The sequence below is a fragment of the Rousettus aegyptiacus genome, unplaced genomic scaffold (assembly GCF_014176215.1).
Source record: "Rousettus aegyptiacus isolate mRouAeg1 unplaced genomic scaffold, mRouAeg1.p scaffold_m13_p_8, whole genome shotgun sequence".
Taxonomy (NCBI): Eukaryota; Metazoa; Chordata; class Mammalia; order Chiroptera; family Pteropodidae; genus Rousettus; species Rousettus aegyptiacus.
The window spans coordinates 94,151,357-94,395,149 of NW_023416311.1; the positions used below are offsets into that span (position 1 = coordinate 94,151,357).

At 38.7% G+C, this 243,793-nt stretch overlaps 4 protein-coding genes and 6 pseudogenes across 11 annotated transcripts; 5 read left to right on the forward strand and 5 right to left on the reverse strand.

Moving 5' to 3' along the window:
• The first annotated feature begins 19,182 nt into the window (after positions 1-19,182).
• Positions 19,183-19,491, forward strand: LOC107507250 (40S ribosomal protein S25-like). Its single transcript, XM_036225571.1, has one exon. It carries the CDS (start codon positions 19,183-19,185, stop codon positions 19,489-19,491), a length of 309 nt encoding a protein of 102 aa, XP_036081464.1.
• Positions 19,492-25,074: 5,583 nt separating this feature from the next.
• On the reverse strand, positions 25,075-25,193 carry LOC118606947 (annotated as a pseudogene).
• A 13,661-nt stretch (positions 25,194-38,854) lies between these two features.
• Positions 38,855-106,622, forward strand: ZFR (zinc finger RNA binding protein). 2 transcript variants are annotated; one of them, XM_016138278.2, is made up of 20 exons: positions 38,855-38,998; positions 39,285-39,384; positions 56,698-56,980; positions 58,734-58,878; positions 60,772-60,990; positions 66,451-66,698; positions 69,500-69,691; positions 70,253-70,544; positions 72,471-72,664; positions 73,812-73,931; positions 74,958-75,103; positions 78,385-78,547; positions 79,430-79,635; positions 80,274-80,424; positions 81,895-82,036; positions 86,594-86,691; positions 87,560-87,655; positions 102,104-102,215; positions 102,325-102,422; positions 104,611-106,622. In XM_016138278.2, the coding sequence occupies exons 1-20, from the start codon at positions 38,962-38,964 to the stop codon at positions 104,788-104,790; spliced, it is 3,222 nt and encodes a 1,073-aa protein (XP_015993764.1). In that variant the 5' UTR covers positions 38,855-38,961; the 3' UTR covers positions 104,791-106,622. The 2 variants fall into 2 exon arrangements, 1 of the variants encoding a protein (XP_015993764.1); XR_004952366.1 differs by lacking the exon at positions 86,594-86,691 and having other exon boundaries at positions 104,611-106,619.
• A 5,267-nt stretch (positions 106,623-111,889) lies between these two features.
• Positions 111,890-112,008, forward strand: LOC118606954 (annotated as a pseudogene).
• A 10,211-nt stretch (positions 112,009-122,219) lies between these two features.
• MTMR12 (myotubularin related protein 12) lies at positions 122,220-196,583 on the forward strand. Of its 6 annotated transcripts, XM_036225490.1 has the most exons (17): positions 122,221-122,421; positions 145,805-145,865; positions 148,403-148,545; positions 149,547-149,619; positions 150,394-150,524; positions 151,813-151,906; positions 155,161-155,290; positions 161,147-161,222; positions 166,424-166,530; positions 167,186-167,310; positions 168,790-168,868; positions 170,211-170,281; positions 172,460-172,632; positions 174,750-174,917; positions 175,789-175,950; positions 193,318-193,409; positions 193,502-196,583. In XM_036225490.1, the coding sequence occupies exons 1-17, from the start codon at positions 122,341-122,343 to the stop codon at positions 193,569-193,571; spliced, it is 1,836 nt and encodes a 611-aa protein (XP_036081383.1). In that variant the 5' UTR covers positions 122,221-122,340; the 3' UTR covers positions 193,572-196,583. The 6 variants fall into 6 exon arrangements, with proteins under 6 accessions (XP_015993767.2, XP_015993768.2, XP_036081382.1 ...); XM_016138281.2 differs by having other exon boundaries at positions 122,220-122,421; positions 193,318-196,583; XM_016138282.2 differs by having other exon boundaries at positions 122,220-122,421; positions 175,789-175,938; positions 193,318-196,583.
• On the reverse strand, positions 160,376-160,494 carry LOC118607143 (annotated as a pseudogene).
• LOC118607329 lies at positions 183,754-183,872 on the reverse strand (annotated as a pseudogene).
• Positions 196,584-199,225: 2,642 nt separating the features above from the next.
• LOC118607344 lies at positions 199,226-199,348 on the reverse strand (annotated as a pseudogene).
• Positions 199,349-204,564: 5,216 nt separating this feature from the next.
• Positions 204,565-242,826, forward strand: GOLPH3 (golgi phosphoprotein 3). Of its 2 annotated transcripts, XM_016138292.2 has the most exons (4): positions 204,566-205,066; positions 226,629-226,760; positions 231,330-231,444; positions 240,914-242,826. In XM_016138292.2, the coding sequence occupies exons 1-4, from the start codon at positions 204,839-204,841 to the stop codon at positions 241,336-241,338; spliced, it is 900 nt and encodes a 299-aa protein (XP_015993778.1). In that variant the 5' UTR covers positions 204,566-204,838; the 3' UTR covers positions 241,339-242,826. The 2 variants fall into 2 exon arrangements, with proteins under 2 accessions (XP_036081467.1, XP_015993778.1); XM_036225574.1 differs by lacking the exon at positions 226,629-226,760 and having other exon boundaries at positions 204,565-205,066.
• LOC107507244 lies at positions 218,915-223,097 on the reverse strand (annotated as a pseudogene).
• Positions 242,827-243,793: the final 967 nt, after the last annotated feature.

Consider the following 243,793-nt stretch of genomic DNA (forward strand, 5'->3'; position numbering starts at 1 on the left):
CCTGAATGCCAGAAACCACATTCCCTGTGGGAACAGTTCCTGCCACAGGTTGAAACCTGGGCAAACCCCATAGTTTATAACTCACTCTAAAAATAAATAAATAAATAAATAAATAAATAAATAACAGTTTCTGATTTCCTTCAGCCAAAATTAAAATCTAACTTTAGAAATTAACGTCTCATCCGTGAAATGATCGGAACTCCCTCCCTTAGCTTGAGGAAAGGACGTCATGATTGCCTCCTTTGCTTTCTCTCTACTTGCCACACCCCACCCTGGCCCCACTCTCTGTGACTTCTGACAACTGCGGGCTTGCAGTTTCTTTGAATATTAAATTATCAAGATGACACTTTTTTTTTTAAATTTTGTTCTTTAGATTCCACATGTAAGTGAGATCACATATATTGGTCTTTCTCTGATTTATTTCACTTAGCATAATACATTCTAGGTCCATCCATGTAGTTGCAAGTGGTAAGATTTCATTTTTTATGTCTGAGTACTATTCCATTGTATATATGTACCACATCTTCTTTATCTATTCATCTATTGATGGGCACTCAGGTTGCTTCCTTATCTTGACTATTGTAAATAATGCTACAATGAACAGAGGGGTACATGTATCTTCCCTAATTAGTGTTTTGGATTTCTTTGAATTAATACCCAGAAGTGAAATTGCTGGGTCATAAAGTAGTTCTATTTTTAATTTTTTGAGGAACTACAAACTGTTTTCCACAGTGACTGCACCAATTTGCAATCCCACCAAAAGGCAGCAAAGTTTCCCTTTTCTCCGCATCCTCACCAACACTTGTTGTTTGTTGATTTATTGATAATAGCCATCCTGACAGACGCAAGGTGATAGTTCATTATAGTTTTAATTTGCATTTCTCTGGTTATTAGTGATGTTAAGGATCTTTTCATATGTCTATTGGCCATCTGTATGTCCCTTTTGAAGAAATGTCTATTCAGGTCCTCTGCCCATTTTTTAATTGGATCGTTTGCTTTTTTGATGTTAAGTTGGATGGGTTCTTTATAAATTTTGGATATTGACCCCTTATCAAATGTATAACTGACAAATATCTTCTCCCATTCAGTAGGTTATCTTTTCATTTTGTTGATGGTAAGATGAGGCTTCTTTCCTGGTCACTTTGATGGGCTGTTCAGAAGTTCTCTGACTGATCTTCACTTGGAGAAGATGGGGGAGTGGCTTCCCCAGAGCACAGGGTGGCGGTCACCTCCAAACACTCTGTTGGGTCTCACCATACACTCAGGCAATCCCTTTTGGAGAGAGAGAATGGTTGCATAATCTTGTGAATCAACTGAAACCACTGAATTGTATATTTTAAAATAATGACTTTCATGATATGTGCATTATATCGCCACAAAGCTGTTACTTAAAGCACAAAAGGAAGTAGCTGTTCTCCCCAGGCAGTGGACCTATGATGCATATTTCCCGGGACCAGTTGTGAAATCTGATTTACAGATGCTGAACTTCTCCGAATTGTTTCAATGACCGTTGTTTTAAATCATTTCAAAAGCTATTTCACTGTATAAAAAAGAGAAAAGCCACCCGCACCTATCCATGTTAGCATATAACTGGACTGGTTATCACTGAATTCAGCCCAAACTAAAACCGTATGCCATTATTTTTGTTTAAGCATCCTCCAAATCCATTCTCAGAAACATCATTGGGACTTATTAAAATGTAAAGAAGCAATGGGTTGCAGATGTCCCCTCACTGTTGTGGTGGCTGGGCGGGGGCTGGGTAAAGGGAGCCCCTGGATTAGTCGGTCCCCCATGCAATCAATGTCATCTGTTTAACCCAGCACACTGTACAAATGAGCATCTTCTGTTATGTCCTGGCTTATTTCACAACCGGCCCTGCCCCACCCTTCTCCACTCAAGGCCATGCTGTATTTAGATTTCGGTAGCTGGCATAGTAAAATGAGAAGTAGGGCATGAAATAATTTTTACTCAGAGGGGATACTGCCTCCTTAAGACCAAGGAGGCCCCCTTCCTGAGGCAGGAAAGCTCAGAAATTCAGGTTTGAGAAGACTTTGAAGGTTGCAATATTCTATTTTGTTGTTGTTGTTGATCTAATTGATCTCCTTGATGTTATTCCTATTTAATCTAATCTAATGCTTCCCAATATTTTTCTTTATTTCATATCATGGCACAATCTAACCCATACTGCCTAGAGGTCCCCATACCAAAGTCTGTGCTCTTACCCAGAGATGTCAAGCTCTGTCATGTCTTTGGACTTTTGTCCATGCCATTTCCTCTGGGTGACATGTTCTTAAGGTCGGTTAAGCCCAGAAACATATGAGTACACACTACACATCAGAATGTAGCTCTATCTTTTCACCCTACCCCCTATCAGAGGCCCGGCCCAAATGTAACCTCCTGCACAATATTTTTCTTAACTTTGCCAAGACAGATTTAATAGTTTCCTTATTCTCTGTTCCCACTCAGTTTTTATACATGAAATAAACCCATGACATTCATAAATTTAACTTTTTGCTAGTTTAGTCTGTTCAAAAGTTACTCTATAAAATGAGTCTATAAAGGGTCATCATTTGTAATTTTGCCAAAGTACAGATGGGAACCATTCTCCCTGAAGACCTGGGACGTAAGGGTGAGTCACCTCCTTTTGGAAGCCTTTGCTGATACCCCATCCTAATGCAGGGCAAGACAAATTCCCTGAGGGGTGGGGGAGTTCAGGCTGGGCATTCAGAATAAAAGGGCTCTTGACTGAGCATAGGAAAGCACTCAAACACATGCCAGAGTTAAAAAAAAGTTTGTTGGAGAAGGACGGAGAAAAGACCAAGACAGAAAAAGTGAAGACAAAAAGCCAAAAAGAGAAGCAAAGACAAGAAAAAGCCCTGAGTGTTAGGAAATTTGATTTATATGTCATGAATTACAGTTTAAAGATTTTATTTTCCATTGAGGGTCTGGGCATACAGTGAGAAAGGATAAGAGTACATAGCATGAAAAGTTAAAAATATATAATGTGAAAGGCCTGCTGGCAATTCCCAACCTTTGATTTACAGGTTCCCCAAGGTTTTAGTCATAGCGAATGAATAATTTTATTTTGTGTAGGGCTCAACTTAAAGACTCTGTTTTCCTGTTTTCCCATCACCGTTTGGGGAAATGATTTGTTACCAATCCCAGCAGAAAACTTCCTTTGTTCTGAAGGTTTCCTCATGGTCTAGTCATAGGGCTGACCAGCACATTGTAGTCTCTGAATATAGTTTGCTTTAATTTTCAGTTCTCTTGCCTCCTCCCTACATTAATCACACTCAGTCTCAGATTAGTGGCCCTCTGAATCAGTTGAGATACTCATAAATCCAACTGCGAATGGGAATAACACCATTTAACGATTTCACACTGAAAAGAGTCTGAAGGTTTCAGGGTTTGCTTAGCTCCTCAACCATGTCAGGGCTCTGGGGTGAGATTTTGGCAAGATTCAGCCGTGTTCATGCAGTCGCAACATGACAGCAGTGCTCCAAACTGTATCTCCCCACATAACTCTACTCACTTTTTGCTTCATCTCACTTTTTTCCAAGAAGCATATATTCCTCTGGAAGTCCACCATAGGCTTTCCCTTTCATTTCATTAGCCAGAACTTGATCATGTGCCCAAACCTAACTCAAATGCCAGAACAGGTGAACCAGATGACCATGCTTGATTTAGATTAGTGGTCCTCAGGCCAGAAACATCAGCATTACTGGAGAACTTGTTAGAAATACAAATTCTTGGGCCTCACCTAGACCTACTGGATCAGAAACTCCAGGGGTGAGGCCCAGGATTCTGGGTTTTAAATGCCCTCTAGGTGATTCCAATGCATACCAAAATTTAAGAATCACTGGCTTAGATCTAATATGGTTCATCTTGAGCCTGGGGAGGGGTGTACCTACCTGAGCATCTTGCCTCCTAGAATAAAATCAGGATTTTATGAACTAAAGAACAGAGAAGGACGCCGTTGGGTAGGCATCACACTTCAATTATTTCCATTTCAAGTATCATTGATTACATTATTTATCCATTGATTTTCTTGCCTAACTCCCTAACCCGCCTGCAAGATTCCTGAGAGTATTAAACAACAACAACAAAAACTTTCACAGCCAAAAGCTCTTCTGAAAGAAAGGGTTTACTGAACCAAACTATGCTAACCAGAAAAGGATCAGGTCCTTTCTGAATGCAGTCTGAACCACCAGCATCGAGGCTACCTGGAAAAGCCAAACATGTCTGCTGTCCTGGAGTTAATGGGCTTTTTCAGGCAAGCAGTTTAGGGAAGAAACAGGAGTTGTTTTGAAAAAATTTCCATTGGCTACAGATAAAGGGGATGGAAGAAGGTGAAGCAAGGCTAGTTGTGGAATAGGTACAGAGGCCATAGGAAGAAGTGACTGTTCCTTTGGACTGTTTGTAGGCAATAGTCCGGAAAGTTCTAGCATCAGCAAGAACAAGAGGCACCTGATGGTCTGTGGCTCCTGGCTATTCTTTTTCTTTCAGGTGGGGGCGGGGTAGATAGCCACCTGGAAGTTAATTTAGAGTTTCAACACACATTTGGAAAGGTAAGCAGTCTTTTGTTGGTTTTGCCCTGCAGTTGTTAACTGATTAACCTCTCTTGTCTCTTCCTTCAACCCTCTGGCCTGCTGTAATTTAATTTAGGGCAGAACCTTCTCCTTGTCACCAGTGGGAACTTTGTCTTTTATTAGTGTTTCTATCCCTAGTACAATAGAAGGCATTCGATCAATGTTTGCTGGACAGATTACTAAATGTTAAAGTGGCCTCTCTTTTCTAATTGCCCATAACCTTAACAGCTGCTTTCTGCTGCCTCCCACTCAAGGAACATTTCGCATAAGCACATGTCAGTGAGCCAAGAGCTGTCTCTTCCAGGGGGTCTGAGAACAATTATTTCTTTGCAGATGTGTGCAAATGGAAACTGGCTTTCCAAGTTTGTCTTGGACTTTTGTGAGCATTCGTTTTTGTTCAGGGTGTCCTCGGAGAGCACTGCTGTACAATAGCACAAAACTGAACGCGTTGATTGTTTTGCTGAGTTCTGGCTGCTGATTCCTGGCTAGCAATCTTTCTCAGAGGCAGCTTTGTACACCAAGTCAGACATGACCCGGAAGTAGCCCGCAAACTTCATCCCCAGCAAGAGCAGCATCAAGGCCAATAGCATAGCCACAGCAGTCACTTTGTTCTCAGTAACCTCAACAAGCCTCCTGGGCTTTCTGAACTTACTTGTACTAAGGACCCTTTTGGTTGTAAGTGATAGAAACTCAAGGCAAAATGGTGAAAATAAAGGGGAGAAAGGAAGACTTATAAGCAAATAAATCTAAAAAGTCGTCGCATAGTATCGGTTTCAGCAGCAGCTGGATGCAGATGTTCAGACAACATCCTCGGGAATCCTTTCTCTTCATCTAACAACTAGATGTCTTCTAGTTGGCCTCATTCTCAGGCAAGCTTTTGCAAAGCAAGGCAGGGGCCACTTCAGAATTATAGCCCAATCATTTAGCACTGGGAGCAGAAAGCAAGCCCCTTTTTCACTAAAGTGACAGCGAAAATCCTGGGCTGACTCTCATTGACCTAACTTAAGTCACATGGCCACACCAGTACAATCACAGTGACCAGTTGCTTAGGTTGATATAAGTGCCCAGCTTGTAGTAAGGGCGCTAGGTCAGGTGAGGGTCAGTCTCAGTGAGGAAACGTGTCCCCCACTCACAAAATCGCAAAATCATAAGGTTGTTCCCAGAGAAACGGAAATGACTCCAGAGAAGACAAAATCCACACATGCCCAGCCTTATGCAGAGTCTCCGAGTAGCACTTCGTGAAAAAGGCACCAACACACATACATACGTGCAGAGCTGGATATCGTTTTTTTTACGAAACAAAGAAGAAAATGAAGTCCCTCCTATAGACAAAGAGTGTAGACTCTTTTTCCCACTGGCTTGAAATAGCTCCTGGCCCTACTAGGGGTGGGGGAGGGTAGCACCAACGACTTCATTCTGTAATTTAATCCTCCAGAGCATCTGCCTTGAACATTCAGCTCTTGAAACACCCTCCTCTCCCCCAACGGCTTCTTGGCCTGCTTGAGACTGTCTTTTATAATCATCAGTTAACATCTGTGATATTTTATATGTGACAGGAAAGATTTTTTTTTTTTCCTCCTTTACTCTTCTTCATCCTGGGTTGAATACAAAGATTAGAATAACAAAATGAGGCAGACATGCCTCTTAACATAATAGCCTAAAGATTTGTTCAGTTGGGAAGTGTCAACGGTTCATGATAGTTCCATCTGCCACTCCCCAGGACAGGCTCTCCCAAAGGGCTCCCCAGCTCTCTCTATCCAGCACTCTCCTGGCCCAAAGCCCTGGATCCATCCAGGAAAGAACCAGATGAAGCTAAAGGACTGAATTCAAACTGAGAGCGAGAGCCAGGGAATCAGAAAAGGAAGAGCCCCCATGGAGATGGAGAGATAAGAAATCGGAGGGGGTAGAAATCTTCTGCAAAAGGCCTGTAAGCTGTCTTCTAGGGGCCCTATATATTTTTCTATCTGCAAATAGACAGTGTGGCTCTATGTGGAGATATAATCTTTAAACTGATGACCAAATTAAGGAATAGCCCCTTTTCCTACCTAGCTTTGAGCAGAAGTGGAAGAACTAGTAAGATGCAAGGCAAAGAAAAAAGAGGCGATCTTGCTCCAACAGCTCTAAACTGAGATTGTCCACGCCAGGGAAGAAAACCGGCAGGGCATCTGGTAAAACAGCAGAGAGCTTCCCATGCTCCCCCCCGCCCCGCCCCGTTCCTGGGCCCTCTAATGCACATTCCTCCAGACCCCATGTCTGTGCTTCATCAGCGCATCCATTTGTGGCGTGAATCAGACAGCCACTTCCTTTCCAACACAGGGGTAAATCGATGGGATCACATGTTTATTTATGTCAAAAGCATTCAGCCAGCACACTGCAAAGCATAACGCATCAGAAAAAAAAAAAAAAAAAAGATATGTTTAGCTGATTTTAAAATCTCTAGTGATCACATTTCTTAAATAAATATACTTCTCTGTTGAACCTATAACCGTCCCCTACATGTGTATATTATGAATCCTTTTCAAGGAACTCACTCTGTCTTTCTAGGAGTTAAGCGCAAGTTGACTTCTTTATTTATGGGTTTCTTCTTAAGGGATCCTTTTTTTTTTCTCCCTACAGACCCCAAAGACTCATTTGGTTTTCTTTCTCCTTTCCTCACTGCTGCTATTTTCTGTCTTTTATGTCTATATTGATCAGAGATGTTTGTAGTCTAAGAGGATGCTGTCTAGCTAGTTTACACAGAAAGAGATGAACTAAAGGGTATTATGTCGCCTATGCATTTCTTAAAGGACTAGGGAGTGTACCGCCTTGGATTAGGGAACCACCTCAGTAAACTCTTTAACAATAACCTCATTATTGCCACCACAGACCACTTAGCATCTCTGACCATGATTCTCTTTATAATTCCAGAGTGTATTATCCACACTGTAGACAGCTTAGATTTGTTTATTACAATTTCCAGCAGATGGTGCCTTATTCTAATATAGTAGTATACTAATGACAATTTTTTTACAGATGCTTCAGGCAGCATCAGTTCTCTTTTTCTAATTAATACAAAGATGCTGTAGAGGTTATCAGGAACCATGCCCATGACATCAGATATTGACAAAAGAAACCCCACCACACTGTTCCTGAAGAACCCCAAACCTCCACGGGGGTGCCTGCCAGAAGATGCAGTCTCCTCGCCCTCAGCCAGGGCCTCGCTTCTGCCTTGAAGTCTCACCAGGTGAGTGGTCTGAGGCGGATGCACGGGAGTTTAGCAAGGGTAGGCTCCACCAGCTCCTGCACACAGGATTGTGTGAATGGTGTTCTGCAAACCAACCCAAAGGGCCTACCTCCAAGGTTAGCAGTGGAGCACATCATGTCTCCCCACTCTGCCTTCTTCACTGTTGCTGAAAAACAACACTCAGCCTCCAGTATTCAAAAGATTCAGCCAATACCTATGATGAAAATCCAAGGAGCCATACAGGAGAGGCTTTAGAAACAGCAAAAGTGTCCCTTTTTATGGTGCATTATGCTTTGTAATTTAATCGTTGAATGTTGTTTGATACAAGCTACTGAAAAACCCCCAAAAGCTCTCTATTCAGTCTTCGTAGGAATGCAAATGAAGCTTCTGTTCCCACGAGGGCATCTGATCACATACATGAATAATCTACCACTCCCAAACCTGACACCTCATCCAAATGACAGTAAAGGAAAGGAAAGTAAGGAAGTCATCAACAGCTAAAGGATTTCAGAGGCATGAGAACAGAGGAAACCACTGCCTTGAATATATGGGGAGGGTCTGACTCACAGCCCCTCAGAGGGTTTATGTCAAGCTGTCCCTAAACAGACATGACTACACAGCTGCTAGGTCTACTAACTTGCTACATTGTCACAGGCAGTAAAAAAATAACCAGCCCAAACAGATCTTGACAGTTTATTATTCACAGCGTGGCAGGCAGCACGAGCCCCAAGTTTACATCAGGTCCACCTGACCCCAAGCCTCAGGAGGCAACGCGGAGCCAGCAGGGGCAAATACTGCCCACACAGAAGTCTACCTCGAAGCCAAGGAAACCTCCCAATCCTATACCCTGTTAGCTTATCTGCCCCACCTGTACCCCAGAGGATGATCTTTATTATATTGGTCAAGAAACAAAACTGTCCTCTGACCCAGGGAGAGATGTTATCTCCAGCTTCCAAGGACATTTGCAGTGCAAACAGCCTAGAAAAGGTTGTTCGGACAAACACTGTCATAAAATGTGTAGCAATGCCATGGAGAATTACCTCCCAACATTCTGTAGGAATGACAGAGGCTGATGGAGAAGTGAGGAGAAAAGCAAGGGGTCAACAAAAGTTCTGCATAGGAGGGACCATGTCTCACCCCTGCTCCAGCCCCAGGGGAGGGGTGGAGGAGGGAGTCTTAGGCTGTTACCTTTGCACCAGCTCAAATTCCAGGACAGATATACTGGATTTCCCCTGATGCATTTTAAGGCTCCTTTTGGCTTATGGATATCCCAGGATATTATGAAATGAGGGTTAGCCATAGAGGATGAGTCAAATAGAGGCTGAGCAAAGGTTCAGGGACAAACAGAAATCACCAGGTTGCAATAACATCGGTGAGGTGACGGCTACTTTTGAAGAGCTCTCAAAGCACAAGCAGCCTAACCCATCGGCTCAGGTAATGATGGGTGAGGACCACTGCCCGAAGTGTAATGGCTCAGCTCCCACTCACTTCCTGGTCCTTGAATAAAGTCATGTTCCTGTCCAGGTGGCCTCTTCAGGTCAGGCCCTATCTCAGGGGAACTCACTCCCAAACCTCTTTCCTCCTCTAGAGATATTCACCTTTTAGAATTAAGCTAGATCAAGTACGGAGGAATAAATTATGGTCAGAAACAAAATGTACACCTACCAGCTTTGGCAATGTGAAAGTAAAATTACGGATGTCAGAAATTGGAAAATAAAGCATGGAGGGAAGAGTTTAAGAGAAACACAAGTCTCCCCCTCCCACCCCCACCCCCCCTCCAAAAAAAAGCGTTTATTCAAGAACGACAACAAAAAAATGCAATTCTACACATAAGGTTTAATGTCCAACCACATGCAAGTCGAGAAACAGAGGGAGAAAAACAAGTACAGTGGCTTTTCATTGGCTGAGTTGTAACAGTCTTTCACTGGCTGAGCGGTTGTTGGGTGAGAAGATTCTCCTTTCTTCCTGCTGGAGTGGTAGAGTAAAAAACCACCTTCCTGTTGCAGATGGAAAGTAGTCTCTTCAGTTTTGTGGACTTTGCTGTATGTAAGCTATAGCCCATCTCCAAGGTATTCTTTCCTCCACTTTCTTTCTGTGACACTCATCAGTGTTGTATTGTGTAGCAGTATTTCATTCTTTTTCATTGCTGTATATAGTACTGTATCATATTGATGTACCAAAATTATCCTTTTTATCGTTGTGGGGTATCTGGTCCTAGGATGATGAACTGTTGAAGCCACTGACAGGCTAATTTTTCACCTTCCTGCCCCAGCAGCTGACAAGTCGCTTCTGGTCCAACCAGGACAGACCTTCCAAACCTTCATTCCCACCACACGGACGCCTCTTTTTTAGTTTTAATAAAGGGAGAAGTCAATAAGATACTGCTTAAAATCATTGGAAGAAGAAAGAGAGATTTAAGTCCATTATTTTATGTTTAAATAGTAACCAATAGAGAACTAAAAATAAGAATGTATCTCTACTGGGTGAAGAGTGTGAGGGAGCTAAATCCTTATTGTTCACAATAGGAAGTCAAGAGATAATGTCTAAAGATGATAAACCAAGAAACAGCAGTGTAAGCATAGTATTTAGACATACAAACATCATTACCTAAAAACCAAAATCAAGTTGCTTCTTCTGGGTAGCAGACAAATTCCTGGTGCACAGCATGGGTGTACAGCACTGTAGAATTTAATTTTTTTAATGTACCTGTATTGCTTATTTAACATGTTAAAAAATTTTAAGAACTAGAAACAGGATTATGCTTGCCTCTCCTCTCCTCCTGTAGGGTTCCATGAACAAAATGTTTTTCCGTTTCTTTTCTTCTTCTAGTCCTGGAGAGACTCATCAGTTTAACCTTCTTCCCTCCTCCACAACCTCTTTGTTAAGGATGTTCATTGTCTCAAACACTTTATAGCTGAACCAAATGCCTGAGACCCAAACGAGGCATTTCTATCTTATTTATTTGTTCGTTTATATATTCATTCATTCATTCATTCATTCATTCAGTATATATTCTGGAACTATATGATATGTGCTGGGAACATAAGGGTGAGTTTGACAGATTACAAACTCTGCCTTCAAGGAGATTATAGTCCATTAGGAGAGAAGCCTGATTAATTATACACATGCGGTTGCCGTGATAAGTGCTATGAAGTAAAAATAAAAGTGTAGGGAGTCATGAGTGCTAGGGGCAGAGGGAGTTGTTAGATGAAAGAGGAAGTCTAATGTGGTTAAGCCGCTGTTGCTGTGCTTTGGGGCACTCTCAGCTCAACGTGATCATAACTAATATGACTGTTTCAAGTACAATTTTATCTGCCTGACACACCTTGCAACACTCTTTTCTCTCTGGGCCTTGCCACATCCCTGGGGCTGTATGTGGGGAAAAAGACAGAGTTCTCTCTGCTCCCAGGGTTTGTGTCTCCCCGCACCCATCCATTCACCCCATTCCTGCCGAGCCCAAGGTCCTCTCACTTGGGAATCCATCAACCTCCATGCACCCAGTCGGAGGAATCTTTATAGAATCTAAGGCCTGGAGCATTGCTTTTACATCAGATTATTTCTTAGTCCTTTCTACTCCCTTCAGTATTAGGTTGTTGAAACTCAAAAGCTGAACTGAATGTGGAAGAGGATGGCAAAGACGTTACAGGAAATACAGGGTGGATAGATTAATATTACCCTGCCATATATTTATAAGGGTGACAATTCACGACTGATAATTAGCAGTTAAATTTGTATATATGTAGCATGTTTAGTAGATAAGAAATGCCGCAGTTTTTCAGTTTCTATTTTTCGTGTTTGGTTTTGTTTTCTTTGGATGTTGTCCCTGTAAATCAGGAAGAGCCCTGCTCCATGAGGGCATGATCAGATTTAGGATGGAGCTTATAAAGTGACTTAATATGACTTTTACCAAATAAATTATGAGGGGGAAGGAGCTAGGTATCTGAAAGGATTATCATTGCCTAACACTTGGGAGAAATTTATTAAAAATTGATCCAATATGTGAACAAGAGTGCTGGGTCTCAGCAAGCTACTCCAAAGTATTCCATTCTGAAATATTGATTATTTTGAATTAAAGTTACTTGAGAAACAGCCAGTGCAAGGAAGATACTCTGACCCTCCTCTCTGTTTCCCTGAAAGCAGGAAATAAATCGTCCATGTGAAAGTTACCCTCCTTCCACCGGGAGGTAGAGAAACATCCTTATCATCAGAGACAGGAAATTTTTAGAGCTAAAAGCCTACACAGACAAACTTGTTACTTCTTTACTAATTTACTACCCAAAGCCCAAACTCAGCTTAGACTCTTCTTCATAATTAAGCAACTAAGCCTGTTTCTTTTTTCCTGTCAATTCTTCACAAATTTATTGTTTGTTTGTCTAAAAAATATAAGAGCTGCATGTTTTTGTCATTTCTTTAGGTCCAACGTCTGTGAGACCTCCATATGTATGAATTAGTTTTTTTTCTCCCATTAATCTGTCTTGTGTCAATTTAATTATTAGACCGACCAAAAGAACCCAGAAGGGTAGAAGGAAATTTTCCCCTCTCCAACAAGAGGAGCCATGTTCTGATAGTGCTGGAAATCTGGGAGCCCTCCTCCATACCCTTGTTTCCTTTATTTAATCCATCACCCAATCTTACTGAGTTTACATTTACACTCTCTTGAATTTGCTCTTTTCTATACCTTGTGCCATCCCAGTCACCATTGTTTCTCACTCAGAGTAAGTGGTAGCCCATGTCCAGGATTGCTGTAGGCCTCATATAAATAGCTTTCTCAACCACTAAACTTGCAGAGGAACAAGACCCAGGATGCAATGAGGAAGGGGTATCCAGGGGGGTTACATAGCTGCCTTTGAGTGCATTACAACTAAGAAATAACCTGCTGTCAATATCAGCCATATTGCATGACTTCCTGTGATTGTTACGCATGTGATATTATCCTGAAGCTAATCCAAGAATGGGGCTATTTCATGTCCAAAACAGAGAGAGACACTCTGAGACACTTCTGAGAGAAAGGACTTTAATTGTCTTGGATCTTCAGTGTCAGAAATCACAGGGAAGGTGAAACTCCAAAAAGGAAGCAAGAGAGGAAAATAAAATCTGAGTTGGAAATTTGAGCTTAGACTAATAGACTTCCTCAGGAAACCTACAACTTATAAAGCCCTGTAACACACCAGAGCAGATAGTCACATAGCCCCCCTCACATAGAAGGGGCCCGTGCTTAGGTAATGCTGTGTCGCCACCTTGAAATTCTTAACAATTTTTAAACAAAGGCTCCTGCATTTTTATTTTCCATGAGGCCCCAATATTATATAGCTTGTCCTGGCAAGGGCAATTTACTATATGGAACCTGAAAAACAGAATTCTAAACAGTTATTTTATGGTTTCAATTTGACTAGGGTGTATAGCTTAAGAGAAGAGCATTTGACTATAATTTAAGCAAAGCTGATTCCTTCCCTAAAGGAAAGACTTCCCTCCCCACCGCCCCCAACCTTTTCAAATGATCTGGTTTCACAGCGGGGAATGCATTAGAGAAGAGTCAGCGTGGATAAGCGCCCACCCTTCTCCCTTGACACTCTCACTGCGCTCTGAAGGCTGCTTACTGTCCACACCCACGACTCCAGCTGAAGACTCTTTTCTGGTCGCAGGAGGCTGCGTGGCCTGCACATGGGGCTGGAATGCGAGTGCCTCCAGAAGTGGCTTTCAGCCAGTGAGGAACAGAGATTTAAGGTCTCTGCATCTCACCTTCCACAGACCTCAGGAGTAGGGAAATCTGGAATAACTCTAAGGCATGTCTACCCTACTCCCCGCACTCTGTCCTGCCGCAAGCTCGGTTGCCTACTTTATCGGCTCTCTTCCTCTCCCCATCTCACTTCACCATTGGCGTTTCCTGAAATTACTTCCTGAATAAACTACGTGCACTGAAATCTTCATTTTGAGATACTTCTAGGGGAACCCAAACAAAGACAACGAGTCGTTTCATTAAAATCCAGGACAGGTTCCAAGAGTCACATGAATGGCTACTCTCACTTCAGTTTGCCTCTGGGCTGGCAAACAAAGAGTGCCAAGCATACACACTAGACAAGGATTTGAGTAGATGAGTAGATAGATGGCTTCTCAGTTCCTCTCCGAGCAGTGGCCCCAGGGTTGGGAACCTGCTAAGTCAGAGCTGCAGACCTTTTATGCCATCAAGTTGAGAGAGGCCTCATCAGCCTCTTGCCATGTAAGGAAATTCTTGCCAAACTATCACTACTTCATGTTCTGCAAGTGACAGAAACCTAGGGACATGGCTTAAACAAGTAGGAAGTTAATTTGACTTCCACATAGCAGATTGGTGGGATGTGCTTGAGGTTGGTACAGCACCCTTTCTAAGCTTTACTTTGGGAATGACCTTCATTCCCAAAGTCTCCTCACTCTCCAAAATGACCACTCACAGTCCAGCCATCTTATCCATGTCCCAGATAGCAGGGAAGAGGAAATGAGGAAGAAAGCTCACCCTCTCCCTTGAAGTTCCTCGGCAGATGTTGTACATATTCTTTTCTGCCTTTATCCCAATGGCCAGAATCTAGTCTCGTGACTCTAACAGGGTGCAAAGAAGTCTGGGAAATGTCATCACTCTGGATAGCATGTGTTCAGCTAAAACTTAGGTGTTCTATTTCTAGGAGAAGAACAGACATTGGAGGCAACTAGCAATCTCCACAACCCAGCCTCAAAGATTTTGTTGGGCCCTAATAGGGCCCACTTAGAGCATAATAAATCCCACTTGCCCTAGAGAGATACAGACATGTCCAAAAAGTCACTGGCTCTGATGGATCCCTGCAAACTAAAAAGAGGTGAGCAGACAACTAAAACCAGATGGATGTCTCAGGAGATGCTAACCTGAAGAGATGGTAATTGAGGTCTAAGAGCTCTCCACTATCACAGCATACATAAGCCCCTCTACCACCCCACAGATGGAACTCAGGGAAAGAGAAGGACTCCACATTAGCTCGGAACCTGTTTATATTCCCTTAGTGAAATGAGGATTGTGGCGGCCGTTGTAGCTATTCACAAATATTCTGGTTCTCCTCCTCCTGGACAGATGGTAGGATTTGCATTGCCCTGTCCCCTTGAAGTTAGCTGTGGTCATGTGATATACTTTGACCAATGACATGTGAGCAAAGTGAGATGTTTCCTATTTAAGCCGAAGATTAAGAATTTATGATGGTTGATTTTAAGTGTCAACTTGTTTAGGCCATGGTACCCAGTTTTGGGTCATTCCAATCTAGATGTTACTGTGAAAGTATTTTTTAGATGTGATTAACATTTAAATGAGTATGCTTTGAGTAAAGTAGATTACGCTCCATAATGTGGGTGGGCCTCATGCAATCAGTTTAAGCTCTTAAGAGAAAAGGCTGAAGTCCTCCAAGAAAAAAAGAAATCTGCCTCCAGACTGCCTTTGGACTTGAGGTATAACATTAACTCTTCCCTGGGTCTCCAGCCTGCCCTGCAGATTTTGGATTTTCCAACTCCCACTATTGTGTGAGCCAATTCCTCAAGATAAATCTCTGTCTCTGTCTCTATCTGTCTGGATGTCTCTCTGTCTCACTGCGTGCACACACATTTTATTAATTTTGTTTCTCTGGAGAATCTTGATAATATAGAGCCTATATGCAATTTGTCACATCTCTTTTTTTGCTACCACAGTGACCTTGGTATGTGAAAATGAGTCCTAGATCCCAAAGTGATAGTACCAAGTATAGTCCCTCTGCCAACCCACAGAGGATAGGTAGCATAAGCAAGAAATAAGCCTCCTTGTATTATGTCAGTGAGTTTTGGGGGCTGTTTGTTGTCATAATGTAACCTAGTTTATAGATGGGTACAGGGAGGCAAAATAGAAATCAGAATGGCATAGAAACATGAAGATCTATATCTTTAATTCTGGAGTTTGCAAACTAAGATTTCAATCCTGCTGCAGCACTCATCATTTCTCATTACTTCTGGCCAGGATTATCATCCCAGGGCTTGAAGCCCTGAAGGACCAGAAGCAGCTCTTAAAGTTTTCCCTACTTACAATGTTCCTGGAATCACTGTTCTGTTCCCGTGCCTCCACACTTCATTTAAGCTTCCCAGGCTCTAAAATTACCTTTTCCTCTCAATCTAATAAAAACCTTCCCCTTTTCTTCTTAGTATAAGAGATCACAACTATGCAACAAGAGGTGATAAGCAGATTCCCTCCACTGTGTGAATAGAAGCTTCATTTTCTCAATGGGATTTGAATTTGAAAAAAAAAAAAAGATTTAAAGACAAAACAGAAATCTTCCACAAATGAAGCTGTATTTGGTGAAATTCCAGGAAGTACAATCAACTGAGGAGATTTCCTGCAGTAAGGGAGATATTTGGGAGCAAGAGGAATGTTTCACAGGTGCTCTGCAGATGGTGCCAATATTGTTGGATATTGTGCTTTAGATTTCTGGGTGCTTTTGAGTGGCAGGAAGTCTTCAGGGATGCTTCAGAGCAACTTCCTGTGTTGCCCAATAATCCCCATTTTTCCTTCCAGATGGCTCCTAATGATAGTTCCTCACAGCTTTCCCTACCCATCCTCAGGCCCAGCTGCCGGCCACTTAGTTTTCCATAGGGCTTGTGACCTTTATCTAAGGTAAGGTCCTTGCAACCTGATATAGAAATATCCCAAGGAGCCACATCTCCCCTCTTACTTCACCCCAAGAGGCTGACCTCTAGTCCCAAATGTAATGTATATTCATAAGAAATCAACTAGGTTAAAATGCAGATTCAGAGATCCAGATTCTGATTTAGTAGGTTGAGATGCAGTCAGGAAGCTGCATTTTTATAAGCCTCCTTTTCCCAGGTGGCTCATATTCAGATGGTTGGTCAGACTGAACATGGAGAAAGAGTACTCCAGAGAGATGGGGTGAGGTGTTCTCACCGTCTGCACTCCTGATTTTCCAGCTAACTCTTTTCTAGTAAGCTCTGACTTCTTAAGGATGTCACTGGGCCATCTGCTCACATCCTGAAACAAAACAAACAGACAAATAAAAGACGGAATGTTGCTTCTGGGAATTTCTGTACCATTTTTCTTTTCTTTTTGTTTACAAGGGGATGGGTTTTTGTTTGTATAATTTAATCTTCGATGATGAAAATGAGGACAAATGGTTGTCTCTTCTGCCACTCAATTTTTACCATATTTGCAGAGGACTTCAAAATAACCACAAAAGAAGTAACCAGCTGTGAGAGTTCTCAAAAGAAATCTGGGAAAATAAAGAGTTAAATAAAATTTGTTAAAGCAGTGTCTTTATAAACCTATTTATTACCAATTGCCATAGGGCAGAATCGAATGTCAAAAAGACTTAATCCAACTGGCCAATTGAAGGGTTAATTTTTATGGCCTTCGGAAAAAGGATGTGGAGTCTGCCACACCTGGAAGTAATTATCCCCGCCTGGCTCCTGCTCAGCCCCAAGCTGGTTCTCTGACTGAAATGCGTACGCTCCCTGGTGGTTAGAAGGTAAACTACAATTTACCTTAGGAGAAGAAAATCAGTTTTAATATCTTTGCATTTATTTCACCACTTCACACCCACGCGGAGCTTTTTCAGGGACAGATCTGCAGGTACAGAGTCTTCTTTAAAGATGTATCAAGGCTGTTTGATAGGTAAGGATGCCGTAGCTCCAGTGGCACCTTCACACTTCATTCTACACATCTTAAAACATTTGGATACTTAGATGCTTCACAAATGCAGACATTTAGCAACCCGTAAAAGCAGTTCTTGCCAGGCCCAACTCTATACGCTGGATCAGGCTAACCCGCCAGTGCATGTCACGGAAAGCACTCAATAAAGATCAAGCCCCAAATTCAGCGTGGACCCTCTTGTTCCACTTGCACTCACATTTCAATTCCAAGCCTGCCTGTCTAGCTTCTCCCCTCCTTTGCAGTGTCTATTTTTCCAACCCAACACTCGCCCCTCATATGAACCCCAGAATATGCTCCCAGGGACAGAGCCTGCATTTTACCTGTATCCCCTGGGCTCCATATGGATCACATGTCCATTCCTTCCTCACCACTCTAATTAGGGGAAATCTCACAGCTTCTAACAAGGAAGTAATAGAAAAAGGCCTCCGAACCTTCAAAAGGGGTTTGCCTTTAGCTAGACATTCTACTCACACATAAGATTTTTTAAACTATAAATTAAAGATACATTCTATTGTTTAAAAATATCAAAGACAACATACAGAAGCTATTGTTGCTGGTTTAGAACATATCCTTTAGACCTTTCTTTATATATTTATATATATAAATGTACATAGAGAAATATAGGGTTTTGTGAGCCTGTGAGCCTGTTTAAAAAAAAAAAAAGGATCATATTGTACCTGTCCTCTTTTGCAGCCTGATTTTCTAAATTAAAAATAAGAGTTATCAATACATTTTTCCATGTGTATACATATGGAGCCATTTAGTTATTTTTGACTGTTTCATATACTAATCCATAGTGTTGGGAGTTAGAAAGCCAAAATAATGTTTTCTTTCTTTCTTTCCTAAGTCTTATATCTATAGAGAAAGAAGGCAATGGAGGCAGACAGATAAAAACCAAAAACTGACAAAAGTCAAAATGTCTGTGTTGCTAACAAGCTGATTGAAAAACATGGCTTAAGGGTCCATCTAAAAGGACTTGCTATTTTTACCCCTGAATGAATATGGAATTACCTGTTGGGTCACAGATATTACAGGACATCCAACGTGTCCTCAGGCTTCAGAGCTTGCTACAGAGCAGTGCACAGGCGAGAATGACCTCCAAGCAGACACCTCGGAAGATGGCAGCAAAAGGGCTGACCTATGGTGCTCAGCTCCTTCTACCTAACTCACCAATTGAGCAAACCAGTCCTCTTCCCATAGGGATAAATGAATGAATGAATGAATGAATGAATGAGAGGTGGAAGGAAGAACAAGAGCTTAATCTAGAATCCATCTGAGACCAGGGAAATGAATATTCTCCTGAACATCTTCCAGACTTTTGTTCTTTAGCCCGAAATCCACAGGGGCATTGTTGAGAAGAGATCAGGCATTTATAAGAATGTTCTGTCTTCTATATTCATGAATCCATTCCCTCAATAACAATCACTGCTCTTCTACGAATCTGTTCTGTGGACAGTTTTTGGCCTTGTTAGGGCAGTTAATTTATTAAATACCTCCTAGAACTTAATGTTGCCTAAACCAAAAATGTGTTCCATATTATGTTTCCCATCAAAAACATGCACAATCATAACATCCAGTATAACTCACCAAAGATAATGGAGCAAGAAGATATGCCTCTCAAAAATGTAGTATATAGTCTGGCATCTTAGTGAGGCTGCAGTGGTAGCAACTGCTCTCAGAACTTCGTTATGCCACCCAAGGATGACAAGAAGAAGAAAGATGCCAGAAATTCAGCCAAGAAAGGCAAAAACCCAGTGAACAAATCTGGGAGCAAGGCCAAAAAGAAGAAATGGTCCAAAGGCAAAGTTCAGGACAAGCTTAATAACCTAGTCTTGTTTGACAAAGTGACATATGCCAAACTCTGTAAGGAAGTTCTCAACTATAACCTTATAACCCCAGCTGTTGTCTCTGAGAGACTGAAGATCTGTGGTTCCTTGGACAGGGCAGGCCTTCAGGAGCTCTTTGGTAAGGGACTTATTAAACTAGCTTCAAAGTAAAGAGCTCAAGTAACACTAAGAAACACCAAGGGTGGAGATGCCCTAGCTTCTGGTGAAGATGCATGAACAACAGGTCCCACCAAGTGTATATTTTTTAAAAAATATAAGTTTATTACATCAAAAAAATGTAATATATAACATAATAAAGGCCATATATTAGAATTGCACAGTTAACAACATACTGAATGATGAAAAACTGAAAACTTTTTTCTAAGATCAAGAATAAGACAAGGATGCATGCTTTCACCACTTCTATTCAAATGGTATTGAAAGTGCTAGCCAGAGCAATTAGGCAAGTAAAAGAAATATAAGGCATCTAAATCTGAAAGGAAGAATTGAAACTGTCATTATTTGCAGATGACATGATCTGACATACTGAAGACCATAAAAATGCCACCAAAAAACTGTTACAACTAATAAAGAAATTCAATAAAATTGCAGGATACGATTTCAATATACAAAAATCTGTTGTGTTTCTATATACCAATAATGACCTATTAGAAAGAGATCATTTACAATTGTATCAAAAAGAATAAAATACCAAGGAATAAATTTAACCAAGAAGACAAAAGACATATACACTGAAAACTATAAGACACTGATGTAAGAAAGTGAAGACACAAATAAATAGAAAAATGTTCTGTGCCCGTGAATTAGAAGAATTAATGTTGTTAACATGTCTATACTACCCAAAGCAATCTACAGATTCAATGCAATCCCTAACAAAATTTTAGTGTTACTTTTTACAGAAGTAGAACAAATAATCCTAAAATTTGTATGGAACCACAAAAGACCCTAAATAGCCAAAGCAATCTTGAGAAAGAAGAGCAAAGCTGGAGGCATCATGCTTACTGATTTCAAACTATATTATAAAACTGTAATAATCAAAACAGTGTGGTATTAACATGAAAACAGACACGGATCAATAAAACAGAATAGAGAGCCCAGAAATAAAGCCACATATGTGTGGTCAATAATTTATGACAAAGGAGCCAAGAATATACATTAGGAAAAAGACAGTTTCTTCAATAAATGGTGTTGGAAAAACTGGATAGCCACATGCAAAAAATTAAAATGGACCACTATCTTACACCATACACAAAATCAATTAGAAATAGATTAAAGTCTTAAATGTAAAACCTGAAACCATAAACTCCTAGAAGAAAACATAGGCAACAAGCTCCTTGATATCACATTGCTCTTGGCAATAATTTTTTAGATTTGACATTAAAAGCAAAAGCAACAAAAGCAAAATAAGCTAGGTGGACTACATCAAACTAAAAAGCTTCTGCATACAAAGGAAACCATTAAGAAAAAGAAAAAGCAATCTACCATGTAGAAAATATTTGCAAATCATATACTGATAAAGGTTTAATATTCACAATATATAAAGAACTCATACAACTTCATAATAACAATAAAATCCTATTAAAAATGAGTAAGAATATTGTAATGACTAGTTCTCAGCTTTCAGAAACAATCCACGGTATCAGAAAGATATTACGCCCAACTACATTTGGATGTCCGGTGGTTTTAATTTTTGATTTTTAAAAAGCTCCAGATATGCCACAGTCATGGAATTGTTAAGACAAAGTGAATTAATCTACAATAAAAGGCTCACTGTTCCTTTAAAAAAAAAAATGGGTAGAGGAACTGAAGAGGCATTTATCTGAAGAAGACATACAAAGGCCAACAGTTACGTGAAAAGGTGCTCGACATCATCATCATTATTAGGGAAATACAAATACAAATCGCAATGAGATTTCACCTCACACCTGTAAGGATGTCATCTTCAAAAGGATAAGAATTAACAAATGTTAGCAAGGATGTGGGGCTTTGATGGGGTAGGATCAGTCTTCGTATTTCTAACAAGTTCTCAGTGATGCTCATTGGCTACTCTGGGACCACACATTGAAGCCTAGATCTTACCCACTCAACCTTCTCTTAAGAGAAACTCTTTACTTTGCTTGTATTCTTCCATTGCTTCATCTTAAAGCAGATTTTTTTCAAACTTACACTCAACTAGTTCCTCTTTGACTCTCTGACTCCTAGATATAGGCCTATTAATCCTCTTCTCAGCCTTTGGCTTTCCAGTAATTTTATTGATTATTTCTGTACCTCAACCCAATAATTTGGCATATTTGTTTTTTTAATAAAACACATCTCTGCTTCTTGATCTGGTGGTGGATATGGATAGTGTTCACTTTGTAATCATTCACTAAGCGAGTACTCTTATGACTTGAGCACTTTTTGTGTATTATACTTTTATTTTTAAAAAAGGTTTATTAAATATATATCCATTCCAATAATGAAGCCATAGTGTTTGAGTCTCTAAAATCCAAAGCCATGGTCAGAGATTATGCAATTGACCAAGATATGGTGGGCCACGATTCTCAACCTGCAGTAGACTAGCCAAATGAATCCAAGAGGTTAGTTTCCTGTTTGGCCCTAAAAGCGGATGTAAAAAGTGACCACATTTCAAACCATATTTCAAATAGCCAAGAGCAAAATTACCCTTGGCCTGCCTTGCCCTTCCTACAGCAGCAACAAAGCCTAGTGCCAGCAGCCCTGCTGGGACCTGTAATCTCCCCCTATAGCTGCATTAAACCAGCTATAGGTTATGGCCCTCCTGTCCCATTGTCTCTGGGGGTGCAGCAGGGATTCTCTAACTACATTGAGATGAGTATTCTTTTCAGTCTTTTGCTTTTATTTTTTTTGAAGTTGAGTGTGTATCTTTGGTAGTATATAAAATTTTATTTTGATGGGGTTATCAAATTTACTTTTTTACTTCATTGTTTCTGCATTTTGTTTCTTTGATTAAGAAAGTCTTCACTATCTCAAGATTTGTCCATATTTTATTCTTTGACACTTATTCAAATACTCTTGTTGTTTTGCTTTTGAAATAAATGTAAAAATCCATCTGGAACTTACAGTGAAATTAAGAAAGTAATTTTATTTTATTTTTCCAAATGGATGGCTAACGTTCCATTTGTTCCCTACTGATTTAAAAACTCCCATCTTTATATGACTACCCTTGCATACATGGGTCTGAACGTATGATGCTAATAAAGCTTAATAACCTGTTTCTTTGTCTCTCATAGATTGGAAGTAAGATAATAAATTAAAGCCTAAAAAAAAACAAACAAGTCAAATGATAGCAAAAGGATGTGAAAGCTGAAGACAAAGAACACAGAAAAACGGGGAGAAACTGTTGTGTTGCACAATAATAGACAAATTAATATTCTGAATCTGTAAGAAAAGATTGTCTTATGTTTAGGCCTCTTTGATTTTTTTTAAGCCTCTTTGATTTTTAAAACAGGTAATAAATTATATATTTTATAACAATTTCTATTTTTAAAAGGTGGTTAAAATAAATACTGTTTTGGCACTTAAAGATGCAAGTTTCCATGAAATAGGAAGATCAGTTATGTGGACCCTTGGTTCCCACACTATGTCGGTAGGCTGGGTGTTGATATAATTCTTGGATATGAAAAGAAATCACTGTGAAACCAAGCTCTTAAATGCAGAACAAGGAAGATCTTACCTGCAATGTTAAACAAACCTGAAAAACACTCGGGTGTATCTTTTCCCATGTCAGGCTTCGTTGCAGCACTCTACCGCATGGGTGTGCAGCCCTTTATGATACAAGTTGAAAGCTGTGTGCTCAAGTTCTCTACCTTGTTACTCCTTGCCAGATAGAAGTCCCGTGGTCCTGTAATTTGAGCTTACGCAGTCTCATATTTAGCCTGGGGGGTAAAAGTAGAAGAGGCTCAAATTTTAGCCTGGAAGGTAAAATTCAAGGATTATGTATCACAGTAACAGTAACGAAGGAACAATCTTTGGCAGCATACCTTTACCATTGAGATTTCACGCTTCTCACTCAAGACGTCTCCATGGTAACTCACTTGTGCCTCCAAGCAGCCTTGGTGGTCCTATGGGAGATGGGGTTACTTCTTCTTCACTCCCTCCCTGCAGTAGAATGAACACCCACAGCCTTTGCTATGTGGCTTTGCGGGATCTCCCACTGCAAGACATTTTCATGTCCCATTGATGCTGGATTTGACTATGTGATTTGTATGTCAGTGGCATATTAATGAATGTCACCTGAGCAGAGGTTTTAAATGTGCTTTCATGGTTTGTCCTGGCTTCTTGAACCTCTTTCATCTGCCACGAGGGTCTGCTGGTCCCAGCATGAGAGACATGTGGAGCTGACTTGAACGGACCCAGAGCCTGAAGCCGAACCACCCTGGTGGACCTGAAGACCTATAATGAGAGACAAAAACGTGACATTGATATTGTGAGCCACTGGAAATTGATTTTGTTTGTTTACCAGAATCACTGCAGCAAAATGTGACTGATCCTTCCTTGGCACGCACCCAGTTAGTTCACATGCAGCTCCCCGGTCATTCCAATAGTCACTCCTCACCAGACACGCGCTGTGACTCTTGCTGCACTGTGGATGGTGCCCCCATCAGCCCCTGTAATATCTCTTACGTCTCTGAGGTCGGAGGCAAGGTATGGCGGCCTCAGTGCCACTGAAGTGAAACACTTTCTTCCAGCCCGGGTTAAATTCTGTGAGGCCATAAAATAGAGCCACCCTGTGCTTGTTGTCTACAGCTCTTAAGTTTGACTACTTTTTTTCATTTTAATACAGGACTCCTCTCCCCAGGAGCCCGATACAAGAGATCTGGGCCTAGAGCTCATTTAAGATTCCACTCAGGGCCGCATTCAAACCATTCTCTTCTCACCAACCTGAACAGTGCTCCTGAGTAAAGCATGTGTTGTTGTTGAGGGCAGTTGCTTTCCTTTTAGAATACCACCAGGAAGGCAAAGGTAAAGTAAATGTTCTCTAACCGAAGGTGGGTTACCGTCCTGGGGGCCAGCTGTCAGTCCCAAGGCACTGGGCACCTGGCTCTTTGGAGAAAAGATTTCCTGGTGGCCCATGTAGAAATTCACGTGAACTCCACAGCTATGCCTGCAGTCCGTCTGAGAGTCTAAGGAGGAAAAGTGGCAGGTAAACGGTATTCTCACTTTCCCATTCTCTAGAGAAGATAGATCTGTATCAGACTAGTCCTAGAAGACTCATTTACTCATTCCGCAAATAATTTATTCAACTGCTAAGCGCTAGAAATACAAAAGTGAAAGAGACAAAGTCCTTGCCCACATGAAGCTTACATTCCTGGGAGGAGTTGGGGAAAGAAAGAGAAAATAGATAAATATAAATTTTAAGCAATTGGATGTGGGGAGCGAAGGAAAGAGACAAGTGCTATAAAAAATCAGGGTAACTCGTTAGAAGAGGTAGGGCTCTTTTACACAGGGCAGACAGAAGGCATCTCTGAGAATCTGACATTCGTGTAGGCACTAAAATCAAGGGAAGGAGCAAGACATTACAAGCTTTAAGGAAGAACAACCTTCAAAGGGAGGAGCAAATATCAGGATCCTGAGGCTGGAGCAAACATTCAAAGACCATCATGAAGGCCAGTGACTAGAGGAGAATGAGCCGAGAAGAGTAGGAAATGGTGTGTGTCAGTGGGCAGGTAGTAGAGGAGCCTGTCAGCCATGTAGGAATTTTTTTTTTTTTAACACCTACAGCACCTGTCATTCCTAGGTGGTCTCCTATTCAAGTACTAACCAGGCCCAACCCTGCTTAGCTTCCGAGATCAGACGAGATCGGGCACATTCAGGATGGCATGGCCGTAGACTGGAATTTGAATTTTATTATAAGTAGAAAAGGAAGCCACTAGAGTTAAACAGGGATGTAGCTTGTGATCTGATTAATGTCTTTAAAACCTGATCTTCACTGATGCAAACGACAAGGCAAGAAGCAGCAAGACCAGTTAGAAGTTTACTGCAGTAGCTCAGATGTGAGATACCAGTGGTTTGGACCAAGGGGTAGTGGGGGAGATGGTGAGAAGTAGTCAGACTTGAAGCATAGTTTGAAGGCAGAGTCAACAAGACTTATTAAGCAATTGGATGGGGGAGTGAAGGAAAGAGAAGAATCAAGGATGACTTCCTGAGATGGGCAGAGTGAGGAAGGAGTGGGTCCTGAGAAAATATACCAAACCCTGTTACAGAGTAACTCCAGATTCCCCTCCACCATTTAAATGAGAATGTCCTGAAGACAGCTGGATATGCAAGTCTGCAGTCAGGAGAGAGGTCAGGGCTGACCATATGAACCCGAGAATCATCAGCTTTTAGATGACTTTGGATGAGGATGAATGCTCGAGGGAGAGAGGCAGCCAAGGATGGAATATGATATGTCTGAAATCTCACAATTTGGAAAATGCCTTGAGAAATGTGCAGGTTCTCCATTTGGATGTAATTGCAGATCCATGTCCTTGAGGGCAGGGGCCCTGTCTTAATCACCTTGGTGACTCCTCCAGGTTTTGCATAACTCTGGTGTTGGCCCCTGTATTTGTAAAGTCTCAGCTGTGGCTTCAGCTCTGGACCTGAAAGACCATAGCCAAATAGGAGCTGAGTTGCATCCAGAAATCAAAAGCGAGCTGCCAATTTACTTTGTGTTATGCATGGTTTCATACAAGTCTGTGTGGCCAGGATGTCAATTATGCTGAGTGGGAGGAGGAAAATAGGGATGAATACTTACTTTTAGCATTTGAAATTTTCAATTATCTGTTGAGCGAACCTCTAAGATTTAAAATAAGGCTTTCACAGTTGCTGGAGTAGAAATAATTACCTATTATTAAATTGTGCTGGCCATATAATTTTAAAAATCTTTTTATTTATGGAGAATTTCCAACTTACACAAAAGTAGACTAAATAATATCATGAGACCTCCACGTACATATCACCTAAGCCCCAAAACCATCAATCCATGATGATCCTGCTCCATGTGTACCTTGATCCATTTGCTCTCTCCCAAAATTATTTTAAAGCAAATCCCAGATATAATATCATTTTATCCATAAAAATTTGAGTATGTTGCTTTAAAAGAAAAATTTTAAATACATCACCACAATATAATTATTATACTTATTATACTTTTAAAAAATTCTTAATAGCATCACATGTCCTCGTCAGTGTTTAAATTTCCAATTGTCTCATAAATGCGATGAATTTTTCTTTCCTAATTCTGTGAGTTGTTGGGATCCAAATAATGTTCACACACAGGAAATGGTTGCTATGTTTTTAAAGTATCTTTTAATCATAGGTTTTTTTTCCCTTCAATTCTTTTTATAACACTTGCAATTTATCTATTGAAGAAACCAGGTCGTTTATTCTGAATAGTTTCCAATAGTGATGATTTTGCTTATTGCATCATGTGACTAACAAGTTCCTGTGTCCTCTGTATTTTCTCTAACTTGTAGTTGGAATTAGATAATTATTTTTAATATAATTCATTTTAATATAGATAATTTGGAAAAGCACAAAAAAGATAACATCAAAAGGCACAATAAAAGCGCAATTTACTCAAAGTTCTACCACTTTTAACTCTTTTTTTGAATTGTAAAGAATAAAAGTGGGAGTTCCTCCTTACCCTCCTGAAATCCCACCCTTCAGGAGTAACCACAGGCAACAATTTGGGGCTTGGAGGTCAGAGTTCCAATTCAAAAATGAAGGAAGGTATTTCAGTTAATTTTATGCATTAACTTGACTGGGCCATGGGGTGCCCAGAAATCTGGTTATAACTTATTCTGGGTGGATCTGTGAGAGAGTTTTTGGGTAAGATTAACATTTAAATCAATTGACTAAGTAAAGCAGATTGCTCACTCTCACATGGGTGGGCTTCATCCAATCAGTTGAAGGCCTGAATAGTACCAAAAAAGACTGATCCTTCCTCAACTAAAAGAGAACATCTTTGGCCTGATTCCTGGATCTGCGACACTGAAACATTGACTCCTTTTGAGCCTCGAGGCTGCTGGCTTTTGGATTGGAACTTACACTATCAGCTCTTATGGTTCCCAGGCCTTTGGACTTGATCTAGAATTACACATCAACCCTCCCAGGCCTCCAGCTCGCCGACCACAGTTCTTGAGACATCTTACCCTCCATAATTGCATGAGCCAATTCCTTATAATAAATATATATGGATATACATATCTCCTTTTGGTTCCATTTATCTAGAGAACCCTAATACAGAAGACTTAAGTGGCAGGGATGGAACTTGAACTAGGCCTTGAAGGATTGATGTCATTTAAATAGTTAAAGACAAGGGGAAAGGGTATGCCAGGAAAGCAAAATGGAAGGGTCTGGAACATGAATCTGTTATGCTGGGCTCAGTTGAGAGATTGGATTGACTGCAGCTGAGACTTGGGATTGTTGAGTCAAACAGAGTTTGAGAAGCCAGGGTAAAGAGTATGTACACAGTCCTACAGGAAAGAAGAATAAAATAAATTTTAAAGAGGAAAAAAATAAAATAAAAAGAAAAGCAAAAACACAGTCCCACAAGCAAAGAAGAACGATCATCTACATTTACCAAGTCAAGAGGTAGGTATTGAAGAAGTTCATGTATGTGGAAAACAGCTCAAAGCAGTGGGATTTGAGGCTAGGCAAGTTCCACTGTAAAATTCTGAAAGAACCCAAGATTTTCATTATCAATCTGGTGTCAGAAATCCCACATACATCTTTAAGAACCACATTTGGGAGCCCTCCAAAGGGAGGTGCAAGGTAAATGAAGGCTGTACAGAACCGTTCCTCAACATTGTCACACACTCACACCCTGACTCTTTGACACTCCCCCGTGCTCTCTGCCCCTTTGGCTCTCTGGTTCCCACACTTGGTGTACACCTGTGTCTGTGTCTCAATGACTTCTGATGCATTCTGATGCTCAAAGAGTCTGCTTCAGGGTCTATGTTTATCAGCCTGAATTACACGAGAGGCAATATAGGGTACAATGTTTAAACATCTCTAGAACAATATTTAAATTCCAGCTCTGCCTCTTTAAATAGCTGTGTGACCTGGGGCAAGTGCCTTAAACTTTCTCAGCCTGTTTCCTCATCTGTAAAATGAGGAGAATAATAGCAACTTACACGATAGTTATTAGGATTAACTGAGATGGCACATGTAAAGGGTTTAGAAAAAGCCTGACACAATAATAATAGTTGTTTTTTACTAAACCATATGCAAAGCCCAAGGTCTCTGCTTCCACTGCTCTGTCACACTGTTGAGGTCACCAGTGGCCCTGATTTCAGTCTCTGGACTTCGGAGCTGTGTGCTGCACTTTCTCAGAGAACTTCCCTGGGAACACTGGGTTTGCACACTGCTGAGGCCCAGGCTGGTTCCTTATCCTTTGTCCCCAGCTAGTTAAGTGCCTTCAGTGGGAGAAGTGATTCATGAGCCCCTGCCTGTCCTCACTCAATTGTGGACCCTGAGGCCCTTTCCCAGCAGGCTGAGCCAACCCTAACCAAGAAGCGAATGCATTAGGAACACCTGAGCCCCAGAGAAGGGCTCAGGAATCCTTCCTTGGTTGCTGTGGGCCTCCTGTCTGCTGTGCTTGAGCTTCTCGAACCCCTCAGCCTCAGGCACGCCCCACCTTCTAAGTCTCTAGGTTCTGACTCTGTTTCCCATTCTGGTCTAGATCAGGAGTTCTCCTCGACAAGCCTGGCTTGTGTTTGATACCCTACCCTGCCCTTTCTGGCCCAAAGGAGCTCTCATCTATTTTCCTCTAAAGGTTTTATTGATTTTTCTTTCACATTTAAATTTGCAATCCATCTGAAATTGATCATGGCTCTTTTTCAAATGTTCTGTAGAGAATTGAATTGAAAATAGTTGGTTTTCATCCTTTAGGTAACGGTCTGTCCAGACTATTCCTCACCTCCGGAGCAGACTTTATTCCTTCCTTAGCTGACTGTTTCTGTCCAATTCCAAGCCTGATTCTCTAGCCTTCCTGCTAAGTATGTGAGCTTTCTATAAACTCTTCTATAGTCCCCTGTTAATTGCATCACCCAGAGTTGGTTCTATTGCTTGCAGTCAGAGATTCCTAATCAATCCTCCCCTACCCACCACCCCCACCCCCGCCCAGAGAGGTGGATGGCTCAAGTCTAGCTATCTGGGGTGAAAGCGGTAGAAATGAAGATCTTTTGGAGTATCAAAGGAGAAAGTATATAGATTGCTATTGGTGAAATATTACTTCCTTTATGCAGGAGACTAGAAATGACCATCTTCCATCCACACCTAGAAATTGGGCGATATGAATGGCCATGAAATTATTTGTGGTGGAGACACTGGGCATAAGCAGACAAAGATTGCATGTACGGAACATTCAAGAAACTGCCAACAGACTTATTCATAGATTCTGGACTCTTTGGGATAAACCAGGTCTTCTTATGACAGAAGAAATGCCCCATCTACACTCAGCCTAACTCGTGATGGCTGACATGATCAAGGACACTCACCGTGGACAGAGCCCGTTGACTAGAAGTCTCAAGCTCTGGAGGTCTGTGAGGGAGAATGTATGAGACCTGAGTGGCTAGAGACATGTAATTTTACTATTACTGAGAGTTCTATAATCACATCTTTGGTGTCCCCTGCAACTAACGTGACCCTCAGACTGCTGCCCAAACCGGGACCACCTAATCGTCCCACAGAGCAAGAATGGCAGATATTGTTTATTGACTACTTAGCAGCTGTTATAGACTGAATGTTTGTATCTCCTCCAAAATACATATATTGAAGCCTTAACCAGCCCCCCCCCCTCACTCCCCCACTCCCCCCCACAGTGTGATGGTATTTGGAGATCAGGCCTTTGGAAAGGAATTAAGAATTAGGTGAGGTCATGGGGCTGGGGCCCTTGTAATGGGATTAGTACCTTTATAAAAGAAACCCCAGAGAGCTTGCTCTCTCTTTTTTCTCTCTCTCTTTTTCTCTTGCTCTCTTCCTCTCCCAGCTCATATTCTGAGGAAAGTTCATGTGAGCACACAGTAAATGACAGCTGTCTTCAAACAGGAAGACAGTCTGCACCAGAAAAAGAACCCTGCCGGACCTTGATATTGGATATTCCAACCTCTGACTTTCTTTTGTTTAACTCTAGCAAGCTAAGACAGTAGCCTTCTCTTTCTTTCCTTAAAAAACAAAAAGAAAAAGAAAAACGAAACAAAACAAAACAAAAAAAAATCCTTCTACTATAATGCGTGGAAACCTCTGGCAGTAGAACGCCAGAGGATAAATAATAATTTGTCTAAGGCAATCATCTCAATACCATTCCCTTTTTCCAATAAAAGGTTTCAGGGTGGGCATGTCAATCAGCACAACCAATGAGATGCACAAGAAAGTCTACTAGGAATAAAGAGCCATTAAAAAATCCTTTTTCTCCTGCTCTTTCCTTTTTCTTGTGTTGTTGGAGCAACAGCACCCATCTTGTGGCCAGGAGAGAACATACACGAGAAACAAAATACCCCGATGATGGGCAAGCCAAGGGTGCTTAATGATATCACTGAGCTATTTAACCAACACTAGGACTTTGCTTTGAATAAGCAATAAATGTCCCTATTGTTTAGACATCTTGTCAGATTTCTGTTATTTGAAGCTGAAAAGTAATTTCACTGATACAGGAGTCCACCAAATTTCTCTCATGCAGCCTGAATTCCAAAAGGCATTTAGTCAATAGAAGGCTGTACTATTTCTCTATGCCCAAAGTACTTATTTTTGGCAAAAGGGTGTTCTCCCCCACTTGATGGCAGAATAACATAATGGTTAAGAGCAGCTTTGGAATCAGATGCATGGGTTCAAATCCTGACTCTGAAAGCTTATTAACTATGTGACCCTGAGAATGTTACTTAAACTCTCTGTACCTGTTTCCTTCCTCATCAAACCCTAGGAATAATGATGGTAACTACTTCAAAGGGTTGTTGTGAGAATAAAATGAGATAACACTTATGAAGTACTTACTGCAGGGTAGGATATAGCCTGGAATATAATAATCACTCAAATATTAGCTATACTCCATGACAGAAGAAAGGTATAAGGTCTGCAGTATTTAGTGGACAAGAATGTCCAGCATAGATTCATGCAACCCTTGATCGTACAGGCTGACAAATCAAGGGAGGGGGGGAACCTCTGCTCTGAAGCATCTGAGGAGTCTTATTTATAAAGGGAGTGGGGCTCACAGAGCAGAGGTAGGATATAGCTTGAAATTACAGGCATAATTTTCACTTGTTTGTCCTAAAACATAACCCATCTCTTCTGATGGACTCTTAACCAACCACAGAACAACCGAATCTTCATTAATCTGGTTCTCCAGGGAGTTTAATTTGGGACAGATCTGCAGTACAATAAGGGGAGAAGCCTTGAAGACCTGAGAGTTTATTCAAATTGTTGTGCCTACCAGATTACTTTGATACATGTAGATAGATCTTCAAGGGTTTTGTGAATGAGAACAATAACAGTGCATAGGCTAGAAGTTACCCTCTATATGGATGATTCTTGACCAAAATGATACTGCCCCCTGGGGGAATACTGGAAGTTTGTTGTTGTTGCAATGACACCCCTGGCATTTAATGGTCAGGGGCCACAGATGTTAGACAACCTGCAATGCACAGTCCTGTATGACAATGGATTATCTCACATCCTATATGATTGTATAATATCAAATTATACATGTAAAGTGTTCTTATAAAGATCTAAACCAAGAATCTAAGTTGACTTTGACATATAAACACAAAGTATATTTGCATAGTTTTAACATGATCTAGATTTGAAAGGAATGTCAATATTGCGCAAATGGAAGAATGGTTGTATTGTGTCATGTTTAAGACTTTAGCACAGATTGTCACCAGTGCCCTAGTAATTAGCGAGCACATTACCTGATGCCATCTGTACCTGCAACTGTTGCATTCCTGAAGATTATCATACTAGGTGCAAGCACCTGATGTACTCGATGTCTTCGAGATCAGTCATAACCAAACATTAATACACCGAAATACATATTATCTTATTATAAAGTTTTTTCCTCTTCTTTTTTCTTTATACTTCAACTAAGGCACTATGTTGATTTTGTAATTATAAAATTAACGCTTAACTTTTAAAAGAATTTTTTAAATTTATGCATGTAGTATGTGCAGTTATCTACAACTTTCATTTCAAGAGAGTATGGTGGACATTACAAAACATTTGTTATAAGTGGGGCCATTTGGGTTTGATAAAGTGAAAAACAACTGCTCTATGGGGACTAATTTTTTAAGGAAACTTTACATGGAAGTAAACATATATATGGAAAAATGCACAAATCATGAGTGGACCACTAAATGAATTTTTATAAGTTACTCATCTATTACCCAATTTATATTTATAAATTAATGTTTTATCAGTTAGCCATCTCCTCCGATGGACCCTAATATTACCAGCTCCAAAAGACTCCCCCCTCCTGATCACTTTTCACTCCCTGACTTATAACAGCAGAGATTAATTTTGCCTGTTTTCAATTAAAACTTCATGTCAAACATTATAATTAAGTGAGGTGACAGATGTGTTAACTAACCTTATTGTGGTAAATGTTTCATGTTATATGCTTGTATCAAATAATCATGTTGTAAGCCTTAAACTTACACAATGTGATATGTCAATTATATCTCAAAAAAGCTGGAAAAAAAGAAAAAGAAAAAAAATTTACATAAATGATATCATATAAGCTTGTTTATGTCTGGCTTTCCCCACCTCCTCCCCCCCTCAACATTATATTTATGAGAACCACCTATACTGCTGCATGTATCAATAATTCATTCAGTCTCATTGCTGGTAATATTTTATCCATTTGACTACTGATGAATATTTGGGTAGTTTCCAATTTTAGATGACACAGATAGTTGTTTCTATGAATATTCTCATACATATCTTTATATATATTTATATATATGTATGTATACACATACACACATATGCACACTTCTAGGAGTAGTATTGCTGGGTAGTAAGTATACATTTGATTTTTTAGCAGTTCTCCAAAGTGGTTGAAATAATCGACATTCTCATTGCAGTTATGATAGTTAAGTCTCCTTGATCCACTCTCATGTTTAGATGTTTAAAGGTAGTCTTCTAATCCCACCTGCCATAGAATCTTGCCTACGTGGTTTTAAGATGTGGCTATGAGAAATCAGAAAGGCGAAAATGTGGTCCTTTCGGAAAGTCTTCAGAGTTTAGTGCTGCTTAGCAGCAATGCTGGCAAGTGCTACAAGAAAGGCCATGGCTGAGTCACAGCCCAACCCAGCAGTCTCTGGGACTCTGGGGCTCCCACTGCATCTCAGGGGGAGGATGACTCAACTCAGCAGAGAAGGAAAGGTTCAAATGGTCCTGGCCTCCGGTATGGCTCAACTGGAGTAACTTGGGGCTGATTGCACAGGTGGAGGAGTCTGGAGTGGGCAGAAGAAAGAGAAATGAGGGGGGGCTGTCTGACAGCTGGAAAGCAGACTCAAGGAGGTGGGAGGGGAGGGAGCCAGTGTACAAACGACTGTATTTCTAAGATGGATGCAAGTCAGATGTACTTAGAACTAGGTTTTTAATTGCAAAATTAATTCTTTGTATGGGGAAAACTTTTTTTCGATCAAAACAAAAGGGCAGCTTTGAAAAATGAAAAAAATATAGTCTTTTTGTCTTCTTAGATTCCCTGTCCTCTGGGCCCCTTCCCCCAAAGAAAGGCCCAGTCCCTCCAGGAGCAGCCTGTGCTTCTGCAAGCACAGACATGGAGGTACCCTTCATAACTTATTCACCTTCTCTGGGCTTCAGCATCCTCATCCTTAGAATGATGAGGCTGGGCTCAGCGTTCCTCAAACTTCCCTACTTATAAGAATCACTTGGGGGGAATTTATTCAATATCTGGTTTCCCAGACCATAGGCCCTGGGATTTCAATTTAGTAGGACTGCAATGAGATCCAAGAATTTGTATTATTGGAAGACTCCCTAGGTGGTTTTTATCATTGGAAAGTTAGGGGAAACGCTCACTGGATTTACAGAGTCTCTAATATTCAAATCTTTTCTCAGCTGCCTAGAGTATGCTGTCCTTTAGAAATCATACAGTGATATTATTTTGTAGAGATGTGAAAGAGTTTCTAAGTAACGAAGAAGAAAAACAAGGGCTTTCATGGCAGCACATTAAAAATTTCAAAAACATCCTCTGGGCTCTTTGTCAACAACACTGGTAAGTGCTGGCTCCTCTCCTTGTCTTGCTGAGTAGCCTTCTTGCTCCCTCCTTGGGGTCAGGACAAACAATGAGGCAGCAGCATTTGTCCCTTGCCTCCCCTGCATACCTCATTATGATCCTCCGCGCTGCCCACCCCTATCCAGGTACCTCCATTTTACGCTCTCTTCAGCCTTGAACTTCCCCTTTCTCTACAAAAAATAAAAATAAAAATAAATGAATACATTCCTTCCTTTTGGCTCATTTTCCAAATTGTAATAAGAATGAGTGTTGGTTAGAATAATGGCCAGTACTCACGGAGCGCTTGCAATGAGCCCAGCACTAATCAAGATGCTTTCTGTCTAGGAGGCTGCCAAGCCCTACCAACAACCCCCTGCTGTAGATACCACTTTTATCATCTCTACTTATAGAGGAGAAAAATGAAGTGCAGAGGTTGTAGCCGAGGTGACACAGCAGTGAGTGACAAGGCTAAGAATGAAAGCCAGATGGGTCCAGCTTCAGAGTCTACACTCTTATTCACTATGCCATACTCCTCTTGGTATAGAGTAGCTTTTATGTTATTTTTCCTGGCTGACATGTTTGTATTTAAACAAGGCCTTTCAGGATACCAGGCCTTGACTCCAAGGTGTAACTAAAGGAGACTAGATACATTTTTGGTGAGTTTAAAGGCAGGCTTTCTCATGCTAGCTCCACCTTGTGGTTAATGGTCTATCAATTAACATTTCCTCATTTGCCCTCAGACGCTGTTGTGGTTCCTAGAAATGACCCCAGCACTACAAGTTCCTGAATCAAAGAGAGATTAAACTGTGCACAGCTTTGTTCATTCACTAAATAAGAGAGCTTATCACCAGGCACCCTGCCTTCATCAAGCTGTAGTTTTATGGGGGAAATATATGTTGAAGAACAAAACTCAATTGAGTAAATTTGAAGATCTAATTGGCTTTATTAAACAGTCCATGAATCACGTAAGCATCCCATCTAGCAACTGGAAGAGTATTCCCATGAGTTGTACAAAATGGAAGATTTGTATAGGCAGAAAGAGGGTGGAGCTAAGAAGGTAAAAAAGTAGATTATTTCAGACAAGATCACCTTCCCTGTCTATAGCCATGCTTGCTATCTTGAATAAGCCTGATCTCATCAGATCTAAGTTAAGGAGGGTTGGAAGCTAAGCAGGGTCAGGCCTGGTTAGTACTTGGATGGGAGACCACCTAGGAAGACTAGGTTCTGTAGGTGTAAAAAAAATTTTTTAAAAAAAAGATCACCTTCCCTTAGGAGAAAACAGGGGTTCTCAAGCAGATTACCTCACGAGTATTGATTAGGAAATTCCAGACTGATTGGTTTAAAATTTCATGCCTGAGAGTGGCTGAAACTACAATAAAATTAGTTTTTGAGTTTTGTTTTGGCAATGTGGCTTAGCAAGAGTGACTCCATTTTGGACTGTTTTTTCTTTCTTTTCTTTTTTTTAACATACATATAAATCAAATAATCACACAATAACTAAAAGATTGTAACTGAGACAAAGGCAACCAAGAGGAGACGCCTGGTGCTCTGAGAGCATAATAAAGGTCTGATTGATTGAGGAGGTCAGGGAAGGCTGAAGAGTTGACTGAAAGGAGACCTTGAAGCATGAAAGTCAGCTAGGTGAAGAAAGGAAGAACATTCTAGGAGGGAAAACATGCAAATTCCTGTGGTGAAAGGGAGCATGGTAAACAGGAAGCCAAGGTAGCTGAAAAGGAGAAAGTAAGGAGGAAGAGGCTAAAAAGGCAGGTAGACCAGACCACACAGGGCTTATAAGCCATACCAATGAGTTTGCTTTTTCCTAAGAGGGAAGGCAAGCACAGAGGGTATGATCAGATTCACATTTTGAACCTGTCACTCTAGCTAAAGTGTGGAGAATGACTATTAAGTATAGTTTTTGGATTGTTTTTTGTTTGTTTGTTTTTTTGTATTCTGATGCCAACCATTTCTGGATATAAAGGATGACAGATATTATAATTGGCTGCTTCCAGTCAAGTTTTCCACCGTTCGTTGTCAATCCAAAGGATTGCACATTGTGTGTTGCCTAGACTGGGTACACTCTGGGATGTAAACTCTTCTAGGGCGGAGTTGCTTACTTTTTTGTTTTAGGTGAGTGACCTGCACAGTGCATTCACTTACTAGAAGGTAGATTTTAAAAAGATTTGCAATCATCCAGCCTAGTTCTTTTTATATAAATATCTTGTGCTGCTTGTTTTATAGAACTGCTAGCTCATTTAACCTCCACCGCAGTCCTATGAGAAAGATATGGTTATTCCTGTCATCCAGGTTCGAAAAGTTTAAATAATGCGCCCAGGTCATTCCACTACTAAATGTCCGGGAAAAGGACCCAAGTCTTCATTCTAAATTCATTCCAAAACTCCCACCTTAAATAAGCCCAAGTGAGGGGTGAGTTGAGGCCCTTCCTACTGATTCCCTCTTTGAGTAGTGTAAACAATTTTCACTACTGCCACACCTACTCTGACCTCTAGGAAACAGTTACCAAATAAAAGAGGCACACCTCCCTCTTTCTAGTTATCTGCTTGCTTGTTTGGGGTGTGTCAGCAGCCCTCTTCCATCCTTTAGGTCTGCCAAGCAATCAAGTATAAAATTGGCCTAAAAAGAATCTTCTTTGGCAGATGATTAACATCTGTCTTTCTCCAGTTTTATTCAAATACCCTAGTAACTAATAATGCGAATTTATTAAAGCAGTTACAGTAAGTGCCTTGAAGGTTTGATTGCTTCATGAAGTTTAAGGCAAATTACCTTTAAAATGTAGTTCTAACATCCTATGTGTTAGAGAATTTTTTTTTTTTTTCCTAGCAACACACTTGGAACACAGATAACTTTTCCCAGGGGAAGTATTCCTAAAAACAATGACATTAATTTTTCTTAAATGTTCTACAGTTTCTTTTTAAAAAACAAGAGGATAAATTAGACAGGTTCTTAGAAGCTGTACCTTTGTAGGAGGTGTGGGGGAGCAGGGTTGGCACAAACAGGAATAGAGGTATTGTTTCTGCTCTGGCATAAGAAGGTGGGATAAAGCCCTAAGCTTCATGAGCGAGTTCTGATTCACCCTTTGCATTTCTTCTTAATACTCATAGCCATCACGGAGCAGAAACCAGTAGCAGAGGGCCACAGAGAAGGTGAAGAAGAGATGAAATGGAGCACTTACCCTTGTGATGGAAGGCAGGAGAAAGATAACAGTGGAGAAATTAGTCAACCAGAAGAGGCAATCCAAGAGGAAAGGGAATGGTTGGAAACGAACTGGAAATTAAAGAGAAACTGTCAGAAAGCAGAAGGAAGAATGAAATGCTTGGATAGTATCCTTATTATTACCGTGAAAGGATCTCTCACTGACCCTTCTGACCCCATCTCATCACTCTTACTCCAGCCAGACTAACTTCCCTGCTGCCCTTAAGTAACTCCTGCTTTAAGACTCTCAACTTGCTGTCCCTCCCCCACTTACTTACAGAGCTTGTCCCTCACTTTCTTCAGGGCTCTACTTGAGTGGTCCCCCTATCCACACCCTACATAAAATAGCACTGCGCTCCACTCTATCGTCTTTACCCTTAAACTTCCATCACCACCCAACATACCATTTACCTGGCTATTGTCGAACACCCTCCCCCTTTCCCAGAAGCTAAATTTTATGTGAGCATGGATTTTGTTTGGCTCACTTCTCTATCTCCAGTACCTAGCCTGACACTTTGTCGGGGCTCAAGATACGTTGAATGACTTCGAGGACTGAATTGAATGCAGGTAGGAGAGAGGGGACAGAAAGAGGTGTGTTCGGGAGCGGTATTCGGGGGCGTGCTTCCAATCCAACATAATAATAGCACACTTGCCATTCTTCTTCTTTCTCCTCTCCGACTTTCCCTCCCCTGTTTAGAGGTTAGGGACAAGAATCGCCAATATGAGAAATAAGGAAGAATCCAAATTAGTCCGGCTCTAATTTAATGAAAAGTGCATAAGAGAGGACTGAAAAGTAGAGAACAAATGCACACGCACAAGTGAAAGAGGAACGCAAAGTAAGAAGAAAAGGCTAACAGACGTCACTCTGGGGTCACTCTCTGCTGGGCGAGGCGCTCTATCGCCAGCCAGCCTTGCGCTCGCGGTTACTACTACTTCGGAGCAGGCGAGGCCTGCCTTCCTCCGCGGGCGCAACCAAGTCCCCGCCGCGGAGGCCCCGGCACGCGCACGAAGTAGCCGGGAAGGCGGCGCGGACTACAGCTCCCAGGGTGCCGAGCGCGGGGGGCGCCTGCGCAGTGCGGCGGGAGGCGGCGGTCTGTTCTCCGCTGAGGAGGAGCGGGGCAGAGGAGGGAGGCAGCGGGTGAGAGTTCAGAGTTCAGCAGCAGCAGCCCGAGCCCATGATTCCCATATGCCCTGTAGTTTCTTTCACCTATGGTGAGTATAATGTGCCCCCATCGAGGTCCCTGCCCGGCTTCTTCCCCGGCCCGGGGCAGCGGGGAGGTGCGGGGGTTGGGGCTGGCTCCGGGGAGGAGGCGGCGGCCGCCACCCGGGCGTGCGAGTGAGTGAGGGAGTGCGAGGCGGGAGGGGGAGACGCCGCGGCCCCGGCCGGGGAGGGCGGCTTCTCACAGCGCCTCTTTCTCTCCCTTTCCCTCCCTCGGTGTCTCTGCCCCTCCGCGTCCCTCCTCCCGCCATGGGACCCGACTCTCCGTGCCCGCCGCAGTGCCCAGCCGGCTGGGGGAAGATGCCAAAATGGCGACCGGCAACTACTTTGGATTCACCCACAGCGGGGCGGCGGCGGCGGCGGCTGCGGCCCAGTATAGGTAACGGCTCCCCGCCCGCTCCCCTCTCTCCCCCTGCTCGCTCCTCCGCCCGGATCCCGCCGACACGACGCCCCCACCCCGGCCCCTGCCTGGCGGCCCCGAGGCCCGATTCGCGGCCGGCCCCGCGGCCTCTCCCGCCCCGCCCGGCTCGCGGCGGGGAGCGACCCCCACTGGGGGCGGGACGAGAGACGGCGAAGGTTTGGGGACGTGGAAGGCCGCCGGGGTTTCGGCGGCCCCGCAGCTAAAATGGCCTCCCGCGGCCTGGGAGCCCAGCCGCCTCCCCCGCCGGGCAGGCTGAGGGAGGGAACGGAGGCTGAGGCCCCGATCGCCCCCAGCCGCCGCCCCCGCCCGCTCTGCCCCCACCTCCGATCTCCCTCCCACTTGGACATTGAGAAGGGTGGGCGAAAGGAGTGCCGAGTCGCACGGCCCGCCGGCCTCTTCCGGACCCCTCCCGTGCACCAGTCTTCGCTCGGTGCTGCGGCCCCCGGAGCCCAGATAACGTGTCGTTTTCTCGGGTACTTTTACTCCGTTTCGTGGCTTCCCTTGGCCTGCTACCCGAGCCCTGCAAACAAACTGCGGGTGTCACTACAGCCATTGGGTTCCTTTAGTTTTCCCTCCACGGAGAGATGTAAACATACCAACCACCTGTGAATTGTGTAGTTGGTAGACGAAAAGATGTGCGAAGTTTCTAGTGCCGATAAATGAGTCCACAGCCTGTTTAGCTGTCGAGTTTAAATATTAGATGGGCCAGTAACTCCCTTAGCGGGTCCTTCCCCTGGGGAAAAGAAAATGCAAGTGAGAGTGTACTGAGTTACGGTAATGCACCTTATGAAATCCCTACCTTAACGGAAGCTCTAATTTCTGAGTGTCTGGAGTTCATTATCAAAAGGAAGAAAAACACTAGATTTTTTGTTGTTGTTGCCATTGTTACTTGTGAGTCAGTCTCTTCAGATTCAAGCTATAAGCATTCAGTGCTAAAGTGATAAGCTTGTCATAGAGAGAATTACATTACATACCTGTGTACGTTAGCTAGTGGTTAAACCCAAGTAATTTTTCATCTCATTCACTTAAGGCATCGGGTTTTGTTATGGAAAGGGTATCATTGGGAACCAGAAGACCTGGATTCTAGTCTCATTTGTTCTTCATTGTATCACGGTGGGAACATCACTTATTTGTGATTTCATTTTCCTCATTGTTAATTGAAATACTCGGTTATCTTTTTGGGTCAAAATTTGTAAAACTGAGAAATTTGCCATATTTCATGGAATTCTAAGATGCCTTTTATTGTAAGGGATATCACTAAAAAAATTGCTACGAGATAAAATAAGACACAATGCGTCTACTCCATGCCATCCTAAACAAGCCCTGTCCTGTCTGATCTCAGAAGCTAGGCAGGGTTGGCCTGGTTAGTACTTGGATGGGAGACCACCTAGGAAGACCAGGTGCTGTAGGCATAAAAAAGTTAAAAAAAGGGGGGGGGGTATTGTAAACTGACAAGGCCCTTGCAATCTATGAGGTCAACCAAGGGTTGCCTCGCCTTAAAAATTAAAAAATAAAATAAGACAGTGCTTTAGACCCGATTGATTTTTAAGAGATGTTAAAATGTATAAATGTGCGTTTTATTGATGAAATTGGTATTTTACTAATGATTGAATTCCTTGAATGCATGTAGAATTTTTTTACGTTTCTTTTATCCTGAGGCTTATATTCCAGAAGGTCTGAGATGACAAATAATGGGGACAAAATCTTAGGACTTTTCAAACATTAACAAATTCTTTGCTTACTGGTTGTCTTGATTAAATACCTAAGAGTCTCAGCTACTTTGTCAGAACCTTTTAGGGCTAATAATTTTAGGGGAGAGAAAAAAATTAAGCACCCCCCCTTGGGAAACAAGAGATAGCTAATCAGCATCTGTGCGGTAAATCCAGTGCTACCAAGTACTTTGTGTTCTAGACAGGCTGTATTTAACCATTAAAATTTTTACTTGTTTTACCCAGTGTTTTTCTGTTACTATGGGCAGCGGCATAGCTTTTTGGATTATTAACTGTTTATTTACTGAAAATATAGTGGGTTCTTTGTGGCAGTTTTGAAATATTTTCTAATGTGACTCTCCAGATAAAAATGAGGGGAGAAAGTGCCCATTTAAAGATAATTTTTTGATAAAATAGTTGTTATGTATTTTTGTCCCAATATGGGAAACGTAAAGAATGTACTGACAACGGTCCAGTTATTGTTTTATGTATCCACATCTAGTGAGAAAAGACTAGTCTTGACTATTATATGTGCATGTACCAGCAAAACTAATATAAGATGCTCTGCCCATATATATAAATACGGTACATGGAATTTGTTTGCTCTTTATGGGAAGAAATCATGTCCAACAAAGCTAAGAATTTGATCCAAGGAAAATGAACCAATAGCATTAATAATAAAAGCATATGCAAAAAATGCAAAGATGGTGCTCATTTTTCTTTGTCTAGAAATTCTTACAATGTAGTTTCTAGACATGGAAGATCAGTGCTTGGCAAAAAAAAATATATACTTTTTAATTTGAAAAAATAAGTATATGTGCATGCTGTAAATAGTTGCTTAACTTGTCATTGAGTACAGATGATTGAAAGTAACCTAGTTATTACGTCTAGATTTAATTCGGGTTTAGTTTTCTTGGTTATGACAATGGAAGATACTTGATTAAATTTATTTTAAGCTTAGACTTTATTGCTCATTAATATTTGAGATTCATAAGTTCTAATAACTTCTAGATAAATTTACGTAATGCATATTAAACATTTTTTGTGGTAAGCACATTATTCAGTCCTTATGTTGCATGTTCCATCAGCTGCTGAGAATTTTTCTCCCTGCTTTTTGTATTTTTTTAAGACACGTAAATAAACTTATGCCATTTGCCTCTCTTGCAAATGTAATCTTTTCATTTTCTGACCTTTCATTTGCTGTTCCCCACCCTTAGAAATGAAGAAATCAAAAAAAATTTTTTTAAGTATTTGTATGTATTGATATAGATCTGTTTCTGATAGAATGTTAATTTGGGGTGCACAGGACAAAACAAATCCCAAGCATGGCGAAAAAATAGTAATGGCTTTATGGCAGAAAGAGAACTTGGTTGGAACTTCAAGGGTACCTTTTATCTGAGAAGATAAACTTTTAGACAGACAAATCTAATTTTATAATAAATTTTGGAAAATATTTTGAACAGTTATGAGGACTTAGGGTAGCAAAGAATGAAAGGAAGGAATTTTCAAAATAAAAACTTTCTAATTAATAGTTCCATGGAATCGAAATCACTCATTGGCAGTGATAGAGAAGTTGTCATAGGAGTTCTTGAGTGAGTTTTTGAAGGGGATTTGGGGCATATACAAATATATGTACATGCAATATAAAGCGAAGTAATCCCATTACATTCCACTGTTAATAGGGCATAACCATTTCTTTGAGAGTTTTAAACAGCCTGTTTTCATTATTCATTAGAAAAGCCTTGGACATACCAGTTCTTTTTCATCTATCTAGTCAAGATACTTGTGTGTTACCTGGGTAATCTAAATCTTTATCTTGTGATTAAACAGATTTTTTGGTTCTACATATAACTCTTAGTATCACTGATATCTGAAGTTATTCTATCTTCAGTATAGTTAACTTTTTTAAATAATCATTTGGCAACTTTTTTACATTTTTATATCCAGTGTTTATTGAATTTAAAGACTTCAGAGAATGTATAAAGGTACAAAGTAATTACTTTATTTCCATATTCTTAGAGTCTTAGCAAATGTTGTTAACCGATAAATGTTTAAGTGGATTTTGACTGTTTTCTGGACATTTGTTTAAATTATCTGCTAATGATTCTTGAGATGTCTTTAGGACAGTCTGTTCCTGAAGGATAAGGATCACTTCGTATCACTAAGATAACTTGGGTAGGCTGATTAGCTGGTGAATTTTCCACATTTTCCCTTCCCTTTCTTTTTTACTTTTTATTTGAACATAGTGTTAATCTATGTCTTGAAGGAAAGAATAAAAGTAACAGTAGTAAGTAAGGTAGAAAAAGAATACTCACTGAGGTGAAAAAACCAGGTGAACGGGTTTTTGAAACCAATAGTGGTCATGGAAATATACTGGCTCTACAAAAAAAAGAAAAGAAAAAAGTTACCACAACTGCTAATTATATTAGCTCTTCCATTGTTGAATCAGAAAACTTAGGATTCTTATTTCATGAATGAGTTCGAAATAATTAAAATTTTCTTTCCAGAAGGATTGCTGCTGTTACATTGATGATATTTCCTGTATTTGTTGCCAATAGCTTTAAGAGTAGGGTGAGTCAGAATAACCCTGTAGAGAATGTTTAAGGTGTATGTATGCTTGATTGTACTTTTGTAAACTGTCTTATAAAATACTATTATGAAAATAGCATGAATTTGTACTTGGGATTTGAATCCGAGCTCTGTCCCTTCACTCACTTGGCCAAGTTACTTAACCTTTCTGAAACTCACTTTCCTCACTTAACTTGCCTTGAGGTGTGAAGATTATATACAAAACTTCATAGCCTGATGTCTTATTTTCAATAGGCATTTACCACTGTTAGTTTTCTGTAGAGATTTGGATAATACTATAACAGTTTTTAAAGAATTCCTTAGTTGATGTTTATCATACACTTAATATAGAGCTTTATAATCTCAAAGTAATATGTTCTAAAAGTAGGTACTTGAGTGTTGTTAGACCTCAGATTTAGTGTCAATAAGTCTTGTTTATATATAACCAATTATGGAAGTAGGAATAAAACTAATGAGATATGCAAAATGCTTTAAGAAAAAATACTTTGGATATAAAGGCCATATAAGAAGACATAAATAAATAAATATGAGCTGTGTTCATGGAGTGAAAAAAACCAGTGCCATCAAATGTCCCCTAAGTATACATATAGTTAATGTATTTCTAGAAAAATCTCAACAGGAATTTTGGAGTAACTTGATAAAGGGATTCTTCTGTTGATATTAAAGAGAGTATTTGTCCAAAAGTGGCCATGACCATCTGTAAGGTATGATAAGGAAGGTCTTGTATTATCAGATACCCAAATGTTATTAAACAGGAAAATGTGGTATTGGTACAAGGATAGACAAATCACTGGATTAAAATAGAGATCCCAGAGATAGACCTATGGTTATGGGCAGTTGAATTGGAATGTGTATCTATTTAAATAGAGATAACTTGTCAAAAAAAAAGCAAATCAGCCAATTTTTCAGAAATACACCATTAGGTTAATCAGAAGACAGTCCTTGGGCTTATAAATTTAGTAATCGACAGTATATGTTAGAATTGCTTAGAGACGTGATTAAAGTTGATGAGAGTATACTTACTGTGCTTGTCCATAAATTGCCCTTGGCACCACTCTGTCAGAATTAGGGCCATTGTTCTGAATATGGGATTTATTAATGTTTTGTGAAAGCTTCGTGCAATGCTAGCTCTTAATTCATACTCACAGAGCACAAATTAATGAAATAAAGAACATTGGGTTTTTGTTTTAATATTAGCCTTGTATAACATATTTTAAAATAGGGAGTAACTCATGGTATTTAATGAATATCTGCTCTCGAGTTTACAGTTCTGGGGGATGAGGGTGGGGACATATAAACTGGCAAATAGCTATGCTATGATAATGGTCATAACTGAGTTTTAATGAAATAATAAAATGAGGAATTGGAGGATTCTGACTAGGAATTCGAGGTAGACTTCATGGTCTTTCATTCTGAAAATTGAGGGAAGATAATTTTAGGCAAAAGAAGTGTGTTGAGCCCAGATAGGAATATAAGAGTTGGTTGATGTGATTGAGAGGTGGGTTTTGAAGTCGGCTTACGTCAGCTGAATCTCAGTTTTTTTTTTTTTGAAGCGTACTATATATAAAAAGAATTGCACCTATTATAACAATATAGCTTTATGAAATGTCATACTGAACACAAGTATATAACCAGCATCCAGATAAAAAAAAAACAAAAAAAAACCAGCATTATCAGCATCTTGGAAAGCCTCTACAGTCTGCATTGCATTGTTTTGAGAATCCAATGAGGTAATATTTGAATATGCTCAGAACAGTCCCTGGCATATATTACAAACCCCATCAGTGTTAGTATTATATTCAGTAGACAGTTAGAAATGGAGCTCAGTAAAGGGATATGTGTTGGTTGTGTAAATCTGGATATTATCCATGTGGTGGTGATCCCCCACTGTAGCTGTATGGTTGAAACCAGATAAAGTACAGTGCCTGACATACATCAAATATTAGTAAACATTTTTCGAATGGATGAAAGAAAAATAGAAAAAAAAGTAGAGCCTTGGTTATGAACTTGGGTAACATCTGTGTTTAAAGGTAGGACCAGAGAAAGAAATACTGAATTGGGGTAGAGCCGTGAGAATGTAGTGTCAAAAAACAAAAGGAGAGGTACTCAGCCATGTTAGGGCTTTAGAAAGATTGGATTAAGGATTCAAATTATTAATATAATTTTAATGGGTAGCCATTACAGGAAAATTATAGTCGTATCATTTGGAGCTACAGAAAGACTGGCATAAAATTTGCTTAAAATTTTATTTTTTATTAAAAATTATTGAGGTGACAATCAACAAAATCTAATAAGTTTCAAATGTTGAGTTAACATGTCATATATGTTGCATGTGTGTTCACCACCTAAAATTATGTTTCTGTCGCCACATATTTGACCCCTTGTACCCCTGTTCCCCCCTCCCTTCTCTCCGATAACCACTAGTTCACTGTCTATATCCGTGAGACTGTCCTGTTTGTTGCTTTTAGATGTATATCCCACATATGAGTGATACCACATGGTTTTTAACTTTTTCTGTCTGACCAACTTATTTCACTTAGCATGATTATTTCAAGATCCACCTATGTTGTCACAAATGGCACTATGTCATTTCTTCTTATGGCTGAGTAATCCATTGTATATATGTACCACATCTTTATCCAGTCATCTATTGTAAGACACTTGGCTTCCATAAAATAAATTTTTAAGTTTAATTTAATATTTAAATTAATTCTGGAGGGTCCAAGAGGTCAAATGAGCTTTAAAGTATTGGGATGGGAAATACTCACTGTGTTTGAAGATTTTTTAATTCATTTTTTTATTTCCGGCAAAAGATATACCGTAGTCCTCTCTTACTTGCAGGGAATATGTTCTAAGACCTCCAGTGGATACCTGAAATCATGGATAGTACCAAACTTTATTCTAGTTTTTTCCTATACATACTTAGCCTTTTGAAGTCTGTATACATTAGTCCCCCTGTATTCACAATTTTGCTTTCTGTGGTCAACCACAGTCTGAAAATACTAAATAGAAAATTCCAGAAATAATAAGTTTTACGTTGCACATCGTTCTAAGTAATGTGATGAAATCTGACACCATCCTGCTCCATCCTGCCTGGGGCGGGAATCATCCCTTTGTCCAGCATATCCAAACTATACACTATCTGCCTGTTAGTCACTTAGTATAGTGCTTGTGTTCAAGTAACCTTTTTTTTTATAATCGTTTTGTTATTGTTAATATATTACTGTGAGTAATTTATAAATTAAATTTAATTATATGTGTGTAGAGGATCAAACGGTATATATGGGGTTTGGTACTATCGATGGTTTCAGGCATCTACCGGGGGTCTTGGAACATATTCTCGCCAGATGAGGGGACTGCTACTACAGGCTCAGTGCTATCTGGCGAAATACCTTTCTGTCAGTTAGAACACGTTTTCTGTTCATGTCTTTCACCCACAAATTTAATGCCTTTTTCCATCTTAAGTAAACATTTACCATGCACTGTGGCTATACCTTTTGCAGTTTGAGGTGTGACAGCAAAACTGGCATGGATATCATTTTCCTTCACAATTTCACAGATAGAAGATTTGTTCTTATGCAAGATCTTAGCAACCTCAGCATACAGTTTTGTTTTGTTTTTTTCCCTTAAGTCCAGAACTTTTACCTTTTCACTTAAAGGAGGCAGTTTAGGGCTTCTCTTTGGCATATCCGAATTACCAGCATCACTACTCTTGCACTTTGGGGCCCTTATTAAGTAAAATAAAGGTCACTTGAACACAAGCACTGTGATACCACAGCAATCAATCTTATAACTGAGACAGCTACTAAGTGACGAATGGGTGGGTAGTTTATACAACCTGGATATGCTGGACAAAGGGATTTGGGTGGGACTGAGCTGACTGCATGAGATTTCATCACCCTACTCAGAACAGCACACAATTTAAAACATGAATTGCTTGTTTCTGGAATTTTTTATCTAATGTTTTTGGACTGCAGTTGACTGCAGATAACTGAAGTCACAAGAAGCAAAATAGGATAAGGGGCACTACCGTATATATTGTATAAAATACATCATATTGGTATGGTAGTCAGCATTAAATGGGCAAAAATATCCTTGAAAAGAGATTTGAGTAAATTTGACACATTTTTATAGGAAAAACAATAAAAATCTTTTAAACAAAAACCATCTGAGGGCAAGAGTGCTATGATTTATGAAGATGATTTTTAGCTTCTCTTACTCCCCAAGTCCTACCCATCTCAAACCATGTAAGCAGAGTGGTCATTATAAAATGTAAATTTAATCACAATACTGTCTGCTTAAAATCCTTCATTGACTATCCATTACTTCAGAATATCTGGTTATCCTAGTTTTATATTTATAGGACTTTAGGATCTTATTCTATATGTTCATAATTCCTTACTCACATTTATGAAATCCAAAAACTTCTGAAAATACAAGTAGGTTTGTAAAAACTTGATAGTAAAAACTGACCTGAAGTGTCAAAAAGACTATTTTTAGTTCTTTTTTATCTCACTTAATGTGACTGACTATTCATACCTTTCTCTGAAGAAATGTTAACACATTAGAGAAATGATGAAAGTATGTTTTTGTTGACTGTAGAAAGTTATGGCACTTGATTTAATTAACTTATGGTGTTCGTCCACTTTTATTGTGCTCAGTAGTTTGAGTTTCTTTTTTAAGCAGTTCTATTTATAAATAGTTACAAGGATTGACATTTCATAACTTTTTATTTCTTAAAGGTCTTCCGATGAAAACAATTTGCACATTTTAAAAAATTGAATATTGTGATTATCCTATGGGTTAACTAGTTTCTTTAAAAAGGTCTAAGATTTACCGTATAGGATCTTAGTGATCTTATTTTTCTATATGTTGAAACATTTTGCTATTTCATCATCCTAGGAATTATTTCCTCTACTTGTCACTTATTTCCAAGTATGCTAAAAAAAAAAAAGACTAATACAATGGGAAAATGGAAGGACGTTACAGTCACCTAGAAGGGTGTTGCAATAGTGAAATAATTAAAAGATATTGCATTTCCCGGAGTACTGCTTTGTCTTTCATGGAGATATGAAAGAAAATAGAGAGACTACCTTTTATTTTAGTTTCACTTTCAACACAGTCGAGGATTCAGAATTGATCATTTTCTGTCCATGCTTGCATAGATAACAAAGTCAACAAAGCAATATGGTTTGATAATTAGATAAATGAGATGAATGTAAAAGACAGCACCACTGTAGACTAATGATAATGTTGAAATTGATTATTTAAGCAAAATCTCAGACTAACAGTCTTTATATACAGTGTCCTTATATACAAGGTTAATTTTTTTAAACTTAGTGAGTGTACAATATATTTCTAAGTATAAAAAGGGAAATATGGTATTCTCATCTAGTCAGTCAGTAGGAAGGACGTCATTATGTAATATTCTGTGACAGTTCAGGCATTCTATATTGCTAAAAGTATTTGGCAGAATTCTTTCATCTTTTGTGATGTTTGTACATCAGAATTTACTTAATATGATTCATTAGTGGACAAATGCTGAAGGCAGGTATGTATACAAAGGTTATTGGAAGGAAATAGATGACATAAAAATAAAGATTCATTAGAGTAATCATTCTAAACCTAAAACTGAAAATGTTTTGCAGTTATGAAGCAAAGATGACTATGTCTCTTTACTAAAATATTAATCATCAGATGTTTCAAAAAATTTTCTAAGCATTTGCATTTTGACAATTCAATTGCAAGAAGAAGAACCGGAAGTAACGATGAGTTAGAACTGAGAGATATATTTGGAATATGGAGTCAGCATTTATGAGATGGACATGTTCCAGGTTCATGTGTGAAACTTGATGAACAATTATGTTCAGAGAACATGGTCTGTTTTGTGTATATCCCTTTAAAATCAAGACAATATGGAATAAAAATCTGGATTTATTATGTTTTTAAAAATTTTCTGATACTTTTTCCTCATTCTTAAATAAATTATTCATCAGATGATTTCAAAAATGTAAAAGGTACAATAGACCCAGATGGTAAATGGTAAATGGTAATGGCTAGCTGGTGGAGGATGTTGCCTTCAATGTGTTTAAAAAAAAAAAAAAAAAAAACCTATGGCGCACAATAAAACAACACAGTAAAATGAGATATGTCTATACTAACAGTTTTTATATTACATTTAATCACCCCTCTCCTATATAGTCTACCAGTCTAATAAGTTGGTAGAAGTTGTAGGATTGGTGGTTTTAGTTTTTAAGAGGAAATGGAGCCTGAATTAAATTTCTTCTAAAATTCTATAATGATACAGTTATTTTAATAGCTTTATAAAGGTAATGGGAGCATGACATTACAATAGCAAGTATAAGGAATAGTTACAGGTGATTTGTCTTTGGGGTGATTCTATTAGGAAGCCTAATTTTTCATCTTTTTCAATATTATAAAATATTAAATTTAAAGATATTGAATCTGTCAATAATTTTGTAGGTAGATAAAATACCATAATTTGACTTAGAAAGGTCCAACAATATTGAGCATTAGTTTGGACTAATGGAGGGGTCACCTTGTGTATGGTGTGCCATGAAAAAGGAAAACCTGTTTGATCTACCATTTACCTCGTGTTAATTACCCCAAAGTGAAACAAGTACACAGAGACATACAATATGTTTTTTAGAGGAGAAAAAGCTCATCTAATAATGTAAGTGACAGAAGCTGTCTACATTTTTTTAATGGGAATTGTTTTCACCTCATTTCTTTTACGTCAGAAATTGAACATTTGCTTCCATTCTGTAGTGGTTCCTCTAGAAATTTAGCATGACTGTTTCACTTAGCCTAAGGTTAATTATTATCCTTATGCTCCTAAACAATAAGAAGACTTAAAATACTTCAATTTCAATCAGTTCCCTTCTTATTTTTGTGCTACTGTTGTATATTTTAGATTTTTTTAACCCCACAACCATAGTTGAACATTATTATCATCATATATATTTACCTTTAAATTTACCTTCACGTATACCCCCTTTTTTACTTAACATTCATTCATTCTGAGATCATTTTTATTCTTCCTGAAGTAAACCTTTGAGAATGTCCTTTAATGTGGCTCTATTAGTACACTTTTTTTAAAATCCTAAAATGTCTATTGTTTGCCCTCCTCGTTCTTGAGAAGTCATCATTTAAGTCTCTGCAGGCATTTTTTTTCCCCTCAGGCTCCTTATAAGTGCTTCACTTTGTCTTTGGGGTTTATGGTTTTACTTAAATATTATCTTGGTGAGAATTTCTTTTTATTCCTCCTTGGGTTTTGTTGGGGCTCCTGAATCTGAGGATTTTTATCATTCATTAATTCTGGGAAATCTCAAGGTATTCTTTTTAGAAGTTTCCTCTCTCCCATTCTTTTTCTCCATTTGCAGCTATAATTAGATAGGTTACCACTTCTTATTTTACCCTCTAGATATTTTTGCCTTTAATTTTTTTCATCTTTTTGTCTTTGTGTGCATTCTAGGTAATTTTTATAGACACTTTGTAGTTCGTTAATTTTTTGCCAGCCATGCCTAATCAGTTACGCAATGCCTCTCTGAGTTTCTAATGATAACTTTTGTATACTCTTTCATTTCTGGATGTTCCGTTTGGTTCTTTTTGAATATTCCTGTGGTTGTTTTGATAAATCTCTTGGTCCTTGGTCTTAGATTTGGTAGTCTCTTCTTTAAGTGTACTTATTTTATATTTTGTATCCAGTAACTCTAATACTTGTAGTCTTTTCAAAAATTTTTCAATTCTGCATACTCTTGCTTATAGTAACTTGTTTCCTTATGGGGTTTGTTGTGATTTTTTTGGTTGAGATTTTCTGTTTCTTGGAATATTGTATCATTTAGAGAGGAATATGCATTTTTGTGGCACTTTGAAGCACTGTCATCCCAGAGATATATCAAACTAATTTCTTGGCTTAAAGTTTTCCTGGTCAGATAATGTGAATTCCAGAGCCCAAACTTAGGGGAAGGCTGACTTGTGGTTAAGAATCATCTGGAAGATTTCTCTCCTTTACCCAGAGCCAGGGCTGAGATGGGAGTTTCATTAAAGTTCTCCCTTAAAGGGGGAAGTGGGCTTTTTCATAATTCACCATCTCCGTCTTGCTACCACACAAAATGGTGTTTGTTCAGCAGCACACTGAATAAACTGGGAGGAGATTTGGAGCCCTGGATAAAGGTATCGCACCTACAGGTAACAGTCTTGGGGTTTTGGTCACTCATGTACTGCTCATTTTCCCTGAGAACTTTCCCTGTTAAAGGGTAGAAGTAATTATTTTGCTTAAAGGCAAAATAATTAAAGAGCAGGAAAATGAAAGGTGACTACTCTGAATGTTCTGTATCATGAAATGATAGTTCCCAAACTTGTTGTAGGACCCTGTAACACCTCTAATTATTGAAAACCCCAATGAACTTTTGTTTATGTGGGTTATAGTGATATTTACTATAAAAATTTCAAGAATATATTTATTAAATCATTTTAAAATAATAATAAAACTCCTACATGTTAACCAAAAATATCTTTATTAAAAATAATATCTTAGTTAAACTGGTTGGATTCTCAAACCTACTTCTGCATTCAGTCTATTGTAATAAATTGTTTGGATTAAAATGTATGAAGGCAATCTGTAATTGAAAAAGGGAGATTCTCCTAGACTCTCTGAAAGGGTCTTTAGGGACCCTTAGAAGTCTTTGGATTACACTTAGAGAACCTCTATTGTATAGAAACTAAAGGAGGTATACAAATGTTTTCCCTGTTACCAGATGCTACTTATATGGACAAGCTATTGTACACATAAGTTATTTTAATTTCAGTAGTGACTATAAATTTAGTATAATGTAAAGCCGGGTCATAATAATGGAATTTGAAAGCACTAAAAATGGGCCCAGAGTTGGATAGAGGTTAGGATTGAGGCCAGAAACGTAGAAGTTAAGAGTTGAGTTGGAATAACTAGAAAGGAATATTTAACTTGGGTGGGTTGGTTAATCATTCACGTTGCCAGTTTGAGAATTTTATTCCAATACCTTTATACTTTTTTCCCACCACAGTAATACATGATATAATTTTTTTAAAGTCATATGTAGAGGGCTTATAATGAAAACAGCATTCTCTTATTTTCCTTCTCCCCACCTCCCAATTTCACTTCCTGATGACCCTATATTTTATGTATTCTGGTTTTATTTTGAGCCTTTGTATCACTAAATAATATGCTTCTTTCCTATGTGTTAATTTGTCAACTTTATTCATTTTATTTTGATTTTCTACAATTATAGTTAGAATATAGTCCATACCCTATCGTGCTTCTCATTTCTTCTCTCAGATTTAGTGATATGACTTTCTGTTACTGTACCATTTCTAGTTCTATCAAAGGTAAAAGTATCTTTGTATTATTTTAGGAAAAGAGTCTTGAAACTCTTGTGCTTTACTTTCCCTATTTCTCTACTCCATCCCCAACTTAGCTACAGTTTTACTTGTAACATTAACATTATGTTCTGTAGTCATAGTTTTACCTTCTGTAGTTTAAGTTGGTTCTAAAACTTTAAAGCAAGAATTTTCATTATTATGGCAATAAACAGTATTTACTGTGAGCCCAAATACAGCCCTATGATTGTAATTTCTAATTTGTTTTATTTTTATGACCCTGTACCACTTGGTAGAAAAAACTTCTAGGCACAAGTTAAAAGGGTTTTCTCCCTTTTGACACATACCTACCAGTTGCTTAGCTGTGATATCTTTTACCAGGATCATGCCTTTCTTGCAGTTTTATATTTCCTGAAGTCTTTCATTGCCTATTTTTTTAATCTCGGTGCTTTGATTATATTTTAAGATTTTTTTCCAAGCTCCCAATCTGTCTGTTGTCCCACCCTCTTTTCCTGAACATCTTGCTCTTGGAGGCTTCTTTCCTTCCTTCTATTGCAATCTAAGCTCATTGCCTCTGGGCCTGCTGCATGTCTGCTGACCTGGCCTTTCATGTCTCCTGGGTTTGGATCTACTGTTTACAGGATCCCATGAGTTCTTTCTTGGTTTATTATTTATTTTTGCCAAAATATATCTTCATGTAGCATTCTAAGAAAAGGTATGTAGAACATAAGCTCCTTCAGGCTTTGAATGTCAAAAAAAAAATCTGTATTCTGCCTTAATAGTTTAGCTGGGTACAGAATTCTACATTAATAGCCATTTGCCCTTGAATTGAAGACTTTGTGTTGTCTCCTAGCTGCTAGCATTATAAATAAGAGTCTGATTTTTCATTTAGTTAAGCGTAGGTGTCCTGTTTTTCTTCAAAGGATCTTCTTGTTGAGGTGGTGTGGGGTGTGAAATGCTGTAAATATGTCTCTGTGTGGTTCTTTCAATCTGCTTTGCACTGTGTTGGCCCTTTGAATTTGAAAATGTGTGCCTCCTTTTAAGAGTGGGAAATTTTATTTCTTAATTTCTTCTACTTTTTTCTTTAGAATTCTTTCTAGTTCAATGTTGGACCTCTTAGATTTATCTTCTCTTTTATAGTTTTCATATCTTTATCTTGTCTATCCTTCAATTTCAACCAATTTGAACTTGATTTGACCTGAATTTTAAAAAATTAACTTGTTTACATAGGCTTAGCCACTGGATATTTAATTGAATTGGTATAGTCCAGTCTAGTCATCTACATCACATAAAAGTCAGTTTTTCTGAGGATATTTGAAGTTGAAAGAGAATTTCACAGATGGGTCTAAAATAACCCAGAGACTCCTTATTCTGAACAATAAGCGATTAGCTGCACTAGCCTTTGACCCTCTGGGAATTGGAACTGGATCATCATTCTTCTGATGCATTTGGTGGAAGATACAGTTCCAGCCCAGATGATGTGTAAGGACCTGACTCTTAAGAACAGAATTAGATTAGACAGCCCTAGGGATATATATGGTCAATTGCTGAGTATACTGATGTCTTTTTCATATGGTTCCTCAGAAGGGTGACTATAAAATTTATTGTTCATACTAAGATACTTAGAGTAAAAGTGAGTGCTATTAATATTTGTACTGGGAAAGTAGGACTAAACCAGAGCATATGCTCATTCCTTCCTGAGTCACATGGATTTTTAAGGATAAGTCAAATTGCTTGCCTAGTTAACTTGTTTAATTCATGTTTCACAGAACTGATGTATTTCTCAGTTCTAGGAATTTTGAAGAAGTATAATGTTACTTGGCATTTTTTCTTAAGGATGTGAAATTATCTATATAAAATCCTAGGCCAGTTTTCCATTATTAAAATATTGATTTTTCCTGTCTTATAATTGCATATATGTAGAAAAATGAAAGCTAATTTTAATTTCAAAATATGGAAAACCTCATCCAAATAGAAATAAAAGGTTTTCTTTGGACTCTGTTCTATTTTGTTTTTTTGTTTGTTTGTTCTTTTTCTTTTTCATTTTGGGCTGAAATCTGCCACCCTTCCATCCATTGGTTCTAGTTCTTTTCTCTGGAGCAGCGTGGAGTAGTTTTTTCTATTAGAACACAGCTGTCATTGGTAGTCACCTTTTCTAGGCTGAATGTCCCCAGGTCTTCCACTTTTTATATTAACTAATACCCATATTTGTAAGCTTCATATTTATGATTCCCTTTTAGTACTTCCTAATAATCAGGGATTTCCATAATACAGTTAAAACATGATGGCCCTAAAATTTAATTCTGTGCAGTATTTCTATGATATTGTGCATACCAGTGAAGAATACTCTGTACTATAACTCATGAATCATACATTATAGTTTACTAGTGCATCTTGAGCTTACATCAGGTATTTTTTTCTTAGCTATTCTTATCTATTGACTCATATTAAAACTTACAGTCAGCTAAAACCTGTCAGCTAAGTAACTGTTAGAGTGCTCCTTTTTTTAGAAGGCATTTCTGTCTTGATAATATAGCTTTAGCAATTTAATTATGAGTGTATTACTCAGAAATCCTAGAACAACAAATACGCTTTTATATGCTAACTTTGTTAGGCCTTGATTTTATGTGACATAGGCTCTCAATTTAAAAGTTAAAAAAAAAAAATCTAAGAATTTTATCTGGAAATTTCATTTGATTTATGGTTTTAGAAAATGTTTTTGCCTCTGAGGTTTAAATGGTTATGATTGAAGAGCATCTGACTTAGGTCTCCTTTTGTAACGTGCTACATTTTTAAGTGAAAATATGTGTAATGAAATGCCCGTAATCTGGAAAATTTATTAATAGATATTTCATTGTCAGTTTTGTACCCTAGAGCAGAATTTCTCAACCTCAGCACTATTGACATTCTTTGAATAATTCTTGGTTGTGGATAGGTGTCCTGTGCATTGTAAGATATGTAACAGCATCATTGGCGTCTACCCACTAAATACTAGTAGCACGCATCACCACCACCTTCCCTGCAGTTTGACTGACCATCAGTATTTTCAGATACCACCAAAAGTCCCCTGGGGGAGTGGGGAGGGGGTGAAATCTTCCCCAGTTGAGAACCACTGCTCTAGAGTATCAAAAGTATTTCTTAAATCAACTGGGTAATAGTTTCTGTGTTAAATGTTTTCCTTTATTAGAGTTAGACTGCAGTATTTTTTCTTAACATCTCTGTGTAGAGATTTTTTTAAACTGTAGAGGATAATAAAGAACTTCATGTACAACAAATATTTTTAAGACTTTTGAGTTTGATTGTTTTTTTTCTTCCTAATACTGCTTCTTATCCCTGTTTGTCATCCTTTCTTTGTGGTATGTATAATCTGAAACATAATGTGTGACTATTTCGTGTATTGAGATTAAGGAATGAAAATTATATGAAAACTATGGTATGATTAGGAGGTTTATTAAGTTCAAATAAAATACTTGGTCTTTTGTAGTCTGTGATTAAATTGCTTGAAATGTGCTTTTTTTTTTTTTTTTAAGTTGATTACACTCCTAGATTTTAAAATTAAATTGTATTATGTTTATTCTTCTACTCCACAATATAGCCAGCAGCCAGCTTCGGGTGTAGCCTATTCTCATCCAACTACAGTTGCTAGCTACACTGTCCATCAGGCTCCAGTAGCTGCTCACACAGTTACTGCTGCCTATGCACCAGCGGCTGCCACAGTTGCAGTTGCCAGACCTGCTCCAGTAGCTGTTGCAGCTGCTGCAACAGCTGCTGCTTATGGAGGCTACCCCACTGCACACACAGCAACGGATTATGGTTATACCCAAAGGCAACAAGAAGCGCCACCACCACCACCCCCAGCTACTACACAGAACTACCAGGTAAGATAACTATTAGTTTCAATAGCCTTAATACACACAGGCTTTAGTGTCCTCAGTGTATAATGTCCAAGCCAGAGCTTCTCAAACTTGGGTCTTCCAAAATATACCTGTAATGATAGAGAAAAATGAATGTGTATTCCTAAGAAATTTAGGGGCATAGTGCAATCATTAAGTTTCCTTGCTGTCAGTTGTATGTTAATAACCTCTCCCCGTCCATTCCACTTCATTTTATAATTGTTTGCTTTAATTAAAAAAAAAAAAAAAACCTTACATTGATTACTGGTTTAAACATTTTAATTTTACCCCAGGTTTTTGAGAAAAAATTAAGATACAGGGGGAAATGCCTCTTGTTTGTACTATAGCATTTGTCCACTTGGAACACACCTGTGTCTCCTATTTTGAGAACCATGAGCCTAAGTTATATAGGACAGACAAATTATAGTGTCTTCCTGAAACTTATCAAAGGTGAAAATTCTGTTGCCTATACATTCTTCATCTCAGGGTGTTCTTAGTATGTAGCAGAAATTGATCTTGCTCTTACTTATGTAGTTGTTTTTTGTTCATCCTTATGGGGACATGAAGATCTAATTATCTTTATAGTATTGTATTTATTGTGGTGCTTAATTACTGCTTAATTAAATTTGGTCCTAATTTCTTTAACCTTTTTTGTTTGTTTGCTTTTAGTATGTTTTTTAAACTTTGATACTTCTGGATTTTACCTAGTTTTTCTATATTCTTTCTAAAGTATGGGCATTTGTTAAGAAATTGGCATGTGAATCAACAATATTAGTATTTGCTCTTAATACGTGGCAAGTTACTAAACTCGGAATTCCTTTTGACGTGTAATTATTTTCATTGTTTTTTAATAAGGTGAAAGAAGCCCATCATTTTCTGGGCCCTACCTACTACTTTAATCTTTCCACCCTCCTACCTTGCCATCCCTCCTCACTTTATGCAGTGTCAAAATTCACCCAGCTTGCCTTGATCTTCACTGTCTTGGAGATTTTTATATATAGTGTTTCTTCTCCCTGGAACCTCCATTTCCCTTTCTTCCATCTAGAAGGTTCTACTAATTTTTTAATGGTAGTAGGAAATAAGGATGATGAAAAAGAAAGCTGGAGCAATCAACAACGCTTAGAATACCTAGGTGTCCTTTACTATGGGATCCATCTTTTAAAAAACTGCCATGAATTTTTTAATAAAATTAATAAAAATTTTATAATGTTTTGATTTTTCTGATTGTAAAAGTTAAACACACTGCTTGAAATTGTTTGGAATTTATTTAATGAAGTCCAAAATGAATCCCCTTTGTATTGAATTTGACTCATGTCTCGGTCCAGGTATATATTTAGTGGTTTTTTGTTGGTTTTTTTTGTTGTTGTTATTGTTGTTTTTATGGTCACAATTTTTTATTTTTATTTTATTTTTTTTAACCCTTCTTTAATCCCCCCCTTTCACCCCCAAACCGTGGATGCTGCTGTTTTCCCCCTGAGAGCTGGATCTCTGAAGGTGGGGTGTCTTCCCCCACACGCTCAGAGCCTGGCACACCCGAGGTGTGGTCTGCAGCTCCACCTGGGCTGTGAACCCAGGACTTTCTACATGTAAAGCACATGTGCCAACCACTACACTATGGAGCCACCCTATACTTAGTTTTTTGTTTTTCTCTATTATACATTTATATGGTAAAGATGGGTGGATGCGGATTCCTGCCTCTTCACTCATAGCAAGATTTTCTTTCATCCCCTTTCCTTAGGACTCGTACTCATATGTAAGATCCACAGCTCCTGCTGTAGCTTATGATAGTAAGCAGTACTACCAACAGCCAACAGCGACTGCTGCTGCCGTAGCTGCCGCTGCCCAGCCTCAGCCTTCTGTTGCTGAAACCTACTATCAGACAGGTGGGTTTTGTTAAATATACACAGTTTCATTGTATATTATTGAAATATATTATTCAGGGTGTTTTTAAATGAAGATAATGTTTTTGAGTCCATCTAAACATTGTTATATTACTTTGAGAGGCAGGTTCTAGCCATGTCCTTTTCTTCCTCTGCCAGAATGCCTTTGAGTCCCAAAGAGAAGACCATGGAAACAATTCATAATCATGCTCTTCTCTCTTAGAAGTGTATTTCATTTTTGGTCTTCAGCTTATGGTTTTCTCTCTGTTGAAATAAGCTGTACAAAAGTTGTGATAACTTCTGGCCACCTTCATATCTTTTCCAGAAATTCCTAGAACATAACTTCTGACTGCCTCTGTAACCAGAGGAGACCCTTTGTAGGCCCTTATTTTTAAATCATCTTCCACTGATCTGTAATGACAGTTGGTTCTGTAACCAGCCACTAATATTATAGTTCATTTAAATGCAGGAAGTGTTTTGTTTGCAAACAATTCTACATATTACATTTGTAATCTTTAAAGTATGGATTTTATTCATAGAGATTTAATTGAGAATTTTTAAAACAAAGCTCTCTGGGTTTTGAAAAGTAGGCAACTCCTTTATTTTAATTGTTTTTGAAGAACCATCAAAAGTGTGGGTATAGTCTTGGATTAGGAAAGAGTAGAATTGGCTTCTAGTACTGGCTTTACCATTCATGCAGGCAAATGATTTACCTCTTTTCATCTCTGTTCTCTCTATTGTGAGTTAGTTGACCCAGAACTCTCTCAGGTACTTCTAAGATTTTATGCGTTCCTTAAAAGTGGTTTAAAAATATTTTGAATTATAATGACCCTGATTTTTCTTATAGTCTACTCTCTAATGATTTGTGAGTGCAGCAATCTATGGTGAACTTCTTAGGTAATTATCAAAGTTAGATTGTCTTAAAAGTACTGAATTATGTAAGAGTCAGATGACCTTGATTTAGTCTAAGTTCTGAAACTGACTATGTGACTTGGTGTAAGTCATTTAGCTCTTGGACATTAGTTCCTCTTTTTTTTAAATGTCCTCTTCTGTGTATTATGTGGGTCAGATTTCATAGTTTTATAAACTCTTAAGTGCCATTTATTTATTTGAGCTACCTTAATTGAGCGTAAAATAATCCCCCCCCCCCCGATATTTGGACCTTTCTCAGTGATTGATTATTAATGATTGATAAGGCTTATAAGATTTTTAAAGTACACATTTGTTTTGAATGTGGTCAAAGGTAGCAGAAAGTTTTGCAGAACTTTTAGGTAGCCCTTTAAGAAGAGCTGCACTCAAGTAATTGATACTTGAAAAATTAAGTCAGTAGCACCTTGTGAGTTGTGATTATATCGAAGCTCACTATGGACAAACCAGTAAAGTGAGATTACGGGTATATGAATAAGTTCTACGTAATGATACATTGAAATTTTTACTGTGAATTGAAGTACATACTTTGAAGTACTCTCTTTTCTGTTCCCAATATTAAGGGTAACTCAAATAGCTTGACTAGCCTAAATACACGCACACACTCCTCCAAAAACTTTGTTTATTAATAATATTTTAAAGTAGTACTGGTATTTCAGTTGTAAATATTTACAAAATACCATTTTAGAAATAATGTGGATAGCATCTGGGATGAGACAGTAAAATAATTTATATAAATGTTATATTTTGCTCGGTTGGTAATAAGAATTTTACCCCTTTTGCCAAGAAGAAATTGCTAGCATCAGATTTACAGTTAATGTTTATGCTTATTTTTTCTAGTTAACCAGGATATTGGCCTAATAATTACACCTTGGAGATATTGTGGGCTTGGTTCCACACCATCGCAGTGAAGTAAGTACTGTAAATGGTTCACCCTTCTAATTTTCTGTTGTCTCTTTCCCAATTTAGCCCCCAAAGCAGGTTATAGCCAAGGTGCAACTCAGTATACACAAGCCCAGCAAACTCGACAAGTGACAGCCATAAAACCAGCCACGCCAAGTCCAGCTACCACTACTTTCTCCATTTATCCTGTATCTTCCACCGTACAGCCAGTAGCAGCTGCAGCTACTGTGGTGCCATCCTATACCCAGAGTGCTACTTACAGTACCACGGCAGTTACTTATTCTGGTAAGACAGATAAACAGTGTTTAAATGAATAAAGAAATTTTTAAAAAACTTAACTAGAAACTACCTTGATTTTTTGTGGAATAATCTTACTCCTAGAAGCAAGAATTGAATTAATTGATAGGCCTTAATATAAATATATGTGTACAATGTGACAAAAGGATCATACTCTTAAGTTGTGTGGTTTGGGATTTTTGGAGAGATTTGCAGAACACGAAATGCTCTTTGAGTATTTGAAAGCTAGTCATGAGTCTTGGGCTTAGCATTGAAATTAGAGAAAATAACACAGTATTCCACTGGTATTTATTCTATTTCTTTTCTGACTTTTCTAAATGAATCTGAAAACTCAAAGTTAACAGGGGACTGCCATTGACAAATTATATTGTTTATTTTAGCCCTCAAAGAGCTGTTTCTTTGTATTTATTATCAGGAATAAGTAATCTTGAAAATATCTAGTAGCATTTGTAAACATCTGTAAGGTAATGGTTATGTAACACATTCAGGAGGATAGAGTAGTTTTATTTTCCTTAAATGATCGTATTTTTATTTTTTTTGTAGATACTTAGTCTTGTACTACTTTGTGGTTTGTTGTTGTTTAACATTTTACTTATTCCTTAATTATCTTGTTCCATGGAGGAGTTAAGGTGACATGGTCAATTTCAGTTCTGAACCCCTCAATTCTTAGTTGTAGCTTGGGTGTTAGAAGCCCAGCTACTGAATTAAAAAATACTTTTTAATTTCTCGAGATTTTTTTTTATCTCTTACCCTATACCAGATGCTATGCTGGGTAGGTGGTAGAGATACAGTGGTGAATTAGGCAGGCATGGAGTATTTGGAAACAAGAGTTCATTGTGTCTGGAATATAGGATATATGGAATAAATATCAGATGAGGCAGGAGATATCAGTGTGGAAAAAAAGCCTTATAGGCTCCGCTATGCTGTCTATCTTTATCTTGTAGGCAGAAAGGGTATCAAGAGATCTTAAAGATAGGGAGCAATGGGAGCAGATTTGTAAGTTAACTGTCACAGCCACATGGAAATGAATTGGAGTGTGGAGATGTTATTATTCCTAGATATGTCGTTCAGAATTGCCCAGATACAACTTTTCTGCCTCTCTTTATTTGATTAACTAGTTATGACTGTAATGGAATTATTTTAATGAAATCTGAGTGGAATGCATTTTTCTAAATGTCCACATTAGCTTCCAAATAAGGAATATGATCGCATTCCTTCCTTTATGTACTGCTTTATTACGTAAATAGTACATTCCTATTTTAAAACTAGAAAATATGGAGAAAAATGTTAAATCAGTGGACATCTACCCCTAGACCCTAACTGCTGTTAACATTTTAGTGCATGTTTTTCTATACATTTTTCCATGGAATTATCATGGTTTCTTTACAAAAATAAATTTACCTGATACATAATATTATGTAAACTATTTTATTCTTATTGTGAATGTCCTTTCATGTCACTAAGCATAGAGTATCATTCCTTCGATTGTTTTCCTCCAACTTTTTATTATAGAAAATTTTAATTCTACAGAATAATTGAAAAAATAATACAAATGCCATATAGCATTACCTAGATTCACCAGTTATGAATATTTCGTCGCATTTGCTTTCTCCTCTTAAAATGTATTTTCAAATGGGTCAACAATACGTAAAAGTTGCAAATAACATGGTGAGTTTTCTTGCTGAGAATTTTTCAGCATTATTTCCTAAGGGCATTCTTCTACATAGCCACAATGCAAATATTATAAAAAGGAATCAAACATGAATATTATCTAATAAATTCCTCCAGTTTTCCACAAGTGTTTTTTGTGACTGGGCTTTCTGTGTGTTTGTGCTTTATTTTAAATTCAGGATCCAATTAGGAATCACTGATTGTGTTTGGTTGTCATGTCTTGTTAGTTTCAGTTTCCTTTAATGTAGAATGATCCCCCCCCCCCTCTTTTTAAACTTCTCATGACCTTGACATTGTTTAAGAGTTCAGGCCAATTGTAGAATATCCCACAATCTGGATTTATCTGATTTCTTTTTATGCTTAGATTATGGTAGCTTTTAGTCAATAAAACTAAGCAAACTTTTTTTTTATGATATCAGGAGCACATAATAAATAATGTCAGTTATTCCTTACTTATGATTTCAAGTATAATTACTGGTTAAAGTGGTGACTATCAGACTTCTTCCTTGTAAAGATAGCCTCTTCCCTTTGTAATTAACCAAGTAATTTGTGGGCCTGTTACCCACAGATTGACTTTGACTCTATAATGTTAGATCCTTTGAAAATCTCTTAACCAAATCAAGTTTTATAGTGATGGTTGCAGAATCATCCTTTTATGTCAATTCTTAGGCATTTTTCTCTAGAGTGTCCATTTTCTCCCCCCCCCCCCCATTGGTATTACTGGACTTGTTCTTTTTTATTCAATGTAGTATGATTCATTACTCTCACTTTTTTTCTTTTTGAGGTACACATTGTCCCAAATTTGGCCAGTGGGATCCTTTTCAAACCACCTCCTGAGTCTTGGCCTTGGTGTCATTAATCCTTTGAACACTTCTTTCCTTTCTAGCACAGTTGAGATGTTACAGATATGCTTAGATATTTTCCTGCCCTAGCTTCACAGTTAGCCATTATATAAAGGATCTTTAGTTTCATATATGGCAGTAGTATTTAGAAACCAAGATCTCTGCTTAGATATACATATTTTTAATGGCTGTACACTATTTTATTGTATAGATATAATGTATTTTACAGTTTCTATTTTGGGGACACTTATTTCGTATTAGGGAAAAACTAGAAGCAACACTGGGTAAAATAATCCTGGTATGTAAAAATTTGTATATTTGCCAATTTTTTTCACTAGGATAAAATCCTGTATCTTGAACTGTTAGGTCAAAGAGTATGCACTTTTTAAAGAATATGTGATACACTGTGCGAAATTACCATTGAGAGATCATTTTTAGGGCTTTTGAGTTCTCTGTCTGCAATTTTATATCAGCTACAACTTAGATCAGCTATTCTTTTTATCATTAAAATGAGTTCTAGAATATTGGTACATACTAAACAGTTACTTGTAGCATGATTTACTACTGAAGTGACGTTTTTATTTCTGATAATGTACAGTTAAAAATTATATTTCTACTGTTAAAATTATGTACCTTACTAATAATTGAGAAACATTTTTAATAGAAGTACTTTTTAAGTGAAACTGTTTTAGTGTTCAAAAATTGAACTTTTACTTAAATTAGATACACAATCATATATGTTTTCCCATAATGCTTTTACAAGCATATGTTTGCTCGTTGTAATAGGAGATTTAAACGTGTTCTTTAAATCTTTAGCCCGCCTTTCAGTGCATGCTTTGACATTTAAAAAACTTAGTAGTAAGCTATAATTAAATTTGCTTTTTTACTGGTTTTAGACTACATGTGTGCAAATGAAGGAGACTATTTTGTCACTATTAAGCTTAACCTGGTGATTTTTGTGATTTAAATAACTCACTGTTTAAAGGACTTCACAAACTCTTAGCCTCAGTTTTCTTATCTGTAAAGTAAGGTTAGTAATATCTGCCTGAAAGCTTTGTTCTGAGAAGATTTCACTGTGTTTGGAATACTGCCTCCCATATTATAGATTCTCATTTAAAAAAAAAAAAAAATTTCTGGTTATCCAGCATTGTAGAATGCTTTTGGCCTTATCCTTCTTTTATTTTCTTAATATATCTAAGTGTCATTTTTAGTTTTTGTACATAACAGCTAGTCATTTGGAAAATGTTCGTTTTAAATATTTCATATAAAACTCATAGTCCTAAATGGTAATGATATCTAAATAGCTTTATTATTTTTAATTAGATAATTTTATGGTGTTTTAAGAGCAAAATTTAAACTGTACATGTTTCTGTCTATAAATTTGAAAGCATTTGGTTGTGAGCCTGACTTGGTTCTTTTATCACATTCTTCAGTAATAGAGGACATTGGCAGGATTGACCAATAAACAGTTTATTGATCTGTAGTTTTTCTTTTAACCACTTATATTAGTTGTTTCCTAATTGTCTTTTTCTCTGAACATATGTTTATTATTGGAATGTTTATCTACTTCTTCCTACTTTGATTTTTAGGTGTTTTCTTACCACACTTTCTTCGTATCTTCATAAAAATTTACATAATTTAATAATCTGCCATAAAAGTCTAGGAAAGCTTTTTGTAGAAGTTGCCCAATTACTCTCCTGGATATGTTCAGTTTCAGATGCCTGCAGTTGTGATTTCCCATGCTCTTAACTCTCTCCTTTACAATTCATGTTTTCTTTCCTCTGTGTGTAGATGCATTGAAGTTAGTGGGTCATAAGTCTTTACTTTTCAATATAGCAGTCTGCATTCGAGAGACCAAAGTTTAGTTTTCCTTAACTAGTTCTTCTTTGCTCTCCTGGCAACCAGGACTCTCTCTCGATCCTTAGCATGACTCTTTGCCCACTCATTTCCACGTCAGGGAAAAAAGAAATCTTATTAGAATATGGTAGACAGTCCATGAAATTTCTAGAAACCTTAGTTTAGAAGGGATAAAGTTTTCTAGTTTTGAGGTATACTTATAAATAAAATCAGCTCCTTTGTCAAATTTAAAAGTTCTATAGATCTCTAAGTCTATTAATCACTGAACATAAACAACATGTACATATTATGTTAGTACCTAGCTTAATTTGCTTGTTCATTAGAGACTTTAAACAATGGAAATGAATAGAATCCGTACATTTAACCAGGAAATATAGTGCTTTTTCATCTTTTGGAAATTGAAACCCAGCGTATTTGGTTCTTAATTCCAAAACCTTTTATCTGTTGTCCTATATATTCATCTGAACCCCAGCTCCATATTTAGGCCTTCTGCTAAGCTTTATTCACCTTGCCTATCCAAACCAACTTCTACCAGCTCCTTGCTTTTTTTCAGATGCACAACCCATGAGTCAATCTCTGGAATTCTAAATCTTGGTGTCGTTTTTGTCTGTTTTCCTCTTTCTTATCTTTTATCCTCTTAGCCGCTAAGCATGTGAAATTTCAGTTTCGTGAGTTTCCTATCTTTTTCTCTCGTATCCTAGTTCAGGCCCTTCCTTAAGTTCAACACTTAACAATTGTACTTAGAGGAATTCTGGGGAAATAATAACAGATTCTGTAGCCACTTAAGTTTACCAAATATTCTATGATATCCTTCCAAATGAACTATAAGCTTCTTGAAGACAGAGTCCAAATCTTACACTTTCTTTATACCTCCATAACATCTGGCATGTGTTAAGTAAAATACTTAACTGACTTGTATAAAATAAAGATAAATAATATGTTTTCTAGGTTTTGTGAGATACACATTACTTGTAAATATGTTTGTAAACCTACCTTTTTTAGCAGAATTTATTGAATTTAAATTTATATCATTTAACTTTGCCTTTTAACATAATCTTTGTTTGATTTTATTTGTAAGGTACATCTTATTCAGGTTATGAAGCAGCGGTGTATTCAGCTGCATCCTCCTACTACCAACAACAGCAGCAGCAACAGAAGCAGGCAGCAGCAGCTGCTGCTGCTGCTGCTGCAACAGCTGCCTGGACAGGGACCACCTTTACTAAAAAAGCACCATTCCAAAATAAACAACTGAAACCAAAACAGCCTCCCAAACCACCCCAGATTCACTATTGTGATGTTTGTAAGATCAGCTGTGCTGGACCACAGGTACTTATGTTGTATGTTTTACCACGAGTCTTTAATGGTTAACTTTGATAGTTAAGTATGGTTGATATTCTAAGTCTTGTGCCTACAAAGTTTTACATTTTCTTTCCTGTCGGCTTTTAGCTATAACATACATATTTTGCTAAATGGCTATTTTTAAAAAGATAAGAATTCTGTTAAGAGAAAACTGTAAAACTGATTATGAATATAAATGAAAAATGGACGAATTAAACTTTTTTTCAGGAATGATACTTTGCTCTTTAGATAAAACAAATTTAGCTTAAAGGTTTTATATTCAAATTAATTGGGATTTGGAGGAAAGATTGAATTTTTATTTCTTCTTTAGCACCCAAAACTTGCTTTGTAAATCTTTATAGACAATTCTTCAACTTAAAGACAGTTTATTGATTTCCTTAGCTCTTTTTTACAAGGTCCGTTTTGGGGGTATGAATAGAATTTTACAGCTGAAAAAAAATGATCATAGAGAGATAATCCAGTTTACACTCTTACATTAATGATAAGAGGACTTTGTCAGATGTGTTATATTTTGAAACATGAATAGCAGAAGGCACTGTCTTTCTGGAATTTAAAAACTTAAAATTAAGGTTTTTTTAAATTAATTTTTGGAATAACATTTCTAATGAGACTGACTTTTGTATATGCTTTATAGAATATTACTTATTTCTTCATAACCTCCATGAGAGAATAGGAATTTGGGGAGCAAGAAAAGCATAGGGAAGTGTCTTTTTCAAAAATATCAACTTGAGCATGTAGAATCTTTGTTCTTTTTTCTTTTTCTTTTTTCTTAGTTGCTACACCTTAAAATAAGTGATTTAGGCGCACAAGTATGTTTATTATAATGAGTTCAACTCTCTTCCCAGCTTTGTTATTTCTTTTTTTAAGAGCATCTAGTTTTTATATAAAAATTTGATAAATAGTTTGGCAGATAAAAGGCATATTATTTGAAAAGACCAGATTTCAGCTCTCTAGTAAGTTCTTCCAGTTTTAGCTGTCTTCCACCCCTGCCCCATATGTGTATATTCTTTTTAATTTACTAAATTAGTTCTGTCTACTTTTTAATACTGAATTTTGGGGGTGTTTTTAGTTAACCAGCATTCCCTGAATTAATTGCATCAAATTAGGGAGTATTTTATTGTATGAAGTTAGTTACATAAAACTTTTTTTGTCCCTTTTTTGAGCGTGATAGGAAATGGTTCCATTGTCACTACATGATTGGAGGAGAGTGGAGGGGGGAACATTTACAATGACTGGAAATAAACATAAAAAGGAACAAGAATTTTGGTCTTAGTATTTGAGGAGTGTATCTTGTTTTCCTGATGGCCATTTAGAGAGGATGCTGCTATAAGTGGCAAATATAACCTAGGGATTTATTGAATATGTAGTATTCATATAGAAGGGTAGAACATTGCCCTAGGGTGATAGGTTAGCAGCATTTCTAGAATGAGTAGATGTATAAGGCTGACCATTGATTTGGGGCGTCTGGGTGGTTACACAAGAACAGCGCAGGGGTACTTCTGCAAGTCAGAGGCAGTGCCTTAAGGGGTTAGTGAGCCTTAGAGAAAAATATTGAAATTGTGAATTAAGAGTCTAGGTATAGATGTAAGGAGAGAGAGTATTTCGGTTCAGATTTGAGGTTCAGTCCAGTTACTTTATTACTATTAGGGCTGTATATGAAAGTCCATTGTAAGAGTGTTAGACAAATATATTCTTGGTAAACAGGGTAAAGGTCCTTGGGCAAGTCAAAGACCTTAACTTCTTTGGGCTTTTGTTTCCTCACTTTTATAGTTGGTACTTGTCCTAAATAATTGAGGCTTAAACTGCTTCATGGAGCCGCTTTGGGCTGCCACAGAAAAGGAGAAAAGAACCAAGTGGGTCTTAGGTCTCCCTCTTTGTTTAAAAAGCAGAGCAATTTTTCTTATTCGTGCATAATATCATATCTAGAAAGGATTTTTCTTGTTCAAAAATAAGAAAATGATTATTTGGGGGCAATCTCTAAAGTTCTCCAGCTCTGAAATTGGATGACGAATGTATAATTTTGTGCTAGTTATATGTCCAATCTTAATTTTTTAAAAATATGAGAGTATTTGGCCCCACTCAAGAAAAACAAACCACCCACTGGTCCATAGTAACTTATCTCATTTTAATAACTCTGCCTTCAATTTTCTACATTCAAGATCATTTTTAATATATAATTTCACTTTTTTGTTGGCTAGTATTAACTAATATTTTTCCTTGCAATTATATACAATTTTGGCTAGTATATTTTAAATAGATACTTATTTAGGGTGGCAAGAAATTCAATGTCGAAGTGCATTCTGAGTTAGAAAAGTCGGTTTTATGAATAAACATACATATTTGTGAAAAGTCTTGTTATATAGTAATTTTTTTTCCCTTCTCATGCTATAGATATATTTTCCTCCTTCATCTTAGTCCTATAATTAAGTAATTCCCTTATGGCATGATCACTTTGTCTTATTCTCTATCCAACATACATAAACAGTAAAGATGCAAACTCTTGAAACCAAAAGCTGTTACTTTATTGATATTAGGGCTATATATGAAAGTCCACTATAAGTCAGAGTATTAGACAAATGTAGTCTTGGTAAACAGGGTAAAGGGAACCACAGATAACATCACATATGTAGGGAGTCCCACATGCTTTTGTTTAGTTAGTTGCTTTTTAAATTGTTTAGTGCTCATTTTTAAATTGAGTATTAGAGATTTGAGTGTTGAATAAATGTAAATAGGAAATCAATAAAACAAAATTCTTTTGTTTGAAATAGACTTACAAAGAACATTTAGAAGGACAGAAACATAAAAAGAAAGAAGCCGCATTGAAAGCCTCACAAAATACCAGCAGCAGCAGCAACTCTACTCGTGGGACTCAAAATCAGCTTCGTTGTGAGCTCTGCGATGTGTCTTGTACAGGAGCAGATGCATATGCTGCCCACATTCGTGGTGCTAAGCATCAGAAAGTAGGTGTTTTTTTCCCACGCACCCTTATGTCTTACTTTGTTTTCTTTTACTTTTTTAGTTGGGGTGGCGACGTGTGTGTGGGGAGGGGTGTTAAGTTATAGGGGCTCCAAAACTTCAAAATTTTGAGTGCATTATAAGTCTTGTTTATGTGGTAATATACGTAAAAGTGACATTACATAGTCATTGCTTAAAAGAGGGAAAGACTGGAGACCTTTCTTTAAATTGAACTAGATTATTTATTCCACCAATTGGAAATTTATTGTGTGATTATTTTCCTCCCTTTGTCATGTTTAAGTTTAGGTTAGTATGCATTTGGCCAAGTCATTTCCTCTTTCTCTCTGCCTTAGTTTTCTCACCTAGTATTAGGTGGAATATGTGAATATATCTGCTTCACAGAGATTATTTTGAGAGTAATGAGTTTTGTGTGTGAAAACATGTGAAAGAAAAAATAGAACAAAGGAAAATTTACTTCAGATCTATCTATTTTACAATGTCTTTTAGGCAAACTTAAAAATCTATACTCGAGTTTCCTGACAGATGAATGTGCTTTTATTTTGTAGGTGGTTAAATTACACACAAAACTTGGTAAACCCATTCCTTCAACAGAACCAAACGTTGTTAGTCAAGCTACTTCTTCAACAGCTGTGTCTGCTTCAAAACCAACTGCCTCTCCTTCAAGCATTGCAGCAAGCAATTGTACTGTGAATACTTCATCAATTGCAACATCTTCAGTGAAAGGTCTTACAACTCCAGGAAACTCGTCTCTTAATAGCACATCCAACACTAAAGTATCAGCAGTGCCTACAAATATGGCTGCTAAGAAGACATCTACACCCAAAATAAACTTTGTGGGCAAGTACCAAAGATTCTTTATGTTCCTCCTAACTCCAGCAAAGTGATATTTCTCTTCCAGTCCAGGACTAACCCTTCTGCTTGTGCTCTTGTACCCATCTCCTTCTTTCTTTTCTGGGACTTTGTCAGATCACATATCTGTAATCTTTTTTGAATTTTTAATCCTCTAGTGGTTTCTTCCTTCTTCCCTTCAGCCGTGAAGGTATACCTTTGTCTTCATAGTCTTCAATTTAAGAAAGACCCTTTTCCGTTGCTATTAGCCTCTCAAGCTTCTCACCTGATTCTTATTTTCACTGTCTCTGTACTTTCCATTTATTTCTCAGTCTGTTATAGTATTTCCTCTTACCCTTTTCTGAAACTGCTTTCAAGAGTCATTAAAGACCTAATTGCCAAATCCAGTGGCTAGTTTTCAGTTTCATCCTATTCGTCTATCTAACATTTGACACAATTGACTCTTACACCTTAAAGTTTGAGAAATGTCTCTCTCATCTGTCCACTCACCCCTTTCTCGGGTTATCTTTATTGGATCACTTGCCTTCATGTTCATTTAAATGGTGGTATTTTAAGATTCTATTCTGTTCTGGTCTTACTCTACTCACCCAGTATTCATGAGTGTTCTCTTCCATTCCAATGCATGCAGTTACTTTAAATCTTTGGAGCAAACTTAAAACTCCCATCTGAGTTCAAGAGCCACATTTTAGGTATTCCTCATCATTATCTATCTGTCCAGCTTTGTGGATGCCTACCAGTGTTTCGTTCTAACTCAGTATCTCAGAACAAGACTACCATGAAATAATCTCATTAAATTGCTTTCTCACTTAGGAAACTTCACTGTGACACTATTTCTTCTTATTTATTGCCTCCAGTTGTCTACCTAGTCCTTTTGTTTCTGTCACTACAATATTTCTACCAAAAAAAAAAATTTCTTCCTAGCCACTGCCTTGTTAGGCCTTCATAGTCTCTTCCTCAGAGCTTTGTCTCTTATTGCATCCAGTCTCAACACTCGTCAGTCATTTTGTGAAAATAAGTATCAAATTGGGTTAGTGTCCTGATTTTTAAAATATTCAGTGACCTTCCCTGTGCATATAGGAAAAAACTTTGTTCCTTAGTTATGTCATCCAAGCTCTTTCACAGTATGCCCTCTGCCTCATATGTCATCACCTCATAAATCATACTGAGTTACTGAGTCTCCCTGAATTTACTGTAGTCTTAAATGCATGTTGTTGTTGTTGTTTTTTTTGTACATACTATCCTTCGTGTTTAGACAGCAGCACTCTCTCTCCTTGGCCAGTTCATATTCATTACTCTTCTTTCAAAGCCCAACTCAAGGGTTACACCCTTGGTAAAGCCTTTCCTAACTGGATAAAGTTAAAGGGTAGTGGCTCCTTTGCTTTACATTTCCATAATATTCTGTTCATACTTATTACGTTGTGCTTATCACATTGTATTATAATTACTTGTTGGCACCTTGAAGACAGCTCCACTGTCTTATTATATTACCAGAATGTAGGACAGTTTCTTGAAATTGAAAGAACTAGAAATACAAACGAATTACACTACAGTGTCTTATTACATTACCAGAATGTAGGACAGTTTCTTGAAATTGAAAGAATTAGGAATACAAATGAATTACACTTAGACCCTACCTTTTCAGGTACTTGACATTCACTTGTTAAGAGAGGCATGTGGCGATTGAAAGGATCATTGGGTGTAGGATGGTAGAGAAAGGAAAGATGTATTCATTAATTAGATTAAAAAGCCATGTGGTCTATGTGATTCTTCACATTTCTAATCTATTGTATGTCAAGCCGGAGTTTAACTGTTGATAGAAAAAATAAGAACTTGATCTGAAGTTTTTGCCGTATTAGGTTATACACTCATACAAAAAGAAAGTTAAAATTCCTATAATTTTTAATGTTTTTCTAGGTGGTAATAAGCTGCAATCAACAGGAAATAAAACAGAAGATTTAAAAGGAACCGAATGTGTTAAAAGCACTCCTGTCACTTCTGTACAGATTCCAGAAGTAAAGTCAGACACAGTGTCAGAACCAGTCACACCTGCATCTCTTGCTGCTTTGCAGAGTGATGTGCAGCCAGTGGGCCATGATTATGTGGAAGAGGTATTGATTTGATAATACCTTTGCTGTGAGGTTAGATAAAGAGTAAAAGTGCCACTTTGTTGAAAGCATGTTTTACATTAAGATTAAATTGTATTCAATTATATTTTAGATTTAGTTTACTTATGAAGGAAAATCAAAGGAATTGCTTTAAAGGTTTTTAAAAAGCATGCTCTTTAAGCTTGCCTAACTGATAACACATTTTTTTTTTAACTTATCTCCATATTAACATCAACACTGTGGTGTAAAGTAACTTACATTTGTTTGATAGTCATTCTTGTATCTTTCAACTATCCTGAACGTAAAAAGTAAAATTGTGAGCAACAAAAATCTTGATAGCCATATTTCTCTTTCTGAACAATCAATTTCATGTGTAAAATTAAGGTTGCTGATTTAAAAGATTGTTTTTATTTGGTTTCTTAAGCTGATTAGAAAATGATTCCTGTTTTATTAGGTCATGTTCTTTATTTACAAGGTGGAAAACTGGGTTATGTAGTTTATAAATAGTTCACATACAATTTTAATTTAAAATTATAGTTCTTAAAAGAGGAAGATTAGGTTATCCAAGAAATGTACACAGCCAGAACAACTTAATCCCCAATGATACTGTTTAAATAAATAATCCTAAACTTCAGATTTTTGCATTCAGAGCCATTCTTTAAAGCTTGTACAGACAATTTGAACTTAATATATTTCATAGACTTCTTAATAACATTCTAGTCTAAACTTGCATTCCTGATTGTGCAGTTAGAAAAAAAAATGCCATTAGTTTTCTTTGGTTAGATATATAAAATCTAATTATCTTTATCTTCATCTCCAACAACAGTACCTAGTATTCAGTAACTATTTGTTAGAGAATTTAATGTATCTAATTGCATTTAAATGTTTACCTATAGACAGAAGCATTACAATTAAAGTTAATTGCAAAAGCAAATACATACATCTTGCACACAGCAGTTAAAAATTCTAGCAGTTTGTTTCTATAAATGATATTTTAAAAAATTATAGACATTGCCTCTTTTTTCCTCACTTCAAACTTTTGATTTTGTACAGCATTTTTTTTTTTTTTATCAGAATCTGGGAGGGTGTATGAATGAAATTATCAACTCATAACATTACAATTATTTTTGGATTTTTTTTTCACACCAAGGTGCGAAATGATGAAGGAAAAGTAATTCGATTCCATTGTAAATTATGTGAGTGCAGCTTTAATGATCCCAATGCTAAAGAGATGCACTTAAAAGGGCGAAGACACAGACTTCAATATAAAGTGAGTAAAAATTTCAACTATCTTCTTTTCTTTTTTAAAAAACAACTTGGAGCATTCTTGATGCAAAACAAAGCATCTAAACATAATTCACTGAATCCATAAACTCCCGCTCTAAGATGAACATGTCATGTCTCGTTTAGATTCAGGTGTTTGGTTTTTGCTGATTAGTTTGTCGTGCTTGAGTAAGACTATAATCATAGTTCATCAATTTCAGTGACTGTAGCAAAACAAAACTGTAACATTCCTTAGGTCAAATAATCATGTAAAGAAGTGTCAGGTCTCCATTCACTTACTTTATCTTGGTAGAATTCCAACTAAAATGAATTTTGAGATGAAGAAATTCTTCATTGAAAACATTTCAAGTGTTCTAAATATTGTGCTAATAAGGCTGGGCTAATGCACTAGATTCATGTTTTCTTTTATAAACTCAGAGGTGGTAAAAATTGAGTCTGTTACAGAGCAGTACCTTTCTATGAAAAGAAACTTTTAAATCTCATTTAGAATCATCTGTTTACCAAAAAAATACAGTAAAATTAAGTATCCATTAGTTTCCTGGGGATCTCTTCTGTCTGCCAGTGTTATGTACTTTATACATGCTAAGTATTTAATTTTAAACTTGGAAAATTAAGAATTTGAGGGATAGGGTGAAAAGGATGTTTATTACTGTATTCTGAATTTCTCTCTGATTCAACTTACATGCTGATTTTACTCTTATTAATAGGAAATTTGTAACTAAAAGCCTCTATGATAAAAGAAATGCATGATTGTATGATTTTATTTTGTCAGTTTTGGTTTTTTGGGGGGGTGGTTGTTTTGTTTTTATTATTATTTATGTCTATAGCACCTGGTCTTCCTAGTCTATGATCTACAGACCATGGCTCCACGGGGGCACAAACCAAGGATTTTCTGCGTGTAAAGTAGACGTGCTAACTGCTTCACTATGGAACCACGTCCATGATTGTATGATTTTAAAAATGTGTAGATTTTTGGCAGGAGTACTAGTTTTTTTAAATGTCTTGTCAACAGAAAAAAGTCAATCCAGATTTGCAAGTGGAAGTAAAGCCCAGCATTCGAGCAAGAAAGATTCAAGAAGAGAAAATGAGGAAACAAATGCAAAAAGAAGAGTATTGGCGAAGACGAGAAGAAGAAGAACGCTGGAGAATGGAAATGAGGTAATATCTTTAACTTTTAGCAACGTAATAGTAAGTGGTTCAGCCTTTCTAAAAATATTAGCTATTATAAGTATACAACTCCTATTCAAAGCAGTCTAGATTTATTAAATGTAGTTTTAATGTTTGCTTTTCAGAAGACCCCAGGTCTAGAAAAGAAATGCATTAAATTAAGTTATTGGCTGTTCTGGTATTTGATCATGGCTTTGGGATTAGGTATTATGTAGTTAAGTACTGTTTTATATTTGTTAATTAATATAGAGAGAAATAGTAATATAAATAAATGCCTCAGTTTAAAACAGCAAAATAGAACATTTGGTTACATGATAAAAATATCCCAAGTATAAGATTTGGTAGATTCTAGCCATCTTAGTGTGTTTTTATAAAAAGAAACTTCATTTTAGAAACTTTACAGGCTATAAGGAAAGAGAAATGAGAAAACATAATTTCCAGAGATATGTTCAGTTTTATTGATAATAACTGACAGATCTTCAAATTGTACAATTCCCAGTAATAGAGTTGTGCAGTCATCACCATAATCAATTTTAGAACATTTTCATCACCCCTAAAAGAAACCATGAACCCATTAGCAATCATTGCCTATTTTTTCTCCAACCCTTTCCTCTACCACAAGGCAACTATTAATATACTTTATATCTCTGTAGATTTGGCTATTCAGGAGATTTCATATAAATGAAATCATGCAATATGTGGTCTTTTGTGTCTGGATACTTTCACTTGGCATGTTTTCAAGGTTCATGCATGTTATTGTATTTATCAGTACTTTATTCCTTTTTATGGCTGAATAATATTCTATTATAGATGTACCACATTTTGTTCATTCATCAGTTGATGAACATTTGTGTTATTTCTGCTTTGGGGCTGTCATAGATACTGCTGTCACAAATGCTGCTCCAGTGCGTATTTGCATACCAGTTTTATAACATAATTCCAAAAAATATGAACAGAAGCATAATGTACACGTATTTTATAACCCACTTTTTTTCATTTACATATCTTAAAATTAAGCCAGAATTTTTTTTTTCATGGTAGCATAGTATTTATTCTCTTGTGCAGAGGTAAAATATTCTTTAGTTCCATGTTGTTAGATATGTAAGTTGTTTCCAGTATTTTCCTATTATGATTACATGGGCCATCCTTGAGGCTATAAATCATGATTAGTTGCTAATAATAAAATGCCCAAAATGGAAATGTTTGATTTCCATTTTGAAAACTTTTAAGAGCTTTTGTTTATGTAGGTTATAACTGTCAAGATTTACTGTATTAGAAATTAAAACTGAGAAGTTTAAATATTTTTAATTCATTTTAAAATAACATTTTAACTTAAAATATAGTTAAATATAATACATTTAATAGATACAACATGCTAAAAATTAACTTTTAACTTTCTGTAAGAATAACACCATTTTAACATTTTTGCAAATTTCTTTAATGTCTGGCTTAAGAGAAAGCACCATAGTTCACATATCTGCTTCTGTGTTCAATATGTTATAACCACATTTTGCCTCGATCTCCACTGTATGCTCATAATAAGAGAAAGAGAATGGACAATTAATACCATGGAAGTAATTTTGATGTCATGGATCCCCAGAAGGGGTCTCAGGTACCATCTGAGGTCCCTGGACCACACTTTGAGAACCACTGCTGTACCTTATTAAAATCTCTACAAATAAAAAAGAGTGAAACATGAAAGCCATTTTTGTTTGTATGACTGGCAAACTGAGTTTTAATTTCATGCCTGACCACTTATATTTCTTTCATTTTAAATTGCCTGTTCTTACTTAGATATTGTTGATTCATAAAGACACTTCTTAATGTTGTAGCTATTAAGCCATTATTAATGCATTACTTCTAAACAGTTTTTGCTGTTATTTATGTACAAATTTTTTTAAATGTATGAAAATCTGTTAGTCACATTCTTTATGAAATTTCTGCCATTGTGGTACATTGGAAATTCTCTATACCTAGACTATGTAGTTTTTTTCCTCTGATAAGCAAATATTTACTAAGTACCTACCACGTGCCAGGAAGTATAGGCATTGAATGTGAATTGGTGAACAATCCCTTTATTTAACTTTTAAACATCTAGTAATGACAGTAAACTATTCAAAACTGGTATGAATGTGGTTTCCCAGAGCCTTGAAGGTATTTTAATTTATTTTCTCCCAAGGCCTAAATTACATGGAAATATTGTTCTGTACTTCTCCTAAAATCCTGAATTGGATGACCTAAAAAGCATTACTTACCTGACATAATGGATAGTTCAGCAGTGCTGTTTAAGAAGCATACTTCTTAGATTTTGTAATGAACACATTTGTCTAGTAAAACCTGAGTGCTATAAAAATTTGCTTTAGAGATATGATTTCCCTTGGAAGTTATTGGTATCCTAGTTTGAAGCTAAAAGTGAGGCTAGAACAGAGTATGAAATGGTGAAAAGTTTAATTCTGAAAATGTTGACCATTAAAGCAGAGGCTACATACCAGCTGCCCACAGTCCAAGTTCATGGGTGTTTTATTTGGTATACATGGCATTTTAAAATCTGAACCAACATTTAAAAACCAACATTAAAGACATTTTAGAACATTAAAATCCTGATGACCTTGAGATAACAACCTTATGGCAATAATTAATAGCTAAGTCACAACTGTTCTCATACTTTCTACTTTACTGTAGTCTCCATCACCCTTAATATGATGCCAAAAATGAGACAGAATGTGAGTTGCCATTTATTAGTCTTGCACTGTTGTTCTCATAATAGAAAAAATGTCTTTGTCTCTGCCTATATCATAAAAGGGGAAATTAAAGGTAGTTGTAATAGGTTTTCTTTAAAGAGAAAAAGCACATTTCTTTGGAGACATGAATTTCTAAATTCATGTGCTTTGGGTATTTCACTCACACATATCATCAGTCTGGCCACTTTAGGTAGACATTTAAGTTAATCTCTCCCTTAAAGAGGGAGAGGTTGGAAGGAACTTAAGTTTTGGATGCTTGTTCTTTCAACTTAGACCTCAAACTGAAATTTTGGGTTGCTTTCTCCTTGTATTCTCACTTTCTCTTTTTACTTGTATTCACTTTCATTTACTTCTGGATGAAAGCAATAAAGGAGGATGAAAGCAATAAAGGAAATCAGATGTAGTAGGAGGTAAAAAAGGTATTAGGCTGAATCGAGGCTTTTTTAAACAATGTTTTTTGTGTTGTTATTGACATAAGTTCTTGGACTGTATTTTTCTTACAGGCTTGTAATGTCATTCTTTGTGTTTCAGACGTTATGAAGAGGACATGTACTGGAGAAGAATGGAGGAAGAACAACATCATTGGGATGATCGCCGCCGAATGCCTGATGGTGGCTATCCTCATGGTCCCCCAGGTCCATTAGGCCTTCTGGGAGTCCGACCAGGCATGCCTCCTCAGCCACAGGGACCTGCAGTGAGTGTTCACTTTGTTTATAATGGGGCAAAAGTGTAAGACTGGTTAAGTGTTAGAAGATAACAGTTTGGATGACTAAGATTTAGTAATCTCACAATCTCAGTGTAACTTTAATTTGAATTAGAATTTTTTCTTCTATTATCACAGGTGTTTTATCTCTTGTCTTTATGTATAAGGACTTCATAGAGTTTCCATGAATCTTTCTTACGTTTAAATATAAGTTCAGTGGGAGTAGAGCTTCTTATATTTCTATTACTAGTGGTTTCGTATCTTTTCCTTCTTCAGATTCTGACTAAAACCTACTACTACGATAAGGGGTAATGAGTAAATCGTTCAGTTGATATATTAGGAAAACTGTAGAAAAGGTCTGCATCTTAGAGTTTGTGTTCTGTAGAAGCTGGGTAAAAGAAGAGACACCTTTGGGGTGTGAGGAACATTTCATAGAAGTTTAGACTGCGGATAACAAGAAATTTGGTTTTTTAGAGAGCACTTAGAAAACAGCAAATTCTCTTTTTTAACCTATTCTGTTTCTCTTGTCTTTACACAGAACAAGCATCTATAAAACATTTTATTAAAAAGCAAAAAAGTTTCAGAATCACTGGTTATTAGAGTTTGAAAAAGTATTTTAATAACTTGATTATGCATATTTTACTTGTTTTGAGGCAAAATGTACGTATAAACACATACTAACCCTTGGTAGTAGTGTAACTTTCCACAGTTTGCATTTTTCTTTTTATTGAAACAGAACAAAGGAGAAGACAGTTTTGCATAATTAACTTTGTTATTCAAAAGATAGGACAAAAATACGTTTATTTAAGAAATAATAGTATACTCTTTTGCTCAGGGAACTTTTTAAAATGAAGTAACATTTTTTTTTCCTAGCCCTTACGTCGTCCTGACTCATCAGATGACCGTTATGTGATGACAAAACATGCAACCATTTATCCAACTGAAGAGGAATTACAGGCAGTTCAGAAAATCGTTTCCATCACTGAACGTGCTTTAAAACTTGTTTCAGATAGTTTGTCTGAACATGAGAAGAGCAAGAGCAAAGAGGGAGATGATAAGAAAGAGGGAGGTAAAGACAGGTGTGTTTTCAGTTATATACATAATACATTTTTGCTTTTCCTTACCTGAACTTCTTAAACTTGCAGTAAAAGTTATAAAGACTGAAAACCCTCTTGTGTGAGTCTTATCATGCTTGTGTTCAATATATAATGTATTCAAATTTATATTAAACTATTTTGTCTGTTTTCAAAGGTGCCTTTGCAGTCTTCTAATTGCATTCAGTTACTATTCAGTTTTTATTTTTGTTGCATCTATCCCATGTTCAGTGTTCATTGCAGTGACTTCTTTTTCCTTAATGCATTGACCATGAAGCCCAGGCTGTCGTAGTATCTTTCATAAGTTTTTTATTGTACTCTATCACTTTTCTTGATCCTTTTATTTGGAAAATTTTTTGTGTTAGGAATGGCACTGATTCTGATTTGTAATATGTGACAATGTTTTTTTGCTTTTTACTTGTCCCTATGAGAACTTAGCTCTTAATTTATTTATCTACATTTCTTATACAAAGGAAGGATAATTGTAAAATTTTGAATGTTTTATACTGTAATTGATGAAAAATTTAGTAATATAAGAGTTATTTAATTTGCTATTGTGTTTAGAATTATCGTGGTTCTGGTTAAGAAGAGAAATGTCATAATTTGATTTGATTTTACTTCAGAGCTTTAAAAGGAGTTTTGCGAGTGGGAGTATTGGCAAAAGGATTACTGCTCCGAGGAGATAGAAATGTCAACCTTGTTTTGCTGTGCTCAGAGAAACCTTCCAAGACATTATTAAGCCGTATTGCAGAAAATCTACCCAAACAACTTGCTGTAAGTATTATGGAAATGTTCATTTTACCCCTTGTCTGGTTCAAAGTTTTTGGCAGGACTAACTGCACTTCATCTTAAACCTAAGCCAGCCTTTAAATTTTTGGCTTGACTTTGCTTATTGAGTTTTTTCTTGATTGTGCAAATTGCTAGAGCTATTTTCTGCTTTGTCTTTTTAGGTTTTATAGTGCTTGTATTTGGCATGAAGTCGTCTTGCTAATTAAAATGTAAAATTGCATGTCCTCTTCCTGTCCTTTTACAAGATTTGAATCATCAGCAAGAAGGCAGTTTGTTCAGAACAGAAAGTGATTTTTTAAAAAAAAAAACAAGCTTAAATTTTTTAAATTCACGAACCTTTTGTCTATTTTCTTGAATACATGTTTTTAATAAAGTATGCTTACTAAAATACAGTCTTTCTGGTTCAAATTTCCCTGGGGTTATTCTGATTATTTTCAGTTTTCTATATCTTATAACAATAGGAATTGCTTCTCCAGTTTCCAGTTAGCAAATCATGACAAGGCACAATTAATAAAATATCTGCTTTTGGTCCTACAAAAGCAGTTTTTCTTAAATTTGAATTTTAAAAGCTTCTACAAATTAGCTTGTCAGAAACTTAGACTGAGGTTTAAAATAAAAATCTCTTGCAGTTTAATTAGGCATTCTAAATCCAAGGATTGACATGTCATTGGTAGTGTGTATTCTGTAGTAATGAATCAGAATAGTACCTGACCACAGCACACCAACGAATAACAAAAGGGATAAGCACATTATTGAACTTAAGCTCTGACAACTGTGGCACTTACTGTTGTTTGCTTTATGTTACCATTGTTCCAAATAATTTTCTTGCTGTGGATGAGTCTTTTTAAGTATTAGAAGCCAGCAGAATTGGCATTGTGTGTCTACTTCTTACCCCTTTGAAACAACTAGGGCAATGAGGAGGGAGAAGTTTGAGAACCTTGAAAGAATTATAAGAAACACCTTGATCCTAATTGTGGTGCTTAGTAAAACTACGAGGCAGGAAATATTATATCTTAACTAAGTAGTTAACAGGTAATTAAGCTAAAAGCAGAATATTTTTTCTAAATCAGTCATATTTAACTATACAAATGGCTAAGCAAGAGAAATAGAATTAATTTTCATCATCATCGTCATAGTTAACATTTATATAGTGTTTACTATGTACTATAGATACTGTTCTAATTGCTTTTTATAATTAATTCACTTCATCCTCCAGCAGTCCTATAGATTAGATAGAATTACTCTCCCCATTTTCTAGAAACGGGTTTAGGGGAGTTCAAAGAATTCTGAAAGGAAAGTGGAGCAAGAGTTTAATGATATTTGCATTTATTGCAAGGCTTCTCTGGATAGTCCTTGTAAAATGATTAGTGAGAAAAATTAAAGAGCCATAATGAAACTGCCTTGTCTGATAATGTAAAAGGTCCAACTAAATTTCTTGTGCTCTTCCTTATGTAGGTTATAAGTCCCGAGAAGTATGACATAAAGTGTGCTGTGTCTGAAGCGGCAATAATTTTGAATTCATGTGTGGAACCCAAAATGCAAGTCACTATCACCCTGACATCTCCAATTATTCGAGAAGAGAACATGAGGGAAGGAGGTTGGAAAGCCATTAAACATTCTACCTTTCTATTAACTTTTTTTTTCCCCCCCACTTATCTTCTCTTTAAGATGGCATTAAGCCCTAGAAGGCAACATGCTGGCATTACAAATGAATTTGGTAGACTTGACTTATGTAGCAAACAGTTTTGCTTTAGATCATTTCCCAGAAAGTAAATGCTCTTTTTAGTAATGTATCTTTATATAAAACACTCATGGTATTATTGATTTTCTTGATTTTTTTTTTCTTTTCTTGCTAACCTCAGATTTCTGGAAAAAAAGTCAAAATAATTCTTACTGGCATAATTAACGCATGAAAAAAATTAAATGTTGCTAGTAAGTGGCCACAAATTTAACTTCTGTTAAGAAGTTCTTGTCTTATAAAAAGATGAGAGTTTCAGAAAAAAAATTGGTTAAATACTCATGTTACTTTTAAGAAGCATTGTTATATATATAATCATGCATGGATTTGGCTTGACCTGTAGTAAATATTTCTAGTTCTCTGAGGTTGCTCTTTGGTCTGGAGCGCTTTTATAAATGCAGAGCATCCTAATTAATGCACGTAGATTTGGGCTTTTGAACCCAATATTGTACTAGAGATATTGAAAAATATATGGTGTAGGTATAGTTGTGAGTTATAGTATAGCTCAGGGTTTTTAAACTTATTTTACAATTGTAGATTATGAAATCCTGCTGGTGCCAGCAATGTTGCTTTAGGGACTATTCTGTAACATTTTCAAAGCTTCAAAAGCTTTTAAGCCAAAAAGCATGGTCAGTGTCTGCCGAATGTTGGTTCTGTTGTTTTATGGGTCAGATAAAATTTACTTTGTTTCCTTTCATGTTGTTTTCGTACATAACTTGTTGATTATGGAGTTATAATCTACACTAATATTTCTTTGTGATAGATGTAAAGAAGAATTCTATATATTGAATATTAAAATTTGTCTAAAATAGCTACAATAGGCTCTCAATTTCTGTCACTTTAAATTTGTTTTCTCATATAGGAGAGCAATTTTTTAAGGCATTGGGCTTTCTAAAACCCAGGAAAAGAATATTTTATTCACAAATGTGGTCATTGGGAGACATGTCTAATTTTGCATACTTTATATATACATCATATCAGGACTTGTATGTTGTATAAGCTTTGCATCTTAAAAATAAATGAGATATTTGTAAAGGATCTTTTATATGAACATAAGTTTCCACTTAAGGTCTAGTAGTGGATATTACTGGAAAAACAGTTCCTGAGTCAATGCGGTCAATTCATATGCAGCATATTGATTGATCTTAGGATTTGAAAAAGAAGTCTTCTAATATATATTATAGTTGCTGTACTTAGGATGAAATATATCTGTATAAGCATTTAACTATTTCTGAGCATATTTTATCCATTTGTATTTAGGCTTAGTTTAATTTATGCAGGATCAAGTCATTTTATTATGTTGCAAAAGTCTAGTTAATTGTTATCATATTTGTAGTAGAGTATTTGATAACCTATCCCTTCTAAAGGAAACAAAATTATATTTTTGTCTGACCCAGACTTGATTTAGAATTATTGTTCTGAATTTCATAAATATTATGGTGAGAAAAATGATCAGTCCAAAATTGGAAGATTTTACTTCAAGACACTGAGCTGAAAAGTTAGGTGTGCAAAAAGTGTAGAAACATTGATAGTTCCTTGCTGCAGATAACTGCAGTAAACCATGTCTGTAGCTTCATTATGAAGATTGCTTCTTTCTTGCTGCAGAATAACGGTATGTATTCTTTCTCACTGCAGCTCCCAGTGCTCTGTGTCTTAAAATCATTTAAAGCCTATAGCTTGCTTTGGGGAGTTAGTACAGGGGGTAAGGAAGGCTTTGCCGGAAGAGCAATTGTAAATTGCAAGACTTGCGCATAGCGTAGTAGCCTCTTCAATGCGTAATGGTCCTATTTAATATCAAAATGATTTAAAGGAAGTGATTAAATTGCCCAAATAACTGTTAAACGCATGACAGATCTATTTTATGGTACTGTGTTTGACAGTTAAATATTAAGTAAACATTTTAATTGACTTGAAGCTTGAAATGTTCAAAATGCTCTAACCCTTGCTACAGAGTGTTTTCTGCAGCAAGTCAAGTATTGTGTGTGTTTTTTTCCACCTGTAGCTTATCAGGCCCGGTCCAAAGCCTTCTAGCAGAGGGGATTGATTCCTGTCAGGGGTTGCTGCCAAGACATCGGAAGGATTTTTGACCAAGGTTTTCAAAAGCTCAGTGTCACACCTGCCATTTGATTAAGAAGGGATTTTGGATGCAGAGCCTGGCATTTATCGTCCTTTGTGTGACCGTTCTGTTTGTTCTGTCTTTGTCTCTTCTAGAATTGAGCAGTGTTCACACTAGTTTTTAAATGGTCGGGTGGATTATATATTTTACATAACCATGTTAATTTAAATTAATATATTCCCATTAACTTTTAATCATAAAATAGTGTGGACACAGCATGTCTTCTAACTGGTGATTAACCCCTTAAATTTATGAAATACATTCACGTAGGGTAAGAATTTGCTTTTATTTTTTTAATAAATTAACTGATTTTTGTTTTGTTTTAACTGGGTATTAGGCAACAAGTGTGATTTTAGTACAATATGTCTAAGGGGTTAATCCACTTGAAATACAAAATGGGTGCAAAAATCCACACTCTAAATTTAACAATTTTTTATGTATAACTCTTAATTTGTTTTTAAATTGCAATAGGTGTCTTGGCATCTTTGAAGTTGTATTATTGAAATGTCCAAAGTTATGAAGTTTGTGTGCAAAAAGCTTTTTTTCTTACATTTTGGTGGAAATTACAGCATTCTGAATTAACATTAGAAATTCAGAAACTTTTGAAAGAGATTGCACATTGTCACCTATTTGCATTCTAGCTTTAGCAAAAAAGTAAATAAATAGGGACTCAGAAAGAGGGTCCTTGAGCATGTTCTTAACCCTGCTTTGAGGAGTGTTTCCCCCCACCCCTTTCTTTTTGACTTCCTTAGTTAATTAACTGTGCTTTCTTATGTTCCTTTTTCTTATCTCAGAATAGCCCATTTCTTATGTTCACTATATTTCTGGATTTAGTAGTTGGTCGTACAGGTTTTGAGATTATTTTTAAAAATTACTAATATTTTTGTCTCAGTAGTTTCTTAGTACCCAGATTCCTCTTAGTGTTCATTCTCAGAAAACCACATAGTGCTAACTTTGATTATCTGTAAATCTTTCTTCCAATATGTCTTCTGAAAAATCTATGCCATCTGAATATTTGAGGAGTAAGAACTAACAAAAGAAAGCCCAGACAGGATGAAATTCTTTATTACTTTAAAATATGCTTTTTTAGATGTTATCTACTGAAAATAATGTCAAGGATCCCTTAAGATTTCTGAACGCTGATATAAAATATATAGTACTCTTAAAGTAAAATCATCTTTAACTTTTACCTTTATCATATACATTTCTTCGTTCTTCCTCATTGATTTGGTGCCCTCAGGGGTTTATTAAATTTTATTCTAAATGCCCCCATAATTTTGATGCTCTTTAGGCAGTAGACCATTTAATTCAATAGATTAGTTGCCCGGTATGTAATTTCCCTGTAGTCAGAAAATATACTGTTAAAATCATCAAGAGTTGTGAATTAGATCGACTTAATCACTATTTACTTGTGAATAGTTGATGAGCAAATTTGCTTTTATATTTATATACATTTTATAGATATGTTTAGAGGAATATAAAGCTGGCCCTTCAAGTACTTTTATGAACCTCTTGTTGACCTCTTGTCCTGGTTCAGGTTTGGATTTTCTTGTCAAGTTTTATTTAGCTCATTTATGTTTTAATATAATAATGTAATTAAAATTAGTTATCAAAGCATTCTGCTTACTGCATCTCTTCTATTTCTATACTTGTTCTGTTTAACCATGCTAGTTCCTAACTGCCCTTTTGTACATTACCCACTGTTTCTCTCCTGTTATTCTTTGGAACACTTTATAGGAACTCAGAATTATAAAGGACATTTCATATTCCCCTACAGCTAAAATCCACTTATGGAAGAGAAAGTATTAAACTCTTAGAAATGCCAATTTTGGCTCTTTGTTTTTGTTTTTTTGTTTTTGTTTTTGTGATTATTACTCTATTATCATTTTATATTTATGACTCTTTGCTATATTAGCCCCAGAATAACCTATGACCATTTAGAATACTGAACAAACTCAATAGTTTATTGTACATTCTCATTTATTATGGTGGATTTTTGTGTTCCCTCTTGTCTTGTTATCTTTGTGCTGGTGCGCTGTGTCCAGTAATCCTTCCTTTTGATTTTATTTTGGTGGGTAGGGTTTAGATTTGCAAAAATTATCATATTCCTAAATTGAGTTTAATTCTTTTGGTTGTCATATTGAATTATGTAAATTTGTTTATAATAATTCCCTGGATGCATAAAAGTGCAGATACTCTCAAATGGCTCGCGTGACACTGATGCTACTTTAAGGAAGTGTCTTGCTCACCTGGTCAAACACCCATTCCTCACTGCATTTTGCCAATTCAATCCATTTTAGATGTAACCTCGGGTATGGTGAAAGACCCACCGGACGTCTTGGACAGGCAAAAATGCCTTGACGCTCTGGCTGCTCTACGCCACGCTAAGTGGTTCCAGGTTCGGAACATCATTTTACTTTTTTATTGTAGCCTTATGAGAGAGAGTAGTTCAGTACAACATGTTTAACTGTGTTTAAACATTGCAAAAGATTGCCCAAGCAACACTATTTTAAATTAAATTTCAGAAAATATGTTAACATAGAAAGCTGAGTTTGAAGATCTGCATATTGCAGTTACTATTAATTTGACAATAAACTTAGGTTTGGGGGGTGTTTTGTAGTTTGGGTTTTTTTTATTTTTATTTTTAGTGGCTATATTTAAAGTTGACTTGTTCAGGAACATCACATGTTTGTGTATCTATATTTTGTTCCATAAGGCTGCAGATTAACTTTGCTTTAAATAATGGAATATGTGTTTAAAGCTTTGTGTATAGTTTTAAGATTTTCCCCCCTCTTTCTCTAAGTTTATAAGTGTAGGGAGTGAAAGGTGAGGAAGCAGCTGTTTGGTTTAGTGACTTTGCAGTCATGCAAAGGCACAGAAGGGAAACCAAACAGATTTCCTTAACCTTTCAGTCCCTAGACAAACTTTTTAGCTCTTTACTTTTTCTTTTATTTCTAATGTAGGCAGATTTTTTTTTTTTAATTTACTGATTTAAATGAACACAGGTCAAGGTCCACAGGGGATCAAGAAATATTATTCTTGTATAATCTGTTTACTTTGACCTAAAATACCAGCTTTTAAATACTAACCCTGGCGTAAAATATTGCTGGAAATGGCAGCTCATTGAATCCAATTTTAAGTGTGGTTATTTTTGTTCTGTTTTTATCTGAGCTTCCATTGAACAGTGGTATTTTAACTTCTTTTCATCAAGGGATATTTTTAATATTTCTAAGATTAATTCAGTTGGTTTTTGTGTTGCTCTCAAGGCTAGAGCTAATGGTCTGCAGTCCTGTGTGATTATCATACGTATTCTCCGAGACCTATGTCAGCGAGTTCCAACTTGGTCTGATTTTCCAAGCTGGGTAAGTAGTATATAACTATACGGTGTGAAAAATAAACATTTAGGAAATATTTCTGTGGTTTTTTTAGTCTCATCTAATACCTATTAAATACTTAACAACTTTATTTTCATTACCTAAGTACAGTTTCTTTCCTCTTCTAGTAAGAAATCTTGGGAGGGATGGTCTTAGAGTTTTTAATTTTTTGAGAATTTACTATTTGAATAATTGCACGTGATGGGTTTTTTTGTTTTGTTTTACTTTGTTTTTTTCTCAGTGTGTAATTTTTTAATTAACAGCCATTATTAATTGACTTTTACATACATAGAGGTACAAAGACTTAAAAATGAGCTAGCTGTTAGTCTCCCTTTGCAGGATTCTGTTGACATTTTTTTAAAAGTGGATAAGACTAGGAATTTAAAAAATTCAGAAATAGTTATTCAAAAATAATGCATAAAGGTAGGAAATTCAAATAATACAGAAACAAAAGAAGTGAAAGCCTTCTTGTCATTTAAAGGCGAATTATATCTTACCAGGTTTTTTTGTGATTTCTTCTAGGAAAAAATAACATACATCGATGACATATAATATACATTTCTGTTTTTATGCATGTACAAGTATCTCTTTGATGTTTGAACCTTTTTGATTCCTGAATAGAACAAATTCAGAGAGAGGAGAGAGTCATTTAGAATTATAATTGAACCTCCTGATTCCAGAGTTGGGTTGGGTTAGTGAGAGTTGAATAGCTAGGGTTACCTTAAGTCTGTCTTTTTTTTTCTTTTTCTTTTTTTTTTTTAAAAAAAAAACATTGAAATGATCGTGGTTTTTACATTATTTGCATCTTAACAAATGCATTTTGGAACTCTTTGAGAAGGGCAGTCAGATCTACCTTATCTGCATTGACTATATGGTATTCCCTTTGTATGAACATGCCATATTTTATTTAGTACCTGTATTTCCTGGACATTTGGGTCGTTTGCAGTGTTTTGCTATTATGTATTCATATTGTCAAACTTTCATGAGTATTAATACACTGAGTATTAATACACGTGATAAATTACTGGGGCTGGAATTCCAAGGTCAGAGAACATGTGCCAGTTTACCAAAACATCGAGTCATTTAAAATTTCCAAAAACTATTGGAATGATCCTTCCCTTCACACCCTCACTAACTGTGGTGTATCATCACACTTTTTAACAATATAAGTAAAAAATGGTGTCTTAATTTACATTTATTTGAGCAATCGCTGCCATTTGTAATTTTCTTTTAATTGTTCTTTTGTTAATCATTTTCTTAATAATTTATTTTTTTGTATAAGAAATTAGCCTTTGTATGGGAAAAAAAATTTTTGTTTTTCAACTTAAGATTTTTCCTATTTAAAGTTTTTAATTTTTACAAATCTAACTCAGTCTTTTATGACTTATGGATTTTGTATTCTACTTACAAAATCCTCTTATATTTTAAGTTAAACCAGTTACATGCTTCTAGAGTTTTTTTTCCTATCAAATTATTTTCTACAGGTGCATATTTTTTAATTTTATTTTTCATTTGTTGGCATACAGTACATACAATATTAGTTTCAGGTGTACAGTATAGTGATTAGACACCTATATTTAACTCATAAAGTGATCACCCCAAAAAATCTAGTGCTCCTTTAATGCCATATATAGTTATTACTATGTTATTGGCTATATTCCTTATGCTATACTTGCTATTTCCGTGACTATTTTATAACTATCCATTTGTACTTTTTAATCTCTTCTCCATTTTTCACCAACTCCTCAACCCCCTTCCTATCTGGTAACCCTCCAAATGTTCTCTGAATTTGCCTTTTTGTTTGTCTTTTCTCTAGATTCCACATAGACATGCAATCAATTATATGACATTTATCTTCTTCTAACTTACTCAATGCAGCACACTGCCCTCTAAGTCCATCATGAAATATCGTTTTTCATCCCATTACTTTTAAATCTTTGTGTTTCTTTTAAACTGAAATGAACCTCTTACAGGCAGCATATGTAAGGGTCATTTTCTCATTCATTTAGCCACCCTGTCTTTTGATTGGAGCATTTAATTCTTTTACATTTGAAGTACTTGTTGATAGGTAGTTGTTTTCATTCTTTGTTTAGACTTTTGATACATTTTTTTTGTCTTTTTAAGTCCCTCCAACATTTCCCGTAATACTGGCTTGGTGATGATGAACTCCTTTAGCTTTTTATTGTCTGTGAAGCTCTTTTTTTCCTTTCAATTCTAAATTATAGCTTTGTTAGGTAAAGTAATCTTGGTTGTAGGTCCTAAGTTTTCATCACTTTGAATATTTTGTGCCAAGCCCTCTGGCTTGTACGGTTTCTGTTGAGAAATCAGCTGACAGTCTTATCAGTGTTCCCTTGTATGTAATGTATTGCTTTTCTCTTGCTGCTTTTAAGATTCTCTCTTTGAATTTAATCTTTGGAATTTTAATTATGATGTGTCTTGGTGTGAGCCTCTTTGGGTTCATCTTGTTTGGAATTCTCCAAACTTCCTGGGGTTGTATATCTATTTCTCTCACCAGGTTAGGGAAGATTTTTGTCATTATTTCTTCAAATAGATTTTCAGTTCCTTGCTCGCTCTCTCTCTCTCTTCCTTCTGGTACCCCTGTGGTGTGAATGTTGTTATGCTTGACATCCCAGAGGCATCTTAAACTATCTTCTTTTTTTTGGATTCTTTTTCTTGTTGCTGTTCTCATTGGATGTCTTCTGCTACCCCATCTTCTGTGTTGCTGATTCAGCCCTTCGTTTCATCTACTCTGATTCCCTCTAATGTACTCTTCATCTCAGATATTGTATTTCTCATTTCCTACTGGCTTCCTATTATGTTTTCTATCTCCATTTTTGCTTTTTATCTCTTTGTTAAAGTTCTCACTGAGTTCATATGCTGTTCCCTAAGTTTCTTGAACATCTTTGTAACCAGTGTTTTGAACTCAACATCTGGTATATTGCTTGTCTGCATTCTGGTGAAGTTCTTTTTCTGGACCTTTGTTCTGTTCTTTCATGTGAGATATGCTTCTTGGTCTCCCCATTTTGGCTGCCTCTCTGTGTCTATTTCTGTTAATTAGGTGGGTATGTAAGTCTCCTGGTCCTAGAGTGGCTTTATGTAGTAGGTGTACTGTGGGGCATAAACCTGGGAGGGGTCCAGCTGCAGGCCAAGTTCAGTGCAGCTTGTGCACCTCTGGGGCCACCTGGTAAGAGTCACCAAGCATATGGCTGTCACCTGTGTTGGGCTTACAGGTGCCTTGAGGGGCCAAGTCAGAAACCAAGGCCGGCTGCCACTGATGTGGGGATTGGGGCTGCTCAGCAAGAGGTACAGGGCATGCTGAGGCCAGACGCTGTTTCTTGGGGTTTCGTCAGCCTTCGAGAAATTTTATGAAAGTTCACAGCAGGAGCCAAGACAGCCTGTTTGTATGAATAAATCACTGGAAGCCACTTGGGTGGGCCCACAAGTTGGGAGAGGTGGAGTCTCAGGGAATCCCCTGGGCGGAGTGACCTCTCTTATCCAGGTTGATGGCACCTACATGTGCAGCCTGGGAGTGGGGAGGGCTCAACAGAGGAACAATGGCTTCTGCCTGCACCTGTCTCAGAGCCAGCCACCCCTCTAGCCCTTGCCCTAAAGCCTAACAGCTTGGTGCCTCCTCATATGTCCCTGGCACCTGTCAAGCCGCTTCCCCAGCTCGAGCTCAGAGCGAGCAAGTTCATCAGCGAGTAAAGCCAGGCGCAGGCCCTTTACAAGGAAGGTCTCTGCTACCTGTAGCTCTCTGTCTCACTCAACTGAAGTCTCCACTGTTTTCACAACTGGAGGGTGGGGAATTCTCCTCCTAGCACTGGAACCCTGGGCCAGGCCTAGTGTGTGGCCAGGACCCCTGGCTCCTCAGGTGGGAGAGATGGCTCTGCAGCCAAGATAGCCCTCCCAACTCTCCATCGGCATACACGATCATGGGCACAGGCCATTCTGCATCTCCACCCCTCCTACCATTTGAGGTGGCCTCAAATTTGAGGTGATGTAGTTGTAGGGTTTCTGTTCAGCCAGACCTCCGGGGACTCTGCCTGCTAGTTGCTCTGTAGTTTTGTTATAATTCTGGTGCGGCCACTAGAGGACGGGTGTATGACCTCTACATTCTATGCAATCTTGAATCTTCTGCACATGTATATATTTTATAATAACTAACAAAAGCTCTTAGAAGGATATCTTTCAAGTTAGAATTAGTGATTGTCTCTGAGGAATGAGAGGAAGGGATGATGAGGATCGAGATCGATAATATTTGGCTTTTATCAGGATAAAATATACGTACATTCATTGCTGTAAACTTAAGTTGATTTTATAATTATAAATGGATTAAAGATGGATCAATCGTCAATTATTCTAATACCATTTAACAATTAATAATGACTGTCCTCCCAACCCTCAGTTTGAAATTTCATTATCATAAGCCAGTGGTCTCAACCAGGGGCTGTTTTGCCCTCTAAGGGAAATTTGGCAATGTCTGGAGACATTTTTGGTTTCTTTTCTGTGGGCCTATTTATGCGGTTGTCTTTAATTCCTCAGCCCATTTTCTTTTCACCTGTTAAACTCTTAATTATTGAAGCTTCATAGTTGTTTTTAAAGTTCTGATGTCCTCTTCATCACATTTCTACCTCTCTGTTCTTTGTCCTCCATTATAAACACCATTCTGCACAGAATTTTTTTGGCTTTTCTCACGGTTTTTTTTTTCCCAAATGAACTTGACTACCATTTTGTTCAGTTTCTCCATAGTTTTTTCTCTTCACGTTTTCTAAGTTAGAATAGTACTGCATTGAATTAATAGATTAATTTGGAAAATATTGTTATTTTATAATACTAACTTCTCTTAGCCTATATTAGGAGATATTCTACTTAAATTACTGAAATTCCATTTTTACACCTATTTAGATTTGAATAGGTTCTATGCATGTTAAATGTTTGGGGTTTTTTGTACCCAGGTATTTTATCTTTTAGAATTTTTTTTCTCACACATTCTATTTTCTGGTTATCATGTATATAAAAGCTATTAGCTTTGGAAATTAATTTTGTAACCCACCACTTGACTGTTTTATTTGTAATAATTTCTTTCAAGTGATTCTCTTGGATTTTCTAGTATGAAAATCATACTTACAAGTGGTATTTTGCCTTGCCACTATTTTTCTTTATTTCCTTATTCTTATTTAATTGATACTTCTACAGTAAATATGGAATAAAAGAAATAATACTTTCCCTTTGCATGTTATGTTTGTAATGGTGTTGAAAATGCTGCTACTGTATAAAGTGTAGTAAGCATGTTATATAGTCTTTTATTTGAGCTATTTACTTCTTTGTCATGTTAGAAGTATCAATCTTTTCCTAGTTTACTAAGTAATTTTTAATCAGGAATGGAAATTGAACTTCATCAGATAATTTTTCAAGGTTTATTAACATCATTGTGTAGTTTCTCCCTTTAATATGTTAATATTGTGTATTATACAGATTTTCTTACACTGCTCTGCCTTTGCATTCCATGGGTGAGTCTCATACAGTATATGAGAATAATCTTAATAAACTGTTAGGTTCTGTTTGCTAATAGTCTATTTAGGAATTTTGCAGTGACATAATTTTTTGTAGTTTTATATTTGTTCTCTTTGTCAGATTTTAAACCAATAATGTACAAACTATTAAAACAATTTGGAAGTTTTCATTCCTACACCTTATAGAATCTTTTTTACTTTTTTTGCTTTTAATTTTCCTGGTTTGATTAGACTAGCCAGTAATAATGGCTGCCATATAGGAACAAAATAACAAATGAGTGTTTCAGTATTTATTTGAGATCATAATTCACTAAATTCTTAATGAATTTTAAATATAAAATTATATAAGCATCATAACTTCAAGTTTTAAAAATTTATAAAAATATAAGCATTGTACATCATCATTCTACTTCCTGCTTCCTTCAACTTCACTCCCTTCCAGGTGCTCGTAAGGCTTTTTTTTTTTTTCTTTCTTTTTTTTTTGTAGTGAGTCCAACCTTCAATGCATGTGAGAATGGACTCTCGGGCCATTCCTTCTAGACCACTCTTGGAGTCTGGAGGTCCTGTACCTTTTTTCCCCTCCTTATCAGAGAGCCATCAATTTCAGAGAGCACCCTCTCCTTTGAGATTACAGAGCTGTTAGAGCTGAGTGGGAGAGAAAGATGCCCAGGTGAAAGGAATTGTGGGGGTATAGGCCATAGCAGGGTAATGATAGAAGAGTCAAGGAAGGATGAGCAAAGCTGCTGGCTGATCTTTGAAATCATGAACACATAACATATGGCACACTAGTATTTTGGTGGTTGGCAACACACCAAAACATCAGTATTTTGACATTTAAAAATTACTCCTAGTATTATATTCTTTAGGCAGTTCAGTGGTTTATCTGTTTTATTTGATTTTTCTCTTCCCAAAGAATCAGCTCTTTGGATTTATCTTCCAGATCTACCATTTTATACTTTAATAATTTATTAATTTCTAATTTCTGTTCTCCTTGGGTTTATTTTCATTGTTCTTTTACAAATGTCTTGAGTTGGATACTTGTTTCATTCACTCACACTTTAATTATGTAGAGGTTTTAAAGCTGAACACAGATGTTTGGCTATATATGTAATGTTTTTTTCTTTATTTTCTATGCTGTCTAAAATTTATTTTAACCTTATCTTTAACCAAGAGTAGTTTTTTAGGGAGTTTTTTAACTCCACATGATTGAAGGAGGGTGGTTTTTGTTTTTGTAAGTAACTTCTAGTTTTTATAGCATTGCAATCCAATAAATGTATTCTACTTGCAGTTTTTTAAATTTGAACTTTTTCTTTGTGGTCCAATAATGTGTACAATTTTAATTGGGCATTTAAAAGATGTGTTCTTGAGAAGGTATAATGTACAAGGTATACGTCTTAGTTCAACTTGATCCATCATTTTGTTCATACCTTCTGTGTTATTTCCTTACATGTTTTTTGTCTACTTCATCTGACCATGGACCGACAAAAGTGAACTAAAATCCGCTACTTCTGTTATGTTTCTATTTCTCTTGTATTTTTTACAGTTTCTCCTTTATTGTTTTGTTGCAGTGATATTTTGGATGTAAACACTTGAGTTATGTTGTGAATCTGAACCTTTTGCCATTATAAAGGGCTCCTCATTTAACACTTTATGCCATGAGTTGTTCACTTTTTAATATCAAATTTCTAACCTTTTGCTACATTTGGTATGATTCTATTCATGTTCATTATGTTTTCTTTTGTCATTTCCATAATTCTTATCTCTTATGAATGTTTTCCTTGTGATTTAGACAATTAGTTGTTGCCCTTCTAATTTTATGTGGTATTCTCATTCATCTATTTGTTCAACAATTTTAGATGATACCAACTTTTCATCTATAAAAGCTGAGAAAATTGTCGCTTATTCTTTCTCCTTCCCTTTTGGGCTTCTTGTTATATTTTCTTCTCTCATTTGTTTTATTCATTTCTTTAATATATTTAAATTTGTTCCTTGATTTATCTTACTCAAATTCTGATTGCACTTAGAAAAGGAAGAAACACTTAAACTTTTTTAAGCCTTAAAAGTGTTAAACATAATTACATTTATCTTAAGTAATCTCATTCCTTATGATTGTTTATACTCTTTATTTGAAAAACCACTAGGTTTTTTACTGGGGCTTATTTTTTGATCAACTGCATTTTACCATTGAAGTTTTTACCTAAAAGCGTGTAAGTTTTTTGAATCACATGTTTGAGAATCTCTACCAATTGCTGTTATTTTAATGAGAAATACATTGTTAGGTCACAGGTTTTCTCTATTTCTGACTCCTTTATCTTCCAGCATTGAATATTACTAAGTCTAATTCCAGCCTAATTATTTTGCCCTTGCTTTTTCTACAGGCTGCTGAAATAATTCCTTATTTATCCTTGAATTTCAGTGGCTTATCCAAATTATGTCTTGAAATCTGTTGTTCAGTATCAACATTTCATTGAAACCTTTGTTCTTTTGTCCTGCAGATATGACTTTTGTTTCAGTTTGAGGGAAAAACAATCTTCTGTTATGTCTGAATTATGTGATTCTCTCTTTCAGGGGCACCAGTTATCCTTATGTTGGATTTTGTCTTGCATATCTATTGTCTTCTCTGTGATTGTTTTAATCTTAGTTCTCTTTCCTTTTGTGTGTCCTGTGATTGTCTCTTTGTCAGTAACTTGATTGTCAGCTATATCTCAATCTTCTGTACTATTTATAATTCATTTATTAGTTGTGTAATAATGTTATTTTGCATTTCAGTTTTCTTTATCAACTCCGAAATCTTTTCATCTTTACTTTTGAGCTCTTAATTTCATTGAGTTTTTGTATTTGTCACATTTTCTCATAACTCAAAACATTAGATTATATCTTCATTCCCTTAAGATTCTTCCAGAATGTATTTTTTTAACATTTTCTTTTTTAGAGCAATTTTTGGTTCACAGCAAAATTGAGCAGAAAATAGAGTTCCAGTATACCATCTACCACGTACAGTCTCCCCACCAACATTTCTCAATAAAACAGTACATTTGTTATAAGTGATGAACCTCTATTAACCATCATTATCACTTAAAGTCCATTCAAAGTAGATTTTTAATCTATTTTTTATGCCATGTTGCACCCAAATACAAGATTCATGCCTGGTGTGTTCTTGTTTTTTCATCTTGTTGGTGCTTGGCATCATCAATTCCAATACAAAAATCAGCTTTTTGTGCCGAGACATCCAAATAAGAATTGTCTTTGAATCTATGCACACGTTCTAAAATACTTATTATTTTTGTTAATCTGCAAGTTTTGCTTTAAGGATTGTTTATGGTAAGAAGTAGGGTTTGGCTGCATGCAGCCTCGTTCCAGACATGGGCTGTGCTTTCTCCTGTCTCTTGATCGAGTGGGCTGTGGTACTCTTTAAGGGGTGAGTTCCATTGGCATACCTTTAGGCTTCAGGTTTCAAACCCAGGATGGGCTCTGGGGGCCTTCGCCTTTGCAGAATCTGCTATATTTGTATTCTGAGATGATTCACCATTTCCTTTCAGGAGCAACTTTTATTTTCCTGAACCAAGAGGGAGCTTTGGGTATGTGAAGCCACTTTAGGACACAATTGAGAGTTCACAGGCATCTTTGATGTTACTTTTCCCTGCCCCTCTTACTCTTTTGGAAGATCTTATTACCAATTTTTTCTTTTATCTACATATTAGTCAAATGTCTGTTTATTATTTATGGATAATTAGGATTCTTCTGCTCTTTTTTTACTTCCACAGTCTTTCATATGGTGAATTCTGTCACTTCACCTTTCTCTGGTGAGATGGAAGGTAGTCATAAGGGGTTTTAACGTTTAGGAAAATTTCTTTTCTTGGTACTGCCTGCAACATGACGTGTTCTACCTCTCCGAGTTGGAAGGTTATTGGAGAAATTTTTTGGATTTTTTTCACTCAGCTGCCAACCCCAAACCCATCGTTTTCTAGAAAGCCAGGTTGAGAGCTACATGGAGAGTTGGCCAAGCCACTCAAGGTTCATTGAAGTGTTTTTTCACTGGCTGTTTTGTTGACGCTGTTACAGCTTTTATTGGGTGGCAGTAGTATGTGTTTTAACATATTTCTTAATCATAATTATGTTTGGGGGACAAGAGATCATGAGATTTGGCTTTTTACTATCACTTTAAGCAGAGAGTAACTTTTCTTCTTGATTTTCACAAAGTAAATTTGAAATTCTTATGAACGGTATTCAATTTTATTTAGCATTCAGTTAATTTGAATAAATCTTTAAGTAACAATGTCTGTTTTTAGGCTCTATACTCCTGCTATGTGTACTGCATATGGAACTCTGCCTTCAAATTAGTTCTGAATACATACTGGTGAAATGAAGAAAATATAGGTAGAGTTTTATTGTAAGGTTGGTCTGGTATCAGGATTGCTGTGTAGTATCTCAGTCTTTAGAATGGTATGCCTGCTGTAATTTTAAAAAGACATATAGTTAACTTTTTAGTGTTTATTGTATATTTTCTAAGCAATGTATATTAGGATGAGGAATATTTTACAAAAAAGAATGACCTCTCACAACATGGATGCACCTCCAAAACATGTGAATGAAGCCAGACACAAAAGGTCACACGTATGATTTCACTTGTATGATGTATCCAGAATAGACAAATCCGTAAACAGACTACAGATTCATGGTTGCCATAGGTTTGTAGAAGGATGGAATGGGGCAAAGCTGTTCAATGTGTAAGGGGCTTAATGTGAACAAGATAGTGGTAATGGTTGCAAAACATAGTGAATGTACTAAATGCCACTGAATTATTCACTTTAAAATAGTTAATTTTATGTTACGTGAATTTTACCTCACTTTTTTTTTTTAAAGAATGATCTGTCAAATATAAAAGGACAGTTCCAAAAGAAGAGACTGAGAAAAATGCCATATTTATACTTTGTGCTCAAATAGCAGTTGAGATATGTGGTTTAACATTTTTTTCACATACTTTTTTGGATTTTCAAGAATATTTTAGATAGATTGAAGTTATAGATGTTAGTGGCAGCGGCTTGGAATAAGAGAGTTTGTCTGTTACCTTTAGAACCAATGAAGAATTTTTAAATGATAGGACACCGACATCTCAGGGCAAAGAACTAACATTCTGTTTTCTTGCAGAAGAAATCAGCAAATTATACTTAGACCGTATCACCTTATTCATTTTAGCTTAAAAATAATAACTAGGCCCTTGATTATCCCTTAATAAAACCATCTACTTAAATGCACATGCACTGTCAAATCACCAGTAGCTGTAAGTAAACTTTTTTCACAAGGCTTGACAGTTTTTAAGAATTGTTGAGTATGAGATTAAGGTGCTGTGCATAAATATAATACAAAAATATAAATGGATTTAGGAATGGAAGTCTGTCATGCACGTATCAATATTACTCTATGTCAACTGAAATATGGAAATGGATTTTGTACATACAGTTGCTTACTGTGGTGGTATTCATAAAATCTTATTTTAATAAAAACATTTTCCGTAAAATGGGAATAATAGTCATATCTGTCTCCAAAAGGTGATTGTGATGATTAAAATTGGTGAATGTATATAAAGGTTCAGAACAGTATATAAGAAGTCCTGTTATTAGCTTTAATAGTGAAGAAGATAACTGTTAATACTGCTGTTATATTTAACCAGAATTCCTAGTGTTAGATATTCAGTTTTTTTGCAGTTTGTTACAGATAAACAGCTGCATTGAATATTTTTTGTGCTTCTATTTAAGTATAATTTAGTGCCGACATTGCTGGTAGGTGCCTTTGAGCTTGCCAGTTGTATGCTAAAAAAAACATTTTACCAGTTTATACTTCCACCAAATAAAAGTGCCTGTGTTAACCACAATCTCATAGGTGGTTTTTTTTATGGCCTTTGACCTTTAACAGAGCAAGAAACTAATATCCAAGAAACCTAATGTTATTTGTCTGAATCACCATTGATAAAGTTATTTATTGAAATATAGTTGTAGTTTTAGAAAAGCAGGATTTGAATCAGACACACTTGGGTTCAAATCCTTTAAACACAATCTTTTCATCTTCTATCTGTAAAATCCATTTATCACGCTGAGAATACTCGCTGACAGTGATGGCAGCCACAGCATTTACCCCAAGATAACTTGCAGATTACAGTCCTAACCTTACCCCCAAAGATTGCCACAAAATATCTCACTTTTATTATTTTCGCATTGCTCTAGCATATTAATAATCTTTGGAAACAAATGACATTATTCTGTTTATAGCATTCTGTTTGTAGTAGTGGTATTTCCATTTACAAAATAAAGTAATTCCCAATCACTGAAAAATGTTAAATCCTAGAAAACATAGCACTCACACATCATGTTAATTCTGGTAGAGAATTGCCCTTTTTCTAAATGGGAAATGGGTTAAAATTGTGGTATAATAGTATCTCGTTAGGAAAATTAAATGAAATCATGCATTTAAAGTGCTTAACATGACACCTGCCACTTAGTAAGCATTATTGTTATTAATACTATAAGAGATGAGAAGGAAAAATAGGCTTTATGGCTTTTTTAAAGCAAATATTACAGTCATTGATTTCAAATCATTTATTGTGGAGAGCTTTTTAAATAACTTTAGCCACCAAGATCTTTTACATTACAGCCTAAATATCATTTCCCTAATTTGATTCTGTTCATCTTTGATATTGTCCTTTTACTTTTGAACTCACACATTTCAGAATTTATAAACCATGTGTATTCTACTTTTCTTGCTTTCCTAACTGTAGACATCTGCTTGGAGAATAACCATATTTTGTAGAAAATTAATATTTTTAAATTGTTCACAGTAAATTTCAGAAGTCAATAGTTGACTTAGTTTCATTGTGTGTTTAAATATATTGACTTTTTGTTTTTCATAAATATTTTTTCCTGGTTTTTAATTAGTTTCTACCTTTATATGCAAGTATAAATCACACTTATTAAGCAGTTAGCAGATTTTGAAAAGGTTTTTAATTACTTGCCACATTCTCTATTTGGCATATAGATTATAGGTGATTATTTAATATTTGTTTTTTTCTCTTTAACATTCCCTGAAAGTACTCAGTAAAATTTGAGATATTTATGAAAAGTTGCGTATTTTATGACTTCTTCAATTTTGTATTTTAAGCACAACATCAGTGAATAATTTGCTTATTACCTTTGATTTGTTTTATCAGCAGGATTATTTTTACATTCTTTCCAAGAGTATATTCCATTTCATAAACATTTATTGAGTATTTTCTATATGCTGACCCCTTATGCTAGGCAAAAGGATTCAGAATGTTTGACATTGACCTTATCCTTCAGGATTTCAGTCTATTGAACATCCTAAAATAATATTTGATTTGTTTGGAAAGGAAAGGATATTACACATTCACAGAGTGAAATGGGAAACTGAAGCTAATTTCTTAAAATACTAAAACTTTTCAATGAAAATCCTTTAAAAAATGTCTTGAACATCTGTATTTCTAAACTGGATAAATTAAACCACCTTATTTTTTTAGTTGTGATTTACATTAATCATTATGAACATTATTTTCCATTTTATTTCAATCTCTCATGCTGCCAGCTATCATTTATTACTACTGTAATGCTCACTGTTTCTTTAAGTTTCTTTCTCTCCCTTACAATTTATTACTAATTTGTTTGGGTGGGACTGCAGTCTTTTACATTTCCAAACTTTAGATTTCTTTAAACAAGTTTTCTTGTTTAAAAGGTAAGAGTAATGACCTTGGAGTGAAGAACTTGACTTAGTTTTTTACCTATGATTAAATCTATGAGCTTTTAAAGATGCAACTAGAAATGGATTCCCACTATGGTATTTGCAGCCTCTTTCATTTTAAAGATTTCATTATAGTACCAGTACTTACTTTCTTTGAATTGTTAATAGTGATCTTATTTCTTTGAATTGTTATTAAAAGCTACAACACTGGCAGACCTTAAACATTATGCTAAGTGAAGGAAGCCAGGCACAAGGCAAGTTTTACGTGGTTTCATTTGTATGAATGAAATATCCAAAATAAGCAAATCTATAGAAATAGAAAGTGGTTTAGTCGTTGCCAGGGGTTTGTAGGAAAGGGAAACTGGAGAATGACTACCGATGGGTATGGAGTTTCTTTTGGGAGTGATGAAAGTATTCTGGAATTAGATAGTGATTGTGATTGAACAACTTTATAAGTATATTTAAAAAAAAAAAACAACTGAATTCTACACATTAAAAGAATGAATCTTTTTGGAATTATATCTCAATTTTTAAAATCTAAAAAACAAATTTTCTGATAGACCCTTCAAGGAACTTCCCGGATAGGCTGCTTTCTAAATCTATTTTTCCTTTCGTCTTTTATTCATCGGTTTAGATTTTTAGTTTCTCAAATGTACTTTACAGCAAAAGTGTAATTTGTATTTTCCGTAGGGATAATAGAAATACAGTTGTGCATTAAATGAAAATTTAGATAATATACATTGTAAAGAAAAAACAAAGGTCTTCACTTAAAAGATTGACCTGCTCTAATTCCCTGGTATCATCATTCTGTAGGTGTAAAAAATGAATGTATGTGAGCTCTAAATTAAATAGCTAAAGAATTTTAAGGGCTATCATTTTAGTAAGAAAGGATAATAATTAAAATAATAAAAAACCTATTAATCTATTTTACATTTTTCTTAAGAATGATTTATAACATTTTTAAATGTAAATTCTATATTGCCTTACAAGTTTTGTTTTCATTACTTATTTTGATTGTTTTTATATTACTGTAATTTTTATTTTATGTTTTTATCATTTCTGCATAACTTTAAGTCTTTAAAGTTTTTAATTTTCATTAAGTAGCTTGTCATTCTGGTGTTTGCAGATCAGTAAATTCCTTAGGTCTGTAATACATTTTTTATGTATTTATTTTCAGGCTATGGAGTTACTAGTAGAGAAAGCAATCAGTAGTGCTTCTAGTCCTCAGAGCCCTGGAGATGCACTGAGAAGAGTTTTTGAGTGCATTTCTTCAGGGATCATTCTTAAAGGTAAGTTTTACTTTGTTTTTAATATTTATGTATTTGATAATTGAGTAAGAACTCCTCTTTCTTTTACAAAAAGCTAATGGTTTTTTTCTCACTGTGGTGATTTCCGTAGGTAGTCCTGGACTTCTGGATCCTTGTGAGAAGGATCCCTTTGATACCTTGGCAACAATGACTGACCAGCAGCGTGAAGACATCACATCCAGTGCACAGGTACCTGTGTGTTCCTAATTCCAAAACTTCCTTGGGTCACTGCCCTTAAGGTTTTGTTTTTATAATTGTCTTTAGAAGAAATACTATATAGTATTCGTTCTGCTGCTGCTTTAGTAAGTAAGCCCTTAGAAGGGATTATAATTTAAACTACATTTCACTAAATAACCTTAAATTTTATTTTAACTGTGTGTATATCTAAGTATATTATATAAATGTAAAAGTGCAGCTGTGTTTTCATTCTCTCATTAAATCTGAGTATTGAGTTATAATCAAGATGAGTAGCAAAACTGTTTACCTCCTTTGGTTGTACAGAGGTGATGTGCTGTATGGTTTATGTAATTATTGTTATAACTTAGCCTCTCCTGCCACTGGAAAGGCCATCTAATGTAGTAATTAGAAGTGTGGGCTCTAGAGTAAAGACTCTCCGGGTTTGAATACCAGTTCTGCCACCTCGTCTATAAAATGGGGAAAACAGCAGTATCTTTCTCAAGCAGGATTGTTGGGAAGATTAAATGAGTTAACAGATGTAACTGTAACATGTGTTGCATGCCATTGAGTTAGCTCTGGCTCCTGGCAACTGTGAATGAGCGATGTCCACCAGGTCCTGTCCTCAGCAGCCTTGCTAAGCCCCTGTAGACTCATAGCTATGGCTCCTTTTATGGAGTCAGTTGTCTCCTACTTGGTCTTTCTCTTTTCCTGCTTCCTTCTACTTTTCTAGTGTTATTGTCTTTTCCAAAGAACCCTGCCTTCTCATGATGTGTCCAGAGTAGGAAAGCTTCAATTTTGTCATTTTTGCTTCTAGTGATGTTTCCAGCTTGATTTTCTCTGGGACTCATTTATTTGGTCTTTCTGGTGGTTCACGGTATCCATAGACCTCTCCTCCAATGCCATATTTAATTTTTTTTTTAAATCACACTTCTACATTGTCTAGCTTTATGTTAGCTCTTATCAGCGTTATCAGTTGTCAGTTCTATTGGAAGAAGAATTATGGAAAAGGAAAAAATATGAACTTAATGAATGAATGAAAAATTAATGTAAAACCGCTATGGCTCCCCACTTCCCCCACCCCCCAAAAAAATACAGAGGTTAAAAATATCTCAGCTGAAGAAAATAAAGAGGGGTTAAAAATAGCCTGAACAGCAGCCACTTTGGAAAACAGCTTAACTCTTAGGTATATACCAAAGAGAACTAAAAAAACATCCTCACAAAAACTTGTACATGAATATTCAATGCAGCATTATGCATAGTTGCCAAAAAGTGGAAAGATTCCAAATGCTTATCGATTGATGAATGGATGGATAAACAAATACGTTATAATATGATATAATACAGAGTAGAGTATTATTTAGCCATTAAAAGGAGTGAAGTATTGATTGATACATGCTACACTGTGGATGAACCTTGAAAATCTTAGGCTGTGTGAAAGAAGCCAGACTCAAAAATCCACATGATCCCATTTATATGAAATATCCATAGTAGGCATATCTATAGAGTAGTAGTTGTTGGGGTGAACGAATCTTCTGATACGTGAATTATATTTCAAAATAGTCTAAACAGTTACATTAAGGGTTATAAACTACATAGTTAAAGGATACCATTTAACCAAATGATGATAAAATTTTGAATTAGTGTGAGGGGTATATATTCCCATAAATTTGAGGAATCTCAGAAGTCTCTACTTTCAGGATAATGTGAAATCTTACAACATCGATGCCTATCATATTCCTGTGTATACATAGCCATTTAGTGAAATCTTTTCTTGGTTTATGAAGTAACAGGTTAAGTGTGTGTGTGTTTGTGTGTAGCCCATGCTGAGCCTGCGCACATGGGCATCCACAGAAAAAGTAGGAAAATATGGGACTATGACCCAAAGAGGGGTTCACTCAATGAGTGAGACACTTTTTTTGCTATATGTTCTTTCAGGATTTTTTTTTAATGAACACAAAACATAATTTTAAAGATTTATTTTTTAACTTAGTTATGTTTTAAAAACAAAATAGCATGTACACAGAAAATCCTGAAAATAAAAACAACAGAACATATAATGGGCATTTCAGTTGAGAAACTAATATTATTCAAGATATTTCTTTTATTAAACATTTTTTACATGTGGGACATATAAGCCTAATAAGAATTGTTACTTTGGTTTTTCAAAATTAACTCTAAATTTTGACCTTTTTTGTTGCAGTTTGCATTGAGACTCCTTGCATTCCGCCAGATACACAAAGTTCTAGGCATGGATCCATTACCCCAAATGAGCCAACGTTTTAACATCCACAACAACAGGAAACGAAGAAGGGATAGCGATGGAGTTGATGGATTTGAAGCTGAGGGGAAAAAAGACAAAAAAGATTATGATAACTTTTAAAAAGTTTCTGTAAATCTGCAGTGTTAAAACAACAGGTGCCCATTTGTTGGTTTTTTCATTCATAATAATGTCTACTTTGAAAACATTTATCAAGAATTTAAAGAATTTCATGGAAGAACCAAGTTTTTCTATGACATTAAAATCTTAATGTACAGTGTTAGGTATTATATGAATGGAAAGATACCACCCTTGCCCCCCTGACCTCCCCCTAAAAAAAAAGAAAAATGTGCTCCAACTTGGGGGAAAACAATGGCTCAGATTTTTTTCCCATTATTTTGCTTTTATTTACTTGTTGCCCTAATTCTCCCTATTTTTTGTCTTTTCTTAACTAGTCTTATTAAATCTTTACTGTATTTAATGCAGTATTTGTGCTTCAGTTGCTATGTGTATTTTGAGATTTTTATTTAGAGGTTTGGTTTGTTCTTTGACACTAGTTATTACTTTTTGTTATAGATGATATCCTTTGCCCCTTCATATTTTACAGCAGTACGTTTTTTTGTAACGTGAGACTGCAGATTTTTTTTCCTTTCATTTTGTTATTCTCTATGTGATGGATTACAACACAAAAAGTTATCCTGCCATTTAAGTGCTCAGAACTGAATGTTTCTGCAGATCTTGTGGCATTTGTCTCTCTAGTGTGATATATAAAAGTGTAATTAAGACAGATTTCTGTTAATCTAATCAAGTTTGCTGTTAGTTGTGCATTAGCAGTATAAAAGCTAATATATACTATATGGTCTTGCAACAGTTTTAAAGCCTCTACATAATTAATAAAATGCATGACATTTTTGTTTTTAATAGACTTTTAAAATTATAATTTTAGGTTTGACACGTAGATCTTTGTACAGTTGACTTTTTGACATAGCAAGGCCAAAAATAACTTTCTGAATATTTTTTTCTTCTGCATAAGTGGAAAGGGCATTTTTCATACTATAAGTGGGCTAACCAATATTTTGAAAAGAACTTTATCATTGTGCAACTAACAACAGTAACTAGCCCTTAATTATGATGACAGTTCCTTATTGGTGTGCGTGAGATTACTCTAGCAATTATTACAGTATAACACAGTTGAATGAGTCCTTCCCCCTCCACCCCCACACCCCATCACCCAGATAATTTACAGTTCTATTAACAGTGAGGTTGATAAAGTATTACTGATAAAAAATTAAGATTATCTAAGGGGAAAAAAACAATTATTTGGTGTGGCCATCTTACATGCTTATGTGTCCTACAAAGCTAAATATTCTAGCAGCGGTGTAATGAAAAGTTACATCTTACTGTTGATGTATGTATGCTCTGGTACACAGATGTCATTTTGTTGTCACAGCACTACAGTGAAATACACAAATAAAAACTTAAATTCATGTAATGACTTAAATGTATTATATGTTAGAATTGACATCATAAACTATTTTTGCTTTGAAATGACTTTGCTTCAGTAAAACCATGTTCGAATGTATTGGGTACTTAGATCTTGTTATTCCTGACAGCTGTTTATTGCCTGAGTTCATAATTTCCAGAAAATTTTATACTTCAATACTATACTGGTTCAATTTCTTTCTCGGGTCAGAATCTTCCCCCAGTTTCTGAGGGGACCAGAATACTGTAGGAGACAACCATTGGGGAGCTAGAACAGGAGGCTGGGTTTCTCCTCCAGGTTTGTCACATGCTATCTATGTAACTTGGGCAAACCTTTTTTTTTTTTTTCCCATCCTTTTGGGTCTCACTTTGCTCTTTTGAATAATTAGTCACCCAGTACATTTTTGCAATTTTGTTTTTCACAGTTCTCTCAGAAGAGAAGAAAAGAATTAAAATTTATTACACACTAATGACAGACACCATGTTTGCTTGGTCTTTTCACACATTTTCCTGTTTAAAATATAACAGTAAGTGAAGGTGCTATATTTCTTATTTTTCAGATGGGAAAACTGAATCTCAGAGTGGCTAACTGTAAGGATCACACATTAAGTGCCAGAGTGGAAATTGAGTAGTTTCAAAGTTTATGCTCAGCACTTTCCCAGGCTCCCTTCATCTTGCAGTTATGTTCTAAAAATATTTTTGTCCCATGTTTAAAAATTTTGCATTTAGTTTAAGTATCTTCCTCCAGATATACAATCAGTGCCGTTTAAATTTTTTACTAAAATAATTTCAGTATTATTTGTGCATGGCTTGTTTTCATAGCCGTCAGGCTCACATTAACCATCTTGTATGAAATAACATGGGTGGAACATTCTTAAGTATCTTCATAATTTTTAAAGAAAACTAAACTCTAGTCAAAAGCAGTATTGATTATCACCCTGCTATTGCATTCTTCAACCGATTGTTTTGACAACTAATTTACTTACCTGTTATTCTCTGTGTCTGAGGCTGGCTTTCTCTGTTACTAGCACATGCTTATGTTACAGTAATTTCATGATAACATTCTTATAAAACAAATAGATTTATTTGTCCCACCCCCAATTATATAATACAGTCCAAATTAGAATTTTGTCTGTCTTCATTACCATTTTTTTAAATTTCTTTAACCTATTTCCTGTTTGCCCCAAGAATACTCGCCATTGGCACTTGTGGCTGCAGAGTTTACCACAAGATAACTCAGATTACAGTCCTAACCTTCCCCCAAAGTTTGCTACGAAATATCTCACTTTTATTATTTTCACATTGCTTTACATAGCAGTAGTCTTTGGAAAATGACATCCTGTTTATAGCATTCTGTTTTTTAGTGGTGTAATTTCTATTTTCAAAATACAATACTCAATGACTGAAAATGTTAAATCCTCGAAAATGTAGCAGTCCTATGCATGTTAACATCGTTCTCGAACAGTTGTTAGCCAAAGATTGATTCGATGAATCCAATTTATATATACATTAGAGACACATTCTGTTCAGAAATAACTCCAAGAACAGTTTTTATATTTTAGTTTTGCATTGAAAACTAATCAGATTTGCTTTATCCTCAAAGAGCATGTTTATGTAAAATAATACTAGCGGCAAGCTGCACTTTTTTTTTTCTACATAGGAAATGAGTTGTTAGAATTAAGAATGCGAAGTTGCATATACAGCATAGCCAAACATCTCATTTTTTTACAGCATTTTAAATCATTTTCTTATTGATAAAAAGCAAACTTTTGCATGGTCATGCTACTATGTTGCTATTGTGTTGATATGAATTGAAGTTATAAACAGCTGCCCTTTTTTATACTGAATTTGATAGCTAATTAAAATTTTTTTCCCCAATAAAGGAGAAATCAGTGCCATAGAAAGATAATGTTCATAGCAGTGGTCTCAAATTTGTCCATGAGCATCATCTGGGGAACATTCTTAAAATCAAGATTTCTAAGCCCTCCCTAATTACAGAGATTCTGACTGAGGAGGGCCAGAATAAGCTTCAGAGTGTGCATTTTAAGTTGGCTTTCTCTTAGGTGTTTGTTTGCATGGATGGTTCATACCATGTTATAAAAATGTCTCATGCCTCCCCTTCCCCCTTCCCAGAGGCAGTCAATTTTGCCCGTTTGTGTACCTTTCCATACTTGGTCTGTGCACTTATTAGCATGAATGTGTACACCCCATATGTTCTTTATGCAAATGGATGCGTACTCTACATATTGTTATGTGCTTTGCTTTTTTTCCAATTATTATGTCTTGAAGTCTTGGAGATTGTTCTGTATCAGTATACATGGGGAAATTGTATTTTTAACAAGCTCTGTACAGTCATATCAAATTAGATTTTTCTTTAATCACAGGTGTTTCTGATGCAGATGGTACAAGGATCATGCTTTAATAAACATACTTTATAGCAGTGACCATAATGTATAATCTAATGCCAAATTATATTTTTAATTTAATATTAAAAGTATTAACAGCCATTCTATCTATATATGGCAATAGTTAACTGGGATATTCAGCATATCATAATATCCCCATTTCCCAAGCAATTTTGATTAACTGGACAGTTATCTTTATATTGCTTGGTGTAATAATATTAGATGTTAAATAAAATCTGAAAATAGGAAACAATTATAACTAAGTGCCTGAATAATATTTTTGAACAATACTTAATCTTGTTCCATATTAAATACAAAGCTACTATATTCATCCTATTCTAATATCCCAAGTAAGATGAAAAATATCAGTCTTCAGTTTGGAAAGGACTGATTAATAACTCAGCTAACGTGAAATGCTTTCTTAGTCTGTTTAATGAGAGTATGAAAAGTCAAATTGAACTGGTTAATCACTCAAAATACGTGAATATTAAAGAGTTCAGAAGTAGAAAGGGAAAACTACATGTGACTTGGATCAATGTGGGCCTCGTATTAAAGATATACAGAAGAATGCAATATGACAGGTTCCTGATGAGAAAAAGTCCAGATTGTTGTAACTTACCTCAGACTTTGCTATGAGCTGTTTAAAAAGTGCAAGCCATGCTTCAGTACAACTTAGCATGCAATATAATGCAGGTGAAAAGCAGGAGGCCTGCCTTTTAATGCATATGTGGGAGTTAGGAGGGAAGTTAAAACTTACGTTAACAATCAACTTATTTCTGTGGGGTAGCATCGAAACAACTGAGAGGTAGCTTCCTTGTGTCCTTTGAATGATATTCAAGGTGAGACAGTAGTTCTGCCGCCCTTTTACCCCACGGATTCAGATACCCGCTGTCAAAAAAAATTGCAGAAATTCACAAGTTTTAAATTGTGTTCCACTCAGAGTAGCATGATAAAATCACACCGTCCCATTCCATCCTACCTGGGTTGTGAATCATCTCTTTTGTCTAACGTATTCATACTGTATATACACTATCCACCTATTAGTCACCTGGTCGCCATCTTGGTTAGATTGGTTATTGAGAGAATGCATTTACCTAACCTTTATTATAGTATATTGTAATTTTTTTATTAACCTCTTACCATTCCTAGCTTATAAATTAAGCTATCATAGGAATGTATGTATAGATAAAAACAGTATACATAGGGTAGCACAGGCGTCCCCTGTGGATGAGGAGCGACTAGTGCATGTAGTTCTATACGTGGCATTGGTCACACCATATTTGAAGTATGGCGTTCAGTTCTGGGCATTAGTTTTTAAGTGATAATCACTAGTAAAGTGAATTTGTTCAAAACCATGTTGTGTGTAGTTGGAACTACAGAGCAGGAGGGAAGAGATGATGCGGAGAGAGGATTATAAGTGTTTTCTAATATGAACAGCTATGGAAAGAATATCAGCTGAAGAAACAGCTTTTTAAAAATGTTAATGGCCACAGTAAAATGGGTGGAGACCACTTGCAAAAACTATTGCCCATGTTTAAAATTATAATCACCTGTTTAAGATTTTGGTCGTGGCCCTGGCATTAGGTATGAATAATATACAAGATGATTGGATCTTTTCCAAGTTTAAAATACTATTGTATTATTAGTCCATGTACCTAGTAAAATTCATTCAAATAGAACTCAAATGGCCAGTTGCCTCAAAGTTGTAAGAATTATTTCATGGCAGCCAACATAAGATTTATAAATAAGATTTTGGATAATGGGTGCTGGTTTTGCTACACCTTGACTTTCTCTTTGTTCCTCGTGGCACTGAAATTCCTGGAGTTTTTTCCTCCTACCTCTGAACATTCCCTTTCTGCTTCTGCTGCTTCCAGATAGCACCTTTCATGGTGATGTCTGCATCTTCTGTATATGTATGCGCATGCTATTAATGATCTCATCCATCTTCAAGATACTCCTTTGGTTAAAATTACTTAACAAATCTTGTCTCTATCCAAATTCGTCTTGCTTTTTTCTGCCTCCAGTATTTACACTATTCAGTCTACAACCCCCGGATTATTCCTCTTAAAACATGTTTGTACATATATCACTGCTACTAAAAAGACCCTTCAGCAGCTCCACTGTTAAACAGTATAATTTCATCCTCAAAGCAGTACTACATAGCAGGTATTTATTACATATGAGTAAACCAGGGTTCGAGGTTTAGTAACATTGCAATAAAAAAGGTCATTTGAATAATACAGTCTCTTGAATTGAGTCAGATCATCAGAAAGCTACATACTTGCAGAGTTTTGTTGACTTCAAAGCCTGAGCTTTTAATCTTTATGCCATGTACTTCCTATAGGTGCTTTTCAGCCAAGCCTCTGCAGAATTTTAATCAAGACAGCGTGCAAACAGATTTTGGTATCCCAAACTTGGTCTACTCCAAAGGCCTACCCAATCAGGCTTCCTGTCCCCTCCTCCACCCTACCCCCATTCTGAAGAACTTACAAAAGCTTTATCTTTTTGGAAGGTCTATGGTTAAGGATAGGGAAGAAGTAAATTCTATCTCCTCTGCTCTGCATTTTAACCTTTACCTGAGCCAGAAGTCAGAAGTGATATGCACTATATTCAGGATTTCAAAAAATTCCAATTTGACTTCTCTTGAAAAATTGGAAGATACAATGACACAGGGCATGTGTTACTACACGGTAACAATAAGCTACAGCTGAGAGTAATGGCCACTCCCTCTAGAAGATAAATTTAAGACAAGGCTTCTAGACCCTTTACCACAGCTGCTGCTGCTCCCCATTTTGCCTACCATGCTGGCCCTGTGGGCATTTAGTTTCATTATCTCCAATGCTAGCCATTTTACCTGTGGACTCTTTCAACTTTAGTGTACAGCCTCATCTGTTAAACAGGCACAGAGAATCTCTCAAATTACTTTTAGTTCTGATCACGTGTTTCCTATATGCTAGTACACTTGATGTTATGCATATTTAATGTAAAGGACAGTCATAAAGAACCACTTGATTCACTTCCTTCATTGATTGTTTCAAAAGAGATGTCAAGAAGGAGACCTGAAATTTAAGCAAGGTACAACCTTAAGGTAATCCTTTATCTCAGAGGAGAGACTAAAATCTATCTCTTAAAAACCTCTAAGTAACATTGCTGCAGCCTGCCTGTCTTTCCTGTCTGCTATTTAGTTGGACTGAAAGAGTTTGAACAAAAGACTGTGGGAGTTGAAGAAAGCAAAGATGGGCTAAAAGGAAAATAAGATTTTCTAGATGGCAAAATTCTTAATTGCCTAAGTTCTTAATCTTTTTGTGATATCTTAGTGTACATCAAAAGAGATGGACTGTGAAGATGCCACCCTGAACATGCCCCATCTCGTCCTATCTCAGAAGCTAAGCAGGGGTGGGCCTGGTTAGTACTTGGATGGGAGACCACCTAGGAAGACCAGGTGCCGTAGTCTTTAAAAAAAAAAAAGAAAAGAAAAGAAATGGAAAGTAGAAAGCTTAATATATGGTAAATTGGAAAGGGAGCTACAACTGAATTATTAATTGAAACTAAATTTATTTTCAATTCTCAATAAGAAGAAGTAAGCACCTTCCTTTCTCTCCCTCTGAATGCAACCGTAAAATCTGGATAAAATGCTTAGAATAGCAATTTGAGGACCCTGAAATATACTTAGTAGCAGGCAGATTAGAGAAGACCAGAACTGAAATACCATCAAACTGACAGTTGCTCATATCTCTTCCTCCAAAGGAACTCACTGTTAGCCTTGAACATGGGTACAGCTATGGAAGACTATGGCAGAGTGTGTGGTAAAGCTCCAGATAGCTAGTCAAAGGATTGAAAATGAGAACTGAAACACACTGAGCAGATTGGGGAGAGGGAGGAGTTAGGGTAAGTGACCCCATAAAGTTATTTATGAATAATTTTATAATTATTGTAGTTTTTTTCCAGGGCTCAACCCAAATTTGTTTTGTGAGACCAACATTACCCTGATACCAAAAACAGATAAAAACATAACCACAACCAAGTGGAGTTTCTCTTCAGAATGCAAGGCTAGTTTCATATATGAAAATCAATATATGAATTTTACTACTGAAAATATAAAACTAACTGTATCCTAGAATAAAGTTTAAAGAAATAACTAGGGAAGCCATTACAACATAATATTCCAAAGAGTTGACATTGATAAAGATGTTCAAGTCATTTGGATCTGATTCTACTAAGAAAATAATTGGACACAAGCATAAAGATTTACTACCTAAATGGTCAAGAATTAGGAAAATGGGGTACCCATATAGTGGATCATTAGGAATAATGATGTAGCAATGTATTTATTGGCATGCTTAGATGTTCACAAATAATATGTGTAAAACCAGCATCTTTTGCAATACATGCATCTACATATGCACACACACTGTACACATAGAAAAGTCCTAACTCAAAACTATTAACATGGCTATTTCTGAGTTACAAGATTTTGGATGACTTTTTCAACTAATTCAGATGATTTGACAGTGAACATGGAATACTTTGGTAATAACAGACGATAAATACTTGCTTTAAAAGGGTAAATGAGCAATGTGCATGGGTGGACAATTCTCAAAAGAAAGTATATATTCTTGACAGAAATAAGTGGCTGATAGCCATATGAAAACAAATTTTCAACCTTACCAGTAATCAAATACACGCAAATTTTTTTAAAATGTAATAAATTTTTGTCAACTAGATTGACAAAGATTATGAAGATTAAAAATCAGGTCTGAGCTAGTAATACCAACATCTCAAAAGCAAAGGTGAGAGGCTCTAGCTCAGTCAACATCTAAATGATCTTTCATTTTTTTTAAATAAAAAATATATGTACAGATAGAGAGCCTTTGACCCAGTAACTGAACTTCAAAGATTTTATTTTAAAGATTTAATCAGATAAGTTTACGAAACTATAAATTTAAATATATTTACTGAAGCATTATTGAAAAGCATAAGATTAGAAACAATTAAAATGTCCAATAAGTACTTTAATGAACTACAGCTCAACCACCTAAATAATAGTATAGACTAGTGATTCTCAGTGCCCCTTCCATAAAAACCTCTTGTTACTCAACCCTTGTTACTCATGAGGGTGTCAACTCCCTCAGGAATGTTAAGTCTGGAATAAAATTGAAAATAACTACATAGGAGAACAATACATAAAGAAATTTATAATGTTTAATGTAAAAATCAGCTTATAAAATCAGGTTTAAAGTATTCTCTCTCTTCGTTTTAATAGATAAGCATATACACATATAGACCATTTTCCAAAATGTTTCCAGCGGTTGCCTCTCTCTGTGTAGTATATTATGGCTTATTCAAGTTGGCAATTTTATTTCTATTTGAGTAGGAGGTTTGTTCATCTCTATGTTTCTGTAATAACTTTTATCATTATAATAAATGATTACTTAATAATTCTTAAACAACTGCTACATAATAATCCTTTCAAAAGAAAAAAAAAATGATGTGAAACCCTCCAATAGCTCCACGTGCCTAAGGATAGAGTCCCAAATCCTTAGCATGGTATCTGGGCTCCACACACCGTAGCGCCAACCTGTCCTTCCAGCCTCCCATCCTGCCACTCCCTGCACTAGAACTTTCAGTGTAACCCCTAGAGCAAAGCCCTCGCTCTCACCTCTTCACCTCGTGCATGTCCTGCTCCCTCTGAGGTCAGCCTCACGGGCCTATGTGGGGTGCTCCTTTTCTGACCAAGAGAGCCTTTCTTTTGGGACGGGGGAAGGTGTTGCCCTTGCATATAAGGAGACCAGGAAAAAAGTAATGCAGAGACTTCTTTCTAAAAACAAATCAGTTACTTCTCTGACCTTATGTGGTTTCAAATTAAATTTCTCTTGGTATTTTTTCTTCGGCCGACAGCTCACATGGGGTGAGAGAATGAATGGATTTCCCCCCTCTTTCTGGGCCCCCAGTTGGCTGAGCCATAAAACGTCTTTTCAGACTTCTTAAACCTGCATAAGATATTTGCAAAGTCTGAGACTGACTTGTTTGGTGCTTTACTTGGCTGCCCTCAGAATCGGTTCCAGAGACCAGGTGAATGAATGGTGAATAGACTCCAGTGTTCTGGAAGGAAATGGAGGAATGGGGAAGTGGCTGATCATTAACTGCGCTCAAAGAAAGTAACTTTGTAAAAAAAATACTGAGATGTTTCTTTGCAGCACAGCCATTTCCATTTCTGACATTCTCCTTTTGCCTTTGAACAAAAAGGATTTTTAAAAAAACAATTTTGAAAACATTTTAACCTTGGGACAGAAGACTGTTTCAAACATAAAACACTAGGTCTTTCACAACTTTTGTATTCATTTATGGCCACCTGAACAATAAGCCTTTCAGGTTTTCAGTGAGTGGGAATGGGTTAGCCAAGCTCAAAACATGCCTGACTGTACTCTGGGCGAAGATCAAATGTCCTAGTGGGGAGGCGCCGCTTGGCCTGTTTTTATTTGAGAAGGTTCTCCGGCCTTTATTACAGCAACAGCTTCTTTCTTTCCTCTAAGATCATCACCAGGTTCCAAACACCAGTGGCCCTCCTCCGTGGAAAAGAGGTGTCCCCCCACTGCTGTGCCAGATTTTCTAACCGGACTCGGCCCAAAGCAAACCTTGAAGAGAAGATTCTCTCAGTGCTATCTTAACTTCAGATTAGCGAATGAACAACCTGGATGCCAGGTACCTTACTTTCCCCCAACCAACTCTGTAGTATCAGAAATTCTAAGGCTTAAACCTAATGCTTTGATCTCAGTTAAAATTCAGGAAGGAACGACATGGTATTTTTACTTTGTGCTACACAGCTTTCAGATAATTGAATGACATGTGAAGTGTGAAGTTTTATCAGTCGTAACAATTTGAGACATCAACAAGCTTTGTTCATTCATTCCTCTTTCCTGGAGGTCATCTCTAAATCAGATGCCAGATCTTGACTGCTATTATCCTAGAATGAATCAAGAGAAATTTGAAATGGAGAGTCAACCAAAATAATAGGTTTTTCTGCTTGCTGTTTCCTCCCTCCCATGCTACCTCCCATTTCAGACACACACACACACACACACACACACACACCCACCCACCCAGGACTCTGCGCTAGGGAGAAAGCTGTATAAGGAGAGAAAGCAGAGTGAGAAGTACGTAGTCCCTGCCCTTATTTCCTGCCTATCACTTATGGGAAGTGAGACGAGCGGGCCTGAGTGTGACATCCCGGTATGGGACTTCTGGAGCGTGGGAGTCCTGCTGCTGCTCTCTTCTCCCCTGCTCCTGGGCACAGAGTATTTGAAATGGCAGTATGCTCTTTCCTAGTGCTGGAGAACTTGCAAAAATCCCTTGATTCTTGTTTGTCTCCTAAGGGGTTTGGACATGATTCACAGTTTTCCATGGCCCCCAGGTGAGATTGAGAAAGTAGGAGAGAATCGAGGTGCTGCTGCGAGGCTGCCTGGCAGAGGAAATGGAAACAAACCCATCGTTCGTGGGCTTAGCTGTATCTCAGAGGGCTTGCCATGCCAGCCCGCTACACAGGGATGGGACAGAGCGGCTGCAGGCCCAAGTTGACATGTTCTCTGCCCAGAAACACACAGGACAAGCAATGGGACCAAATGAGGAAGACGCCCCACCCACCCCCAGACCTGCAAGGAGTTCTGAAACACAAGAGTTCTGCAATGGATTGTGACTGGCTGAGAAGACGTGAAGTGACAAAGATAAAACTCACAAACAACCAGATTAAGTTGCCTGTGTCAGACCGCTGTGAGTTAGAATTCATGTTCAGAAATCAGATCGTGCTACAGGTATGAGTCCCAGGGCAGCAGTGACCAGCAGTGTCGTGATCTTGGACTAGTTGTTTTACCTTCTCTGGGCCTTGTGACTTCCCCATCCCCCACCCCTAACTCTTCAAAATGAATATTTTTCCAGCTCTGGGAGTAGTCCTACCGCTCTTGGGGCGGCTTGAGTCAAATTTCTACTGTATGTTTCACAGGGTTGTGGACCCAGCAAGTGTGCCCGGAGGAGGCCTGGTGAAGGCAGACAGACATATCACTTTCCTTCATCCTGTGCCTCAGCTGAGGAAACTCCCCAACTTGCGCTGAGAATGCCTTCCTCTCTCATCACTTTTTAAATAGTCCTGTAGAGGGCACAGTTTCCTTGTCCCAGAAGCTTCTAGGGTTCGGGGAATGTTCACAGTGGTTCGGTCGGGTTTGAAGGTTTTTCCATCCATCGATAATCTCTTCGAAGCACCAGGGATAATACTAGAGGAAATATCAAGACGCACAGGAGGGCCTCCTCTGAGTGTGAGGAGCTCTCCGCATAGCTCTTAAGGAAGAAAACAGAGACGTGGACCTACTGCAATGACTCCAAGACGTATTCAAGTTCACAGGCCAAGGCAGCATACAGAGTCTGGATGCTTAGGAGTTCAGAAGAGGTCTAGACTGGTTCCAATTATCTCTAAGCATGATGGCAAAGAGGTGGTGGCATTGGTAGTAGACCCTGATGGATGGGATGATTTGGGGCCCCAGCACACTGGCTGGGTCCACATGCAGAGACAAAAAACGGCAAGGTCTTGTTAAAGGCTTTCGTTTTAAAATTAAAATTTGATATATTTAATTGTTCACTTTAAAATGGCTAATTCTATGTTATGCGACTTTTGCCTCAATTAAGAAAAGAAAAACTGCATGACATGTTGTGTTTTCTATGTAGCCATGCTGCTGATGATTTAGATACCATGTCCTAAGACCAGACTTTTGGCTAGCGTTTTGGCTCAATAAAACCTTAACTAACTAACAACCAGAAAATAAGAAAAAAAAAAACCTACATAAGATAGGTATGTGTATGTGTATGTGTGTAATTTTTTTATTTATTTATTGTTGAAGTAGGTAATTATTCTCACGGTTCAAAATCCAAAGGTCAAAAACTATAGAGTAAAAACTCTTCTCTCAATCTTTCCTTCTAACACCTAATACTCCCTTCTAAAAGGTAACTAATATTCCCTTTGTATCTATCCAAAGATGTTCCACGTAAACATAAAAAGCTCGGTATATGTAGTCTTTACTTCCATCCTGTTTTACAGAAATGGTAGTCTCCTTTGCACACCATTCCTCACTTGGCTTTAATCACTGAATATATATCTTGGCTCCCATACCTTATGTGCCAATGCTCTAAACACTTTATATTTAATCCTCACAATAATCCTATGAGGTAAGTGCCATTATAATCCTCATAACCCTCACGTCTACAGGAAAGAAAATTGAGGTCCAAAAAGATAAATGTGTAGTTAAAGGTCACACATCTAGTAAGTGGTGGAGCCAGGACTTGAACCAGGCAGCGCAAATCCAAAATATTTGCTTTTAACCACCTAACATCCCATACTCAGAGAACTTTCTCATTCTTTCTTTACAAACAGATAATATCCTATTTCATGGTTATGCTGTAATTTGTTTAACCTGTCCCTATCGATACTTAGTTTTTTCCCCTAATCTGCTGTTACAAAAATTGTTACAGTAAGTAAGCCTGAACATAGAGCATTTCACATGTATAAATGGATCTGTAGGATAAATTTTTAGAAGTAAAATTCTAATATAATTTTTGACGGATATTGCAAAATTGCCTGCCCCCTTGTTCATCAATGTACTGCCCACCCTCAGTAATGATGAGAATCCCTATTTCTCCGGCCCTCCCTGAAGCTCACTTAATAGTGTAGCACCCAATGAATGCTTAGATGCTGGTTGTAGTTAAGAACATCCCTGCTCTCCAGAACTTCCGGTCTTATTGGGAGAAGCTGGGAGATGAGTCACAGCCTACAGTAGGCTCACCAAGCCCCCATCACGTGAGTAGTTTCGACTGTGTAATTTGTAAAGGGATAAAAATCATCAGGAAGTCCTTGCTTACAACTGCTGAGTCTCTCCAGAGGGCTCTCATGTCATGGTACCATAAGACTGGGAACAATCCGTATGCTTCTTAATCCAGGTCTATTCCTCATCATCTTCAGAAGAGGGTTGTAAGACCCATGGTTGAGGCAAGAGGCCAAGGAACTTTCTATTTCCAGTGAAAAAAGAGGGCAAATCTTCAGATCCGAACCATTGACCAAAATCGAAGTTGGGCGAATGGCCTTTAACACATTTTAGTCCTTGACTATTTTATATACATATATAATGTGTATAAATAATATATAAATATAAATTTTATTTATAATTATAAATTAGAATCTATTATGTAATTATGTATTATATAATGTCATATGTAATTATTTATTTATCTGTTTATTTTATAATCAGGTCCTAATTTGTATCCAAGTGATTTAAAAGTGCAGGCTCTAACTTGCATGCTAGAGTTTGAACTCCTGATTCCCTTACTTACTAATTGATCGCTTCCCAGGCTGCTTTTCATCTACTATTACTTCACTCACTGAGGTACAAATATTTATTGAATTTTTACTACACTCCTGGCACCTGTTAGACAAAAATGACCAACACACACAAGTAGGCTGCTTCAAGTGACTCCAAAGAGGAGGAAATGTGAACGGCTAGGCTTAGCTATCAGCCAGAGGAATGTTTCTCCGCATCCGGGAGCTGTACTGTGGGTTTCAGTTGTCTGTGGAAAGAAATCGCACTGCCTTTGGTCTGGCACTTGTTTCTATAGGAGCTAAGCTTTGACTTGTCCCTATTTATAATTCCCCAAGAAAGCTTAGGCCAGCATTAGGAGAAAAGAGTGACCTTAAACTATTGCGTGTAAATTAAAATATTTCAAAGTCTAAAGGCTACCACCATCTGTGTTTATTAATAGATGGAGAATTATTTGACCTCAGCATGACAGGAATTTTTCAGTCAGTTGAGAGAGACTCTCCTAAGAAGATTCGACCCACACCCTAAAGATTAAGTAAAAATATGCTGGTAGTTGGAGAACCCTAAGAGCAAGATGGAAACAGGTGTTAGCCTATTCTCTATCCTCATTCCCTTACTGCTCCTTAAAGAAGGTGTGGGTTTTCATCACTAAGTCAAAACTGACCCCAGAAGGAGCCGGCCTTTTAGTCTTTAAAAACTTTCCTTACTTGTTGGCTATAGTTTTCTGACCATGTGTGGATGCGGTAGTTGTGTCAAGTTTCCAAATTCATCCCAGCACAAAATGACTGGATGCCAAAGAGCAGGATAAAGAAATTATTATAACACAGGATAGTTTGAAGGGAGGAAAATTTGGTATGGTAGATTAGAAATAAAAGCCATTATTTCTAATCCAAGGATTGGACCAGGAGTTAACCTCTTTATTTAACAAAGTCTCACAGTTTATTATTGAGAAAAGTCACTTTGCTTCTCTTTCTGCAGTCCAGGTGAAGGGTAAATTACGTCCCGCTTGGTGGGATTATATGAAGGACAGCCAGAATTTATTTAGTTTTTGCTGCCTACCAGGTATTACCTGGATACCTCATTTAATTTTCAAAATGATCCCCTAACACATGAGGTAATTATTATTGTTGTTCCTATCATCCTAGGTAGAAACACAGGCATAGAAAAATGAAGAAACTTGTCCAAGAACACAAATAAAGAGTGTAGGCAGGGCTAGCTACATAATTGACAGGGCCCAGCGCAAATTAAAAATGTAGGGTCCTGGCCTGGGGCAGGGAAGTCAATTCCCCTTCCCACAGGTTATGGATGACTCCCAACAGATTGAAGCCTATGTGTCTGGCCACCCTCAGTATCTAAATGAGGGTGGGTGAGAAGCCCTGGTCAGTTGGTATGCTGCTGCCAGCCTAAGGTAGAGATGGCTGTTTACCCCACCCAGAGACATGGGAATTAATCATGGGACTGTGCCAGACCCCCATCATCTCCTGGTTGGTGCATAGGGGTGAGGTGTGGATGGCGATGGTGGAACACAAGACTCCCCAGCGATGAAGCTGGGTTGCTGCTCTGACAGAGGCTGGCAGCAGTCTTAGGTTTGGCTGGGGAGGGTGAGGGTGCCAGGGCATAGTGCAGCACCTGAGAACAGGTAGGGAGAGGATGGGAAGGGGGACTATGCAGGAATGAGGCTTGAAGGACCCCTGGGATTGCTCCATAGTCTCACCGAACTTCACTTAAAAAAAAAACCAGAAATTCAGATATATAATGATTTAGAATTTCAAGGCCATAATCACAGGTAATTAAACCTTAAACCCTTTTAAGTGCAGACCCTATGTGTCTGCACTAGCTGCATGTCCAAGAAGCCAGCCCTGGCCATAGGTACCCATACTAATATATTGAATATGGTTAAAGATAATGGAAACTCAGAGTTCTTTGAAACAGAATTTATGAAAGTAAAAATTTGCTCGGAGTGTAAAAATCTGCCCTGCCATTTCACTTTGCAAAGTAGAAACTGCTGTGAAATATAAAGTGGTGTTTTTAGTCCTGATAAATAACTTCGTTCTTCTATACCAATTTAGTGTCTTACTCTATGAAGCCTGACTTGGCCTTCCCAAATGGAATTGAGAGGCTTTCATTGTGTTCTTTCCTAATTTGTAAATTTATAACGTTAAGAACTTGAACTTTGGAATCAGACAGACCTGGGCTAGAATCCCAGCTCTGTCAATGAGTGATGAGTTGTGAGAACTGGGAGAATTACTTGCATTTGTTTTCTTCATCCAAAAACGGGGCTAATGCAGCTCAGTGGTGGCTCCAGCGCCGATATATTGGATAGATTTAACAATGGCAGTTTAGTTGAAAACGAGGCTACAAGACTTGTCTTGATACTGTTTGAAAAAATAAGCACATTCAATTTCACTTAATTTTATGTTTATTTGGAGTATCTTTGGAAGGGGCGGTGTTGATGGGACGCTCATTGTAACGAAGAGGGTAAGAGCATTAGTTCCTGATGAGACTAATGCTTAGCCCAGTGCCCGAGACTGGAAAAATTAACTGCAAACATTAGTGTTTCCCATTACACTGAATTTCTTGAGAGCTGTGTACTGTCTTATTCATCTCTAATACAATGTTTGGCGCCAGATGTGTTATTTAAATGCATTTTCTTCGCGACCTTCACTAAAAATGAAGGTTTTATCGCTAACTTTTGAGAGTGGTTAAGAGAATTCTCTTCAGGGCTTTTGATATTGTTAAAAACACAAAGAAAACAAAAAACAGTTGGAAAAATGAGATCCACAAGGCCCTTTATAATCAAACGTTACCCTTCATTTTGTCTACGTTTAAAATAATAAAGCCGAAAGTCATTAGTGTGGACTTGGGACTCATACGGGGAGAAGAGGTTCGATATACCCACTTCTGGGAAGTTTTATTCTAAAACAAGGTACGAATGAACGACTGCCAGGAACCACTGCTCATTACTTAGTGACCACAGGATCATTGGACGACAGCGACATTCTTGCTATCCAATGGCCGGAGAGTCCGGAGAGAACGCTCTTTGGATTGGTCAGAAGAAGCATCTCTTCGGGTTTATTCAAGAAGGGTCTTGGCGTGAGGGCTTAGCCGTCAGCTTCTGGCCAATCAAAAAACACAGGGGGCGGGCTTTATCGAGGGAAGTAGATCCTACCGCGGTAGGCGAATCTCCGCGCGTCAGACTCTCCAGTCGAGAGTGGAGGGGGCGTGGCCTCTCAACTCGTGCGGAGTGGGCGGGGCCTTGGGCTCTGGGCGGGACGAATGTTGTCAGCAGAGGAGCCGGATGCGGGCGGCGCCGCGGCTCGCGCGGCCCTGGGGATGGGCGGAGCCCCAGCCGTCTGTGCTGGTGGCCACCGCCGCTCCCGGAGCCTGAGCGACCGCGTCTATTCCCGCGCGTTGCTGCTTCCCAGGGCGGTGGTATGCTGGGGAAAGGGGTAGTCGGCGGTGGCGGCGGCACCAAGGCGCCCAAGCCCTCTTTCGTGTCGTACGTGCGCCCCGAGGTGAGGGGGTGCCGCGCGGGCGGGGCGTCGGGTTGGAGCGGTCGGGGCGAGGGGTGCAGCGATCCCCTTCCCCGCTGCGGAGAGAGAGGCAGGCGCTTCCTGCCCGTGTGCTGGAGGGGAACCGGGCCGGGCGAGGCCCGCAGGGGCGCGCCGGGGCCTCCTAGGGGTCGGAGTGGGGACCCCCGGCGCGGGCAGGCAGGTGCCCAAGCGCAGGGCCCGGCTTGCCGGCGTCCAGGTGAAGGGGCCCGAGCCGGAAAGGTACTGCGGCCCGGAACGTCCCTGGGTACGTTGGAGGAGCTGGGGTTCGGGGCACCGCGGGAAGAGAAGGGTTGGGTGGTTCAGACCCCTGTGGGGCCTGCCGGGAGCCCGCCGCCGGGGTGGGTCTACCCTGGTAATTTTTCAGTGAGTCTACCGAGCTTGCTTATTTCAACTGCCTCCTGTTAAGAGTATTATTCGATGCCGCTGGCGGGATACGGTGCACCGCCTCTCGCCTCCCAGTAGCATTGCGAGGAGAAACTATGGGTCGGCCCTGGCCTCAGTCTTCACATTCTCCCCTCTGACTTCCCCTCTGTCGCTCTCTCCTCCTTTGAATTCACCCACTAATCATGACCCTTTCCACTCCTTCTTGCTTTCCTCCTGGAGTTTTACTGTCAAGTTCATTCATTCAGAAAGTATTTTTGAGCTCCTACTCTGTGCCAGGTACTGTACTAAACGCTTGGGATATAACATCAGTGAACAAAACAAATATCGCTGCTCTCCTGAAGCTTATTTGAGAGAGGAATAAACAATAGATAAGTAGATATATGTAAATTGTATGATGTATTAGAGGGTGTTAAATATGGGGAAAAGTATCACCTTTTTTTTTCCTTGCAACGATGGCATTTGAGCAAAGACTTGAAGGATGCCTGGGATCTGAGGGGAAAATAGTGCTGTTAGAGGAAATAGTCTGGAATGTTGGAGCAGCATCAAGGAAGCCAGGCCTTCTGAAGCCCGGTGGGTGACAGGGATAGTCATAGGAGGGGAAGCTGGAGAGGTTACAACTTGTAACCCATGGTGAGGGCTTCTTGAGCAATAGCTCTCAATCCAAATGCCTAATGAGATGCACTCTTATTTGGGATTGCTGAAGGTGTTCTGTTTCCCTCTCCTGCATTTTAATGAGCAACTATGCAGAAGCACCTACCAAACTATTGTCTTCAGCTGCAGTCTTCCCATCCGTAAAGCAAAGGCAGGTGGGCTGTGGGTGAGATGGTCTGATCCAGAAATGTGTCTGTAAGACCACCTGGGGCATGAAGCCTTTGCATGTGTAACAAATTAAAAATGTGTATTTTCTCCAGTGGAGAGTACTCTTGAAATGAAGCTTATTGTTAGTCCTAATTTAAAAATAAAAACCACTTCCTCTTCCTTTGTACAATAAATGCTTAATAAGGTGCCGAGGTCATCTTGAATTTTCAGCTGGCTTCCCTTAGTAGTAGCTTGAGTAAGTAATGTGGTCAGTTTCTCTTTGTGTCTTTTTTGATTGAAGGCTGGTGGAAGTACAACTGACCTTTAACCTTTCCTCTTCTGTGAGGCTACACTACAAGTGGAAAGTGTTTTGAAACATGGCCAGAGTTCAAGAATGTTCAGATTTTTCATCCACCAAGTGCACATGTTGTAATTAGACTTGTTTTCCCTCTTTGCCCACAGAGCCTGATATATTTCCTTTGAGGGATAATTAGGGAAGGGGAGTGGTTCATGTCCAAAATAAGCCTGAGTGGTCACATTTTTCAGATCCTTAGAGTTGGCAGTTTTTCTTGCAATAAATTAATGCTGTATAGATAATATGTCTTTTATATAGGTATGTATTTTTTTCAATTACAGTTGACATTCAGGATTTTATATTAGTTTCAGGTGTACAGAATAGTGGTTAGACATTTATATAATTTATGATGTATTCCAACACTATGCTTCTTTGTTGTACTCTGTCCTCAAATATATTTTGTAACAGAGGATAAGGCCCTGACCTAAATTGTGGATGGTTTTTAAAAGTAAGTGAATGAGAGGGTGAGGAGGTAAATTGGTTTTATGTATATTGCCTTTGTTAAATATCCCATTATTGCAGAGGCATGAGAGCAGCTTTGTGTGCATGCAGCTTATGTACTTCTGAGAATACTGGGTCTGGTGACCTTCTCTTGCTACTTGGTAGGAAGGATTCCTCAGAACATGTTTCTGAAAACTCTGCTGTTTCTGCTTTCCCTTACATTGCCTTCACCTTTACTGCCTTTGGTGTGTCTCTTCCTATCACTTCTTTGTATGTACTTTGCTTTCAACTGCTGGGAAATTGCAGTTTCTCAGACATCTTTTTTTTTCTAGTAGGTCACTGAGCTGCCAGAACAATCTTTATACCTTACAGTGTAATGATACCTGTGCTTGGTGATGAGCTTGTTCTTGGCTAATCAGATCTTGGAAGGGTCAACAGTGGCTGCCTTGAATATGCCAAAGAGTCTATCAAGAGTCACCACTTTGCGTGAAAAACAAAAGTGCTTAACTGGGTAATGTGTTTGAAGATGATGCTTTTAAACATGATGGTTTATTATTTTTTTTCTTACGATCAGAAAGGATTGTCATTAAATAGCCAATGAGGGATAATAGTTAGCTCCAACTTTTAAAATTGGATCTCTGCGGGAGTAACTTTGGCTCTTCTGTCATTGATTCTTCTAAATCAATGAATGTGAAAGGTAAAATCCTGAACTATAATATAGGACCTTTGGTCAGTTTTGTAAACTCTGCCCAGAGGGTTACATCCAAATCAGTAACGCTTGTAAGCAAGCAGGAAGCCGATGGCTCTGGAAGTTGAAGTGAGCAGGATGGAGAAATCTGGACCTCTTTCGGTAACTGATGGCTGGTACCTAAAACATCTCAGCACCCCACCCCAGCTTAGCCCCAGGTTCAAGATGCAAAGGATGTCTGTGCTGGGGAACCGCTGGGTGCTGAGTTCCACTTCAGGGAAGCATCTGGTGATAGTTTGGGTGCTAGATCCATTTTTCTTGTTATATAAAACAGCTTGTTTGATTATTTTAGGATGTGTGTTTACTGTTGAAAAATAAGAAAATATAGATATGCAAACAACTTTTTTACAGGAAAATTATAAGCTTAATAACAACTTGGAGGTATATCCTATAAGGTATGTATGTAGGTATATGCATATGTTTTTTACCAAATGGGATTAATATTGCTGATCATATTATTTTGTAATCTGCCTTTTCACCAGAAATGTATATTGTAAATATCTTTCCATTGTCAGTTGTTAACCTGTAACATTTTAATTTGACCTCTTTTTCCTCAACAGAGAGATACAGTGTGTTGGGGGAGATGTTAGGTAGCACAAGGAAAGTGGTACGACCGTTAAGTGGTTTTCTAGTTAGTCATCTTCTCTGGTACTGAATGACAATTCTGATTCTTCAAAACTGCCACCTTTCTGCTCAGTTACCTTGAGATTTAAGCACTGGTTTGGTAATTTATAGTGATTAGAAATGCTTAGTGCCTGTGCCCGGAAGCTTGTAAGTAAAGGACCATTAGGTGGTCTTAGAGAAAGTATTGATTTGGTAAGAGTCCATTCCACTGTGAAAAAGGAGTTTAATAAAAACTTCATTGTACTAGTGTGTTTGTTCCCTGAAAATAAGAACAGAAAAAAGTCTGCTGTACTTGTGTCCATATTTTATGTAGTATTCCAAATATGGTTAGGTTAAAGTGTTTGACTTGAATGTACTAATAATAGTTGTCAGTTTCTTATTTGTGGAGTTTTAGATTTGGAGGAGAACTTAATCTGCTCAACCCCTGTACTCTTCCTCTGTTGTATACATGTGGAAATGAGGCCCCACAAGGTTAAATGTCCTGCCTGGGGCCACAGCATAATTGCAGGACAGAGTTAAGAGCCGTCTCCTGGCAGTGGCTAAGCCAGGTTCACAGGAGCTCAGGAAGGGTTTTATGAAAACGTGGGAAGAAAAGGCAAGAAGAGAGACGAAGATTGAGACCGGTCAAAAAAAAAAATCCAGATTTAAGAGCTGATTTTTTTTTTTTCTTTTCATTAATCCCTCAGGAAAAAGAATGCATTCAATTGTGTGGTCTTCATTTAAGGCCATTTCTTTTGGTGGGGAGAAGTGAACCTATCATCCTATATTCTTTCCAGTTTTTTATTTTGACATATACCCACAGTCATATCTGTGGGTATATGTCAAAATAAAAACTTAATAATTACAGATATTTATTAGGTACTTAAGTGTCCCAGAAACCGTGTTTATCTAATTTTATCTTTTCAACTATTGTATGCAGCAGATACTACTATGACTTCTCTTTTTTTGTGTTTAGATGTGGAAAGTGAGGCCCAAAGAAGCTAAGTACTTTGTTCAGGGTCATAGGTGGCAAGGAGGTGGTGCTAGGGTTTAAACTAGGGCAGTCTGATGCCAGGGCCCTTCTCTTACCCTTGTGTTTATAAATGCAGGGCACCTTAGTAGTAAAGCATGCTTATAGTCATGGCTGGCATTAGGACACTAGAGTGCTTTCTCATTTGTGTTCTCCAGTAGCAGTTTCTTTTTTGGCTTTTGTTAGATTATCCACCAGTCAACTGTGAGCATTTATGGGGCCCCTTGGAGATACAGTTAATTCATTCAACAGATGTTTACTCAGCACCTTCTAGTACCAGGCATTATTTTGGATGTTGGGTATACAAAACAGGTGAAATAATTGAGATTATTTTGTAGTAGAATACTGCCGTATTGGACTACTAACTTTGATGACATTGATGGATTGATGACAAGAAGGGATTGGCTTATCCTAAAACAGCCCGACTTCCCCGGTCCTAGCAATAAAAAATATCTGTAGAAGCAAAATCTAGATCTATTACTTTTTTTTAAGAATATAATTTTTGCTTTATTTCAAACTAATTTTTTAATGGCAGAATTATCTCCTTGAGCCTAGAGGTCATTGACTGTGATTTAACAAGCCATTAAAGAACATTAAAAGTTCTTCCTAAAATGATCACTTTCTTAGCTGTGGCTTTAGCTTGATGATCTGTCCAAAGCTTCCGCTTTTTCTTTCTGGCATGTGCTTCCTGCGGCATCTCCCTGGGTCGTATCCAGCACCACACAACTTCTGCAGATGGAGCACTAGCAGATGTCATGAGGCTGTCAGGCAGCACCTGCTGGTCACACAGCAGCCACGCGGACATCCACCACATTAGAGCCAGACGCTCTTCTGCACCCCGCTTCTGCCTTTGGCATTTAAACCAGGGCTGCCGTCAAATCTTAGGCTGTGGGGCACCCGTACTTAGGAATGTAAAGTTCTAGATCCTTCTCTGAATATCCTCAACAGGATGTTCGATGTCCTTGGACTACTGCTACCCTCCTATGTGACAGCATGCTTTAGAGAGAACTTGATTTTTAGGGGCCAATTTTTTTTTATTGCTATATGAGGTATATACCCTATTTGTATGATAAAGTCAATGTAATAAAGTGGCAAACTTTGGAAGTGAGAAAAATAAAGCCTTTAATTATGCTGCCCTAACCAAAGCAATTATTTCCTTTTTTAAGAATGTTCAGGCTTTGACCCTGTACATGTATCTTACATGCTTGCAATCATGTGTGTACAAATCTATAACCTGCATGTGCTTGTCAGGTTTGAAGATGGACTGTTGATCCATTTCAGTAGAGCATATACTTTGAGTTGTTCTTCCAGCAGGAAACCACCCTCAGTTAATTAGCACCTTAAGCTTGTGACTTCTGATGTGCTCTTTTTAAGACTGTAAGGACAATGAGTTTGTAGTTTAATGAAATCATTTAAAATAAACCTCTTAAGATAGATTGGGAGGTAGGATTGAACTGGAATAATTCTTACAATTGTTAATCTATTGATTTGGAAGGAAGCAGAGAGGAGGTAAAAAATGGAGTGGGACTTGGGAAGAAGCGAAGTTCCGTGGGAGAGCCGGGAGGACCACCAAGCCTCCCCCTTCTTTGAGTCTCCATAGCGTACCTTGAGTGTCACAGCCCTGGCGGAAGCAAACAGTTGTCAGTGGCTTTCCTTTGCTGGCCGTGAGCAAGCCTCAGCTGAATTTTTACCTGAAAAATGGGAATAATGATAATACTTGTGAATATTTATGAATATTAGATGTGATTATGCTTGCAAAGCCCTTAGAATATTTGGCACGTGGTTAGCCTTCAGTAGACGTGGACTGTCATTGTTGCTATTTGGAAGCTGTTGGTCAGAGCCATTTGGATGGTTTCAGGAAGTGCTTAATTATTAATCTTAGAATACAGATATCTTTCTCTGCTAAGGTGTGGACTATTTAGTTGTGATTGTTGCCATGGTATCATGCCAAGAAAGTTCACTGTGGTAACTTTCTTAGAATATTTTTCACTATCTCTAAAAGTTTCTTTTCCTCTTTTCTTTGTTCCTTTATACATTTGAGAATGACTTGATTATATTTAAAATTCCAACCTAATGAGAACACTTACTAGTTAGCTTTCTTCATTGTTAAAATTTGGCCTTTGACATTTTGTTGGTTTTTATTCTGTGGGCTTACTCTGCCCCTTCCCTCACTTCTAATGAGGAGTCGTTCATAGGCCAAATTTTGTCCATTTATTACATCTGTTCAGTGGTTTACTTAAGATATGAGTAAGGAAAGTCAAATTACCTCTGGGAATAATAACTCTATCTTTTTCAAAAGCAAAATGCTTTTCCTAAAATAATATCGTCATCACTTTTCCCTCCTGTGCCTATCCTTCATTGTTCCTCATAGACCTGGCTGGCAGGCAGGCTTTCGGAGGTGGCATCTAAACCCTCAGCTGTTGGCTTTTTGGGAAAGGCGGGGCCAGCCACCAGGGAAGCGGGGCTTGTGTACGAAGCCCTGGCCACAGCGGTGAAGTATTTTGAAGTCTGCCTTTCCCTCTGCCAACCCCTTTTTCAGACAATGGTCCAGAGCTGCTGGGTTTTTTCGCTTTTGTTTTTGCTAAGAGAGTTTTACAACTCCTAAGAATACCTTGGAGGGAACGAGCCCAGTTTTTGGATGAAAAAATCCCGCTGTGTTCCTGCCTTTTCTCCAGGCATAAAAGTGAATTCCTGCTTTGCTTTAATCCCTCGAAATCCGTGTTACTTCAACCCCAAGATTTCCTTTCCTCACCTGCAGCATTGGATGACCATCTGCCCTGCAGGCTTAATTTGAGCATGAGAAGAAATACCACGCATACCCAGCTCAGGACCTGACATGGTAGATGCTCAACAATTGCTGGGTGCTGTTATTATTATTATTAACTCGAATCGGAAGAATTATTGATTGTTTATCTACCATTTGCCAAGCACTGTGTTTGAATTAGGAATGCAAAAAAAAAAAAAAAAAAAAAAAAACCAAAAAACAGGCTGCGTACTCAGGAGGTTCACATTCTGTTGGAGAGATAGCAAGTTAACAGATGGTTCTAATGCACGGGGGTGGGTGCTGCCTGCTCACAAGGGAAGAGGACACAGAATGCTGTCAGCACGGAGGAGGGCCCCCTGCAGAGCCTGCCACAGCGCCGGCCTCCTCTAAGGCTGTACAGGACTTGGAAAGGGCAGCAATAACGTGGGCCCTGGGGTGGGGAGCAGGGGCATGGTGCAGCGGGCAGGTGAGAGGGACAGTGTGAAAGGCTCATCCACGCGTTGGGACCAGGTGGCTGGAGCACCTGCCTTGATGCTTTCTATAAGGCGTGTGCCCAGGGGTGCAAGTGAGAGAAGACCCGAAGAGGAACCCCAGGGGTGCTGCTGGGCCGTGCAGGACAGTGTCTTCCTCTCTCTGAGTGTTGCTGTACCATTAGGTTGGTCTGACCCTTTGGGAGCCTCCGGGCACCTTCTCCTTGGCCCCTGGCTCCTCGTGCTCCAAAACCATGGGAAAGCTCCTGCCGCAAGGTGTTTTGCTCCTCTGCTGATCTAGTATTTATATGTCCCGGAGGGGGAGGGGCAGGGACAGGGGCAGCACAGAAGGCAACGCCATGTGTTTCTGCAGCTGCTGTTAGTCACGTCAGTTACTTTAAATTATAAGACACTGACAGCCCCGAAACTGCCACCTGACACCTTTCTCTGAGCACTTGCACACATCTCAGCGCTACCTCTTTCAGTGTCATGTGGTGGTTAAGAGTGTGGCTTTGGAGTGAGAGCAATGCCGCTTGTTAATTGTGTGGCTTTGGGCAGGGTATTTAACTCTCTGAGCCTCAGTTCCCTGATTTGTGAAATGGGAATGAATAAAAATAACAGCATCTAGCCCATAAGATTGTTGTTAGTCTTTAGTGAGGTGGTCCATGAAAAGTTAACAGAGTACCTGGCATATAATAAACACTTACTAAATGTTAACTGTTGTAGTGGCTATTACTCTTCTCCCTAGAAGCTGTGCGCGTGTGCGTGCGCACGCGTGTGTGCGTCTGTGGACCACCGGTGCAGGTCCTGATGATGGCAAGACTTGGCCTCCATTCCCTTCCAGCATCGTTCTTCCCTTGCCCTCTCGGCGGCTGTGTCTGGAGCTGGGGCGCTGCCCATCTTGTAGGACTGTGCCGTACTCACAGTGGCACCTTTCCTATCTACTCAGAGGGGTTCCCTCTCCGTCCTCCTGTAACAGTATTGTCCCTGTCTCAAGGTTTCTAGGAGGACCTGCAGTGGCCCCCTCTCTCTCCCGTCCCCAGGGTGCCCTTTGGGGGGGGGCCTCTGTGGTAGTCTGTCTTCATTTCCATTGCCACCCATTCTGCCAGCATCTCCTGCTGTGCTTGGGGCCACAGATCACAGCTGCTTAACTGGTCTCTTCACCTGCCACCGGTCCCTCTGCGGCACCCCGAGTCACGCCGCGCAGTGCGGCCAGGCTCCTGGATGCAGCTTTCATGTGCCATTTTCCTATTCGAGCCCTCCCTTCCTCCTGCCCCTTCCACTGGTCCAAACCTTAACACACTTTCACGCTCACCACAGAATCTGCCTGCTTCTAGTTGGTGAAAGAGTATGAACTTGGACTTGGGAGATCTGGACGGTGGCCATTTCTTTTCTGTGTGGCTCTGAGGGTGGAGCCCCTTCGCCTCTTTTGCCCTCATTTCCTGATTTGTAGAGTTGGATCAGGCTAGTGTTATTAAACCTGTTTTGCACAAGAAACTTAATTAAACAATGTGGTTCTTTGAGGAACTTTTTCAAAATACACTGTCCCAAGTCTAGCTTCGGAGATGGGCTGTGCCGCGGCGGGGGAGGGTGTGCGTGTGTCTGGCGGGGGAACACCTGCAGGAGGACGCTGCTTTTCTTTCGGGGAGCTGTGATCTCTCCCCTATCCCTTGTTGAGAGCTGCTATTTCACATGACGTCTTAGGGGAAACCCAAATAGAGTATAAGAGAAAGGCTGCAGGAGGGCACTTTGAAAAGCACCTGGCCAGGCATTCTCAGAGGTTCTTGCCGCTTTATCATCTTTGCATACTTAGGTCTTTCCTCACCAACATTCTCGCTTTCTTTTTGTCTCTGATACAGGCTGTCCATAGCTCTTGGTTCTTGCTGATGCGGTTGAGCATTTATTCTCTACTCCTTGGTTACAGTTGCTCGATGTCTGTGGGTCTTGTTTTCCTAACAGATCAGTCCTTCAGAGCAGGGCTGTAGCGCCACTCTGTGTGGCGTATGTGGAGCTCGGGTAGCTTCAGAGAGGACTGTGGCCCTCAGCCATCCCAGCAGGGGGCTTCCGAAGGTGGCTGGTGGGAGGGTCATTCAGAGGCTCTTGTGTCTTTCTGCAGAGTGATGTTGAGAACTGCTATGCCTTCAGTGTGACTGCTGACTCTACCCTTGATCTTTATACCCCAAGAGTCAGCTTTAGCATGAGGTGCTTTGCCCCAAAATATTCCTTTTAGCTGTCACCGTGAGTATAGTTTGTTAAACCGGCGACTTGCATGGATGCTTGAAGTCCAGTTCCCTGTGACGTGTCTTGGCTGCCCTTTGCTTCTTCAGGCAGTTTCAAATTGTTCCATCAAGCGAGCAGACCCTCTATTGGAATTGAGCCAGCTAAATATTGGTAAGATCAGATCTGTGGGTTCTGAGGCTTACACTGGTATTTGGGTCTTACCATTTCAGCTCTGCCTTGAGTGTCTTACTTGGGAGAGCTCGATAAAGCGTTTGGATTGTTTAAAGGCCTGGGGAATGCCTGGTAAGAGTGATCCTTGCTAAGAAGCGTGGATGAGTAATACTTTCACTGCCCTTCAATAAATGATGAGCTGTCAAAACAGCAAAGGCTTTAGTTTGGGTCTTAGTGAGCAGTTAATTCCTTCTTTTAAGAAAAAAATCTGAGATAAGGGGAAAAAGCAGTCTAAATGTGAAAGAAAGGATTTAGAATAGATACATGAGTGAGTATTGGTTAGTCATTAGGGTAGTGAACTCTCAAAGGTTGTTGCCTATTTCTCTGTCCTGAAGACTTGTTATAGTTGAAAGGATACTCGATGGTAATATTTTGTAATAGGAAAAAAGTTTAAGATTGGTAGTCGCCTCGGGCTAGGGGCAGGGAGAGGGGTGGATAGGGAGAACGAGAGGATGAATCCTAATGGGCATACAGTTTCTTTTAGGCGTAATGAAAATGTTCTAAAATTGATTGTGGTGATCTGGGAATATACTAAACGCAACTGAATTATACAGTTTAAGTGGGTGAATTATATGGTGTGTGAGTTATGTCTTAAAGCTTTTACAAAAACCAAGTTGAGAATAAAAAGTATTAAACTTGGTGTCAGAACTTCGGAGAAAAAGTTCAGTCACCACCTGTTTAGCTGAATGAGCCCAGGCACATTATTTAACCTCTTGGAGCTTCATTGGCCTTATCTGTAAAGTGGGGGTGAAAAATCTTACATAGGACATGTACAAGTGGACATAGTAAACCTCCAGCAAAGTATATATTTATGTGGTTAAGTTAGACATATATTTTCGAGGATTATAAATGCTTAGTCTGAAATGCTCTCGAAAGTTCCCATCTAGCCCTATGAAGTGAACACTTGTTGTGGCTGAGAACTGATTTGCATGCTGAGTAAATAACAGAGTCCTTAAAGACCAGGTACCTTCATGGCTGGCTGTGGTCTGGTACCTTGAGTCCAGACAAGGGCTGTCAGTTTGCCTCTTACTTCATGTCTGCTTCCATGGCTTCAAATACTGTTTTTTTGTTAGAGTAATTTTTGCTTGTAATTGCCAAAGACAGTGTCGAGTTAGTAGAGTCAGCTGTGATGGCAGCACCGAGTCATGCTCTCAGAGGGGAATGGGCCTGCTAGTCAGGCTGGCTTTAAGGGAGCGGAGCTCTCTGGCCAGGAGCGGGGAACCAGCAGCCCTCGGCATCAGCTCCAGGAAACAAATCCTGTTTTGATTTCTAGCTCCCTAGAACTGGACAGCAATTGAATCATTTAGTCTTTAGTTTGTATCCTCAGTAATAAGGGTTCAGATTTAAAGTCTGGCTTTAAATATGCCACTGCCCTGTTGATGAGACTAGAGTGTGTTTCAGAAAGCCAGCTAAGGGAGGAGCGTGACAAAAGTTCAGTAATGTCTGGCACTAATCGTATACTTTGGTAGCAATTTTTAATAGAGCTTTTTCTTTAATCTCTCAAGAACTGTGTTTAGGATTAAAGAATATTACCAGAATCAAGAATTATTTCTCTTTGTATGTTTTCATTTATTTATTCAGTAGAATTTTATTGACAGTTTACTATCTGTTAGAAATTATATGCTAGTTGAGGCTAAAAATACATAAAGGTACAGCTTTCACCTCCAGTTGGCGTCATTGGGAAGCCAGATAAGGTAAGAAATTTTCGCTCTATAGGAGGGAAGTTGGATCAAAGAAAGGTTTGAATTGGGTGGACTGTGGATTGGACAGTGAATTGGATGGGCAGGACTGGGGGACAGTGGATCGGGTGGGCCCAGTGGGTGCAGTGGGGACTAGACAGAAGTGCGTCTGTAATCACCAGGCGTGCCAGGTGAGGGATGATGGTGGCCTTAAGTAAGAGAGCAGCAGCAGGATGGACCGACGTGGACGGGTGCCGGAGCTGGTAAGAAACCAGAGCAGACAGAACGTGAAGGGCGGGGAGTAGTTAAGGGGACTCCTGGGTGTTTGGCATGGCTAGCTGAGTGGACGACGGGGCCATCTACTGAGCCGGAGTCCAGAGAAGGACGAGCAGGGTCAGTGAGGTGTGAGGGAGGGATGACTGATTTCGAAATGTGAATTCGGAGGCACATTCCAGTGCAGGAGGCCTGGAGGCCATTCGGGTGTCCAGGTATGGAGCTCTGAAGAGAGAGCTGGAGGGAAGAGCCATTTGCGGATCATCAGCAAATATCGTTGGCAGTGAGTCAGAATGCTCATCCAGGGAGCAGGGCTCCTTAGGAGGGACGAGAACCCTGTCTGTGTCTGGAAAGGAGACTTGAGAAAGAGCAGCCAGAAAGAGTGTTGGTCGATTGGCCTCGAACTCATTTTTGCTGACTTTCAGGTCTCAGTATAAATGGCATTTCCTGAGGTAACAGTGCTCTCTGACGCTCTCTGAGTGTGGCTAGGTGTTTCTGTTGTGTTCCCATCATAGTGCATCCTTCTAGAGTCGCACCTGCACACGTCTTTATTATTGCTTGTACTGTGCTTGGTCTCTTATGCACTTAGGGAAGGTGGGGCTCTGTGTTGTGTTCATTCCCGGGTTCGCAGGGCTGGAATAGAGCAGGTGCACAAGAAATGACAGTTCAGTCAATTAAAAAAATGTGGGAAAGGCAAGGGGGAGGAGACAGTATCTTGGGGGAGGATGTCGTCAGCAGAACAGGCAAGTTGTAGTGAAGAGCGTGACTGTGGTCAGGTAAACTGAGACTTGAGTCCCACTTATCTTGGGTCAGCTTTGTTTTCCTCACCTCTAAAACGAGAACAATAATGGTAGTTAATAAGACTGTGAGGATTAAATGAGATGATGCATAGAGATACAATCTTTTGCAGGCTTATAGTATTTATTGCACTGATTGTCCTGAGTTCCAATTATTTTTTTGTCTGAACTTCTTGAGGGCAGAAGTCAGTTCTTACTCATCTTTTTATCCTTGGCACTTGGTATTTAGGATATTCAGGAGCCGTTCGTTGAAATGAATTGTTAGAGATGGGTGTTAACACTGATTTCGCTTCTCAGGCTCATTGGACCCCTGCTTTGGGCCGGTCCTTCTCAGAAACAGAGTTCTGAGAAGAGAACAGATTGACAGCTTTTAATGCTAGGCCAGCTGCATGAAGGAAGTTCCATTGGGTGTGTCTCCTTCGGCTGCAGCTTGCTAAAGAATGGGTGGCAGTTCTCACATCTTATCTGGCATTGACTTTGCCAGAATGAGAGCACTTCTGCCTCAGCACTTGGTGAGGTTCTTAGATAATGTGGGGGCAGTGGCAGCGGCGGGACCCTTAGAATTGTTGATGAGCACAGTGAGAGCAGGAACAGATGTAGCTCCTTTTGATCTGTGGGGTTAAATGTGCAGAAACTCGGAAACTTGTTATCCATGCCCTAATCCTCTTTTTAAATTAAACTAAAAGAATCACCATAACATTGGGGCAAATGTCGAAATAAGGAATTAACAAAACCTCAACCCCGCTACCGCTTCGGCAGAACCACTCTCCATTTATGTTCATGTTACTATTCTAGCTGAATTCAGGCCACTGGGTTTTGAAAATTTGGACATTCCGTGACCGGTGCTAGCAGTCTTTGCTGTTTTTTTGTGCCACAGTAGCAAGCTTTGTCCAAATTCAGATAGAGTAGCAAGAGGTGCTGCTAAAAGCACGCAGGCTATGTTTAACCTGCCACGTTTGTTGAAAATTTGCATCACTTTGAACTGAGTTAGTTTTCAGGTGTCTTCAGAGAAAAGTCTGGGTCAGGAGTGTCAGAGTTGAAGAAGAGTGGAATAGAAGGAGCAAAACGTTAAGGGCCCACTGAAACCAGGTGACAGTTTGAGAGGTTCCGGCACCCCAGAGAACAAGGAAAGGACAGAGGCAGCTGTCACCGGACACCGGCTGAATTGGTTGCTGTTCCTGGGATGATGGCGGGCCCAGCCACGGCTGTTGCGCTCCTGGATTTTTGACTGGACAGGCTTCACGACTGCTCTTTCTGGCTTAACACCACATAGGTGACAGTCTTGAATGGAATGCAGTCTTTACCCAGTACTGCAGTGTGGTTAGAGCGTTTGCTGGTGCCATCCATGTTCACGCCCAGGCCCTGTGATATCGTATCTCAATATCCCATGTGTTTCTCTGAGACGTGCTGGAGGTTTTTTTTAAACCTCTCGCTATTTAAAGTCATTATTTTTTTAAACCTCTCGCTAATTACACTATTCAGTGAAATCTTTTGAGCCTTTACTGTGTACAAGGCCTGTATTAGATTCTGGGGCTATATGGTAAGCAAAAAAACACAAAAGACCTGCTCTGAAAGAGTTTATAAGATGGTAGGGAGGTAGACTTAATAATTACATAAATAGGTGTGAAATTGCATTTTGACAAGTGTTAGGAGGGAGAGATACATGGGGATCTAAGAACCTGGTATCAGAGAAGACTTCCCTTGTCTCCAGATCTGGAGGATATGCAAAATTCACAGGGCAAAGAGGGAAAGGAGAAGCATTTGGAGCAGAAGGAACTTCCTGTGGAAACAACCCAGGATAGGAAGGAGCATGCAGGTATGGGAGGGTGAAAGAAGGCAGTGTGGCCAACGTACAGACTGAGGAAGAGAAAGGTAGGAGACCAGAATGGACAAGTGTTTAGGGGCCGGGCTGCGTGGGGCCTTATAGGCTGTATTAAATCATTGTCTTTTTCCTGCCGGTCATCCAAAGCACACTGTGTCCTGAAAGGATCACTGGTGCTTTATAGGGTGGAGCATAGGTTAGAAAGAGGACAGATGCAGCCACGTGGGAGGTGATGATAGTGTGGGCTAAGGTGGTGCTGGTGGAGATAGGAGGGGGCCATGGATTCTAGACATGTTGGGTAGGTAATATTGATTGAATTTGGTGATTGGCTATCGAGGGTGAAGGAGAAGGAGTTGTAAAGGTGGGCTCTTCAGCTGACCTATAGACCACCTGCTCCCGAAGGGAAGCGCAGAAGAGTCCGCAGTGCATGGCAGTGTTGTTTCTGGTTGGAGCCTTTCCTAGAATGTGGTGAATCAGAAAATCCCCATTTCACTCCCAAGGGTTGGTCGGGGTAACCATCAGAGATTTACGCCTTGGAGGACCCATTGGAGTCGGTCGTAAGAGGTAGCTGCACGGGTGTTGAAGAAGTCCAAGTTCTTCCCCATGCAGCCGGCTGATACTGCTGGGGGGGCAGGTGTTTTTTTGCTCTGTGATTTTCCCCTTCAGCCCCCCTTTGCCTCTCCACAACACTTTTAGGCTTTTCCTGGGCACCTTTGGTGATGCTTGCTTTGGCCTACTTTCAGGTGAGTTTAGCTGATACTGACCTTTCTGTCCTGGTTTTCCTTTTTACCTTTATTCCTTTCATATATATAAGAAATAGTATCTTCATTTATATAAGAGGCAGTATGGCATCACCTAAGAACAGACTGAGCCAGCTACCGGATTTGGCTTCCACCTCCACCACATACTAGCTGGGTGTCTTCATTTGCAAAGTGGAGATAACAGTGGGTATAATAACCCTGCTTCAAAGGCTTGCTGTGAGAATTAAATGAGTTGGTAAGTATAAAGCCCTTTATACTGCCTGGCACGTAAGGCTCAGGAAATGTTCGTCATCATTATTCACTGCTCATCCTCAATAAGGGCTCCTCCTCGAAAGTGCCCACTTTGGCATTCACAGATTGGACATTTGTGATTTCTACAGTCTACAGTCCACAAACGACCCCTGAGTCACAATGTAGTAATTTGTAATGTCGATAAGGAAGTGACTGTATTTATTTATCCAACTGGAAAGGTCATGTTGGACAGCGTTTAACCACTCGGCCAGTACATTTGCCCCTGCAGACCGTAACCTACACACATTCAGAACACAGCATTATCAGAAATAGGGTATACACGTGGGAATTTCATCATGTCCTGTGGCATGCTTTCAGATGCATATCCAGACTTGGCACATCCAGATGTGGGCACTCCTGTACCCTTGTGAGTGATCACTTTTCCTTCTACTCCATTCACCTATATTTATTCTCCTGGGAGCAACACTCAACAGATGTTTCAACTCTTTCTCAGGAACATTGAAATATCTCCAGATTTGTTCTTTTTTTTTTTTTTTTTGTATTCGAAACTGGTTGTGAAAATATAGGGGTGAAGGAACTATAGGACGGATAGCTTCCCAAATTAAAAGAAGAAATTCCGTTTTTTGAGATGGGAATTTTTTTTATGATTCCTTTTTGTGTACCCTAATTTATTGGAGTCATGTAAGTTATTTCTTTTCTCAGGACGGGTGTGTTTTGATCGGGTTGGGGGGGACGGTGATGGTAGTAGTGGTGGTACTTATTTTTTTCCTGCGTTGATTATCTGTAGAATTGAATTGTGTATATTTATAATTTTTTCGAAGTGTTAACCAGAGGGGTTAGAAATTAGCGTTGGTTGTCTACTGTGTGGCTCCTTAAATTCCAATGCGTGATGTGCTTTTATAGGTTTTTATTCTTTAAAAAAAAAATTATTACAATACCATTGGCGTATCACATTATATAAATTTCAGATGTACACCTTCACAAAACCTGCGCACCCTATTGTGTGCTCTCCACCCAAAGTCTAAGCTCTCTCCATCACCACGTGTTTGACTCCCTTTGCTCTCTTTGTCTTCCCACCACCCCTCTTCCCTCTGGTAACCACCATTCTGTTGTCTGTATCCATGAGTTTGGGTTTTCGTTTGTTTGCTTGTTTTGTTCATTTGCTGGCATTTATATCCCACATAGGAGTGAAATCATATGGTTCTTGTCCTTTTCCATCTGACTTATTTCACTTAGCATAATCTCAGGATTCATCCATGTTGCTTGCACATGGCAGTGTTTCATCTTTTTTTTTTTGGCTGAGTAGGATTCTTAATTGGTTACCAACTTTCAGCAACTTAATCTTTCAATAAAATCAGTCAAAAAGCTTTACTTTTGTACGGCATGCCTTGGCAGTCCCTCGGATGTGGTGTTCTCCCCTAAGAAAGCCATTAGCTTCTTCTTCTGGTCGTGAGGTGGATTCCAAGTACTTTCTATTGCAGGAGATAAGATACAAAATCATTGTGGGCTTGTAGAAAACAAATCCTATTAATAGAAAAATGCCATTTCTTTTTCCATGGCATCAGATAAGTTCTGTGTAGTCAAAGGCTTAGTAATTAGGGCCAGCTTGGGTGGTGGTAATTGCAGGAGTTTCTGATCCACAGAAAAAGAATCGAGGTGCCTCCTAAGTAGTTAGATTAGTTTTTTTTTGTTTTGTTTTTTTGTTTTGTTTTTGGTGGGAAGCAGGATTGAGAAAGGAAGTAGAAATTACTCATGGGACAGAATCTTGAATAATTGCAGCTTGTAAATAGTATATCTGAATTGCTTTCTCATCAAAGGAAAGGGGGATAAAAAAAAAAAAAAATTGAGCAGCAGCACAGATCCTGCTGTGTCCAGCAGCTGTAACAACTCCCATTTACTGAATACATGTGCCAGGTGTTTACACACGCAATCGCTTCAGATCCTCACGTTAGCTAGTATTGTTTTCATTTATGTAGGAGGAAACCAAAGCTCAGTCAGGTAAAGTGACATGCCCAAGGTCTTGTCTGTAAGTACCAGAGCTGGATTTGGACTGTGACATCCAAGTCCGTATTATTTCTATTTTAGTACATGCACAGAGAGACGTCAGGAGGAACAAAGGGGGAAAAAAAAAAAACCCCAGATATTATTAGTACTATGCTGTATCAAAAATACAACTTTCTGCTCTAAAAAAGGTCAGTTTCGTTCTAAGGTCCACTTATTATGTGGATGCAAATACATTTCCCCCTTGAGATTTTTCTTTTTTAGTGCAGAAAACAAAGAGTATTAAATGTCCATTTTAGAGAAGTAGAGATGAGGAAATAAAACGTCTGCATTGTGTCCTTTTTAGCACTTTGGTGCCAAACACAATCAAAAGAAATTGTGTTTTGGAAACTTTAGGGATGTCGCCTCTTGGAATTTGCCCCTCTGGCTGGATTAAATTGAACTGAGAATAACAGCTTCAGTTTTTGACTTAAAGTGCTGGTAGCAGTGAAGCGGCGATGTGAACATTTATAAGTACTTTGGCCTATGATAACTTCACTGTAGGAACCCCTGCCAGCACCCCATTCTCCTCAAGGTTGGTAGGCTCTGGCACGCCCTTCTCATGGACTCTAGGTCCAGTAATGCTTTTGAGAAGATGTGTACCCTGAACGTAAACTTGATAAGAAACTAGATAATTTTACTTCTTGAGAACCCATGGAATAAAAATGACCAAGCTGCTTTTCAGCTTCTCACCAGATTCTCAGGATTGTTAGCTGACTTGAGCTTTCACATGCTTTTGTCCTGTATGTGGCAAATCCACGTACGGTGAAGTAAAATTCTCTTAAGGGAATTTTTCTAGTTCGCTCTAATCAACTTTGTAATAGGAGACTGGTGTCCTGTTGTAGGCAGTGGATATTACAGCTATTTTCTCTTTTGTAGTAGGAAACCGGAGACCACGTTTGTTAGATCTGCTACCCAACAACGAAGGGAGTGAACTCCGGAGTGAGTCAGGGTTGGGCATGAACCCTGCGTTAGCGGCTTTTTTCCTGTAAAAGGAAAGTCACTGAACCTCTCTAAGACTCAGTTTCTTCATCTGTAAAATTGACATAATACTAGTTGCTGAAGTTTGGGAACTTAATGAGATACTAATAAGTACTTATCTGGCACATAATAAAAGTTTAATGTTGACTCTTGTCAAAAGCATGAAGTCAAAATGAAAACTGACAAAGAGATTGTAGGTTTTGATTGCCATGTACAAATTTGGGCATATGTTTTTATTGTTCAGAAACCTTACTGACTTTTACTTTTCAACTGTGTTCCAAATAGGTGAAGTTGCTGAGTGATCTGCGTTTTGGATGAATAAAGTTTTGTTATAATTCGTGTAGTGGCATTTGAGGCAGCGGCTCATGGGCATTTGATGATTACTGTAGGATACTTTTTCTTGGATGCTGGCTTTTCAGCAGTAGCAGTGTGTATCTTGCTGTTATTCTGACCTCTCCTTTCTTTGTCTGCAATGCTGAGGGAAGTCTGATGAATGGTGGCAATTTTAGTAAGAAATTGAGTCCTGTTAGGAATCTCGGTGGTTTTTCTGTCATCCTGGTCCAGTGTTGAAATTCACCAAATGCTTTATAAAATGTGGCTCCTCGCTGACTTAGCTGCTTTGTGTTTTCCCTTTTCTCTATCAGATCAATTTTTGGTCAGCAACTTGTTGCCAGCATCAGAAGTTCTTTACCATTATTCTAGGGAAGAAGAACAGTCAGTACTTTTAAAATGAAAAATGTATAGTAAGCTTTTGGGGCATTTGACAGACATGGGTATGAGTGGGAAAGGGTCTCCAGCCTTTTTCTTTTTTCTTCCAGAAATGCTCTAGTAGACTGATATTCATCTTTTTGAGAATATGGTTCCATGTAGTGACAGAGTGATTTGGAATGGTGAGAGTGGGTCTACAGTGGTCTTCTTTTTCCATTTCCGTTGAGGGAAAGGCACCAAGGACCTTACGTCCTTTCTGGGGATGCATACTCAAGGCTCACTTCCATGTCATGATTTTGACCTTGAACAGCTGTCGTATGCATTATCTCACAAGGCAAGCATTACAGCTCTTAATTCCTTTTAGATGGGCCAGGACACTTGAGGCCAGGACACTTGCCCAAGATCCTCCTGATATCTTCATAGGCTAGGACTTACTCCGGTTCTTGAGTTAGTCCTGTGCTTTTTCCTGAAAGACATTTATTGGGGATAATAAATACTGTGTGCTTAATTCACTCCCCTGCTTAAAAAGCTTCAGGCTGTGACCAGCCCACCACTTGCCCAGCCATACTTCGCACCTCTCTTGCTGAACTCCTTGTCTTTGTGCCTTCTCTTTCCTCTTCTGTTTGCTTGTCCATCTCTTGAACTGCTAGACATTCCTTATAAGCCTCTTACCCAGAAGCACTTTCTTAAATAGTCTCTCCTCCCCCTCTTCCCTTTATTGGTCCCACTAAAGAGATCCCCTCTTTGGAGTTTAGCTCTCTCTTTAGGTCTCCACATCAATACCTTTTTTACGGTATCTATCATATTGTATTAATCATTGTGTATTAATGATTGTCAGTTTTACCCACTGCACTGCGAGCTCCTGTTTACCTAGCAGCACTTGGTAGGGATTCATTTAAGTTATCTTTGTCTCTTATAAATCTCCTCCCTTTCCATATACAAACCTCCACTGTCTTCTTTATTCTTTGCTTTAAGTACATGGGTGTCTATATATATGCAAATACATATGTGACTTAGTTTGGAAATGACAAGGCTGAGACTACTGTGGGTTTTTTTTCTCCTTATTTAAGTTAGTTTCTTCTTGTGCTTTAGGGGAGGGGGTAGGAGGGGTATGTGCCTCTACACCTGGAGAGGTCATGCAGGGATTGTGGTGGTAGCAGCCAAGGAAAGCCATTCAGGGGCTTTTAATCGCTGAATAATGGCAAAATCCTCTGAGGATTTCTAGCTTGGAGGCCTCATGCATCCTCATCCCACTTGAAACCCACACACTTGAGGCTGTGTATCCTAGTTTCTAGTTCTGGCACATGACTTCGCTGACATCTTGGAGGTGGTGCCTATGGCAGTGGTTCCTAAATCTGTGAACTTGGATGTATTGTGCATTGACATGTTGTGTGATGTTACTAGTCATCTGGTTTCTTTATTGTTAATGCAATTGACCTAATACTAATATCCTTGGTGACAATCAGCAGAAACTCACTGTTGCCAACAAGAGGATTTATTATAAAAATATAGGTGTGTTTTAGGGAACTGTGGGCCAAAGGTGTGGTTGAGCTTGGAAAGCCATGGGAGTCCAGGCCGTGACTGTGTGTCTGGGGGTTGTGGTTTTATTTCCACGTAATCTCTTCATGTGTCTCATTCTCTGCAGAACAGCTCCTGCTGCTTCCCCACAGTGTAGCCAGATCTACACGTCTCTAGTTAAAGTTTAGCCCCCCATCCAAATTAATGGAGAAGATAAAATGATTAGCCCTTTGTGGACAGCTGTCTGCTTCCCTGTACAGTTGATGGGGAGCAGGGAGTTCACTCTAGGACATGGGAACAGGGCACAGTTGTCTGCAGAAAGGGAGTTTTTGGGTAGGACAGAATTCTAAAGAATATCTCTTGATTGTTTTGTTTATGGAATGTAAAGAAAGAATTCCATTAATCATTTTAAGGATTGATATTAGATGGTTTTGGATAGTATAAATATTTATCATCCTAAGGTGATAGATACTTCTGGGGACATAATAGGTAGCATTTTCCATGCTGGGTTCAGTGTTTGAACTGAATCCCCAGCACGAGTCAAGATCACTGGAGTTTTCTGACAGCTGATTGAATTTAATGAATAGCTTTGCTTTCTGCTCAGAGAAAGATGATAAACCTGTCAAAAATAATTGTACTTTAGTTTAGTTCTTTGCCAATGACAGATGATGAAAACTCTCAATGAGAATTTCTAAATTACCAAAATACATAGCATTTACACATGTGTTAATATAGGCGTACCTTGGAGATATTGTGGGTTTGGTTCTGGACCACCACAGTAAAGCAAGGTTCACAAAAAAGCTAGTTGTAATAATCTTTTTGCGGGTGGAGAGTCTTGCCTTCAGTTTGTAAAAAATACAACATCTGTTAAGTGAAATAAAGCAAAGCACAATAAAATGAAGTACATCTGTAGTCTCTCGTGCATAACCTAGAGCAGGGCTCCCCAAACCCTGGGCTGTGGACCAGTATTGGTCTGTGGCCTGTTAGGAACAGGGCCACATAGTGGCAGGCAAGTGAGCAAAGCTTCATCTGTATTTGCAGCCACTCCCCAGCACTAGCATCACTGCCTCAGGTCCATCTCAGATCATCAGGCATTAGATTCTCAAAGGAGCTGACCTAGAACAATACAGCAGAATCATATGGGGAGCTTTTTACAAAACCAGAGGCCCAGCGGCATCCCCTATACTCAGAATCCTTAGGCTTGTGATAAGGCCTAAGTGTCTGTAGAGGTAACAGATAATCTGATACCCCTCCCCGCCCAAGTTTGAGAAACACTGCCTCAGTGGGACTTGACTCCATCCTGGGATGGAAACTGTAGCCATCTCTAAAATAGATCTTGCCCAAAATGGGTTCTCTGAAACAGCCATGACTGTCTTCTTCAGCATCAAGATGAGCTGTCTAGCCTCTCCCTGCCTTAGCTGTACCCAAGTTTCTTCTAATGCCGTATTTCAGTCTGAATTAAGAACTTTAGCAAACTCATACACCCAGAGCTTTCTGCCAAAAACAAAACAAAACAAAAATTCCAGTTTTATTTGTTGACAAATAAAACTTATAGAATTTCCTAGTCAGGATTTGACTGGTTGAGTCCCCGTGGTGTCATTCAACATGGTTTTCTGTCTCAGCGTTTCTTATAAATTGGTAGATTGACATAGAAGCTCAAACAGATTGAGCTATTTTGGCAGGAATACTTGATAGGTATGTCAGATTGCATTAGGAGGCTCTCCATGTCTCTCTTGTTATGTTAACAGCTAGTTATGACTATCTTTGGTCCATTAATTCATTAAGGATTACTGCTTATTTTTGAATATCCAATAAACTGAACCTAACTGGGAGGCATTTGAAGATATTTTTATTGAGAAACAGTGACACAGAACCTTGCCTTAATTCATTATTAGAAGTGATTGTATCCCATGGCACTGTCTTGGGGTCTTAGGTAACTTAGAATGGGTAAAGAATGTTTGTTCCAGCTATTTTTACTGAGTCCTCCTCGCATGCTACAAAATAGATGGATCAGTATTGACTCAATGCATTCATATATTCATGTTCTTAGCCTTCAAGACTTTGACTAAGTCCATTTTCTCTTTAATCTTTTGCTTTCAGTCCTTGACGCTCACCGAAGGCAGATGGGAATCATTCTGTGGAATGGCTTCTGTTCTCTTTCTGACTCAGTGTTTGAGCTGCCTCATTTTGCTCTCTGACATTTGATCCTTTAGATAGGGAGTGCCCATCCCTGCCCCACCAATTGGGACAACTAATATTTGTCCGTCCTAAATAGTTTAATACATTAAACTAATTTATTAGAATTTTGTCTTCCTTTAGTTAAAAATACTTTTTAAAAAAGTAACTAGCTTCTCAAATAAAAACTCCTGAGAGTATATGATATTTTTGTGTGTATTCTGAAAGCGTGGCTTTAAGTTATTCATTTTGAGCCCTTAAAGAAAAATATTACCCTTTGTTCTTCTTTTTTAGGAAATCCACACAAACGAAAAAGAAGTAACAGAGAAGGAAGTAACCCTTCACTTGTTGCCAGGTAACAGTCATGTTAGCCTCATACCTCATGTCAACTAATACCAGAGATAAATTATGTCATCCCTAGTATCACTATGTATAAATGCCTTTGTTTTCATCCAGAGAGCATGTAACAGCAATGAGCTGGACAAATTATCAAAGTCTTTAGTTCAATAATTACATACCTGGGTCTGAGTTATACAACATCTGTAAAGAATTTTTCTTTTCCTCTCCCAAGCTGATGAAAATAAACCTGGGAAATTCTCACTTCTTTTCACAAGCAAATGAGGCCTTTTTCAGGTTGCCTTACTTGGTCCCATCCAATTTCTGGTCCTCAATCAGGGAAATCCTGGTCTCCCATAAAGCCCTACCCCCCACACACTCTTCCTCCTGCTGCTCAAGTGTAGCTGCCACTGACCAGCGCAGCTGCCTGGCAAGCATTGGTGGGTGGCCTCACCTGTTGTCTCTGCTTGTGCATCTGAGTGCCAGGTGTGCTGGGGTTTACCAAACCCACACTGGGGTTGCCAGGGCTTTCTTTGCTTTGTGGTCATCACCAGGGCTCCTGGATTGGTTGGATATTTTTGAGATGGGGATAGTGACTCTAGCTTAAGTTAAGCTTTAATCATTTCTGAATTCAGAAGCAGAAACTTGGTGGTGTATCCTCTTCATATGTGGGGCTGTCCTGTGTGCTGTTCATTCAGTTTTTCTTCTACTTTTTTTCTAATCCCAAATGCTTTTTTTCCATGAGGTTTTTAAGAAGCGTTTTCCCAGAACAATAGAGGCCTTGTTCTGGTACTTTTTATTTTATTCCATTTTACTGGGAGGACCAGTACAGGTTTCTGACTGGTCTGCCTTATTTGGTAAATCTATCGGATCTTGTAACTTCTTAACAAGTGTTTTTAAGTTTTGAAGGGTTTTTGGATAATAATGGCCTAAACCCTAATCCACAGACCCTATTGTCTTTCCTTTCCTTTCCTTGGGCTGTGTATTTGCTAACTTTATTTTTCGCTTGGGTTACATATATTCTCCTCTTCCCAGGATTACTCAGTGGCCTCTTGTAGGTGTGCAGCGGTGAGCCCCCGTTTCCCAGATTGGACTGAGATCTTTTCTAGCTCCTGCCTCCCGTGAGTCAGGGCTCCGCACACACAGGCTCTTAGCCGCAGCGTGCCGCGCTGTGCCCCCACAGCCCCGTGCCGTGCCAGCCTCTGCACGCCGGTTTCTGGTCTCCAGAGCGTGACCACAGACTGATGATGGCTGGCCTGGTCTTGGGGAAAGATTCACTATTAAAAGCTGTTTCATGCTCAGAGTCGAAAACACAGGAAGCCTTGCTCACATGTTTTCGACCAGGGATTTAGCTGAGGCACTTTTTCTGGGACTATTTTAAACCCTAACGAGGCCCTGACTTCATTGTTTTCTTCCAACTGTGGTCTCTCTAGAGGCTGAGCTAGTGACTGTGCCATCTTCTAGTATGTCCTTAGCAATGAACCCTTGGAAGATGAAAAAAATACCGTAATATGCCTCCCTCGATAGTCTGTCTGAAGCTTTTTTCTTTACATATTGAACGAAGGTGAGACTAAATGTGTTTCTAGGCCCAAGTAAATTGAAAGATATTGAAGGAAATATCCAGAGAGAGATTGAGGGAAAGATGGTTACTTGTTGGAGGAAAAAATTTCTTTTCTTTTTTGTTGCGAAGCATTTACACTTAGTTTTTTTATTTCCCATATATTTTCATTTTCTTCCCCTCACCCCACATGCAGCCTTCATGAGCTTCAGTGTTTCCAGGGAGCAGAGAATGCTTACCTATCCCTAAATCCTAATCTTGACTGTGTAGATTAGTGCTCTATCTCCAGGAAATACAGCTTCTCATGCAGGCCGGGTGCCTGCAGATAGAGCAGGAAAGGTGACACACTGAGAGGAAATGCTCTCAACTAAGAAAGAGAGGAAACAGTTTTTTTCCCACAAACCTCTGGCCTCTTTTTTCCTCCCATCTTTGTCTGTGGAGTCAGATGCAGTGTGGTGGTGCTGCATCCTCTGTACCTGAGGAAGCAGCCTGAAGGCCCTGTGGCCAGGGAGACACCCCGCTGTGTTTTAGCAACCCCAGCGTGGGAAACGGCCCACTCTCACCAGAAAGCGGGCTCGAGGTCCGCGTTCCGGAGCTTGCTGGCGAGCCTTCCTGGCTCCGCTCGTTGAGGGTATTCTGCGGAACGTCTGCTTGCATCCAAGTAACAAAAACACTGATATCGTTTGCTTGCAAGTGTAACTGAGAACACTTCCACCTCTTTGGAAACTTCCGTTATTCACAGTGAGAAGATAGAGAAATGCCCTGCGTGAAGGTGTATGTGAGCCATTTAGGTTTTGCTTATCAGTGGTCCCCACTCTGCTCCATCTTCTCCCCTAAGTTTTGCAGCTCCTGCCACGTTGGGAAGTTTAAACCTCTGAAGTGCTGTGCTGTATGTAGTTTGTTGGTCTGTACATAAATAGAGCCAGGGAAGCTTTCACTGTTTGTGTGCTGTACATTCCCTGCGGACCCTGAGGAGGACTCGTTTTGCTTTTGACCAGGTGAGCAGCTCCTTTGCGAAGCCAGCACAGTACTGAAGTATGTCCAGGAAGATTCCTGTCAGCGTGGGATCTATGGGAAACTTGTCTGCACAGACTTCAAGATCGCTTTCTTGGGTGATGATGAATCTGCATTGGGTAATGATGTACGTTTGAGCTGCGTTTGGCTGAGTCTCGGGGAGCAGTGCGGTCGCGGCCCTACGGTCCTTTTCCCCCAGCGTCTTAATTCCTCCATGCACAGCACACACAGACCCGAAGGACAGAAGTCCCCACCACTAGTCTGCGCTCAGTCCTTCAGGCTCTCCTTCCAGTGGCAAGACCATTCTGCAGTTTCTCACTCGTGCCTCCTGTCACACTGACTTGTGTCTGACTTCATAGGTGGACACAGTCAGCTTTTTTGTACTTTCTTTTATGTTTCATCACAGTGCATATCACTCATTAGAATCATAGCTCTCCAGATATACCAGTTCCCGTTTTCACTATTGTAAACCTTTGCTTAAATTCAGGAACTGAGTTCAGTTATGCAACTGATGCTGAATGTGGCATTTAAGGTAGGGTTTGTTTTATGTTTACTCTGCACCGAGTAGCAGTGTCCTCATAAGACCTGCCTGTATGTAGGAAGAGTGAGTAGTGCGGCAAGGAGAGAACCCTCACGCACCCGGAGAGCGGTGTACGCTCGTGGAAACCCAGCCACCCCTGCCCACCCTCGCTTCCGAAACAGCAGTGGCCCCACAGCTGTCTCAGGGTGCGGCCTCCTGGCTGCCGTCCGCTGCAGCGGCTTCACTCCTAGTCCTGTACAAAGACAGTATCTACAGAAACTCGAGTCTCTTGCTGGTTTCTTCCTATGTCAGCTGCCACTCACCTGCTTGCTTTGATGGAGAAGCCTTAACCTGCCCGCCACTTCCCAGTACCTCTCAAGGCGATCGTGTGTGGCATGGTATGTTTGCCCAGAACAGCCCAGAAATGTAATGCTCTGCCTGGGTTTGATCACCAGCTTTTCCTACACATTTTGTTGTCCTTTCCCTAGGGTTGTGGCTGTATTTCCCTTTTTCTTAATGTGCAAGTGGAGAATGGTGATTTGCTCTTTCTATAAATATCTAACAGTGCATACAAAGAAGTCACAACTGTTTCCTTTTGACTCTTTCAGGAGACCCAATTTAAGAATAAGGTTATAGGAGAAAACGACATTACACTCCATTGTGTTGATCAGATTTATGGAGGTAAGTATCTGTATTTCCTAGGGGTATTGCCAACTTTTGAAAGTATAGCTGATAATGATAATGGTTTCGTGGTGTTTTATAGTTTACTAAAATTTCTTCACATGTACATCTCATTTAAATCAGTTTGTAGAATGTAAAATGGAGATAATGAAGTGGTTTGTTTGGGGTTACTTACCTGGAGGAGCTTGGAATTGAACTTGGAAACTGTTCTTTCTAATTTTCCACAATGTCATTACGTGTTAGATTTTTGATCAAACTTTTTGCTGTCACTGTTAGCTGTGTAGGTTTTACTTAAAAGGCTAATCTGACAAAGGTCTGTTGTATTGCACTTGATTTCTTTTCTGCTTTCAAGCATCTCTCTGCTCTACTTCTCTATTTTTGTAGACAGAACTTTTCCAGAAATCACTCGGTAGTCATTTATGGTATTCCTAACACTAGTAGGTGCTGCATGGTCCAAACTCTGGGACAGGGAGGGAGCCATGAACCCAGGAGTCAACTGTCCCCGAAGCATGTCCCTAGTGGTCTTCCAGCCATCTTTTGTAATCTCAGCTTTCGGAGCTGGGTTTTCAGCATGTTGGTAGCGTCAGTTCCGCTGACAGAAGTAGCCAGTCCATTTTGGTCTTGGCCCCCTGCCGACAGGTACTTAGAAGGTAGCACCTTTCTTTTTACTTTCGAGAGGTGTCTTTAGAAGTTAATAGTCTGCCTTGTTTCTTTAGTATTAATTTGTTGCCATATAACATAATTTCTCTTCTTGATTTCATTGTTGATATACAGTGTTTGATGAGAAAAAAAAAACTCTCTTTGGACAACTGAAGAAATACCCTGAGAAACTCATCATCCACTGCAAAGACCTCCGGGTATTCCACTTTTGTCTGAGGTACACAAAAGAAGAAGAAGTCAAACGGGTAACTAGTTGCATATATTTTTAGGTTTTATTTCCCATCAGGTTTTCCCCACTGTTTTTTGCTTATGCTGCATGAAGGTTAAGGGGAGCTTTTTACTGTTTAAAGTTGAAATTGTTCTAACCCTGTATACTTTGATTGCAATTGAGAGAGAATTTGGTAAAGTGTGCCTATATGTTATCTTGGCACATGCTACCTTTAATCCTTCAATTTGTAATCTTTTTATTCCTGGAGGCTCCAAAGGCTGGGAGGTGGTAAAACAGGGTCTGGAGGCAGATGGGGAAAGGAAGTGGGGAAGCAGCTAGAAGCAACCCTCTTCTCTCGCCTCCGACAGCCTTTCCAAGTAATAGTGATCCCCAACTTCTGAGTGAGCGAGTTCATATCTATGAGGTGGTGGAAGCGTGTGGAAGGAGGAGAAGGTACACAGGTCAGATGGACAAAGCCAAGTCACCAGACGAGCCTGGGCTTTTGGACACTGTGGTCAGCTTAAGGTGGTTGCTACAACAAATTGAGATGTATAATGGTGAAGTGGTCACCGTGGTCATTGTGACTTCCCGTATTTCTCTTATTGAGAATTGAAGGTCTCAAACTTACACTCTCCTGATAAGTGCATTAGGGGAAACCTAGCGAGAGCCCACTTCATCTGTTGTCTTTGGCTACGGTGAGTTATGCACACTTTACAGGCAGGTCCTTGGTTTTTTTTCAGGTAGTGTGGAAGTTCAGTTAGAATAATAAACATGACTCCAGTATCTATTCTGAGCAGAAGAGTGGCGTAGCTATGGAAAATTCCCCAACAAGCCAGAAACTTCATTTTGAATGATGATTTTTTTTTTTTTTTTGTCATCTATCCAAACATACTTTTGTTTGGAACTTCAAATAAAAAGCACAGTGGGTTGATTTCTGATCTTCTAGAATAAAGTCCTAAAGACCATAGTGGATCAGAATAGTTAAGTATTTTGGCAGTTATATCAGCCGTATGTCTTTAGTATCAGGTTTTTAGAGTATCTGAATATGGCACCTGAGGTTTTTAGACCTTAGTTTTTGAGAAATTAGATGATGTTTTAAAAATTTCCCTAGAAGTTGCAAGCTCTTAGATAATCTGACAGAATGGTTTATTTGTTTATTTGGCCATTATTCCCAGAGATAACATCATAAATGCAAACAGGCCTCCATGAGAGTTAGTGTCCTGCCTTCCTGCCCATCGGAGCCTATTAGCATGACTGAAAACCTAGACAGCTCAGCGTTTATCTGCCTAAAGCATGACTGTAGCCATTGCTTGGTTATTTTCTAGATTGTCAGTGGCATAATTCACCATACCCTGGCTCCTAAACTGCTTAAACGGTTGTTTCTGTTTTCCTATGCAACTGCTGTACAAAACAATACAGGTAAGTGTCGTCTGGGTTTTAACTTGTGGGTAGACGGGCCTTCCAATTCCTACCTGAAACTAGTGGGAGGAAACCCAGCCATGAGGTTTTTCCTCCTCCTCTTTAGCAATTGGTCCCCTCTGCTTAGATGACTCATTCAGGTTTCTTAAAAAGAAAATAAAAAGTTTCTATTTTTTTCTTCTGTGATCTTTCTTGCTTCAACTTACCTTTTGGGTTTGTTTACTTTTTATGAAGGATTATTGGTTTGATTGTTCCCCATTTTCTGCCCATATGACTGGGAATGTGAGACTGTGGAGCAATAAAATGGAGACATGTTTAAAATAGCCCTGTTTGTCCCTGAGTACTTTTCTCCATTATAATATACTTGATTTCATTTCATAAGACTCTAGAGAATGTCTTGCATTCTAGAAAGTTTTTAAACAACTGGAACATGCTTTATAGCAAGTATTTTGGGAGAAATGGAATAGTTGTACATAAGAGAACATATCAGAAAACTAACTTGGTTAGAAAACTCAAGATTCCAAATATTTTCCATTCACTTTGCTGAAAAAGAGAGCATTCTTTTAACTAAGAAACTTTGGTCATTTGAATTAACTATTAGTAATGCCTAGTGGACGTGGTTCCATAGTGTAGTGGGTAACATGTTTGTTTTACACACAGAAGGTCCTGGGTTCATGCCCCAGTGGAGCCACAGTCCATGGTCTACAGCCATGACACCCTGAACAAGCCTGGTATCTGATCTTGGAAGCTAAGCAGGGTTGGGCCTGGTTAGAACTTGAGGGAGAGACCACCTAGGAAGACCAGGTGCTGTAGGCATAAATAATAATAATAATGCCTAGCATTATCTAGCATTTTCCACAGATGTCTTTTTCCTTCTCTAGTTCTCTTCCCTCTTTTTGTTCTTATTCTCTGCCCATTACTCTTAACATGATGTTAATCCTGTGCACTCTGTGCTTTTCGTCAGGGAAGTGGCATGTTTGTTTAACACACTCTAACAGGCTTTCTGGAATGCAGTTGCTTTGTCACCATCTGCTTGCTCATTGAGTAAACATTTGTCGGAAGCTTGCGACGGGTCAGGCACTGTGGGCATACGGAGGTGAACGGGACTAAATCCCTGCCCTCTAATAGCATCACATCAAACAGTGGCAGCTGAGTGACATTTCCTCTGGTGGAGGGGCCTTAGGAGGAGAAGGGAGTCCCACCCACTCTGGGGAGGGAAGGCTATCAGAGAGGGCTAAGACTGTATGTGAGCTCATGTGGAAGAGGTGGGAGTGTCTGGTAGGCACAGAGGGGTATTTCAGGCAGAGGATTATCATGTGCAGCTATGTAAATATCAGAGAGCAGGTCACATTTTGGAAACCATGGTGATTTAGTAGAAAAGGTATGAATTTCAGGTCTATCCCACCTCACTTCAAGTTCTTGCCTAGCTTCTTAGTAGCTAGGTGATCCTGGGGATGATACTTAACTTTCGGGGCCTCTGTTTTCTCATTTTAAAAACAATAGTATTTCGAAGTACTTTGAAGATTATAAATTATTAAATGTATGACACATAGGGTATAGTCATTAAATGAAGGTCAAGAGTATAACTGCATATTATTCAGGGTGGATCATGTTTAGAGAATTATGCTGATATAAATTATACTTAGTAGTACTATTAGGCTGAACATAAAATTTGTTCATTCAGTAAGTTCATCTTCGTGAATGGTAGATCTTTTCATGGTAGATAACGTGTGAATGCTGATTAACTAGGTGCTGGCTCACAGCTGGTTGCAATACGAGACTTGCAAAGTATGACTTTGTTGATTACTGTAATTTATATAAACATTTATTGGGTTTACATTTGAAAATTCATCCTCTTACATCCTGATTCTTGGTCTGGACCCACTTAGGAGAGTTTCTCAGCTGGCCAGTGTGTGTCAGTCTGTGTGCCAAAACCCTTACTTTGATAGACCTGGCAGCTTCATTACCTTGCGGCAGCTTTCTGTGCTTCGGCTGAAGGGTCCTCAATGCTTATGACATGGCATTTTAGGGAAGGACTTAATGTATTCCTGAGAAAATGATCTCCTATGCTTGAATTGGAGTATGATTTATGTCCATGGGGAGATATTTTTTTGCATTTATGCCTTTATGGAAATGGTCTTTATAGCTGCCTAGGTTTGAATTCCAGTTATGCTATTGTCTAGCTCTGTGACCTTGGGCAAGTTACTTGACCTTTCTGTACCACATCTGTAAAATGGAGAAAATAGTATTACCTATCCTGTAGGGTTCTAAGATTGAGTAAATAAATGTAATATGCTCGAAATAGTCCCTGGCACGTACTGTATGTATATAAGCTTAACTACTATTTTTATCATTTCTTATTATCATCCTTTGTACAATCATCTGGTTTTATTAAAAAGACCAGGTGAGAGTTTTAGCAAATATATATATATTTTTTTTTGGAAAAAAATGTTTTTCCCAGAAATCTTGTTTTTTTTTTTTTTTTTTTTTTTTTTTTTTTTTTTAAAGATGTGCAATGGCTTGAACTAACTGATTTCTGTAAATACCCAAGATTGTTAAGGTGTTTGTCACCCATAGCGAGAAGGGCTAAGGCTTGGAAGAGGGCCAAGGACAGATCTGCGGGGCTTCGGGAGCAGTGCTCTTGGGCGTTTCCACCTGGCAGGTAGGAGCAGGGCAGGAGTAGGGCAGAAGTATCCATTACTGTGATGCAGCCGTTGGCCAGCAGGCACGGGCCCTCTGCTCCACGGCTATCTGATTTGTTTCAGGCCTCAGCAACCAGGTGTCACGCTGGTAAATCTTCTTGTTGGCGTTGTATCTTCAAATTGAAGGAGGGTTTACATTCTGGAATCTGACACACTATTCAAATGAGTTTGCCATCCTATGCACAAATTGGTAGGGCTAAAAATACTTTTTAGCATTTGTGCTAAGCCTGTCTTTTAGTGCCTCTCAGGATCTTTTTATGTTATATAAATTATCTCATAGTCAGATGACTGAAAATGGAGCTATAATTACTTTTGCAAGGAGTGGAACTAGAACTTTTTCTTCACTATGCAAAGACAGAGCCTCAGTCATAATTTTGGATTAATGACAAAAAAAAAAAAAGAACAAAGTTAGGATTAACCAGTAAATTCATTCTGCTTGGATACAGATGGACTTAGCAGAGGAAATTTGGGCCTCAGGATTCACTTTCATGTCATTAAAGTACCAGCACTTCATGACAAGATTTGATTTTCTTTTTAAATTTATTTTGTCAGCCACCAGTCCCAAGAAGCAGACCGTAATGTTCGACACGCTTGCGGACTGGCTCTGGGAGTTAGAGAGGACCAAAGGCAGCGAGAAGTACACAGCAGTGAGTGTCAACGAAGGCTACAGAGTCTGTGCGAGGTGAGCTCTCAGTGGTGTGCTTCCGAAAAACAGCTTTACCGAGATTTAATTCACATGCCATCCTGTTCACCCATTTGAAATGTACAGTGTTTTAAAATGTATTCACACACTTGTGCAACATCACCACAGACCATTTTAAATGTTTTTATCATCTCCAAAAGAAACCATACCCATTAGCAATCTTCACAGCAGCCCCAGCCAACAACTAATCCATTTTCTGTTTCTATATATTTGCCTATTCTGAACACTTCATGTAAGTGGAATCATATAATATGTGGTCTTTATGTTTGGCCTTTTACACTTAATGTTATGTTCTCAAGATTCATCCGTGTTTTCAGAATTTTTTTTTTTTTATTACCAAATATTATTCCATGGCATGGATATACCATGTTTTATTGACTCATTCATTTGTTGATGGACATTTGGGTTTTCACTTTTTAGCTATTATGAATAGTGCTGCAGTGAACATTTGGGTTCAAGATTTTGTGCAACTGTATATTTTCATTTTTCTTGGGTATGTAACTAGGAGCGGAATTGCTAGGCCATTAGTAACTGCGTTTAACTTTTTGAGGAACTGTCAGACTGTTTCCCACAGCGACTACTCCATTTTACATTCCCATCAGCACTGTAAGAGAGTTTTTCTACATGGATACTGTGCTTTTTTAAGAAACCCTTGAAGTATAAAGTGTGCCTTAAAGCATTCAAAAGTGAATTTGTGTCTTTTTTCTCATCATTGTATTTGTAATCTAAGTCTAAAATTTTTAGAGGCATTTCCAAATTTATATCGTGTATTCGCTTTCCTTTTATCGAACACTTTGATTCATTTATTCATTCAGTATAAACTTTTGAGTGTCTGCTATGTGCCAGGCAGCATCCTAGCTCCTGAACGTACAGAGGTAAACAGAGCCTAAAAATCCCTACCTTCCTGGAACTGTCATTTTAGTTGAAGGAAGATGACGATAGAATAAATGAGTATTGGTAGTATATTAAAAAGGTAATAAGTGCTGTGGACAAAAATAGACCAGTCACGAGGTTAGGGGACACTTGAGCCGCTGGCGGAGAGGATCGGTCAGGCAGGGGAACAGGAGGAGCAAAGGACCTGAGGGAGAATCCTGTCTGGCTGTATGAACACCAGCAAGGAGAACGGGGCTGGCTGGAATGGTAAGAGGGGAGGCCAGGGAGGAGAGGGGCGGCTGGATGGTGACAGGTTGGGAGGCCGTTGGAAGAATTTACAGTTCGGTGAGGAGGCGTTTCGGTAGAGGCATGATGCGATCTGACCTACATTTGAAGGATGACTCGGCATAATCCTCTTTTAGAAACGTGCATCTTACCATCTTGGAACATATTCCCCAGCACCCTGCTAACAGTTTCACAAAATTTGTACGGTAGTCTTCCCTTATCCATGGTTTTGATTTCCGTGGTTTTAGTTACCTGTGGTCAACTGCAGTCAGAATCTATTAAATGGAAAATTCCAGAAATAATTCATAAGTTTTAAATTGGGTGCTGGTCTGAGTAGCATGGTGAAAGCTCATGCTGCCCCACTTCATCCTGTGCAGGACGTGAATCATCCCTTTGTCCAGCGTGTCCACGCTGTAGATGCTACCCGCCCACGTAGGTAGCGGTTACCAGACAGACTGTCACGATGTCACAGTGCTTGGGTTCACGGAATTCTTATTTTACTTAACGGCCCCAAAGTTCAGGAGTAGTGATGCTGGCAATGTAGATATGCCCAAGAGAAGCAGTAAAGTGCAGCCTGTAAGGGAAAAGGTGAGTACAGTACAATAAATCATTTTGAGAGAGGAAAAAAAACCACATTCATATAACTTTCATTGCAGTATATTGTTATAATTGTTCTATTTTGTTATTAGTTATTGTTGTTAATCTCTTACTGTGCCTGATTTGTAAATTAAACTTTATCACAGATAAGTATGTAAAAGAAAAACATAGTATACATAGGGTTTGGTACTATCCGCGATTTGAGGCATCCACTGGGGGTCTTGGAACACGACCCCCGTGAAGAAGTGGGACTATGGTTTTCTGTAGAACATTTCCCACTCATGGTTCCGACGGGCCCCTTCCTCAGCTCAGTTTTGATGTTTGTCCATCTCAAATAGTTATGAAGTTCGTCCTCCTGTCACAGTGGGGACCGCGGTGACAGTGCGAGGGCCTGCAGGGCCTGTGTTGGATCTGCTCCCCCACTACACTCCCACCCATCGCCTCCTAGGTCTTACTCAGATGCTAGAAATGCCTGCTCCTAGCAGGTGGTATTTTGTAACGTGATGTTGGTGCTGATAGAAGGCATGCCCATTCCCAGAACTGTTTAGAAAAAAATCCTGCCACATACTGATTAAACTTACTGATACTCTCATAGATGTTAGCACATCAAAAATATACCTGGTAGAGAAAGCAAGGGAAAGCTTTAAGTTAGTGGTCAATGCAGAGAATGGAGCTTTAGTGAGATTTTGGTACTCAAAATGCTCAGTGCCCCGCCTCCGCGCTTCTCTGTCCCACGGGAATGATGCAGGGAAAGCTGGGCTTTGTTCCCACTGGCACCACTATGCTAGCTGCCTGCGTGGACTTCCCCATCCAGTCTGGTCCTGCTGCGTCTGTTCTCTATTGTAGTGGCGCGAAAGCACCTCCGGTATGTATCTGATCACCTTGCTCTTGCCTCAGCGGCTCCCCACTGCTCTTACTACAGGGAACAGAACTTCATGAGTGCTACAGGGCCCTTCATGGTTTGACTCCTGCCTAAGTCTCCAGCTTTGTGTATACCGCTCTGGCCATACTGAACCCCTGCGATAGGGCCTGTGCAGTCTCATGTCTGGAATGCTCCTTTTGCTTCTAGCTGCACAAGTGAGTTACCTCCCTTTGATCTGTCAGATCTCAGCTCAGGTGTCATATATAGGGAGCCTTCCCAAGACAGGGTCGGATCTCTGTGTGAGAGCCTGCATTGAACTGCTTGCCTCTCTTCACAGCACTTCCTGCAATTGTGAGTTTATTTTTATCTGTATCACCATTTGATTAATGTTTGTTTCTGCAACCTGTCAGCTCTAGGAGTCAAGGACACTGTTTCTATATAATGACATGAATACCATGATACCCGCAGAACCAAGTGCAGTGCCTGGTTTCAAGAGGGACTCAGGAATTAGGAGGCAGAATGAATAAATTAACGAAAGTACCCTGAGTAGTTAGAGGGGACTCCAGTCAGTTTGGATGAGAATAAGAAACTTGAGTGTCTACTTCACCCTCCTGCAAGGTCAGAGCTGGCTGTTCCAGTCCCACAGACCTTTCCTTCTCCTGAAAGCCCTTCTCTCATCCTACCTCCCCATGAAGGTATCAAAAGGTCTTAACTCTAGGATGTACGTAACAGAGGGACCTATGAATGACACAGCCACAGGAAGACACTGCTGCTCCGGTACTGTTGCTTTGAAGGTTTCCTTACTCTAACTAAGGCTGTGCCTGAACAGTTCATACAACTGTCTTTGAAGGAAATCATCCTGTATTTGGAGGGGCCGTTTCTGAACTCATCTGAATGACTAAAATGACTGCCGTCCAGGCAGGGAGGGCTACTCGTCTGTAGACAGTGAGAGTCTCACATGGACCCACCTGAAGTTCAGTGAGACAGGAGAGGACATCTCCACCTCCCTTCACCGGTGCAGAGCTGTCCCATCTCTGTGCAGCCTCCTTTCCTGAGTGACTGGTATATACGCTAATATTTGTGGTTCTGATATTCGCTCCCCCTCCGGCGAAAGACAGAGAAAATTAACTGGTTAACCAGCATTGTGATATATTCAACCTCACTAGTAAGAGGAGACGTGAATTTATTTTAAAGCGCCGTGACCTCACCCCGGCTTTGTGGAATGAGCTGAGGAAGGAGCTAGGAATCTGGTTTAAACAAACCCCATGGGTGACTCTCTTGTAAAGGTTGAGAAACAGTGATCTGTTTGTAAGTCGCCATCTAGAGCAGTGCTTCTGGTTTCCAGTCCAGCCAAGTCACCTGGGAATTCTGATTTTATAGGTCTGGGGTTGGGCTTGAGAACCTGCTTTCCTTATAAGGATCCAGGCGATGCTGCTGCGTACTTGAGTAGCAGGATCTTCTGGAACAACAGCTTTCATCCTGATTGCTCAGCTAGAGAGTTTTTAAACTCCCGACGTGTAATGGTTCTGGGATGGAGGCTGGACACTGGCACTTTTTGAATCTTTCCCCATGATTTAAATGCGCAACCTAATTATTAACTCGTGGCTCATTCTGTTTTCTCTATGCCTCCCTTGGATTATTTTGAAATAAATCCCAGAGTGCAACGCATTTTATTTATAAATATTTCAGTACACACCTCTAGGAATTAAGGAATCTTTTTATAAATATAACCATAAAACCATTATCACAACTTTCAAATTTAATATTAGCTCCTTAGAACCATTCAGTATCCAGTGTTCAGATTTTCCCCATTGTTTTAGAAATTTTAAAAACAATTTGTCTTTTATCTTTTTATCTATTTTATAATTAATCAGGATTCAATGAGATTGATATCTTGCAGTTGATAGGTTTCTGGGGTCTCTTAATTTATAAATTCTCACACCATCACTTATTTCTTATAATTTTTTTTCAAGAAACCAGGCCATTTGTCTGATAGTTTCCCATAGTCTGGATTTTGATAAGCACATCCCCATGGTGATGTTTAAAATGTTGCTCCATTCGTTTTAACTTCTTGCTCACGTTCAAATTCTCATCTTTTCAACTTAGAAAATTCATCTTTCCTATGACCTAATACTTCAGAGATTTGCTTCACACATGCAGCATGCACACAAACACCATCTGATTATTTTCACTGTAGTTCTTACACCACAGGTACCTTATTTCCTGCAAGGCTTTATTTCAGGCTCTTTGAGTGAAAGAGCTTCACAGCTTCTCAGTGATAGAGCTTAAGTGGGTTTCTTATGAACAGAAGCTTGCATTTGCTAACTAGAGGATGAGATGATATCCCTGTATATCCCTGATCTCCACAACTCTGAAAACCCATCTTTCTTACATTCCTTCTGAAAAGGTTTGTTATTTTTATTTTATTTTATTATTTATTTTTCTGATGCCTACAGCACCTGGTCTTCCTAGGTGGTCTCCCATCCAAGTACTAACCAGGCCTGACCCTGCTTAGCTTCCGAGATCAGACAGGATTGGGCATGTTCAGGGCGGCACGGCCATAGACAAGGTTTATTATTTTTAGAACCTAAATTTTCCCAGGTAGGAACTGAAGTTACACAGCTTGGGGTCAGGTCCCAGCTCCGCTAATGCGTACTAGTTGTGTCACCTGGGAAGGGCCTTAGGCGTTCTATGTCTCAGTTTCTTTATCTGTAGAGTGGAACTAATAGTACATACCTCATAGTGTTGCTGGGAAGATTAAATGAATAATTCATGTTAAGTAATTAGAACAGAGCCTGGTATATAATAAGCACTTGAATGTTGTCAGGGCACTTGATAAAATGGGCAGTCATCATCATAATTACTGGTTTCCATACAAGTCAAACTGAGCAACACAAGTGCTTATATTGTCCCGATACCATGAAAAAGATCACTCCCAATTTTGGAATTCATTTACTTTTAGATATCACATTCCAGTCCTCACATTCTGTGGATGAGGGCACAGAACCAGAGAGGTGGGGTAATTTACCTACATTTACACAAATCAGAGACAGAGCTAGGATTTGAATTCAGATTCCTGACTGATTTGGCCAGAGAGAGTGGATCTGCGTTGGTTCTTAACAGGGAGTATCGTCCGTTTCCTGTGTTCATTAAAGTAGAGCGTTCATGTTCAGTGAATTAACTCTAACGCTAAAACCGATGCCATCTCTTTCTTCTAGGTTGCCAGCGTACTTTGTCATCCCCACCCTTCTTCCTGAAGAGAATGTGCCACGCTTTCAGGGTCATGGCATACCAGTAAGTGCATCTGGAAACCTAACAGCCTTGGCTTGCTCATCGGCCCATCTTGGCAAAGTGTTCTACTTAAAGCCTGTGGCTTTGGTACTAAAGAGTTTGTCTTCAGTCCAAGAGTGATCCAAAAATATCTTAGGGACTCCCCAGAGGAGTCTCTTAGACATGACGCTCCCTGGGACAGAGTTCTAAAGTTTTCACAGATGCTCTGCAGTTCTTAGCAGAGACATCTTTTAAAAGCTTTAAGAGGATTACAGATACGTCTGGTGTTGAAAGCCAGCCTGATTTAACACCTAAATAAATCATTTTGAGGCTGAGCCAACCATTCTAAGAGTAGTAGGGTTTAAGATACTTTTTGGCCTGCATCATTAATCTCTGAATGGGCGTGGCTGTGTTTTTTTCTGGGAGACAACATGGAGAGCTTACTGAGTTTTCACAGAACAGACCGGGATGAGAGCCATATTTAGCGTGTCACTGATCAAAGAAAGCAAGACTGGCAGTTACTCCAGTTTCTAATGGGCTATTGGGAGTTGCCAAGCCTGCAGGAATTTAGTGAGGAATGAGAATTACAAATAAATGCTGTGCACATGGCTGGTTGACCAGAAGGGTCACTCCTGTATGGGAGGTGAGATGTGTAAGTGGGGGTCACATGCCCAGGCCCGGCAAGTAATGAGCGTGGGCATCGCAGTGAACCAGAGACCCTCTGCCTGGTCGAAGGGGCGGCTGCTGCTCTGTGGCAGCAGGTTCGCGCTACGTGGAAATATGGGCCTGGTCTTGTCAGATGTCCTGATTTCTCAGGAGCAGCCAGAGATAGGGATTTTTATGTGAGGTTTCCTGATTTCTAAATGTATTTATTTGCTTCAGACATTTAAAAAATCATGTCTTTGGGCCCAAGCTGGCTCACGTCCACCAGTTTGCATCCTTCGACTTAGAGCAGTGGTTCTCAAACTTTCTGGTCTCAGGACTCTTTATGCTCTTAAAAAGTATTTAGGGTCTCAAAGAGTTTTCGTTTATGAGGTTGTATCTATTGGTATTTGCCATGTTAAAGTTAAACATTAAAATTTTATTTTAGGAAGAAACTCATTACATACTAACGTAAATAACATATTTCTCTGAAAAATAACTATATTGTCCAAAATGAAAACAGGATGTTTTATATTTTTGAAAATAGAAGATAGCTATGTTCTTTTATCTGCTTCTTTCATTCAGTCTGTTATGATATGTTGGAATTTGGTTGACATACATGAAGAAAAATCCAGCATCATACAGATGTGCATTTGGGAAAGGAAGAAATATTATATAGTCTTTTCTGATAATTGAGAATATTATTCTTTGATGGTACACCAAAACATTGATAAGTGATGCTTTCATAAAGATTAATTTGAAAACAATAAAACATTTTATTCTCTGCTAAATTAAAATTAATTGATCTCTGACTGAATTTTAAAATGTGTATGATTTTATATCATCCATTGGTCATTTGGAAAATATTAGTTCCCTAGGTAATATAGATCATCCAAATATCGACATGTTTCCTTATATAATATAAAAATAACATTTAATTAACATCACCTCTGTCTTATCAGAAAAGTTTGAATATTGAGAAGCTGTTCAGCTAGAAGGTGAGGCTAGTTTACCACCAAAGTTCTAATTTTTACTTGAGAGTTTAAGTTTTATCATTGACAACAAATTGTCAGTTGTTTTCTTCGAAATGATAGACCTACTTTATTCATTTTTTCCCTAAGAATGAATGTATGCTAGTTACCAAAGTCTGAATGTCCATAGTTTCCCTGTCAGTTATTCTTTCAGTTCCACAAAAAAGCATCTAGTTTAGTTCTTAATTCAGTCACCTACGTGCTTTTCCTTAGAACAAACGTTGTACTTCACTGTACTTACCTCCCATGCCATCACACAGAATACTAAAAGGGCATGTAATGGTCAAGATTAATACAATAATAATTTTTAGTCCCTCATCGAGGACATTGTCAGGTGAAACAATGTGTTTTCTGCAAGTGCATGGCCGTGAAGAATGCAGTGGCCTGTGCCGTTTGGTAGCAGGGCCTCGACTGGTGCTAAGGTACTGGCAATTTCATCTGCCAGTGCCATTGCTCATCAGTGCAACTGTCAACGCAGAGAAAAAGGCACATTACGTCTTAGTATTATTGTCAGCACACCTAAAAGGACATTGGGTTCTACTCCCTGGATCTGTAGACTGCCTTTTGAGAATTGCTATTTTAGAAGAATAAGCATGAGGGTCCTCAGCCTTTCACAGATGAATCTAGGAAAAGAGGGTGTGCTCTGCAGGAAGACACGAAGACGCATTGTCTGCCCATGAGTGGGCTAAGGAACTTTGCTACAGATTATACCAAATGACAGAGCATACTTAATGGGGTACCCGAAAACTGCTGCTTTGACTTGGTTGGGTCCTTGTCTGCTCAGCAGTCTGTTTAATTCCTTTTAGTTTCTGCATCATGCTTCCCTGGAGGCTGCCGCAGACATTTTTTTATATTCTCTTTTTAAGTTTGTGATTCCAGTCTTTTTTACTCTTGGCAATGATCTTTTTCCTCTAGTGGGATCTTGGACAGCAAGCGACAAGACCTCCCTCAGCTTTCTTTTTTTCTACCTCCTATGGTTTCTCTCTATGCTTCTTCTTCTCTCCATCTCAAATCCAAACCTCTGCCTGGGCTCTTGGTCTCATCTGCCCTTGCTTTGTCTAGGACCTGCTTCCGTCAGTCCTCCCTCTTCTGCGTGTGTCTTTCTGCACAGTCTGCTCTTCTTGGAGCATCTTCAGGTCTCCCCTAACCCAAAAAAGCCCTTCCTTAAGAGTCAAGCTGCTGTCTTGTTCCTCACTGTACTGCTAAATGTACTTAGAATCTGTACTAATTTTCTGTTCTTGCGACGATGACTCTCTTCTTGCAGCATGACTTCTCCTCCCCGCCGTTCTGCTAAGTGGCCCTCTAGACAGCATCGAGCTTTTGTGGCCCCCGTTCTCCACACCGTCACTACAGTTTCAACACTGATGACGTCCTCGCTTTTTTTGCCTTTTAAATTCCTGTATTGGCTTTGGAGACACTGCGCTGTCAGAGTCCTCTTACGCCCTTCATAGCGCCTCTCCTTACTTCCACTGCTTTCTAGCCTCCAATTTTACATGTTCCTCTAAAGCTCTGTCTTTGGTTCTATTAAGAGAGACACTGTAAATGTATGAAATAATAATCCACTCCCCTTACTTTTTTTAGATAAACAAACTGTGCTTCTTGTCTGTTGTCAAGTCATTCATATTAAGAATTCTGTGGCCCTTTTCCCAGACAGAAATTGTACGTGTTACAATAGGAGAACACGTGTGCTTTTTGCTAAATCCTGTGAGAATCTTTCTCTGACCAAGAATTTTGCTTGTTTTCTATTCACTGTTTTAAATAGAGGATATTAACAGAGTTGCCCCATGGCACCTCAGCTAAGCTGAGATGGTTATGTTTTTGCCCCAAATAGAAAACGGGTTATGGTTAAATACCACCAAAAGCCACCTTTTCTGCCCCAAGAGAGGAGATAAAAAGGGTTAAGAACACTTAATTTCTTAGAACCTGCCACCCAGTCATGGCTAGTAGGACTTTCTCTCCTTTCATCAGAGTGAGCTGCACCAACTAGGGGGGCATTTCGAAAATTGCCAACTTTGGCAGAGGACTGAAAACTGTGGTGATTTCTTCACACTGCTTAGCATGACATTGGGAAAGGGAATAAGAGGACAGCAGAGGGCCCTTTGAATGGTCTCAGCATTCTAACACTTCCACCTCTTTGTGAATCTTAAAGTACCGCCAGGCCCTCGGGCGAGTCAGCACTCGTTGGCAGTTTCCAGGCAGCTCTGTGTCCCTCTGCCTTCACTCCCTGCATGGGTTCACATCTCCTGCACGTCAGCTGCCAGTCAGCTGTCATTACCAGAGCTCCAGTCCTGCCTCCTTTTCCTAAGCTATATAACCCTCATCTTAGGTGCCTCTTGAATATCGTCCCATAGATGTTCTATTGGTACTAGGCATCTAACATATCCAGTGCTGAATCCATCATCTTACCCCGAAACCCTGAACTGGTTCCTCTTTCTGACTTAGTAGAGTAAGTTGGTAGAGTATCACCTGGATTGTGTGCTGGTCTCTAGTCTCCCAGCCCAGGCTGCTGCTCGCATATCCAAGGTGTGGTTTATACCTTACGGAAGAATGGCAACAAGGTGTCCCCTGTGGGCAGCTGAGATCTTTTAGTTTTACCTTTGAGCCAGGGCCCAGCTCAGGGCAGGGGATTGGCTTTAGCCAGGCGTTTGTACGGGGCACAGAGTTCACAGCTGTATTCACCCGTCCCAAGCAGCCTCGCCCTCTCCTCCATTCCAGGCACTGCGGGCAGATTACTTTGCCCCAGGACCATTCCTACTCTCCATTTGTTCCTGTGAAACAGCAAACAAAACTGTATCTAGAAAAACTGGAACTTTTCACTTACGGTCATTCACACGATTTTTTCCTCCTCTGCCCTCCCTTTGTCGTCTCTGGAAATTCTCCTCTGTGTTTTACCACCTTCGCTTTACTATATTTGTAAACTTATTTCCTTTTTAGAGTTTCAGCTCCTTGGAGGTAGACGCATAGTACCTCAGCCCTCTTTACATCCTCCCACAGCCTAACTCAGCGCCTTGCACTGTCTTCTCGTTTCAATACATGTTGAGTGGCCTGCTTTCCGTTCCTTCTATTGTGAACTTCCTCTCGTGACAGGAGCTGCCCCCTTTGTGCCGTCCAGGCAGAGCACGACCTTTAGAGTCACACTGTTGCAGCTGTCTGTGAGTTAATTTATGTCAAATCCTGACATGATTAGCTGCACACCAACTATAGCCACTGTCCTAGAAGTATTAATCATAATGCTGTTGTCCTCAGGTAGGTTCCCAGCCCTAAAGCCAAGTTCAAAGGTATATGTTAGACCATGAACAGGTCTGAGTGTGTCTGTCTAGACCTGTTTTGTTTTTTAAGACTAAATCAATCTTTTTCATTGCAAGTAGCTATTCCTTGGCTTAAGAAAGTTGAATATATCCAGCCATTTTGTACTGAAGTTATAAATTTTCTTGTCCGAATTTAAATGCTAGCTTGTCACTTATGGTCATTCACGATTTTTTCCTCCTCTGCCCTCCCTTCGCTGTTGGGTTGTGTGTATTATGTTTAGAAAACCTTTATTCCCCTCTGCAGATATGGTGTTGGTCCTGCCACAATGGATGTGCCCTTTTGAAAATGTCAGCACTGCCCAAAGAACAGGATGATAGTATTTTACAAGTCCAAAAGAGCTTCTTGGATGGGTCAGTACTGGTTAACATTTTGTTATTGTTCAGCTCAGTTCTTGTTTTCTGAGAAGCAAGGAACAGTTCTCAGTAGTATGTGCATTTCTATTTAGCTCTGATAGCTTAGTGCTTGGGAATACAACTTAGAGCGGTCATTTTAATTACATCGGAAGGAGTCAGTGTAATGTAATCATTAAGTGTCGACTGCATCGTTTTTAGAGGTGCCGAAAGCATTTAGGGGGAAGTGGCACGATGTCCGTAATGCTAACAGTTGTGGAAACTAGGTCATGGTGTATGTCAGTGTGCTATTCTTTTCTACTTTTCTGCATGTTTGAAAATTTTCAAAATAAAAAGTTAAAACACCGAAGTAGATAAATTAAAACAGAAAAGGAGTAGACTTTGGAGTTAAATTGCCTTGGTTCAAATCATGGCTCAAACAGATCGTAAACTTCATAATCTTGGGCCAGGGAGTTCCAGTCCACACACCTCCGCTTCCGCCTCCGCCGACTGGGACCGGCAGCCCTGTGGTGGCCGCCCCGTCGGTGAGCGTAACTGGGCGGGAAGGGGGGTGGTCTTCTCACAGGTCTCGGCACATAGGGAGTGCTCAGGAGAAACAAGCTGTTTCTAGTTCTCGTCTGCTCTCCTAATCTCTCGTCATTTTTTTGATACCTAGAATTTACAGGATCATCCACAAACCACCCAAAGAACTTGTCAAAACTGAAGACCTTTCAAGCAACTTCGTATCCCTGCAGGACATCCAGACTGCATACGCTAAATTTAAACAGCTGTTTCTGATAGGTGAGAAGAATGCTGAGCAAAACCTTTCTGTCAAATGGGGAGAGACATGCCACGTGGATCAGGTGAAAGTTGGTGCCTTTTCCCTGGGTTCCTTCTGGTAGTACGTAGAAGTTCATGGCTGTCAGGGTTGATGTCCGGGAGTGGGGGGGCTGGTAGCCGAGGGGCCGGCTTCCATTGCCTCGCTTCCCTCTCTGTTTTTCTTCTGCCTTTTGCCACCTTTCCCTTTCTCTCCTTCCTTCAGCACACCGGTTGCCCAGTGGTGAGCATTGGGGCTTCTTTGTTTAAAAGTCATAGAATCGTACAATACCTGTAGTCACTGGCTTGTTTGCAGTGATTTAGAAAGCAAATGATCTGTTTGTTTTCCTCAGTGGTTTATTAAATGGACTCCCCTGCCAAGTGGAAATATTTTCCTTTTTTCCCCCTGAATGAATATATATACAACCATGTAAAAACAATCAGAAACGAACAAAGGAGAAAATGAGATATGCCCATCCCAGCCATCCCCAACTTCCCCGCCCAGGCTACTCATGATGAACAGTTTAGAGCGCAAATCATATCTAATACAGCTCAGCTGGCTGTTGCATCTTTCATTCTTGAATGAATTTTTACCGTCTGAGATTTCACACTTACAGGTCACTTTTCCGAACTCAGACCTTGTAGCCTAGCAAAGCCTAGCTGTTAATTTATTCAGCCAACATTTACTGAATTTCTCTAATATGTACTAACCAACTATACAAGGCATTGGAGAGAAAAATGAATACGACACCAAGGGAGAAAGAAGTGTACACAGATAACTAAAAGACACTGTGATATGTGTTATTAAGTAGATTTATAAAAAGTAGGGACCTGGCGGAAAGTCTAAGATATTTTACTGGTTGATACAAGATCGCGATTCTCCACTTTGTTTTCATCACCCAGGACTTAGAAAGAGTATCCGCCTTTTCATTGGTTTGAGGTTGCAGCTTTGAAATATATCAGACTTCTGTAAAATGCAGGATCTCTGTATTAGGCGGGTCGAGGGATCGTGTGATGGTCTGAAAGGTAAATATATCTGTGTATTTAGGATTCCAGTGGGAGCTGTGTCCCCCCATTGGGCCTCTGTGGCATCAGGATGTATCTCGTTGGGTTTTCCAGTTTTAGGAGCAACAGCCTGGACGTCGGTTATTTCTGCCTGAAGCCTGTTATTCTCCTTGTTGAATTTCAGGGTGGATCGTGGCTCTGATACATATTGTAAGGACACTTTTTATTTGAGCAATAAAAATATGTTTTTGACTGCCACACCCTTCCAGGGGCTACAGTTCAAAAACCATTTCAGCTTAAGTTTTCAAATGCCCGTTACTTAAAACAGAGATTTTGTGCCTGGATTTGCAATTTAATCTGGGGCTGTTTGTCTGGACAGCATGGTTGAGTAGCACACGTTTTTCGTGGCAGGTGTTTGGGGAAACCACCTGACTTCTTTACTCTTCTTTCTTCTTTCAGATAACAGCACCGAATTTTGGGACACAGATATAAAATGGTTTTCTCTGTTGGAAAGTAGCAGCTGGCTTGACATAATCAGGTATTTCAAGCCACTGTTTTGTGTATGAGATTTATAGTTCTCTAATTCAAAGTAGTAAAGCAAATTGATAAATTTAACTCTTTTATATTAGACAGTTAAATATTCTTAGATCTGTTCAGGGCTCAGCTAGATTTTACATTTGTTATTTATTTATGTGCACATTTGACCAGAATTTACAGACATGCTACCTGCTCACAAAGAGATCTCCTCTTGACCATAGACCAGGCATTGAAAGACAGTGAAAAAGAGTGCGGCAGCCCCGAATTCCGAGGCGCAGTGCTGGGTCTCCACAGGGATGGGAAGGGGAGGGATGCCGTGTTAGAAGAATTCCCTGTCTTTTGTGTATATTATCTATTTAAAATTTTTTTTTTTAAATCATGATTAGTGTCACTTAGTCATTTGGATTTTTGGAATTAGGTTTGAGATTCCAAGAGAACAGAATTCCAGTCCCTCTCCTACTTCATATTTTGAATAGCTCCTCTCTGTTGCCATTAAATGGAGAGAGCAGAGGGAGGCACAGAACAGAAGAGGTTACGGGGTGAGAGAATGGCCCCGATCCTGGGATACGCTTGAGGAAAGGCAGGAATTCTTCCTCTGCTAGCTCGGCATACCCCTCGGTTCTGCCGTGAGTGCTGCAGAGAGGAGAGCAGCCTCCACACTCACTAACAGTTATGTCTTAAAGAGCCTGCTGCACGTTCCGTGATTTGAACGTGTTATTGCAAACTGCGATAAGTGTTATAAAAAGAACCTTTTCTGTGCGCGGGGCAGAGAAGGTTGAGCGTCCCTAACCAGATGAAGAGGCGGGGGCGGGGATGGGGGCACCACTGCAGGCAGAGAACAGCGTATGTAAAACCCCTAGTTTAAAGCAGGTAAAGCAAAGCTGTCTACAGTGACAACAGTCTCAGAATAGAGCATCTAGAGAGACACAAGGCTTTCTGGGTACATTGGGTCTTTTCGGCCACACTGACCGTGTGGCAGGTAACCTTGAATTAAAACAATATGCACATGCAGCACAGTCTCCAGATGTGGGCCTTTACGGCTCATACTAGGACTCACCAGCAGGCTCCGGTACGAGTTCTCCCTGAGGGTTTCTAGTTTAGAAATCACCTAGGAACATTTTTACATCAATTTTGGGGTTCCCTTTTGAAAATTTCAAGTTTCTAATAGGCAGATGAGTGTCTTACAGTATCTGAATAGTATAAATGGTAATTTGGAGGGATTTAGCATGCAAAAGTAAGTTAGACAGACAACTGAAGATCAAGTCAGACTACCTCTAAATTTCTTACTGTTTCGATACCAAACTCAAGAATTAATGCTACTTTTTCTCGTCTCTCCCATTTAGACGTTGCCTGAAAAAAGCAATAGAGATTATCGAATGTCTGGAAGCACAAAACATGAGTGTTCTTCTTTTAGGTAATATATTTAAAGCACAAAGCTTGGTTTCCATTTTCCTTCCCTTGAGATTCAGTTTCTGTAGATAGAGCTCTGCGTGATCGGAATTGTCTTGTTGAAAGAATGAACTAGTATAGAAATCCTTCCTATAGCACCCTACCTTTGGAATCCTTTGCATTGGACTTCAGTGTTACAGTTTAAAAATAAATTCTTTACTTGGAACTTGGCAGATCTGTTCACAGCCCAAGAAGGAATTGTTTGGTATCTTTACCAAAGCTCACATTTCCTAATGTTTCAAATTTTATATTAACTCAACTTGGGTTAAAGTTAAGATCTTTGGATAACCCCTTTCATAGAAAGAGACCCATGCATGGTTTAATTGTTATTTTTATGTTTGTGTTCAGCAGCCTCATGCAGTTGCCATAGAAACTTTGTGGTCTGTGATAACCCGTTGTATGTGACGACAGGACATAAACATTCAGAATGTGTAAAAAGCGTGTAAACCACCACACAACCGAAATCATTGCCGCCATTGGTTAGATTTGAGCTAAAATATTATGTCTGCTGTCTAGAATACTTCAGGTTTCTTATAGCCCTAGGCTTCAGATTAAGTAGATCTTTCATACTTTATTACCCCCAAGCTTCTTTCATTTCTCTGACTGCTCCATGACTGCAGAGATTTAGCTTTTGTGGGCAGACTGGAAAATGAGTCTGTCTGCGGCTTCTGCACCATCTGATGCTGGCTTGCTGGCTTAGATTTTAATACATTTATTGAGCACCTACCGTGTGCAGATCTCTATAGTTCTGCCTTCTAGAAGTGTACAACCCAATGGGAGAGCTGCCCTGAGCGGGTTATTGAAAAAGACCTAACCGACAATGACAGAACAGAGTGCTGAGGAACTGGTAAAGGGAAGGAGGGGGTCTGAGCGGTAGAAGTCCCCAGGGCCAGACTGTGCTGAGCACAAAGCTGCATAAAAGGAAATCCAAACCTTTGGCCAATGTACCTGAGATGTCACTTGCTCCCAGATGGACTACTGAGTTGCCTCTCATCTGAAATCTCACTTTCTAGTCCCTCTTCCTGTTACCCATGGGTGTACTGACACCCTTCAGATGCAAGAAAGAAGAGTCCCTTAAAAATGAAACCTGTTTCGAAAACTGATAGCACAAGAAAGACAAAAATGAAAATCTGTTTTTTTAAAACCTATGTGTTGCCGTAGTTTAGGCTTATTTCCTGGAGGAGAAAAAAGGGCACAAGCTTAAGCCTGGCCTCATAGTGCTTTAGGGTTGTGGCATCAGAATGAGACTTCGAACCATGTAAATACCTCCCTACCTGGAATCTATTCTTAGCTTCACTAACCCCGGTAATACCAGCACTGTCATCCTCATAGACATTCTAAAAAAGCAACTTGAGTTCCACTTTTTTTTGTAAAGAGGAAACCCAAGGATGTTAGACCCTGACTTTTATCAGGATCTTAAAATGAAGATGAATACATCGGTGTAAATGTACGTTCTTATTTGCTGTAAGTCATAAATATTTAACAAGTATTCGAATGGAATTGTCATCGTATGAGTTTTTTACAGTACACTCCAGGGGTGGGCCAAGGAGAGCGTCTCTATGTCAGGCAAGGGAAGAAATGGAAAGAGCCATGGAGCTGAGAATAAGAGAGCATGTTGGTGCAGTCCAGAAATATTCAGCTTTCTCCAAAGCAGAGGTAGTGGAGGAATTGGGAGTGGAAGAAAGGAGCTCTAAGGTGAGCCTGATGGGCAGCTGAGCCTTGGAACAGTGAGTTCAGTGATGGAGACTTTGACATAGCAACCCGAAGGGTTTTGAGCTTGGTCTCTGGAGCCCAACAGGTCACCATTCTGTGTATGATCCAACCTCACTGTGTGACACATCTGGACACCCACATGTTGACAATGGATTTGCAATGCTTTATTTCTTCGTTCAATGCGCAGATCCATGTTTAGTGCCAGTGTGTGCCGGAATCCGTATTAGGCAGGCTAGAAGCAGTTTGCGTCTCAATCTGAGAACATCACCTTTTTTCGTTGCCCCTTGTCTGTAGGGAATTAGAGCTTGACTGTCAGTAGCAGACCTTGGTGTTGGGAATCCTGTTAACTGTGTGAGTGCGAGTGCACTTCGTAGCTTTTAACACTTTACACCCTCCTTCCTCTTTGCGCTGCTGCTGGGGCCCTTCCTAGAGGAGAACGCATCCGACCTCTGCTGCCTCATCTCCTCTCTGGTGCAAGTGATGATGGATCCCCACTGTAGAACCAGGGTTGGCTTCCAGAGCCTTGTCCAAAAGGAGTGGATCATGGGCGGGCACTGTTTCCTGGATCGCTGCAACCATCTCCGTCAGAGTGACAAGGAGGAGGTGAGTGTCCTCATCACAGACTTTCAGTCGTGGGGAGGCGTGCCCACCTCTTATTTATTCTTGTCTTCAGATATAGGGTTACTGTTTGCAAAGTGCACACTGCACAAGCTCAGTGGGAAGGCCGTGATCCATTCAGTCGGATGACTTTGAATGCTTTAACCAGTACTGAACCCCTTCCCAGAGGGGAGAGATTAACAAGTGTGTTCAGAGTCTTCAATTCGGAATTGTGTACACGAGTGTATCTCTGTTTCATGGTGAGAGTAATATAGGTTTACAAAACAAATCAACAGTTAACTCAGTGAGAGAGACTCCTACAATTTCTGCTCAGTTAGTCTTTGCAGAAAAATGAATAATCAGGGTACAGGTTTCTTGTAGAACATTTATAATAACACAAAGTAAATTTTCCCTGCACAAAAACCTTTTCAAAATAGAACATAGCGCCCTCCATCACCAGGACCTTAGCAGTGGTGTATGTGAGCGGTGTGTGTGCACGGCCTCATCTGCCTTCTGGCTGTGTGAATTACTCCAGGCCCGGCCCTCTGAATTCAAGCACAGGAGTATTAGCGTTATAGTTCAGTTAGTGAAAATGAGTCCCCCAAATTGTGGTGTACTACTTGTCTTGGCTGTAGACTCCACGGGCTGCATTATCAATGATTGTGCAAGGAAAAATTAAAGCAGGAACTTTAATTAAATCACCTGCAGATCTCTCTTACGCTAGTGGCGTGACTCGTGGTTTTTCTTGCTCCAAGTAATAAGCATGTCTATCTGTAGTGCTGAGCAGCTCGACACCATGTGCTGTGAGACTAGAGAGCCCTGGCTCTTGCCCTTACAGCCTTGGCATGTTGGTCAGAGACCAGGCCTCTCCTAGACCCGGAGATTTCTTTCAGTTCCAGTCTGTGCCATCTGTGTCCCATTGAGCTGAATGGAAATCACCCTCTTTCAGTCTTGGAATGGACTTTGCCCTTCTTAGAAACTAATTTAAAAGGTTGATGGGACTCAAATAATATGATGGGCGGGGAGAGCTGATACTGTGTGTGGAAGAGTGTGTTTTGTATCTTGAGAAAATAGGACTGACAGGCACCATGTCTAATGGAGAAAGAGTCCAAGAGAAGTTCTCATCTGTTCACCCAGCCCTTGGAGAAGACACCCAAACTTTCTGAGCCCATTTCTTTGTTATTATTTTTTTCTGAGCCCATTTCTTTAACTGTACTATGAAGTTCAGATATTTTTCATTCTGTTTAATGGTATTGAACATAATGCAAAGTGTGAAATAAAATTACAGTATAAATATTTCTTAGTGTCTCAGCATCGACATATTGGAGTTTTGAAGGGAAACTGGGTGATCTGATTTCTGATGTAATCGACAGCACTGGACTTCGATTCGGAGCTGGATTCCCAACTCATGTCTCTCTTGTGAGCTGTGTGTCAGACCTTGGCCAGCCTCCATAAGGGAGAGACTGAACACGTCTTATTCACCTGACAGGGTCACTGGGGACTCAGAAGGATAAACACCTTGTGAATGACTAAGCACCCTGGAAAATACTATCTGTACTAGTAAAGAGCTGGCCTCTGGGTAGCTAGTAAAAGAGGCTATCAATTTAAAAAAATACATTTGTGAAAAAATATTAGAAACATCTGCCTTCTCTTCTGTCCTCTCTTTTGGGCTCTCATTATGGGATGGAGAAGGGAATATTAACAAAATTAAAAATAATTAAGTATAGATTTTTTTTTTTTTGGTAACAAAATCGACTAAGGAATTCTTTTTTGGGGGGGGGCGGGGGAGAATAACATTTCACTTAATCGGGATTCAAAGTTAGTGTTCCCTAGCATCATGTCAACTGCAAATGCTCGTCTGTTAATACTGACCAATAGTGAGATTTTACATATTTCATCTTAGAAGCGTCACACAGGTGGATGCTGCCAGAGCTGATGCTCATCCACGAGCCTGTGGTTTCGTCTTTACCGCTCGGAACAGATTGGAGTCTGCCATGTTGTCCGGAGGCTGCGGTGCCAGTGGCAGTTCTTCCACGGCTGCTGGGGTGGCTGCCCTTGGAACTCGGGGTGGCTGGCGGGACCCTTAGTGTCTGCTCTGTAACATTTATCTTGTTTTCACATAGGTTCCTGTGTTCCTGCTTTTCTTAGATTGTGTCTGGCAGCTGGTGCACCAGCATCCCCCGGCATTTGAATTCACGGAGACTTACCTGACTGTTTTGTCAGATAGCCTGTACATACCTATTTTTAGCACCTTCTTCTTCAATTCGCCTCATCAAAAAGATACGAACATGGTAAGAGTCCCTCACGGGAATCTGTGTCTCCCAAGTAGGATGCAGTAAGATTGCGGATAAAAAATGAAATCGATTCAGTACCGACAATGTCCTTGGCCCTCTTCTGTGCTTTCTGGGTATTGATATTTAATCCTCACAGTACCCTCTGAGGTCTGTATTATTATCCCCGAGGAGCTGAGACAGAGTGGATAAGTAACTCTTCCATGGTCACACAGTAAATATTAGAGCTGGGGAATTAAACAGAATTAAAAGTTGCCCTTTGAAAATGGACACGAGGCGGAGCAGGGAAGCTGGACTCGTGCTTTCCATCTTCCCTGACCTTCGTTAGTGTCTCCGTGGGGGCCCTGCCTCCAGGGTTTTCACCTTAACCAGCAGGGCCCTGACCAGCCTTCCACAGGCCCCAGGGCTTGCTTGGGCCAGCCCTCCAGGAGGGGTTTCGCAGAATCCCACAGAGAAGTGGGGAACGCAGAACCTGGGCTTCCGGTCACACAGCCCTGGATTCAGATTCCAGCCCTGCCGCTCACCAGCTTTGTAACCTCACGCAGTTTGAATCCAGTTTTCTGAGCGTCAGTTTCCTCAAATGTAAAATGGCAAAAATAATAGCGACTTCGTAGGTCATTGTGAAAGAACCTAGTGCAGTGGCTGGCATCTGTATGACCTGCTAGAAAATAACATGTCCTTCACCCCTCCCGCCTCCCCACCCAGAGCCTCTGGCAAACCACCGCTGACGGCTGCAGCCTTTAAAAATGAAGTGCCCGTGAGTGCTCTGTCTGGGCAGTGCAGGAGCGCCCTTCCCGGGGCCCGTGTGAGGTGTGCGTGTGCTCCCGCAGCCCTCCTTGGGAGCCGTCGTGACCTGTGCTTGTTTTGGCAGGGCAGGGAAAGCCAGGAGACACAGAGCAAGCCTTTGAATCTGCTCACCGTGTGGGACTGGTCTGTGCAGTTTGAACCCAAAGCCCAGATGTTGCTCAGAAACCCTCTTTATGTGGAAAAGCCCAAACTGGACAAAGGCCAGCGGAAAGGAGTACGTTCTACAGTAAGATGTTTACATGCCTAACCCCCCCTTCATTTGCCTAGAGGCCCCCATGTATGTAAGGATAAAAGTCACATGTGGATTCTGGAAACAGTCTGCAGAGTCGGTATTTGTGGCAGGCAGATTGTCAGGGCCCGTGAGAATTCTGTGCCCAATAAGATGGGGCCATTTGCTGAATGCCACTGGGGATGCTGCTCCTGAAATGGCCGCGTGTGGGATCACCTGTCTTAGCCCCTGCCTGAGCGCACAGCTGGTCGGGAAGGGACGCTGATCGTGAGGGCTTTACTCCATCTCCACCAGTTTATGTCTTCAAGAGCAAGACTTTTCTTCGTGATAAAAATGTTTGTAACTGTGACCTCGTGCGTCAAGGCGTGCGGCCTGGCATGGTGCCCCCGCTCCCCCGCTACAGCGCAGAAGCAGGTGCGGTCGGCACGGGAGCGAACGGGCGCGGCTGCGCGCCTGCCGGGTGACCCGCCATGGGTCACCTTTGGCCCCTGGGCTGCAGTCTGCTGACTCTGCTGTAAACCACAAATGTTAAATTATTTGGGTTTCCCTTCAGATATTTTTTCTTGACTTTATCAGTTAGTAAAACCCCAGAGTTCCCGAGGCGATCCATGATTTACATGGCATTTCCTGGCTCCGTCTCCTGGCCCAGAATTTCTGCCCCACAGACTCCACACAGGGGAGAGCAGTGGAGTAAATCCCAAATCAGTGCGTGTCACCGCCTTTTCCATGGCCATACCTCTGATCCCTTCTCCCCTTGAGAGGTTCCAGGGAGCCCGGCTAGTTCTGGCATGGGAGGTGGCTCCATTCTAAAGAGACTTGGGGACCCAGATGAGCCAAAGCCAGAACTTGCAGAAGATGCCAGCTGCTGAACAACTGAGAACTGCCACTTTGTCCTTTCGAGGGTCCTCGGGCCCAGGGTGAATGTTCCTGCTGTGGTTCAACCTTTTTTTTTTTTCACGGAGACCGGAACTCCCTGAGCTCCGGAACAGCTTGGCCAAAGGTTAGTTTTTCTTCAGTATGCTCTGCCCCCTGGTGGCTGCAAGCATGCTTCCTGTGACAGCCGAGTTAGGATCAATAGAACTGCCCTAGGCCAGCAGAGCCAGCGGAGGCTTAAGTTCTTATTTTGTATGGGAGGAAGCTAAGGCTCCTTCATGTAAGGATGGATTGCATCTTTGCTCAGATCCAGTTTTTTTAAGTGGCCCTTCTCCTCTGAGGTAGGAACAGATGGCCTGGACTTTAGGAGCTGACCGGTGGGAGAGGTTTGAGCCAGAGTTGGGGCTGGGGCAACAAGGAACTTTGAAGCTTTTGAGATAGGAGACCAGATGTCAGGCTTGGGACCCCTCGCTGAGTGGACGGCCAGCCTTGGAGATGTTCTGTAGAGACTGAAGAGGCTGTGGCTGACCAGCATGACGTGCTGCTCTGTGAGTGACCCTGGAGGCCGTGAGGTCCGCCGAGGAGTGTGATCTCAGCCTCCGCGTCGGGTCTTGACCAGGCTCTAGGCGCAGTGCCGGCCCCACCTGCCCCATCTTGCACACTTTGCTCACTTAGGAGATGGAGAGAAGGGGCAAGTGCCAGGACAAGTAGAGTTCTGTTAGGAGCCCACACTCTGGAACCAGACTGTGTGGGAAACCACCACTGGCATTCGGTAGCTGGGGCCTTGGTGGATTACTGAACCTCTGTGCCTTATTTTCCTCATTTGTAAGATGGGACGATAATAGTGACTTTGAGAATTCGTAAGTCGATGCATACAAATCACTGAGCATAGGACCTGATGGCGAAAACAGTGGCTCTTAGGTTACACCTGCATTTCTAACTCCCCTGCCCACCCTATCACCTTGGTCACTAAGGAGAAGAGAGGCCGGCCGCTGACTCGGCCTTTGATTTTCTGATCCCCGGAGGGAAAGTCTGCAGTCCTGGTCCTCTCTCAGTTGTGGTGTTGTGGATGGGTTTTGCTTTCTTCTTTACATTTTTTATTGTTACTTCATATTATATAATAAGGTATTTCCTTCATGCTATAATGAGGAAATATTTCCTTTATAGAACCATTGGCAGAAATGTGTTAGATAATTATAAGTCTAGCCTGAAAATAAAACTTTCATCCTTATTTCAAATGGGTACCTCAGGAGCAAGAATTGGGGAGAAACAGCTCCTCCATGTTTTTTACCTTTGCCTTTGGGCACTGGAGATCCCCCATATCCTTCTGACCACTCAGCTCATCTTCACAGCCCTTCACAGTGCACCCTAAAATAAAAAAACTTTGCTTTGGCTGCAGATAAAATTATCAAGGAGGAAAAAAAAATGTAAAAGCTCTCACATTTTCTACTCCATGTAACTTGTCAGACAAGAACATCTGGCCAGTTTAGCCAGCTCCTCACATTTCTTTTGTTCCCACCAGACTCTGTCCAAAAGAATCTTTATGACTTAGGCTTACACTCACACTGGATGCTGGATGCCTGAGAAGCTACAAAGTTATTTCATTAAAGAGATAAGATCTTCAGGTTATTGCAACTGGTTTCTTGCAGGTGTTTAGAATATTGGAGAAGCTAACTCCCTCAGGTCCTCAAAGAGGAGACGTTTTGTTCCCTTCAAAAAGTGAATAGGCATCACCTCCAAACTCCCCTAAATCATAAACTTATCTTAAGTTAAAAGTACTTGTTCTTCAAAAGTACTCGGTGCCCTTTGGTGCTCCCGTGATAGGGAAGAAGGGGGTTGAAAGCTTCCTTTTCCACGTCACTACTTGCCTTTCTGCACAGCGCCGACTGCGCCTGGTTTCAGCCACTGGTTTCTAAATACAGTGTGCACCTGACATTTGCACGTAAATAAGAGGCCACCTTCCTCTCTGTATGGTATTTCATTTTAATGAATTTGCATTCACATGGCAATTCTGATGTCTCATGACTCGTTAAAGCAGGATTATGCCCCCTTTTTGTTGGGAACAACTGTGCTGTCAGGCTAACCAGAGATATTTGTGTTTTCTCTCAAAGCATCAACGACAGCCTTCTTTGCCACTCACCCAATCTAAGTCGTCTCCCAAAAGAGGATTTTTCAGGGAAGAAACAGATCATTTAATTAAAAACCTTCTGGGCAAGAGAATTAGCAAACTAATTAATTCTTCTGATGAACTTCAGGACAACTTTCGCGAGTTCTATGACAGTTGGCATAGCAAGCCCACTGACCACCATGGTCTGTTGTTGCCCCACATCGAAGGGCCAGAAATCAAAGTCTGGGCCCAGCGTTACTTGCGCTGGATTCCAGAAGCCCAAATCCTGGGTGGTGGCACAGTGGCCACCATGAGCAAACTCTTGGAAATGATGGAGGAAGTACAGAGCTTACAAGAGAAAATCGACGAGCGACACCACCGCCAGGAGGCCCTCCAGGCGGAGGCACCCTCCCTGCTGAGGAACTCTGTCCGCCTGTCTTCTTTGTTTCCTTTTGCTTTGCTGCAACGACATTCCTCTAAACCTGTCTTGCCCACCAGCGGTTGGAAAGCTTTGGGAGATGAAGAAGATCTGGCCAAACGAGAAGATGAGTTTGTGGATCTAGGAGATGTGTAACTTGTCCACTAATTGTGAAAAAGGAATTTTGAAGACTGGGACAGAGGTCAAACTCATTGACCTAAAGAGTGGCCTGTCATGCTGAAGCTTACTGCTGGGAGAGAGGACCATTAGCCCAGTGCTTTGTAGGAGGGAACCTGGGCCCTCAGGAAAGAGCTGGTTCTCATTTTTTTTTTTCATGGTCCCGAAGACTATGCAATTAAAACCATATTTCTAGTATTAATTGAAAGGAATTACTACTTGACCTGTAATAGAATGACACTGTTATCTGATGCGTAAGTATTATACAGAATCTGCAGTAGCTGGTTTACTAAAAAGGGTTTTGGTAAGATATTTGTGGACTCAGTCTTTTCTTCAGATCCTTTCTGTGCCAAGACAATTTATCCAGTCATTGTGAATAGTCAGTGTCTCTCTAACCCACCTCAGTTCGTAGCAAATTCAGCTTTATGTGACGTGTGTGTGACGTATTGAAAGGTTCAGATAGAGGTATTGAGATGTATGGCATTCACTTAAACCGTAGCACTTTGCCTTTCTACGTCCTCTTGCCTGTAGAAAAGCTGGAGAAATTCCACCTGCGTCACCCATCCTGACGTTTCAGGCCATCCTCCCTCCTGCAGAAACTGTGTCACTTAGTGTGGGGCGGTCTAGCCAACCACACCATGCTTTTTCGCGTGCGTTTGCCTCCAGGCCCCTCTCTGCCTGCTTCATACCCCTGGCCACGTCCCTCCGTGCTGCCCGCCTTGGAGCACATGATCCCAGGATCTTGCTGCTAAACCTGTCGTTTCAACCGGAGGACTCCCTTTGGTCTGCCCTGAGGAGTGTCGTTCTGGAGGCTCTCAGTGTGTTTGCAAGTAACTGCTTTGCCTTTTTCTAGTAGCATGCCGAGGCCTCGGAGCATCTGAGACGGTGCTCCCCGCTGCCAGCCATCGGATGGTTTCCCTGCATTTTCTGTCACCTGGCAGACTGATCAAGATCACTTTTGAACGTAGCTTTCTTAGGGAAGCAGCTACGCGTAAATATCAGAATGGATGGTTATCATATAGTACCTCAGAGATTTAAAAAGCCATAGAATAAACTTGATTATGCCTGGTAACCTTCTTGGGTCTGCTGTCGAAGTAAATGATCTATATTTTTAAATAGAAGAAAGTACACTTTGTAAGGACCATTTTTTTTTTTTCCATTCTCAATGGAATCCTGTTAAATCCTACAAAAAGAAGAGATTGAAAAAAATCTAATATTAGAATGTTTCAAATTGAACGTTTGCCTTTTATATACATTCACTCTCCAGTATAGATCCCAATTTGAATATTACATGTGTAGAAACATTTTCAGTTGCTCAAGGGCACTGAGAAATGCTGAAACGTCGACAAAGAATATTCTCTGTTTGCACTGAATCTTCCCATGTACAAGAGATGCTTTGCTGTTCTCCCATTCCATGTTGATGCATGAGCCAGGCTGGTCTGTTAAGCTAACCAGAGAGTGAGGGGAGGGCAGGATTCATGCATTGGGGGCCACACACATGTCCAGTCTCAGTTGCCTTAAGAGTCTCACTAGGGAGGTCTTTATTAGGCTTGCAATAGGGATTTTTAAAAATACACTAGCTCATTAGCCACCTTCACGTATGTTCAGTGGGCCTTCTTAAACTAGCACTAACCTCCACTTCTCCACCCTGAAATTGCCTCCCAGATACACTATGAGCTAACTATTTTTGTTACCGTATTATAACGTGAATATTTATACAGTAGCCTCTTCAGTCTTAGGATCTTAGTAATTTTCATTCCAGAGATGCCTGGTATGATGCTTTCCACTCTACAAAGTATGATTTAAAGGCACAAGGTCATGGCCCTTGTCATAGCAGTTGAATGTGCATTGAAATATTTTTCTATGATTTTTAAAAAAAATTACAATAGAAAAATAAGCTGTTATAACATGAGCGGTCATGACAATTTATGTATTTATATTTGAAATCAGATTTCTATAAACTTGTATTTGTGTACAGGATTCTCAGTGGGTTTATATATTGTGACATTTTAATTCAAGATTGAAATGTGGATTATGCTTAACAGTAAAAACTGAAACGAGACCATTTGTTTAAAATGCTGCACTGTGCAAGTTTGGAAATGGACATTAATTTACTGTATATAATATCTTGAGTTTGTTTATACCTCCCAAGTTTTTACACTGAAGATAAATTAGCTTTAATTACATTCAAAACTTTTTTTTTTTTTAAAGGGAATAAGCTGTTAGGCTAAATCTGTATAAGTGTGCTTTTTATTTTCTGGATGTACAATGAAAGTTTATACTTATATCTCACTGCATCATATCTGATTGCAGAAATTAAAGCACAATTTACAGACAAGACGGTGTTTGGTGTGGTTGATAAAACATGGAATAATTACTTTCACTGATTCTGGCGCACGTATCTGCGGTTGGCTGGTTGGTTGGCGATGGGAAACCAACCAACCAACCTGAAACTTTAAATATTTAAATTTACCTCCTGAAATTTTAAATATTCATTTTTGAAGGGCACCAAAAATAAATATTTAAAATTTCAGGTGGCAGTAAAATCCTGCAAAGAAAAATAAAATAGGGTAAGACTGTCGGAGTGACTAAAGGAAGATAGTTTTTTTTTAAGTCCCTGAAATTAAGTCACTGCCTCTTTGCTTTTGTGGGGATGTATAAAATGAGGATTCTATTATTTTATCGCTGGAAGAGTTCCGAGTTAAATTAAACCACAAAAGAGGAAAAGGCTTCATTTTTCTTTGCAGGCATTGGGTGAGATGGTATGAGCAGTTTTCCTAACTCACTTTGTTTGACACTAGGTTGAGACCTGCGACTTGCGTGTGTTGGGAGAAGTTCCTTTTCTCTGACCTTTACTACCTGCAGCCCTTTCAGTGAGGACAGGAGGAGACATCCCCTCCCCTGCTGGTCCCCCGCTCATGTCACAGAGCTGGCTCTGAGACATCCCTGAAACTTAATAAGCCCTCATTGCTACCACATTCTCTTCACGTGTTTCAGTTCTCTGATATTTGTGTTGAGTTCCCAAGTCGTAGTTAGGGCCCTAGAGGTCAGCAGATTCTCGTCCTATTTTCCACATTTGCTTAATGGCTCTTGGACTTCTGTCTCTCCTGAGTTTGCTTGTTCCTTGGTTTCTGGGTGAGGGTGGCGGGAGGACTGAGGGGACGTAAACAGTGGGGCATTTTCCATCTAATGTGAAACAGGATGGTCGGGGACAGACTTCTGGCTCCTCTGCCTTCCTGCGTAACCTCGCATCCTGGAAGGAGCGTGGAGCCAGGGGAGACTGGACTACGGCTGTGAAATCCTGCTGGGCGCTAGAGCTAAAGCTGACCCTGGGGTAGCACAGGGTGGGGCTGAGCACCCAGGAGCACCCCCTCCCCACGTAGGGGCAGGGTCCTTAGTGACCACAGCCTTCCATGTATACCCTTCCGACAACCTCCGCAATGTGTATGTACACACACACTATACTGTCCTTAAAAATACTAGGTCGGGGTGGAAGAGCAAAACCGTTTGCACTGTGGGTTCCAGTATAACCAGGGATCGATTACTCATGAGCATGTTGGTAACCAGGCTAGCCCTGGGGAATGCAAAATAACTTAAATGTTACTTATACATTGAGAGGAGAGTGGTTTTGTATCTTTAAAAAAAGACATGTCGGCCCGTTTCGTGGTTCAGGCCCAGGTTCTTTTTAATCTTATCACACTGTCTGCCTTTAGCATTTCAGGGATACGGCGTGTATAATCATATGGAAATATCTACAGTAGCTTTTTGGCCTTCTTTTAAGAAAAGCTTTCCAGTTTGCTACCCAGTCCGGTTTTTGTTAAACAGTTACTTTTATTTTTAACTTAGATTTGATTATTTCATAAAAAGTTGGGTGGCTTTTTTTCCCCTTTGAAATCCTGAACGAAGGACTTCCTAGATTATTGTCACAGAGGCTTGCAGCCAGGTGACCATACGCTTACGTAACCCAGCATCCAGGGCACAGTGCATGCCATTCTTGGGCTGGGAAGGAATGCAGGTGGACTACATTGTATTCCTCAGACTGATCTGAGGACCTGGGTTTGGAGCACTACTGCAAGCTATTTTCAAGGAGAGTTGAACACAGCCTATCTCCAAACTAGGGTGGAAAACAGTCTGTAGAAAGTGCCTGGTGTGGGCACAGAGATGCTGGGAAGGGACATGGAGGAATGTTCTGGAATGATGGTAGTCTATATCTTTTTTTAAAAAATGCCTACAGCACCTGATATTCCTAGGTGGTCTCCCATCCAAGTACTAACTAGGCCTGGCCCTGCTTAGCTTCTGAGATCAGACAAGATCGGGCATATTCAGGACGGCATGGCCGTAGACAGAATTCTATATCTTGATAAGGGTTGGGGTTTTGCAGGCATGTGCCAAAACTCAAAGTACATTTAAGATATGTGTTTCATATTATTTAAGTTTTACTTCATAAGAAAAATATTAAGCAAATACCGACCTCTCGTTACTGATAACTGCCACCAAATTGTGTAAGGAGAAGAAGTGTACTGTCATGTACAGTTTACTTCGAATAGCACCAAAAATAAGACGGGCTGATGGCCGGATGGCGGACGGACATGGCTAGATGTGTGACAAAGCGCAAATAGCAAAATGTCAGCGATACGACCTAGAGCTGCAATGTGGGAGTGTGGATATTCATAAAATTCTTTGAACTTTGCTATGTTTGAAACTTCATGATGTTGGAAATTTTTAAAAGTAATCCTTCCAAAAATTAATTATAAACACAGGGAAAAAAGTATATGGGAGTGTATCGGGACATTACAGGCAAGAGAAACGGTGCCCTTGCCATACCACTTGGCCACCAGAAGTGCATAATGGGACTTGGCAAGGACCTAGAATGTTCCTGTTTCCCCTCTAGTATCCTTTTTCCATTTCCATTGTCTCCCTGTCTTCCTGCGTTGTCATTTTCTGTTTCCTGGATCATTATTTCGAACCCTTTCTTGCTTTTGGTCCCTTCTCTCTTGCTGCCGATGAATTTTCCTGAAGGAGTCCTGTGATTTTTTTGGCTTGAAAATTTTTAATGGACGCATCCGTCAGAATTCTGGGTTGCAGTAACTTAAGCCAAAAAGAGGACTTGTGTATGTTTAGGTCAGAGATGCTGTTTGTTGGGTCCCAGTACTCAAAGTCCACGTCGTCTTCTGTGTGTGCTTTGCTGGTCTTGCTCTGCAGAGGGATTCATCTTTTTAGTCGACGAAATGGGACCAAACTCCTAGAGCAACTCTGTTTTCGAGAGTCCAGTTAGATCGAAGCTGGAATTTTGATCCTGGGAAGGAGAATCTGGGCTGGTTAGCCATGGAGTGGGATCTTCACGTAGGAAGACCATTAGCTCTGAGTATGCACTGTGACGTTCTCAAATTTTGCAACAGTACAAATGTCACATTTCTGCATTTCTCTAAATTAACTCTGGCACTGGCTGTTGTCCGAGGCTGTAAGGTATAGTCCTTAAGGAGCTGGGCTCTCTGGAGCCAGACCGCCTGAGTCTTAACCCCTGCCAACTGTGGGACTTGGGCAAGGTAGTTAACGTCCCTCCGTCTCGGTCTTCTCATCTGTAAAATGGAGACATTCGTAGAACTCATGTCACTGGAGGGTTGGAGGGTTAAAGATGAGTTCCTGTTAAGTGCCTATCACGTATCACATAATAAATGCTCAGTAAATGTTAGAGCTGGTAGAGAACATGTATGGTCATTTAAATACTTCATGGAAACAGAGGGATGTGTTTAAGTGTTTGAATTTTTTTTTGGGGGGGGTGTGACATTGGTTAATAAAATTGTATAGGTTTCAAGTGTACAATTCTATAATGCATCATATGTATATTACATTGCGTGTTCACCATCCAAAGTCAGATCTCCTTCCGTCACCATATGCTTGACCCCCTCAAGCTCCCCCTGCTCCTCTTTCCCTGTGGTAACCACCAAACTATTGTCCGTGCCTGTGAGTTTTTGTTTGCCTTGTTCATTGGTTGCTTTGTTTTATATCCCACATATAAAACTGGTTCTCAGTTTTTTCTGTCTGACTTACCTTGGTTAGCAGATAATCTCAAGATCCATCCACGTTGCGACAAACGGCAGCATCTCCTCTGTTCATATGGCTGGGTAATGTCCCATGGCATGGATGCTCCATGACTTCGTTGTCCAGTCATCTCCACCCTAGTAGCGGTTAGCGTTTGAAATACTCTTAAACAGGGACCCAAGTTCCAAAGGCAGCTGTATAAGGACTTCAGATGTTTTCAAAGTCTACCTCAGAGGGTCCGTCGAACAGCACTGAGATGTTAACCATCTTTCAATGGTGAGATCAATGCGTACTTGGGATTCGTGTATGGCTAGAAATACAGAGGCCCCCTCCTCAGACCTGCAGGATAAAAATATCCGTCAGGCTCAGCAGTGTAAACACTTAGGAGCAGAGCACGAAGTCTACAAACCTCGTTAGTCCAGTGATCTCCACGTCGTCTGATCACAGGATTAGCTGGTTCTGCCGGCTCGTTGCGTCTATCTTGGGAGTGAAACTTTCGTGCACGGTACTAGGTAGGTATAGGACAGAGAGGGGCTTCCCGCACAATCTAAGAACAAGGAAATATGATTGTTTTGTATGGTGAATAAATGTTGGCACATTTTGTAGACTTGGGCCACAGCCATTTTTCAGTGTAAATGCCGTCCTCTAAGGAGGTCGTGGTGGTGGTGGTGGCAGGGAGCTGCGGCCCCCACCTACCTCTGACTTCCAGAAGATACCGGCGTTTGCTAGAAGAACGTAATTGCTGACTGGCTAAATTGACTTAGGTCAATTCCAGATTTCCTGGAATTCAGTTGTTATATATAGTCAGATTTGCTGTATGTTCAATCACAGTTTCACGTAGTTAATCTGGGGGACACCGCCCTCATCCCCTAAAGCTGTATGTGAGTCTTAGGGTATATGAAGTCTGTCTGTGGCTTTGGTCCATTGTGGCTGCTGCCTTGGGGTTCCTCGCCTAAGCTCTACAAGTTTTAGTAGCCAACTCTGAAACAAAGATTCGGGTGCAAGTAGTTTATTTGGCAAGTCATTCCAGACAGCACTGTAAGAGTAGGGAATGAAGACAGGAAAGAGGAAATAACAGGGCATTAATGAGCAAGTTTTCGCTGTCAACAACCAGGGCTCAGCCATGCCGGAGGCCTTCTGAGAGACCTTAGGAATTTTCGGGGCAGTGTTGATTATACCCACCTCTCTTCATCTTGCCTTTCTCACTCAGCCATTGTCTTGTGGCAATTCCTCTAAATTAGGTGGTAGAATTCCAACGCATTCTTAAACAGCTGTTCAGAAAGCTTCGTAAGGAGCTTTGTAACAGCCTCTTCAAGCCCATTCCTCACTAATGCTTTTGGGGCTCTCTGAGCTCAAGAGAAATTTCATGATTTCTCCCCAAGTTCCAAATGTGGGACTGCCTGTGTCTCCCTCTTTTTAAAGGGGTACTATTTCTGTATCCTTAATGCCTGTGGGCATTTCTAAATGCCCTTCCTATTAATATCGCGAAGTTTGAGTTTCTCCCTACCTCAGAGCTGCTGGTTACAGGGCCTGATTTCCCAGAATTCTTGAAGATTTGATCCACACTGTCCCCTGCCTCGCCAGAAATGGCAAAATTAACTAAATGACCATGTGATTCAATCCTAACCATAAAGTTGAAAATTTAAATAAGAATAAATGCACGGTGTTTTCAATTCACAGAGTGCCTCTGTTTTCCTCATTCACTTCAAGAACCCCTGCCAGTCTTCCAAAGCACAATAACATTTTCAAATGTTATTACACCCCCAAATCCTCCAAGCTAGAGCACTGGGAAAGGACAGCAAGAATTCAGAAAATGTTTTGTAATTAAAAAAAAAAAAATGAGTTAAAAGCCAAGAAATTAAATAGCCTCTGTTTACAGTGGAAGGTAAGAAAAACATAATATAACACATACCATTTCCTGCCTTTGCACACCCAGTTTGATGTATAGTTCTACTGTGCGACCAGATTCAAAACTTGTCAGTTTTCTTCGCAGTAACGTAGCAAATGCCAGGGAATAAAGGCTCAGTGTGTTGTAGGCACAAGGAGGACTTATCCTGGCCTGACTCAGGCAGAAAGGAGCCAAGTTGTCGAGACAAAGGACAGCGCAGACGCATGGATTCCAGCATGCCGCCCATGGCTGCTCAGCTCAGAGAGACAGTTTTCTAGCTCTGTCCCAACACCCACATTTTGGGGTAGCCTTCTGCTTAGACCAGGAGATTTAGGGTATTCATGACACAGAACAGACTGAGTGAAAGGAAGCTGCCCTAGGGCTGCAAGTGTTTTTTTCTTTTTTCATTTTTTTTTTTTTTTGGTTAAAGCTTTATTAACACTTCATGTATCATGCAATTTACCCATTTAAGGTATACAATTCAGTAGTTTTTAACATATTCACAGTTGTGCAGCCATCATCATAATTAATTTTAGAACATTTTGATCACCACAAAAAGAAGTCCATACCCTAAATAGCTAAATGCATAGCTAAAGGAGCTATCACTCCCCAACTTCCTTGCTTCCCAGTCTTAGGCAACTGCTAATTTATCCGTATATATTTGCTTATTCTAAATATTACATAGAAACAAGGAGTTCTGTAATCAGCTCCTTTCACTTAGCATAATGTTTTCAAGGTCCATCTACATTGTAGCATATGTCAGAGCTTCATTCCTTTGTATGGCCCAATACTTGCCCCTCGTATGGACATACCACCTTAGGTTTATCCATTCTTCAGTTTGAGGTCTTCGGTTATTTCCACCTTTTGGCTTTTATGAATAATGCTATTATTAACATTTGTGTGAGTGTATGCAAGTTTCATGTGGACACATTTTCACTTCTTTCAGGTATGTATCCAGGAGTGAAATGTCTGGGTCAAATAATAACCTTTTGTTTAACTTGAGGAACTGCCAGACTCTTTCCCAAAGTGGCGACAAAGAGTTTTATATTCCCATCATCAACGTGTGAGGATTCTGATTTCTCCGTATCTTGCCAGTCCTGGTTATTATCTTACTTTTTGATTCAAGCCATCCCAGTGGGTGTGAAGTGGTATTTGTTGTATTTTTAGATGCATTTCCCTGATGACTGACTGATGATGTTGATATTGAGCATCTTTCCATGGGTTGTTAGCTATTCATCTGTCTTTCTTGGAGTTGGAGAAATGTCTATTCAGATCCTTTGGTCATTTTTTAATTTTGTGGTCTTTTTGAATTAAGAGTTCTTTATATAGTCTAGATACAAGTTCCTTTTCAGACATATAATTTGCAAATATTTTCTCTTATTCTGTGGATTGTTTTTTCACTTTCTTGATATGTCTTTGTAGCACAAAAGTTTAATTTTGATGAAGTCCAGTTTTATCTAATTTTTTTCTTTCGTTGTTTATGCTTGAGGTATCATATTTAAGATTCCATTGCCAAAGCCTAGTTCGTGAAGATTTCACCCCATGTTTTCTTGTAAGAGTATTACAGTTTTAGCTTTTACACTTTGGCTCTTTGATCCTTTTTTGTTAATTTTTGTGAGTGGTGTGAAGTAAGGGTCCATGTGGATATCCATGTGGATTTCTTTCTTTCTTTCTTTCTTTCTTTCTTTCTTTCTTTCTTTCTTTCTTTCTTTCTTTCTTTCTTTCTTTCTTTCTCTTTCTTTCTTTCTCTCTCTCTCTCTTTCTTTCTTTCTTCTTTCTTTTCTCTCTCTCTCTCTCTGTCTCTGTCTCTGTCTCTGTCTCTGTCTCTCTTTCTTGGCTTCTCTTTTCATTCTAGCTGCTAGCAGTTGCGGCTTATTTTAACTTGAGGGATCCTGTAGAAAACAGGAATGATGTGCCTAGGCGTAGTAACCCCATTGTTTTAACTTTGACCCACAATATTACTGTTGAAGAAGATAATTTAGGAGGAGATGAATTTAGACTATTTAGTCTCAGATTATATTTTAAAAGACAGGCTTTGATATTTGTGGATAGAAGCATCACTAGAGATTAAATGGCTAGTTTTATTAATAGAGAAGTTAAGAAGGAAAATCCATCCTAGCCTCATGGCTCTAATTCAGCATTGTTCAGAGAGGTTTTGACTCCTGGTCCACATTCCCTATCAGCCCTGGCTCTCCATTGCCTTTTCCCCCACCATGTTCCCTCCCACCCTCCTGTTACAGTGGAAGACTGGGACTTCTTGCATCCATGTGGAGTCCCTGCACCTGTGCCCTGGCGGCAGTCACCTGTTATCTTCTGTCTCCCTGGTCCTTTAGTCTCTACTGAACTTGCCCATCAGTGTTTCAATGAGCCCTGCTCTAGCTTATCTCAAAACAAACAAAGCCCATGCCTTGACCCCATCTTCCTCCTCAAGCTATGCTCCCCATCCCCATGCCCTGCCTTCTACCAGACAACCAAACTTCTTGAGTCATCCAAACTTAGGTTTTCACTGTCCCACCTGACACTCACTTTTCAGTGAGCTCATTATCCCAAGGCCCCAGTGAGTTCCATGCCACCAAACCCAGAGGACACTTTTCAGTTATCATCTTGTCTATAGTTAGGATTGAACATGACAAGTCAAGAAGGAAAGAATGGATACCAGGCAGGTGACTGTCAATGTCTGCCAGACCTTACTTGACTCCTTCAGTGGTCAGCATTATGGGCCATGTCCTCCTTGCAAGAGCCTCTTCCCTTAGGCTCCATAATATACTTTCCTATTTTTTGTTAACTGAGCACAGTCGGGAGGCTTTGGCTAGAGATAAATAGCAAAGATTTATTCAAGGGTGTTAGGATTTGCAAACTGGAAACAACCAGGCAATACCCAGAGTATTCTGAAGAAGAAAGAAAAGCTAAGAGTTCTTATAGTAAAAGGTCTATTCTTGAGAAGAATCAATCCTGCATTCTTAACCTCTGGATTGGTCCAAGATGATAATCTTCCAACTGTCCAGTGGTCTGGATTAAGGATATCAGGTAGTCTGGAAATGTGACATCTTTTCCTAAATCCTTCAGGAGGTAATCTGAGGGTTATCTGTAGGATTTCTCTGTCTCACTCCCTCCCAGACATAATCAGAGAGATTAAAAGTTTAAGTCCCTCCACCAAAAAAAAAGTTTTAGTTCCCAGTCTAGTTGTAGCAAGAATAGAATTGTTTCCTCAGGCCTCAGCCTACCTGATTTTAGTAATTAGCAGCTTGACTATAGTGACTCCATTTTATTTTTTTCACTTTATTCATTTCCCACTTTTAATTAGGATTTTTCTCTTAGAAAACATAAATCAAATAAAATGCTTTAAAATCTCTCAATACCAACTTGGCAACGGCTTCCTAGGGTCCATCATGCCCCCTTGGGGTTGGGGTGGGGGATGGGCTAGAGACACACTTGCCATAGATGCGTTTATAGTCAGCTCAGTTTCTGTGCTACATTTTAGGTTGAAACATTAGGAAAATGCCAATTAAGATTTATTACTATTACATTATTATTATATGTCAGTTTCAGAGACCAGTTTCAGTCTTGAGAATAGGTCAGTGCTACATTTTAGAAGGTAATGATGCAGGTAGCTCCCAAAGTTAGGCCTATGGTACAAGCAATTGGGTATTAATAAAAAGTATCTCTATGGAAACAAGAAAAACAATGGTTAATGATTGAAACAGAATATAATCCCAGTTTCTGAGTTCTGAAGGCAGCCAGGCGAGAAGATTTCTAGATGTCTGACTTAAAACATTTTCAGATAGAGTGAAGGCAGGCAGTGGCAATCTGATAGATTCTTCTAGTTTGCAATTTGAATGTCTCTGGTGATTTTTTCCGTAACAGGCATGAAGGTTGTCTACATATGAGCTGTCGTGGTGATTTTGCTGAGGTTTATTTCAAGTTGTCCCACTTTAGCTTACATGGCTTAGGATAAACGGCAGTTTTAGTTCTCAAATATTCCAAGTCAAAGCTAGAATACTGGAGGAAACCAGAAGAATTCAGGATTCAGTCCAGTTTACAATTTACTTCAAAAGATAATGAACAGCACTAATATGCACAAATATGCACTAATATGCAACATGCCCTCATTTTTACCAAAGATAGCTAAATTAAGACTTTTTTTTTTTAAGGGAAATAAGGGTGCATTACAAATTCTGATTTTTTGTCACTAAAATTGTTAGGTAAAATCTTGGAGTCTAAATCACTAAATAATTAGAAAGATGGATTTTTTTTTTCATTTTCAGCGAACACAGTTGTTTCTGATCCATGATAGCATAGCGTAATGATGAGCAGCACAGATTCTGAATCCAGAATGCATAGGTCGCAACTCCGGCTCCATGAGTTACTAGCTCTGTGACGTGGGGAACTTAATCTGTCCTAACCTCAGTTTCTCCTTATGGAGAATGGGGAAGGCGGTGGTCTATACTTCATAGGGGTTTTATGAAGATGGCAGGAAATAAATGTAAATGACACAAATAAAAGCATGTATAGCATATAGTTGGTTCTATCTAGGTATTTGCATGCTAGGAGAAGGTCGGAAACGGTGTCGAGTGAACTAGTTTGCTGACTATACCCTAGGAACACTGTACCATGATGTGAAAATTACTGTAGCAATGCTGGGCAGACTAGGACTCAACAGTTTACATTGGGTGTAAGCCATGCTTCCTCTGATTCAAACACTTGGAGAAAATATGGTGGCTAGTACTTTGAACTAGTTAACAGATTTTTTTTTCCCCATGCAATGTTTTTTATTCCTACCCCAGCTCGTAAAGGCTACCGTAGACATTCAGGGCACACACATAACACACCTTCTTCCTCCCTGATGACAGATCCTCTGGGAAGGGTTGACAGCAAGGGGTGGGGTGCAGCATCCTGCTCCCTCCCCCTCGCCCTTGAGTTCCCTGAATGTGTGCAGAGGAATGTTAGGACCCTGCAGCCCACATCACTGATTAGGGAATCTGAGCGTAAAGAGGACCTATGTCCCACTCCTGGTCTGTAGCTCTGGGAAGAAGCACACTTCATAGAACTCCCGAAGCAGAGTGCATGGTTAGGTAGGCCATATGGGAAGAGAGGCCTAAAGTAGTCCAGGGAGGCAGAGGAGAAGAACGAGGTATTTTTCATGCCACTGTGGACTAAACGTTTGAACAATTTTATATGTTGAAACCTAATCCCCACTGTGATGGTGTTAGGAGGTGGGGCCTTTGGGAGGTGATTAAGTCATGAGGGTGGAGCCCTCATGAATGGGATTAGTGCCCTTATTAAAGAAACCGACACACCAATGTTCATAGCAGCATTATTCACAGTGGCCAGAATATGGAAGCAACCAAAGTGCCCTATGATAGGTGATTGGCTAAAGAAGCTGTGGTATGTATATTTAATGGAATATTACTCAGCCATGAGAAGAGATGAAATACTGCCATTTGCAACAACATGGATGGAATTCAAGATAATCATGCTAAGTAAAATAAGCCAGACAGAAAAAGCTGAAAATCACATATCACTTATACATGGGATATAAACCTAAAAGCAACAAATGAGCAGGACAAACAGAGACTCACGGACATGGACTATAGATTAGTGGTTACCAGAGGATTATAGAGTAGTGGTTACTAGTGGGGTACGGGAGGAGTGGGGAGGTAGATGGGGTAAAGAGAGTCAAATAGAGGGGGGTAGGGGGAGGGTAAGTGGGTAAAGGGGATCAAATATAGTAGCTGAAGGAAACTGGACTTTAGGTGGTGAGCACACAATAGAATATACAGATGTCAAATGATAATGTACACCTGAAAATTATATGGTTGTATTAACCAATGTTACCCCAAAAATTTTTTTAAAAAATAGACTGAAGAGAGATCCCTCGCTCCATTCACTAAGGGAAGATACTTCAAGAAAGACTGCTGTGGAACCAAGAGCAGGAAGTGGGCCCTCACCAGGTACCAGACTGCCAGTGCATTGATATTGAATTTCCCAGCCTCACCTACTGTGAGAAATAAATTTCTGTTGTTTATATATTTCTCTCTTACAGCGGTCTGAATGGACTAAGACATCTTCAAAAGTGGTCTGGAAGAGCTAAGAGAAAGGGTCAAGGGATATGAGGGGTCTTGTGTAGGAAGGAGGGCCCACAGCTGTAGAGGTCCGGAGAGAGCCACCTCCTGTCCCAAGGCCACACGTTGATGTGGTTTAAGATTATCTTTCCTGGGAGCCTAGATACAATTCTGGGAAGAAGTGGGAAACCCCCAGATCAACTAGAAGAGCCTGAGTTGACAGTTAAACCCAAATTAACTAAGATTAAGTTTTTAGACAAAAGCAGAATGAAGGCTTTAGATAGAAACTATAGACCGACAAGTTTATGTTTTTGCATACCTAAGTTTACATCCTCTATAATAAACAATCTGGCTTTACTTAATCATACAAATTGAAATGTGACTTGAAAAACACACAAATATACCATGAAATTTTCATTACATAAGAGGTTAAAAAATTCAGATTAGCATTTCTTTACTAGGTTACTCCTATTTGTTGGTTTCCCTCAAGTTTATCTTCAAATTTAATCCAGTCTCAAACTAAATCCCAAACCAAATTTGACCTCTATAAAATGACTCTAGAGTTCAACTAGAAAAGAAAAATCTGAAATGTTTAGAAAATTCTGGAGAAGAAAAATAAGGAGGAGGATTTTCCCTCCAGATAATAAGATGGATAATATATTATCAGAATATAAAATATCAGAAAAAAAATCAGAAATCAAAACAAGAGATAAAGGAAAAGAATAAAGTTGAAAATGGATCTAAATAGGTATAAGAATTTAGAATATTATTACTTTGCCTTTCACTCAATGAATTGATTTTCAGTCAGAAATGATTGTTCAGTGTAATGCAGTTGGAACAACTGACTAACCACTTGCAAAAAATAAAAGAATTGAAATTTCTACCTCATACTTATATTTGATAGAGATTAAGGATTAACCAAAGAAATAAAACCATGGAAGAAAGAAGAAGAAAATGTAAGTGGACATTTTTTAAATCATGGGATGAGAAAGACTACTTCAATATGACACCCAAGGCACAGCCATAACGACTGTTCAGCTTTAGTAGATACTGCCAGTTTTCTAAAGTGGTTATGAAAATTTACACTTCTATCAGTAGTCTACACTACAGAGTTGCAGTTGCTCTAGATTCTTGCCAGTAACTGTCAGTTTAACATTTTTTATACCTTTGGTAATTGCAAAGTAGTATCTCTTGGTGGTTTTAATTTGCATTCCCCTGATGACTGGTACTGTTGAGCACATTTTCTTTGCTTATAACTATGCATACCTTCTTTATCCAGCAATTTTACTTGTAAGATTTCATTCTGAAGAAATACACACACATACACACATACACAAATTGGAACTTTCCAATGATTGTATTTTGGTGAAATATATTTTTGGTGTTTATATTGTGAAATATTGTTACATAGTGACAGCCACCATTAATAATCTCCATTTCATAGTGGTTAACCCTAGGTAGTAGGATGACAAGTGATTTTTTTTTTGACTTCTAAATGTAAAATTGTATTATGTTTCCAGATGTGTCCTCATGGGCAATTTTTAATATGTTCTTAACTTTTTGACATTTTTAAAAAATTTTTTTTCATTGAGCATATATTGTTTTTATATTTGGAAGAAATGGCAAAAGTATTTTTATTTTATTTTGGAGTGAACAGAAATCAAAACTCTCATCCCCAACAACCTGACAGACTACCTACCCACAGTTCAATCAAAAGCAATGTCATTTGAAATTGAGTTCTTCATTTAAAATGCAAAAGACATACCTAGTGCTCATATCTTTCTAAATACTATTTCATCTTTAAAAAGAATCAGAGCTCCTCGGAGGACTGGCTGAGTCCAGGCCTGGGGCAAGGAAAACACAAGATGGGAGGACTGGCTGAGTCCAGGCCTGGGGCAAGGAAAACACAAGATGGGAGGACTGGCTGAGTCCAGGCCTGGGGCAAGGAAAACACAAGATGAGTCAGGAACACAGGACCACCACCATGTGCCAGAAAATAAGGAAATGGAAAAACAACAAAAAAAAAGAGAGGGGGACATGTTAAAAGGGCAAAGGAGCTTATTCGAAGCGGAGTCCACTGTCCAAGTCCAGGATAATTTTTGAGCTAAAAATAAATCAAGACACTAAAGGATCATAATTCACTGAATAAAATAGGAATCCATCAATTCATCAGAATAAACAGATACATACCTGGGGCTGAGAAAGGGCTCTTCCTTATAGTGAAATATAGATTGAGAGTGTGGAGTGAGGGATGAAGTTGGAAGATCACCTTTTTGCAACCATCATAGTAAAGAATGATTTGGGCAAGAAATACCAATGATTACTAAATCTAGAGAGAATAAGGATGAGGGACAAGGTTTTTACTTCTAAAGTGTTTCTCCACAAATAGCTTGTTCGTTTCAAAGGAAAAATAGTAACTACACAATGAAGAAACCAGACAACACCTAGATCCGTTGATCCAAATTAACCAACAAAGGTCAGGATGACGTAGTGTGCTTCCAGGAAATGGAAAAACAACACCCTGAGAAGAACAAAACATCACTTTTGTGCTATTCTGGCAGGGGACTCATTACCTGAATCAAGTCATGAGGAAACACCAGGCAAGTCCAGCTGAAGAACATTCTACAACACAACTGGCTTACATTCTTCAAACATGTCAGTGTCATGAAAGACAAAGAAACACTGAAGAATTAGTCCAGATTAAAGAAGATTAAAGAAACAAGACGATTTAATGAATTTGTAATTCTTGGTTGAAGCTTTTAGTAGATGGAAAAAATTATGTAAAGAATTTACTGGTATAAATGACAAAATCAGAGTATGGATTTCAGAGTAGAAAAAAATGTATGTAACAGGGTTAAATTTCCTGATTTTAAAACTGTTTTGTGGTTATATGTTTGTTCTTAGGAACTATACTATGAAGTTTTAAGAGTATTATAAAGGTATGATCTGTATAACCTCAAATGGTTCAGGAAAAATACATAATTACAAAGGGAGAAGAAGAGTCAAAGACTAACAAAACAAATGTGATGGAATTTTATAAAAGATCATTCTGGATAAAGGCTATATGGGAGTTGTCTAATTTTGGCAGTTTTCTTTACATTTGAAATTATTCAAAAATTTTTTTAAATGCTCATCATCATAGTCATGGCTTGGTCTGAATTATTTTATCTCTAATACACACACACACACACACACACACACACAGACTTAACTGAGATATTTACCTGGAATTAATTTATCTGGGGTAAAAGAAGAAAAAATATAGTTTAGAGCCTAATGAACATGTCCCTCTGCTCTTGCTTGGTGGAGGACAGGAAGCAGAGAAGGCCATGGTGATGCATCTCAGAAACGGAAGGTGGCGGCTCTTGCTGGAGAGTTGACTGTTGAGTGTCCCAAGGGGTCAGTTTGCTGTCAGACATGGCCCATGGTAATGGAAATGAACATAGTCATAGTAAAATGGAACTTGCAGATTATAAACGATGGAAGATAGAAGGGACCCCATTAGAAATTGTCCAGGAGAAGCTGGCTGCACAAGGACAAAGGGATCTGGGAGGCCACAGTGGAGCTTGGAGATACATGGGTGGCTTTGCAAACAGTGGTTCCTTTGATGATGCATTATCCAAAGAATTCAAATGAGGATTTGCTATTTCTGTGGTAGCTCTAGGGGCTAATATCACCTGAAAACAAGATAAGGAACATTGCTGAAGATAACACCTGAAAGTATCTTAATGGTTTCTTACCTCTCATATACATAGGATTTCTTCACTGTAAAAAAAAAAAAAAAAAAAGGAAGATGGTGGGACCTCCTTGTTTAGAGCACACCGCCCTGTTTTTCTCATTTCTTTTCTTCCTGAAAGGTCACTAAACACAGAGGTAAGATTACAGTCCTCACCTAGGTACTTCATTAACTCTGCTTCAGCCATTAAATCCCATCAGCCAAAGAACTGATTTCCTGGATCTCATTTTTCTAATTCTTCATTTCAAATCAAGTGCCTGTTTGGAGATTCAAATTTTTGTTCAAATTGCAATGGCCTTTATTGGTTTCTTTTTCTATTGTAAACAAACCAAAAATTATATTTTCAAAGCTGGAAAATTTTAAAGATGCCCGTTAATTAATTAAACAAAGAGACCACCACTGAAAGATCACCTTCTTTTCTGATAAGGAGCAGGGGGAAGATGTGGTAACTGGAATGAGATGTCATACCCCTCACGAGTTATGGTTAAGGATGAAAACACATCTTAGAATGGCAGGTGTGACTCTGACACAGCAGTAAGACATTCTGTGGGGTTGTTAACATAATCAGTGGGATACAATTCAATTGTCTAAGGCCCATCCAACAAGGATTTATTTATATTTAGGTTTGCCTTTGAACCATACCATTGGTCTGGCCATTGTAAAAGGCACTCTTAACCTCTTCATTCCCCTACCCACCCCAGCCCAATTATTATTGAGATAAATACTTAAAAATGAAACTGGTAGGCCAGACCAGAGGCTGGGTATAGCTCTGATTTAGACGTAGCTGAATGACCTTTGTAGAGACTTTTAGGTTTTAAGGTCATCATAGGACACCAATCAGTGCAATGAGGCAAATGTATCTGTCCTAGAGGCTGATGAGATAAAAGAGTCATTGATAAGTTCAAGGGCATGTGCTGTGCTGTTCGCCCCAGGGTGGCCATCTACAGTGGGAGAAGATGGTTAATTTTAGATGAAAATTCCTACATCTATGTTATAAGGCTTCCTTTCTTTTATTTTAAAAGCATGTCTTTATAATCAAGTATTAATTTTGCCCAAGGAACTAAAAATAGTAGGCAACCAAGAAATGTAAACATATTTCAAAGCCATCTTTATTAAAATCTTTGGGAGAGCAGAATTGCTTTCCAATTGCTCACCTCAAATTCTAGGTCTTAGTTAACTTCAGCTTCTTCAGCTGAATTTTCCTGCCACTGGAGTCTTCTGTTTCTTTAGCCAGTAGCCATTCTAATGTTCTTTGAGACAAGTCACTAACGAAGCAGTCCTTAAAGGCACAGAACAGAGGATGTCAAGCAGTATATGAGTGTTCCATCAGCTGGAGAAATGGGGACCTGAGATGCTTTATTCATTAGTTCCTGTTGAATATAAGATGTGGAATGTATCTTACAGAAACACTCAGCACAGAACTGTTTATAGAGGGCGGTTATTGCAGCACTGTTGGAATGATGAACATTTTGGAACAAGTTAAATGCCCATCATCACAGAACTGATTAAATCGTTTGCCCATACTGTGAAATACTTTGCAGCCATTCAAAAGAATGCAGTAGAGGTAAATGCCCTGATACAGGGAGATTCTCAAGACTATTGTTATATGGAAAAAGCAACTTGCAGAGCAATGTATGCAGCATGATGCTATTACATTAAAAATCTGTATAATATATATGCATGTGTTGCATGTATATGCATGGAATGGGCATGGGGAGGATGGCCACCGAACCACACTCATGACTAATTTGGGGAAGGGACGTGAAAATGCAGTTGAGGAGGAAAGGTGACTTTTGTATTTGCTCTCTGGAATTGATTCTTGTTTGAATCTTTATCATAAGAATATGTTCATGTTGCCTGTGCAATTTTTTTTTTATATATATATTTTTAGGTGAGGCAACGCTTGGTTGACCTCACAGATTGCAAGGACCTTGTCAGCTTACAATCCCTTATTTTTTAAAATTTTTTACATCTACAGCACCTGGTCTTCCTAGTTGGTCTCCCATCCAAGTACTAACCAGGCCTGACTGACCTTGCTTAGCTTCCAAGATCAGATGGGATCGGGCTTGTTCAGGGTAGCATGGCTGTAGACTGTATTTTTCAAAAGATGGGCTGATGCATTCAGTTTCTCCTGAAAACAAGAAATAGTAAAATCATATGTTGAACCCCTGTGTGGTTAGCATCTGACTTCAACCCATCCCCCCTTCAAGAGTTAAAAAAAGAGATGATTTCTGTGACAATTGCTCATGTTCAGGCCATTTAACTGGTTTAACTTTTTCGTCCTGCCCTCACGATTGGAGGACTGTCTCCCTGTTTTTTAAGAGCATATTTTCTACTTTCTTCGCTTTCACGACTGCTGCATTAACTTGGTTGTTTTTCTTAGCCAGGCTGCTCCTGCACCTTATGTGTGCTGGTGACTTAACTTTCCCTATTTAAAGTCTCTGGTCTATAAAATGAGTGTAGGGTCAGCTTTCACAAAATGACTTATTTGGCTGAGGGAACCTGATGAAAGTTTCAGAATTCTAGTTGCACTTAACAATTCTTGATACTGATTTGGTTGTTTTAACACAGGAAGAGGGAAGTCCTTCGAATGTAAATATATACTAGACTTTGCTCTAGAGAAATGTAGCCAAGGAAACTCTTCTTACCCTGTCTTTTAGTTATCTATTTCTGATAATAATTTCAGTTATCTGTTTCTTAAAAATCGATGGCTCATCTCTGCTCCACATGGCTTCAGCTGGGACAACTTAACTGGAGGGCAGGAGGATTCACTTTCAGGAAGGCTCACTCATGTGGCTGGTAAATTGGTGCTGACTGGTAACTGGGAGCTCAGCCAGGGTTGTAGGCCAGGGGCCTCAGATCCTTTCTAGCTGGGCCTCTACAAGATGCTGGGGTCTCCTCACAGTGTGGTAGCTGGATTCCAAGAACAGTCATCCCAAGAAACCAAAGCAGGTATGCATTATATTTTAATGACCTACCCTCAGAAGTCAATTCCACCATACCCCATTGGTTGGGGCAGTCTCAAGGTCTACTCGGGTTCAAGAGGAGGGGCTATAGACTACATCTGTGGGTCAAGGGCGGATGTAGGGCATCTACTGGCCACACCTTGGTTTTAAAAAATAGCATGGACAGAATTGAATACTGGATCTGAAGTAGAATATAATAGCAGTTAAACAAATGTAAAGACTGAGAAACTGATCTTCCCAAATCATCTTCCTCAATCAGATCTTCTGTAGTTTGGTTGATAATGAATTTTTGCAAACCCAGTAATACCTTTAAACACAAATGCAAAAAGACTGTCAAAAAAAAAAAAAAAGCCTAATCAATCAAGCAACTCTTAAAAAAACAATTTTAATGACAGCCCAATTTTAATGTCAAATTTAGGATTATTTATTACTTATTTACATTTGACTTATCTAAACTTCTCTTTCAGAGAAGAAAATAAAGTTAATTACATTGCGTATTACATATCTTATTTATTAAATGATGCAAGGCAAAAGTTTACTGGGAATTTGAGTTAAAGAAGATATAGTCATTAAGATTATTACGAACATTAACATGTCACTTGTTAAGATAACTGTCATCCTCATTTTGGTGAAAAGAAATAATCCAGTTAAAATAATCTCTATTTTTAGTTGATTAAATTTTTATTAAAATTAGTGTTTTGTAGATGAACTGTTTTTTTTTTAAAATATGGTTTAATAATACTCTATTCAGTAGAGCTTTCCCTATTCAATTAAAAATTCATTTGGAATATTTTCTGAATTTTGTTAGTGAATCGATGGAAGAGGTTTTGATGGTGAGAACGTAATAGAGCCGGAACAAATATGGAAGAACTGTTGTGGTAAACCGCATTAGGATATTATAAAAATTGCCATCTGGTGTTGAAAAGTATTGTGAACTTCTAGAAAAGGGGCTACGTAATGCAAAATAATACAATAATACCATCTTTTAAAGATGGGTAGGAGATGAAGTCTGTACTCACGCAGATATACCTTGGAAAAGCTCCTTTTGCTCTTTGGCAGGTAAAGCAGCAGGAGAGGGAGGGAGTTCTCCACTTGGGCAGTTGGCAGAAAGTCACTTGTTAGTAACACAGAGCGACTACAGAAATGAAGCTAAATGAAGTATGGTGGCAGTTGGAGAGGAAGATGTTTGGACTGGCACTGGGGCAAAATAAGCAGAGGTGGCTGTAAATTTGTGCACAGAGAAGAAAAAAGGGGAACCGAGAGACCAATAGAATAGGCAAATAGGCAAATCCATAGAGACAAAAAATTGATTAGTCATTCCCTTATGCTAGGGGAATGTGGCTGTAGAGCAAAGAGGAAGAACTACTAATGGGTCGTTGTTTTTAAGGGGAGTGAAGAAAATGTTCTAAAATTGATTATGGTGATGGTTGTACAACTGTGCTTAAACTGAAAACCATTGAACGGAACAATTTGAATAGGTGAACTATATGGTATATGAATTAAATCTTAATGGAGCTGATATTTTGAAAAAGTAGGTCTAAAACTGAATATAAATAAAATACATATATGTGTAGATTCAAAAAAATTATGCCACATGGAAAAAAATACATTTACATTTCACCACTGTGTCCCTATTCCGTCTCTCAAATCATGTATCCCTTTTGTTTGTTTCTTTCGTGTCTTTCCAGGGCTTTAAAAATGCATATATAAATAAATATGAATATATATTCTTTTGTTTTTCCCTTCCACAAAAGGTAATATATTATACAAACTGCTCTTTGTATTTTTCTCTGTACCATATATTTCAGAGATTTTTCCACCTTAGCACTCAGTTCCCTCATTCATTTTCACACTACATGGTCTTCCATTGTGTGGATGGTCTACTGTTTTTTTTTTTTAATCATTCTTCTATTGATGAACTTTGGGTTACTTCCAGTGTTCACTTTCACAATGTTATAATGAACAACCAGGTATATATGTTATTTCATCTATTAGCAGATAAATCTTGGAGATAAAGTGAAATTGCTACATCAAAAGGTAAATTCATTCAGGATTTTGATGAATTCATAATTCACTTCTTGGCCCTCCATTTTGTACTCCCACCAGCAATGGATATTAGTTCTGGTTGTCCCCATGTGTTACATGTGTTGACAAACTTTCTAACTAGTTAGCGAAATGATATTATCATTGTAGTTTTAATATGTTTTTCTTATTACTAATAAAGTCAAGCAATTTTTTAATATCTAAGAGCCAACTGTATTTATTTATCTGTGAGTCATCTGTTAATTTTCTATGACCATTTCCCCCTCATTTGCCATGTGTCTTGACTCTGTGGTATTTTTTCCCATGCAGAAGTTTTTGATTTTTATGAAATCAAATTTATCTGTGTTTTTCCTGGTTCTGAGTTTTGGGTGATGGTAAGAAAGGCTTCTCCTCTCCAAAGTTACAAAGCAATCCACCCATAGTGTTCTTCTGGTACTTTTATGAGTTATTTACTAAGTGCTTTCAAATGATTATCAAAATAAAAAGTTTGAAGAAAATGGAAAGCAGCTAGCAATATTTAAGATTAACTCTTATTAAAAATAAATCTAGCAATATTTAAGACTAGGCTGTGTGAAGATCTCTGGAGATAAAAGCTTATATATACAAACAAATATCAACTAACTACTTTAACATTAAATGCCATTCTATCTTAAACCAGTTAAGAAATAGTCTTGTAAATGAAGATGGATGCTTTGTAATAGGTATCAGGTAAATCCTGAAGGGTTCTCAGGTTTGAACATTGCACGATTGTAGAAGAGAGGTAGGATCTACTTCCTCACTTGTATCTGGGCTCACCTTGGGACTTACTTTGACCAACAGAATGTGGCAAAAGTAATATTGAACAACAGATTCTCTTGGAACTCAGATGACATGTGAAGAAAACTGGGCCAGCCTGCTGGAGACAAGTGGACTAGCTTATAGCCAGCACCAATCCTCACACATGTGAGGCCATGTTACATCAACTAGCTCAGGTTAAGCTGCAATTTGACTACAGCCATATGAGTAACTCCACCGGAAACCAGTGGAAGAACAACAGCCCAGTTGAGCTTAGTCCAAATTATTGAACCATTGAATAATGAGCAAATAGTTGCTTTAAGCCACAATTTTGGGGACATGGTTTGTTGCAGAGCAATAAAGAACTCATACACATGTATTTGTAGGAAGTTTTGAATAAAGAAAAAAGATAATCTAAAATACTGAAAGATAGGTTCGATTTTGTTCATTCACGTACTTTCCATCTCCATGCATAAGATTCGAGACTGCTGTGAGGGGCAGCCACTAAGGTGACCCGCAATGATCCTTGCCTTCCTATGTTCATGTATTTGTATAACCCCCTCAAGTATAGGCTGAAACTAATTATTTCTAACTAATAGAATATGACAACGATGATGGGATGTCATTGTTTTACATTATATAAAACTTCATTATCCTAGCAGATTCAAACTGGGCGTTCTCCTTGTGATGTTTTACTTACAAGCTCCACCCTTTGGACTTTCAACTCCCCTCAGGTTTGACGTTTATTCTTTAACAACTTGCACGGATTGTCAAGCATGCCAAAACGATTTAACTTAGTAGTTAAACAGAGGGAGATGTAATGTGTACAAAGACGTGGCATGAAACGCAACAGGTTTATTGTCCGGATATAAAGTTCGCTAAGGTCGCGAGTACTGATGTGGGCAGTACAAACTGTACACACTGCGCCCTGGTCACTTTACAAGTCGGGAGGCGAGAAAAAAAGTTTTACAGACAAAACTATTCAATCCGTTCTAACCTCTTTCCACAGGGTAATACACTTAGAAAACATAAAGCCCGCTTTCAAGCCATTTAAACACAGCTGCTCCTTCTGAAGGGTCAGAGAGCGCGTCATCTCCTCGCCCCAGCTGCAGCAAGCAGTGTCCTTCCTGTGTCTCGTGGGGGCCCCGAACTCCAAGCCGGGTCCCTGCGACCGGCCGAGGCGAGCTTCGAGGATGGTGGTGTCTGGGGAGCGAAGCGCACAGCTCGAGGCTGACCAGAGTCCACCCTGGCTAGGCCACTGCTCCTCCGATTGGTGGCTCTAGCCCTGGTTTCCTGGGGAGCGAAGGAGGAGGCGGACAGAGGGAGGACGCGTCACGGGAAGCGTCCCTGGGCCAGGCGGGGAAGGGCCACCAAGGCAAGAGCGAGAGCGCGCGCAGACCGAGGGCTCGGAGCGGGGCGTGGGGGTCGCAGGCCGCCGGCTCCGCCCGCCGCTTCCGGCGCCCCGCGGGCCCTCCCCGCGCCGGCGGTGCCACATCTCCGGTGACGTCAGCCAGCGCCGCCATATTGGGAAGGCGCCGCTGCCGCCGCCGCCGCCGTCTCGTAGCCGGGGCTGCGGCCGCAAGAAGGAAGGAGCCTCTCTCGCTGCCCGCCGGCGCCTGGCCCGCCCGCTACGCCCCGACCCGTCTCCCATGCCTGCCCCCGGCCCGGCTGCCGACGGACGTCGCGTCAGCGCCCGGATTTAACACGGAAGCCCGGGTCGGGGGCCGCGGGGGGAGGAGGAGGGAGACCCTGTAGGTCCCGCGCCCTTCTCGGCCCGGCGCGGCGCCTCGGCGGGAGCCATGACCTCGCTGACCCAGCGCAGCTCGGGCCTGGTGCAGCGGCGCACCGAGGCCTCCCGCAACGCCGCCGACAAGGAGCGGGCGGCGGGCGGCGGCGGCGGCGGCAGCGGCGAGGACGACGCGCAGGGCCGCCGCGATGAACAGGACGACGACGACAAGGGCGACTCCAAGGAAACGCGGCTGACCCTGATGGAGGAGGTGCTCCTGCTGGGCCTCAAGGACCGAGAGGTGCGGGCAGGGCGGGGGCGGCTGGCGCGGGGCCGGGGCGTGCCCTCTGAGCCCCCGAGCCCCGCGCCCGGGAGCGCCCTGCTGGCTTGGCGCACGGATTGCTCGGATTATTCCTTCCTCCTTTCACATCAGCCCTTTAACTTTGACCCGCAGGTGGTCTGTTTCTCTTCCTCGCCCCTTTCCGCGTGTTCAACCCCCGCATAGAATCCAGATTATAGTCCCCACCTGGAGACTGCCCGTTAGGGTGAATCACCTGGAACCACTAGCGCCCCGAACTCCTGGGTTTTGCTGGTTTTAGGACCAGGAGGGCTCCACGGATCTGCTTTCTGGGAGATTTTTAAAAAACTTACGGTGTACTCTTTGGAACTTTGAAAATTTAGGTGAAATGGTAATAGAGACAGAGTTGTCAAAATCCTCATGACACTTCCTGGAAAATGACTTTCTAGGTAAACTTGCTTTGGGTGAAAGATTATTATTAGATTCGCTTTTACATTTTATTAGTTTACTATTCTCTAGAAAATTTTGCAGTTTTCTGGGAGAGCTTTTTCGTGGGCTGCTTGGAATACTAGGTTTATGACTTGATGAAAGGCCTCAAAGCCTTAAGTTAAAGCTGCGATAGATATTTCTTTGTATTCTGGCTTTGAAAGATTATTTTCACCCAAATATGAGAATTTTCACACATGGAAAAGTTGAAAAAAATGTTACAGTGGACACACATATCCACTTCTCTCATTAAGATTTTGTTATATTCTTTTTATCACATACTCGTCTTTCTACAAAAATGGTTGTTTAGAGACGTGGGAGAGTTGGTTAGTCTAAAATTTAGATTCTAAATTATTATGTGGTAAGGTGGTTTCAGAAACTTGTTTTATTTCAGTGTGGAACCATAGACATTTTGAGTCATTTTGAGAGGTGGATAGAAAAATAATGTTTTTTTTTCTTTTTAAAAGTTATTTTAAAATTATAGTTGACATATCAAATGATATTCGTTTCAGGTATATCTGAGTTTTGATTTTAAGAAAGTTTTCCCAATTCATGAAAGTGGGCAAAAAACTAATCTTTGTGAAACAACTTAGTCTTAGGTTGAGGTTAACATGGACTATGGACTCCTGAGATTTTAGTAAGCTAACGAACTAACGTTAACCTCGATAAAATTGCCTAGAGTATTTGCAATATCTAGACGATATCATTTGCTCATCTTAATAAGATGACATGAGAAAAGGTTATATCCTGGCTGTAAATGAGCCTAGTATCTGTTTATTAATTAACGAGTTATGATGCAAGACGAGTTATGGGAAGTTCCTTTTTGTTCTTAGGAAAAACAAACGTTGTGCAGTGTCCTAGAAATATGATTATAGAAAGTATCAACTTGCTGGGACAGAAGTACCATTTTAGGGGGAAAAATAAAAAGCAAAATGAAAATAAGTCATCCATATACCAGAGTATTTTGGTTTTTAGTTCTTGAGACTTTTTTATGAACACTTGATTTTTAGTTCTTCAGACTTTTTTTGTCCTGTGTGTAAAACTAAAAGTTAAATTAAAATCAAAACTAGCTTTTGGACATCTGAGTCAGAATTTCTCTGAATGAGAAATTATAGTGAGAAAGTACCTTTTTGTTTTTTTAAGTATGCGTTGTTACTGTAAATGTTTAAGCTAAAGCATAACAACATGCTACTTTCCTGTAATTGGTTTTCATGAAGATAATTTAAAGAATTTATTTGTTGAAGCTTAATGGTACTTATAAATCTAGACAATTTGAAGTTCTTTGGTGGCAGGTAATTGAAACTGTTGTGCTTGTGTTGTGAGTCACTATACTTTGCCATGTCATGGCCAGGTGCCAAACACTAGCTAATTCTGAGTATTTCTTGCTGATTTCAATAATCACATAGGGCCTTTCCTTTAAAAAAAAACCAACCAACCAACCAAACAGAAAACACTTTGCAGGCAAGTCCAGGGAGTTGAAGTGGAGGTGGGTAGGGTAGAGATTTTGCATTGTTTTAGATCTAGGTTTTGGGAATTAACCTATGTATTTTTTCCTGTCCTCACATCTCCACATACTAGTAACCAGCCCTGTCAACTCATCCATTTATTTATTTTTCTCCTTTGGAGGTTCCGCCCATGTCTTCAACTTGTATCACACTTTTAAAGGGGTAGGAATTACTCTTTGCCTAGGCATTTATATTTGTTGATATTAGATTTTAACTCATTAAATTTGGTATTAACAAGTTACTAATTTTATCCATAATATATAGTTTAGTAAACTTATTGTTTTAACTTATTATTGTTTTAACTTAATACCCATCTTTGTAATATCTGGGTACCCTTAAGATACCTAAAAGTTAGATTTTAAGGTCAGGCAGGTCATTAATAATGGGCACATTACATACATATGTATGTGAGCTAACCTTATTTGAAATCAAAATAATCAGATTTTAAAGAAATTGCGAAAAGGTAAAATTAGTTTGACTTTTTAAAAAAGCCAAGACTTACTTGGTTTTTTAAAAATATTTTTTGTTGAATAATAAACCAGTGGAAAAGTGCGTGTATCCTAAGTGTGGTGAATTTTTACAAACTGAATGCCCTGTTAAACCAGCACCTAGGTCAAGAAGTAGAACATGGCCAGTTCTCCAGTTGATTTCCTTTCCCGTCACTGCCTAGTCCTCAACTAGCTTGACTTTAGAATTCAGCATAGAATAATTTCGTCCATTTTTGTACTTTGTGTCTTGCTTTCGTTTAGCATTGTAAGATTCATCCATATTGTGTGTGTTGTCATTTGTTATTTCTCATTGAATTATCAATTTTTGACACAATCTACATTATTTTAAAAAAGTTACTTAGACTTGTATCCTTAGAGAGTGTTTTTTTCTCTCCCCTTTTTATTGAACAATAGGTTCAGCTTGCCAGTAAGCAAATGATCTGGCTTCAAATTACCTATGGGTGACTGTGACGTCACTGAGAATTTTTTTAATTTAAGTACAAATTTCAGATTTTTCCCAATGATTTTTCCTTTCTGACTTTTATTATTAAAACACAGATGACTGAGCCCTTCTGAGGATTCTCATCCAGTCTGGGAGGATCATCAATGACCTACGTATTGAAGTAAACCTTCCTAGGCTGCAGCGAGGATGGCTGATAGGTTTAGAGTTGAATTCAGCTTCCAAATAATTAGCAAGATTTCTGTAATCTACCGTGTTTGAGGGGGAGAGTTAGCAAATGAGCCAGGTATTCTCCTTTCCCCAACTATTTGGTTTTTTCCATAGATGCCTCCAATAGTATTTTCAAATTGCCTCATTGAGAATTACCACAAATAACTGGTGTCATGTACTTTAAATATCTTCGCTGGTGGCAAATATTAGTGTTTTGAGGTTAGATTGGATTATTTTAAATGACCAGGTGTAATTTAGAGTGAGCCCGTAGAATAGCAGAAGTGAAAAGAGGTGGCGTAGTCTTGGTCTGAGGTGTATCCTTTGTTGCAAATATGATTTAAGCTCTCTGAGCCTCAGAGTTCTCTAAATGAAGAGAGATGTATTCCTCTCCATGGTGGCTCCGATTGGACTGTTGTGGACATTTATTGTTTTACTCTTCACCAAGATTTCCCCTAGTTTCATCTTGCTTTTAGGGTGTTCTCCATTGTGTAGCACAGGGTGCCCTGTCGAAGCATTTACCCCTTTCCTTTTGTGTTGCAACCAGTCCTAGACTTGTCCAGTCAGATGTGTTCTCCCTGGGCCTTGGCCCTTGAGCGCAGGACAGGTTGTGCGGTTTTTTGGAGACCTATCGGAGTAGTAGTGTCAGTGTGTGTATCACACTGTTCTCAGACATGGTTCCTTGAGGTCAGACTGTTCTCTGACATGACTGAGCTTCTTTCTCCCTAGCCTGTTGGTGCTCCCTTTTTCCATTCGGATTTTCTTAGGCACCTTTCTACTTTGTAAGTTTCAAGAGCTGTCCAGTAAAGTTCATTTTAAAGATCGCCGGAGTCATTTACTAATGTTTATAAAGCTTGGCGATAACCCTAATACAGTAGTTTCACTCTGTATCTTGAAAAACAAGTAGGTTCTTGAGCTGGATAATATACACTTAGGGTAAAATACTTGAGTTTAAAATGATGGACTCACTTTTGCTTGGCTTTTAATATGACTCCAAAGACTGATTCCATGGATGTGCTACATTTTTGGAATAAGTTTTCCAAGGTTGTTACTTTGAAATGCAGTACTTATCAAAATGTATCAAGTTGTTTTTTAAAATAATTCTTTCTATATATGCAGTGATATATACCATCTCTGCCTATCAAATCTGTTGAGAAATTTATTCAACAAATATTTAGAATTTCAAGATAGGCTAAGATTTTAGTAACTATTATTAAAGTTTAATAAAGTCTTCTGAGTTTTGGAATTTTTGTGATTCTTTTAATACAAATTATATTCCCTTCATATTTTTGAAAGATTTGAACTTTCATTTTTCAGGTGTATTTAAGAATAGGTACACAAGTGTGAGATATACAGGATCTTAAAAATTAGTTTTTGCCTTTCGTTGTACTCTTTAAACAAGATTTTATACTTGTGAAACCACTTTTCGGTCCCTTGGCATTCTTTCACAGTGGCCAAAATACTGATTCGTCTTATAAGTCATACTAATATTTGATACTTATTAATTTTACACCTTCTGAGCATCCCCGTATGGATCATTTGAGCGTATCTTTTAGAATTATGCTTTTAAGTTATTTTAATCAAATTTCGAAATATTTGATCACTATAGTGTCAGCTTGTATGTAAGTCTCAAAAGACTCTAAGTGCATCATGCTTGTCCTGATATGTTAAACTTTTGGCTATGTTACTCCTTTATGTCCAAGCAAACTCCCTATTTTCTATGAGCATAATTTTTCTGCTGGTTATCAAAGTAAATGGTATCAATCGGAGTTGCTATAGTCGTTAGGGAATTTTATTTTCACATGTCTCCTTTTGAAGCCACACCAAGAGACTTGTTCCCATGTTTCTTCCATTTAAAAAATGTAATAACAGCTAACAAAGGTGGGAGCCTAGCTTCATTTTGAAATTGATGTTCGTGGTTCTAGTAAATATTGAGGTTTTAATTTAGGTATTACAGATATATAGGAAATAGGCTGTTTCTCTTGTTCGGCAAATCTTTCATCTGTAAGTATACAATTAATATTACAGTACATTACATTACCAAAAAGAGTGCTCCTGGTAAGTATATTTTTAAACTTAAAACTTTATATTTTGAAGGACAAAAATTAACTTACTTTTTACGTAATAAACTGTAGGTAAATTTGGTTTATTCCTTTAATTGAGACATTCTTAAATTGGATTTAACAGATGGAATTTAGAAACTCTGAACACTGCAATTGGTGTGTGTGTTGTGTATTTCTTGGAGGAAGAGGACATGGCTTTCATTAGATACTCAGAGCATTTAGGGAACCGGAAGGTTAAGGATTACTGAATAGGAACCGTTAAACTGTTTTGGTTTTAAGTTTTTGCTTTGATTTGTCTTTTTTTTTTCCTCTTGAAAATTGACTATGGGAAATTCCAGGTTTCAGTGTTGCAGTGAGTTGGATTTTGAGTTAAGATTTGTGATATGAAGCCAAAATTTCTGTAGCCTGGCCATTTTGCTAAATGACGTTTACAAACCATATAATAATCCCATCTATAATTTTAAGTTTCCACGTATTCATCAAATATTTGAGACAGTGCTTTGAGTAGGTATAAACATTAGGAAGAAGGTATTTATCTTCAAGCCTATTTCATTTTGGTTCTATGGACCAAAACTCATATAGTAAACTACAAAACTAAGGTTCGTTGCTGTTCTAGTATTTTTTGATAATAGCCTAGCATATAGCTCCCATTCAATAAATATTAGGTAACTCACGTATTTTCAGTGAGGGCAGTGTCATCCTTAAGGGAGTGAAAACTGGTTCTGGAGGTGATGGTGAAAAGTTCTTAGTTAATCTGTATATAAAGCGTAGATACACATACAGTATGTTAGTAGACATACAATGTATCCATCTTATTAGAATTTCATGGGAGAGGGGTGGTTGGGGGAAAAGTCTGAAAAAAACGTGTTTAGAGAGTGATAATGAACAAAGAAGGTTGAAAAACACCAGATTAAATCAGCATTGAAAATACGAAGTTTGTGCTTAGCCAAGATTTAGAAATCTTTCTCTGATAGGAATTTTTATTGTAATAGGTTTTGTCTTGTAGTTCAGTAGTAGGAGGAACAGTTGTGGCATAATAAACTATAGGAAGTTGTGAGTTAAATTTTTAGGTCAAAATGGTTCTTGTTGGTTGATAATATGTAGGTAAACTCTTGTGTTCCTTAACCCACTGCCCTCTGGGAAGGATTGGAAAGTGGTAGATTGTATATAAATTGCTACTAATTATTTTTACTTTGGTTTCATTTTCTAGTTCCAGTTTTTTAAATGCAACTATTAAACAATTTTATACCATGGTAACAAAATAAGCCCAGAAATAACATTTAAGAATTTAACTTAAATTTCAGTGCAGTCACCGCATTGATTTTTTTATCTATATGCAATTACATAAAATGGAAACAGGCATTTAGTGTCCATATGTTCAATTCAGTCCAACTATTGAACACTTATGTGTCTCTAATTAGGAGCTGGGGTTACCAAGTAAGATTTTTTACTCTAGCATCCAGTCTATATAGAAGACAGATGTGCAAATGATTTCAATAAAATAATTACTAACACCAATGGAAGTATATGTTAAATGCAGTAGGGATGGAGAGGGGTTACTTTGGATTAGGAGTGAAAAGGCTCTGCCTTGTTCTTGACTCCCAGCCTTGCTCTTGACTAGTTAAAAGGACTAGGATAAATGATTTGAATTCTTTAGACCTTCTGTTTTCCTCTGGGGAAAATGGACCCACATTTGTGGGCTGTCCCATAACTTTAAATTGTAGGGATCCAGTGAATTGGCATATGTGTAAATACTTTGAAAATTGCATGGTGCCCAGCAAATGCAAATGGGTAATTACCTAGCCTAGAGAAGTAAATTAAAATTTATAGTGGTCTTGACAAGTATTTATTATTTTTACTATTTTATTATTTCATAACCCTTTTTTTACTTTGTCTGCTGGACTTAGTGAACATGCCATTTAAATGCAATGCATTTGTCCTGAACAGCTAACCTTTTTTGAGGGATACGGGATGAGTAATCCCTGGCCAGCCTGGCTGGGAAATCTGGAAACCTGAATTGCCACTGATTTCTTTTCTTAGGTCAAGTCGAGGTATCAGAAGCCTCCAAACCTTCAAAATGATAAATTACTCTATGACAATTAAATAACACCTGTAAAGGGCCTAGCATAGTTGGTGCACCATAAGTGTTAGGTTTCAGAATGTCTCGAGGCTCCAGATCGCCATTTCTTCCCACCTTTTGATGTTCCCAACTCCCGTTTTTAATGTCCCCTGCCTTCTTAGGAGGGAGGTGTCTGACCTTCCTGTCAAAGTTCAAGGCTGGGATCTTCTCAGAAGGTGGTTTGGCTGGGTCCCCTAGAAAAGGCATTGGCCCATAACACTTTCTTTTTAAAAATATATCTTACTGAAAAAAATTTATTTCTTCCCTATATTTTTTAAATATTAAAACAATATTTTAAAATTATTTTTTAAAAATTTATTTTTCAATTACAGTTGACATAGAATGTTGTATTTGTTTCAGGTGTACAGCATAGTAGTTAGACGTTATAATCTTACGAAGTGATTCCCCTTATAAGTCTGGGACTCCCCTGGCACCGTACATAGTTATTATAATATTATTGACTATCTTCCCTATGCTGTGACTTTTTATAACTGGCAGTTTGCACATCTTAATCCCTTCCCCTTTTGTCACCCATTCCCTAGTCCGGGAATCACCGAAATGTTTTCTGTCTGTTATGAGTTTGTTTCTGTTTTGTCTTTTAGATTCCACGTATAAGTGAAATCATATGGTATTTGTTTTTCTTTGTTTTATTTCTCTTAGTATAATACCCTTCGGGGCCATCCATGTTGTAAATGGCAAGATTTCATTCTTTTTTATGGCAGAGTAACATTCCATTGTATATATGTACCTCATTTTTATTTATTTATTTGTCTATTGATGGATACTTAGGTTCTTTCATGTCTTGGCTATTGTAAATAATGCTGCATTGAACATAGGAATGCATGTGTCTTTCTGAATTTGTTTTGAATTTTTTTGGATAAATACCCAGAAGTGGAATTGCTTTGTCTCGTTAATAGCCTTTGTTTTAAAGTCTATTTTGTCTGACATAAGTATTGCTACCCTAGCTTTATTTTTTTCTTTTTTTTTTTCATTTTTATTTGCTTGAAATGTCTTTTACCATCCTTTTCAGTCTGTGTGTGTCTTTTGATCCGAGGTGGGTCTCTTGTAGGCGGTAAATGTAAGGGTCTTGTTTTCTTATCCTTTCAGCCACTGTAAGTCTTTTGATTGGAACATTTACTCCATTTACCTTTAAAGTAGTTGTTGATAGATATGTAGTTTTTACCATTTTATTCATATTTTTGATTTTTTTTCTTATAAAAAAAGTACCTTAAAATTTCTTGTAATACTAAGTTGGTGGTAATGAACTCCTTTAGCCTTTTCTTGTCTGCGAACCTCCAGATTTCTTAGATCACATTTTGGCTGATGCTTTCGCCTGCTCTCTGCAACAGTGGCAGTCTTTTCCTATTCCTATACAATTCAGGGGAATTTTATTTTATCATCTTACTAGCTTGTAAGAAAAGGAAGTTTCTTTGAAGACGGGGAGTTCCTTGTGTGGGCTCTTGTCCAGATTTTATGAAGAACGGGAACAGTGACTGCCATCAGTGGTGGTAGATTGGGTAGGAGTGCTGAGTGCTGTGGGGAATGGATAAAGACTTGCAGTTGGGGTGTGGCCAAAGAGGAATAATGGAAATGGTAGGGAACAGTTTAGGGAAACAAGTATTGAGCAGAATTTCAAATGAGTTGTGTGGCATGTGACTTGACAGGAAACTACCATTCGAGGCAGGCTATCTTATGTGGGAATATGTATGAAAATAGATAGGACAGTTATTCTTAAAAATGATGTTTTACATAGCTAATTAAGAAGAAAATCAAACTTGTTTGATAATGAGGACTAAGTTATAAGGGGCATTTTGTATGGAATAGGGAAAATGAAAAGTCATTAGTAATTTAGGACCTTTATACATAGTTGGAAATGGTATTGGGGACACTTGTAGGTTTTAATGATAGCAATAATACTATAAACTGAATTTTTAGAAAGCTGCTATGTGAAGAAAGGACTGGCGGATAGAAAAGCTGGAGGCAAGAAGATTGGTAGTAAGCTTGAGGTTATTAGAATTTGAGAAATTTGGTGCCTGAGTCTTAGATAAGGAGGGAACAGAATTGATCAGATAGTTTTTATAGAAGAATTATTAGGATTTAATTACCATTAAGCTTAGAGAAAGTTTAAGTCTAAAGAACTGGTAGGGAGTATTACTGTCTTCATTATTTTTTTTATACAAGTCTGTGCTCATTGTAGGAAAAGATTTAGAAAATACAGATTACGAAAGAGAAAAAGTAAAATCCATAATTTTATTTCTTCAACAGACATTTATAGAGTATCTACAAATGCTAGGTACAGTATACTAGGGAAGAGAGATACATAAATAAGCATATGTAAATAAATATGCATATATATGTGTATAATTACACAGTGTGATAATAATTATGAATAAAAATTAGAGGATGATGTGTGAGAGGATGGGTGTGGTGGGGGAGGACACAGGGACGAACTTTCCAAGGAAATGATGTTTAGGCTGAGACCCAAAGAATGAATAGGAGCCCAGTCTAGTAAAGACAGGCCAGTACGCTTCAAGGCCCTGAGGTAAGAAAGAGCTTGACTTGATTGGAGGAGCTGAAAGATGGTTCAGGCAGGAGTGGAGCGATGTGGAGAAAGGCGTGAGATGATGACAGAGGCCCAGAACACAAGACAGGTAAAGAATTTTGTATATCATACTAAGTGCAATAGAGAAACTGTTGAAGGATTGTGGGGAGTGATATACCCAATCTTTATTAAAATTAAAAATAGTTTTGTGTTGAGAATGGATCGAATGAAGGCAAGTAATGGAAGTTGGGCAGGAACATTTTGGTATTCTTCCTGTCTTATTTTAAATGAGTTTGCTATGTTCATTTATTATTGTTATTTTTTTTTAAAGAGCTCTCATCTCAATACTATTTCGTAACCCCTTTTCTCTAAATGATGTACATAGTGACCTCATGCTAGTAAATAATGGATTTTCATGGTATGTACACATGGAAAAAATTCAAGATTTTGAAATGAGGTGTTCTATTATTATTGGATGTATCATAATTAATAGGTTTGTACATACAGTCATTATGTTGTGGACCTTCATTTTTTTATCCCTCTAATGGCCTGGAAATCACATTATTACTTTCTTAGGCCTTCACGTTTGTATGAGCCTATTTATAGGCTATTTCTCTACCTGACAGCAAATTCTTGCTTGTTTTTTGATGCCCATCTTAAACTCTTTACCGCCGCCCCCCCCCCCCCCCCGCCTGCCCCGGGTTAGCTGGTCTGGTATCCCTTGTGCTTATCATTCATTGTGTACCTAGCACTGTGCTTGGTGTGCCGTAGGTGTTATTACATGTGTGTGAGCCTGCTGGGTCTGCCATAGCAATACCAACAGAATGGGTTTAAACAACAGAAATTTGTTTTCTCACAGTTCTGGAGGCTGGAAGTCAGATCAGGGTGCCTGCATGGTCAGGTTCTGGTGAGCTTTGTCTCTTCCGTGTCCTCCCTCACACCACAGAGAGCACAGTCTCTGCCTGTCTCTTCTTACTAGAGCACTAATCCCATCCCGAAGGCCCTACCCTCATGACTGTCCACACCTAATTATCTCCCTAAGGCTCCCATGTTAAACCAAAGGGGTTAGGGTTTTAACATGAATTTTGGGGGGATATACTTCAGTTCACAGCAACATGTTTTTGAAATGAAGAATGAACAAGTGCCATTTATTCATGTTAGTATTATTTATCACATCAAATTATAATTGTTTTTCGTTCTATGCCTTGTATCTTGGTCATCTTTATCTCCTCTGCTTGGCACTCAGTAGATGTTTATTGAATTAAAAATATATTTTATTAGAATTTAAAAAATTGTTTTTTACTGTATGTGACTTTGTGCCTCTGCCTTCCAAATGGGATTGGTTTTCTGTTAAAAATCATGCAGAGGCTAATATCTAATAAACAAAATATGTTACAGTGACTTGATAGAAAACTTACATGCTTTTGTTATTCTATATACTTTTCAAAATGTCCTCGGCTTAAAATACAACATGATGTACTGGTAGAATCACCGTTTTTTGAGTTACAGCACAGTAAGGTATGAGATGCAACTGCTGATTCTGAAGTGTGAAGTTATTTCTTAACTTCTCTAAACTTCAGATTCTTCAACTGTAAAATGATGATTATTGGGTTATTTTGGAGACAAGATGATAATTTATGTGAAAACAGCTTTGCAAACTGAAGTGTTAAATTGTTTATTAAATAAAACCTTCATGTTTTCTAGAGAAGACGACTATGGGACTATAGTTAGGTATGATAAGATGCTGTTAAATATACTTTTTAAAATTTAACTAGTCAAAAGAGTGCATTTTGCCACAAATCCTTTAAAAGATTTATTTGCTTGAGAGGAAGTCAGTTTCTGTTCATACTTTGTTTTGTGCTCTTTGCAGTGAAGTGATCAGTGGCAGGAATGGAAATAAAAATGAGTAATACTCCCTTCCATTTTCATGGTGTTGAAAGGAAGCACACCTAGATCACCCATTAAACAAATATGGCTTAGTAGGGTAAGACGCAGTAATAGAACCAGGGCTTTGGAGCTAGGGAGTCCAGTTTCAGTTCCAGCTTTGCTACTCAGTAACTGTGTCAGGTCCCTTAATTCCCTTGAGCCTCAGTTTCATTATCTTGTGAAAAATGGAAGAATACTGCCTACTTTACGAGTCCTTCTAAGAATTAGACATGGTGTGCATCAAATGCTTAGCCCGGTTTGAACATATATAGTAGATTAGGGATTTGGTATATGACCAGCTGATTTGTACAAACTGGAGGTAAAAAAGGATTTGGGAGGATATGTTACAAATGTTAAGAGTTATCCATGAAGGCCTGGATTGAAACTTTAAAGAAAAAAGTGATAGTATATGAGATGTCTCAAGAAGAGTGTATGAACGAGATAAAAGGCCATACTGAGCACTACACTTAAGGAATAGGTAGAAGAGTAATCTGTAAAAGCCTGAGCAGGAGTTGTCTAGGATATCAGGAGAGTGGTGTTAGGGAAGCCAGGGGAGAAGAAGGGAGTGTCAACAGCATTAGGTGGTGTGGGGCAGGGACGGAAGGGAAGTCTTGCTGAGAGCTGTATGAGATTGCACGGGAAGTGAGAGGGAAGTGGTGGAGACTTATTTTTGGACTATGCTTTCAAGAAGTTTGGGGTGAATGGGAGGAAGGGCGATAGGGCAGAGTTGGTCTGTATGTACCCTAATCTCAAGTGACATACCATGCTATTTTCCAAATTCTATTTGTTTGAAGGAAGTCCCCAAGTCTAAGCCTGTTCAGGAGCAAGGGATTATACGAGGGCGTGAATACCAAGAGGCAGGGCTCGTTGGGGGCCGTGTTAGAGGCTGGTTCTCCGGGGATACGACAACTTATTTTTCAAAATCTTGTTTTTTTAGCTTTTTAATTCATATTCTTTTTGATGATAAGCTACTCTCTGTAGTTAACTGCTACTTTCATAGTTACCTCAGCATACTGGAATGTGGAGTTTTTAGGAAATAGTGATCTTTAGATTTCTGTATAGTCCAGAAACTATCAACCACAGAGTCTTTAATTTGGATTTTTAAAACCTAAATAGTACACACTTGTCATGCCTTTGCAGCTATTAACAGTGTGGCAAGGTATTTCCAAATTTTCTTATCAATTTGACATTTAAGAAGTTCTCAGTGTGAAATGAAAACAAACTTTTTCTTATTTTCTTCTAGATTATGTATAATAGTGCCAAACACCAGTTTTCAAGTACTCCCATTATAAGTGCTCATTGATCCTGAGATGTTAACTTTATTCTTTAGACTGTTCTTTATGTATTAACAGTTTTTAAAATACCCTGATGATTGACTTGCAGATGCCTTTTTTGAAATTAAAACACCATATATCCTGTTTTGCCTTAAGTCACGACATACTTACTCCCGTAGGGAATTCTTTATTCATTAGAATCATACTTGTAGAGTGCCTGAAGTCTATCTGTCTCATTGTATGGATGAGAAAGTGGAGACTCAGGATATTAAATGCTCTGCTTAAAATATCCAAACAAGTGTTTCTTATGGCGTGGGTCAATCAATATTCAGGTCTCAACACTGATCCAGCCTGATTCTTCTTACATCTCAATGATACTCTTTGTGAAGATTTTTATTACCTTATTCAATTTCTTGTTATAGAACTTGTGTTTTTTTTTTTTTTCAGGAATTTGAACATTTTGTCTAAATTGTTTATTGGCATAAAGTTTATAGTATTACCTTTTAATTCTTTAAATGTGTGTATGATTGGAAGTGATGTCCCTGTGTTTATTTATAAATTTGTGAGCAGTTATCTGTTTTATAAAAAGATGAAACATTTAAAAATGATACAAAAATACTATTTTTAAAACAAGATCAAAATGTGAGTATATCTAACCGTACTCAGCTTATAACAGAGCTGATAGGTAAGTGGAATAATAATTCATGCTGTAGCATGTTTAATAAACTGACAACAGCGGAAGTTACTTGAAGGAAAGTAGAGGAACTTTTTCTTTTAAGAATTAGAACCGAGGGGCTCCATAATCATCTGGCAACTACTCCGTGTCGTATACCTGTGGTTGGAAATGTGCATGATGGGAACTGAAGAGATCTTCCTGATCTTTAACGTCCTGTCCCCCATGGCCATGATGTAACACTTGTGCTGTTACTCTCTGTATTAAGCAGTCATCTGCACAGGTTCCTTTGTTTGTGCATGACAATTGTTCAAGTCTCGGGTCCTTGGCAATTCTGAGTCACTGGATACTTCTGCCCCAGTTTCTCAGTTTCAGCCATTACACAGTCAGCTATCCAAGGAATACAGTTGGCATACAGACAGCCCATCATTGACCACACTAAGTTCAGTTTGGCTTTACTGGAAAAATTGATAAAATTGGTATCAACCATGATGTGGCAAGGTGGGCCCAGCTGTGTGTTATGTTAGAAGAATAAGCAAGAATGGTTTTGAGGGACTTACCTTTCTTTCCTTGAGTGCACTGGGATCTTTCTTTTTAGGTTTTAATCTAACCTTTTATTTGAGCATCTGATTTCAGAGGAAGCATTTACTTCATGGTTGCATACTTCCTTGCTTTCCTATGTTCACTCCAAACTCTTGTTTTTCCTGGAATCCTTCCCTGTGTTTATATTTGATTTTGGTAATTTGTGAATCTCTTTGCTCTCTCCACCTTTCTCCTTCCCCTGTACTCTCCTGTTTTAATCTTGATGTTTTTAAAGAAACAACTGTTGGCCTTATCCCCCTGTATTTACCCTCCCCCACATTTTTCTGTTATGCATTTCATTGGTTTCCATGCTAATCTTTATTATTTCTTTCCCTTTGATTGCTTTAGGTTTAGGTCTTTTTCTAGTTTCTTAAAGTGGAAGATTAGTTTCTTGATTTGAGATCTTTTGTAACAGATATTCGATAAAGCTACAGAATTTCTAAACACTACTTCAGCTGCATCTCATAGATTTTGCTATTTTGTGTTTTCATTTTCATTAAGTTAAAAATATTTCCTAATTTTTCTTGTGATTTCTTTGACCCATAGATTATTTAGAAGTGGTACATTAATTTCCAAAGGAGATTTCCTGGATTTCATTCTGTCGATTTCTAATTTAATTTCATTAGAGTAAAATATACTTGATATGATTGTATTTCTTTTAAACTCACAGGCTAGCATATAGTCTATCTTGAGAAATATTTCAAGTGTGCTTGAAAAGTGCTTTCGTTTGTTGGAAAGTTCTATAAATGTCATTTAGGTCAGCCTGGTTGATAGTGTTATTCAGTTCTGTATCTTTGTTTTCTGTCTAGTTCTTTTAGTTATTGTCAGTATAATCTTCAACTACTGTTATATTATTTTTCCTTTCTGTTTTTAGTTTTCGCTTCATGTATTTTGAGATTCTGTTGTTAGGTATGTATATGTTTATTTACAATTGTTATATCTTTCTGATGGTTAGCTTATCATTATGAAATGTTCCCTTTTGACCCTCTTAATTTCTTACCCTGAAGTCTGTTTTGTCTTATGTTAATATATCCCAGCATTCTTTTGATTATTGTTTGCATGGCATACAGGCATGCCTTGTTTTATCGCACTTCACTTTATTGCACTTCACAGATGTTGCACTTTTTACAATTGAAGGCAGGACCCTCCACCAGCAAAAAGATTACAACTCGCTTTAGTGCTATACTTGCTTTATTTTGGCGGTCTGGAACTCAACCTGCCATATCTCTGATGTGTGGTTATATATATTTTTTTCATTCTTTAAAACCTATTTATGTCTTCAAATCTAAATTATCTCTTTTAGAGAGCGTATGGTTAGATCTTATATTCAGTCTTGCAATCTTAATTTTTGATGTGGAATGTTTAATCTATTTATATTTAATGTAATTTTTGATAGAGCTGTCTTTATAGCAATCACTGTGCTGTTTGCTGTGTCCTCTATTCTTCCTTTACTGTCTTTTTTTGAGTTAAATAGAAAATTACAGTTATACCATTTAAATTTCCTCCCTCTCTCATTTCCTATAGTCATTTGAGTTTTTTTCTTAGTATTTGGTCTAGAGATTACAGTATGTATCTTTGTTACACTCGTCTTCAAAAAGTCATTTAATTCCAGCAAAATATAGAAACTTTGCTCCAGTGTGGCTTTATTTACTCTTTGTGCATTTTTGTCAGAATATACAACTTTATGTGTTATAACCCTAACAATACTGTTTTGTACTTTCTGTTTTAAATCAGTTTTTAAAAGCAAAAAGAGAAAATACAGTCTTTTAAAATCACCATTGTATCTTTTCTTCGTATGAGTTTGAAATACCTTCTCATGTTATTTACTTTCAGCCAGCAGAAACTTCTTTTAATATTTCTTGTAAGGCAAACCTGCCAGTAGCAAATTTAGTTTTTGTTTATCTAGGAATGTCTTTGTTTCACTTTCATTTTTGAAGGTCAGTTTTGCTGGGTATATATTCTTAGTTGATAGGTTTTTTTTTCCCTTTTAGCACTTTGTGTGATCCTAACGCCTTCTTTTCTCCAGTGTTACCAGTGAGAAGTTATCTGTTAATTGTTCCCTTATATGTGATAAGTTGTTTCTCTTGTAGCTTTCAAAATATTCTCTTTTTTGTCAGCAGTTTGACTGTGATGTGTTGGAGTGTCTCTGTGTTTATCCAGCTTGGAATTTGTTGACATCTGGATTTTAGATGGTATTTTTCACCAAATCTGGGAAATTTTCAGCTGTTATTTTTTTCTGCTTTCTCCTCTCTTTTTGAAACATCTGTTTTCCTATTCTGGGGGCCTTGAAGACTTCAGTGTTTCTGAGGCTTTCCTCATTTTTCATTTTTTTTTTTTTCTGTTCTTCAAATTTAAATTGAAGCTCATTGATTTTTTTCCCTTTCATCTCAAATATGAATTTTTCTAGTGAACTTTTCATTTTAGTCTTCATACTTTTAAACTACAGAATCTCCATGTCTTCATCGCGATTCAGTATTTGATGAATCATTGCTTTTCTTAATGAGCCATTGTCATTTTTTGCTTTAATTCTTTACCTGTGGTTTCCTTTAGTTCTTTACCAGTTCTTTGGTAGAATGTTTCTCAGCTTGGATTTGTGTGATGCATAAATGCTTTTTTAATATGTGTCTTAACGTATGTGTATTTTCTGTCTTTATAAGGTTGAGGATGTCAATTTCATTTGCTTCTGCAGTCAGGTGCCACTTAGTGATGGGGATATATTTTGAGAAATGCATCATTAGGCAATTTTGCCATGGTGTGAATATCATAGAATGTACTTACATAAACTTAGATGGTATAACCTACTACTGTAACTGTATGTGCTATACCTGAAGGTTTTGTTTACAACAGCATCACCACGAACACGTGAGTAATGTGTTGCACTATGATATTACTAGGCAATCGGAATTTTTCAGTTCTGTTGTAGTCTTACAGGACCAGTGTCATATATGTGGTCCATCATTGTATGCAGTCTGTTACTGAACTGCTGTTATGTGGTGCCTGACTGTAATTAGATGAGATTAATTGGAATATCGCCCTTAAATTGTAAATGGTGTTTGATTAATGACAAGTCCTAATTTGTCTTTGACAAATGGATTAAATGAGTTGATTGGACTGCTGTTTGTTTTTAGTAAGCAGCTGCTTTATCGTTGTAATCACACTTATTTTTCTAATAACAACTAAAGGTTAAGTACATGCAAATTTGAATTTCCTAGCCATGTATAGTATTTATTGGCCTATGATGAATCCTTTATAGTTTCTGGACTTGAATTAAAAAGACCTTTGTCAGATACCACAGATATAATATTTTAAATCCAATATTTCATTAAATTCTTTTTGGCCTTACTAGTAGTTGCTTGCAGGAACAAATCACTGCAGAATATCCTAAGGAGATACAGGTGAATCTCATGGAAATGAGTTTCAGGAATACAGCTGAAACACATAGGAATACTTCTGTTAGGATGCTATTCTGTGTCCGTCTCTGTATGTCTTGATCTGCTTGTTATTGCATGTTCTCTTATTTCTACTCTGCACATCTCTTCTATTTTCCGTTCTGTTTATCTTCATTCTGTGATTGCATTTGTACAAAATGACCAGTGGCTTCTGAATCAAGATGACCAGTTGTATCTTCAATGCCCGTGCCCATATAACTGACCCAGTCTCTCTGTGCCAAATTCAGATTCTTGGGAGGGAAACTGATTTTGCCCATCATGGTCCAGTTAGATGTAGTGGAGCGCAATCACCTGTTTTCTCTAGAATCTCTAGATAAGGGTAAGTTTTCTGAAAAGGGCATGTGAGTCAACAGTGGCCTCACTAGTACAACCTTTGGGTTAGGTTTGGTTGTAAATCCCAAGTGTTTGTGTGTTATTTATTTTCAGGCAGCCATTTCCCAAACTGGTCACACCAGAATTCAGCATTATGTAGAAAATAATGGTGCTTGTGTTTTAGTGATTTCGTTTTTAAATACTTAGTGTATGAAAACAAACATGTCTGGTAAAATATTTATTTCGTGTACCTCTTATATACATATATTGACTACTAGAATTATTTTGAGTTGTTAGATGTTTGTGGTTTCATAATCTAGGTTCCCGAAGATTGTTCTGTACTGCCTCCCCATTGTAGTTTACGTTGTAGTTCTTAACTATTTTCATTGAATGTTAGTTGTAACCATTTAAGCTTGAACAACTATAGTTTTTTCCTCACTGGTCTCCTTGCCTCCATTGTCCATCTTAATGCACACAGAAAAGTCTAAAAATAAATAGAACCAGAATTGCCAAACATTACTGCTAACACTTTCTTTCTAATCCACTTCAAAACTAGGACCATACTCTATATATGATTTGGTAATATTGTTCTTGCGTTTTGAAATAACCTTTACACCAGGATTTTAAAAACTGATTTCCACAAAATTGTAATATTCTACAGATGGTTAAAGGCATTCTTTAAATAAAAGCAGTTGAAGGTCAAGAAAGTTTGGGAAATGCTGAATTTATTTAGACTAGTTTCTTTGACTTTTAGACTGCTTCCATTGATGTACTTTAATAAACAATGTGTATGTCTTTGTGCTCATTGTTTTCTGACTAAAGGTCCATGATAACTGTCAGCAAATGTGAACATTTATTGAGTTTTTAAAAATTTTATTAGTTTCGAGTATACTGTGGTTAGACATTTTTACAGTTTATGAAACGACCTCCCTAAGTGCTCTTTCTCTCCTCTGGCTCTCCACCTAGCCAATACGTTAATGCTGACTACATTCCCTGTGCCCTGCTCCCCATCCCCGTGACCATCTATCAACTGCTAATTTGTACTTCTTTAACTCTTGACCAGTTTCTCCCAGTCCCTTCATCCTCCTCCCCTCTGGTGGTCACCAGATTGTCCTCTATATTCGTGAATCCGTTTTTGATTAGTTTGTTCTTTTTGTTTCTTAGGTTCTGTGTATAAGTGAAATCATATAGTATGTATTACCCTCTAGGTCCATTCATGTCATTACAAATGGTAGGATTTCATTTTTTTTAATGGCTGAGTAATATTCCATTGTATATATGAACCATAATTTCTTTAATCATCTGTTGATGGGCATTTAGTTTGCTTCCATATCTTGGCTATTGTAAATAGTGCCGCCATGAACATAGGGGTGCATAGATTTTTACAAATTAATTGGTTTAACAAATGAACATTTAAAGGTGGCTTTTATATATTAATAAATGGAGACATCCTATATACATATATATTTATATAATTTCAACTTAGGATCATATATATACTGTTTTATATCTGTTTCTTATGTAGTTTCTATCTTTTTATGTATGATGTTCTATGCAGGGAAATTGCGTAATCTTGGTGTTCCTCTTTTCCATGTATACAGTGTGTTTTTATTATATTTCATTGTGGGTGGCCAGCCTTTTGTGTTCATTCTTAAACAACAAAGAGCTCCTGGTTAAGCACTTCTGCAGTTCGGAACTGTAATGGCGAGAACTCTTCTCAGTGTTTGCATTTTAAGGAGCCCAATAAACAACACACTATCCCCCCAGTCAAGTTGATCCACTTGAGTGAAAACATATCAGACAAATAGCCAAATGAATATCTTATCACTGAGAAAAAGCTGGGTTGGATGTTGTTGTTGCTTAGATGAGCAGCAGCATTGGGTTTCCTGTAGTCTCTATCCCCTTAATTTATACCTTGGAACAACCTCCCTAGGGAAGGATGTTGTCTGCAGAGCATGTCACCAGGGTTATGGTCTCGTTCCTTAACCGTTTGTTCTTTCTGCGTGGTTCCTTGCTTCTGAATGACATATTGTATGAAAAAGGTAATTTATCCCAGTTTAAGTTGTACAACCTTCTCATGAGGTTGGCCTAAAGGGTGGCTGAGTCTCTGATGCAGAGGATTCCAGCAACAACAAAAAAATTGATTGGAGTAGGACTTTGTAGTCACTTTAGCTGGCACTGCTTTGTGAAAGTCTCTGCCTATCTAGCTGTTATTATTTGTTGTTGTTAAAGTAGATAGTGAAAGGCAAGTGCTTTGAATTGGTTTCGTCTCTTGTTTCTATTAGTTTTGTTGGAGGCCTGTGAGCTGCACATGGTATGACCTTCGAATGTACCTGTTTTTGATTTTCTAGCATCCTAACACCAGTACAATCATATTAAGGTCTTAATGAAATCCTCTGTTCTTGCACATTCCCCTTGCTTTTAGACCCATCAACCTAATCATGTTTCTCTGGATTCTATGGGGGTAGAGTAATATCTAGCTCTACTTGGGATATCTCTGCCTCTCCCATCCTTGTATTTATAGGAACATATCTGATCACAATCTTGAATTTGTAGGGCCCCCAAATAGTTTTCTTGTGATCTTATGACCTCCATCAGGGCCCAGTTGTTTATTCTACAATGAGGGGGATATCCTCAAGTTCCTTTGGCTAATGATATTCTTAGTGCAGCTGCTGCTTCAGCAGGTTGATTGTCTGGCCAGTGGTCCTCTCTCAGTATGACCTTGAGCTTTGAGTGCTATTACCCTGTCCTTGGACTAACCAAGGGCATGGAAGATATTTCCTCTGTTGGTGGTGGTAGAATCTCAGATCCATTTAGGAATCTGAAATGATTATTGGCTTCTAAGTGCAAGAGCTGTGTAGTATCACTGAATACATAGTCATAATTGGCTATAATAATCATCACTTCTACTACTTTAGCCTTTCACAGTATGGTTGCAGATGTGGTTGCAGTTGTGCCTTTTGAATCAAATCATAATCTGCTTAATATTGCCAGGTCTTCCTCACCTCTGTTAACTGTCATTTTTAATGCCGCTGGCTTGTTCTGTTTGACAGACAGAGTCTAAGATTTTTTCTGTGGGTACTTCAAATTGATAGCTGGTAACTCTGCTGGCAGAGTTCATGGGTTCATAATTTGGACAGCCCCAGCTATTCGCTCTCAAAGAGGGCCCTGACTTCCTCTGGCGATGCCTGGTTGACTTGAGTATCCCCACAACCCCTAGATGCCTATTTCTTTCCGTCTGGCTGTTCTACCTTGGATATTGCCCTTAAATTTCTCTTTGGGGGTCCATATGATCACTTTACTGTTTCTTATTCAGAACTTTAGGCCTGGGCCTATACATAATGTATGATAATTGTATTTTTTCAGTATTGTATTTAAAATTATGGAAAGACATGAAAAGGCACCAGATGGCTAAAAATATTTAAATTTTTGACTGAATTCAAAGTAAATTAGCTGTTTTGTTTTTTCTTTTTAAATAGGGTTACACATCATTTTGGAATGATTGTATATCATCTGGATTACGTGGCTGTATGTTAATTGAATTAGCATTACGAGGAAGATTACAACTAGAGGCTTGTGGAATGAGACGTAAAAGTTTATTAACAAGAAAGGTAAGAGGGATACTAAAATACACATCCTTTTTAAAGAGTTTGTACTGCCTAAAAATGAAGAATGTGTCTACGGATAGCTTTCAAGAATGAAAGAGGAAGTTGATTTTAAAGTTAAGTATTCAGTCATGTTTCCATATATATATTTTTTTCATTCTTAGTTTCCTGGTTCTTTGTACATAATGAGTAATGTAATTCATTGTTAGGATAACTAGTCATTGCATCTTACATTTTTAAAAAGACTCAACTTTATTTGCTGCTTCTGAAAGCCATAATTTGGAAAAGCTTGACATAACTTTCTGTTAAATTCAGAAGTGTTATTGTGCAAATTAACCTTCTGTGGATTCTTGGTCTCGTTAGCAGAATATAAATACTTTTCAGATCTCTGCCTTCTCCATTTTGAAGGCCTGTGTAAATAGATTGGCTAGTTTTTAGAATTTTTAGCTGAGTCTCAAATATTCAAGGCTTATTCTCTTCTAGTCTGTCATTGTGTTTCTTGGGGACGTGATATTTCAAAACTGGTTTTTCCTTAATACAGTGTCCTAATGAAATCCAAAAAGATTTAGATCACACCTGAACATTTTTTGATTGATGTGCTTGCTATAGAGAGTAATAATCCTATAGGAAAGAAAGCCATTGATTCTTGAAAGTTATATGCAAAGTACATATAGTATAGCAGAAAATATTTCTCATGGGATTTTGAAATTAAATCTAGTCATTTAAAACAAAATCAAATGAGCTGACACAGGATTTTTTTAAAAAATGCCTATAGCACCTGGTATTTTTAGGTGGTCTCCCATCCAAGTGCTAACCAAGCTTGCCCTGCTTAGCTTCCACGATCAGACGAGATTGGGCACGATCAGGGTGGCATGGCTATAGTAGGATTAGTTTTAAAATTACCATTTTAGATAGCTGTCATAAAACAATATAGTTTTTATTTCATTTCGCTGTGCAAACATAGAATTATGTAAGATAAACCTTAAGAATCTGCTGTTACAGTTATCAATGAAATATGCACATAGGTCACCACTAATTAAAGTCGTTATATGTCTCTCCTTTGTGTATTTCTCACAAGGACACTTTCATTGAATTTAGGGCCCATCTGGATAATCTAGGACAATCTCATCTCCATATCTAATTTAAATTGATCCACAGAGACTTAATGGGGATTAGGTTTGGGGGTTAGGATATGAACACCTTTGAGGGGGCCACCATTCAGCTTGCTACAGTTTTCTTAGTTCTTTCTTTTGGCATTTACTTCCCTGTTTCTAAATAAACTTGCCATCTCTTGTTAAATTGAGATGCTGTTTACTTTCTATTACAGTTGGTGAATATTTGGCTCTTACAGACCACTGACCTCTGCTCTTCCCCATCTTCCAAATAGTTATATCATAATTTTTGACAAAACAATGATTGTTTTAATTTATTACAACTATATTAGCATTGTTTTTTGCAGAGTTAAATTATATCCTATCATATGCTCCTTTCTTGTGTAGTCTTTTTTTCCCCTAGAGTTAATCTCTCTTTTTAAAAAGTTTTCTATGTAGCTTTTTTTTTTTTTTCTTGGTCCCTCAGAGAAAAATTAGCAATATTAATTTTCTTGTGTTCAATACATCATATAACTCCATTAAAATTGGCTTTGTACTCCAGCCTGGACTTGTTTATGCTTTGATTTCACTTGGACTTCTGTCATATTTTCACGGCTTTCAGCATCTTGTTTCCTATATATAATATTTTCTTTGACCCTTGTGGAGAGGAAGCTGTTTTGAGATTTTGCATACTTCAGAACGCTGCCTCAGTTTTATTTGACAGTTTGTGAATAGGACGTTAGGTTTAAATTATGTTTCCATAGAATTTTGATGGTATTTCCCCTTGTCCTCCAGTTTACAGAGTTGCTGTTAAAGTCTGGTGCCCTTCTGATTTTTATTCTTTGTATGACACTTATTTCCCTTTCTAGAATCCTTTGAGATCTTCTGTTTATCCTTAGTGTTCTGAAATTGTATGATATGCTTTGACGTGAGTCTTTAAAAATTCATTGTGCATGAAACTTCATTGTGCACCGGCTCTTCAGTTTGGAAGTGTGTAACTTTTGGTTTTGAGAAGTTTTCTTAAATTTCTTGTATCTTCTCTCCATTTTCTGGACTGCTATAAATTGGATGTGGACCTTTTGGCTGCTTTTTTCCCCCCTGACTTTTGTATATTTCCCAGCTTTATTGATATATAATTGACATTCTCTTGGCCTCTTTTATCTCTTAACCCTCTGCTGAGGTTTTTTTTTTTTTTTTTTTCTTTTTTTTTAATGGCTCTTACATTTTTTTTATTTTCAGGAGCTCTTGTTTTTTATTGTGGCTTCTTGTTCTTGTTTTATGGATGTAACTAACATCTTTTTTTAAATCTCTGAGGATATTATGGCTCTTTTGAAAGTTTCTTTTATCTGTGTTACGTATGTTTCATCAAAGTTTTTATTGTCTCTGTTGTTGAAGGCTTTCCTTCAAATGTCATCTTTGGTTATCCGTTCGTATTTAGGAATGAGACTCCCTCTTATAAGGGAAAAAAAAGAACTAAGTAGAAATTATATGTGTGAGCAGAGACTATTCGATAGTGGGCTACACGTTACTGAATTTTGTTACGGAGTTTAGAACTTACTCTGTGAGTCTTTGAAGAGTTTTAAGCAGAAACAGTGGAATGTCATGATAAGATTTGCTTTTTGTAAAAATGAGTGACAAGAATGAATTGAAAAGGGCTAAAACTAGTTAGTAAACTTAAATTAACCCAAGTGAGAGATAACCAGATTAGTTAGTTAGACTAGAATAATGGCAGAGGTGATGGAGAAAAGTAATCCCTCTGAGAGATTTAGGGGACAGAATTTCATAAGAAAAAGGATCCACCCGTACCGAGGTTATCGTGATTAATAAAACACCTCTCTTAAAGTGGGGATGGGCATGAGGTGGATTTAAGGTATAAGTGGGAGGTAAGAAAAGTAGTGTGGCATGATCACAGTATATAGACCTACAACTTCTTATTCTCCCTGACCCCCCAACTAAAAGCATGCTCTAGAACAGTAGTGTCCAAAGAACTTTCTGTGGTGATGAAGATGTTCTGAATCTGCACTGTCGAATACACTAGCCACTAGTCACCTTTGTCAATGAGGCAGACACTTGAAATGTGGCTAGTGCAAATCGAGACATGGCTGTAAATAAAAAACACGCTGGATTTTTGAAGACTTACTGTGGAAAAAAAGGATGTAAAATATCTCAACTTAGTGTAGCAGTTAGCACATCTGCTGTACTCGCAGAAGGTTCTGGATTCGTGCCCCAGTGGAGCCACAGTCCATGGACTATGGTCATGCCATCCTGAACAAGCCCAATGTCTGATCTCAGAAGCTAAGCAGGGTCAGACTTGGTTAATACTTGGATGGGAGACCACCTAGGAAGACCAGGTGCTATAGGCATTACAAAAAAAAAAATTATTCATGTTAATATTTGACTAGAGTGGGTTAAGTTATATTAAAATTGTATTAATATTAAAGTTACATTAAAATTAATTTTACCTTTTTTCCTTCTTTATTATAACTGAAAAATTTAAATAGGTTTGTGGTGTGCATTTTGGTCATACTGTCTCAGAAGTAGGTATCGTATGTGCTTTTTTTTTAACCTTTCAGAAGATAGAGCAAAAAGGTAAAGGATACTTTGAGGATAAATTTGAAAGACTTGCATGTAAAAAATGATACTGTTAAATTTCATAGCATTTTAATAGCTAACATTAATATAACATTCAAATTTCATATTAGAGAATTTCAACTAGAAATTTTTTGCTTAGGCAAGAACATTAATGAAAGCTATAAGAGATCTACTTGGGTAAAATAGTATAGCATTTTTCTCTCTTATCCCCTAACTCTGAATTTTCCATTCTTAAGGTGGGTTCTGTATCTGTAATATGGTTTACAGAAATATTTGTAGTATTTAAAATTTTATGTCATCTCAAACCTATTGGTATTTATTTTTAATGTTCATGCTAGTTGTCAGAACTTCAAAAAAGCGTTTCTTACCCCTAGAATTATATTTCATTATTTAAATCTTTATATTTTATTGTGGTATAAACTTTCGGCTCCAGTCCGTCTTAATTTTTACTGCTAATGTTTTAATAACATTTATTGAACAATTTCTCTACCAATGTAAAATGCCACATTTATCGTATACTGAATTCTTAATTAAAACAGATTGTTTCTGGATCTAATAAATGTTTAAAAAATGGATTTGTGGATCAAATAGCCCATGGTTTAGTAACAAAAGGAATTATAGTTAGTGTAAACTGTTCTGGCATTTTGCTTTAATAATTATTTCACAGTAGCTTTTTTTTTCATTCATGATTGTAGCTAATATGGTTAGGTTAAATATTGAATTTCCTTAATATGGAATTAATTTAAAATCTGAACTTTGATGATACTGCGTGGACACTTGGGGTTTTAACTGGTTGAATTATTTACGTAATTGTTTAAGTTTTTCATTTAAAGAGATCAAGTCAGAGAAAAGGAAGCAGCAGATCATTTCATTCTTACCGCTTTCATTTTAGGTGATCTGTAAGTCTGATGCCCCAACAGGGGATGTTCTTCTTGATGAAGCTCTGAAGCATGTTAAGGAGACTCAGCCTCCAGAAACAGTCCAGAACTGGATTGAGTTACTTAGTGGTAAGTGTCTGTGTGTAAACTAAAAACTGTATTCTGTTTACAAGTTTTTTGTAAAAGTTTAAAATCCTTTTGAAAGAAACGCAGACAAAATAGCCAACAGCTTGTTTAGTTTTTAGTCAAACTTTAAAGTTATCAGTTACTAAATAGGGGAAATAGTGGTTTAAAAAATTTTATCCCCTTTCACCAGATTGAGCAGATGTCAGATGAGTTGCAATGTTCTTCCTTAGAGCTCTCATCCTTTATCAGTTACCTCACACTACCTTATTGTGGACAGGCTAGTTGAACTGTGGTAACAAACAACTCCTAAACCTCAGTGGTTTAAAACAGCCATTTAATTCTCACTTATATGGTAAGTCAATCACAGGCCATTTCATTCTCACTCTGGCAGCCAAGCAAGTGGAACTGCCACCATCTGGAGCATTGTCAGTCACTATTGTAAAGGGAAGAAGAGCATAGCAGATCACTCAGACTCTTGAGTTTCTGCTCAGAAATGACACGTGATTTAGGTTTCATTGGTCACAGCAAGTCACATGGCTTCTAATTTTAAGAAGATGGAAAAGTGCCACTGTAGTGGGGAAGAACCTGAAACTTTTGGTTGACAGCACTAATGTCTACATTTATGTTTATTTGTGTATTTGCCTAACCTTCTAGATAGAGAGCGCCTTGAGTATCGCCCTAAGTTGATCTTCCCCTCTGTTATATAAAACATAACTTCTGCATACAGTTGATCCTTGAACAACATAGTCCATTTGTATGTGGATTTTTTTTCAGTAAATATTGTAAATGTATTTTCTCTTACGATTTTCTTAACATTTTATTTTTCTAACTTTATTGTAAGAATACAATATATAATACATATAAGAAGTGTTAATCGACTTATTGGTAAGGCTTCCAATAACAGTAGGTTATGAATAGTTAAATTTGGGGGGAGTCAGAAGTTATATGTTAATTTTCAACTGCACAGGGTTCGGCACCTCTAGCTCATGGGTCTTTGAAGGCTCAACTGTATATGTATTGTTATTTTATTTCATGGTCAAATGTATTGCTGCTTAGAGCAACTGTTTTAAGAATGTAGACTTTGTCAGAAATTGGTAATTAACATAATGACTTTTTTCTCACTTAGAAATATTTTCTAAAATAAGTTCTATTATGAATATTGTTCTGCAAGTAAGAGAGTTTGCATTTTGCATGTTTTTTTTTAATTTAAAAATTGAATATACATACTCCATTCTTGGCTAAAAGGGCAATTAATGGGCATTTTACACTTAGGGCAGGGTTCATTCTTCTTTTTGATAGAGAACATATGTTTATTTACAAGATTGTCTTGATTATTTTGAAATTTTGTTCTTGACCACCCTCTTGTAGATCTGGTAAAGTTTTGTACCTCATTGAGAGAAATGTTAACTTTACCCTTTCCCCCTTTGTGCTTAGGATATAGGTGATGTCTTAGAATTTCTTTTGCAGGAATCTTTTAAATTACTTTGCTCATTTGATGAAGATTTCTTTGGTTAAAACTAGATACTGTAAATCATAAATATACTTTTCAGCACATACCAATGCAGTATGTACCCAACTAAGTGTCAGCCCTCTTTGGGGTTAGCCTTCCACTTAAGCCTGTCAGCAAGATGCAGCCATCCAACTGATGGACTCAGTGAGGGCCCTGTTGTTAACTCTATATGTTAAACGTTAGCAGATACAATTATTTTTAGATAAAGGAGAAAGTGCTAATAACTTCTAACTATACCTTGATGGATCATTTTGTAAATTTTTTTGGAGATAACTGACCTAAGCAGTCTTGGGTTGAGCTCATATCATGCTGTCATTGTTGACCACTTCTGTTACTATAAATCACAACTTGTAATTAGGTTCTCAACTGGCCAAAAGGAGGGTTTCTTAAAGTTGCTGGTGGTGGTGGTGGTGGTGGTGGTGGTGGTGGTGGTGGTGGTGGTGGTGGTGATGGTGGTGGTTGTTGTCATTATTATTATTATTTATTTTATTTTAATTTTTTTGGCAAATAAATTACAAGTGCTAAATTTCTTTTTATGGAACATAGTGGGTATTACCTTAATGTTACTGTTATTAATATCCACTTTGGTGTCACTTAGCACTGTGGAGATATTCTCAGATGTTCCATCCATCAGTGATCTCTTTCTAACATCTGTGAGCTAATGGAACCTGGGGCTTTGGTTTAATAATGTCTTAGGTCATATAATTTCCTTCGACAGTTTATATGCCTTAAATTGAATTCCTACCAATAAATTTATGAACAAGGATTCAATTAGTATAGCATTTGAGGAGGATGAACATCAACTTTGATTCTCAACTTGAGCTGATGTTGCAATGTTCTTAGCAGATTGAGGAGTGAAAAGATGGCAACAGTCTAAGCTTTTCTCAAAAGTATTTAAAAGCAATGAAGATTTTATAAAACTGTCCATTTGAATTAGGAATTTGAGTAAACTATGAGGCTAATACTTAGCAAGTTATTTTTTTAAACAATGTCCTATAAAGTTGAGAATGGTTATCAATGCCAGCATATTACCTCTAGCATCTTAGTTGCATTTTCCTGACATACATTAAGAATGAACCATAATTTCAGCATAAAAGAAGGGAATCCATAGTGGGAGAAGAAAAACACATTTCTTTTAAATTAAGAAAACATCTATTTTCCACCTTGTACTGATAGTTGCTGATTTTTTTAAAAAAGCATTTTTTTTTAATTGTAGTAAAATGTACACAGCATATCCCTTACTATCTCAACCAATTTTAAGTGTCCAGTTCTGTGGTCAGCTTGATTTGTAAATTTTTAAAATTTTCAGTTGCTTCAAGATAATGCGTGTTATCACATACCAGTTATTGCAGGCAGCACTGACAGACACGTGTGTGAAACTTAGAAGTGCTTCCAGACTGAAGGAATCTTGAAACGCATTTGGGGAATGGTTGCATATTTCTAATAATTTGATAAGAGATTAGAATTTAACAGTATAGTTCTCTAAGTACAGTAGCTCAGAGAAAAGAGCAATCCTTGGGAACTTAAGTAGTCGGAGGAGGAAGTGGAACGTGGTCTAGGCTTTTGAAGGGTCAGCATGAGACTGAAAGAAGGAATTGTTCCTGTTTAGAGGGATTAGAGGGAGTGATAAAATGAGTGGACTATCCTTGCACAGCTAAGTCAGCTTGCTACTTGATTTTTAAAACTTAAGTATTGTGCTACATTGTTGAGGGTTACTTGCATAGGTGGGAAGGAAAAGAGAATAACACAAGTCGTTCAAGTGGTTACCTCTGGGGCAAAGAAGGACATGGGAGGCATCTAAGGCGCTGACAGAGGTTTCTTTGCTGGGGTGGAGGGGATTCTAGGGGTTGGTTTGGTTATTACTTACACTGTACATCTGTACATGCTAAAGCTACTGATATGTTGTCAACATATATAGCTTGTTAATATAAAAAATTTAATATGCATATATTTGAAGCATAAACTTAAAAATGTTTAATGATTACTGGTTTTAAGAATAATGAATTTCTGGTTTTCTGAAATCTAAGACATGTAGTTTATCAATTTGGTCACAAGGTGTCACTAGATTGCCAAATTTATAAACATGCTTTTAGTTTTGTAACATGTCAAGGAAGACAGTTTTTTGTGTATGTGAAATGATTTAGGTGCCTGTCAGTATGTCATTTCTACTGGAGTAATTGTTGAGCAGTGGACATAAATAACCTTTGAAAAACTTTTCCTGTCTATATATGCTTCTCACAATTTTCTTTGTAGAAAAGTGAACTGTAAATAGATTTTATACATATTAAATTTGTTTATATAACTTACAAGTCTCTTCACATAGAAGTGAATAATTTAGGGACTGATGAACAACAGTACGGATCAAAGTAACATCCTTTAATCTAGAATTTTAGTAGCATTCATTCATCAGGCGTTTATTACAAAGTATTTAAAGGTACTTAATATTCTGCTTAAATTGAAGCAGCTAGGTGTTAGTAGTTAGTATAGGTACTATACCAGTACCTATTACAGTATCTTCTCTTTACTCATCTAGCTGTCTTCCTTCCATTTTAATTTATACTGGTAGTCTTGAAAGTATGCTAATCTCTTTATTCTTTGATTTTACCTTAGTTTCATTCTTTTAAAATAAAAAGCAGAAATGTTAGGATGCCAAGACACTTTGCCCACTAAATTATTCCATTACATGTTTTTGGAGGTGGTCCAAATAGTATTAAACAATATTTGCATGTTACACTCTTTCAGCCTTCTGCTTATGAGAGTTCTTCATTCTTTCAAATATTTATGGAGATCTGAATAACAGTTTTGCTGAACTGAGCACACAAGGTTTGCCCTTTTCCGGGGAACTGCTACAAAAAAGAGGTTGATATGAGTCCCTTTTTATTACTTCCTCTGAGGCAGAAATAATGGCCCGTAAGAAGGTCCAATCAGAGATAGAACACCTTATTTGAAGGTGGGTCTGTCTATGTGAGGATCTTCTCATTTTTAGTAGCAACACTAAACTACAAGTTAGCATATTTTGGAACTAAGAAATTCTCACAGCAATTTTATAAGCATTACTGTTCCATTGGTCACAATATATAAGATTTAATTGTGAATAAGATGTGGATAAACCTTGGTTTGACTTCAATACAATAGACAGTAAATCATAAACTGCTAATCCTACTTATTTCCCATGAGAAAGAAAAAAAATCATTGTGTTTAGCAGCATTAGAGAGATTTTTTTCTTTTTAAGTATAGAGAAATTAAACTATAGGTTTCTCAGAATAATCTTGATTCTGTTTGTTGATTGTTTGGGATTAGATGGTCAAGACAGTCTCTGAGGCATAGACCACCTTCCTATTTGACTAGTGAATTGCTAGGGAATAGTACTTTAATAATTGACAAATCATTTTATAAGCATTGTTAATAATTTATTGTAGAATTGAAGTAGTGCTTTTTATTGACTTTCACATAAATGTGGCTATTAATTTATTAGCTTAAATTTCTAAAAGTTAATTGAGAATGTCAGAAAACGAGCTAGTCAATTCTAGCCTAGCGACTTAGCCTGCCACCTGCCAGTGACATTAGAAAACGCAAAACAAAACCCAGTCTGTCTGCAGACAGACATTTGTTGGGGAGACAGTCAGTTTTATATGATGAGGTTTGAAAATCTACTAGGGCCCCAGATATATTTCAGCTCTTCTCTTTTTGGAAGTTACCAAGGAAGTTAAGTGCAGCGATTGTTGTTTGTAGAAGCTAATTTGCCAGGGTTTTTTTATTTGAAAAAGTTACTTTTTTTTTTTTTTAAATACAAGTGGCGACTTCAATTTACTTAATTTACAGTACCAACTTTTCATTATTTGATAATTTTTTTCAAGTGAAATGCTCTAAAAATCTCAACTTCATATGGTCTCATGTGTTTTTTAAAGCCACTGTTTCCTTGTTGATTTTTTACCTCAGTGATCTGTCATTTGATGTCAGTGGGGTGCTAAAGTCTCCCACTATTACTTTATTATGTTGATCCTCTTTATGTCTGTCAGTATCTGCTTTTTATATTTAGGTGCTTCTTCATTGGGTGTATAGATATTTACAGGACTTATAACCTTTTGTTGGATTAATCCCCTTATTACAAAATGCTCTTGTTTCTTGCTACAGCCCTTTTTAAAAAATTAGATTAAATATTTTTATTATGAAAATAAATAATATGTAATTATTTCCAGTAATCATATATATATATATCTGTAATACTTTTTCTTATAGAAATACTTTTTTATATTAGAACGTATCAAAAACATGTTACTTAATACATGTAAACCACTATAAATTTAGCTTCTGATTTCCTGTATGGATATTATATTTGCATTTAAATAAATTAATCTACAAGGATTGGCTTTATAGCATACAATTTTTAATACCTACATTTCAGTTTAAAATTTCTTTCTCTACAATATCAGCAAGCGTCATGTTGTTTGACTCTTACATATGGTAAATTTATAATTAATGTTATTCTTTGACTTTTTATTTAACATCTTTATTGATATGTATACAGCCGTTGTTTTAAAGTTTATTTTGTCTAAGAATTGCTACCTCAGCTTTTTTTTTCTCTCATTTCCATTTGCATGAAATATCTTTCTCCATCCCTTTACTTTCAGTTTGTGTCTGTCTGTTAATCTGAAGTAGGTCTCTTGTAGGAGCATATGTTTGGGTTTTGTTTTTTATTCATTCAGCCACCCTGCGTCTTTTGATAAGAGTATTTAGCCCACTTACATTTAAAGTAATTGTTGATAGATATGTAGTTATTGCCGTTTTATTGTTTCCTGATTGTTTTTATAGTTCTTCTCTGTTGCATTCTTATTTTCTTGCTCTTTTCTTTTGAATGTCGATGACTTTCTATAGCATTGTTTGGATTTCTTTTTATATTTCTTGTATATCGCATAGATTTTTGTTTTGTGGTTCCTGTGTGCTTCATATATACTAGCCTATGTATATAGTAGTCTTTTAAGTTGATAGTTGCTTAAATTCAAAAATATTTTAAAACAACTTTTTACTTAACTCCTAAGTATTTATGTTTTTGTCATTATCTTCTACTTTTGTGTGTTCCTTTAATTTATTGTTGCAATTACACATGAACTCCTACTTTTGCCTTTTAAGCTTTGTAATAGTTTTATAGTTGTTTGATCCACATCTTTTGCTAAGTGCCTTTGTCAGTGAGAATTTTTTTCTTCTCCTGTATTATTTACATACATATATTTTAATTACCACCCCCACTTCCACCCCTGACCTATGGATGTTGCCGTCTCCCCTTAAGAACTGAATCTCGGGGCGTCTCCTCCCACACGCTCGCAGTGTGCACCCTGGGGCCTGGCACGCTGTGGGTATGGCTCCAGTGGGGCTCAAACTCAGGATCTTCTGCATGTAAAGCAGACATGCTAACCACTATATGGTACCAGCCCCACTTAAACTTTCGATCTTTTTTTCTTAAAGAAGTCCCTTTAACATTCAGTGTAATACTGGTCTAGTGGTGATGAATTCCTTTAGCTTTTTCTTGTCTGGGAAACTCTTATCTCCTTTAATTCTAAATAATAGTCTGGCTGGGTAGAGTGCAATTCCCTTCTGGCCTGCAAAGTTTCTGTTAAGAAATCTGTTAACATTCTACTGGGAGCTCCCTTGTAGATAGGTAACTGCTTTTTTCTTGCTGCTTTAAAATTCTCTCTTTGTTTTTAACCTTTGGCATTTTAATTACGATGTATCTTGGTGTGGGCCTCTTTTGGTCCATCTGGTTTGAGACGCCACATTTCCTGGACTAATTGTATGACTATTTTCTTCATCAGGTTAGGGGTCTTTGGTTATTATTTCTTCAAATAGGTTTCCAATCCCTTGTACTCCCTCTCTTCTTCTGGTACCCCTATGATGCTAATGTTGGTACCTTTGACGTCTCAGAGGTCCCTTAACCTATCCTCATTTGTTTTGATTCTTTTTTTTTTTTTTTTTTTGCTGTTCTGATTGTGTTTTCTGCTACGTTGTCTTCCAGATTACCAATTTGACCCTCTGCTTCATCCAATCCGTTGTTGATTCCTTCTAATGTATTCATTTAAGTTATTTATTCATTTCTGACTTCATCTTTTTTATGGTTTCTATCTCCATTTTTATGTTTCCTAGTTTTTAGTCAACATTCTTACTAGATCCTCTATTCTCCTAAGTTCATTGAGTATCCTTATAACCAGTGTTTTGAACTCTACTTCTAGTAGATTGCTTGACTCCATTTTGTTTAGGTTTTTTTTTCTAGACTTTTGTCTTGTTCTTTTATTTGGGTCATGTTTCTTTGTGTACTCCTTTTGGCTGCCTCCCTGTGTTTGTTTCTATGTATTAGGTAGTTCTATGTCTCTCGGTCTTAGCAGAGTGGCCTTATGTAGTAGGTGTTGTGTGAGACCCAATGGCACAGTCTCCCTGGTCACCTGAACTGGGTGTTCTAGGTGTGTCCCTTGTATGGGTTGTGAGTGCCGTTCTGTCATAGTTGAGCCTTGATTCTTGTTGGCACATTACTGGGTGTGATCGACCCTCAAGCTGTCTGGCTGTTAGGACTGGTCATGATTACAGCGGGTGAGCTATCGCTTTGGGGCTGACCCCATGGAAGGGGAGTTGCTTTAGCAGGGCTCTAGTGTTTGCCGAGTCCGCCCTCTGGGTACTTTGTTTGTGTAGGTGATTGGATGGTCTTGTGTGATCTGAAGCTGTCCACCAGTTCCGTTGTTCTGGAGCCTCTTGCGAGGGGCTCCAGTGCAGCTTAAGGTCAGGTACTACTTGTTCTAGGTTGGGGGCTGTCTTGTAAGAGCTACAAAGTAATCTGTGGTTGGTTGCTGCTTGTGCTGGGCTTAGAGGCACTTGGGAGAGGTTATTCTGCAAACAGAGTGGCTGCCACTAGAGTTGGGCTTTAGGACCCTTTTGGGGGCACCCTGATGTGAACTGAGGCCAGCTGCCACACTCACTGGGTTTGTGGCTGCTTAGTTGCGGCTACATTCTAAGCCAAGGCCTGCTGCTGTATATGTCAGGGTCGGGGCTACTTGATGATAAGCATAATGCAATTTGAGACCTGTTGCTGCTTGTGCCAGGCTTGGGGTAGCTTAGGAAGTAGTACACGGTATACTGAGGCCAGCTGCAGCTTGTTTGAGGTTTGTGGACCTTTGAGAGATTGTAGGAAAGTCCACAGTGTGAGCTGAGACACGCTTGTGTGTAGGAGCTGGTGGAAGAGCTTCTAGATGCGTGTGTTGGTTGGGGTGGAGTCTCAGGGAATCATCAGGGCAGTGCGAACAGTGTTAGCAAGGTAATGGAGAGCTCAGATTTGACGTTCACCTGCTCTGCTCTGGTCTGGCTGGCTGAGATTAGGGCTCAACAAAGGAACGTTGGTGCCTGCCAATCCTTTTGTCCCCGGAGAGCCATTCTGACTGCTGCCCCTAGTTCCTCCCTTTATTTCCCTGGCCCTTTTTGAGCTTCTTTCCCTCGAGTTCAGAGTGAGTGTTTGAGCAAGCAAGTCTGTGTGCAGACCTTAAGAGAAATGCCTGGGACTCCAGCAGCCCTTCGCTTGGATAATAATCCCTGCTGATTTTCACAGCCAGAAGTTTTGGGGATTCCTCTTCCCAGCACTGGTGCTCTGAGCTGGAGATGCTGGTATGCGACTGGGACCTCTCGCTCTTCAGGAGGGACCGCCACAGCCAAAATACATCCCTCCTTGACTCTCAGTCAGCACAGCGTGTGTGGGACCAGCCCATTCCACGTCTCCACCCCTCTTACTAGTCTTGTCGTGCTGCCTTCTATATATCCTTAGTTATAGGACTTGTGTTCAGCAAGTCTTCTTATTGATAGTTGTTCTGTAATTAAGTTGTAATTTTGATGTGGTCATGGGAGGAGGCGAGTACAGTATTTCTTCCTCCACCCTCTTGACTGGAAGACAATACCTATCGTTTCTAACTTCTGAAATCTTTCGTTTAGGTGAGACGTGGAATCCATTAAAACTGCATTATCAGTTAAGAAACGTGCGGGAACGATTAGCTAAAAACCTGGTAGAAAAGGGTGTACTGACAACAGAGAAACAGAACTTTCTACTTTTTGACATGACGACACATCCCCTCACCAACAACAACATTAAGCAGCGCCTCATCAAGAAGGTTCAGGAAGCTGTTCTTGACAAATGGGTGAATGACCCTCACCGCATGGACAAACGCTTGTTGGCCCTCATTTACCTAGCCCATGCCTCCGATGTTCTGGAGAATGCTTTTGCTCCACTTCTGGATGAGCAGTATGATTTAGCTACGAAGAGAGTGCGGCAGCTCCTTGACTTAGATCCCGAAGTGGAATGTCTGAAGGCCAACACCAACGAGGTTCTGTGGGCGGTGGTGGCAGCATTCACCAAGTAACTCTGCTCAGAATGAAGTATTCTCCTCCCTCTCATGTAAACCAGTAGTTTTTCTTCTATCGACTTCTGGTTTTCTGCAGTTTGTATTTTCCCACACTATAATTGGCTTTTATTTTATGAAATAGTAAGTGGCTTTTTAAAAAAAAATATATATATGTATGCAGGATTCTGCTGGTACGAGAGGCCTTCCTCTTTCTGTTTTAAAAAAAGTTTTACTGCCATATTGGCATTCCATTTCTTGTTGCCATTCTCACCATTACCCGTTCGGGGTGTCTGGTATGCTTTGACTTTCAGAGTACTTCCAGTCTCCTTACATGCACATCTTTTGGATTACCTCAGGTTGAGTTGTTCCCACATGTGCATGTACATCTCATATTCTGCCTACAGTTCAGATGGAAGTCACAAAAAGGCCTTTAACTCACCAAAGGTAAATATCTTTATCTATTAGGACATTTTATACATAGACCTCAGTTGAGATGTATACTTAGCAAAATTATTTTTAAATTGAAACAACACAATAAATAATATAAAATGCCCCTTGGATTTTTGCTTCCCATATGAATCTATTATAAGACTTGTTATAATTTTAACTATTAAATCACAAAGGTCCAGTCGTTTCACAAAGCCAGTTTGGGATGGGCTGCATTCCAGTTATGCTGTATATAGTTTGAATTATATATAAATTGCCCCTTCTGCCCACTCCACCTCCGTCTTAGTATTTTGCAAGATTTAATTAATTGCACACCTGGTGCCCCTCACTTGCTGTAGTCATTGTTTGATGGCAAAATAGACCCCTCATCATTGAAGGAGAGAGAGGTGTGTCTGCTCCCGATATTTTTTTAGCCGTGCCATTCGTGGCACTCTTTGCCTATGCATCTCCTTTTTGGAATGATTTTTGGGTCTTACTGTTTTTTATCATTTCTGTAGGGAAGAGGCTTGTGACCAGTACTAATCTTGAGTACAGTTTTTTCTTTTCTTGACCACAAGTAAATTAATGTCTGCTCTTAAATGTCATTTATCGACTCACACTTTCTTGGGGAAGAAAATTAAATGTCAGTCCTAGCAGATTTTGCATGTAAATTGTTAGCAAGTGATGACTACGATTCAGATGATTAAGAATTTTGTAACAGAAGCTCTGCTATGTTTTAATTTTTATATACAATTATGATAATTAGCACATCGTAAGAATATAAACCTTTGCTTTTTAAAGTTTATTTTTACTATTTCTTTATCACTGTTTATCATATCACCATTGGTTTCATAATGTAAATACTATATATTGAAAAAAATGTCAATTTTTTTATTACTGTAGTTCATGTTAATAGTGGGGCTTTCAGGTGTTTAGAGATTTTTTGGTTAACATTCAATGCAAAAGTACTAGATGGTGTATAACTCTAGAGTTAAATTTTAAGGGATCCTCTAATCTGTATACTATCTTTTTATCTGAAGTAATAAAATAAACTATGATCTTGAAAGTGCCTGAATCAGAGCAAGCATGTCATTTGTATTTCATTTTAGTTTTCTTTTTATTGAAGTTTTACTTAACCCTTGTATAGCATGGTGATATTTTAATGCAGGGGTTGGCAAGCTTTTCTTACATGGCCAGATTTTAGGCTTTAGGCCACATATGGTGTCTGTTGAAACTACTATACTAAGTGGAAGTTGCCATAGGCAATACAAATAAATGGGCAAGACTGTTCTGCTGAAACCATATTTATAGAAACAGGCAGCCGGCCATGAGGCAGTGGTTTCCCAGTCCCTCTTTAAGACATGTAAAAAGACAGATTTTCTATCCACTAAAGTAACTTCCAAAAATGACACTACTGGTGGCAATTAAGTACAGAAACTCTTTGTTTATAGTTACCTCCCATAAAATGGATACTGGAAACTGATATTAGTATCCTGGAATTTCTTTTCAGGTAAAGATTCATTGTTTTTCCCTTGAAAGGATTTTAGGTGCGAGGCAATGGATATTTCTAAGGGATTCTTCACTTCATCCTCTGTATTCTCAAGCAAGGAGAAAAGGGCCTGAACTTCTGTCAGCGTTTTAGAGCGGGAGGGAGTGCGCTCACATCTCTCCTCATGTGTGGCCCCAACTTCAGAACATTTTTCTATATTCAGAGGAGAGGAAAAGTAGTACAATCTGGAGGGGAGACTGTTACCTAGAACTCTTTTTCCTATAAAAAGCTGCTGCTGCTGTCCTCTTTAAAGCAGGAATGGGGTGACTCCATGGAAGTAATTATTCTGTGTGGTAGAAGCAGTATTTCCACAGTTTCTATTATGTCAGATCCAAGAATCAGGTAGTCAGTTTTAATGTAAAACTTACATAAAGATCTGCTGTGCAAAAGAGTCAGTTGCTGTGGCTTTTTGACTTCTTCGTATGTTGTTGCATTGAGATGTGTTCCTTAAAATAACCGATCTCTGGAACAGTGCTCTAACAGAATGGAGAAAGGAAA

Bases quoted from the DNA above. Each gene is read 5' to 3' on its own strand.
- LOC107507250 (XM_036225571.1), top strand. From the start codon at position 19,183: ATGCCACCCAAGGATGACAAGAAGAAGAAAGATGCCAGAAATTCAGCC.
- ZFR (XM_016138278.2), top strand. From the start codon at position 38,962: ATGATTCCCATATGCCCTGTAGTTTCTTTCACCTATG. The intron at 58,879-60,771 runs GTGGGTTTTGTT...TTCCCAATTTAG, and splicing joins TGAAACCTACTATCAGACAG to CCCCCAAAGCAGGTTATAGC. The intron at 72,665-73,811 runs GTATTGATTTGA...TTTCACACCAAG, and splicing joins GCCATGATTATGTGGAAGAG to GTGCGAAATGATGAAGGAAA.
- MTMR12 (XM_016138279.2), top strand. From the start codon at position 122,341: ATGCTGGGGAAAGGGGTAGTCGGCGGTGGCGGCGGCACCAAGGCGCCC. The intron at 151,907-155,160 runs GTAAGTGTCGTC...TTATTTTGTCAG, and splicing joins TGCTGTACAAAACAATACAG to CCACCAGTCCCAAGAAGCAG. The intron at 161,223-166,423 runs GTAAGTGCATCT...TCCCCTCTGCAG, and splicing joins TTCAGGGTCATGGCATACCA to ATATGGTGTTGGTCCTGCCA.
- GOLPH3 (XM_016138292.2), top strand. From the start codon at position 204,839: ATGACCTCGCTGACCCAGCGCAGCTCGGGCCTGGTGCAGCGGCGCACC. The intron at 205,067-226,628 runs GTGCGGGCAGGG...CTTTTTAAATAG, and splicing joins TGGGCCTCAAGGACCGAGAG to GGTTACACATCATTTTGGAA. The intron at 231,445-240,913 runs GTAAGTGTCTGT...TCTTTCGTTTAG, and splicing joins CTGGATTGAGTTACTTAGTG to GTGAGACGTGGAATCCATTA.